Source organism: Ambystoma mexicanum, chromosome 2q, assembly GCF_040938575.1.
Source record: "Ambystoma mexicanum isolate Mex_15411 chromosome 2q, UKY_AmexF1_1, whole genome shotgun sequence".
In the NCBI taxonomy this organism is placed as follows: domain Eukaryota; kingdom Metazoa; phylum Chordata; class Amphibia; order Caudata; family Ambystomatidae; genus Ambystoma; species Ambystoma mexicanum.
The window spans coordinates 915,834,455-916,122,812 of record NC_090924.1 but is presented as its reverse complement, the minus strand read 5'-3'; positions in this window follow the sequence as shown (position 1 = coordinate 916,122,812).

Below are 288,358 nucleotides of genomic sequence, written 5' to 3'. Positions count from 1 at the left end.
GAGAATAATGAACCAGTGTAAGGTGTCATCTTGGCAGGTGGCCCATTGGGCTGGGTCCCAGATCTCTGTCTGGAAAGTTAATTTTCTCTCAAGGCTCTTTTGATGAGAGGATGAGCTAGGGACAATGGTTGCTGTGTGCAAAAGGATTGGGGATGAAAGCACAATTTGTGACAAAGACTCACTGCTCTGAAACAAACAGCACATTATTTATGCTTGAATAAAACATATATTTGTTCATCCAAAAAATGAGAAGTACATTATTTTTCTTTCTGTTGAGACAACCACATAAAACAGGAAAATAAAAATCTGCATTGTGCATTTGTTTACACGCTTCCCCAAAAGGGCAGATTTGTCCGCATTGAAATGATAAATTAATCCGTGCAGAACAGATTAGTCCAGGCATAGGACTGTTGTTATGGGGACACAAGAAAGGCATAACCACAATAATCAAAAATCATTATGGTTATGATTAAAATATGCCCAAGGACACCAGGCGACTGAATGAAAAGTCCAATAGATAGATTTTAAATTCTTGTTTTTCATATTAAAGTTCCCATGTAGTCCATTTTTCGAAGGCTTTTCTGAACTCCTCCCAAGGGCAGCCAGCACTGCATGAACCCGGCTTCTCCTTACAGGTTCTAGTTGTACCTTGCATGCTCTGTGTGAAAGATTGGCAAATATTTACTTTGCTTTCAAATATGAAGGGTTTTCTTGAAATTCCCTGGACCTCATTTTCTATAAAGTTCTGTTTTATGATGTGGTTGTAGCCACATCACTCCCTCACTTTAAAACCTATCAACAGCCATGTACTTAAATTTCGGAAGGCAGGAAGTTTGCATCAGAGGAGAACATTGCTCATACTTAAGAAAATGGGAATTTGGCTTGGTGGGTTTTGCTCAATCCAAACAAATACAAGTCTTGCTGTGGTAAGGTATTTCTAATTAATTGACAACAAACCCAGTCTGTTCCCTATTTGTATGCTCTCTCGGAACTGAAGCCACGTTTTATTAATGTAGATTTCTGAATGACTATGAGCCCGTTGAAGGATGGCCTGACTTGTGTGTAAAAGCATGCGGGCTACAGTGAGACGCCAGGTCTTTGCCTTAATGAAACATCATATGTCTGTGGTGTCTGACTGTGAGGGAAGAAAATAATTGCGACAATAACAAAGCTGTACTAAAAATCTTGTGTTTTTCTGTGCGACTATTTTGATCATGTGGATGAGCAGAGCCATTTTCTGATTTCAACATCATGACAATTAAAAATGCACCATGCCTTTTGCTTTCTCAAAACAAGTCTCATTTATGGCACCGCATTAAGGTCTCTGCGATTTTACCATTTCACTCAGCAATGTCACCAACTGAAAAACAAACTGATGTAAGGAGCTAAAAAGGGAATTATACAGGTGACTAACTAATACTAATAATGTTGTAAATGTATGTGCATGATTCCCAATTCAGTCAACATGTTTTAATTACCAGGAAGGTAGCATCACAAAGCCTTTCGGACTCATGGCACAGCTGGAGTACAGTGATCTCTGTAGTGCTCCCTGTATATCAGAGGTTCTAGATAAGTGGGGGGACAGGCAATGTCTTACAGAGCACAATTTGGGTATTTATTTAAAATATGTGTCATGCAAGAAGAATTAGATAACCTGCTCAAAGCCCTGCAAAAATCAGGAGAAAGAAAAAGAATAATGCTATTCAGACATCTAGAAACCAGACATGGCACAGGTAGTGTGATGTACCAGAAACCCAACCAGGTGAAACAGACGTTGCATCGCCCTTTGCTGGATGGTGGATGAGCTCCTGTAGTCTCGGCTCAGAAGACCTAGAGATAATGTTTGGGGGTCAAGTGCAGAATGCTCAGATATCGTAAGCCTAAAGGTCAAAACAAAACTAACTTTGCTAAGTAAAAGAAAACACAGTTACAGTATTGTACTATTGATCTATTGATTGTGCTCGTGATATGTCATGATATACTACTGGAAGGTTTCCTGACACAACGTCCTCGCTTATTTTCTAAACTATATAATGTATATTCTGTTTGTTTTGTTCCCGCTTAATTAGGGTGACCGTTTTTTTCCTTCTTTTTTATCTGGACAGGCCATAGACATAGAAGTAGAACTACAGTAAACACAAATAGAACTTGATAAAACTGTTGTCCCACTTCTCTTTCTCTGGCCTGTTGCACAGGGTGTGCTCACAGGCACACTCCGTTCATTGCAGGAGAGCAGCCAAGGAAGGGGGGAGGAAATGGGGCGTGAAAATAATTCATGCCCCCATTCATGCACAGGAAGAGTCGCGCCGGGTCCGATTTCAGGATTTTGGAATCTGTTCTTGGCAAAAACCGGGACCCTAGCCACTAACCCATCAAATCCCAAACAGGCTTTATAAAAAATTTAAAAAACTCCCTGGAACTTGGGATGGAGAGCAATTTCCCGGGATTGTCCCGGGAATACCGGGACGTCTGATCACCCTTCGCTTAATGAGGTTACATTGTCATGTTTATTTGAAATGCGAAAATAAAAATGAAAAATAAAAAAGTCTAACGGCTAAAAAAGCTGAAGTATCACAATTAATGGGTCAAAGCATAATATAAGTATTAAACCATTATAAAATAGTGGCATACATTTATCAGGAAGCGATAAAGGACAATACAAATACATTCAGAAAAATCATCAGAAACAAGACTATTGCAGCTAAGGGCCATCAGCAGAAGACAACCTTTGCTGAGACTAGACAGGAGTAAACACAAAAGCAGAACGGGGAACAGACCACGCTCTCACGGGTCAGTTGAGAGAGCCTGTAGGACCGCTGTGTCATACTTTGCCTGATGGGAGATGAGGTGAGGTCCTGTGGTCCTTGCACAGAAGATCTAAAGCTAACGTGTAGGAGTGAAGTGCAGTGTGCTTTAGATATCGTAAGCCTAAAGGTCAAAAGAAATGTAAGAGCTAAAAAGGCTCAGGTAGAACAAGGCATCCCCAGCCTACCACAACTCCCCCACTACACATTAGGTCCATGTTCCCTCTTCGAGGGGTGGACAGGGACCCAAAAGAGGCCCTAGAAATATTTTTTTAAAGTGGCCCCATGTTACACATTTTCAGCAAGCCCAACCCTTTTCCTCTTAGAAAATGTGGAAATAAAATAGTTTACCAAACGGTGGTCGGTCAAAAGACCGAAAAAAAAATCTCGAAATACAATAATCTCGAATCCAAAATCCCGAAAAAAAAAAAGTCGAATTTTTTATTTATTTAATTATATGCTTTTTTGGGGTCAGGTAAGTAAAAAAAATGGGTTAAAATAAAAAAAAAATAGAAAAAAGGGGGGTTGGGGGGGGAACCCCCCCATTTCGAACAAAAAACGTCATTAAAAAAAAATTCGACTTTTTTTTTTTCGAGATTTTGGATTCGAGATTATTGTATTCGGGATTTTTGTTTTCGGTTTTATTACTATAAACCTTACCAAACAAGAGGCCCAGGGTGCAAAGGCCTACCAGGAATTTGTCACTGTTCCCCATAGGCCAGTCCACCCTTGCCCCCTTCCCACCTGAAGCTTGATATTCATAAACCCTTTTTCCTACTCCAAGTATTATTTTGAACACTTCTTTATTTTCAGCTTCCTTTGATGTTACCGCGGGATTTTCTGAAATGCCTCTCAGTTCCTGTGCTAGAAAGCACCATGGGAGACATATATATGTTTTTCATGAGCAGTGGTCACCCCCTTCTCAGATAAAATCCTGGACGAATTTACCCAAAACCAGCCGAAGGCACATCTGTGGTGCTTGGTACCCAACTTGTTTCTCATTTGGTGAAAATCTATTCTCTGGTTTTCGCACTAAAGGTATTGAACTGAAGCACATGTTCCTCTGTGTTAAATGAATATGACTAGGTAGAAAAGAGTCCTTTTTTTCTTAATCATTTTTCAAACTTTTAATGAATTTTCTCCAGTTGGGGCATGGGGGAGCAGGGGTGGGATCAGGTACAAACTTACTTTTGGGAGAATTTCATCCAAATCTGTCCAATGAGTCAAAAGCTATTAGCAATAGTATTCTGGGAGAAGTCTAATTAAACAGGTTTCGCATTAACTATGACATGTTATGTTCCTCTGCTTTTGCACTGGACCAGATTACCACCATAGTAGTTTCAGAGTGCCTGATCCTTGTCCGTGGTATATTCTGCCTCAGCTCAAGATTCTCCAGACTTCAGTCTGTTTGGAGACTAGTGAGCAAAACTAAGGAATGGAAAAGGGGAGAGTGGGAAGAGAAAAGGGATATTTGGGAGATTGGGGACTATGTACATTTGGGATATTTGGGAACTATGTAAATGTCATGGAAAAATGACCACTGACTATTCTAGTGGATTGGTGAACAGGTTATTAGTTAAAAAAAAGCAAGCAACAGGACAAAACAAACCAACGGCAGCACTAATCTTCGATGCAAGTGAGAACCCCCTCCCACTACACTGTTCTCTTATACCAAACGGAATACATGCATTTTAATGGAAAGGGAGGTCCAGACCGACCAATGAGTCATACTGAAACAATGTTAACAGAAAGCAACAACGCTCCTCTATCCAAGTCTTTGATACCAGTTGTGTTCTTACATTTAAGACAGTCTTATCAGGAAGGACAGCATAACATGATACATTTAGTGAAGCTGAATTTACTCCTCAAACTTTTACACATGGTCTGAAGCAGGCGAGTACACTTACAGTATGATAGCCCCATCTACTAAAGTGGCTTTTCCTAAGAAAGCGGGAGCCTAAAAGATGCTTATGTATGCCAAAAGTGAAACACCTCCGAAGTGAGAGATGTGAAGACAGGCATAGGATAGGTGAAGAGTTTTTGTTGCAAGACATGCAAAGTTCTACACATGTTATTCGTTTTTAAATTTACAAGGTACTTTGACTTGATTTTGCCTTCGGAGCAGGCGGCAGCCTCGTTTGTTAGAGGGTAAACCCAAAGTGTAGAGGCGCAGCAAAATGCCTCTGCAGGAAGTCCCGCCCCCCTCCCACTAAGAAAACGCTATCAGATGTATTCCCGAAGAGATGACAATCTTGTGGAGGAAGTCCCTGAAGAAATATGAAACAACAAGAAAAGAAGCTGGTGACATCACAAGAAAAGAACATGACACACAGAGAAAACTGTCTGAAGAAGAGAATGTGCAGATCTTATAGAAACTGATGACAAAGTAAAGAATTGAGTAAACTTTCATATGCGAAAAGAAGATTGCACGTGTGAAGAGCAATGCAGAAAATGAACGTCGTTCAATAACTGTACAGATGCAGTAATGCAAGTAGACTAAGTGATCATAGAAACTGGCTATACGTAGTGAATAGACTGCAGGCGGAGCCACCATTATATAGAATTTGGACATGAGTGTCAAAACTTTGGTAAGTTCAAACCCATGTACCGAAGGATCGAAAGCCGTGTCACAGCAAAGAATTAGCTGGGTTCGCAGAAGCTGCTGAAAGGTCTGTCTAGCCTGGTGTCAAGACTGAAGCAGCCAAGACTGGCCATCTATTCTTGAAGGCAATGAATGTAAGATGCTGAATCATCCCTTGTTAAGGTGCAAAGAAAGAAGACCATGAGTGTGATGTTTTATTCATTTATGACAATTAAATGCTGCGAAATGGGCCAAATTGTGGTCTCCTATCATGTGAGCCAAGGATGGAAATAGAGTTGGGAATGCAGTTCCAGAACTACGATAAGTATGTGCTTACACTTCTCGATATTCTCAGAGACAAGGATACTTTGCAAGGCCAAGTTCAAAGACAATCTTAATGGCAGAAGGCATGGGTGATGAGAGATGATGGGCTAATTGGGTGGGGAGGTACAGTCAGTCCACCTCCTGACACCTGGCATATGAGCTTATGTGTTGCTAGTGAGCCGAATGTTCCAGACTGGCACGGGTGTGACAACCAATTATAGATGTCTGGCGATACTTGTGTTCTTGTGCAGAAGGGATGTGACCTAGCAGTTCGGGCTGGACTACCCCTTTTATGGGGTGGGACCAAGCCTGATTTGCATATGGTCTTTTCCCTTTTGTAATGGCTTGGCAGGTGAAGAACGATGGTCTGGAGGGTTGCCCAGATCAATGCCAGAGGTTAAGATTTATTCTAAACCTTCCAGCCATCACCTCTTTTGTTTTACCAATTATAGAGGGCCATATAACGAAGTGCCTTATAGTTTGAGAGCCAATAATATGCAATGTACCTAATACTTGTTGAAGATGACTTGCACTAAGGGTGGGCATGAGTTGTCTGATAGCAGATGTCCAATCACAACCCAACCCCATATAGAAAGTATACCTAGATGTTCCCCTTAAGCGTATCACAACCCCTGTAAGTTTTACTTATTTGCCAAGTAGAATGACGTCACGTATGACAACGTTTTACTATACAAGTGTGCTTTTTTATGAAATGCTTCGAGAATGGTTGTGCGACGTCTGTTGATGTCCTTTGTAGCGCCCTGTTTTAGACAATTGATAATAAAACAGATGAACTTGCCATCTTTCTGAGTTGGTTCCGTTATTTGGTGTAAGAGTTATTCTGCTTCACATGCGCTGCATGATACGCTACCCAAAGGATCCTACGTTCAAAGGTCTACCCCTTCCATTCAGCAACTCTGCACTTGCATTTCAGAGATGCTAGATCAGAGTCATAGCAGCCGTTGTTCTTGGAGGCAGGTTTTTGGCGGATCCTCATGAAGGGGGCAAAGATGTCAATAGTGTTAGTGATGGGGAGGTGCAGGTTAGTGAACAGGGGTAACAGTGCACAACCTTTTTTAGAGAGGAGTCCAGGGGATTGGGACTTCGAACCACGGCTGACACAAAGTATGCAGGCATTGTGGTAAACCTCTCATTGTACTGTCCTACAGGAGACAAGTCTAAAGTGTTAGAAAGAGGAATGGGTTTTGTGCCAACTAATACCCATGACCCATTCACTTTCCGCCAAGAGTTCTTCCAATTCATGCGTAAAATCAATTTGTTTCAATATTTTCAAGATGGTGAATTTGAGCCAGAAAATTCTGACACTGGTTTACACAATAAATCATCCTTTTGTGTACCATCACAAGCACAAAGCATAGAGGAAAAGGTCTGCCGAAATAGGGTTTTACATGATTTGGAGCTGTTAGAGAAGAAAGTTAAGGGTAAACATGCCTTTACAAACATGAGCAAAAAAGAAAACGAAGCAATGAAGAATCTACTCTCCAATAGCAAAATAGTAATCCGAAAAGCAGATAAGAGGGGTGCAATTGTTCTTCAAAACAGAGACGCATATGTTGGAGAATGTAACAAACAACTCCTTGATTTAAACTGTTACTTACATATGGAGACAGATCCGACCCAGAGACTTCAAGATATCATTAGTCTAAAGGTAGATAAGGTGAAACATGGAGGTTGGATTTCACCCAAGGAGGCAGAGTTCCTCATTAAGAAGAAACCTTGAGTTCTACAATTCTATACCCTTCCAAAAATACACAAATCGATGCAGGACCCACCGGGTCGACTGATTGTTTCGGGTGTGAATTCGGTACTCGAACCATTGTCAAGATTTGCAGTTGCGTTTCTGCAACTAATGGTACGTTCAATGGCATCGAATATACAGGACACCACACAAATAATTAAGGAAATGTAAGGGGTGCCTTTTGATCCAAACACTGACATTTTGCTTGGCCTTGTTGTTGTGGCTCTTTACACGAGTATTCCTCAGAGAGCGTCTTTGGAGATGCTAGAGGAAAAGCTACTCCAAGACCATACAGTAGGGGCTACCCCCATTTCATTTATCTTGTGGTGTGCGGAAATGAGCCTCATGGAAAGTTATTTCCATTTTAATGGAGACTTTTACAATCAGATCCATGGAACCGCTGTGGTGGACCCATTGGCACCAAGTAGAGCAGACCTTTATATGGATGCTTTTGAACGGAATAAAATAATGCACACAAACAATCCATATGCCAAGAACATATGAGCCTAGAGGCGTTATATTGATATTTTTATTTTCTGGAATGGGACAATCACAGACTTACATGAATGTTGCCTCTGGATCAATAATCAGGATAGGTTCTTGAAATTCACTGACAATTACAGTACGGAAGCTTTAAACTTCGTGGACATTACAATCTCTGTAGATTTGTGGTTGAAGACCATTTTTGTAAAACCATATAATAAACCAACTGATAGAAATGTGATATTACATTATACAAGCTTCCACCCAAAACATGTGAGGGAAAAACACCCACTGGGACAATTCTTGCGGTTGAAGAGGAACAGTACAAAATAAATCAGATTTCTCCACTGAAGCCTGTACAATGGAACAACGGTTGTGGTAAAGAGGTTATCCAAACAATTTCACTGGTAAATTCCTCAAAAGATCTAAGAACAATCATAGTGAGGCTTAATTGGAGTACAAAGATCGATCAATAACCAAAGAAAAAGACCAGAAACTCATGTTTGTAAACAAATTGAGTCACAATTCGAACGTGATCAAGGAGATCATCTTGAAAAATTGGTCAATTTTGGAGAAGGGGGCACAGCCTGTACCAAGACCAATTGTAGCCTTTAGGCGAAGTAAAAACCTAAAGGACCACCTAACTGGTAATGATGTCAGTATCAAATCGCAAAAACAGATGACATTGCCACAACAATGGGGCATGCCAGAGATCATTGGACATTATCCCTGTGGACAGTGAACCTATTGTCAATATAATTCTAAAAGCACAGAGATTGACATTGGGTTACACTCTCCATGGCAACAGAAACAACACACAAATTGTAATTCTTCAATGGTGGTATACGTTATTTGGTTCCCTGGCAACAAGATATATTTTGGCAAAACTGACAGAAAAATTAAAGTGCGAGTAGGGGAACACAAAAGTTGTTCGAAGAACCGAACATCCAATGCACCAATGGTAGACCACTGGATTGAAAGAGTACATTCTCCTGAAGATTTTAAATGGTCTATCATTTATAAACTTAACCCCAGTATGGATAGAAATAGAGACAAGATCAACTTGCTGCGAAAAGACAACTGATATTTTTGACAAAAAGTGCTCAAAATGGTTTAAATGAGAACATTGACTGGCTGATTTAAACTAGTACAGCCCCTCGCTAGATCACATCAGAGAGTAGGCATATGAATCATCCCTCCATTATAGATCATGGGTATACTTTCCCGTGCCAAAGGAACATTTTACTTTGGTTAATAGAAGAAGAGCCCCAACGAAAGACAATTGAGAATAATGGATTGGCTTGGCATTCTAGAATGCAGATGGCAATTAGGATGGTGAAAGTTTGTTCTGTGCTCTATGAAGGGTGACAGACAGAATTAACCGCCTTCAAGTTTAGTATTCTGGGCATGTGGACGCATTATCTTCCCCAGGAAACAGCACAGTCCCACCGCTTTGTTAAATGAGGAACATCGGGTTCCATGGATTAGAAGAGAACTAGAAAAGGAATAAAAAAGAAAGAAAATCAACATACCGGTTTAGATGTGTGCAATATCGGTTACAACAACCTGTGGTTTATGGCAAGGGAATACTCCTGTCCCAAGAATTAGAAGAACACCACTAAATGAATATATAAAAGAAAATGACGTACTGGTCCAGTTGTTGTAATACTGGGAATAATTAGCTACGTGAAGAACCATTTCCCCGCCCAACGCAAGGCTACAGATACAAATAGATGTCTAGGTCACGTGTGGACGTATGTAATATGGCTGCCAAACAGGGATGAGGAGGACCTGAGGAACCTGCAACAGACGCTGATCTGGTAAGTGAAATACGCTACCAAAATAAGGGACAATGGTCGAGGAATAGAACGCATAATAATATGAGCATTCATTACCTTTTAGAGTACCAGTTGAGAACCGAAAGCGGGTAAATTTAAACGCGTGAAAGGAGAAAAGTGGCAAGACGCCGTTGGCGCGGACACTGCTTGGGAAGCGTGAATTGATGAAAATCAACCGGTTCTGCTACAGTAAATACAATCAAAGACAAATGTGCAAACACGGGCACATTGGGAAGGCATACTTTAACAATTATATAAGATTTCTAAGACACAACTGTGACCGCAGTGTAAATATTGCAATTTTCGGCATGATCAAGATTGTCAACAGCATTGACTGAATATATGTTATTTTATTAACGTTGCCTATAGGGTTGAACATAGGCTGCTTGTCCCGAAAAGCGGTACAACTTTGAGCGTGACTGCATTGAATGATCGCGTGACGAATAAATTGCTGTGACAAAGTTGATCATAAGAACTTCCTTTCAAATGTGCGAGACTAGTTGATGCACACTAAGCAGTGTTGGTACCTTGACCAAATGGAGCAACAAGTGGTCTAAACATTCGGCTTTTTTTTGTCTCCTAGAATGTGCTTTTCAGTAAGAAATAAGTGGTGAACTGTTCACTGTATCTTAGAAATACATCGGTTCCATAAAGTGAGGGTGATCAATTCGGAGTGTTGGAGATTCAGATGCTCACAAGTGGTAAGTTGAATTTGACTTACTCCAAAAGTCTTTTAGAAATGGCAGGTAATAGGAAAGTAGGATGCCACATAGTGTGAGACCGGCTAACATGGGGAAAAACTCATTTTTAACGTTGTTCGAAAACTTCAGGATAGAGCACGTAACATGCTCAATGTCTTTGGTGTTGTCTTGGTGGTTTGATAAGACTGTGAAGGACCAATGATAAATGCATTAATAGAAAAATTGTGTCTCAGCTCAATGATAGAGTTGTAACTGGAGTTAACAATTGCATTAACACAAGACATATGGAAATTAATACCAATGTCTTTTCTGTTGCAGGGGATGGTCCCCAACGCTGGTAGAAGAGAAGACTGGCGTGCACTAAGAAAAACCACTAAATTAGCAAGCAAGCTTTTCTTGAGCAGCATAATCAAAGAGAAGACTGACTGATCTGTTTTGTTTGTGAATTTTAAATAGACAACAGTGCAAATTGTTGTTATCAGACAGCTCCTGATGAATTTCCTGTGAACATCAATACATTGTTAATAGGGAAAGAATCATGTTAGGGTTTTGGTAATGAGGTATGAATTGGTATGAGTGTGATGTGAACAGTATGCATGGAGTGCTTGATGTGTTTTATTGTCTTAACTTTTTCACAGAACCAGGCACTTTATTTGTGAAAGAAGACAGTTGCAATTTGTATACTTCCAAAACATATATACTGTCTGTTCACCTTTGCACTGTGTACATGACCATAGATTCAATAGTGGTCATCTGTTGGTCTGTACATTTTGATTGCGATTTTATATTTTTGTACTAATATCAATAAAATATGTTATAAATTGTTGATTGCCTTTCTTTTGCAGTGATAGAGTTAAGTGCTCTTTAAACCAGTGGTGGATTGATCACAATTCCTTTGCTACAGAGTGTTCCACCCCCAAGCGTTGTTGTTTGCTGTTAAGCCTAATTGAGGGATCACTGTTCGTTCGGGGTAAATTTCCCTCATGCTTCCTATATATGTTGTTGGCAGGTTAGCAAGGACAGAGTCAGATGGAGAGGCGGGGGTAAGAGGGGAGATGAAGGTGGAAGCAAAAGCAACGACTGACACTTCCTTCATCGGTCAGATGAAGGCGATGGAGGCTGGTAGTGCTGGGAGGTGCTAGGATAGAGGACCAAAGGGACCCAGGCGGGAGGAGAGGAGAGAGTGGTCAGACCAGGAGTGGAGGGGTGGTGATCGGATCAGAGATAGGCATGTTGCCAGAATGAAGGCATCCAGAGTGTATCCGGCAGAGTGGGTTGGCCCGGAAGGAAGAATGAGAGAGAGGGAGTCGCAGAGGGCACGGAACTGCGAGGTGGATGATTCAAGGGAGTCAAGGTGGATATTGAGGTCACCAAGGATGAGGCGTTTGGAAGAAGAGGTTGAGAGGGAATAGGCAAGGGTGGCCCATTCAAATAGGAAGAGAGACTTAGGGCCAGGTAGCCTGTAGATGGTGGCAAGGGTGAGAGAGAGAGTAGGTGAGATTCCAAGCCTACAGACAAGACATTCAAAAGAGGAGTTGGATTGAGTAGGTATTATGGAAGTAGGGACCCACTCGGGGGGAAAAGCAGGATTACTCCACCTCTGTGCCTGTTCAGTGTGGGTTTGAAGAGGATTTTATAGTGCTTAGGAAGGAGAGTGTCAAGAGCAGTGACAGAGCTGGCATTGAACCGTGTCTTGGTAAGAGCGAGGATGTCTAGGTCAAAGTCTTCGAGAAGGAGACAGATGTCAGAGGAATGTTTGACAGCAGAGCAAGCATTTAGAGTAGCTAAGTGAAGCTGGTTACCACATTTGAAGATTTTGCGAGGGGGCTAGAGAGGCGTGGTACTCCCGTCGGTGGTGGTGGTGGGGAGTTGAGGGGAGAGGAAGGAGGAGGAGTGGAAGGAGATTGGAAGACATTTATGAGAGAAGGTAGGTGCCGATCAAGAAGGGGAAGAGTAGGTTGAGAACCTTGGGCCATGATAGTGCCATTGTGATAGACATTAATGATACACCTAGAGGATGAGACATATGCCAGAAGTACTTCCCATCTAGTGCCACCATTAATGGGTGAGGAGGAGAGAGGGGAGAGAGTGGTGACCAGATAGGCGGTCCACAATGTCAGTAATAGTCTGCCTGGAAGTAGCATTGACGTAGGTGTCCGCAATAGTTAGGTCTGGTTTAGAGTCCAGGAGAGCATTTTTCAGCTTTATTCTTACAGACTTTGTGAGAGAGGTAGAATAGGTGATAGAGTAGCAGTTGGAATAGATAGGGGAGATAGAGAGTGCGATGTGAGTAGCAGAGGAGAGAGAGAGAGAGAGAGAGAGAGAGACAAACAGGGGAGCTGCACAATGCACAGGAACTCACCAGGTGGCCTAGCAGCCAGGCTGGCACAGAAGATGGTGTGCAATGGAAGACCATCAATGCACAGATTTAAAAGCACACCTAAATTTGAATATCCAGTAAAGCACTGAAATGCAGCACAACATGGAGAATGCACTGATTTAATAAAACACCAGAATTCGAATTTTCAATAAAGCACTAAAATGTAGCACAAAATGGAGAATGTACAGATCTAAAAGCACACCTGAATTCAATCTAATTTCCAATAAAGCACTAAAATGCAGCCTAAAATGGAGAATGCACATATTTAAAAGCCCACCTGAATTTGAATTTTGAGCAAGGAACTAAAAAGCAGCAGAAAGCGATCAATGTGTGAGTTTAAAGCAAACCAAGATACATATTTCAAGAGGTGCAGAATTTAGAGTTTACAAAGCTAGAGGGCAAGGGAGGCATGATTCAACCAAGCAACCACAGCAGAGGGTCCAGGGAAGGGATATAGTCCAGGACAGGGTGATCCAGGGTGCTTACCGGTACAACTCAGAAGCAGAATTTTCATGATCATTGAATGCAGTGGTCACTGCCAGTTTGTTCTTTGAGAAGCGTGGCCATGGGACAAGCCAATTGAGTGATGGTATGGAGAGGGGCTACCTCCAGCTCCTGACGGGGCCAGGTTATGGGCCTTAGAGTGGGCCTTTGTCAGGGGGGCGGCTCAGCCCGCCGGCTCCTTGATTGGAATTAGGCCATCCCAGGTGCCAGCGTGCTAGCGAGGCAGTTGTAGAATGAGGTTGACACCGGCCACATTATAGTAATTGTGCCTCATGAGATACAGCAGCCTAACGGTGCTACCGTGATGGTAGTGCAACGACAATGCAGCAAAAATAGACCATGATAGCACAAACCAAACAAATATAGCAAGCGGGCCCTACTGGGCTAATTAGGATTTGGATTTCGCAATAAGGTCGTCGATTGAAGGATCTCAGTTAAAATTAGCACAAGCCCACCTGGGCTTACCTGCATTGCAGCACCGCAGCATTCATCACTGGAAAATGTCTTGTGGTCAGGAGGTTTGCTGGATCTACTGCAGGCTTTGTTCTGCACTGGTGAAAGTGAGCAGGGAGCAGTCCTGAAAATGTACAACACTCTTTGTGTTCTTAGTTTTGCACATGCTTATGTATGAAGGAATGGGCAGAGTGGGCTGGTCCTTCTCAGAAACATAGTTTTAATGTGCAAAAGATGTGTGGCTGCAGGAATTGCCACGGATAGGCAATGCAGATGACGGACACAGGTAAAGCATTCTTATCCACATTAATGGAGAAAATCCCTTGCTCCTTTTGTCACTGGTCACAATTTGCCCCTGTTCCAACATGGTATGAGTTAGGACGTGACCAAATCTGAAGGGATAAATTAAACTTTACCAAAAATATCCCTCAGTGTTTCATTTCCTCTACTATTTGACACCATTGTCAAAGAAACTCATGCAATCAAACGTGTGTTCACTTGGAGGTGCCGAGAGTATTTGGTACCACTACTCCAAAGGATCGAAGTGCACTTGCAGGCTTTCTTGGTGCAATACCAAAGCAGGGGTCTGACGGGACAACAGCAGGGTCAGGATGCCAAACCTTCCAGCATGGCTCCAGCGGTTCCACGGGTCTGCTCCTTCATTTCAGGATACTTGGCTCCTTCTGTAGTTCGGTGTGAACTTCAGTTGATCGACCTGGAATGGATGCAGAGCCCCTTCTCTTATCCAAGATTTGTTTCACGCTCAAATCTGGGATAGTCATTGGAAGATCTGCTCTCTTGCATTCACCCCAGGAGTCAGCCAATCATGGCCCATGGTGGTTCCATTCATTCAGGTATACCAGACATACTAGCACCAGTAGTGTGGATTGGGACCAGACAGTCCCAACCCTCTTCCTGGACACTCGCAGACGTGACATGCAGGAGCCCACAAAAGATGCAGTTTTTGCAGGAGGCTGCATGCCCAAATACGGAATACCCATCTCTCTTTAAACCTGGGGGAAGGCAAAGGGACAAAATGACCAAAGGACAGAACAAAAGACTTTGTGGCACGGCCATTTTCGGCACTGGCTACAGTCTTGGGCCAAACGTGGTAAACGCGATATGGTCCATAAAAACTAAGTAAAAATACTTTAAAGGTAAACTGCTGCCACCAGCTCATCCTAAACACATTTGTACAGACACCAAGAATCCTTATAGGGTGGCTAGGGCCATAAAACAAAAGGACCCTTATGCGCGGTACTGTAAGGTACTTGGCCACATAGACAAAAAATGGCAACATAGTCAAAAACTAATGGAAACATTCCATGTGTGGTGGTCCGGAAACAAGGGTTAAGTTTATCAGCACCATTGTGGGTCATTCCGAGGTTGGTGCTAAGGGACCAATGATGCCGGTAAAGGATTACCGGCATCGATTACTGCTATGGGCTATTCTGACCGCTATTAGCGGCATCGTAAATTACAGTGCCTTTAATAGCGGCATAGGCGCGGGCACGCGTGCCATCATGCCAGCAATAGCGGCATGCCGTGAACTGGAGTAGATCACAAGTGAAGCGGACATGCAAATAACAGCATCATGAAGGTGGAAAAAGTGCTTACCGGCATGCCGTAAATACCGGCATCGCAGACCAATCGTAAAATGCCTTGAGCAGTGTTCCCAACTGCCACTGGTGCACACAATCAGCACAGGTGGAGGCAATGGAGTCTGGCCCAGTACAAAAGGAGCACACCCACACACCACACCCCCTCCCACACCAAGATGATTACAATAGTAGTAGCATTACTGGAGCTGGAGGACATGCTTGCATTGCAACAACAACAACAACAACAACCGGCACCACAGAGGAGATGCAGGAGGAGAAGGAGGGTGAGACAGGCCCAGCATTCCCCACCAGTGCAGCCACCGTTACCCCGCAGACATCCCCAATCCCTTGCATCAGAGCCAGTCCTTTCAACCTAACTCCTGAGCAGATCCACACCCTGTACCGTCTGGACTGGGACACCATCACCACCATTGTGGACATGATACTCGACAACATTGTGAGCCTCATCGAAATACGCACCACCATCCCCCCTCTACTGAAGGTAGTGTCTGTGCTCCACTTCCTTGCCACAGGCACCTACCAGCACACAGTGGGGCACATGCATGGCATATCACAACCCTTACTTTCTCGGATTCGGAACGGGTGCTGGATGCCCTCCTCAAGCACACAAGGGACTACATATCCCTACCACGGACTCCAGGGGAGATATTTGATACAAAAGTTGCCTTCCATGCACTGGCAGGCATGCCTAATTGTGTAGGTGCCCTCGACTGCACCCACGTGGAGTTGGTGGTCCTGCATGCCATGGAGGTGGTGTACCACAACCGCAAGCAATACCACTCCATCAATGTGCAGATGGTATGCGACGCCAGCAAGATCATCACACATTATTGTGCCCGATATCCCAGATCAACTCATGACCCTATGGTCCTGCGGAACTCCACACTACATGGAGCGACATGCTGGACGATGTGCCTGGCTGCTTGGTAAATTGCAGGACGGGTACATGGCATTGAAATGGGGGGAGAGATGCACACACCACCATGCTGTCAATGTTGATGTGACTGTACGATGTGCACATCACCGAACACTGTGCCCCAAAGCATCACAAACGGTACATGACACCTAAATCCCATATGAATGAAGTAAGGTCGACACCTATCACTACATGACTAACAGGAAACCACCCCACATCCCACAACACGTGCACCACTCATCAGCGGCCGTCACCTTCCGTAACGCCATCCAGCACCTTGCAATGCATTTGCACTATGTTGCTGTCTCCAGCATATCAGCACACAGGACAAGCATCCCTGTTATTGCATCAAACTGAACCAACTAGGGAATCCACTGTCTGTCACAGGGCCGCCACACCCACAGGAGTGCTGCATGTCACCCTAGGAATGATCAGCGCTGATTGCCCAATATTGCACATACTACTGCCAACGCTCCCTCTAAGTAAATCTCACAGAACACAACACCTCACTAATTTGACACTAACACAGCTGTCTGCGTACACGATGCATGTGCAACAAGACGTCCGTGCACACCATGTATCATCTTGAAGATGCAACCTACACCATTAATCCATGGCACAGGACATATTGAGGGACTGAAAATGGCGTAAATACATCCAGGGACATGTGCATGTGGGCAACGATAATCTGCAGGCATGTGTGACTAGTACAGCTGTCCATCATGAATCTACTAACATTTACCTTTTATTGCCTCTCATGCAGGTGATAGTTGCTATCCCTTGAAGCTGTGGCTCCTCACCCCTGTCTGAAATCCACAGACCAGGCATGAGGAGGACTACAATCGTTCCCGTACCCGTGTGGTCATCGAGCAGACCTTTGGCCTGTTGAAGGCACGATTTTGCTGCCTCAGCCGGTCGGGTGGGGCACTCCTATACAGGCATGAGAAGGTGGCCAAGATCATCATAGCATGTGTGATGCTGCTCAATATGTGTATCCGCCGGAACGTGCCCCTGCCCCCTGACATTGAACTGCTACCACCTGGTGATGATGAACGGGATGAAGATGATGTGGCGGGACATCATCGCGGTGCTGATGCACAGGAGGGACGTGCTGTGCGCCAGTCAGTGATTGCACAATATTTCTGACACACATGGCAGCAGAGAGTGACATGATAGTTGGACAGGGGGCACTGGGTGTGGCGGTACATGTACACTATGCACTGTATATGAATAAATGACACATGTGCAATTATGAATGTCCACTCAGGTCTTGCTTTTCACACAATGGGTGTATTATATATAACAATGTTAACGAAAGTGAAAAAACCCTCCACCACCCTCACCCACCTCCCCCACCCTCACCCCTCTCCCCCCACAACTCCCCCACACATGTCCCATCACATGTCCAATGCCTACATGAGGCTGCCCTGACTTTAAATTGGCACTCCCTGGTCCAGGTGGTGGCATGTCTTGGCGGCTCAGGGTACGTGCCAACCTGCGGAGTGGGCTCGACTGGGTCGAACTGGAAGATGATATAGTGGCTGCCTGCTGGGATTGGGTAGCGGGATGCCCTGCCTCCATGGCATCCGCTATGCGGTCTAAGACCTGGCGGAGGGCCGAGACCTCCTCGTAGAGTCAGCTGGTGTTGTCTGCAAACTGCATGGAGGCAGTTTTGTCCATGATGGACCTGCCCAGAGAGGTGAAGTTCTCACGCCACTCCTATCTGGCCAGTCTGTTGTCCTCGAAAAACTGCTGCACAAGGGCAGTAATCTGTTCCGACCGCTACGGCCCTGCGGGTGCACCTGTGGATGCTGTTGGTCCCTGGCTGTCCTGCTCAGCCTCCCTACTTGTCAAAATGGAAGTGAAGTGCTCCTCCATCTGCTCCTGACCAGAGTGCTCCGTATCGAGGGACGATATTTGTGGGGATGCCGGTGGACTTGGCGTACGGACCATTTCTGATACATCGTCCTCAACGGGCACTCATATGTTATCCACTTGGTCCTCCACAGCCAGGGGTGCAGTGGCTGCCACCTCCCCAGCCAAACTGGACTCCTCTGAATGTGGTGCTTCGCAGTCTACGGGCTTTGGCAGCACCAGTGTTATGGCTACCTGGGGTGTCTTGCCTGTTGGTGCATGGCGGCCCCTGGGTTGTCCCCTCGAGGTCGAAGGGCGGTTGGCATCATCCCGGGACCTCTTCCGGGTGTGGTCTGTGCAGGGGTTGCGTCCTGCCCATCGCTGTCATGGTCAGAGCCTTTGGGGGTCGAAGAGAGGGCCGGCATGAGTGATGTTTTGATAGGCATCATACATACAGATGGACAATTGATCATCCACTAAATTGGGGGTTATAGGCATTTGTGTTTGGATGAGCACGTTATTTGATACATGGGTGGGTTATGCAGGCATACGTCGGAGTTACTCATGTTGGCCAAGAGCAATGCAATCTGACATGCATTTTATTTTGGGCCTGCATGCTGCGTGACTCATGGCATTTACATCTTTGTGTGGTATGTGTCAGGTACGGCATTTTCTTGCAGCAGGCATTTAGCCATGCAAAATTCAAGCTTCTTCTGCTTTTGCAGCAGCTCTTGTCACTTGAATTCCAGCAGACAAAACATGGGACTCTACATCACCCCTATCATCATCAGTCGCCTCAATTACGGCAGCAATAGTCCTTTCAGCATGTTACTGGAAACGCGGAGTGTGGTGAAGTGTTCCTTGTGCTCCCTGCTGGAGAGTCTGACTTCTATTTCTAAGCTACAACTTCTCTGCAAAAGCCATAATAGGACGCGGAGCATCATGCAGTTTGGCAAGAAGTGTTCCTTGTGTTCTGTGTTTTTGGTGCGTGAGACCTACATCAATGTCAGCAGCACTTTAGATCTGGACTTGGTGATCTCTCAGAAGCTCGGACAGTCTGGATGGTACAGATTAAAGGTAATTGCTGGGCTTTTGATCTATATTGTTGTGATGGGTGTTGCATCTGTCTTCAGAAAAGCCAGGCAAATCCCCATGAAAAACTAAGAACTACAATTTGTGGAAAGTGAAGCAGTATAGAAAATCAAACGGCTATTGTAGGTTTACAAATTGTGATGTTCAGAACTCCAGTAGAGGCACGCAAAACTGTAACAAGGAAAATGAAAAAGAACCCTCCCTCCCCCGTGAGCAGCCCCAGGCATTTCAGGCTGTTCCTGGTCAAATAAATTAATTCTTTAAACCCACCAAATCCTTTTCCGCAAAGTCAAATGGGGGTCAAAACTTCTTGGCCGATAAAACAATCTACTCGGTGGAGGATGTATATCCTGCTGCTGACCAAGGAAATGATTTAGCTACATCATTTAGAGCTATCAATGATAACTCGTTGTTGTTACTATGCCTATCTTTATGCAATTCAGCACGACCACAAATAGACCCCGTGGCAGACTGTCTGAAGCCATTACTAACGGGAGAGAGTGTGGAGGGCCAGGCCAACCACAAGAACTACTCGCCCCTTGGAGAGGCTCCATAGCCAGTGATTGTCGACATCACAGGAGATGTTCTTCTCGCTGCCATCTCCCGGAAGAGGAGCCCAAGGTCAAAACTTGAATTATCCTATTGAGGGTGGTAGCACTGAACCTGAAGGGGTTCACAATTTCTCTCCTAATGACCAGTCTGGCCACTCAGGTGTTTTGGTATCAGGAGATGTGTTACACTTTGCAATAAAAATTATATTAAAATTGAGTGGTTGAATCTATGAAGAAGTTAAGAAGCAGGGAAACCAACTGCACAAACTCAAATCTTACCTAAAGTCAAGCCATTTGTGAGTCCCCCGAGGTGAAAACAGGGCCAGTCTTCCGGTTGAGGTATATGACAGCACTGCTATTGACTGCTTGGATCATGAGATTATGGTGCAAACTACTCATGAGGAGGATATTACACAATCCCTGTTGTCTTAACCCACCCATAAACAAACCCAGAAGAGAGCAGTGGTTGAAAACTCTCCTACTCCAGTATTAAGCGAGGAATCTATCCTCCCATTAAACTCTACAATAGTAACACCCAAAATCATAAACAGAAGGGCTGGACAAACAAAAAAAGGCTATTTGTAAAAAGAGAAGACAGTTGTGGTCAGCAGGAATGCTGACTGGTTGGCTATTGAAACAAAATGATGCGGGGGATTCTGTCATAGATGCTTCTGAAGGAAATAAAAGTGCATTCCTCATTAACACTAATATATCTGAATGCGTGCGAGACCAGGAGCAAATAGGGACTTGTTAATCTTGGTTCTGAATGGTTCCGGAGAGTATGAGGTCCTTCGTAGCATGCATTTAACCCAGCACGGACATACTGCTACCATTGGATATGTGTAGATTAACTATACGAAACAAGGGCTCTCGTCATATAAAGGGGTACGTGAATAAAGCTAAACATTTGAAAACTTTTGCTAAAATCCATGCATTATGTATTCTTAACTCCATTGACTTTGAGTTTATTGAACCCGTAAAAGGCGCATCAGGAGGTATGACAGAGATACACTGTCATCTAACGGTGACTGCGCCCTTTTCAGAGCACAAAGGAATCATTGGAGTTCCTGGGTTATGAATTGGACAGGATTCTGGACCAGGCTGAGACCAGATCCTGTTGTGACCATTGTAGAAACTCTGTGAAACCATCTACTGAAAATGCCACCATACAAGAACCTGCACCAAACACTTTATAAAATTTGACAGTATGGAGATGGCTGAAGAATTTGCTTGCGGTCTATGATGGCCCAAGAAATTGAACATTTAAGATGGCCTCCTGGAACACCAGAGGTCACTCTCAATTTCTTTAGGATGGCCCTTCTTTACATTTCTTAATTGAATTTCTGGGCCTCATTACGAGTCCGGCGGTAACCGAGCCGGAACAACCGGCAGGTTACCGCCGGACCCGTATTACCATTCCGCCTCCGTGATTCCCGGAATCACCGGGGCATTATGACCCCAGTGACCCGGGAATTCCGAAGGCGGAATTGTGTAAGTCCCCATTCCCATGGAAGCCCATAGGACTCCATGGGGATGGGGACAATGGAAACACTGGTTCCGTCTGACAGAGCCGGTGTTTCCATGTCCGCCTGCAGGCGGGTGGTGTTACGCCTGCCAGGCCAGACCTGGCAGGAGTGACAGCTCCCGCCTGCAGGACTCTTAATCAGCCGGTCCAGAAAGAACGGTGCAGTGGTTTTACCACCACCGTTCTTTCCAGACCGGCAGGGTCGTAATGAGGCCCTCTGTGTTTATCTGCAGGAAACATGGCTGTCTGTACCCCTTATGGTTGATGGCTTTGTTGTTGACCAATTTATGGCTAAAAAGGGTATTAAAGTTTGCCCATTTGGCGGTTGATGATAGGGGTGAAGCAACAATTAAACTCTACCTTGATAATGCCTATGGAGGAGGGGAATGTTTTGGTGGTGGAAATCTCATGGAAAGGGTCTTTGAATAAAAATTGGTTGCTGGTAATCAATGTTTAAGACCCTCCAGGGGGAAAGGCAACTGAGGATGTTTTTGTATACATTGATTCACTAGTAACAAATTGGGTAAAAGACCCCAGAAAAGATCTAATCATACTGGGTGGTGACCTAAACACCAGATGAGGGGAGTATTGCTCTTCAGTCTCTTGTGGGATGATTGAGCCTGATTGTAAAATGGTGCTAAAAGAAGTGAATAAAAGGGGGCGACAGTGGATTGGCTTTCTTAGAGAACTGAAATCTTAAACTGGAGGACAAAAGGGGATATCCTGGGTAGGACCACATGATTTTTGGGTCAAAAGGAAGCAACCCTTGATTATTTTTGTTGTAACAATCCACTGCTAGAAAGAATGGTAAGTTTAGACATTGGCAAAAGGGATGCTAGTGATCACGAAGCATTACGTTTTGTATGGAATAGTGAGAAATCCATTGGAGGAAGGGGTGGCCTGGTGGGATTCAAAACAAGCTTTATCAATGTTATGATTAGACCACATCAATTTGTTTTTGCCATGGTTTGTGCATTGCTGTGGGAGCAGATCCTTAGTAAACATCCCACATTGTTTGACTTTACTACCAATGAATTTGAGGCTTGGTTGTCCTCCCTTGTGAAAAACTCTAATAAAGTAAGGGAGGCAATCATAACTACAAATGATAAGAAAATTACATAGGCATTTGATATAGAAATATTAAAGGCAAAGCGTCTCTTCCGTAAAGAGCTTAGGTACCTACAAAAGAAACCTATATCGTTCAATATACAAATAAATGAGTCCTGTGGGGGTAAAATAGAGTCCCTGAAGGCAAGAAATAAAGAGGGCAGAGTAATTTGCGAAATCCCATTGTAATCCCTTTATAAGGCCCGCACAGAAATGGTGATGTCAGACATGAGGCCTATTGAACCAAAAACAGGCCTAAATCTTAAAGGAAAGAAAGTGGGCTTAAATCCCAAAAGTGCGTAGATATGCGCAATGCATTTCAGCAAGGAAAAGAAAGACATGTGGCTGACAATGCTGTTTTACTCAATCCATGGAGAGTTGCACTGTATCTTAAAGAGACAGCAGTGTGTACATTAGCTTAAATCGAATACCAGATTGTGCTCCAGTCATCTAAAGTAAAACCGAGCTCATTGCAATTGTAAGAAATAAAAGAACTTCCTTTTTCCTCATCCAAATGACAGTAAGAGAAGTGTTCACTAGACTTTGAGTTTGAACATGGTACTCTCATATAACTGCCCTATACATATGGACAACCCAGAAGTGATATTCATGTATTTTTCAACTGTGAGATTAAAGAAGTACATTACACCTGGATATAAGGCCAAGCTGCCTTATGAAAAGGCATGTAAAATGCAGTGTGTGTGAATTTAAAAGCCATTTCTAGCAGAATTTTACATGCAGCCTGTCGTTTCTCCTAAAGAGGAAACTTCTTTTCCAAGACCTTTCCTCTGCTGATCCTGGAAAGGGAGGTCTGGTTGTCGACCATCAATCAGGGCCATTGCTTAAACATATAGAAAGAAATACACTGCTTAGATTTAAACCACGCTGGAAACTGAGGAGGCCATGCCTGTTCTTTCAGCAGAAATGACCTTGAGGTCAGACTTCCCATAAAATGTCCATTAGAGTTGCAATCAGGGCCATTACAGGCCTTGAAGAGGGAGGCGAACATAAATATGAGCCAACCTCTGGTTGATCACATGATTAAGGGAAAATGCAACTTAAGAGAACAAAGGAAAAGGCTGGAGTTGAGTTTTTTTTTAAAACCGTTTTTATTTTTTCCAATAATAACAGTCAAAAAGAAAGAAAACACTCCAACAGTGCATGTCTTAATTATCAAGCATCAAACATCCTCCATAAGTTGACCACTGTTTTCCCTTTACCCTTCCCCTTAACTCGAGCTTTGATCTCCCACGCCCTCCACTTTAGTGTCTTTTAGAGGTACCTCTTCCTCTGCATCCCCAGAGAAGTCTTGTTCATTTGCCCCGCCTTGGGCAGACCCATACAGACACCCACTAGGTGTCTCCAGGCCATCAGAGATTCCGTTTCTTTTTCTCCCACCCCCTACTAGTTGCTTCATACCATACTGCTGTTTCCGCCTCTGCCCATTTCTGGAGGTCCTGCCACCACACCTCTGTCTTGGGCCTTTGGCTTGCCTTCCAGCCCATGGCTATTCTACGCTTGGCTAGTATGTAAGCCAGGTCCTTGAGTTTACTTACATGTTTCAGGTTGCGAGGTCTTGTGAAGCCTTCCACCATACATGCTCACACTGATTCCACATCCAACTTTATTCCTTTCTCAGTCAATCGATGGGCAATTTCTCCCCAGAATTTTGCTATCTCCGGGCATGCCCAGAACATGTGTACCATCCCGGCATTCTCCTCCCCACATTTAGGGCATGTTTGTGTTCCTGCACTCTTGAATCTGGCGATCCTCTGGTGGGGGGGGGGTCATGTACGCCCTGTAAGTTACATATAATTGGATCTGCTGCAACCTCGCATTCCCGGACACTTTTTTGTGATAACCCTTGGCCCTTTCCCACAGTCCATCATGCATGGGTGCTCCCACTCCCATCTCAATTGAGTTACCTCCTTGCCCACCCTGGACATTAAAAGATCATAATTTCGGGAGACTTCGTGTCCCCCCTCCGAGATGTCATAGATTGTTTCTATGGCTTTGTCAGGTTGCTCTTCAAGCGCCGTTCCAGGCCATAATTCTCTCACATGCCATACCACTCTGGTGTAGGTGATGTGTTGCCCTGGGTGCCGTCCAGTTTCCTCTATAAGCACATCAAGTTCTATGACCTTCCCCTCTTGCCACAGGTCTTCCACTGTAGCAATGCCCACCAGTTCCCAGTGTTTACGGCTCATCTTTCTTAGTTGTTCATCCACCCCCAATAGTGCCATTAGTGGCATCTGCGGGGAACATGGAGTCGGATTTTCCATGGCCTGACAAGCCTTGCGCCATATCCCCATCCCAGTTCCAGCGACCTCGATGGCCCACTTAGTTCTGACCTGGGCATCCATATCATCTCTTTCAGGAAAAACGGGGCACATTCAGACCGTAGCAGTCTAGACTCAACTGTGGGATCGTCTGTCAGCCATTTAGCCACATACTGTAATTGGCTAGCCAGGAAGTAGATCTCAAAGTTCGGCAATTGTATGCCTCCTCTATCGTACGTATTCTGCAGTTTCCATAAGGCTATCCTGTTCCTAGTCTTATGCCATATGAAACCTCTGCATAAGCTCTGTAATTTCCCAAAGAATCGCTTATGTATCATATAGGGGTTGTTCACAAAGAAGTGTAGCAGCCTGGGTAGAGCTACCATCTTCAACAGCGCCACCCTCCCTACCATGGCCGGGGAGCTTTGCCCAGAATCTCATGCTCTTATCCAAATTAGCCACTGCCCTCTCTCTGTTGTGTGTGTGTATTCATCTTCCACCGTGTGATAAATATCCAAACCCAAGTACCTGAAGGTACTAGTCTTCCAGGGTATCTGCAACACTGGTAGGTTTGCAAACTATGAAAGAGTTTATGTCAATTGATATTGATGACAACGATTATAGCAGTATGCATTGTTCAGATCTAGATACATGGTCAGAGGACGATAGGATGTATGGTTGATGCGTTTGGCTTACGGCCAAGAGGAGGGTTTGTTAGTCTAGAAAAATACCCTTCCATAGAATAGATGGTATATTATGTTGGCCGAAAACCAACCGCATCATATGCCCAGCATCGCCAGTATATAATCGTCAGCATAACCATAGAGCATCCATTTTGTACCAACAGAATTCTCCATTTGGCCATTTTGCTTTCTCTTGCTTTTCTGTTCAAACACTTTGCAAAAATGAATTCTATTTCGTTCTGACCCTGCACAGAGCGAGGCCACAAGATACATGTTGAGAGACTAGCCCAGACAGAAATACATTGTTTTCCTCCCTCACAAGTCCTTGAAGGCGAGCAGAGAGGCATTTAATCACCAAGCAGGTGCCAGCTGGTCTCACTGAAACTACAGAAATTGTAGAAATAGACAGCTAAAGACATGAATTATACTCTCTTTCATGGACCCCCTTACTGGGCCCTTCTAGATGAAGCTGACACCCAACACACAAATAGAAACTAGAAGATAGCATGCCTTGGAATGTGTGTCTCCTACGAACACAGCTCGCTCACAGAACAAGAGCATTAGGTTCTCTGTAACAAAGAATAGTGTCTGTGCCTTCGCAGATTGCAAACTGTTGCTGAATAAATGTCTTAGAAGGTGTCATGCATGTCATAATTGTCAATCACCAAACCCTTGCTGAAGAAGATACATTATAGGTGGTTTTGATGTGTCACTAACTGATAATATGATGATCTTTTTTGTATATATGTGACTGTTGTAGAATGCTCGCTCTCTTGTGTCTCACGAGGTCTGGGTCACGCACGTTGCGGGACATGAGATCCGGTCGGCCGACTGAGACTATTTGCTTTGCAATAAACCCTAGATTTTTGGGAATTGAACCTTGTGTCTGGCGTATCAGTTCGTGTATGGTGATTGTGCCTTGTTTCCATGTGCGAGGGTCTTCAGGGCCCGTCAAAAAATGGCGCCCGAATAGGGACCCACCCCCATTTGCTCCATCGTGTATTTTGAAATTTGAAGAAGGCTGAAAAATGAATCGAGGACTAGGCCATCGAGCCGGGATCGAGAGGTGTTCGGGGCGCCCCTGTGAAAGTGATGAGAGACTCCATTGCAGATCTGTACACAACCGGTCCCTGATCGATGAGTACGCCCAGAGAACAAGAAGGCGAGGGTCTCAAAACGAGGCAGATTGAGCCAGATACGCAGACACGACGATCCTTTGTTGCGTCTGTATACGGACGAATTGCGTCTTGAGAGACAAGCTGATTGATCAGGTGAGTCGTGCCCCGATTCTTAACAGCCCTGATATTGGCTAAGAGTTGCTCTTGCAAGATCAAACGCCCAGGGTAAGGTACGAATAAGATCAAACATGCCTGGGAAATTGTCTTCCTGTCTAGTGGGATTTTTCCACTGCAGTAGACAATCTTTGGAAACTGGCCAGGCTGTGCCATCGGTGGGAACGCCAACGTTTGAGATGTATGTGAAGTATAGGAATAGGGGCAATAATGATTTGTGAAATTTGGCATGGTCAGACCAGACATGTAGAAGATTTGCAATGGCCAAAAGATGGTAGTTTTGAGATGCCGCGAATAGAGCATTTGGAATCAGTATTGATGCGCAAGAAAGCATGCCCTGCGACATTTGACGTCATTTGAGACTAGAGGAAGGAAGATAACCTCTGCTTGAGAAGCAGAGAGAAACATGCACGTAGGCAAAAATTTAATGCAGATAGAGTGCTAGAACAGGAAGAAAAACAGTGGGATGAGGATATCAGAAGGGCAGATAGGAGCCTTCAATTAGGCATAGAAAAGATATATACTCAACAAAAGTTGCATGCATCAGATGAACTAATCAATAAGACTTTAAACGAGAAAAGGCATGAACGCCCAAAAATAAGATTGACACAATTGTATCAGTGCCCGTTGCCCAACCAGAACCCAGGTTTCCCCCCACCCTTTCAGTTGTTCCATCTGCACCACCCCCTCCCGAACACGAGATCCCACTCCCCCTTCCACCTACCGAGCTTGAATCGGCAGCTATCAGAGAAGACAGCATTGGAGAGGCGGGGCCTGCACAAAGCGTGTACGCTAGAATAATCCGTAGTGCGGTCAGCAGGGAGAGAAAGAGAGAGCTGAAAGAACAGGCAGAAATGTACATAGAAGGGAATGATGAGGCATCAACGCTGGGGTCGATGTATGATTATAAGAAGCTCAGTGAAAAACAGGTATTGTAATGCATGGGAGAATATTTTATGGAAATATGTAAGCAATTAACTGGTATGGTGCTGCCGCAGAAGTTGCAGGATTTGAATGCTTTTTCACGTATGAGAGAAATTGATTCAGAGGTGAAGGAACATGTGGACAGGCTATTTGAGTTCAAAGATGAACTTGATGAATTATATTCAGACATGTTTTCTGCTCCTGGGTTTTGGTACAAAGAGGTAAAGAAAGGGAGACTAGGGTCGGCAACATATGTACAGCAGCGATTTTGCCCGCCATCAAAACCGGTTAGTGAAGAAATGAAAATATGTACGCGAGAAGCGCTTAGATGGATTATGGATGCTAGTATTCCTATAATAGAGGTGTATGATACGTTTGAACTGTACACGATAGAGATGCAAAGGAAAGCATTACAAGTAATGGTTGAATAGTTGCAAGATAAATATGTTGAGAGAAATGACTGCTGTCCCTCTGAGTTAATGACATTATATAAGAGAGCATGTTTGTCCGAAACTGGAAAGAATGCTCTATCCCTGGATCTAGCTATAGTACTTAATAGAAGAGAGAAAGGAGGGAAAGTTAGTGTGACATTTCCAATGAGAGAAGTCCCTCCCACTTTTGTGCCAAAAACAGAAACCCCAGGTGTTGATGGAGCACCAGCTCATGTAACAGAAGCACATTACACAGCACAATATGTACATGTCCCTTTCTCTAGACAAGAGGTGAATAATATAAAACAAACCCAGCAGATATATGGAAGTAAATTAGGAATGTAGATGATCATGGAAGTTTGGGTGCTAGTTGGGAAAATTTAATTAAAAAGGATGCAGACAGAAAAGCGGGCGAAAAGCCATCGTCAAATATGACAGCGTTATCAGCACAAATAGTACAGAAGTTGAAGGTTATAGTGCCTGGAAGAAGAATTATATGAGACAAACTAACTGCATGTGTGCAAGGCAAAGATGAGTTGGCTACTGACTATTTCAATAGATTTGAAGAAGTGTTTACAGATTTTATCGGTCAAGATTTAAGCACTGAACCTGGGAAAAGACACATATGTGAGAGGGTTGTTACCTCAAATCCAAAATTTGATAATGACATCTGAAAGTGCGTGGCAAGCAAAATCACAGAGTGAGGTATTACACATGGCCCAGTATTATGAAAACAGAGTAAATACAGAAAAAGAAAGAGGTGAAAGATAGAGTGAATCTAAAAACAAGAGTGTTACTACAGCAGGTAGCGAATAATAATAGGGGTAGAGGAAATGCACAAGGAAGAGGGAATTACTCCAACATGCATGGAGGTCCACTTGGACTAAATCAATGTGCATACTCTAAGGAAAGAGGGTCATTGGCGAACACAGTGTCCACATTTGCAGAATCATTTTGGGAATGGGCCGAGACGACAGAACAGAGGTCGCCCGGGAACACAGGAGCAAAATAGAAACACTAGTATACCACAAAATGGGAATAATCAAGGAAATAGCAACCAGAATCAGAACCAGAATCAATATCAACAGCATGGAGCAGGAAATGGAAATGTTTTTGATACTCAATCAAATACATATTATTCTGGTGACTTTACATCATATGCACAAGACAGGGGTTGGAACCAGTGTCTATTCTCGTTCATCAGAAAGGACCCTACATAGAAATGAAAGTGCTCAATAGACCATCACTTGGTTCCGGAGATACCACTGTCAGGGCAAAAGAATGTTTCAGTAGGGTTCGCAGGCACCCCAGTAATTAGATCTGTGTCACAATCAGTGCCTATTATGCTAGGACCATTCACTTAGTCTTGCCCGTTTCTGTTGACACAAAATTGTGGAGAGAATCTATTAGGTTTAAACTTGTTGAAAAAACTAAGTGCAGTTATTCATTGTTCTCCTGATGGAGTGTTCTTGACAATTTCACCACAGAAAATGCCAGTGTCGCAATTCTTGTCCAGACCCCTGCCAACAGAATTAAGTAAGGTACCGGCTTGCATATGGGCGATGAATGATAACGATGTTGGTTGTTTGAAAATAGAGCTGGCGAGAGTTGTTTTGAAAGAGGGAGTAACATTGCCGCATATTCCCCAGTATACAATTTCGGTGGAAGGAGAGAAAGCATTGAAATGCATTGTTTCGGATTTGGTTAAAAGAAACGCGATTGAAGAAATTACTGGTAGCACTTGTAACAGTCCCATTCTTCCAGTTTATAAGAAAGGAGGTAATGAAATACTGTTCCGTTTCATAAATAATTTACACACGTTGAATAAAGTAGTTGATCCCCAATTGCCATTGGTCTCACAGGTCACTACCATTTTGACAATGATTCTGGCTTCGGCTTCATATTTTAGTGTAGTGGATATTAAGAATGCATTCTTTAGAATTCCTGTCCACCCAGAAAGCAGACACCTATTTGCTTTCACACTAGGAGGGCGTTATTTCAGTCACACGAATTCCACAAGGTTACACTGAAAGCCCAAGTATTTATAGCAGAGTATTAAAAGAACAACTAGATATGCTAGAGCTACCAGCAGGTTGTGTACTATTGCAGTACATTGATGACTTGTTGATTGCTGCTGACTCAGAAGACATTTGCAAACAGGGTACCGCCATGTTGTTGACACATTTAGCATTACATGGACATAAAGCTTCTTTAAAAAAAATTCCAGTATTGTCGAAAGGTGGCCTATTTGGGCTACCTACTTTCGAAAGAGGGAGAAGGGTTGACACCAGAAATAATAGAGAGTATCTCTGGTATGCCTATTCCGAAGACACAGAAAGGAGTCAGAGCCATAATAGGCATGGCTTCATATTGCCGGCAGTGGATAGTGAATTTCGCAATGATTGTAAAACCAATGGTGGCATTAACAAAAAAGGATGTTGCCCTACCTTTGCCATGGAATGAGGAATGCTAGAATTCATTTGATCTGCTCAAAGTTGCTTTGTGCCCAGCTCCAGTTTTGGGCACACCAAATTATGAAAAGGTTTTTAAATTATTTGTGCATTAGAATGAGGGTTGCGCACTGGCTGTATTGACCCAGGAACAAGGTGGAAGGAATAGACTACGCGGTTATTTTTCTTCCGCTCTGGACCCTGTAGCATGTGCTATGCCGCGTTGTTTACAAGCTGTCGCCGCAGCTGTTGCGTCAGTAAAACAAACCAAAGCAATGGTGTTGGGGCAAGCCTTCATTTTGATGGTGCCCCACACAGTAGACGTTCTTTTGAACAGAACGCAGATGCAACATCTCACATCAGCTAGATTGACTAGATATGAAATTGTCCTGTTTGCACCACATATTCAAATTCAGAGGTGCTGCGCTTTGAGTCCTGCAGAATTAAAGCCCCCTCCCAATGAAGAAGTGGGTGAGAATGAATCACCACCCCATGATTGTTTAATGGTTACTGAGGAAGAAACAAAAGGGAGAATTTATCTAACAGACACCGCAGAGAAAGAGCCAGACGGTGAACTGTTTTGTCATGGTTTCTGTTTTAAATTACCTGATGGCACATCAACTGCTGCCTATGCCATCACAACACTAAATAGTATTGTAGAGAGCAAAAGAATTCCATACAATTCAGTGCAGGCAGCAGAGATAATAGCATTGACAAAAGCATGTGAAATATTTTGGAAATCTAATTGTAAACATATATACTGACAGTCAGTATGCATTCGGGTTGGTGCACAATTTTGGCCGACTATGGGCTGAGAGGGGTTTCCTAACATCACATGGAACTAAGATCCAACATGGCCCTTTGATAGCGCGATTGTTGTCTGCACTTGCGTGTCCAAAGCGACTGGCAATAAAGAAATGCGAGGCGCATAAGAAAATAACATGTAACGTGCGAAAAGGAAACTCATTCACAGACAAAATTGCAAAACAAACTGCCACTAATTTACACACAAAAATGTTGATAGTACAGTCAGAAGAAGTGCCCTGCATGATGGAAAATGGGATTGCCACAGTCAAAGAGATGCAGGCGGCTGCAACTGCCGATGAAATAAAAGGGTGGGCTAAGGGCTCCGCAGAACTAGATTTAGAAGGTTGCTGGGTGGACAAAGTAGGAAGTGGATGCTGCCCAACTCGTACGTAACTGCAATGGTCACCATGGCCCACAGCCCCACTCAGATATGCATGAAAAAGATGATTCAGCATCTGGCCACAGTATGGCAGAACCCACACATAAGAGAAAATGCTGAGAGACTAGTTCAGAATTGTATGACGTGTTTGAAACACAATTTTGGAAGCGGAACCGCCACTCCAACAGGTAGTTTTGGCCCCCCCACTATGCCGTTTGAAGTTATCCATTTTGATTTCATAGAAATGGAAAGATGTCAGAATCTGAAATACATCTTGTTGGTAGTATGTACGTTCAGTAAGTGGGTGGAAGCATACCCGCTAAAGGACTGCACAGCAATGAGCACGGCAACAATGATGCTAAAAGAATATTTTTCCCGATTTGACCTGCCACGGGTCATATGGTCAGATAACGGCCCGCATTTTGTTGCCGCTGTAATATTACAGATTTGTGCAGGCCTTCAGATTGATAAATGATTCCATTGTGCCAGGCACCCGATGAGTGCTGGTCTTGTTGAACGCCATAACAGCATATTGAAAAACAAAATAAGCAAGATATGTTCAGGGAGTCAATTGAAATGGATAGATGCATTATCTTTAGCTTTGCTGTGCATGCACACATCCATACAAGCAAGAACTGGACTCTCCCCATACGAGATCGTGATGGGGAGACCTGCTAATGTTTGGTGTGCGCTGCAGCCCAGGCGCTTGAGTGAAATTGAATACCCTGTGCTTAGTACATATTGTAACATTTTAATGCAGAAGCTTAATTTGATTCATCAGCAGGTGCAGGAGGCTCTTCCTGTCAGATATACAGGCCCGGGGCATTGTCTGCAGCCAGGCGATTGGATCCTTGTAAAGAACTTTGAGAGGAAGTCATCACTTGCACCAAGGTGGCGTGGCCCTTACCAGGTACTCCTGGCAACCCAAACTGCAGTCTACGTGGATGGTCGTAAGGCGTGGATCCATGTCACCCACACGAAAAGAATTCCATCACCATTGAAAGAACTGCCTGATCCGGACGACCAGAAAGAAACAGCTGCCTTTGACTCGAAAGACACCATTGCCAGTTCTCTGCCACAAATTCTGCCTGAACCTGAGAGAAAGCCTGAGAGGATTGCTAAAAAGGAGAAAGGGCTAAATGTGCCCCAACTTTGCCCAGCTGAATCTGCATCACCACAGGCTGACATAAAGCCTGCATCAACACTTGCTGAGTCACAGGCCAGCACTGAGCCTGCATCTGAAAGTGCATCTGCACTGTTTATTGATCACACAGTACCTGGAGCGATAAGGTACAACCTAGGTTCTCAAAATCGAAAGTGATCTGATTGTCATGATGCCTACGCCCGGGCATCCGGATCGAGTCAATCATCCTCCGGAAGCAGGCATCCAGATACTCATTAAAACCCCAACAGCCCCGGCTGGGGGCTGTTTGGATTCAGTCCTGGCGCCTTAGGTGGCAGGCTCATCATAGAAATCAGTCCTGGCACCATAGGCGTCAGGCTCATAGACTTTACTTACCTTATGCAGACCATGCTGCAAATGAGTCCAAGCCAACGTGAGGCCTGGATGGGACTATTTTATTACAGGGACTATTTTTCACTTGGTTGTGGTTCTGGGGAACTTCTTACCTGGGACTACTTTGCAGGCTATTTAAACCACGCCCGAACAGCAGCCCATGCTTTGCGTTATTCTGCATCCAGCAGCGTGACGCTCACCGTGTCTGCAAGTCAGCATCCAGTCTTCTGCCACGCCCGCCTCGAATCCAGAGCTCCTAGACAAAAGGAAAAGAAAGGAGAAGAGGTTAGATCACAGACATTATTTGATTCCTTACCTGATTCTGGACCCAGCACATCTCCGAGCCTGGAAAGGACATTATTTCAGCACGCGTCGCTTTGCCAGCAGCAGCGTCGCGCTATACTCACCAGTCCACCGCATCTTTCGATTCAGCGCTGCCTCCATCATTTTCTTCGTCGAAACCCAGCACCTGGGGGGAAAACAAAAGGAATAACAAGGTGAGTCGAGAAAACCAACAAAGACAATCTCTTTGCCACCATAGGCTTACCTGCTTACCACCGTAGGTATTATTCGTTAATTCGCCGTATCTTCCTATGCCGCACCTATAAAGGGAGAGAAAACAGCAAGTTAAACTCATGCAACTTTTACCGGGCAGTGTTTGGTAATACAGAATCTTACCTGAACAACATCAGCAGCCTCCAGGTAGCATTCTTTTGGACCCAGCTGCAACCCAACGAGGGAATGGAACAAGAGTGAACATCGGACATATTGAACTCTTTGAACTTTATAGACACTGGAGTCAATATTCCTCCGGAACTCCTCCAGTACCTTCAACCCAGTGAAGTAACTGGTATCTACGCGTCCCTGCATGCCATGCAGGATGGAGAGCTCATCATTTAAAAACATGAAGTGAGGTTACCAAAAGGGGATATCAGAGGTGATTAGTGGGGAGAACGAGAACTGTTGGGGGGCCATCACTAAAGTCCACGGGTGGCTAAATCCCTTTCTCCACTTGCAAGAGAATACTTCTACGAGTCCAGCAGACAAGATTAGGTGGGCCAGTCCAGACTGTCATCTCTTCACTACGCATCACGTTGGTGGAGACCGCAGCTGTCCGGGTCTGATCGACGCCCCTTGGGAACCAGGTGAGCATAACACTGATTTGTTCTTGCCTCTATTCCCATCACGGATTAATTGGGAATCGGAGGCCTAGGGAAGTGGAGCATGGGGCCTTTAACAATCTGGGAGCTCTGGAACGCGGCTTCCCGGTGCTATCTTTGAAAATAAAAATCCATTTGTCGATCACCCTGTGAGAACAAGTGGGTCGCATATGGTATGAAGGCAATTTATGTTTGCTATGGAGTCTTTTGAGCAATGTGCAAGAGCACGATAATCTTGTCTTACGTTTAGCAATCAAGGCTGCCGAGAACTGGCCTAAAACACTTTGTTAACATTTTCGAATTTGTTGTTGTTTCAATGGGTGCTGCTGTGAGAAGTATTCACGACGAACATTATTGGAGAAGAAGAGCCACGCATGATGCCGATACCTGTTTCTGCCCCCTACTGCACCAACGCTGGTGATGTAATAAATATAGAGACTATAAAGAAAAATAGAAAGAATTGCTGTAAGAAAGTAATGTTAATGATTGACACTTCTGGGTATTCTCTGTAAGATTATCCCAGTATTATGATATCTGGAGAGCGTGCACCCATTAAGTTCTCTTTTGCCTGCCACAAAAGCATCTGTCACAGACAGTCCAGTCCATGTACTCTTATAATCTCCCTCCAATAGAGGAAAAAAACATAGGGAAGGTTATGGTAATAACACATTGCTTTTTATTATGAATATGACTCACTCAATCTTGAACAAGACTAACTGCTGGGTCTGCACGCATTTACCCCAGCATGGCGGAAAAGGAATAGGTTGGTATGTACAGCCATTACCCCTTAACACAGCATGCTATACATCACTAAGTGCACTCTTTCATGGAAAGTGGAATAAGAGTGACACAGGTCAATTAGACAAGACAAACATAGAAGAATTTGAAAAAATGGTGATGAAACACGTAGGTTGCACCATATTTAACAAAGCAAGATTAATAAAACCCGTAGTAATGCCGGAAGACAGACTGTATGTGCCTTATAAGTCGACTGTAATCACGTTTCACATTAACCCAGTAGAGAACAAAGATGTAGTGCCCCCTCATATACAATAAATTACAATCCTTGCACTGTTCCATTTTGCTTACGGAAAAAAGGCTCCTATTCAGTAGGGACATTTGATAGATGCATGAATACTGCCGTACTTGAGAGAGAAGAAGAACCGATATATGTAGGTGACCCCGTTTATGTTATATGTGGAGAAAAGGCTTATCCCTGGCTACCTAGAAATTGGGGGGGGGGGCATATGTTACTTAGAGATCCTCTTCCCTGGGTATTCCTTTCCCGAACATCAGATATATCGAAATTATCCAGATCAAGGCATCGGCGGTATGATGAAGCAGGATTTATTGCAGGAGACATAGCAAAATCATTTATACCATTTTTGGGGCCAACCAATAACTCTTATAATATAAGAAGATTATCAAGAATTTTAGAAAAAACAATGAATGGAACGACTGATATACTGTATAATATGACTCTAGAAGAGAAGGCAATTAGATTAATGAAACTTCAGAATAGAATGGCTCTTGACATAGTTTTGGCTGACCGTGGAGGTGTTTACAAAATCGTGGGGTCAGCGTGCTGCATATTTGTAAGTGATTCTTCGCCTATGATTTTTGAGGCAATAAAGAAGTTCCACATTCTGAGCTCTGACCTACACCCCCCCGACAGGTGGTTGGGAACTGAATATAAGTTCCTGGTTTTGGGAGTTACTACGCTCATGGGGATGGCAACTAATTGCAATTTTAGCAACAATACTCGGGATCTTTCTGACATGTTGTTGCATACACTGCCAATTATTTGCTCTGAAATAAGCGATGAATGCATACACATGATAACAGAGAAATTAACTCCCAAAGTGGATACGAATGCAAATAATGAAACGCAAACTATGAAAGAGTTTATGTCAATTGATATCGATGACAACGATTATAGCAGTATGCATAGTTCAGATTTAGATACATGGTCAGAGGAAGATGCGATGTATGGATGATGCGTTTGGCTTACGGCCAAGAGGAGGGTTTGTTAGTCTAGAAAAATACCCTACCATAGAATAGACATTATATTATGTTGCCCGAAAACCAACCGCATCAACCATACATCGCATCTTCCTCTGACCATGTATCTAAATCTGAACTATGCATACTGCTATAATCGTTGTCATCGATATCAATTGACATAAACTCTTTCATAGTTTGCGTTTCATTATTTTCATTCATATCCACTTTGGGAGTTAATTTCTCTGTTATCATGAGCCCAGCACCGCCAGTATAGAATCGTCAGCATAACCATAGAGCGTCCATTTTGTACCAACAGAATTCGCCATTTCGTCATTTTGCTTTCTCTTGCTTTTCTGTTTAAACACTTTGCAAAAATTAATTCTATTTCGTTATGCCCCTGCACAGAGCGAGGCCACAAGATACATGTTGAGAGACTAGCCCAGACAGCAATACATTGTTTTCTTCACTCACAGGTCCTTGAAGGCGAGCAGAGAGGCATTTAATCACCAAGCAGCTGCCAGCTGGTCTCTCTGAAACTACAGAAATTGTAGAAATAGACAGGTAAAGACATGAATTATACTCTTTCATGGCCCCCCTTACTGGGCCCCTTTAGATCAAGCTGACCCCCAGCACACGAAAAGATACTAGAAGATAGCATGCTTTGGAATGTGTCTCTCCTACGAACACAGCTACTCACAGAACAAGAGCATTATGTTATCTGTTAAAAAGAATAGTGTCTGTGCCTTCGCAGATTGAAAACTGTTGCTGAATAAATGTCTTAGAAGGTGTCATGCACGTCATAATTGTCAATCACCGAACCCTTGCTGAAGAAAATACATTATGGGCGGTTTTGATGTGTCACTAACTGAAAATATGATGATCTTTTTTGTATATATGTGACTGTTGTCTAATGCTCGCTCTCTTGCGTCTCACGAGGTCTGGGTAACACACGTTGTGAGACGTGAGATCCGGTCGGCAGACTGAGACTATTTGCTTTGCAATAAACCCTAGATTTTTGGGAATTGAACCTTGTGTCTGGTGTATCAGTTCGTGTATGGTAATTGTGCTCTGTTTCCATGTGCGAGGGTCTTCAGGGCCCGTCAGTGGGATACCCATTTATCTCCCCAGGGGGAACAAGCTTGTCTTCATGGGGTTTACTGCTATCCTGGAGAGCGATGCAAATCGCTCCAACACTTCCAAGACATATTGCAAGTTTTCCTCTAGGTATCTCAGGTATAGCAGTATGTCGTCAGCATACAGTGAAATAAGGTGCAGACCCCCACTTAGTATAAATTCCCACAGTTTCGTATTGTTGTCTGAGGTATATCGTCAGGGGTTCTAATGCGAGGATGTACAGCATCTGGGACCAAGGACATCCCTGTCTGGAGCCAAGCTGCCATTTGCCTGAAATAATCGCCCCTGTCTTGACTCTGGCCAGTGGGGAGCTATACAGCAATTTTACCCATTTCAGGTACATGGGTCCTATTCCGTATTCCTTCAAGGCTGCCATCAGCCATGGCCATCTAACAGAGTCAAATGCCTTCACCGCGTCTAGTGAGGCAATGGCCACTTCTTGCGCATCCCATTCTGTTTGTTCTATGACGCGGTGGAGCCTCCTAAGATTATCGGATATGCTTCTATGTGGTACGTATCTGGTCTGATCTGGATGTATGAGTTTGCCTATGACTTGTCTCAGTCTGTTTGCCAGCACATCATTAAGGATCTTGCTATCCTGGTTTAACATGGATAGCGGCCTATATTATCTGCAATCCATGCTAGGCTTATTGGGCTTGAGAAGTGGGATAATAATTGCCTCTCTGAGGGACTCTGGTAATCTCCCTGCCTCCAACGCTTCGTTCAGCATGACCAGCAATGGGGGAAGCACTTCTGTGCTGTAAGTTTTATAAAATTCACTAGGCAATCCATCAGTCCCCGGGCCTTGCTAGTAGGTAGTCCTTTAACTACTGCTTCCAGCTCCTCCAGTGTGATCAAAGTTTCTAATTCCTCCCTCTCTTCTGTGCTCAGATTCGGCAGGCCTATATCTTCTAAGGTTTTCTTCATCTCGCTCCATCCTCCTCCCTCCACATCATGGTACAATTGTTGGTAGAATTTGAGAAATCCATCATTCACTCCTTCGGTAGCTAGTATTTGGCTGTTCTACCCTATTATTTCTCTAATGACTGACCTGGGCGCTTCTTTTTTGTACAGCCATGACAGCAGCCTGCCTGGTTTATCACCACCCGCGTGTTGCCTTTCCGTGTATTTCTTATAATTTAGGTTACATAGTCTCTCCCAATGTTCCCCACACTCTTGCTGTAATTTACTAGCTGCTTTGGAAACCCCCAGGGAGCCGCCTCCCTTGTTCATAATTGCCTCTAGCTCCTCCTCAGCCTTTTTCAGTTTCCTAACAATGCCCCCCTGGAGCCCTTTGGATATAGATATGGCTGTTCCCCTCACCACCACCTTAAATGCCCCCCCCAAAGTGCCCACAGATTTTACACTTCCAGTGTTTTTTCGAAGTATTCTATAATATCCTCCCTCAGGTCGGGTCTTCTCTGAACGCTGTGTCCTTCAATGTCTCAGCTCTGAGCTGCCTCATGAGGATCTTGGCTCTATGGGGCAGGTATTGCCATGTTAAGACCAATGGCGAGTGTTCCGAGAGGACCCTCGCTTTGTATTCCACTTGCACTACCTCTGCGGCCATTTCTGATGAAGTGAACATGTAGTCTAGCTGTGTGTATAGGTTCTGTAGGGCCGCGTACTGCGATTAATATCTGTCTTGTGGGTGTCGCAACCTCCATATATCTACTAGCTGAAGTTCCCCCAACAGGGTCTTCAAAGATCTGGCAGCGGGGGTGGGTTTACTTTGTTTCTCATCCGATCTATCCATCCCTCGGTCCAGCGTACAGTTGAAGTCCCCTCCCCATATAACTACACCTCCCAGGTACGGGCTGACTTTGCCATACAGGCTCTTGAAATAAGCTACAGTATCTTGGTTGGGTGTGTATATATTAATAATACACATGTCCTGGTTTTCGATCAGACCCCGTATTGAGTCTTCTGTGGATTGTATTAGCTGGAAAGGTACGTGTGGAGCGATCCAGGTCATTACCCCCCTAGCATATGCCAAATATGTAGCCCCAACGGGAGCCCCCTTCCACTTTCCCTGTATGACCTCCTGTTTCTCCCTAGTGAGGTGGGTTTCCTGTAACAGGGCAGTGTCTATCCTCTGCTTCCTCAAATACATCATTATTTTGTTCCTCTTTAAATAACTGTTGAGCCCCCTAACATTCCAGGTTACTATCTTAAAGTCACCCATCCTCAGCCGTATCCTGTCCCGCCTCTAACCTCCCTCCGTCGTGTCACGCGCAGTAACGTGTGGGTGCATGCTCGTTCCCTAACAACTACCACTGCAAACTCCCCAACTCCCCTCCCGTCCCAACCACAACTGTTGCCCAGCTCCATCCCTGGATCTCAGGCAATCTGCATTTGGTCCTATCCTGGCTACGCTGGTACTAGGAACCCAGCAGGGGGTTCCCGCACTACTGGTAACCCAACAAGCCTATCTAGTGGGGTTTGAGTTCAGGTACTCTGTGTCTACCGGTCTTATGCGACAGCCCATTCTACCCGCCATCCTCTTACATCTCAAGTCTATAATCAAGTCCCAATGTCACAGTTTGTACAGCACCTCGGCCTCTGGAAACACGGCATCATTTCTCTGTGCCGCTCTCGTTCTGGTCGTTTGTCCCCCTCAGACAGTTCTGTGCATCCAGCCACTCCGTTGCATCCTCAGGGGTATCAAAAAATATTGCTCTGTTCCTGTGGAACACCGTCAGCTTCGCCGGGTACATCAACATGTATCTGTGTCGTGTTTTGCGCAGCCTCCTCTTCACTGTTCCGAAATTCAGTCGCTGTTGTTGCACCTGGAGTGTATAGTCCGGATATGCGGTGATTGAAGCGGATGATCTTTGGATTGTGCCCCCCTTTCAAAAGTATTCCAGGATCTTCTCCCTGTCGCGATAATTTAATATCTTGCCTATAATCAGTCTCAGGAGGGCTCCCCGGGTGGGGGGCCTTCTTGCCAGAGCTCTATGTGCTCTCTCTACTCCATATCCTTGCTTTCATGCTCCCCCTTCTATTTCTCGCAGCAGCATGGTTTCGATATACTGGGTGGGGTTCGATCCCTCCTCTCCTTCCGGGAGTCCCACAATTTGTATATTGTTTCTTCGTGCTCGTCCTTTGGCTTCACCGGCCCTGTTTTCCAGGTTGCTCACTTGCTGTTGCAATGTGTGGATCTCCGAGGCATCCGACGCGCAGGCAGCTGTGTTTGTCTTAATTTCTTTCTCCAGTTCGCCTGTGCGTTCTGCTATAGTCCTTACGTTCTGTCTCAGGAGGTTAACGTCCACTTGTACTGCATCGATTTTGAATTCCAGCATCTCTTTGAGTGTAGTCATAGCAGCCTCCAGTTTCATTTCCAACGCCACCTTCAAGTCTGCAATAGCCTCTAGGATCTGCCAGTCACCCCGTGCTGGAGATGCATCCATCTAAGCACTTCTTTCTTTATTCCTGCCCCCCCTCCGATAGTTGTAGTGTTTTCGTAAAGTCCTCCATGGTAGATTGTTTCCCCTTCGTCTTGGTCTGCTTGGATGCCATTCCAGTATAACCTAATGTTGCAGTTCTAGATAAGTGGGGCCTGGGTATCCTGTATTGCGCTTACTCGCTCCTGTCTGGCGCTAGATTCAGTTTGGGGGCTACTCACTGTGTCGTGTTGTCGGGGGTGCAAGCGCTTTCCCCAGGATGCATGATCCTTAGGTTTCTATTGTTCTCCTGCATCCCAATTGGGCAGTGCCTTTTATTACTCTCTCTCTCTCGGGTGCCTTAACTGGTGCATCCATCATCCACGCTGCTTTTACTAGTCTCTACCCTGCGAGCGGCTCTGTAGGGGGCAAGAGCAATCCCACCTCACCACGGAGCGCGCCCGTGCGTGTGCCTCATCTTTGGCTTGGACAAGTAGTCCTGGGACTGTCTCCATACGCTGGGGCCTCAGGTCGCATCTCTGAACAGGGGCACAGGTCTTCTCACAATGTTAATCGGGGTCAGCACACATTAGTATCCAACGTGCCTTCCCTTCTGTGCGCGTCTGGTCTTGCTTACAGGCACTTTCCAATGTCGGATCTCCTGATTATTTATGTGGGACTCTGCTCTCTCGGCGTTGCAGCATCCAGTCCCTGAATTCTTTCTGAGATGAAGCAGCCATTTTGGCTGGGGTTTCTCCCGAGCGTTACTTTTCGTTCATCAAGGATTACTTCCCCAGCATTGTTCAGATTCGGCTCCTGTTTAGCATGATACACGCCGCTTGCATTCCTATGCGTGCGCGTACTTTCAGGGTTTTTACAGGATAATTAGCGGATCCTCGGGAGCTTCAGAGCAGCCCAGTCTCCTACATGGCCAGTTAGCCACGCTCCCAAGGCTGGAGTTGCGTTAATAGAAAAATACATATGATTGTATAAAACTGGCAGCATATATGCCACAACGGTCATTCCAGACTTTTAAAGATGACAGTAACCCCCTTTGAACCATGCTAAAACAATTTTTGTGTGAGAAAAGTTATTAATGATAATTTGATTTGGGCCTTCCCTTGATTCCGAGAGATTTGAAAGTTGGTGTGAGGGTTGAAGGAAATAATTAACATGGTAACTATGAAGTGGCATATTTTTCACTGATACAACTCCTGAGTAAATGAAGAAAACCCATTTCTCTGCATAGGAAGGGCGTGCCGACTTCTGATTAGCACCTTGAAACACTTGTGTATAGGCGCGTTATAAATGCCATATCATATCATATCATCATCAAATGTGCCTTAAAAGATAGTTCTTAAATATATATTCATACATGTAAATATTTGAAAAATTAGGGTACTTGCTATGGTGGTAGATTTTCAGAGTCTAAACAGGTCGAGCCCACATGTCAAGTTGGGATGACAAAGCTTTCTCCTCCCACAGCTTTCCTAACTCCCACCCCTCATCTCATTGTCCTATTAGCACACAAGTGGGAGGTGGGGTAGAGAAAACCAACCAATACCTTTTGCGGGAATCATGACACGTTTGTGCTGTCATTTGCCTTATAAGTAGACCAGTTTGCATTTTAACTGGCCTTTGTCCACTTATTCCGATAGGTAACCAGCTGCTGAATTCTTGCGAGAAACATCCAGGCAGAGAGACCTCAAATCGTGCATTGGAGACAGGAACCAGGTGACCTAGAAGCTGACTGGGACCCCTTGGAGGAGCCATATGAGACTATGCTTGACCAACACCCTTGCTGCCCCAGAGGTGCCCTGCTGTTCACTGATGCTCATTACAAAGCCTCTCCTGTAAGTAAAACTATCTCCAAAGCCATAGATTGTGTAGGCCCTGCATATCTTTTAAGCATTGTTTTAGTTATTTCCCCATAGTAAAATATCCTGCTTGTCTGTGTAGATCCTAAGCATATTTAATTCAAGTATATCAATTAATTCCCCTATAGAAATCACGAGATGTGTTTTGGTGGCATTCGAAACTAACAAGCTCTTCCCAGAGTGTTTTGAACCATTATAGACATAAAGATTTTCCAAAAGAATGAAACCCAAAACCCTGGTTCCACCTGAGTGTGCAGGGTGCAAAACGAAATTCCCCATATATCCCCTTTGTTTTAAATCAGAAGTGTGAAGCCTGGTATTTCCTTTGCATGTGTGGTAACAAAAAACGAAATTGTCCCTTCGTTCCCATTGTGCTTTGATCAAAACAACAAAGTCCTGCCTGTTATTTTTAGGTGTGACAAAACACATTTTAGCATTGCTTTTCTTTCTCTCATATTGCATCAGTGGTGATCAGTAGAAAAATTATTTTTCACCTTGAATCGCTTTTCCAAAAAGTGAATTTTTATCACAACCCCAAAATGATTTTTCCATTGTGTTCCCACTCTCTGCCACTGGCCTTCAATTCAGAAGGGCCAAGTCTAATTGATGTTTGGAGGGTGGGAGTTGCTGGGAGAAAAGTATTATAACCAAATCAGCAATCATTGTGTGTCTTGAATTGTTCTTTTTCTGTATTGGTGGGTTATTTGAAAAGAAAGCGGCAGGAAATTGTGACTGCATATCACAGTATTATCTTTGTGTTGGTTCCATTACAGAAGTCCGTTTTGTTCTTGCGTTGTCACAGCATTGGTGGCTGATGTTAGTCTGTTTGTCAAATATAGTTTACGTAAACTAATACATCTATATTCTTATTACACACCGGCCTGGTTCCTAATCCATTGTCGCACCGGGTATTTGTTGGGGTTGGGTGCGAGATGGGTTAGAGGACTTACCAAATATAACCTGAATCAAAATCATAGTGATCTGTTGTGCACCACATTCATTGGGGGGAAAGAAACTCCCTGAGTTAAGTGTGACAACGTAATAAACCGTGACAAAACTGACGCTTGAAAAAACAGTACAAAAACTGGCTTAAGAGAAAGCGCCGCCAGGGCTTAACTATAAATTGGCAGAAGTTGTTGGCAGCAGTAACCTGTGGGGACCACAGACAGATTTGAAGAGCGCTGTCGGGGGCAAGAGGTACAGTGAAGCGGAACACTTTAAATCCTATCGCTGAGGAAGTCTGTGTCAACTTTATGTAGGATAGGATGTTTGACTAGAAGATTAGAAATGGGGTTGTCGGACAATGAGTTTATGGAAGGCACCTTCACCTCTATGGGAAATGTGGGGTGGCACATTAAGAACCTGAAGAACTCAAGGGCTCTGGGGCCAAATGGGTTGTCTGCTGCTGTGCTAAAGGAGGACACCCAATTATGGTTGTGTATACTGTGTAGTTTATTTCATAATGTATGTGCAGATCTCATGATGCCCGGCTCATGGAGAAAATCGATATTAGTCCCGCTATTTAAGACTGGAGATTGCTTAGTCCCGGGAAACTATCAGTTATTATCTCTCCTTGATATCACAATTAAAGTTTTCTCTCCATTTGTATTGGAACACTTGCAAACCTGGGTTACTATGAACAATATTCTACACCCCTTACCAAACAGTTTTCCGCATGGAATAATATAATCATTTTAACCACTGTAGTAGATTATTCTTGGAAGCAACGTAACTCTAACTTATATTGTGCGTCCATTGATTTTAGCGCGGCATTTGATCCTGTAAACAGAGCAAAGCTTTGGGCTAAACTGATAAAGTGGAATATTCATATGGGTTTATTAAAAATGTTAATGACCTTGTACTCGGGCACCTCCGTACAAGTTTATTTGGATGGGATTGGAAAACTTTCTAAAGTTTTCAGCACATATCAAAGAGCAAAGCAAGGATAGTGGTGGCTATACTATTTAATCTTTATTTAGCCGATCTCAATGCCAATTTAAGTAGTCACCTCACTTGTCCGGCAAAACTAGGTCCTATGTATTTGAATTGGATCGCCTATGCAGACGTTCTTCTATTGCTTGACCATACTCCTCATGGGCTACAATTGACACTAACTGCATTAAGTCAATATGCTATAAACAACAACCTAAAAGTAAATATTGAAAAGAGTAAATTCATGGTCTTTGCAAAAAACAAAACTAGTAGAAAAAAAATACATTTGGACACTAGAAAGAATGCCTCTAGAAAAATTAGAGACTTACAAATATCTTGGTGTACACATCGATGATGAGCTTAATTGGAAGACACACTGGTCAGATTTGAAAACAAAATGTCTTAAAATTGTGAATATGATAAGTTGTTTTATTGGCAAAAGTATGGGGTACTTTGTGAAGACAGTTCTCTTACTCTATACATCAAGAGTTAAATTTGTTATACTATATGGAGTGGAAATTTGGGGATATAAGTTTTTAAGTGAAATTGCAAAATTTGAAACACTAATGTTGTGTAAATTATTGCATTTACCACGATGTGTATCAGTATAACGTATACTGTTAAAATATGAGCTAAACAGTATAGCCAAAGAGGTGACCTACAGAAGCACGATTTATTATGAAACACTGTGCTGCTTAAATAATACGATTGCGGTTCAATTCATAGCAGCATTTAAGAATATTGAAAATCATACAAAGGTTAGTCCACTTGGAAAAATCATGTTTATGCACAAGAAATTGAAAATTAACCATGCATGTATAGTTACCCTTCAGAGTATTCAAATGTTTAAATCTAAATTAAGAAAAAAATCTAAAGAGATGAGCTTTGAAACTAATATAGTGAAACTGTTGACTCTGTCTAATAGTGGTGAATTTTTACAGCATTGGATGACTCATAATGCTATCCCAGAATATCTTCAAGCATATCCGTGTCCAAAGATCATTCGACAATACATGCTAATGAAATTTAATTGTTGCGAATCGCTAGAGATCATTGGTGCTAGAATAGGCATACCACAGACAGAACAATGGTGCCGTCTATGCGGAAATGAGAGTTAGAAACATTAAAACATTTGTTAGCTGAATCTCATAGACTAAAGGAGATTAGAGAAGGCTATTTAAAATCATATGACAATCAGTTTGATAGTAATTCTTTGGCAAATGTGTGGATATGTTTTATGGAAGGAAATTATGTGAATTTTATATTTTATATTGTTACATTTTATTGGAGGGTAATTGATATTTTAAATCTGCTTTCGTCAGATGTCTTTTATTCGGAATTGTTTTGTTTCAGTTGTGTGAAAGTACTTATTGATTCAGTATGAGCATATTTAAAAAGGAGGTGTCCTAATTTATTAGCTGTATTAATATGTATTTATGTTTGTAATCATTGTATATTTTTGTTTTAATGCTCATGTACTGTAATGTTATATATTGTATATACAAAACCTTTGTGGTTGTATGTGTCTTAAACAAATAAACAGGTTTCTGTGTGGGGTCTGCACAGTACATAACATACAGATACTTGATACAATAATTACTCTGGTAACATGGTGTAATGCTTCCTCGGTAGACATTACATTTGCTGATTTTAGGTCAGCTTTTTACCAAGTAAACCGCACAACCCTTTGTGAAAACATGAAAAAGTGTGGATGCCCAGGCTGGCTTTTGGATATTGTGCTGGTCTTACATACTGATACTATGGCTCAGATTTGTCTTGATAACTGTGGGAATCTGTTGAGACCACTGCATATCAATAATGGTGTAAATCCGGGGTGCATGTTGGCACCTTGTTGTTTAATATCTATATCACAGACTTGCTAGGCAAAGATTACAAACTGCCCACCCAAGATAGGAAACACGGTACATGCACTGTTTTACACGGACGATTTGGTGTTTTTTTACCATTTGCTAAGTGGCATGAAAGCAGTGCTAAATGAAAGAGGCCGGTACTCTGGGGAGCATGATTTATCGGTGAACCTAGGTAAAACTAAAACTGTTAGTATCAAGAAAAAAGGTCAATATACACAGATTAAACACATATCTGGAAAACTTTGAATATACTAACACTTCCAAATACTTAGGCCTAGAATGGTCATGCAATGATGACTATAATGCCATAGTCGAGTACAAATACAGAAGAGCGAGGCAAATTATCCATCTGATCTGTAAGCATGTAAACAACCATGTAGGCTTTTCTTTGAGAGGTGCGCTCACCCTATACAAACAGCGGTTTTGGCCCTCTGTTTTGTATGGGCTTGAGGCACTAACCCACAGGGATGTAAAATGGTTGCATTCAGCTTCTGGCGTTATGTCCTGAGTTTACCTCAGAATACGCCAATTGAGTATATTCATTTGGAGCTATCATTAAAAGCTCAGCTACTCAAGTGGAAGGCTGAACTATTCCTAGGGAATTCATGTCTCCTTTATGCCTCTTCCGATGATACTTGGTGACCAATATGCTAAACTTGAGAACAAAACTAGTGTTGACACTTTTGTGGTGCTAGTTAAAGACCCATACTCTGCAATAAATTGGCACCCTGACCTTAAAAGACTCTCAAATTGTGTTATTGTAAAAGGTGCAATGGAGTGTAGAGTGCTCAATTGGGACTGGTTAAATAATTACAAACATCTACATCAGTGGCATATATACCCAATGGCGACCCAGGTGGTCCACAAATATCTGCGACCAGAACAATGTTGATTACTCTGTCTGGACCCAGCGGTTCACAGATTCTGCCTAATGATGCGTAAACACCAGTTGCCAGTCCGTGCAACACATGGGGGCAGGTAGAATTTACCCTCCGCATCTCGATTCTGTAGAACATGTATGATTCCAACTAATGAGAAATCAGTTAAGCACATATTGACAGAATATCCGCGGGGGGCCACTTTATATGACCACATTGGGAAAATGTGTCCATAATTTAAATATGATTAAATCTGAGGACTTCTGGACATTATATCTGAACTCCGATTTGATCGCATTGCACTTGGCACTTTATAAATTTTGGATGGTGGCCCTGAAATATCTCCAGGTCTGTTCAAAAAATGTAATGTCAAATTTGGTTATGACCTTGAAATCAAATCATCATGTGAAGTATAATGTAAATGTGTGAAATTACGCAGGAATTAAATAAACTAGGAATGTTTTAAATTGTTTAAAATTGTAAGATGATATAATTGAATTCATATTTAAATTGTAAAAATTTAGAATTTGTATTTATACTTGAATGAAACTAGTCACTGTAAATGTAAATGTTTGTAGGTTTGTCTGAATGTGTATGTTTAGATTTGGGTTAATGTGTTGCTGTGTATGGGAATTAGATGTGAATTAGTTGATTTAAATATGTGATTTATATAAATCAATTTGAATTTGTTAATAGATAAGTTCTTGACAGAACTATATAAAAATAAATAAATAAGTTTATGAGAACAGCACCAGCACCTTCCGCACTGTCAAATGAGGAAAAAGCTGTGATCTGGCTTCCCTGCCATCTTTTAGAACATTTCAGATTGTGTGCCAGAGGCTAACAAGCCTCTTTCTGCACAGATCTCACTTAGGATTTCTGATTTGGAAGTACTTAAAGTTATGTTTGCAACTGCTTCCATGCTCTAAGTAAGGCAAGTGGCTTGCATTTAAATTAACGAAGGTCACTGTGTTTCCTGTGTAACTGTAACCTGGGTATTTCACCAGTGCGCAACACTGGGTATCTCTGATCTTAACCCACCGATGTACACCAATTAGTTAAGATGGATTTTTAAACTCTGAGCTGGTGGGCAAACGTTTAGGAGGCCACCTTATTTTAGTGGAACAGGGGAACTTACTGGAGAACCCAGACCAACTACAGTAGCTGGGCAGGTGGTCATGTCTAAGTCTCAGGAGGTGTGAGAGTGATCAGAAGCCCACAATGAGCACACACATTGAAACTCCACTGGATGCTCTTAGACCAGTGTATATCAAAAATACATTTATTATAGGCCTTTAATAATAAACAGAAATAAACCACAGTAATAATGAAGTGTTACCACACATGCCTTACACTATGTAACATATATACAAAATGCGTTTTAGCCTAATGCGGAGAACACAACTACAACCTGTAACAGAGGAGGGAACTAAACACAGTTATCACATTAGGCAGTTCTTCAAAGTAGATCCCTAGATTAGGCAGTCCAGCCATATGAAGTGGGGAGCCTTGTGCTCAAAAGTACAGCAGTGCTTTAAGAACAAGCGGTCATGCGTAAGAGCGAAAGCGGGTCCTCTTCAGGGAGCTGTAGCAGTTCAGGAAGGGGGTTGAGATGATTGAGAATAAAGCCCTAATATTTGAGGAGAGTCTACCCTTGCAGGAAGAGCGACTTTTGAAGTTCAGGAATAGTTGGGGGGCCCAGCTAAGGTTAGTATCTTTTCAGGAATTTTCATGCGTAAAAACAAGTGGATTTGTCATGGGCTACCGGTAAGTGATGTAAGTACTCACCGACCCTCGAAACAGTTCGGGCCAAACTTTACCAGTCTAGTCCAGGTCGCTTGTAGGTTTAACCCCTGCAGTTACATGTCGCTCTGGCTCTCAGCGGCTGCAGAACGGGATGATTGTCTTGGCAGGACAGTAGCGTTTTCTCTGCTCTCGAAGAAAAAAGGAAGACAGTTCCAGTGCAGCACATCTCTGGGCACAGGTCTGCAGGCACGTACAGTGATAGTCACCACTGTGGGGTGACACAGGGACTGCAAATGCTCACTGTGGCACACTCTCATAAATCGTAACCCAGAGGAGCTAGGACAATGTGTTTTGGTGGAAGAGGGCCCAGGACCACAAGTAAGCAATTCCCAAAGTCTAGAGTGTCAACTCCGGACAGCAATGCTCCTATATGATACCCCGGGTTCGAGCTGGTCCGTTCGCTGGATGGCCCAGGAACACTTCCGAAGAGGCCCTTTGTAAGGGTAAATAGGAGGTGCCGAGAGAAGTAGGTCCCACTACTCCAAAGGGATGAAGAGCCCTTGCAGGCCTTCTTGGTGCAATACAAAAGCAGGGGTCAGACAGGACAACCGCAGGGCCAGGGTGTCAAACCTTCCATTATGTCTCTAGCAGTTCCGCAGGTCTGCTCTTTCATTTAAGGATACTTGACTCCTTCTGTAGTTGGGTGGGAACTTCAGTTTTTCGACCTTGAATGGATGCAGAGTCCCTTCTCTTATCCATGATTTGTTAAGTGCTCAAATATGGGATAGCCAATGGAAGATCTGCTCTCTTGCATTCACACCAGGTGTGGGCCAATCGTGGCCCACGGTGGTTCGAGTCATTCAAGCATAACAGACATACTGGCACCAATAGTGTGGATTGGGACCAGACAGTTCCATCCCTCTTCCTGTGCACTAGCACACGTGACATGCAGGAGCCCACAAAAGATGCAGTTTTCACGGGAGGCTGCATGCCCAAATAAGAAATACTGGGTCTCTGCACCTGGGCGAAGGCAAAGGAACAAAATTGCCAAAGGACTGCCATTTGTGGCACAGGCCAAAGTCTTGGGCCAAATGCGGTAAACACAATATGGTCCATAAAAAACAAAGTAAAAATACATTAAAAGTTAACTACTGCCACAGGTTCATCCTAGGCACACTTGTACAAATACCAAAACATCCTTAGAGTGTGGCTAGGGGCATAAAACAAAAGGACCCCTGTGCGCGGTACTCTAAGGAACTTTGCACATAGATAGCAAGTTACCAAGAAATGGCATCATAGTGAAAGACTAAGGACCTTGCATTTATTCAGTTGAAGGCATAAATTACTTTAAAACAAAGGTCAGAATAAGTGTTTCAATCCTTGCTCTTCTTCAGGGCTCTAATACATAAATATGATCTGAGTTGCGAATACACTAATCTAATATCAAACATAACAGGGGATAATTAGAATAATTGTCACCCAAAATTATTTTACATGAATTACATGAATTTTGAATTAGTTGTGAAGTGATATGTGGTTATAATAAAGCATATAAATGATATGCAAATCATTGGAAATCATAAACATTAGTATTCATGCATATTAACAAAAACATGAATCATTGCCAGAAAAAAACCAAATAAATGTTGTCATCTGTGATGTCATCATTGTGGTCATAGGCTGCACAACATGAGGTGCAAAGTTAGGGTGGCTTTGAAATGAATTTCAGGAGTTTTGTTCCTTGACTTTCAAGGATTTTGTTATTCCATAGATATTTTCCACACCACTGGCTGTGGCAACTGTATATTTTAGAACAGTACCAGACCACTAGCCATGACACTAGGGCAAGGCCAGTGGGCACGGCTTTCAGATGTACCCACTGTCCATTTGAAAATACTGCCAGACCACTAGCCATGTCCTTCAGCCATGCCGACTGTATATTTTAGAACACTACCAGACCAATAGCGATGGCCTTTGGCCATGGCCAATGAGGCTGTGTCCACTGTATATTTTAGAACACTACCAAACCACTCGCCATTGCCTTCGGCCATTCCCACTGTAGCTGTAAAAAATATCTGTAGCTGATGTCTCTGTAGCTGTAAAAATATAAATTATTTAAAAACTGTGTTTCTATAGCTCCGGGAACAGGACTACAGATACTCTTGGCTATTTGAAGTCATTATAGCCGTGAATATCGGAAAAAAACTGTCCGAAATAAAATGCTTACCTGGCCCTCACCAAGTGTCCATCTCCTGACTGCCTGCTCCCCACACACTCATGATGGCCTCCTCACCTCCCCTGCCTATCCCATTCCGCCCACAACACACGCTGTTTCTGTGACGCAGTTTGATTTGAGATGTCAGCTATTCTGTCTGATAGCCGAGGTTACAGAAAAGCTTTGTGTTGTAAACTCAGTCCCTAGACCCCCCTCCAACTCCCAGATTTCACTTGGTGTCTTCTTGTCACCCCCAACTCTAAAATACACACTGTGATACTGGGGGTGGGTGATTAGCCTGTAACTATACCCTAATATGATCACACAATGCAGAAACAGGTCTCCATTATTGATGCTATTTTACAATTTTGTCAGTGAGTACAACCTACGTTGCCCTCCAACCATTTTTACTAATCCCTCCTGTGGTTGCTAAACCCTAGATTGCGGTGGTGTTCCGCTTATCTATTGTTAGAGGACAGAGGAAGAGACTTGCCTTACCTATTTGGGGTAATGTGAGAGACTGCTAGATAGCAGTATTAAAAAAACACCTTGGAGGCGCTGTGCACCATGTCCCAAAGGGTTTTGGGAGCCATACAGGATTTTTAATTATTACTTTTATTTACCCTGTTTTATGACTTCAAGAAGAACAATTTAAAAAAGTAAAGCTAAAATACAAGGCTCCATAGTTGGGCATCTGTGTACACCATGTGCTATACACTGAGATTCCTGTCACGGGGTCTCTTGAATACTGTAGAGGCTCGGGAAACCCCTAAAATGGCCGACCGGTTTCAGTGGTATATGTCGATATAACCACTTTCTTCAGAGCCACGGTCCCCCTCGGGGAACTGCGGAAAGGTTGAGGTGGTACTGGCACCTGCACCTGTAAGGGGAGAGGGAGCGGGGTGGGGGCAGTGAGGGAATAGAAGATAACAATGTCATTGTTACTTTCCTTGAAGGACTTAATTACAACCTGTTCCAGCATGTGATGTGCTGTAGTACCAGCCTTAGCCCAAATGCACAGTGCTGCACCTTTCCTCAACTCCCTTGGGGTCAATTCAGGACTGTTAAGTAGTCCTCAATACCTAAGTACATAGCAATATAGTCATTAGGTTCAGTAGCGTTGGGGGCCACTTTTAATACATTATTCAATATTAATGTGCAAAGTTTGGTTAAACTTTGGAGGTGTGATCCAACTGTAGGTACTACAGTTCCCGCAGGGACTGGAGTGGAAATGAGTTTCCTCATAGTCCCGCTGTGTGTGTATTCTCTTACCTTGACTTCATCTCATCAGGCTAAGGGTGCAGTGTATACGACCTGTGCCAAACCCTTTTAGATATCAGCAGTACTTTCGGCTTCTCGTACTGCACACTGAGTACAAGAAGCCGGAAGTACTTCTGATATCTAACTATATAGTAGCAATAACATTATCTTCTCTTCTCCCACTGCCCCCACCCCGCTCTCTTTCCCCTTATTGGTGCACCCTCCACCTCTAGCTTGATGGCATTTGCATGTATTTTGGCCTGCAAATTCCTTTTTTCTGCCTTAAATTTTCCGATACTCTGCGCTATAGCCATGGCTAACTATTGCACCCAGAAATAAAATGTCACCCCCTTTTTCATCAAATATTTGAAAAACTACTACACGGAATAACACCAAACCACACATGGATTGCAGGTCAATGCGTTGCATCCAAGTTTTGTTTTGGACCTGGTCCAAATCCATCTTGCATCTTGGGCTGTGCGGTGGAGCAAGAATGTACCTTTTTTGTCTGTTGGAAAATGAATGGGGACAATATGTTGACCTTAAACGTGTGCTGTTTCTTAAGGTGCTTTCCTTAGAGTTTGACCTGAGCTGATGGTGCACATACATGAGACAATAAGCAGGCCCCAGATAGATGATTCATTTTTTATACATGATGATGAACTCTAATACTTGTGTCATTTTCTTGTCATGGTGTTTCTTTACTCCGAACTAGAGTTTCCTTGTATGTGCCTCAGATTTGTATGCATTGATGATCTCCATATGTAATTTTTGTGCTAACACGTGTGTAGTAATTCTTGTATTGTTAGCTGTTAATTCCAAGTTTAACATTAGTCAAGATTTTGATAGGCTTGAATCCGGTGTGTAAGTGATTTCAACCCAGCACTCCAACTAAGTCAATGCCTAGTATGGGATGCCCAATGGAAACCCTTATTTATATATTTTTATGTCAAAGTTCTTTTAATTCTGGATGATGTATCCTTATATAACGCCCCTCTATTTGAATTCCCCCAGTCTCACTGAACCAAGAAATAGGTTTGTTTTGCAAATTAAAAGATGTATTTGAAGAATTGCACAATATATGAATTACACTTTTATGAATATGAATAATATCTGAATATCACACTTATGAATATGAACAATGATCAGCAAAGGGTAATATTACAATATCAACAAACTCTTTAATCACTTAGGAGTAGGAATAGGAAGAATAATCTAACAGAGAATACTTTGTATGGTTCAAGGAAATGCAATGATAGGAAAGAATGCAACACAGAAATAATACTTGATATTATTTCAATAAAAAGACAATATGATCACTCTTTGCCCCTGTTGTTACTCACTCTCCCCAACATGCACTATGGAGATATGGAATGAGGGCACACAGGTATCAGGAATATCAATCAACAAGGCAGTTCAATCCCAGCCCCCAGCAAGCTTAGAAAGAACAGGAATGCTTTTAAAAACAGGTCAAAATGCTTTTGGGTGTGATTTGCAATGATTGGGAAAATGCTAAAAATTACTTTAATTCGCTAAAGGAGATTGAGAATTAGTGAGAGTTGCTTGGGATAGGTTTAGGTCAACACTAGCAATGATTGTAGAATGATTAGCAGACGGAAAACGAAATTCAGAAATTGAAAACAAGAAACAGCTATTTTACATGAAGTGAAATTGAGTCAAATTGCAAATTCGCTGCAACTTTTCAGTGTGTGGGAAACAGGATTGCGGCACAACTATAAGGAATTGAAATGTTTGGGATTCGTTAGAAAGCTGAGTATCTTAGCTTCAAAATGACATTTAAATTTCATTTCTAGGACGTGCGGTTCAAAAGTTAGAGGTTTTTGTGAAGGTAGATTTTTCTACAGAGTCAAGATTTCAAAATGAAAGATTGCGCTTTAAAGATACGGAACCAATATGGACTCATACTAAGGAGCTATGAAAGTACAAGATACCCAACGGGACAACCACCAGAACAGGGCGCCTTCCACTATGATTGTTGTGCGTCAGGACACTTGACTTTCTTCAAAATATATCAGTGCACAGATGATTATCGCTACAATTATCACAGACTATATAATGAGAAGAATTCAGGATGGATACAAGATTCTATAATGCAGTCTGGACAGGTTGAAATGGATTGAATAGGATTACTTTAAACTAAGAGGTGACTATGGACAGTTCTACACTAAATACTCCTGTTACTTTGGAATGGAATGGACCCGTCAAAGATCTGGTCAAGGGTTGGCTGGGATTCTCTCGCCACCGGATAGGTCTCAGGCACTGGGTTCTGCTCTCAGCAAGGCCCTCTGGTCTGCGCAGCCTCTTGGACTGGATCTGACGGGTTGGTTCCGGGTACAGCTCTGCTCTATGAGTCTCGATCTTGGTTCTAACACGAGGTTCTTAGCTAGAATAGCAAAACAGCTCAGCTAGGCTGTTGGATTTTGTGGTGCCCCTTGGAGGTTTAGGGGTTCGAATCAGGTTGCTTAAGATTCTGAAGGCTAGCTTTTGGGATTGGGCCCTTCTGCTTCAAAGTTCTAGAGTTTGGTTCTAGAGTCTGGTCTCTGGATCTATGTCTGGAGCCTGGATCTTCCTGCAGGGTGCTTCGCCAAGAAATCACTTGAGCAGTGGAAAGTGTGTGTTGTCTGTCCTCAGCAGTCCCTATTTATCCATTTCCAAAGGGGGTGGGGAGGCTGATTATCTATGCCCAACCCTCTAAGGTTCTGATAGGTCAGAGAATGTCCCCTCTCCTGATTGAGAAAGGAGCAGTGTGTCATGTGTCAGAGTGACACCGTCTTTATGGCCCAAAGGAAATCCCTCCCCTTTGCTTTTACTTAGGAAATCTATTTTACCCACAAAACATATTTCCAAGATGCACAACTTGTTGATATTACATATACACATCACAGATTAGTTAAGGCCCGTATCTGTTCAAGTCCCATGTTCCTACGAGCTTTGGTTCAGAAATGAAAACTTTTTCACGCTTTTGGTGAGTTTCTCAATGCTAGTTCTGCACCAATTTTTATACATGCATGCACATCCCATATGGGCACTTTTCTGTATTTTTTCCTGTTCCTAACATAAACACAATGGCTACAATATGAATAATTTCCGGGGTTCAGTCTCAGAACATCGCAAAGATTCCAGCTTAGTCTTAAACTGTGAGCACATTTTTCATTTTAACAATCTCTAAGTTTCATATTTCAGTTCAGTACACTTTGCTATAAGCATTTTTCTAAACATACATTTACTTCCAATCCAATCCACATTTTCAGTCTGGCCTGCCCCCAGAGCTGGGCTGAGTCAGAGGGTCACATGGCTTGTCTTCCTGCCAGAGCAGTTGTTGTGAGTTACACCTGAATTAGCATTTTCTATTCAGCCCAAGGAACCCATTGTTTCTTTCTCCGGGCAGCAGAGGAAATCTCCTCCCCTCCTGATTAACATGCCAATGCGATATCCTCCTTCTGGTGGGAATGAACAAAGTGTGAGTTTCTCAGGGGAAGAACGCCTCTTGGAAGTTTTAACTGAACCAGGTTACCTTCTGGTCAACCGTAACATAGTTCCTTGTTAAAAAAATACATTTATAAATTTGAAATAAGCAAACCCATCTTTACTTCCAGTCCTTTTTCAATATGAAAATCAATGTGTGGCACTCTTATATGGCATTTTGATGGAATTCTCCTCTTTGGCATAGTTTGAGTTCAATGTACAACTTTACACATGATAAGTTTTAAATTGCCGGCTTCTGACAGAGGCGAGTAACGGTACTACACCCATTTTTGACAGCTTTCTTTCCATCAAATATCTTTAAAAGTGGATTTTGTTCTGATAACCTATGATTCTTGCTGACATTTTAGTAATGTGGATTCTTGTAGTAGAATAATGTGGAACACCCAACAAGGAGGTTGGATCTTTTGGATGGTTTGTGAGCCATGATTTTTGCACTTCTTTTGACAATCAAGAAAAAGGATTTCCAAACAGCTCTGTGTTTCTTTTTGGCAATCAGCATTGCTTTTTCAAATGATTTCAACTACTTTGTGGGTAGCCCAATGGTGGGTTTTGGCAGTGATCTCCTGTGTTCACTGAGATAACAAAAGTGGATGGCAGCCTATTTTTCATATTTTTACTGTGCAATTTCGGATGATTTTAGCGAGCAGAATGCTTTCCAGTGGCCATTTCTGATGTTTCTGCTACCAGCAATGCAAAGTAATGTTGCAGGGCCGGAAAAATAGGTTGCAACATCCCACAAGACCCCCTCTTGCGATTGGCATTGACGTCCATCAATGGAACTCGCAAGACTGGGATGTCAGCCTCACTTCTTCTGATTCCAAAAATGGCAAAGTTCAGCATCTTTGCTCCATCAGGGTTGGATCACTCGGTTTTCCTCGCCAGTCCTGATGCGAGTGTTGAGCGATACTCCGGGCCCCTCGGATCTTTCCTCCCGGTCCCCAGGTAATCCTCCTTGGTTTCCCCATGGTTTATCTCTCTCCTAGGATGACAAAGCAAAAACATATTTGTAGACATTCCCCCACCACTATTAATGTAGTGGGGCGGACATATACATTTTGAGAAATCGGGACACATTTTTATTATTGTGTTTTATAGACTATATGTGGAATATTTTAGAGTTGGAATTTTATGGATCTGGAGTGGCCCTCTCTGGGGTTCCAGAAGACTCCTCCAGTTGCTGCAGAGTGTGCCTAGGATGGCAACACTTTAGTTGATTAATATGGACCCACTTATCTTCCCCCTCTGCCAAAAGGCCTTTGGGGATGCAGATCTTGTAGGCGACTGGTGAGATTTTGTCTACAATTTCAAAAGGACCCTTCCATGTAGGCAGAAATTTTCGCTGTTTGTCATGGTTCCTTTGGAAATTGTAAAAGTAGGCCCGGTCTTCTACATTGTATTCCTTTCTGGTAGTCTTTAAGTCATAGTGGGGCTTCATGCTGTCGGCTGATCTTTCTAGATTTCGCTGAGCATAGGCAAAAGCATGTTGAAGGTTTTTTCTTAGATTTTCAACATACTCATGAGTTGTGGAGGCATTGATCAATGTCTGCTCTTGGGTCCTGTAGAGATGATGCTGGGGAAGCACCATCCTGTGTCCAGTCATCAGCTCAAACAGTGACATTTTAGTTGCAGTTGAAGGGGTAGATCTGATGGCCATTAGGAGGTAATTGAATATCCCAACTTGGCCCTGAATCTGCCACAAACTTTTTTAATATGCTCACAATTGTTCTGTTGTATCTCTCGACTGCACCACTAGAGGTTAGCCGGTAAGCAATGTGTAGCAATGTGTAGCTTCCTTTTAACCCAAAGTATCTCTCACATCTTTGTCATTACTTCGCTGGTGAAATGGCTACCTCTGTCTGACTCAATACTTTGGGGTAGTCCAAAACGCGAAAAGATGTGGTTGATCATCAGGGCAGCTGCTGTTTCTGCCTTGCAGTTTGGGGCCCGGAGACATTCCACCCATTTGGTAAACAAGCATGTCACAGTCAACATGTACTTGTTCCCCCTACAGGAGCGAATCACGGGCCCGATAAAATCGACTTGTAAATCTGACCATGGCAGTGTCATCCCCCTCTTTTGGAGAGGCGCACGGTGTGTGAGGGATGTTGGCTGAAATTGTGCACACACAAGACACCCCTTTAAGTATTGGTCGAGGTCCTGCCCCATGTGTGGCCAGTATGTAACCTCTCTTAAGATTTCAAGTGTTGTATGAAACCCCCTATGACCGGCTGTGGCTGCATCATGGGCGTGACTTAACATCAGGCTTCGGAATGAGGTAGGAACCACCCACTGATCATGGCCAGCTAGGGATTTCCTCACCTATCTAGTCGGTATCCATTGGGGGACAGTTCTCAGGGTCCTCAATGTGTTGATAAAATTTACCAATTATTGGATCCCCTTTTTGAGCCATAATCAAATCAGCATCTGGGGTCTCCTTACTCCATTGTGCAGTTGAGAGTTCATTGTGAGCATTTGTCTGGGGCCTAGTGATAGCAGTGACCTGGATTTCCCTCAACAGGGACTCGATCTCAATTAGATCCCCTTGGATGGCCCCGGTTTTTGCCAGCTGATCAGCTAAGTCATTTCCAGTTTTGTCTGGTCCCTCTACTTTGGAATGACCCTTGATCTTTTTAAAGTAGATGGTCATCCCATTCGAGGTGACCAGATCATCAATATTTTAAATTAACTTCCCATGTTTCAAGGGTTTGTTATTAGCATATAACATGCCTCTGGTTTTCCAGTTAACCAGGTGCTCCACGCACCCGTTCCGTACATAATACGAATCTTTGATTATGACAAGTTTGTGGAGTTGATGTTGGACAGCAGTGAGGATGGCTTGATGCACAGCCATCAACTCTACCACTTGACTACTTTGGGGACCAATCTTGTACCCAGCGGAGGGTTCTGGGATCTCATTCACCCATGCATTCCCTACGCCAGCCACAAGTTCTTTTTCCCAGTTTTTGTCAACATGGTAAGAGCATCCATCCACATAGACAGTGGGCTTTCCCTCACACTTGTCTTCTTCAAAGACTTTGTGTGGGGAATTGAGGTATGCCTCCATGTTGTCCTTGATTTTTAGACTCTCGTCCTCGAGACAGTTTTCTCTGGCACAATCATGCAAGTCAGCCAGCGCTTGCGCGAGGGGACTCTTCTTATTTTGGCCATATCTGACCTCCACAGGTAAGCCTTGCATTGACAGAATCCAGGAAGTAATTCGAGAATTACTCACATTTCCAGCCCAGATTCTGTCACTTTGGAGATATTGCAGAGGCTGGTGTGGAGTCTCCACTATGATGTGTTCCCCCAGGATAAACGGGCGGTAATTCTTCAATGCCCACACCGTTGCCAGGAGTGCCTTCTCACAGTCGTTGAATTTTTCCTCCACAGAGGATAAAGTTTTACTCGCATAGGAGATTACTTTATTGACCTTGTCGTGCTTTTGGTATAATACTGCAGTCAAGCACGTATTAGAGAACCCTGTCTCCAAGAATAACTTCACGTTTTTGACAGGGTAAGCTAGGCAAGGCGCTTGTGAGAGGCTTCTTTTGAGTTGTCTTACTGCCTCGGCTTGTTCTGGACCCCATTCTCACTTGACCCCCCCCCCCTTAAAAAGATGAATCGGGGGTCTGGTGATCTCTGCATTACCCTCAAAGAACTTTCTGCTGTAATTAGTCAGTCCAAGGAGGCTCCTTAGTTCCTGCAGAGTTGTGGGGTCTTTTAGTTTCTGGAGTGCGTCCACTTTCTTTTCATGGCGACAGAGACCCTGAGGAGTAATCTCATGCCCCAAGAATTTGACACGTGTTCTACACCACTGTGCCTTTTGAAAGGAAAGTTTTGCTTCGGCAGCCCTCAACTGTGTCAGAACATAATGGGTCTCCGCTATGTGTTCCTCCACAGTTGAGCTTTTGATGAGGACATCATCTACATAAGCCAGGTTACCCCTATCACCCAGGTCGGGCATGGCCTTATGTAGGAAAATGTTGAACTCATTACCGGAGTTGATGTATCCGAAGGGAGTCTGGGTCCATGTGTACTGATGTTCCCCAAAGGTAAAGGCCTGCTTGTATTGGTCCTCCCTATTGACAGGTACAGTCCAGTATCCATTGGTCAGGTCTGTTGCAGTGAATACCTGTGACCCCTGGATCTGGGCCAGCCCTTGGTCAATGTAGGGAAGAGGCCATTGGGAAGTATGGACCCGTTTGTTGAGCTCCCTAAGGTTGTCACAGAGTCTCAGCTGGCCGTTTGGCTTCAATATCCCCAGCACCGGATTATTGAAGGTGCTGTGGACTGGACGGATTATCCCACGGGACTCAAGGTTCTTAATTATTTCAGTAAGGGACTCCATTGATGCGAGAGGCAAGCGATATTGCTTCACAAACACTGGAGTCATGCCAGGGTCCATGGGAATTGTTGGTGTGTGGATGTCGGTGTGACCACAGTCATATGAGTCCACCACAAAGAGATCTTGAAAATCCAAGAAAACTTGTTTCAACTTTTGCTTCTGCTCCAGAGTCTCGCAGCTATCAGCTAGGTTGACTCTCTCTTCAACCATCTGCCTGAAGCCTGGAAAGACTTCTGGTTTTGCTATCTCAGTGGCCTCCTCCAGCTGGGTGGAGAAGTCCCTGGGCAGAGTGCTGATTTGGACTGGTGGCTTCAGGTGGGGCAGGCAGTCCTCACGGACCTGGAAAATCACCTCATCCCTCCTGAAGTCACAAGTCACATCTTCCTTACCATAAGGGAAGGAAGTGTACACCAGGAAGTTCCCTCCCATGCCGGGTAAAGATCCTGTCTGATGTGTTGTCATCACTATCACTGTCAAAACAGTCCTTGGGGATTGGTTCTAACAGTTCATTTCCTAAATCAATGGAAAAATGTCGGTCATCAACCGCCATTCCAATAATGGTGCCTGCGGCTAGAGTGATACTCTTTAATTCTTAATTTGCTCTTATCTACCTCTATTGGAATGGTGTCATGTTCTTTGTTGACTAGTGGTTTTGGGTTTACCCCCAACCCTTGCTGTTGGAAAGAAGCATTTAGATGAATATAGGCATCAGGGTTTTTCAATTTCTGTCCTCTTTTAACTTTCACTTCCAGTGAGAATTGTCGGGTCCTTTCTGGCATGGCGACTTCCTTTCCAATCTGAATATCAACTGCATAAGGTAGCAATTGAGCTGACCTAAATGCTTTCTCTGTATCATCAAAGCCCATGGGATTATCCGCAAATCGGGACCAAGCTTTGAAGTTTATTAGGTCCAAACTAATGGCAAAGCGATTGAGAATTTCACTGCCTAAGTGAAAGGTGGCAGTGACGTCTCGCACGACCCAACAGTTTTGGACTGTGCTCTTGTTGCCTATGGAAATTTTGAGCATACACCTGCTTGGCAGGAGATGATTGGAATTGGGTGTTTCCAGATCCATTTGTCTATGAGTCTAAATGTGGGAATGGCTGGATCTTTTGGGAGTTGGCAGAACATGGCTTCGCTGATGAAGCTCTTACCGTTGTTCACACCCACTCAGGCGAGAACAGAGTCCTTCCCTTCATTTAACTGAACCAGGATGAACAACTGCTCTCCAATTTGCTGAATATCAGCCAGGCTCTGAGCTGATTTCTCATCTTTCTGAACTATAGGAGTGCGAATGTCTGATTGTGGATTGGGAAAGAATTTCAGAGTGTTTCCTTCCAGTGTGGAATGCCACCTTAGACTGGAAGGAAGGCTGATTTTCAGAAATAGAGAGGACCCCCCATCACCAGTCTGTTGTCCTACTGCTATTACTGTCAGGTCTGGAATTTGTTTGTTCTGAAAGTGAAATTCTACTTGGTCAGATTTTTGTTCAACCATGTGGCATGTGCCGTTTAAACTAACATGGCTGAAACTCTGTTTTAACTTTATTGGTCGGCTAGTCTGGGTCCAGAGGACCTTGTTTACACAGTCTATTAGTGGTGACAACCTTCTCAGGAGGTCATTCCCTAGTAAACAAGGGGTGCCCTCTTGAGTTACAACTATGGCCGGCTGCTTCACCTTGTTTCGCCCAATTTTAATGTCCAAATCCGCAGTCCCCTTGACGGGAATTTCCTTCCTGTCCAAGTTCTGAAGTTGTCCAGGAAGAGAGATGAGATGAATTTGATAATTCTCCCCCCTTCCTGAATTCAGTTTATCAAAGGCCTTTTTGGACAGAAGGGTAGCTTGGGATCCAGTGTCCACCAGTGCCAAAATTGTACACTGCCCCTGTATTCGTACCGGGGCATAGTATATTCCCTCCTTCTCCGCAAGGGGGCACAGATAATGTACATTTTTGGACAACTGGTGGGTTAGTTTTTTAGTTTTGGACACTGAAAGAGAAGAGATTTGGATAGAATTCTGTGGGGAGCCTAGGGAATCTGAAAGAAAAAGGTGGCAACTAGAGATGGGAGAAGTTTTGAGTTCCTCTGGTTCTGGTTCTGGGCCTCCACCCTTTTTGGAGGCAATCACCAGGATGGGTTTGAACCAGGGGATTTTCATGCTGTTGGTTCTGGGGTTGGATGATGGGCGGCGCTAGCTCAGTCCCCATATCTATCCAGTCTGGATTTGAATCCTTTGTGACCCATTTCTCTTTGGGAGGAGTTCTCCCATCTCTGAAGGAGAAGATCCTTTTCCCAGGATCCTCTGAGGACCCCTCTCCTTCAATTAGAAGATCTGTACCTCCTCCACAAAATGGGTCTGTTTGGAACCTTTGTTTCTCCTACCCCCCTCTGCTCCTTGTGTGGCAGGCTTTCAGGGGCAGGAGATTTTTTTCCGGTTCCTGGGTTTCCAGGGGCTTTTTACAAGTGGGGAAGGAAGCTTCCTCCAAGGACTTACACCCCCTTCCCCTTTTGTCACCTCCCTGGGAACCGGTGGGTTGTCAGGGTGCTGCCCCCGTCATTGTTCTGGAGCACCAGGTCCAGAGTTGGAGGCATTCTGTGCCGGCATGCCCATCTGAGGGTTGAGCCCTCAGCATGCGACCCAGATCCTGTGCCATGTTTTGAACCTGGTGCTCTAGCTGTGAGACCCGCTCAGGCTGATACGGGGTTCTGTTTTCTCCCCTGGGCTGATCCCGGGAAGGGTAGCTATCCCTTCTCTGGTAATACCCCGGATTGGGAAGATTTGGGTACCCCTCCACCCTTGCCCTCCCCTCTCCCGGATTAGGAGGTCTGGATTCAGGGAATTGGGGAAAGAAGGATGGATGATTTTGGGGTTGAATGTTTCACGGGTACCTGGGGAAAAAGTTCTGCACCGGATTTGGGGAATTTCTGCCTTCCTGGGGGAAGTGAGGAGGGAAGTTCCCTGGGTTAGGTGCTCGGTTGGATCCCCTCCCCCTTGGGCTGGAGGAGTCCACACATAACCCAGGATGGGTCTGTTCCCCTTGTAGCGGGGACTTACATAGTCAGGGAGTGAGGGATCCCATATGTGGGACTACCTCCTTGGCTCCCTATCTGTGACTGGCCCGAGGGCCTTCTGGGCTTGGGATTATTCTGTTGTGCAGGCAAGTTTTTAGGCCCCCCCATCTCCAAATCTAAAATGGGGGCAACCTTTACCTCTGCCACTTTAGCAGCATGGGAGTTAGTTGTTTTGGGGCTTTTTTGAGTATTCTTGTTGTCTATGGGTTTTTGCACCTCATAGATCCGGGTGGCCTGTTCAATGACCCAGTCTAGTGATCTTTTATCATGAAAATCTCTCACTAGCTGGGTCATGACGTATTTTGGTAGAGCATGGAAAAAAGTATTAACAAAGTCTTTGCTGTCCGTGTGCACCCTTCTGGTAGTCTGCGCAAAGGTATGCTTTAGTTCAGCCTGATCCTTCCCACATTGCAAGTTGTAGGCTGCCTTGCAAGCCTCTTGGGGATTTCTGTGAACAGAAAAATGCTTCAAGATGGCCGCCCTATAGGTGGACCATCTTGAATGGTTTTGGTCCTCCAGCCCCGCAAAGAAACTGGAGTATTTTGGTGAGAATGTCCATTTCACATACTCAATGAAACTACTGCTATCCTTCAAATTAAAAGTTTCCATCATCTGCTCAAAGAGCTCTAAGTGCTCCCAAACAGAATACTTAGCGTTTTTATGACAAGGTGTGATGACGCTCCTTATTGCCTTGATTTGTTTTACGGGGTCCTTAAGCAAGGCCCTTTTTGGCTTATTGGCCTTCTTAGTTCGGGCAACCCTGGTCCATTCATCCTCTGACTCATACGCACTGCTCCCAGACGTGCCTGTATGATCTTCTAGGTTCTCCCGGATTCTGCGAGCCTGGGAATGGCTGGCAGAATATGGGGACCTAGTCTCCTGTGTCCTGGGGCGCTCAGAGGAGTCTTCTGATTCCTCCTTGCTCCCAGGATTTGATGGGTACCCCCCCCACTGTCCTAGCTGGGCAGAGGTTTTTAGGATGCCCTTAGTGGGCCTACCTTCCTGGAGTTCCCCACTAAACTTCACAGTACTTGGGTACCCATACCCAGGTGCCCGTCCATCCATTCCTGGGAGGTACTGGCCTATGAGCCCCATACTTCTGACTGGATAGTAATCTGCCATCTCCGTGGCCCTGGGCTCATGTGCGCCAGATGACATGGGGGTGGCCGAGTGCAGGGACTGGGAGAGATGAAGATCTCTGGTACTAGGGTTCCTGAGGTTATGCTCAGGTGATTCCCTTTCCCAGCAAACATCATCTCTATCAGCCCCTGCTCCCTGTTGCCATGCAAGAACTTGAGCTTTCTGTTCTTCAATCAAGGCCTTACTAGTCTCTATCAGGCTCTCTTGCATGGCCACCTGCCCGTGGAGCTTGTCATTATTCTCACAGAAAGCCTCATTTTCTCTATGTCCTTCCTGGGTTGCTTTTGAGTACTGGGCCAGTCTTTGCTGCAGGAGGGTTACCTCCTGAGTCCTGTCCATGCTGGCCTGTTCCTTCCTTGCCAGAGCATCTTTTACCCTCCTGGTGTCCTCTAACAATCTATCATGCTCTTTTTGGAGGTCACCCAGTCCCTGGAGGGTCAGGTGATTTTCTTCCAGTTTCCCTTTTAAGTGACAGACTTCCTGGCCTAAGGTGTCCCTTTCCTGAAGAAGAGCCTGCCACTGTGCCGCCAGGTCGTCCCTCTGCCTTTGAAGGGTACCAGCTTTCTGGCACTCTTCATCAAACTCTGCCTGGGTATCCGGGTCTTTCAAAATCAATTTATTGCTCTCCTCTTTTTTTTTTTCTCTATCTATTTGGCTTTGCAGGGTGGCTACCTGCTTTGTGCATGCCCTGTTGAAATTTATCTGTTGCTCCAGCTTTTTCTGACTCTGCAGTAAGGAGTCCAAACTTTCTTGGTACTCCTTCTGCAAGGCCAGAATTCTGGTTTCCTTGTCTGCCTTTTCCTGCTGTAGGATACCCATGTCCTCTTTTATTTTAACTATATACTGCCTGCTTTCATTTTCTGACTCCTGGCTCCTCTGCAGCCTCTGCTCAGAAGAGTCCAGATCAGATTGGGCCTTTTCTAATGCCATCAGTTGCCTACTTGACAGATCTTGGACTTCAGCATATTGATCCTGTATGGCTCCCATAGATAAATATAAATATGCCGCTATCTCGGCAATCTTATTTTTCTCATTCTTAGCCTTAGGGGCCATATATAGTTCACTCAGGGCCACATGTAAGGGACCCTGACCTCTGCAGATATCTAACCTAGTTGCAGTGATCTGTTGCGTGATTGCCTGCAACCACACATTCTGGTCCTGCTCAGTCCACTCACCTCTCACAAATAACTTATGTAAAAGGTGTTCTCTAGCTATCTTGATGTCTACCAATGTCGCCATTTTGGAAATATTAATTTCCTTCCTGACTTACAGAAGTTTTTTATTTTATGTTTGCAAAACAGACCGTTTCCTTAGAGTGTCCCCTTTTGAGGGGTGCTTTTACAGCATAACACAGTGTAGTAGCCCAACAGGATTTATATATCCTGTCAGTTAGCACACTGTATTAAGCAGCACAAGTGGTAGCTCTAATCCAAAAATCCCGGACGAGCCCCCAATCTGTAAGTGATTTCAACCCAGCACTCCAACTAAGTCAATGCCTAGTATGGGATACCCAATGGAACCCTTATTTATATATTTTTATGTCAAAGTTCTTTTAATTCTGGATGATGTATCCTTATATAACGCCCCTCTCTTTGAATTCCCCCGGTCCCACTGAACCAAGAAATAGGTTTGTTTTGCAAATTAAAAGATTTTATTTGAAGAATTGAACAATATATAGATTACACTTTTATGAATATGAATAATATCTGAATATCACACTTATGAATATGAACAATGATCAGCAATGGGTAATATTACAATATCAACAATCTCTTTAATCATTTAGGAGTAGGAATAGGAAGAATAATATAACAGAGAATACTTTGTGTGGTTCAAGGAAATGCAATGATAGGAAAGAATGCAACACAGAAATAATACTTGATATGATTTCAATAAAATGACAATATGATCACTCTTTGCCCCTGTTGTTACTCACTCCCCCCAACATACATTATGGAGATATGGAATGAGGGCACACAGGTATCAGGAATATCAATCAACAATGCAGTTCAATCCCAGTTCACTGACAAGAAAATGTGTGGAGTCACAAACAGAATACTTGTGCGCTATTTATCACTACTATATTCAGAAAAGGCGTCTCTAGCAGCAATTCCGTACCCACCAACCCATCCACAAAGGCTGGCAACAATTAACAATAGTATAATGAAAACGGGGGTAGGAATGCGCTTGACACTGTTAAACTAAAGTAAATCAACAGTCTTGCTGAATACAATGTTTTTAATAATAAAGCTTTCTTTGAAGAACAGCCGACACGTGTTTCGACACTTAGGTCGTTTTCAAGGCTGGTTAACACACATCGTAAATAAGAATAATATAGATGTTCAAAAAGATAACAAAGAAATAATCATTGAATACATAGCAGTAGAAAGATAATCGTTAAAATAAAGTACACATCGATATTCCAAAACGATAACGGAAATGCAAAAATAAAATAAAATGAATAAACATACCAGGAAAACATGCAGAGGGCGAGGTACAGCAGTTGTGGATCAGTAAAAACACAGTGAAATCAAAGATAACAAGAAAAGAAACGATTTAGAAAAAGATATAGACAATGTTCAGATGAGATTATTTCTTTGTTATCTTTTTGAACATCTATATTATTCTTATTTACGATGTGTGTTAACCAGCCTTGAAAACGACCTAAGTGTCGAAACACGTGTCGGCTGTTCTTCAAAGAAAGCTTTATTATTAAAAACATTGTATTCAGCAAGACTGTTGATTTACAATCCCAGTTCACCCCTGCAAGTTTAGAGAGAACAGGAATGCTTTTAAAAACAGGTCAAAATGCTTTTGGATGTGATTTGCAGTGAATGGGAAAATGCTAAAAATGACTTTAATTCGCTAAAGGAGATTCAGAATTAGTGAGAGTTGCTTGGTATATGTTCAGATCAACACTAGCAGTAATTGTAGAATGATTAGCAGATGGAAAACGAAATTCAGAAGTTGAAAACAAGAAACAGCTATGTTACATGAAGTGAAATTGAGTCAAATTGCAAATTCACAGCAACTTTTCCGCATGTGGGAAATGCGATTGCGGAAAAACTATAAGGAATTGGAATGTTTGGGGTTCGTTAGAAAGCTGAGGATCTTAGCTTCAAAATGACATTTTTTTTATTTTATTTTTTTAAATTAATTTTATTGGTTTGTACAAACCTTTAAAATCCTTTTCGAACAGACAAACATGCATCAAAGTTCACGAGTTCCCATCCCCGTTCAGAAATCCCCAATCTCCACTCCCTTGAATGTACAAGCATCAGATTTCCCCGAGTCCCCTTTAAACACGGTCGGGTACCTGTGCACCAGAGTTCAAGCTCAGCCGGTTTTCAATTATGGCTAGAAAGTGCGTCAGTGGGATTAAGAGTTTTAGATCAGTTCCATTGTACATGTGACCCCACCATTCGTCAGCACACAAGAACGGGTGGCTTGAGCTCCAAGTACACGGTTCTCTCATTTCGAAGATTAGTGCAGAAAAGCACTAGATGCTTCAGTGATTCTGCTTCCTTTATGCAGAATCTACACATGGGGTTTAGGTTCTTATTGCAGCTCCAGGTTCTTAGACGTTCTTTGGTTTTAAACAGGTTCAGTCGAAATAACAATAGGAGCATTAGGGTTCGGGAATACGGAAATGTAGCGTTGGACTTTATTAAAAGCGCAAGCTTCTGCAGGCGCATCTGTCATCAGCGTTGCTGTTGTTCTTTCTGTGCAGGTTCGATCCCAATCGAGGCGCCAGATTTTCAGTTTTGCGGCATTAGGGCTTTCGTGGAGCAAGGTTGTCGTGATGTCGCATTCTACCAGCAAGTATTCACATTTCTGCATCCATAAGGATACCAATTTCTGCTGTGATACTGGTGTGTTGTAAAGAATTTCAAACTGAGGAATGTTTTCTCTGGAGCGAGTTTTGCGATACATGGATAGCAAATTCCAGCTAATCCTTGCCTGGATGGATATTAGGGCTAGTTCGTATCTTATGCAAGCGGTCTTCGTCCCCCTTGGCAAGCCTAGAACTTTCATCTAGAATTGGTTCTCAAGGGAGGACCATACTTCATGGGAACAGCCCAGCGCATTTTCAGCCCCGTATATCAACACAGGAATAACTTTGTTAGTAAAACAGCCACAGCGGTTCAAGTGAAAATTTCCCAAATTTCCTTTTCATAATGAGGGCTTGACTCGCCAGCTGAACACATTTCCTTTTTGTGTCTGTGATCCATGGTCCGTCGTTGATACACAAGCTTATTACCATTCCCAGGTATTTTACACTAGTTGGTGTGGACATTATGTCCCTATTTAGAAACCATCTTAGTTTTTTTTGCCTTTCGAAACATGCCCTCTCATGTTCTTAAATACTAGGATCTCGCATTTTTTGGTGTTAATCAGCAGCCGATTTTCTTTTACATAGCATTGTATGGCGTTGAGTTTCCTTTGTAGACCGACAGGTGTTACATCCATTACTACTAGATCATCGGCGTAAAGCAGCCAACTTACGTGTGAGTTATTCACTTTAGGCGGAAAGGAGTTTACAGCGTCTATTGCAATGCTTATATCTGATATAAATAAGCTGAATATAGCTGCAGCAAGCGGACATCCCTGTTTTACTCCGTTGTAGGTTTTAATTTCAGTTGATAGTAACCCAGATGGATCTAAGCGGATTTTGACGTTTGTGTTTGTGTGAAGCTCCTTAATAGCCTCTGCTAGATCTTGGGGGCAACCCCACTATTGCAGTTTGGCCCACAAGAGATCTCTGTCAACAGTGTCAAAGGCGCTTGAGAAATCAATAAACGCCACATATACTGTAGTATTTGATTTCAGGGCCTCCATGTTTATCAAATTTAATAACAAGAGGTTTAGAGAACAGCCTACTTGTTTAACAAAGCCGGCCTGCCAGGGGTCTACATGTGATGTTTTTACTGGCCACTCCACTAGTTTTTGCTGCAGGATAGTGGTGTACATTTTTCCCAATACGTCCAGCAGTGCTATCGGCCGATAGTTTTTCGGATTCAATCTGTCTCCTTTTTTAAAAATCAGCACGATAATTGCTGACTTCCAAGATCTAGGAGACTGACGCAGTTTATTAATTCTTTCAAATAAGATGACACAAAACTCGGCCCAGATCTCCGGATGCTGCTTGATGGTGTAGTTTGTGAGGCCTTCCGGGCCAGGGGCTCTCAAGTTTTTGGCCTTCATGATGATCTTCACAATGTTATTTTTACAGAAGGAGAGTGATCGTGGTGAGAATCTTGGTGTATTCGCACGGTCCTCTTCCTTAGATCCTTTATATAAAGCACCAAAGTGAGATATCCATTCTGTTTCACTCAACAAACAAAATTGAAGGGATGTTTGCGGGGCCTGCATCATGTTAATTAACCCCCAGAACACACGTGTGTTTTGTTCTTTAATGCGGCTAACATTAGCTCATGACATTAAAATTTAGTTTCTAGGACGTGCGGTTCAGAAGTTAGGTTTTTGTGAAGCTAGATTTTTCTTAAACAGAGTCAAGATTTCAAAATGAAAGATTGCGCTTTCAAGATTCGAAACCAATATGGACTTATACTAAGGGGCTATGAAAGTATAACATACCCAACGAGACAACCACCAGAACAGGGCACCTTCCACTCTGATTGTTGTGTGCCAAGACACTTGACTTTCTTCAAAAAATATCAGAGAACAGATGATTATCGCTACAATTATCACAGACTGTATAATAATAATAGAAGAATTCAGGATGGACACAAGATTATATAATGCAGTTCTGGACAGGTTGAAATGGATTGAATAGGATTACTTTAAACGAAGAGGTGACTATGGACAGTTCTACACTAAATACTTACTCCTGTGGCTTTGGAATGGAATGGACCCGTCAAAGATCTGGTCAAGGGTTGGCTGGGATTCTCTCTCCACCGGACAGGTCTCAGGCACTGGGTTCTGCTCTCAGCAAGGCCCTCTGGTCTGCGCGGCCTCTTGGACTGGATCTGACGGGTTGGTTCCGGGTACAGCTCTGCTCTATGGTTCTGGATCTTGGTTCTAGCACAAGGTTCTTAGCTAGAATAGCAAAACAGCTCAGCCAGGCTATTGGATGTGGTGCCCCTTGGAAGTTTGGGGGTTAGAATCAGGTTGCTTAAGATTCTGAAGGCCAGTTGAGAAGAGTTCAGCTTTTGGGATTGGGCCCTTCTGCTTCAAAGTTCTAGAGTTTGGTTCTAGAGTCTGGTCTCTGGATCTATGTCTGGAGCCTGGATCTTCCTGCAGGGTGCTTCCCCAAGAAATCAGTTGAGCAGTGGAAAGTGTGTGTTGTCTGTCCTCAGCATTCCCTATTTATCCATTTCCAAAGGGGGTGGGGAGGCTGATTATCTATGCCCAACCCTCTAAGGTTCTGATAGGTCAGAGAATTTCCCCTCTCCTGATTTGAGAAAGGAGCAGTCTGTCATATGTGTCAGAGTGAGACCGTGTTTATGGCCCAAAGGAAATCCCTCCCCTTTGCTTTTACTTAGGAAATCTATTTTACCCACAAAACATATTTCCAAGAGGCACAACTTGTTGATATTACATATACACATCACAGATTAATTAGGGCATGTTTCTGTTAAAGTCCCATGTTACTACAAGCTTTGGTTCAGAAATTACAACTTTTTCACGCTTTTGGTGGGTTTCTCAATGTTAGTTCTGCACCACTTTTTATACATGCATGCACATCCCATCTGGCCACATTTCTGTAATTGTTCATGTTCCTAACATAAACACAATGGCTACAATATGAATAATTTCCGGGGTTCAGTCTCAGAACATCACACAGATTCCAGCTTAGTCTTAAACTGTGAGTGAATTTTTCATTTTAACAATCTCTAAGTTTCATATTTTTGTCAGTTCAGTGCACTTTGCTATAAGTATTTTTCTAAACATACATTTACTTCCAATCCAATCCACATTTTCAGTCTGGCCCGCCCGCAGAGCTGTGCTGAGACAGAGGGTCACATGGCTTGCTTTCGTGCCAGAGCAGTTGTTGTGAGTTACACCCGAATTAGCATGTTCTATTCAGCCCAAGGAACCCATTGTTTCTTTCTCCAGGCAGCAGAGGAAATCTCCTCCCCTCCTGATTAACATGCCAATGCAATATCCTCCTTTTGGTGGGAATGAACAAAGTGTGAGTTTCTCAGGGGAAGAAGGCCTCTTGGAAGTTTTAACTGAATCAGGTTACCTTCTGGTCAATTGTAACATAGTTCCTTGTGAAAAAAATACATTTATAAATTTAAAATAAGCAAACCCATCTTTACTTCCAGTCCTTTTTCAACATGAAAATCAATGTGTGGCACACTTATATGGCATTTTGATGGAAATCTCTTCTTTGGCATAGTTTGAGTTCAATGTACAACTTTACACATGATAAGTTTTAAATCGCCGGCTTCTGACATAGGCGAGTAACGGTACTACACCCATTTTTGACAGCTTTCTTTACAGAAAATATCTTTAAAAGTGGATTTTGTTCTGATAACCTATGATTCTTTCTGGCATTGTAGTTATGTGGATTCTTGCAGTAGAATAATGTGGAACACCCAACAAGGAGGTTGGATCTTTTGGATGGTTTGTGAGCCATGATTTTTGCACATTTTTGACAATCAAGAAAACGGATTTCCAAACAGCTCTGTGTTTCTTTTTGGCAATCAGCATTGCTTTTTCAAGTGATTTCAGGCTACTTCGTGGGTAGCCCAATGGTGGGTTTTGGCAGTGATCTCCTGTGTTCACTGAGATAACGAAAGTGGATGGCAGCCTATTTTTCAGATTTTTACTGTGCAATTTTGGATGATTTTAGCGAGCAAAATGCTTTCCAGTGGCCATTTCTGATGTTTCTGCTGCCAGCAATGCACAGCAATGTTGCAGGGTTGGAGCAGTGGGTTGAAACATCCCACAGGTGTTACAGGGTCAGCCACAACCCGCTGGTCGCACTGGCGGGTTACAGCCGACTTTGTAATGAGGCCCATTGTCTATGGGTGCTCTATCCAGACAGACATGTCAGATTGAGTATCTAGTTCAAAAGACAATTCGTATGTCAGTCTGTAATTGAATGCAGCTCAGAAATGTATATTTTTTATTATAATTGGGGATATTCCTCTTTGATCAAAGAACCAATCTAATATCCCCAACCCGACAATTGCACCCCACAATTCGGTACAAGAAACAGTCTGTTTAACAATAATCTTTAGTTTATTATATATTTTAAGAGATGTTTATTATACATAACATTTATTGTTCATTTCGGATTCAGCTTTTTTGATATTTTAAATATTTATATTCACAGAATAGCACATGAGTTACTTGTGTATCCACCCTAGATCAATAGGCACATTTTTCTAAAGCTCCTACTGGGCACACAACTGTTTTTAATCTAAGGGCAGATACTGTGCTTCATGAACCCTGCTACAAATGGCAAAAATTCCACTTTTATATGCCCCCAAAGACCACCACATATAACGGAGCTGAGGTAGCCTTGATTTTATAAGCTTCAAGGTATTTATTAAATATATGTCCCCCATATATGAAATAGAATCTTACAAGTGGGGCAACCCTAAATTGCAAAGATTTTACAACGTTTCCTTTTGTGAGCATTCCAGCTCCCATTGCATGAACATATAATGTCCAGGTAATCGGTTGACCTACCTGCTCTACTTAGTCTAATGGGCCCCAGATATACTGGCATTCATCTGTCTATAAATGGAGCACCTTTGTTTTCTAAAGATTAAAGTCAATTTAGGCTTCCAAGTAGACCCCATAGTGTCCGGTCAAAAAGGGATGAGTCATCTGCATGCATTAGAGCACTATAACTTATACTATATCATTTTGGGGATGGCTGCTTCACCTGGAACAACACCCAAATACACCAGGGAAATTGCAAACAGCAGCAGGTGGTTGGAAGTTGTTTTCCATCGCGCAGTAATAAGCAAGTTGGATTCATTTGCAAAAGTCCTGCTGGTATTTACTGCACTTTTATATACATGTTGAAACATATTAGATGATATTTACATGGTTTTTGAACAAGGACATTAATTAATCCCCCTGCTCACTGTTTTTATAGAGGCACTCCACCTCCACCTCACTGATGAGGCCCAACAAGGCTGCAACATGTGAATGGGGTTGCTGTTGTTACTGTTGGTACTCTTGTTCATGTGGGCAGGACAAAGACTGATATGCAAATGGATATTTCCCATCTGTGAAAGGTACAGTGAGCTAATGCGTGGCTGCGGACCCTCGAGTGGGTACCTTCCCAAAGAACAGGTCAATGGGCCGTGTTCGTTCTCGCAGAGGGGCACCTATGGACTCTTTTTTTACATGAATTAATCAATTTTGTTAAACAACATCCTTGAATCATTACCTATGTTTTTGCCAGTCTTGTACTGCAAATGAAAATGTCGCCTTTAATGTAAATCAATGCAGTGGAATGCAAATGTTCATCAATTTTCAAAAAGTGGCTAAATAAATGTTAAAGTACCATTTACCTACCCAAAAATATCCATGAAACATTTCTATACAGAGCATGCATGCCAGGTAAACATATCTTTCAGAAAAGACAAATACTGGACAAGACCTTCCACAGAAGAATTCACGTTTAACCTGGGGCCAAGCCATTAACGTTTGCACCAGTGCTGCAACGTGAGCAAATCCTTTCAGCACCAGTTTGCTGCTTGTGGAATACAGAATGGAACCAACTGGTTTTACTTTTAATCCTAATACGGATAATATAAAGATGTGTTTGCTGGATAACAAATTAAGCAGCCTGATACAAAAGCATTTTACAATGAAACAATAAAAAAATGCTTTGTAAATCAGGCCCTATGTTTGTTGTGTCACAGAAAAAGAAAGATGTTGTCTCAAAAACAACTCCTTCTTTCACAGTGGAAAAGGAAAAGTAAAGGAGCATTTATGTTTTGTTCCTTATGGGATACATATAACAAATGCGAAATCATGTTTTTGCACTGTTTCCACGCCTCTGTTCTAAATAGTACGTAATATGGTTGTAGCTAAATTTTGAGCAAGCCCTGTTTGCTCTATTATCTATCACCTGGCAGAAAAATCTAGAACACAATTTCATTCCATCGCAAAAATCTTTCTATTGGATTGAGGCAAAACAGATTTGCATTATCCCGTATTAGTATACAGGGAGGGACAATCAGAGTGTTACATTTGATCTGATTGGACCTCGCCAGATTGTTACCAGCTCCACGAAGACTTACCTGCCGTGGTTTCGTGCACAGCGTGCATTCCTGATCGCTCCTGATCTGCGACTGACCTCCAAGGAAAGGCAGAAGGGACTACTTGTACTCCCTTTGCTCTGTTCCATGGTGGCCATGTTTATGTTTTCTTTTTTTTAAATCGTTTTTATGGCCGCCATGAACAGGAAGAAAGGACGACTATGTGTAATCCATTCGCTCCGTTCTGACCGCCATTTTCTTTGGTTACTTTTTAAAAATATCTTTTTCATGCCTGCCATAGAAATGGAGAAGGTACTAAGCATTGTCCCTTCTCCCTGATCCATGGCAGCCATTTCTTTTCCCTCAAGTTGCAAAACGGTTTCCACACAGTTTCCCAATTTGAGAAAAAATACTATTAGTACCCCGGTGCAATGTCTTACTAATAGCAAGAGAACACGCGCGGGGACATTAGCACTCGCTTCCCTCAGGCTTGTAATTCTCACCCCTGGAGCTATACCTGATTGGTAATACACCCCCCCTCCTTGGATAATATTGATTTATTAATGATGAATTGGGGTAAAACGTATTTGGTTTATCTCATATCAATAATGAATTGGGGGAAAAACCTATTTGCCCCATCCTGTGTAACACACGCAGGGAAAGTGATGCTAAGTTGATTTGCTCCATTTTTATAAAGGGTGCAATTTCTAGATAATTTTTATTTTTTATTTATTTTTTATTTTCATATTAGTTTCATAAGAAAACTTTTGCAATAACAAAAATAACTGTTTCTTCCTTCCTTCCAAAATATAAAATCCTAGAAAAAAAGAGAGCATCACAGTTCTCAATTTGTCTTAGTTTAGTTGGGTCAAAACGTCCTCTTGGGAGTCAACCACTAGTAGGTTGAAGCATTCACTTATACATTTTACTGCTGCGATAGATAAAGCGTTCTTCTCTCCTCTCAGTATCATAGGCCACCATTTTTCCTCAGATAGTGTTGTATAGTCTTCCAAGAAACTCCCAAAGTGTCTTGTTCTAATCAGGGTTAAGGCCGTACAATACTAGAACAAGTGGGGAATATTTTCTACCAGATCAGTGTTTTTTTTTTTGTTTTTTTTTGTATATGGTTCAATTACAAATGTAGAACCTTTACAAAAAATAAAATTGTCTATACATAAAAACAAATAAAAATATGTACATTTACAATTATTTCATCTTACCATATAAATACAATTTCTTGTTGAATTTAACATCTATATGACATAGTTAAGAAGTTCCTTTTCAATATGCCTATATAAACTGACCAATTCAAAGACAAGAGGTTTGTGCGTACTGTGCATCATACGTGCCCAAAGAGATTGCAAACAGTCCTCAAAGTCGATGTTAACAAATTTCATCAAGCGATTAGTACGCATATCTTTAAAATGGGGACACTCGATAATTAGATGCTTTAAAGTTTCCTGAGGCTCATTGCATTCAGGAAAGCGGCAGTTCATTTGTATGGCACCACTATTACTCCAATTTGCAATTCTTTCCTTGGTATGGTACAGGTTCATTCTAAACAGTATGTATGCATTTCTGGTATTATTGCATGGGAATAATACTACATGTTCAAATCTCGGAAATCGTAGTTTAGGGAATGCGCCATAATTCCTGTACATTTTATAAGTCAATATCCTTTCTATCGTCGTTTTACAAAGGTAGCGGGCGCCCCCCTCTCGCAAGAACAGACATGATAACCTGTTCAGTGGTTATTAACCACTTGAGAGTTCGCAGCCACTGCTTTTACTCACTGTGCCTTTCACAGATGGGAAATATCCATTTGCATATCAGTCTTTGTCCTGCCCAGGGGCAGTCCAGCACCGAAATACAATGGCAATTCCAATCTGAACGAGAGTACCACCAGCAACCCCATACACATGTTTCACCCTTGTTGGGGATCATCAGTGAGGTGAAGCTGATGCCTCTCTAAGCACAGTGAGAGGGAGACCACGTCTGGTTGCCCCCAGGAGACCTAGGGTTACCAATCCCAGGTTCCTTAAAAAATAGTTTTACAAAGGTAGCGGGCGCCCCTCTCTCGCAAGAACAGACATGATAACCTGTTCAGTGGTTATTAACCACTTGAGAGTTCGCAGCCACTGCTTTTACTCACTGTGCCTTTCACAGATGGGAAATATCCATTTGCATATCAGTCTTTGTCCTGCCCAGGGGCAGTCCAGCACCGAAATACAATGGCAATTCCAATCTGAACGAGAGTACCACCAGCAACCCCATACACATGTTTCACCCTTGTTGGGGATCATCAGTGAGGTGAAGCTGATGCCTCTCTAAGCACAGTGAGAGGGAGACCACGTCTGGTTGCCCCCAGGAGACCTAGGGTTACCAATCCCAGGTTCCTTAAAAAATAGTTTTACAAAGGTAGCGGGCGCCCCTCTCTCGCAAGAACAGACATGATAACCTGTTCAGTGGTTATTAACCACTTGAGAGTTCGCAGCCACTGCTTTTACTCACTGTGCCTTTCACAGATGGGAAATATCCATTTGCATATCAGTCTTTGTCCTGCCCAGGGGCAGTCCTGCACCGAAATACAATGGCAATTCCAATCTGAACGAGAGTACCACCAGCAACCCCATACACATGTTTCACCCTTGTTGGGGATCATCAGTGAGGTGAAGCTGATGCCTCTCTAAGCACAGTGAGAGGGAGACCACGTCTGGTTGCCCCCAGGAGACCTAGGGTTACCAATCCCAGGTTCCTTAAAAAATAGTTTTACAAAGGTAGCGGGCGCCCCTCTCTCGCAAGAACAGACATGATAACCTGTTCAGTGGTTATTAACCACTTGAGAGTTCGCAGCCACTGCTTTTACTCACTGTGCCTTTCACAGATGGGAAATATCCATTTGCATATCAGTCTTTGTCCTGCCCAGGGGCAGTCCAGCACCGAAATACAATGGCAATTCCAATCTGAACGATATCGTCAACTGCCAATCTTCTTCAAACAGTTTTTTTTAGCATAAGCCGGTCGTCGATGTACATCTTCGATAGATATATTCAATGAATTCAACAGTTGATCCATATTTGATTGATATTGGCCACAAGCCCAAACTCATGTCTAATCACTGCATTTGAAACTGATATAGGTAATTGCATAGTACTTTTAATCATTGTCCCTTGAATACTATCCAGAATAGCACCCATGTCACATAAACAGATGTCAAGAAGGTAAAGGATAACATTTTCTATTTTCAACATTAGAAAGTCTAACATTGGAATGAGAGAAAATGTGCAAAATTTTCGATAGATCATTTTTAGCTGAGATAGCAGTGGGCGGACCTTATCTCTGATTAGTTCCGTCCAAACCCTTTTAGAATTCTGTTTTTGAAGGTTATATTCTAAATAGATTGCGCTTGTGACACGTGGTATTTTAGTTTTCATAATCTCCCATTCAAAACATTTACTATTCTGTTTAGTTCCAAATTTTATAATCACAGTTTTTGCTGGATTAGGGGTCAAGTTATGTGCAGTTGCAAATCTCTCAAATAAAAGGAGTTTCTTTTGTAGTCCCACCGGTGTAGGATCGAAGATAGCAATATCATCTGCAAATGCCATCCCTTTCAGGCAAAGAGATCCTGCTTTCACTGAAAATAAATTATTGGATTCCCATTCTTTGTCTAAGTCTGCGAGGTAGAGGTTAAAGAATGTTGCTGCAAGATTACATCTTTGCTTAAGGCCAATTGAAGTTTTAATTGGTTCTGTAGTGCGTCCATCTGCTGAGATTTTAATTTTGTATGAAGTATTAGTGTGAAGTTTGATGAACCAGAAGAGTAAAACAGATGGAATACACATAGTTCTCATTTTTTTCCACAGAAGATTTCGTATAACATTGTCAAATGCAGATGACATGTCTATCATCGCTACATAGGCAGATTGTGCATTCCTTCCTCTAGTGCCCTCTATCATGTGAGCCATAATAGCAGCATTCAAGGAAGAACTCATACCCCTCCTAAAGCCTGTTTGCAATCTTGAATACAGGTCATTATCTTCTATGAATTTTTCTAATTCATGTAAGAGAAGGATAGAGAACAGTTTTGCATCAGTATCGATCAATGAGATGGTGTTTTTACAAAATCTGCAGTCCAAGCCTGTCCCAGCTCTAGCTGACAGGACTTCGTTGGTCTTGCAGAAGATCAGTCTGATCCTTATATCATTGGCTCTAAAAAGAGGGTCTGGGAATTTCTTCAAGTGTCCCGGGATATTACCTCTGCACTTGGGTTCTTTTGCTAGGTTGTGAAAGAGTTTATAATTATTAGCTTCGTCGTTTGTTGTTATCCAATCTGCAGTCCACCACTTCTTCTTTACCTTCCCCGGAGTACGGCAAAGGTTTTGTACTGAGACGCCTGGCCCTTCCAATTTAGCTTTGAAGTCTGCTCCCCAGGTGGCAAGAGTGCTCCCGTCTTCTTTCAGCAGCGTTGTTCTTATGATGTTTAGGATTGGAGCTGGGTTCTTGTCCATGCACTTGCCAAAGAAATTCAAGATTTTCCCGTCAGCTACAGCCTTCAGGGAGCCTAGCCCCAGTTCACATCTTATTACTTGGATGGGTGTTGATCTTTGGACCCCCAGCACCCTTTTCCAAAAGCTCCCCTCTTGGAGAAACCAGTGCTTTTTTGGGAACCACCTCAGGGCCTCCACTCCATAGGTTAATACCGGCACCACCTTCACCTTCTACATCTCCAGTATTGGGAGGATAGAGTAGCGGCAGTATCTTCATTTCACGATCAACACCTGTTTGTTAGGGTGATGACTTTCCCCTTTAGGGTGGACCAGTTGTGTGTGTCCACAATGCTGCTAGAAATGTGAACCCCTAGATATTTAAAGTAGTTCACAATTTTGATTTCCTTCGATCCCAGAGACCATCTAAAGGGCTGTTTCCTCAAGGGGTTTCCCTTCTTTAATAGAAGGGTCTTTGTCACTGTGGTGTTGATTTGAAGGTTGTTTTCCTCAGTATAATCATTCAGGGACTTTAGCTGCCACTGGAGGCCAATGGCAGTTTGGTCTAGTAAAACTAGATTGTCCGCATACAGCAGGCAAGGCACCTTTACCCCTTCCACTGTAGGCGGACAGCATCTAGTTGTATTCTTTGATTTAGCCAGATCAGAGATATAAAGGCTAAAAAGGGCTGGTACCAAGGTGCAGCCCTGTTTCACTCTTCTCCTGGTTTGACTTCCTCTGTTAGCCACCCCTTAGCGTTTAGGTGTATTCTGATGGTGCTATCAGCGTGGAGTGAACTTATTTGGGCCACAAGATCTTCTGGGCATCCACAAGCAGCTAGTTTGTTCCTAAGGTAGTCTCTATTCATACTGTCCAATGCTTTTTGGAAGTCCACAAAGGCCAGCTAGAGCTTGCCCTTTGACTTTAAGATTTTGTCCTTCAAGATTGAAAGTAGGCAAATCGGGGGTGCAGTCCCCAGGCCTTTAACAAAGCCGCTCTGGAAAATGTAATTACAGCCAGTACTGCTTGACCAGTTGTTCAAGATAATCTATCACCAAGAGGCAGATCATACTGAGTACTGTACTCCTTTGACAGCAAAGGACACATACATGATAGAAATGCCTGGTTGTGCGGTCACTTCCACTGACATTGGAAAGCCATTGCCTGCTGTGCTTCAAGATCCAAGAGCTTTAATAAGATTTCAACACAGGGGGCTGTCAAGATTCCACTGCTCTTGGAAACGTCATTAATAGTGTATTGCAAGTTCAAAATCAATATTTCAGTGGCACTGTTAACATAATAGCATAATGCGATATATTTTAGTATTTGTTACACAGCACTCCTCGCAGCGCATGTTTGTGTGCATTTCTATTTTCCATTCAGGAAGGAAACACTGCAGGCCGCTTCATTGTGTGCAATGGCAATAATACATATAACATTTATAAACCTAACATTTGACATCAGTAAAGAGTATATGAGACTGCACCAGTAGTCAAGGAAACACGTAACTGTCTGTTTAGCATTTATTGGCAAAATTTAACTCGATCTTGTACAAACATAAACTAGAAATAAATGCATCTGTAGTCTTAGCTGAGTTCCCCAGTGGGGCAATATCCTAAATCATAAAGCAAACCACTTCAATTCCAGCACTCATTTGCTATTATTAAAAAGCTATAGAATGTCTTAAGTAAATGCAGGCTCTCTGTTCTAGGGAAGAAACAAGCGCTGAAGTGCAGGGCAGAAATTGGCTTGCGTTTTTACCTACTAAAGCTCATTGTGCATTACAAATGGCTAGTCTACTCAGCCAGAGTGCCACAAAGAGACAGAACCATTCTACTGGTCATTGGCACTGCTTCCTCTACCTCCTGCACCACGTGGGATGGCTCACGGCCCCTTTTTTCAGGAAGGAATTGAAGGCTCTGCTCCACAAGAAGCATCTCGTCAGCAGCTGAACACCTGGACCAGGGTAAAGCACCCATGTCTGCTTGCAGACTCCCCTTCTTTTCCAAAGCTCTCACTCTATGTGGGTGCTTGTTTAGTCCGGGAGAAGCTTTGAATGCCTGTTGATTCATTCGTGGAAGAGGCATGGCTGATTCTTACTGTCCTAATCAAACTATGATTACCCTGGCAGGACTACCCGTCCTGCGTGGACTATCACTTCCCTCGAAATGTAACTGCCAACAAGAAGTCAGCAGTCTCAAGTACCCACCGCTCTCTTCCAAGAGCGCCCTCGGTTGGGATAGTGCTCTCAAGTCATATACACGTTGTCCTACTTTTCCTCAGCTAGCAATCAGTGCACATTTCCTTTGCGCCAAAATGATTTCATCCCAGCAAGGAATTTGACAGTAATGTGTCTACTGATGTTTACAGTAGACAGTTTATATAAGGTTAGCTCTTGTTCCATAATAAAGCAATTAGAAGGTAGCATGATATCACGGGCCAATGCTGAAAGCATGTACCTTCTAATGAACTATAGTTGTATTAAAAGTAAAATCACAACAAGGTCCCGGATGCTTTTTGACCCTTGTCACTCAGTTTTCCTGCCTTTTGTGACCCTTGTCACTCAGTTCTCCTTCCTTTTTGTGGCCCTCAGTAAACCTACTTTGTATTTTGTTTTGTCCTAGATGTCCTACCACGTTATTGCACTTTGTGATTTGAACGTCTGTTCCTTTGCTGTACAACAGAAGTGTACAACCTGTGGCTCTCCAGATGTTTAGGACTATGACACCCATGATTCCTTCCTATTAACTATGCTGGCTAGGGCTGATAGGAGTTGTAGTCCAACACATCTGGAGACCTTCTGTACAACATGCTTACATATTGGGGATGTTCACATTTGGTGCATGTATTTTGCCTTTCATTCCTTGCTAACGAGAATGCAATTCCAATGCATTTGCATTGTACAAAGGCTGACCAGGCTTTCCCTTGACAATTCTGGATCCGCTGCCATCTCCACCAGTCACCCACATCCAACGTCATTCTACATATAAGACCCTCTGTGAGCTTTCAGATTTAAATGAAGTAGCAGCCTGGTCTTACAGGCTTAGAACATTCCTTCATGATTAGAACATGCTTCCCGAATGAAATTGACCCATGAGGCTCCATCTTTCTTTCTGACTCAAGATGCGCTGATCCATATCTAAAAAGAGTTCCAGCAAGGTCATGTCACATCTACCCTAATCAACCTAAACCACTCTGAAGATCTCACGCAGCCCGGCAGATTCATGGCTCTGAAACGAAATTCTGGAAGAAGCCAGCTGTGCAAAAAGTTCATGAGGACCCGCATACCAACCCAAATATCTCTTGGAGATAGGTGAGAGGTAGCAAACCACTTTTACAATAGTTGCACAAAACTAATATCAAGAACCCATGTGAACTTGAAACCGCATGCAAACTTCTAACTTCTGGCTGTCTACATAACACACTTGGCGTGTGGTACCAAACACACATTTAATAAAGCCCACACCCTACATTTCTCAGGCCCAACACGCTTAGTCAGGCACGTTCTACCTGTTGAATAGGGTTGATCCATGGCTGAGGGGATATGATATGTTGTGGCATTTATAACGCACCTGTACACAAGTGCTTCCAGGCGCGACAAGCCAACAAGTGGGGGAGCAAACAGAGGGAGGACAAAACAATGATCTTACTAGGCCTTATGTTATTCAGTTCGCGCAAGTGCAGGGAAGTGGAAGGGGAGAAGTGCAGGTAGGCAAAAGTGCAGCCAGCGGGTGGCTCAGCACAGGTAAATCAGAAAGTGCAGCCAACGGGTGGCTCATAAGTGCAAAAAGAAGGGACTGTAGGGTTAGATACAGACCACAAGTGCTGGGGGAGCCAGGATGCAGTGTGAGGTGCAACTGGACATGCATGGACCTGGGTCCAAGTTCAGAGGGTGGCCAGGTGACCAGTGTGTGGAGCAGATGGGTCATCAGCAGGGGAGAGGAAAAGAGAAAGCGTAAGCGAAGAGGAAAGTCTTGAGTTGCTTCCGAACCAGAGGTGGTTCTGCACAAGTTTGAGAGAGGCAGGGAGGCTGTTCCAGAGGGAGGCCCCAGCTGAGGAAATAGATCTCTGCCACCAACTCTCTGCTTGGAAAAAAAAAGAGACTGACCCTCAGAGAGTTAGAGGTGGATGAGATGAGAGCTCAAGAAGGGAGATGTTTAGGAAGAGAGAGTTGGAGTTAGTGTGGTCCCAGGCCCCAGAAAGCCTTGTGGATGATGAGGTTCTTGAACTTGATCATTGCTGCCACTCGGAGCCAATGAGGATATTTCAGAGCTGGAGAGATATGATCCCAGGGCTTGGGGCCAAGGACAAGTCTCACAGTCCTGTTCTGGATTAGCTGTAGACGACGGAGAGTAAAGGCAGGAATATTAAGAAAGAGGCTGTTGCAATATCCAGCCTTGAGAGGACCAGGGCTCTGGAGACAGTGAGCTTCTGGGGGAAAGTGAGGAAAGGAAGAATACCTCTGAGGAGGTGCAGCTGATAGTTTGACTTCTTAGAGATGTCAGAGATGGGAGGAGAGAAGGATAAGGTTTAGTCAAAGATGACCCCCAAGGTTCTTAGCCTCACAACTAGGAGCAGGAAGAGGGCCCAGAGTGGGCAGCCAGAGAGAGAGAGAGAGAGAGAGAGAGAGAGAGAGAGGGAGGGGAAAGGAGGGAGCTGATGTTACGATGAGGAGGAGCACCATCTTACTGGCATTAAGGCAAAGATCATTGGTGGCACACCACTCCTGAATGTCAGACACAGTCTGGCATGAGAGAAGAAGAGGTAGCCGAGGGTAGCCTTAAAGAGAGCTGGGCTTCATTTACATAACAATAAAGGTTGGAGAAGAGAGCAGTGATGCAGTGGGAAAGAGGAGCTAGGTATTGGTTGAACAGCCAGGGGGAAAGATTAGACCGCTGGGGAACACAACAGGTAGAGAGATAGAAGACAGAAAGGACCACAGCTGGACCAGAGAGGGTCCATCAGTGAGAAAGGAGGTCAGCCAGGCCAGGGCCTGATCAGTGATACCCAAGTTATCACAAAGGCAATGGAGCAGGATGGCATGGTTGACCTGTCAAAGGCAGAAGAAAGATCGAGGAAAATGAAGACAGTAGGAAGGTTAGAGTCCAGGTTAGAGGGCAGGTCTTCACAGATGTTCAGGAGAGCAGTGTCTATGCTTCTGGCCTCTCTGAAGACAGACAGGTCATGGAGACAACCAACAGATTCAGTGTGAAAATTAAACTGAGAGATGGCCTGTTTTTCCAAGAGTTTGCTCAGGAAGGAGTGATGGAGATGGGTGTGATAGTTAGCCGGAGAGGAAAGATCGACAGAGGACTTCTTTAGCAGGGGTTGCACAAGGGAGTGCTTAAGGGAGGAAGGGAAGGTTCTAGTAGCAAAAGAGTGAATGCAGAAATTGGCCATTGCTGGAGCAAGGTTGTTGATGTGGTCCTTAATGGTTCTGGATGAACAGGGAAGAACCTGTTTTGACAAGACTTTCATCGATTGGACTTGACTAGAAATGTTGTCAGGGGTGAACAAGGGAAAGGAAGAGATGGGAGGAGGATCGGCTGGCCACAGGCAGGCCAGCAGTGAAGGAGGAGGAGGAGGAGGAGGAAGAGGAAAAGAGGGTGGACAGGATGTCCTGAGTTTTAGTGATTCAATGAGAGGCCATTGCCATACAGGAAGGGGACAGGAGAGGAAGACTGCAGCAGGATTGGTCACCTCCTTGCAGATTTTGAAGAGTTTGGCTGATTCTTTAGACGCCACAGAGACGTTGTCTTGGATGTGTACTCTCTTCTTGGCGAGGACAGAGAGTCTGTACTGCCTTTGGAGCAGACGGCAGGCCAGTTTGTCAGAGGGTCCACTTGTTGCCCTCCACTTCCTCTCAGCCACCCTGCACTTGCGTTTGAGGGTGACAAGGTCGGAATCATACCAAGAGTTGCACTTGGATTTGGGCTTCAAGTGCATCCTCCTGACAGGGGCAAGTACATCAAGGGGCAAGTACATCAAGAGTGTCTGATATAGAAAGCTGAAGGCTAGATAAAGCTGTTTTAGGATGTGTGTCAGCCAAAGGTGCAGAAGGAGGAGAGAAAGTAGCTGTAAAATCATCAACTGACACACGCTTCATGGGTCAGATGACCGAGAAGGTAGGTGGCCATGCTGGAGTTGGCTCGACCTAAGGGGTAAAGAGAGAGATGGGAGGAAAGGAGAAAGTGATCACTCAAGGAGAGAGGAGTGGTGAGAGGGTTGAAGAGTGGGAGGTCAGAGGAGATCAGAAAATCCATGGTGTGCCATGCAGTGTGAGTCGGGCCAGAGGGAATAATAGAGCGAGAGTCACAGAGGTTAAGAAAAGAGTCCTGCAGAAGGACAGGAAGCATCCAAGTGGATGTTAAGGTCTCTGAGGAGAAGTTGAGAGGTAGAGGCGAGGTGGGTGGAGGAGAGGTCCACCCACCCAGGCGGCTGGTAGATAGTGGCCACAGTGAGCGAAAGTCCAGGAGAGATGGAGAGCCTGTAGACCAGGCATTGAAAGGAGGAGTCATCCTGCATAGGAATGTTAGAAGCAGGGATCCACTCCGGGAAGACCAAGGCTACACCCCAACTGGGGCAGATGGTTCTGGGCATGGAGAGGATATTGGAGCCATCAGAAGGGATAGTGTCAAAGCAAGCTTGTGACAGGGAGAGCCGTGAACCACATCTCGGTCAGACCGAGTACAACCAGGTCGAGTTCTTCCAGGAGACGTCAGATGTCAGAAGAGTGTTTGACAGCTGAGCGAGAGTTGAAAGTAGCAATGTGGAGCAGGTTGCCCCCTTTCAAGGGCTTCCATGGCGGGGTACAGGTCAGAGGTACACCCTATGCAAGGGTTGTAGGCACCCAAGGATGGGCAAATGATAAAGGAGGAGAGGGCAAGGTAGCCAAGGAGGAGGAGGAGGTGGTTCCCAGAGGGGTGGCGAAGGAAGGCAGCAACAGGATTGCCACCGGAGAAGCAGCAGATGCAGCCATAGAGGTGGCAGAGGATGGAGGAGGCAGAGAAGCCAGAAAGGGGAAAGAAGGAACAGCAGGAGAAGAAATAAAGTTGATAAGGCACAGGAAGCATCTGTCAGAAAGGAGGAGGTTGGCCTGAGGGCCTTGGACCAAGACAGTGCCATTTAGGTAAACATTAATGATGGTCTTGGAGGAGTGGAAGGGGTGCCAGGAGGGCCTCCCATTGGGTGCCACCATTTATGGGTGAAGAGGAAAAAGGAGAGAGAACAGAGACCCTATGGGGCGTCCATAGGTCTGGAGAGGGAACGACAAAGAGGATGTCTGGAGGAAGCACTGCTGTAGGTATCGGGGATAGAGAAGCCTGGGTTGGAGACCAAGATATCCCTTTTGAACTTCTTCCTGCCTTAGTGAGAAGGATAGGATAGTCAGTAGAAAATCAGTTAGAGAAGATAGGTGAGACAGAGAGCATCATAGAGGGTGCAAAAGGAAGAGTGTTGGCTGGAAAGGAGAGTAGAGAGGGATGAGCTAGGGAGCAAGCAGATGGCGGGAAAGACTAGGGTGGGGGGGACAGATGGTGGAGGGGAACGCAGAGGATAGAAAAATGACTGAAAATCAGATGCAATACATAGACAAAGTCAATTTCCAGTGGAACCTAGAAGTAAGAATGGACACAACAGGGATGCAGGCAGTACAATGTAAGCAAGCAACCATATAGAAACAAAAACGAAAAGAACCAAACAATCACTCAGGGAACCTAGAAGTAAGGAAGAACACAGCAGGGATGCAGGCAGTTTAATATAGGAAAATAACCATGGATAACAAAATACCAAAAAACAGAATAATCGACCTGGGAACCTAGACAAAAAGAATGAACACAGCAGGGATGCAGGCAATGCATTATAGCCAACAACCGTGGAGAGCAAAACCTCATGAACAGTACACAATAGGTAAGGGTATGGGGCTAGGAACGGGAAGGGAGCTAGGAAAGGGGGAAGGAGAGGTCCCGCAGGGAATGCGGGGTGCGCATGGACGAGTGGAGAGAGAGCGGCCTAGAGTTGTGAGGGAGCGCATACAACCTAAGATGCAAGTGAACGCATGCAATCTAGGATTGCAAGGGAATGCACATGGCCTAGGGTGCAAGGGAGTGCATGCAGCCAAGGATGAGAGGGAGCACTCACAAGCTAGGATTGTGATGGAATGCATGCAGCATGGGATGCAAGGTAGTGTACGCGGACTAGGGTGCGAAGGAGGCCTGGGATGTGAGGTTGCGCACACGGCCTAAGAAGGGAAGAAGTGCATGTGACTGTGTGGTACATTACCAGCCCAGCAGAACTCCCCTACATCACCAAACCACATCTCAGCAGTCACCAGCAGAACGGCTGCACTGGCTCTGTTGAGCACTATTGCCTTGCATTAAAACTGCGTATTGCAGTGACCAAAATAATGGCTGCACTGTTTTACCAGCCACACATGGGGCAAGATGAAACACAGAACACCCCAAGAATTTCTGCCAGTATTTTCTTCATTTGCCCCAGAGAAAAGAAGTCAAAGGCAGCACCGCTATGCTACCAGCTCAAATATTTTCCACTGAAAAAAAAAATATATTCTGCTTTTTAAAATGACTGTGCCTTGATGCTCTTTTTTAGCGCTTCAACAGTACACAACTTGGTTCCAGTGAGACCCAGCTATGTCCATCCATATTCAGGTGGTGCTCCAGCAAATGGGGGCATTTCTCGTTGAAGGACAGGCTGTGTCAGGCAAGATCTGTGAAATAACAAAGAACTTCACTCCAAGCATATGCAAAACACTTTACTTTTGCAACAAAATATCACAGATAAACTCTTTACAAAAAGGCTGCTCTCTCCTAGCTCATGTCAGTTTCAAAGGACCTTTTATTTGAACAGATGCCTGTGCATTAGAAACATGACTGGGGCTTTGGAAAGGTTCAGAAAATGGATGAGAGGAAGGAATTGTAATGTGACAGCCAAGGAAAATTAACCACGTGCAAAATGGTGCTTTTTACAAACAAGAAAATGTCTGTTTGAAAGTAAATTGTTGAATTAAGGCCCTGTCCTTGCTTAGAAATGTGATGGGGGGTTTGTTTTAATACATATATAGGATATTTAATTCTAACAGGCTTGCTTTCTGGTTCAGGAAAGAAAAATAAATACATAAATAAAATTGCTGTGGGGCAAGCAGAACAGGTTTTTTACAGGCCCTGGCTTCAAAGGACCTTGCTTCCTGGGATCAGGATCTACCTCTCTTCAAGTTGATTGGCCCCGGGGCATATGAATAGGCAAGGGTGGAGGATCTTGCACCCTTGTCAGACAAAGCGGCAGTGCTCCAGCCTGGGACAAGGGATTTCCAGGACACACAGGAGTGACTTTCTGGTAGCACCTCCCCTCAACTCAAACTAAAGAGCTTTAAAATGCAACTCCATGGCAACACTGGACTAAGGTTGGCTATAGCCCGACATTTGGCTGTGGATTGGGAAGAATGCCCTTATTTGGAAGACAAAGCAGGCCCAGCTGGGGCAAAAGACTGTACATTACATGGTGACCAAAAAGGCATGCAAAGAATTCACTTTTATAAGTTTGCATTACTGGGGCATGTGAGGCAGCATGGGGCATATGATGGCAGAGTCTCAACACTTGAGGCTAACCTTACATATAGTAGCAATATAAGGCATATGAGCAATTTACTGGAATAGGATGGTATTATTGGGGTATTTGAGGCAACATTTGGCATATGATGGCATAACATGGGCATATGTTGTACCTCATGTATGATGATGGTATCAGGCATATGAGGCATTAATTAGCATACAGTGGCATTACTGGGACATTAGAGGATGCATTTGGCATATGATGGGAGCTCTTGGAGAAGCTAGTCTATCACTTATTTAAAGAAATGATAACATGGACATAAGACATTTACTAAAAGATGATAGTATCGGGGCATTAGGAGCTGCAATTGGCATTAGACGACATCCACTATCCATGGGAGGCTGACTCTTGCAAATGACCAATTGTTTGTCCTCTTTTCCCCATTTATTTCCTTTCGATAGTTGAGCGCTATTGAATCTTATTGATTTTAAGATTTGTGCACGTTTATCGCATTTGGTTTTTAGCCATACATTTTCTTCGAATGTGATCATTTTCTGTGAGTTGAGCAATATGTCTTCAATCATAAATAACCTAAATATCATTGAATGCTTCGGGGGGCTGCATTTTCATTAGACAAAAGCATGTATGCTTTTGAGATCCACGACCTTGGATGAACTCAACAAAATTCAGATCTTTTGGAAGAAATCTCACCGTAAATGTTCGGACACCTTTGGTGGTGAAGCTTGGGACGCCAAAATCTGCTAAATATGCCAGGCCCTTTGAATGTACAGATGACACTGTACAGGAAGAGAAGAGGTGCAAGCTTTGGGGAGACATCCCTGTTTCTAAATGTTATCTGAAATGCAAAGTAATCCCTGATATATGTAGTGATGTGAGAAGTGAAAAGCTGAGTCGTGATATATAAAAAGTAAATGTATTGTTATATATTTATACACAAGAAGAAAATCCTGATCCACAGATATGCTCCCCTAAGTTAATACATTCGTTAAAGTAATTTTAATGAACTGAATTGGCATGTAATGTTCCTGTTTTCACATCCTAACTTAGCTGATCATGCTTCTGATGATGGAAGCTTTTTTGAGTGGAAGAGGGAGAGCAACAGTCAGGTCAGAGATGAGAGAATGGGCTTTAATCAGCATTGTTCCAGTTGGGTGGTTCAGATAGAATTTCACACATGTCTTTTTAAGAGGTTGCTCGACTAGGTTAACTGATACTTACCCACAGACTGAACTTTCATACGTGGTCAGCCCACCGTGGGTGGCTGGCTTTCTGACTTAACCACTGCAGAGGCAAAATCTGAGGGGCTATGACACCTGTTAGCATATCTGCTGTACCTGACCTCCAGAAGTACTACGGCAGCCTGATCTTCACTGGTGTTTGAGGCCAATTGTTGCAGGGTCTCCAAGGACTTTACGAGACACAGCCTTCCTGGTTATGTGGCCTTCACTGTCTCATCACCCCATCGCTTCCCTGGGGTGGAGATTTCCAGATATCAATGTGTAATCAAACACAAGTAACAGGACTCTCACTCACATATCGGTCTGGGTTGGTGGCTAAGAAGGCCTCAACATCGAACATAGTAAACATATTTCATTTCATTCATACAAATATATCAAAAACGGTATGCACTCTTATCTCCTTAAAACATTATTTGATTTCCAGATGAGCAAAATTACTCATTATGTGCTCAACACCTTTTATTAAATATTTCTAACTTTTAACTTCGATGGTGTATCCCTACAAAGTGAAACATATGCCATTTGAGATAAGAGACATAGGGCCTCATTCTGAGTATGCCGGTCCGGAAACAAGGGTGCCAGTAAGTTTACCGGCACCCTTGTTTCCGGACCGCGACACTACGAGTCTGCCTGCAGGAGCCGTAGCACCCAGCAGGTCTGAGCCTGCCATGCGCATCGGCCCCAGTAGGCAGAGTCGTCACAGAAGGACCAGCCTTATTAGCAACGGTGCCAGTGCTTCCGTCTCCCCACTCCCATGGAGTCCAATGGGACTCCACGGGAATGGAGAGTTACTGAATCTGCCGACTGACTTCCCACTCCGCCGGTGGCACCAGGAAGTCAGGAGGAAAATTCAGTGTTTTGGGGCAAATGGCAACCCGCCAGTAGCCCAGACGGGTTACAGCTGACGTCGAAATGAGGCTCATATAAACAGAAATTCATTTCATTAAGCACTATTTCTCTAACAAAATACATTACTTTGTATGCACTTATGTATTATGTAATTATTCATTGTAATATTTCTTGATATGTAATATGATATCAATAATATTCTTCATGTACGTTTTAAACTTTGACTACAATTTACTTTATTTTATGATCTCATGTCTACATCGAATCATGCTGCACATGAATTGTATTACTCTGACATCCCTCAACATTATATATTTGAGTCCAAACCCCATAAGTGGAATCCAAGACAATTAGGAGCAGATGCAACCACTGGCTGTATGTACATAAAAGGAGCAAGCTCCTCCACGTAGAAGGAGCAAGATCCTTTACAATTTTTTTGATCTAAAAACAAATTATGATAAAATACCCCACATAATATATTTATACTCTGAAAATGTCGTTTTTTATACATATTAGCCCATGCACACATTGCTTTCCACTAGTACAATCTAAAAAGTATAACCTAACAGCCCAGATTTGTCTCTATATTTCAATCCTTGCTCAATTAATCTATTAAATAAGGAATTAATTTAAACACACTTTTATTAGGCTGCTACTAAAAAAACAATAGCTAACCGTGACAATGCAGTAAAATACCACCCATCGCCAAAACACACTTCGCTATAAAAAAACTCTAAAAATCTATCTATCAACAATGTGAAAACCAGCAACCTCTTACATAAAATGGAAAACAAAATGCAGAACTGAACCCATCCTCTCTTTTGTTTGTGGCCAGAATGACCCTGGACCAGAACCCCTGCTGCAAAAAATCAGGTAAGTGCTCACAAAAATGTTTTTTACCCCTTCTTCCAACAGCACATACCCACCATCAGCGCTCATCGCCAACCACGCCACACACAACATCAACGTCCTGGACACTACATCAACGCTACCACAATTAAGTCACCATAGACCTCATCAGCACTCCATCATCCATCACTAAATGATGCTCGCCAACGTCCGCTGAGCCAACAACCATGTAGCAGATATCACTGACCTTGACTTGAACACCATCTTCATTACCAAGTCCTAGATGACATCCATTCTATGGATATCCTGGACTTCCTCATGCCCAATGGCTACAGCATTATAAAAAGAGCATATCCAAGCAAGATGGGTGGATGCTTCACCATCATTCACAAGGCATCATGGCCATTTGCCCAACTGGATGTCGCTACCATCTGCTCTTTCTAAAATCTCTCCTTCACATCCTCCTCTACCTAGCGGACACAGTCACATTCCACCTAATTTACAGACCACCCAATGCAGTCACCCTTTTTATAAGAGTCTCCTCGCACTTGGTCAACACCATGTCTCTCACGCACACCAACATCTTCCTCTGTGACTACATCATTTCTGGCAACCGAGCAAACAGGTCGATGAAAGAAGATCTCTATTGAATTCTCGACACTCTGAACCTCACACAGCGCATGAAAGACCCAAAGCAAAGGAAAGGTAATATCAACCTAATCATCACTACCCTGCCCACTCTCCATCAAAGTTCTCCAATGCCAGTAGACTGGTCAAACCATCTGGATATCCCCTTTGATATTAGTCACACCGCCACAGTCAAAGACACATATCGGACACCCATCAAACAATCCTTCAGATCATTCAAGAACTTCCCAGTGGAAGGTCTCAAGGAAGACATATCCACCTCATATGGCCGATCTATCTCAGATGAACCAGGACTGCGACTCACTTCTTAAAGTACTCAACACCACCCTTGCAACAGACATCAACTGTCATGCCCTGGTGAAACAACGCACCCTCAAACCTAAATCTTCTGCACCCCGGTACACTCAAGAACTCAACCTCAGAAAAAGGCCCATTGGAAAACAAGAAACGACTTGGTGACAATCCTGCAGTGCATCTGACCTCACCCTACTCAATGAACTCTGTGCTACACGCAGATGACACATCACCGCTGCCGAGCCAACTGCTACCAGAACACAATAGCCGATGCCACCAATGAAAGTAGAGCCCACTTCACAGCCATAAAGCATTGTATCAAGCCTCTGCCCAACCCACATGTAACACACTCAGACATTTATAATATAAAAACTGCTCACATATTTATAATATAAATATTGATCATTGATCATGTACATGAAACCAAAAGACATCCTAGAGAAAACGGCCGGCTTGAACACCAACCTTGCAAATAAGGATGAAACAAGACTGGCCCATTTTGGGTCATATTTACCAACACATGTTGTAAACCTGCACACTACAATCAAGTAAAGAGAGATTTGTTTCAGTCGGCACTCTCTCTTTGTCTTGCCCGCCAGCCACAAAATTCCAACACCACCACCCACAGTGATCCTAAAGTGGAACCACAAACAGTAGGAACTCAGCATAACAAACTGCCACACCCAGGTCAACAGCATGCTAAAACTCAATCTGTCCAGGCTACCATTAAATTCCAATAGTGGGAGTCCTCATTAATCCCATTAATGAACTTGGAACCAAAAGACCTCTTGGAGTAAATGGCCGACTTGTACACCAACCTTGCAAACAAGAATGAAACTGAGACAGACCCATTTTGTGTAAAATTTACCAACATATGGAATAATCCTGCACATTTCAGTCACATCCCAGGAGACCAGATTTAGTCAGCACTCTTTCTCTTCTTCTTGCCCACAAGCCATAAAATTCCAACACCACCCACAATGGTCATAAAATGCAACCCCCGAACAGCAAGACCATGGCATACAGATACATAATAACAGAACAAACCACCACTCTCAGGTCAACAGCGTACTGGAACTCAAACTCTACATGCTACCATTACATTCCAATAATTGGAGTCCTCATTAATCCCATTCTCATCTTTATCTAAAGAACTGACTGAACTTCACACTACACACACACAGATCCTCACACATCCACGAGCTTCATGCCTACTGAAGCCACTTAATCTCGGTGGAGCATTCCAGCGCTTGTATCTTTAGCTTTATCATAACAACCTCATGCCAGTGGCTAACCCACAGTCAAAGTGATGTTGTATAAGAGACCTTGTATTTACCCTTCACACATCTGTTCAAGGAGGGGATGGCTGAGAGCTGTTGAGTTCTGAACATAGAGAAAGGAGAGGCGTACTGCTGGTTTGTCAGCAGATTTGTCAGTGTGAACTGTCACATTTACAACAGTAATGAGCAATTAAAACGTATATTGCGATGGTTTTTTCATATTCTTTTTTTTATTTCCTCGATGTATTTCAATATTATCAATATGCTCATTCCCCCTCGTAAGAAAAAGCATCTGGCCATTGCTATGTTCTACTTCCCGACCGATGTGTTGGCGGGAAAAGAGGAGACAGTGCCGCGTGAGGGAAGGCCCCGCTGCGCAGCGCGAGCTGAAAAGGAGACACGGACACCTGTGTGTGTTGCGCTGTGCTCGGAACTGCCCTCGTGGAGTGGGGGCGGGGCTTTTATTACAAGCGCCTTACGTGGCGTACGTGGCATTCCTCCTTTTTTCAAACAAAACTTTAACCAACATGGTATGTGCCAAAACAGTGATAAATCGGTGTGTTCTCATAACGCTATGTGTTGTGGTTCTACCACTCATAGTCTTTTTAGTCTTTCTGGAGGATTCGGAGCAGTTCTAAGGGCATACCGCCCACCTATGGAGGCTGTCCCCTGACTCTCATGCAGTTGTGGCTCACCTCCGTTTTTCGAGTAGGTCTCCTCTGGTTCGCTCGGCAGCTCGTCCATTCCACAGTTCATGGCCGCTTCCCCTCCAGATGATGGTACTCGTCCTAGATTTGCAAATCTGTCTCTTCCGAGGGTTGCTGGTCTCCATCGGTCCACAGTTGTCGTGGCACCTTCTTGAACCATGAGGCATTCCTGGTGATCTGTTTTTGGCCCCTTGTGGCTCTTATCATGGTGCCACGCCTTTGGATTATGGTCCATGGGACAGAGGCGTACTGGGTGTCCAGCTATGATTTGGACGGGTTTTGCACCATAATTACATGATCGCCAAACCGGTGTTTGGACTTCCTGGCGTGTCTCTTGATGCTCATGCGTTCATTCGCCACAGTTCTTCTTTGGTGGGTGCGCTCATTGTCGTAGGTGTCTGCACCCCTGCTCGGGTGGTGTGGGATGGATGAATTTATTATGGTTCCATACATAACGTCTGCTGGGGGTAACCCCGTGGTGCTGTGGGGTGTCACCCTGTAGTATCTTCAGAACCTGTATAAATCCACCCTCCAGGGGCTTGAATTTGCTCAGGATAGGCGTAGCACTTTATTGATGGTGCACATTAATCTCTCTACATCTCCGTTGGCTTGTGGCCATCTCGGCATGATATGGTGGCATTGAATGTTGAGATCGGCTAGGAAGGGGGGCCCATTGTCGCTCCGGATGCGTCGCGGGAGGCCATGGGTGGCGAACATCTTTTCAAGAGCCGGTATCACCATCTCTGCTGCTGTGGATGACACAATCTCAACTTCTGGGTACTTTGAGTGGTCATCCACGGCTACTAACAGGTACGTGCCCTCCTGGATTTTGCAAAAGTTGATGCTGATGGCATCCCATCTCGAGGATCCTCGCTCTGCCACCTGTATTGGTTCAGGATCTGGCGGTGCGCTTGTGAGTTGACATGGGAGGCATGTTGTGATGAGTTGTTCCACTTTGTCGCCAATGTGAGGGAACCATACGCGGTGTCTGATTCTGGCTTTGGTCCTTACTCTGCCCTGGTGGCCCTCGTGCACCAACGCTATGATTCTGTCCTGTAGACCTGTGGGGTGACTATTCAAGTCCCTCTCAGTATCAGTCCTTCCTCCGTGATAGACAGGTCTTGCCTTACTGTGAACATTCCTGTGAGGAACTCTCTGGCCTCGACTTTGCGATTATGTACTTTCCGAAGGAAGGATTTCCATTCGCCTGAGATGACAGAGTCTTTGACCAGGTCACAACATGGGTCAGTTTGGGTCACCTCCATGATGTCTTCGATGCCGATCGCTTTGGGCTTCATTGCGTGAATGACGTGGCATATGTGTTCCTCGGCCACGTGTACCTCCCCGGGCGTGGCTGCTCTCGGGTGCCTGGACAGGAAATCTGCTGGGTTCCGCTGCCATGTTGGTATGCCAACTCGAATTCGTACTGCTGCAGATGTAGCAGCCACTTCCCTATTCTGGCAGGAGGGTGTGATGAGGAGCCTGTGAATATGGGGATGAGGGGTTTGTGGTCCGTGTAAGCCTTGAATTTGCAGCCGTAAAGGTACAGGTGAAAGTGGCAGCATCCCCACAGTACTGCGGTAGCTTCCTTTTCTATGTGTGAGTACCGTTGCTCCGTCGGGGTCATGGCGCGGGACGCATATGCAATTGGCATCGATTCTCCAGTGTGATCCACTTGGACTAGGATCACCCCAAGGCCAACAGTGCTGGCGTCGCCGTATAGCTCGGACGACAGTGTGGGATTGTAGTATGCCATGGTGGTGTCGGCCGAGAGAGATGCTTTGATTTGTTCGAATGCTTCGTGGCAGGTGGGGCTCCAGGCGCATTTTGTGCTGGCCTTGGTGAGTTCTCTCAGTGGCTCGGACATGGTAGCCAGGTTGGGGATGAATCTCCCACAACATGTTGCCATCCCTAGGAAACTTCCTACCTCGGTGGGTGTGATCGGGGGAGAGGCGGCCTGGATGTCTGCCACTTTTTGAGGGTGAGCTGATACTCCTGTACTGTTAAACACATACCCGAAAAATGAGATCTTCTCCATCAGGAATTCACATTTGTCTTTGTGAATCGTTAGGCCTGCACTCTCTAGCCTGCTGAGTAGCATGTCAAGGCGGCGTATGTGCTCTTCCCTCTCACTGGCGTGTTTGAGAATGTCATCGCTGATGTTGAGTACCCCCGGGATGCCACGTATCACCTCCTGGATGGCCTGCTGGAAGACTTCGGCCGCTGATTAGATGCTGAAGCTGAGTCGTTTGTATCGGTGCAGGCTTAGGTGCGTGGAAAATGTTGTAATGTATCTAGAGTCCCGGTGGAGTTTCAGTTGGTGAAATCCAGCGTTGAGGTCGACCGTGGAGAAGAAATTTGATCTGGTGAGGTCCGTTATGATCTCATCGAGTATGGGGGTGATGTGTCACTCCCGCTTGATTGCTGCATTGGGGAGGCACGTGTCAATGCAGATTCTCACCTTTCCGGGTTGTTTTGGTTTCTTGGTCACAACCATGGGCGACACCCACGGTGTTGGTCCCGTTACTTCTTCAATGATGCCCGCTTTTTCGAGTACCCGCAGCTCCTTCTCGACTTGGTCTCTTATGTGGAATGGTGTTCGTCTGTGGCGCACTGCTCAAGGCTGTACGGATTCATCGATGTGGAGTTTGATGGCTTTCCCTTTTAGACATCCGATGCCTTTGAGGAGGCATGGGTATTTGTCGAGGAGGCTGGTGATGTCTGTTGGATCTGTTACATCACAAATGAAACTTATGAGTCTTGGGTCTTGCGCCGCGTCTCCGCTAAGTAAGCATTCAATGCCTGCCTTTACGACATATATTTTGGATTCCAGTGTTCTGTCGCCTCTGCTGAGTGTTGTTCGAAAATGTCCCACAATAGGTAGAGGGGTCTCACACCCATAGGCGAATAGCAGTGTGTCTGTCCTTTTTAAGACTGGTGGGGGGCGCAGTTTCCTGAACACGGTCATGGGCATGAGGTTAACTCACGCCCCAGTGTCTATCATCATATGGGTTTCTTGGCCTCGAATGGCCACTTGCCATCTCTGTCTTCTCTGTCTTTTCATGGACGTTGTGCCTCTGTGGTCGAGTGCTGATACTAAGTATACCTTTCTCCTCTTTTTCCATTGTGCATTTTCTGCTTCCTTTTGTGAGTCCCCACTGCCATCACCTTCTTCATCGGTCAACAAATTGGTTGTTTCAACCCGGCGGGCACTGGCTTGTTGCTTTTTTTTCATGGTGCTCTTGTCTTGATGTGTTTGGGGTGTTTGGGGTGATCCCGACGATCTGCGGACCCTTGCGTAATGATCCTTCCGGCCACATGCCCTGCATGTGGTGCCTTGAGCTGGGAGATTTCGTCTCCCGTGGCATGTTGCTCCGCACCAACCACATTCAGTGAGTCCTGGAATTCTCGACTGCCACCGGGATGCGGTGTTGGTGCCGCCGGGCTCGTCTCTCGGCTGTTGGTCGTTTGTGATTTGTGCTATCGTCACCATCGTCGATGCCGGTTGAAGTTTCTGCAGGTTTGTGCTCATGTGTGCCGCATTGGCAAGCGATAGCTCCCTCTGGTGTCTGTATTCTAGGATTCTGGCTAGGGAGATGCCCTTCTCGCTTAACACCATCCTGCGCAGTTTTTCCGAATGTATTGCGTTGATGATTTGTCATCAGATTTCTTTTTCAACTTCGTCAAATGCACACGAGTGCGAGTTTCCTGAGCTTTGTGTGGTAAGCATCAAGTGTCCCGTCTTCCAGCTGGATGGTGGTGCAGAAAATGAATGTTTCATAGTCTGGGTTTAGTTGAGGCATGAAGTGGGCTGTGAGAGCATCTTTGGTTTGCTGGTAGACATCTGAGCCATCTGCGATTACAAGCAAATTGAATATGCGCAAAACTTCGTCACCCACATTGAGTAGGAGGTGCAACCTCATTTTCCTAGGCGTGGTGACATCCTTACAGTCCATGGCCATCTCAAATTTTTGTATCCACAACTGCCACCGGAAGGCCAACAGACGAAGGATCAGTGTATGGGTCAAAAGGACCGAAAGCCATTGTTGTCCCTTCTTGCGACCGCGTGTGTGGCATTGTTGGTGATAGGGTGGCTGCGATCCTTGAAGGCGTGCCGGACCTAGAAGTAGACAGGCCGGTTGCCATTGTGAGTGCATGCGATGGCCGAATCAGGCAGGCACGTGCTGAGTCCCCCTCACCTCAGTGTCCGGTAGATGACCCTTTTCCGATGTGTCTTGGCAGCTTGGAGGATGGCAGCTTGGCACCAGCATTGAGTGGCAGGAGAAAACACAAGGCCTCTGATATGTCTTCTTGTAGTGTCCTTCAGTTGTTGAGAATGTCCAGCAGTATTATACAGGCCCCTGATGGTTGATGAGGGCGGATGAGGGAAAAATGAAAAAAAACATTTTTTTTTTGTTTTTTGGTGGGGGATGGGCCCCCCACCGTGCTCTCGAAAATGTTACCCGTACCTAGGCCTTGATTATATGGGTGTCGCATGTGTTACACGATCCAGTTCTCTCACAACCAGTGTTATGTACTCCTTCCCGACCGATGCTTTGGCGGGAAGAAGAGAAGGCAGGGCCGTGTGAGGGAAGGCCCCGGTGCACAGCGCAAGCTGAAAAGGAGACACGGACACCTGTGTGTGTTGCGCTGTGCCTGGAACTGCCCTCGCGGAGTGGGTGCGGGGCTTTTATTATAAGCACCTTACGTCACCGCGTAGCGGGACGTAAGGCATACATAACAGCCATGTTTACTCAAAAGGAATTGCTCCTTAAGGAATACAGCAGCAAAAAGTTGGCTCGCCTGCAGAAATCATTTTTTGGAAGACTGGGAGTGAAAGAAGGGAAACGACTAAAGGAAACTTCTCTCTTCAGATTTAAACTCTTTGAAAACTGTCTCATGGTACAGCTATGCACAAGGCCTTCAAAGAACATCAGAGAATGTTTTGCTTCTGGAGTCTCAGTTGTACTGTAGCATCCCTCTCTTTAATTAAGGGTTAATCTTTCATTTTTAGAAATGCATACTATAGCAGCTTCATATATTAAAGCTAGTATTTTTTTAAATAAAAACTGTGATTTCAAGAATTTGTTAATTTATCGTGCCTTTTTTAAAAACTCTGATATCATTAATTAGTCAAATTATCATGCCGACATATATTTCAACTATTTCTATATCTTTCAACTCGCCAAAGAGGGGACAAGCACTATAAAAATAAATATGTCCCGGTGGTTTCCAAAAAACAAAGTGTTGTTCCTCAATGTGGAGTGCAGCAATCTATATAAGCTACCGTTCCACTATTGTTACCATGTTATAGCCAGCTGTCAGGAAACATTACAATGACACCACCAGTAGTAGCCAAGGATAAGCAGTAGCAAGTCGTTAAATAACAATGCATGTGCAAAATGCGCCAAGCAGAAATACTTGTTAAACACAATAACCATAAAGTGCATAGTGCCAAGCAGCAATGATTAATAGCAGCAGTAATAAAAAGTGCATAGTGCTCTCCGTCCATGTATGCTAAGAAGGAAATAGGAAAATAATATAATTGATGTGTTATGGAATATGTTGGTAGATATCCAATAAATCAAGATATAATACAAAAAGCATAACATCTAATGAATATATTAAAAGTGATCCTGTCCTCTCAAATAGATTTCATCGAGAAAAAAATGCATACATGGACTGCTGGAGGGTAAACATTAAGTCTATCAACATTAAAGTGCATAGTCGTGTAAACAATGCTCATGTTAAAGTGCATAATACATGTAAGTATTGCTACGATATATATATATATATATATATATATATATATATATACAGAGTAAAATTACTCTGCACGTACCTCTTTATTATTGAAAATAAATACTTTTGTAGTTTTTTTAATATGAAGTGGACACTACATTCTTTACTCTCTATAGAGGCTTATTCAAGAGCTCAACAAACGATTGCTGATCCCGTAATCGCTGCTCAAACAGTATAATGTGCCAATATTTAACACATCATTTTACAAACTACAATAAGGAATACCAGCACTGGACCTATGTATAAGATACTTGACAAGTACAAACAAGTTTACTCTGACTTACTGAGGCGAGTAACTACACTTGGGTGCTAAAGACAAATGTAAAAATAAAAAATAAAAAAACACACCTTTATTCAGTCCTGTGATGCCGCATCTGCTTCAGGCAAGGACAAACAATGTTACTGTACCGTTCCCCTGAAGCAGGAAACACCCGACCCTGAGGTGCTAGAAACTCAAGAAAAATGAGACAGTCTTGATAACACTTTGATTGAAAATATAGACAAAATCGAGCAGATTGTTGAATCCAGATCTATGTGATTACTGCGTGGGGTGAAATTCCAAATCTGAAAATGTCAAATTCGAAAATTGTGCTGTGAAGTGATAACATAGATCACTTTCTCCAGCATCCTGCATCCCCTTACCCCTTCCCCACCTACTTACCTTTTCGGTGGCACTCTTCTGTGTGCTGCCGATTCCCCTCTATCCCTGCAGCATCAGTTCCCTCCAACTAACGTGGGTCAGAGCTGGTGCCGCAGGGTCCTTTCTACTTTTTTTTACTTAATTGTCCCACGCTTTCAATGTCATGTAAGGGGCGGGCAGCCCCTCAACCTACATGTCAAATGCACATTAAATGTGCATTTGTTTTTTTTTTATTCAGCATTTTCAGCTGAAACGGTTGAATTCACCTTCCACAGCATTAGCTCCCCCTGCATTGCAACATGCATGCGCCCCCTCTGGACTGAATTCTCTCATCCATTTCCCCCAGACATCCTAAAAACAATCGCCTCCCTGAACACGACTTTCTACTCAGTCGATATCAACCAGGCCTCTATCATTAAACAAGTGATGGGCTCTGTGCTGAATGCAGTCCTCAGCATCTTTAATGAGTCCCTCATAGAAGGGTAATTCCTGTACATTTTCAAGACTGGTCTCATACAAGCTCTTTTGAAAAAACGGACCATAGACCCAAGACCTGGCTAACTACCAGTTCAATACGAACCTTCTGTTTGCTGGCAACATCTCAAAATAAGTAGTCGCCACACAACTACTTGCCAGAATCGAACAACCACACCTCCTCTATGACTATCACTTGGGGTTCCACCCCATGTGTACCATCGGAACAGCCATCATCCACGTTTTGGATGATGCCCTTCAAATCATGGATAAGGATGACTCGTGCCTCCTTGTACTCCTTGACTTGTTTTCTGCATTTGACACCTTTGAATATCAGATACTCCTTTCTATTCTTGCAGACAGGATGGAATTCTCTGGCACTGTCCTGAATTGGTTTACCTCGAACCTCTCGGGCAGACACCAGGCTGTCCAGATGAACACGTTGCATTCTAACTGACTCCCATTCTCCTGAATAGTGCCCCAATGCTCCATGCTCACACCAATCATGTTTAACTTTTACATGGAGCCTCTGGGCACACACCTCAAAGATCCCAATATAGCCATCCACCAATACACGTATGATACTCAGTTGTACATCAAAGTAAAAAGCCCACAGGTCATCAGTTATCTCTGTGATTATGTAGCCACCATCCAATCCTAGATGTGGACTGCTCACCTCATACATAACCCCTCCAAACATTCGTCCTCATTGGTCCCCCCCAATAAACAACAACTTGTTGTGGTGTGCTGGAGTGAGGAGTCGGAGAAATAGGTAGCATTTCAATGTGATTTAATTTAAAGAAAAAAGAAAACATCTACCTTTCACTAGTTTTAAAGGATAGTCCCTCCCTAACCAAGGAATAACTGCGGTGTTCGTCATCAGGGTGGAAGTCCAAAAAAGTATCTGTCCTCTGTCCGAATATAGGCTCTACTCTAGCGCTACTACTAAACAAAATAAAGAACCCGCAATAGTACCAGGAGAATGAATCCCTTTGCTGGCTCTGCAAGCTCAACCACGTTTTGACAATCTTTTACCACCTTTGGCTTTAGCACCTTCTTCAACAAATACAACCCACGAGAATGACTCTCTTTTCCGCTGGTTCCGTGATTGAAGCTGCCCTTCTATCTGGTTTTCGCAATAGTTCTTATGAGCACTTCTAGTTCCTTTCGGAATTCTCTGAAGGATCTTTTGATTGTATCTTTTGATTGTATCACACTCTTTATCTCTGCCTTTCACAATCTTGTCCCACTTACTGAGATGGATGATACTGCTCTCTAGGCTCAGTTCACTTTGGTTATTGCTGGAACAATTACTGAAATGAAGGAGATTTCTTCAAGGCATTCTTCCCAACTGATTCTATCCTTAATGCAATTACTGGGGTGTGGGAGATCACTCCCGATGCTTTCTTCACAACTCCTATTCTCAATTTATTTGTTGATGTGGGCGAGATCACTCCTGAGGTTTGCTTCACAATTTTTATTCCCAGTGTGCTTACTGAGACGAGGAAGATCACTCTCGAGACTGTCTTAAAAATTCTTAATGTGATTACTGAGACAAGGGAGATCACTCCCAAGGCTTGCTTTACAGAACCCACTCCCCTTCCTGGTCTCCAGTAGCTCATGTTACCTTTGCTTTGGTCCAAGCATGTCACTGGTTCTTCCGGGGGTGTAGGGCTTTGGTTTTCCCAGCCACCGCTTGTTCGGTTTCACTCTTCTCTCTACGCTGTCCCGCTGTATCTCTGTGTGTGTGTTCTGGGTAGGCAGTATCAGCATAGCTATGGGACTACTTTGTCCAGCTTCTTGAGGTCACACCACTGTATCACGGGTTCCAGGTTCCAGCTCGGCTTGCTCTTGCTCAGCCATAGAAGGACTCTTCTGATCTGTGGACTGCGATCTCCCAGCATCTGGGTTGCTCCTGCAAAGCCTCGTCTTCTCTCCCAGTTCGAATCTGCTGGGCTGGTCAGGCTTTGCACCTGTTTCTCCCTTTCATGAGTCCTTCTGTGCTTTTTATGTTTAGGACCTCACCAGCAGAGTGCCATAGTGCACTGTCGGGCTTAATTGAGTACTTCTCTTGCCTCCTTGGGGCTATCTCGTCCCAGTATCTTTCACATGCATGTTCTGCATGGCTCCATGAATGTTCTTGATCTTCACAATACCTTCATAGTATAAATCCTGTTTAGACTGAGCATTCATATTAAAGGTATCTAATCTTACAGGAAGAAGAGGAGTATCACGATCGTACACATTAGTACTGTCAGACTGAACCTCGACATATCTTAAGGTTTTCATAGTATTTAGGGCAAGAGGATTAGAGAGTTTCATCATGGAACGGGAGTCATTATGCTCAGAAGGGGTCACTCTCCCTCTGAAGTCCTCCCACTTTTTACCACCCTTACGGGACTATCGGGTAGCACCCTCACCTTCCCAGCCTCACAGGGATGGGCTCCCCTAGGGAAATGCGACGTGATCTTATGAATTGTCACAATGTCCAACAATGGCTCAATGATATGCATGCAGAAAGATTTGATCCGCAACTCTTGGATTTAGGAAAATGCTTAGGCTTCACCATTAACAGCAGCCAGTCATTCCAGAAACACATCGCCAATAAGGCCCAAACGGCCTTACTCCAAATCTCCACCATTCACAAAATCAAACCCTTCATCCTGCCCTAGGACTTCCAGACCATAGTGCAAGTCCTTGTGAAAGGGGAAATGCCGTCCTGACCGGGCTCTCAGATGCTCACTTGGATCTGCTAAACACAATCCATAACAATGCATCATGTCTTATTATGGGTACATAGAAATTTGTCGGAATCACCCTCGTCCTACCAAAAACTACATTGACTTCCTTGCCAGGCCACGATACTGGTAAAGGCTGCATGTATAATCTACAAAGTAGTCACAAATGGCACATCAGCTTTTTTGGTAGCACACGTTCCTCACACAGCAAAACGACCAACTGGCTCGAATCCCAACTCACCTGTAAAGACGACAAACAATCCTTCTCTTGTCATGCCCCACCCCGGTATCGGCTCGGAATGCCTCTCGATTCTACAAATCTCTCAAAACATGGCCTTTTCAACAACACCCAACCAAGGACCAATCCTAATGGATGCACAGATGTAAGCACAGATTTCAACTCACGGTACTGTGCTACTGTTAAACAATGCCAGCCCATGTGTTGGATATGCAAACCCTATAGAGTGCTCCACTGCTCTAAAGCTATGGTCTGGGCTTTCAACACTACAAATACAAATGAAATGTTTCAATTTTGTTAAGCAAAATAGTATGAATTTTGCTCTATTGGCCTGAAAAATGTAAATGCATATCACACATTTCCTTGACGTGCACCAAGATCAGATGCTTCAAGTTTGAGATTTTTTATTAGGGACTTTGTACTGGAGTGGGCCAACTCAAATATAAGCAGAATATTCCCATAAGAAATAAGAAACATAGGCTGGCCTTCTTCCATAAATATCTCGTAGGATGGCTTTCGCCAAACTCAGGGTGAATGGTCAAGTTTCTGAGTTTCAGTCATCACTGTTCCGAAGTCCCAGTGGAATTACCTCACTCCTCCTTAATGATAGAGGGCCCAGTATATAGCAAACCATTCTTCTGCTCATCAGAGCATAGGTGCTTGCTTTCCAGGGTCCCTTATCTCAATATGAAATCAGTCCTTGATGTTCTGAACAACCCTATGGGGGTCTCTTAGAGATGGCATTGGGGTCAGCCAGGAGAGAGGCAGAAATCTCTACTAGCCTTCCTTTCTGACTCTGTTCACCCCACCTCCTCTCTAAACTGTCACTAGGATCCCTGACCCATGCTGGAACCTCCTCCCACCTGTTAGACATGTTTAGGATCTGAACTGGCCCTCTTGTATGTCCTACGTCCAGGTGACTAACCTTCATGTGCCTCCTTTTTCGATTCTTTAATATAATCCCAATCTCTTTTCTCTCTGTTGCTCTCTTTATATCGTATACTAATACTTGTCGCTCTGGCTATTCTTCTTCACTCTTCTCATCTGAAAACGTATTGTCCAGTCTTCTCACTCTCGCCTTCCCACTCCTCCTGCTGATCTTTCCATGTTTCTGCACTACCAACATCACCTGTTGCCACCACCTTCCTCTCCATTCCGTGTCTTACTTTCTCCCTCCAACCTTCTAATGTTACTCCTGCCCTAAACTCTACTCCAAAATTGATTTACTCCCTCTGCTCATGTCTCCTCCTGCAACTCCACTTCTGGTGTTGCTTTCTTACTCCTTTCTCCTGTTCCTACTATTGCCTTCCACTACACTCCTGGTTTTGCATACTCCCTACTTTTCTCTGTTTCTAATAATTCCTTCCACTGCACTCCTCATTTTAATTCCTCCCTCTTGTCCTACTCTTTACTATTCCTCCTCTACACATAGTCCTTCCCACCGAACTGCTAGGCCCTTCAATGTTCATTCCTCATGATTCCGGCCTCCACCCTTTGATGCCACTACTTCCTCCTCCACACTACTACTCATTTTTTCACTCTGTAACTACCTCCTCCACAATCCACCACTCCTTTCTTCCTCCTGCTGGTTTCTTGGTCTTTCTCCTCCTCCACTTTACTTCACCCAAAATAATTCACGCTTCATGCTTCCTGTTTCTGATTTTTATTGTACTCTCTTCTCCACGATTGGATTTCTTTTACCGGTTAATCTAACCTGACTGCCCCATCCAGGGTTTGTGTGTAACGTGAAAAGGCATAAGTAGCAGCATAAGTTCCATCCAATTATTTCATGCGGGCTTCTCACATACCGGCGATGTCAGCCTGGAAAGGCTAGTGTTCCTGTTTGTGTTCTGTGACCCTGCTTCCTAGGGTCTCCCTTTAAGTGTGTCCTTCTTCCCTCAATGTCCCCAGCGGTCTATGGGGCCTTTGGGTTGGAGTGCAGACTTGCCTGCTCTGTTTGGCAGCTCCTTGAGGTCCTCAGCCCTGCGGTTTATGAACGTGGCTTCTCACTTTCTTAGTCTTGTTGCACCAGTTTCTTTGATGTATTCCAGTGGCAGCGTTACTGCTTCGTTTCCTATCCTACGTTTCTCCCTCTCTATGCAGCTGATTCTCATATCTGTCTGGTGATACTTCTAAACTTTCAGCTGGTTATGAGTTTTCTTTTCCTTCTGATTCTGAGAAGGGAGTACTGAAATTAACTGAAAAACACTGGCAAATATCTGGCAAAGGAGGCAAGACTTGGGATAATGCTGGTCTGCAAAAAACACACTGGCACAAGAGGGGTGGACAGGACTTGTGGCCCTGTCAACTGCCACTGCCTTCAGGCTGAATACTGACTACAGACCTTTCACTAATCCTCCCGCCTTCCCTTGTAACCAGGGTTTAATCCCATTTGACAAGGCCATGGTATTGGCCTTGTTACATACCCTCCACCCTTTCCTTCGAGTCCTCTCTATCTTCCCCATTTCCCTGTTGACTACCTGGCTTATTGAGTAGAAATGTGTTGTTTTTCTAACTTCCTGGAGGCATAAGTCAACCAGGGAGCATTTGGTCCCAATCAGAACCTTCTCTGGCAGTTCTGGCATCATGACAATGGACATGGTTATCTGTCTTTCTAGGAAGCCAAGAGTGATGACTGCTTGTGGTAAAGATCAGTGTATCCATGCACCCATATAATTGGGATCAGGGAGTTAGGATGGAGCTCCTCAGTGGTCTATTGGTTTGCCCTGATAGCAGTCCTCTTACTTCCAGAATCCAACAGGGTCCAGTCTTGAATTCCGTGAACCTAGACTGTCAGATAGACTTATTGATCACTCTCCCCTGTGATATAGACAGTTGAAGAGGTTCATTCTGGAAGCTCTTTCACACCCGAGAACAGACTGTCTTAGGACTCGAGGTTGCCAGGTTCTTTTCACCTTTCCAGAAACAGACGGGACAGCCCTGAAAGGGAAAAGGACTATGGGCTTACATAATATTGATACAGAGGGGGTGTCCTTCCGTTGGTATTTTGCTGTTTTCCTATCAATTTGGTAAAACAGGCTTATGTCTTTGGCATGAGGGGTACACAGTTAGGCAATTTTAGTGCACCGTACACATTATTTTCAACAACAAAACACAACAGGTTAATTTCCAAATCAACCAGTATTTATTGATGGTCTTATTCTTTTTATATCCTTAATTTTAAAACAGAGTATTTGGTATGTTTTATGTCAAGGATGGGATTCTTAATCCATGCAATAAGAACTCCAAGGTACATAGTGCTATCTGTGAACAAACCTTTCACCTCCAGTGACTTGTGTAATTAATTAGTTACAGTAAAAACAAGTAACAGTCACATTTCAGCAATCTATATAAGTAAATAGTTGCAAAAGCCGGATACAAAAGGGTGACCTAAGCAGAATCATTTCCGACAGAGTAATTGCTTTGGACTTCTTGTGGCACCATTGTGTAATCTGTCTAGGTTTCCTACTTGCATAGCTACGGATTACCCTGGACAATAGGGAAGACCTGGTCTTCATCTTTGGGGTTAGGATGGTGTGGACCTGGTTATTTCCTGGTTATAATGGGTTTCTTCATTCAAGCCATGGTCTTGCTTTATCCTTACTCCATTGTCAGTGTTACTCCTGCTTGGTCTTGACTCTCGGATACAATCCCTCTCAGGATGGTCCGGGTATCTTACTGCTTGTGAGATATGGCCATTTGACTGTATCCTGTGGTTTCAGAGATAGTAATTTCTTTGAGGTAATTTACATCAAAGTAATTAGTTTGAATAATACAGCAATTCGTGGGTTAAGGGTAGAAATGGGGTGGGCAGGGATTTGTGGTAGGGAAAATAATGAAGGGGGAAATGGGGAGAACCCCATTTAAAATAAAAATCAATCAAAGCAACATTTTGAAGTAATTACTTAAAAGTAAATTACCTTTAAGTAATTAGTGTAGGCAAAATGACATGGAACCCATTTCACACACCAAGAGCCTTCAACAGATCACCCATGGGTGTTGGTGTTGCTTTAGCCTCTCTATTCCCTAGGCTGGGTGGAGACTTTGATGTTTCCTCTGATAGTTCGATTTGTGGTTTCCTCTGGTAGTTCCATTAATTAGTATGGGGATCACCTGATGGTTTGAGGGGTAACCATAGTTTGATACCCCCCTTTGGTGATATAGTTGAAGGAGCAAAGTACTAATTCTAGCTTTCTCCAGCATATCCCCTCCCCTTCACAAGGTGGTGAAGCAGTTTTCTCAAAAGACTGTGCAAACTTACTCCAACTGGGCTGCGTCCTTTGCCTCTATGACGTAAAGTATGCCTTATGATTGTGTCCTCTTATAGTGCACCACAGAGAGAGAGCTAAGCAATAAACAACAACCTTAGTAACCCTTATTGCATCTCTGTGCAGCCCTAGTTACGATGAGTTCTGTAAAACGGAGGCGTCACCAAGAGGTAGGCAAGAGGGGGTACGGTCACCCTTCTAAAAAGCTACACCCCCAGGCCCACCTGCCTCTTAGAGTCAAATTGGTGTGCCACCCCAGTGACCTCATCACACCACCCCTATGGAACATGTCTGGGAGCATCACTGGTTTAAAAAGGAATGTCCGAATGCCTTTGAGGGCAGTCATTGTCAGTCTCCCTCCCCTTTTTACCAGCTGCCTCCAAACAGCAAAAATGGCGATTACGAGGCTTAGGGAAAGAGGGTACCGCCCAACTTCCCTTTTCCCTCCAACAGTGTGACTTTTCACTCTGCAGTCCCTTACAAAGCACTCCACATGGGAAATTAGGGCAAGGTAACATTATTTACCAATAAACAGGAGGGAGGAGACAGAAATCGGCTTAATGGCCAAAAGGCAGAAGACAGAGTCAAACCTGTCACTGTTCACCGAGGCACTAGGGTAGCATACCAGGGATGCTTCCAAGGCAGTTAAAGACATCATAACAGGCAATGAAGACAATGGAGGCCATCTGTGAGGCCCCACAGAGGAACAGAAGGGAACAGCATGCTAGCTGCCTGCTCCGCAGCAGGGTCCGGAGCAGCAATGTTATAAAGAATTAGGCAGCCGAACGCTGCAGGTGTGGTGCTCCTCCTTTCCTCCACATCTCTTGTCTCATAAGCAGAGAACAGCCTACCCACTGCCTGCTCCACTCCACTCCATGGTCCGGAGCAGCAATGGTATAAAGAATTAGGCAGCCGAATGCTGTAGGTGTGGTGCTCCACATTCCCTCCACTGTGTGGTGACCTAATGGGACTGGTGGGCCTCGGGTGCATGGATGCCCTCCCCGCTCTGAACAGAAACATGGACACCAGTTCTGCTGTCTTCAGTCCCCACTCGTGCACTGCCCCGTGTGCTGGGATGGGCTGTATTTATTAACCCGGCACAATGACGTACCCCGCCATCGCGCCTCAAAGAACCACACCACACGCGGCTTCCATCGCATGGCTCACAAGCAGGGAACAGACTGCCCACACTGCCTGTGGAACTTAACCTTAGACGTAACATTTGTGATGTTTTTCCCCTCATCATATTGTGTTATCATTTTTGTTTTATAGAGCCCAAAAATTCAACATGTGGCCTCTTAGCACTAATGCACAATAATGAAGGGCGAAATGAAAGTCTGCACAAAATATAACGTGAACGGGTGAATTATTTGATTGCATTTGTGCAACTGGACATTTTCAGTGTCTCTTAAGGGTAGCAGAAGTGCATTCCATTATCGTGGGGCTTAATAGCTAAAAGATTTGCAGCAGAGCACACATATTTTACACTTGGCCTTTTTGGCAAAAGGAAATATCCTGCCAATCTGAGAGGCCTATGGGTGATATAAGGCTTCATCTTATGCTGTACGAAGGTCCTCTGAACTAGAGCACTTTCCAAAATTAGTTCTAGATGATACCAGGAGCCAGTTCCAAATGCATAAGACTCGAGTAATGTGCTTTCCTTGTTTAAATTATATAATCTGCTTACAGGAGAGGACTGTTAACCAAAAGCCCTGGATTTATTTCCATAGCAGCCCCATAGTACAGCGTGCAAGCAAAATCACATCTTTAATTGTGTGTGCTGCATGTAGCAATATCAATACATTTGAGGGCTCTTAGAAAAGAAGGTTCATTGTGCAGAGGCCCACCAGGCAATTCAGACTACCCTATAGGCCAGTACACCATTGTCTGCCTAACTGCAATGTTCTGGAGGCACTGGAGTCTGTTTAAAGGATTCAGAGTCCAAGTTGTAGTATGCTTGCATAATCAATGTGAGTTTCACAGATGAAAGAAGCCAGTATGAGCGACTGATGCAAACTGTGGGAATACGTAGAGCTCATTGTCAAAACATCGCACAGCCATTTTCAACATGTGTGGGACATTTCGCCAGCTCTGAGGCCCTGACATTGCACCCCAATGTTCTCTTGTGCTGCTACTATAAGCATATCTGATTTAAAGGGGTGCAGTTTGACTAGATTCTGCTGACTATCAAAGCTCAAAGTTATAGAATAGCTGAGTAGTCAAGACAACCCTCTAGTATATGTGAACAGGTTCAACTATTCCACTATAGTAAGCCAATGATTTGCGTCCATGTCATAATGTAATTTTGTGTGTAAGGACTGCTGTCATGACTTGAAATTAAATAAAATTCTTCATGATTATCTGGAATTCCTAACTCAGGGGCTGTACTGATCGCCTTCTTTAATTCCTCAAATCCTTCAGTCATTTCATCTGTCCATGTTGCTTTACTTTTGTCTACCTGTGCTTCTTTAGGTCCATTTAAAAGTGGTTGAATATATGTGCTGTAATTGAAAACCCAGGCTTCATAATTTCCTCTGCTCTTTCAGGTGTCACTTTTCTACCTTCTTGAGAGATTAACTGTCCTATATACATGACCTCTTCATGGCAATATTGTACATTTTCCTTGTCTACCTTGTTTGTATCCTTTCTCTGCTAATGTGGTGATGAGTCAAACTGAGTCTTCTCTGCATCTTTCTTCTGTCTCACTGCACACTAAAATGTCATCCACATACAGAAGTATTCCACTTTGGAGCTGAACTTTACCCAAATCCATTTGAAGGACCCTGTCAAAGAGTGAGGGCGACTCACAGTACCCTTGTGACAAACAAGCACGTTTCAGGCGGATATTTCTGTATGAAAATGAAGTCATATCTTTTAAAAGAAAGCATTTTTAAAATCTATAACTGTAAAATATATGCCCTTTGATGGACTATTTCATAATATTGTAGCAGGATTTGGAACTAAAGTTACGTCTGCTTAGACAATATTGTTTAGGGGCGGAGATCCTGAGTAAATCTCCTCTTTCTCAGGCGGATTTTCTTTCTCGCTCTGAAATAGCTTGCACAATTCTCAAATGGCCAACCTTTTCTGTAACTTTTTCCCCTTATATGTAGCATGCAAATATGTTGCCATATGTCGCAATACTGTTTTGGACAACACACCCTCTTGAGGCCACGACATGAGTGTTTTATTAGTCATGCCTCTAACCCACTCCGCATGATACTGCCGTATCTTGGGTGTATATCTCAGCAGTGTCCTGCACAGGTGTAAAAGGGGAGTGTCCCCCATGATGACAAGTCAATCTCGACTCAATACTTACCAGATCTTTTATTGTTCTATTTATTTGATAAAGTATACCACACTGATCATTTTGAGCAGGCACCATCAATCGCGCTTACTAACCAAAAAATTATGTATGCAATGTAGTTTTTGTTCCTTAGTTTACACTTTCTAGCAATTTAACTGTCTCGTTTTATTATTGATGATTTACAAATCTTTTCTTTATTTATTTATTATTGACCTTCAATTTTTACCCTTCCAATTGATGTCAATCTCTTGATTAAAAAAATCTGATGATCATCTTAATTTTTTACTATCATTTTATATCTTCTAATCTAGGCACAATAAAGGTTTTAAACGGACATATTTATAACCCCCGCACATGTGTATCTCATCTCACGTTGTGCCCCATTTTGGATTTTGATATGCAATCTTCTTTTTGGCCTTGCCTCAGGAATCCTTAATGCCCCAACTTTTTTTAGTGCGTTCCCTTCCACCACTCTTGGAACTAGGAAAATTGGGTATCTAGTTCTCTTCTTTCTAATCCCCAAAATCCTTTTACTTATATACGTATATTTACAATTCAGTCCCTGCCTTATTTTTGCCACCTCCGATGTTCTACTTGCATACGTGGCTCAGCTCGAGTCCCTCGCAATCGACTCTTCCCCAAATTGACCTGTTTGCTTTCAATCTGTGGGGAACCTGCCAACTGATTCTTGTCACATTTGTGTTTTTGTGCACTGATCTCCACGGTCTTCAGGCTAAGCAATCGTGAGTCCGAGAGTGTAGATCTGGGCCTTGGTCGATTAGGCCCAAACCATCCACATCGCTACCTAAATGTGCTCTAGCACCGTGAAGCATGTCATGTGCTAGATGGAATTACCAATAATGATCTTGGACCCAAATAACCAGCCAGACTGAAAGAATATGGCAAAGTACTACTTTATTATCAGCATAAAATAATGTAAGTCAAGCGAACAAGCTGTAGTCCATACACTTGCACCCAAACTTGATTATACAAAGGTTTTATACCTCAATGTGCGTCAGCTTTGACATCATCCTATGTGGCAAAATGTAAAACCTATTGAAGGGAGGGATTAGTAAAGGGAACATAATTACCTATAGTATGTATAATGGTTAATAACATCCTTGTTTGCCCCATATCTGTTAGGCATGCCTCAGACTACCTCCAAATATGTGTAATACTGATTATAGCAGGAAAAATGGCAGCGGGTTGGTCTTTGCAACATTGTAGATCAAGATCATATTGCTAGATAAGTCACTTTGATTGGTTGCCATGCTTTCCCAACCTTGGACTTTTCGGGCCGTTAGCAGCACGTAAGCAAAATGGACCCCAGGTGCCGAGAGAAACGTCAGACTAGTCCCCACTTTCCTAATTAGACCATCATCTCTCATTGGTCTGACCGTAAGCCAAGGCTTCTCCTTTGTTGTTGACCTTGCAGCCTTTTCTCTTACTCTTGTACTTCTAAGGGAGTGTATGCACGCAGTTATCTTCATCTGAAGCTTAATGAATAGTCCTTGTTTTTGACATCTGAATCACATGTGAGGAGCCAACTAATTTGTGCATCTCGACCTTCTATTTGCTGCTATTTGATTCAATTGTACTGTGTGTCATTACTTCCCTCGGCCTCTAGAGACTTGCTTACTCTACCTTGCATAGGCTTTCCACGCTTTTAATTGTCCATTACTTGGCTCTTGCAGATGTTTTCCTCTTTGCTTAATCTAAGAGAAAAATGCCTTACGTACAGGGATTATTCTTTTGACTACCCTTGTGCCTTTCAATTATTCTTTGAAGTAGCATCCCTCGTACCAGGCCAATAGACTGCTCTTTATTCTTCACACAAAGCAGTTATTCCAGCATCTCCTGACTGTGCAGCCCTGGTTTGTCTCTGAGGTAGCTTGATTGGTTTTAATATGAGTCCGGCATCTATCTTTGCATCATGGCCGCTCTAGCCATGTTATGTTTTCCTCTGCATCAAGCTTCTATTTGTCTCATCTACCTAGCAGTTCTGCGTATATACACTTATTAGTCAGCAGGTTAGTTTATCTTCTTTGCAAAAATTATTTCTTCGTATTTGATTGCATGTTCCTCTTGTTACTTCAGTTATATCTTTATTCTTAAGTATTTGCATATCGTTTCAGTGCATCTTTGTGTCTTCCCTTCAGAATATCACTCTGCCCTTGTCAGATTTCACTCAGTGCAAGGGTGCGTTCAATATGGTTGTCTGAGTGCATATCGTCTCTCATATACTCAATGTGGTATTGGAATAATGCCTGGTGTCACACAGAGGGCTCTTCTCCTGCTATTCCAGTATGACGGATGTGAGGGGGCAGGAACTAGGGATGACGTATCCACCTGCTCCTTAACACTTGTTCTTGCAGATCACCAATGCGAAAGCCTGAAATGTGTCTCTTCTTTTCTTGCTATGAAATCTAAACCTTTTCATATAAAGAGTAAAGCAACGAGAATGTGCAGTGATTTAATTGTTCTAGAGTCTGTTCAATTTATGGTATCGAGTGTTATAAGAATCTGGTGTGTGCTTGGCACAGTACAAAGTCTGCTGCTGTCTAGCCTACCCCGTGGTAAAATTGTGGAAAAAGGAAAGTGTCAGGAATGTATCCAACAGTCCCCATGTTACGTTTGACTCCAATTATTTCGTGAGACGTAACCATTGGCCTCTGCCACTGACACAAACGCAGAAAAGCCATTAGAAACTCATGCAATAAGTGTACAATTAATACCTTACAAATCTGGCACAGGAGACACAAAAAGGAGCATATGGGTTGTGCATACAACCATTGGTGATGTATTCATGACACCACTGCACGCAGTTATTGTGCAACAAAATTCTTGCCATCAGATTTTTAATGATTCCTGGGAGTGATGCACAACATTATGAGTATCTTTCTCACAAACAGTGACGTAACACGTAGTACTGGATCTATTTAATAAAGATTCTCCCATTCAAGAAGCCAGTAAAAACACCAAGCTCATCTAAGCACACAATCACAGAGGACAAGACAAACCCCAAAACACCTATGAATGTCTACAGCATCTCAGACTGCAAATCGTTGCTCATCCACCTTAACCTCAACTACCATGCCAATTTACTCTTTCTGCTCATAGTTTGACTTTCTTTGTACCATCCTATCTTTGCAGAAAGACTCTTGGACAAAGTCTGCAACTTCATGGCGGAACACAAGCACCTAATTATACCCGGAGATTTCAATATTTCAATGAAGAAAATGAAACTTCATCGAAATCACATCTAACACTTATTCAAAAGGGTGACAAAGCCTGCTGGGCGCACTTTTGACTCGATTTTTTGTGAAGAAGGCCTGAGGACTACAGCCCCTCCCATGACATTTCTGTGGAGTGACCAACCAATGTACCTTTTGTGATTAATACAAACATGTGCATGAGCTTCTATCACCAAAAGCAGCAGAAGAAACTTGCAACACTAATAGATGACATATGACCAATTACATCATTAATAAATCATTGGCTCTCTGAGAAAGGAACAGAGATTCTCCATAGCTGGATTATGGAAGCGCTGGGCAGCCTAACACCTATAAAAGATTTCACCACATCAGAGAAAAAGGAACAGCAATGTTGTTCATTCTCCAACAATGAATCCTAAACAAAACAAACTGGAAACTTAAACATGATTGGAGGAAAAACTACAACCAACAACACTAGGCAGCATGCCAGTGACAAATCGAACAATGCAAAGACAATATTTTAATGGCCAAGACACTACATTATGGTAAACGCATCATAAAGGCAGTTCACCCACAAAATGAAAAATTCTAAATCATCAAGGAGAAACTCCTGTAACAAAGCACCTGGACACTCTCCTAAACTATGCAGCGTCAAACCATAATTTTCAGCAAGGTAAACAACAAGCCACAGATGCAGTGCAAACCGATAGGAATGATGATATTCTCTGCCGCAAAACCCTAGTTACAGCAACCAATTCCAGTCCATCTCCAAAGGAGAATTCTCAAAAATGGTGAAGGAGAGCAACCAATCAGGCTCTGCGGCATATCTTTTACTCCAGGACATCTACATAGACATCCTTAGCAGAAAAGTCTCTGTGTTCTACTTCTGAAACTCTTGAACGGTCTACGTTAATACACTGATCAAAAACTCCACTAAAAACCTGGAGGACCCCACACATTGCTCACCAATCTCAAATCTATCATACTCCACTAAAATCATAGAACGCAATGTAGATATTCAAATCCTGGAATACATGGAGTCCAACAACATCCTAGACCAGGCCCAAGTAGGATTCAGACCAATGAGGGTAACAGAGTCTGCACTTTTATCCATTTTGGGATGACCTTAAGATCAGCACGAACACTAACATCACCTTAGCCCACATATTGCTAGATATCTCAGTGGCTTTTGAACCCATTAACTATGCCTAAATAATACAGAGGCTGGAAGAAGTTGGACATCAGGCTAAAATGGGTGAGTTCTTTCCTCACAGAGAGAACAGAACCACCGGGCTGCTCCACCGGGCTGCCCTCCTAAATTCAAACTTGCACACCATAGCATGTGGAGTACCTCAAGGATCAAGTCTCTCACCTCTGATTGTTTTAATACATTCATGGCCTCACTCATGAGAATTATCAAAAGAAATGGACTCAACTTCAACAATTATGCAGATGAAAAATGTAATTTTCAAGATGACCACTAAGAAGGACACGGATACAGTCCTCCCCAACTGCCTAATCCAAGTGAGCACAAGGAATCCAGGGGAAAAACACAAAGCTAAACCTGGACAAGGCATAAATAATGATCTATTCACATGCGGTCACACCACAGGCAGCATTGCCTGGGCCCACAGAAATGGATACCTGTCCGGAACCTTCAAAAGTGATCAAGTATCTCGGGATCCTTATGGACAATGGACTTAACCTAGAACTGCAAATCAATGCCTCAGTTGAGAAATGCTTCTGCTATTTATGCTCAGTCAGGCGGATATTGGCCTACTTCACCGTCCTAGTTTTTGAGTATTACCTTTGACAGGGAGTTCTAAAATGTGTCCACACTGTTAAGGAAAGCTGTTCATCTGTGTCTCTTTTGGGCATAGCACATGGTTTCTAGGAGTACAATATTCTTGTTCTCAATGTGTTCTTTGCAACATTTGCCCCCAGTGTCTCTCTGTAATGTGTGCTGTTCTTACTCCACAAACACTCTCAACTTCTGCAATACACAGATTGACTAAGACATTGGGAGGATAGCTCAGCGGCAACGTGCTCGCCTTGGAAGCAAGACAACCTGGAGCATCACAGGTTCGATCCCCGGGTCCACGCTTAGAAACCTCTGGGTATTAAACACGTTATAAATAACCTACCATATCATATCATGATAGTCACACATAGCAAATGAATATCTCTCCCATCAAACGACAGAGCACTATACCGCTGCCCTTATGATATAATGGCATTGAGCATCTAAACCCTCTTATTTTACCCACCATGTAGCCATCTGCCAGATCTGCGTTGTTCTTGTTGCTTGCTCAGATACTGGTGGGTCGTAGCACCTACCTATGCCTATGCCACCCTACCCTCTGCATGTGTGTGATATGCATCACTACATACAATAACATAGCATCCCGGCCTATCTCCCATCCTCCACGGGTGCTGCAGTGTACAAATGAATTGTTCCCCAGTAATGTCCACACAATATAAAATAGGTTTTGCTAGAGCTTTGCCTGCACACTCCGGTGTGTCTATCTATGACGTACTTACAAATGTGTAGAAGGGGGTATTTGTGAACTGGTGTGCAGATGTTTGAGAAAGCCAACATTCCGTGCGAAGCCCATGGATTGAAACGAAAATTGGAAGGCGAGCTCCACTTTATTGCCCAAGGTTGCAGTCACTTAAGCCTCGTAATGTATTCCAACAAAATGCCTCTAAAATTGGTTCCCTTGCCTGCTTCGATATAAACGGCGCGAGATGCTGACAGACCTCAAGTGTGCCTCCTCGATGCGAAATGCAAACCGAAAAATAAGAAGAAAATGTTCTTTGAGAACAGTGTTTACCTTTCTTGGCCGGGCGCCACGCCTCTCACTCAAAGCTCGCCCTGTTCTCCCTTCGCACTGGCACCCGTTCAGTTGCTGCTGTTTGGCCTCTTATTAATGCTGGAAGGACGCCAAGGACTATACTCCCCAAACCAATTTGTCTATTAAAATTGATTATTTTGTTAGTTAATCTGTTACTGTGTGAAAACAGAAATGTTTAATGGCATTTCTGGGCAAATATTTTGCCGTCTTTGCATTATATTACATTTGCTGTAAACGCACGCTCTGTTCCAGGCCGTGATTGGTGGTGGAAATTTCACATGCACTTAAGATAAATCCTCGTTCTCCATTCGCACAACCACGGGGAGGGATATTGGGCAGCTTGGTTAGACATTGTGATTTTGCTCTTCAGACTGCATTTTCTAGCGCTTCCGGTTTTATCCCCATGTCGAAAGAACTGATGTGGCCGTGGAGTTTACAAAAACAAAAACATCTTTCATTGAATAGAGCGTGCATAATATTTTTCATGTTTTATTTCTGTTTTTCACGTTGCTGTTGCTCTCCAGATCTTAAGAAACATAACACTTCACTGAACCTGCACTGCATACACCAAACTATATGGAAGGCATCCATCGCACAACCAAACGAGCGAGAAAAAAACAAATATAACTATATTTTACAAACCTTCTCGTATGCTACCATCAAACATTAGGATTAAGGCACCCCATCGTTTCCTCTATTGGGTAAATCGTGTCCTATCAACCTATGTAGTAGGGTAGGGGTCTGGAACCTCGGGCTCTACAGATGTTTTGCACTACAGCTCCCATGATCCTTTGCCATTGGCTATGCTGGGTAGGGCTGATGGGAGTTGTCGTCCAAAACATTTGGAGAACCAAAGGTTGCAGACCCTTGTAGGAAGGGATGTTGGAAACATGGAGTGAGACGTGAGCATTCCCAACCACCCCGCCTCCTATCCGTGAATGCTTCCCATTTTATGAATTTGTATGTGAACCCTGAAGGCGAATAAATACAAAACATTTACATGAAATGTCACACAATACTTTTATTTTAATAAAGCCAGTAAGTAACCTTCAAGCAAGCGGAGGTCACATTCCCCCATGTGGAGCTAGATAAAAATTCAATACATGTCAGCCTTCACAGTTCACCTCACTAGCATTTTAAAATCGAACAGTTTTAGTGTTCTAATGCCTATGATAGTGTAAAACGGTTGGCTTTGCCAATGCTTGATTTTATCAGGAATTCAGTGCAAGGAACAGATGCAAGTAAACACATATAGCTATACAAACATTTGGCTGAAGGGACGTCTGGTTAAGCCATTTTTATTTCATTGGGAGTTGGCTTCCAGCTCCAATTAAGCCATTACCTTTCAGATTACTGGTAGAAAAAAAAACACATTTGCATCCTATTAAAAGCACAACGCTAGCTCAACGAGATCCCAGTAGTGTGTATTTTGGATGAAAATGGACGGGTACCTGGTGAAAGTGTCCAAATGTACTACCAGGGCCATTGGTGGTCTTCCTGCTCCTATCTTCACTCCCATGTAATTCATTTCAGTTTATAGGCAGAGTTTACAGCACCGCCTAATAACCAAAGCTAAAAATGGAAGGAAAGGATGCAGTAGAAAGCCAAACGACCTCTGACCTTATTTATTCTTATTGGACATCTTTAGGAAGGAGTGCTTATTTTGGGATACAAAAGCTCCCTGAAATCTACAAGTTAGGAATATCATCCAACATCTAGAGAGACTTCTGATTTCAAGATATTTTGGGGTTCACAAAACACAGTAACCTGCAAATTCACAGCCAAGACTTTTAAACTGGAAGTCTAGATCCTCCATCATAAACCTACATTGGGAAGCTGTGCCTGCATGTATATACAATACGGCCGTCATAAACCCATGAGATGGGATGTTTTGGACTGGAAGGACCTAGAATCCGAAGTCCAACCCGTGGTTTTGTCCTTTTGTTTGTAACAGACTTACTATTTCTCTATCTGCAGTGCATTTTAGTTATGGCTAGGCAGGCGTCCTCATGGCAAGTCTTCAGATCAGGCTCACCTTACATCACTAGCTCTTCTACACGTAACTCCTACAGGCCCCGTTTATGGGATGTTCGGTGACTGGAGGGAGTCCCAGGCCCCATTCACAGGGTTGCTCTTGTTTAGTGATTTTGGCACCCAACCGAAGCACATGTGGCATAGTCATTCAAACTTCATCTGCTTCTTCATGGGCAAACTCTACAGGAATGTGTTCAGCCTTGAATCACGGCATCCATTCAACATTGTCTGGTCTTGGTCTCTGCAGCAATGGAACTCTCATGCTGGCCGAGCCACGGCCATAAAACAAACAAACAAAAATACACACACATAGACACACACTCTCTCTCTCTCGCTCTCTCTCCAATGGAGGCCTCGGAGCAGGCTATGCCAGAGCCTTCACATAGGGAGTTCATGTGTACCCTGAGCTTGTGAAGAATTGGGGTCTCTAGGATAGATTGGTATGTTTAGCTCTGAAGGGCTCCGACTTTATAGGGAATCAGTGAAAGGGAGCAAAACAAATAGTGAGCAAGTTCATTAAAGTGGTCTCTGAGCTGCAGGTGAGGACTCTGAGAACATGATGCATTGGATGTCGTCCACTGGCTACCAGTTGCCATACACATCTCTTTAAAAGGTCTCTGCATTGCTCACCCTTCAATCCAGAGCATGTGTCCCTCATTAAAAAAATTTCACCGCTATCCGCTTTAAAAAAACAATAAGAGATGGAAATATCACATTTATTGAATTCTTGGCTGGCCATTCTTGGCTGGCCATTGTTTATATCTCAGTACAAACCACCATGCTCTGGAATTCACTCCCCACCTGAATCCACATAAAGAAGAGCCACCTCATCTTCCCAAAAGCCCTTTTTACCTCGCTCTAACATCCTCTGGGTCAGGAGGGCAGCATGAATCTACTTAAGGTTTGGCTTCCATTACAATATCTACCGTCTATGCTTTCCCACCGCGCACTAAAGCTTTGATAGGATATGATATGATATGGCATTTATAACGCGCCTATACACAAGTGTTTCGATGCACGACGAGGCAAGGGGGGGAACAAAGGGAGGACAGACAACGATCCTACTAGGCCAGGTGTCATTCAGATCGCGCAAGTGCATGGGAAAGGAAAGTGCGCAGGGGGAGGGGAGAGGGGAAAGTGCAGCACATGGGAAGTGGAATAAATAAGACACATAAAACAGCCAGCTAGTGGTAAGTGCAAAGGAAGTGCAGACGTAAGTGCTGGTAGGGGGACTGAAGGGACACAGAAACGGTACCCAAGTGCAGGGGTTGCCAGGGAGGCAGTGCAGGTGGGCATTTAAAGGGGCCTGGGCCAGAGATTAGAAAGGGTGGCCAGGAACCAGTGCAATAGCAGTCAGGAGGTCAGCAAGGGAGGGGAGGGGAGGCGAGAAAGCAGAAGCAAAGAGGAAGGTTTTGAGGTGTTTCCGGAACCGGAGATGGTTCTCCTCGAGTTTCAGGGAGGCAGGAAGGCTGTTCCAGAGAGAGGCCCCTGCCGAAGAGAGTGATCTGCCACCAATTCGTTGCTTGGAGAAGCGACTGACCCTAAGGGAGTTGGAGGCAGATGAGCGAAGAGCTCAAGAAGGAAGGTATTTAGGAAGAGAGAGTTGAAGGTATTGCGGCCCCAGACCCCACAAGGCCTTGTCTACAATGCAGAGGGTTTTGAACTTAATCCTCGCAGCCACTGGGAGCCAATGAGGGATGTCTGTCCTGGAGAGATATGATCCCTGAGCTTGAGGCCAAGGACAAGTCTCGCAGTCCTGTTCTGGATGAGTTGCAGAGGGCGGAGAGTGGAGGCAGGCAGGTTTAGATAGAGGCTGTTACAGTAGTCCAGCTTGGAGAGGACCAGGGCTCTGGAGACAGTGAGCTTCTGGGAGAAGGAGAGGAAAGGAAGAATACCTCTAAGGAGGTGCAGCTGTTAGTGTGACTTCTTAGAGACTTCCGAGATGTGAGGGGAGAAGGAGAGAGCAGAGTCGAAGATGACCCCAAGGTTTTTTGCCTTGCAGGTGGGAGTAGGAGGAGGGCCTAGAGAGGCCAGCCAGAGTGCTGCAGGGAAGGCAGGAGTGGGTGTGCCGATGAGTAGAATCTCAGTCTTACTGGCGTTAAGGCAGAGGTCATTGGCGGCACACCATTCCTGGATGGCAGACAGGCAGTCAGAGATGAGGGAAGGAGAAGTAGGCTAAGGGTAGAAGAAGGCTGAGGGTAGCCTGAAAATTAGCTGGGTATCATCCGCATAGCACTGAAAGTTGGGACAGAGAGCGGCGATGCGGTGGGCAAGGAGTGCCAGGTATTGGTTGAACAGCCATAGAGAGAGGTTAGAGCCCTGGGGGACACCACAGGTAGAGAAAAAGATGTCGGAGAGGAAGGACCCAAGTTGGACCTGGGAGGGAAGGTTTTAGAGGAAAGAGGTCAGCCACGCCAGAGCCTGACCAGTGATGCCCAGGTTATCACGGAGACGGTTGAGCAGGATGGCATGGTTGACAGTGTCAAAGGCAGAAGAGAGATCAAGCAAGATAAGAATGCAGGGGGTGTTAGAGTCGAAGTTAGTGAGCAGGTCTTCACGGAGTTTCAGGAGAGCAGTTTCCGTACTTCTGGCAGCTCTGAAGCCAGACTGATGGTCATGAAGAGGAGGGGGGCCATTACCCGACCGGTAATGGCCCCCCTCCTCGGGTCATATTGCCTAATTAACATTACATGATGTAAGAAACAGTAATTATGTTAATCCCTCACCCATTGCATCCCCATTACTGTAATCCGGATATCACCTGAACCCCACACACCATATTGTTCTGTATACTACACTTCATGTTCTATATGCTCAAGATTTAATACAGTTTCTCTGGGAAGTATCACTTCTTCCCTTGAAGCTAGGTCTGTGCTGTATGAAATACAAAAAATTCAAATGAGGTCACTCTGCTACTCACCTTATATTTTACTTCTAAAATATAAGTGTGTTTCCGGTCATCTGAAAATGTCCTCTATTCTATAGGGATGCCTTCTATAAGGGTTATGTTAAAGAGAAGACATAGAATAGATGCTGGTTGCCAGTTTAGTGGTATTTGCAGCGCTAATTCTGCCAAATGGATATATCCTTTCTGCTGTGGGTAACATTAGTAAAGCTCACCAGTTTATGAGTGATGGTTACTTGCCAATGGAAGTCCCACAGGACTCGATTTGTAATTGTTGTATTTCTGCCAATGTTCTAGAAGACATAAGACATGACATTGTTGAGGGTATTAACTTCCTTTGGGAACCGATCGTATTATTTGGTGGACTGAAAAAATGAGGTAAATCTGTTATCGCCTGTTTTTCTATTAGTGCCAAACTCGCAATGAGGGCCCTAGAGATTTAGTCAGGGAAAAACCGGACAAGTCTATTATCGATGCAATCCATGTGGGAACAATTTCCATTGTTGCCACAACAAAAAATAATTTAGGCAAAAGGAAAACCATCATGCTTATCCAAGGATTACATCACAGCCCGTTAAATCAAGGGCTAATGTTGAACCTTTTAAACGGGAATCTTCAAAAGGCACAGTGCAAACAATAACTCAATCACACACAACAATTGGTGAGACCTTGGATAATAAAGATACTGCGTTGACAGCAAGAAGGGTGAATTTTCAGTGCTTTAGAACAAATATACCATGCTTGAAAACCTTTAAACAACTTGTGTGTCGACAACATTCGTTCTCCACAGACGATCTGACTGCAGTAGTTTACAAGAAAAGTAATTCTGCTTAAATTGGATGGAAAGACGGAAACATTTCTACACTCTTGGGAGTGTGTATTAGTCACTGTGGAAGAGGTTCATATGGAAGCTGCATAAGGAAACACAAATGTCTATCACTGTAACAATTATACACACAGTTCTGAAATAGACTTAAAAAAACGGAAAGGAATACTGTGTGACTTTTTCAGGGCGGGGAAGAAAAACTGAAACTGATGATGTGTCAGGAATACAGGAATTCCAAGTGGTTGTCTGATTGCATTGGTATTCACAGATGAAAGGCAATTACTACTGAGGATTTATAGGGGCTGCTTGAAAAGTCATTGTTAATGATAGCTCTCTTTTTAGGGATAACACGAGGATACATCTGGAGAAAATTAACATCACAAAAGCCCCAGACAGGATCCACCCAAGAGTTATTTTGGGCAGTGCATACCAAATTCACAAACAGTGTGCACTTTTAAATGCCCTGAAATGAGGGTCATAATACCCCTGTTTGCTTTAGCACCTGGAAGCATCTCTTGTGCTAGATGGAATTACCAATAGAGATCTCAGACCAAATAACCAGACACAATCAAGGAATATATAAACTACTTCATTCTTATTTTAATAAAGCAGGGCCAACTGACAAACATCAGACAGATGCTTGCACACTCAAAAATAAACTTGCTTACACAGGGGTCTTATACCCCAATATGCATCATCTATGACATCATTCTACGTAGAAAACCATAAAACGTATTAACGGGAGGGATTGTATTAGGGGAACAGATCCACTTATAGCATACATATGGTTTACTACTTCAATGGCTGTCTCTTATCTGTGAGACAACCCTCGAACTACCTCTAAATATGTATCATACTGATTATATCAAACAAAATGGCAGTGGGCTGGTCTATACAACAATCTATAGCAGATTGCCCCATAGACCCACTGATTGGTTGGCATTCTGATCCACCCTTGGAATTTCGACTCAACTAGCAGCACATAAGCAAAACGAAACCCAGGTGCTTGGATCACTTCAGATTACTCCATACCTTCCCTATTAGTCCATCATCTTTCATCAGACTGTCCATGAGCCAGTTCTCTGTTCTAGGACATTCAAGGGAGCGAAAGCACATCACTATCTTCATTCGAGGCTTAACAAATAACCCTTGTTTTTGAACTTCTGAGTCACATGTGACGAGACCACAAATTTGTCCATTTCATCTTCTTATTTACTGCTATTTGATTCAAATATACTGGGTGTCGTTGCACCTCTTGGGCTTAGAGACTTGCTCCACTCTACCTTACATAGACTTTATACATTTTTAATTGTCCAATATTTGGCCCATACAGATGTTTTCTTCTCTTTTAATCTTCGTGAAATATGTCTCAGGTCCATGACTCATCCGTCTGCCTCCCTTCATGCTTTGCAGCTATTCCTTAAAAATAGCGTGCTTGATTCCAAGCCAACATCAGCACCTCTTGTTTTGCACACAAAGCTTTTCTTCCAGTGTCACCTGACTCTCCAACCCTGATCGGCTCCTGAGGTAGTTGAATTGAATGTTTACAAAGGCCGGCCTCCATTTTCGAATAATGGCTGTCCTTGCCACATTGTATATTCCTCTATAGCAAGCTTCTATGTATCTTTTCTACCTTGCGTTACTACGTATTTACACTTATTGGCCAGCAAGTAACTTTATTTTTTTTGCATTCCTGATCACTTTATCGTTCCTCTTGTCACTTCAGTTACATCATCACTCTTAAGTATTTTCATATTGTTTCAGTATGACTTTGTATATCTTCTTTATGACATCACTTTGCCCACATCAGATTCTATGATATCCAATGGTGCGTGCTGACATTCTTTCATACGGCATCCTTCCACACTTTCAGTGCAAGGGTACATTTGGAACGGCTGTCTTAGTGCATATCTTCTCTCATACACTCAATGCGGTATAGACATGACACATGGAGTCCGACATATAGCCCTTATCCTGCTGAAGACGGTGAGGGGACGGGAGCTAGGGAAAATGCGTCCACCTGCTCTTCTACACCTGCACCCTCTGAAACAGGTTCAGGAGGAGGTGCAACTCATGACAGTCATTTCTAACCCTGATTTTCTTTTGAAGTGTGATAGTCAAGGTATAAACTGCTGCTGTCACACTTCCATTTCCAGCTCCCAAATCGGATGGACATGCTTTTTTTCTGGCATGTCAATGAGACGGACCTTTTAACGACTCCTCTCAGGGGAAATAAGCTCCCAGCAATCAATTGGTTGCTGGGAGCCTGTCATAGATTAGTGTCAGGAATATATGCAAGGGGAATGGACAGCGTACTAATGTTTGAACAAATTGAATATAATTAAACAAAATTCTCCAATTTACTCTATTCATATACAATGATAACCCCATTCTTAGTACATCTTATTTTCTTTAAATATTTCTATTGTCTTAGTGAACTATCACCCTGTGTTATGTATAAACAGTTATTCCTAATGGTTATGTTCCTATTTACATTCCTTGTGTTTTTGTCACAACTAGCAGTTGTACTTGATTTGATGATGTCCACCCTGATATAAAATATGCAATATGTGCATTTCCCTTATATTCACAAGTCTCTCTGATCAAGCGCAACCAATGCACAGATACTGTAAGAGCGGTATCATGGGGCTGAATGGAACTGTAGAATGGCATAATATCATTCCGATATGGGAATAATAACAATCCAATATGAAAGCAGAACAGTGAACTGAAAGTTAACTTCTACCTGCAGTACTTGTCATCCACATTGAGACCTGTTGTGTCTGCAATTGACTTTTGGCTGATTGACTTCTTTTTTTTCATTTCCAATAGGCCTAAATAGAAACAACTGCACCTCCATACTCAGTGCACAGTGTAGCACCTATACTGCACATGTGCAGGCTTTGCCTGAGTCAAGTACATGGTTTATACAGGAGTATGTGTTAATGCTTATATGCATTCTAAGGGCATAGGCCTTACCACACTGGTAATAAAGTGTTTCGGATTCCTGCCTTCGAATAAGACGCATTCATTGAAACTGGGCCCGAATCCTATCTTTTTTAACAGGTTTTTCAATTGGGCTCGCTTTTCCATTGTTTGGATTTTGTTTGCCCATGGCAATATGGGGTTGAATCTTTTTGTACACTGTGTGCCGCATGTAGCATCATGGCTGAAGGGATATGCCACAGCCTGCAGAACAACTCTTGATAATTGCAACTAGTCCCTCTGCATATCAAAGCGCGCACATTCAGTAATCCTTAAAATGTATGCCACTTTTTTTACCTCTGTCTCCACAAACAGCAGCACTCTCTCATTATAGAACTACAGAGTTACACTATGCTTCTTTATTGGATAATGCACTACCGCTGGGGGCCACCTTTTTTAATCTAGTTCCTTTGAATTGTGGGTGCAGTTTGGGTGAAAGTAATTCTGTTAACACTTGGTTAGCACATTGCAGTTCTTAATATTATAATGGCTCGCTGGCAGAGGGGTTCTGTGCACTCACTTGGCAGCTGGATGTAGACCTTTCAGATATGAAACTGCCCAGGCGGGTTCAGCAAATTCATACAGGTATCTAAGTGCCCAGCTTCAGAACCCCTTGACATTCAATAGTATTTTTTAGTTCCCTGTTCACAAACTATTTTTAAATACTACTAAATGTGGAAAAAAACACACTTTATTATTGAAATGTGTGCTACTGTTTTGGGCACTTTTTAATGTTTTCCTTTTAGTTTTGGGATGTTTAGGTCATGCAAATTCTGTTATCACTTTTTTAGCATCTCAGACCCTTTGAGTATTCTATTGTTCTTGCTTTACTGAAATGCATACTAAAGTTGCTTTTTAAAATGTCTTTAATTGAAATTGTGTGGTTTGGATGTTGCGGTGTGAAGTGCCCCATTGATTTGCAGATTTCAGTCTTCGGCAGATTGCCTGATATTACCTCTAGTCAAGGTATTTGACCATTTTCATGCAGCTATTTCTGTCTATCCGGGCTGAACATTTCAATAGGCCCATATTAAGACATCAAGCATTGATGGCATTACTTAAAACACTTAACTATGAAACGAAAAACCTGATTTTGCTTACTGTACTTATGTGCCCATCATCCTCCTGTTCTGCCAAACCTAAAGGACCCCACTTTGAAGACAATTGAACATTTATTTGTTGTGCATTGCAATTCGTAAGCTATTTTACCTGCCATACTTGCAAAGAATAAAATCAACGGCTAATAGATGTGCGCCAAGACAAGGGAGCTTTTTGGCACGTGATATTCCACTACAGAAATCCAGCCATAGTTTGTCAGTTTCAGGATTTGCCTCATGCGGTCTGCCAACCACTACCACACCAGGTCGAAAGCACGCTCACAGAAAAGGAGTAAGAAGCATAAGGATGAGTAAGTGTTGCACTATACACTGTAGCAGAGGAGGTGCTGTGGGGTGTTGTACTGTAGCTTGTAGGTGGTCAGGGTGCCCATACACCATCACTATTTACAGGAGAGTAAAACTAAGTTTTTCAGTGATCTATATATTTGTGAAAGTGTTTAAAAGCATACCTGTATTATGTCTTGTTAGATGCAGATCTTGCTGAATCTGGAAATAGAAATCCTGGGGAGAGTTTCAAAGTAGTTTTTTATGCAGATGCCTTTGATTAACAGGTGATATGTACTCTCAGAGTTCAAGTGTACATCTGAAGTGTTGAACTGACGTGACAGGTTTAGCTGTAGAGGTTTTGGATGTGATTGGTGGATGGATGAGTGACTCTTTGAAAACAGCCAATGAGGGAGTGTTGATAACATGAAAGTGGAAAGGGTAAAAGGGCTGTGCCTGTGTTACGGAAACCGCGATAAACCGCAGGTGGCATGTGCCACATCCAGGCCTTTTGAGGATGCCTGGCATGGAAAGGGGACTGTGGGGATCAGCCAATGTGGTTTGCTGGATGTGGTGTGCAGGAAGAGAGGGTAACAGGCATGTTGTTTGCAAGAGTTGTGAGAGCACTGAAAATGGCTTGTTTTGAGAATGCAGAGTGTGCCGATTTTGGGGATTCTTCAATTCAGTCATTGAAGGTGTATGCTGAAAATCATGGCACCTTTGGAAGTAGTGGATTGACAGAAGTGGAAGTTTTGTGGCATGTAGTTTGTGTCTTAAACTGGGCAAGCCTGTTTTCATTTTGTGAGATGTGGCTCACTTTAAATGTTTAGACATTGTAATTGTACATTGTGGGGGGGACAGTTTGGGGTATGCGAGTCCAGTGTATTTGCAGGTTGCCCTGAAGGATTTCTTTAAAAGCCTAATGGACCTGTTTCCTGCAAACATGGAGATGTCCAACAAACCTTTTCAGTCCACAAATGGAAGAATCAAGGAAGCTTGTCAATAAAGCTGTATCTGCCTTTTTATATGCTGCAGGAATGTCATCTTTTGAGAATGACAATGTAAGGTCTGGTTGTGTGAATTATTTTGTGAAGATGGAGTTAATTTCACATTTGTCTGAAATGCAATTTTTCTTTAAAATGTTAGGAATGCATTGAAAAAGATCCTGTAAGAAAACTAAGGGAAGATACAGAGTGTACGGCACTACTGTAAATAAATGCAAAAAAAGGAAAACAAGGTGTTTGTTAAGAGCCCCCCAAAAAATTCATTTCAGAGCCACCACTAAAGAATAAGGAACTGAAATTGAGTTTGAACTCCCACCCCTTTGATTGGCTGTGACTTCTGCAGACACCACAGTAGTCCACGGGTGGCACGTGCCACATCTGGGTCTTTTAAGGATTCCTGGCATGAAAAGGGGACTGCTGAGACCATCGACACTCGCAGAAGTCTGCAGATATTGGGGGATCAGCCAATCTGGTTTCCTGGTGTGGTGTACAGGAAGAGAGCGTAGTCGGAGTAGTGAGAGCACTGACAATGGCTATGGCTTTGTGTGTGAGAAGGCAGAGTGTGTGGATTTTGAGGACTCTTGGGTCCATTGGTTGAAGGTCTATGCAGAGCAGTGTGGATTGGTGGATAATCTTGGATTCCATGAATGTGAAGTTTCATAGTATGGAGTGCGAGAGATGAAGTGGGTGGACTTGATCCCATTTTGTACAAATATAGTTCAATTGAAACATCCAGACATTATTATTCTTCATTGTGGAGGAAACAGCTTGAGTCATGTGACTGGAATTTCCTTGCAGTTTGCAATGAGGGGCCATTTGGGAAGTTGAAGGAAATGTTCCCAAATAAGAAAATTATTTGTTCTCGCATTGCTCAGAGACAGATGTGGATGCGTTTGAGTTTTTTTGGTCTGCAAATGTAAAAAGCGAGGCGCAACGTCAAAAAAGTTGTGTGTGCTTTTCTGCGGGATGTCGGCATGGCATCTTTTCATAATGAGAACATTACATTACATTTCATATTGCCAACATTTTTCTGAGAGATGGAGTACATCTAACTGATGTTGGTAATCAGATTTTTCTGGAAAACATTCAGCATTTCTCGTACTCCCTGACAACTGCCTCAGAAGCACTTTGAAACTGCTCCCCCTGCAGAGCGGTGTGTTGCAGTACATGCAGAACACTGTGAATCTCAAAAGGTAAGGATCTACAGCATCCTGTATGGCATGTGAAGCGGCTGGTGGGATCCTCTGCCCCAAAGGAGTACCCTGTGTGCTGGCAGAGTGATTGAGGAAGATGGTACAGAAGAGGATAGCCTGCTCCTCAACCTTATCTTAGTGCAACCGGGTGGTTAGAACAGATGTAGCAGTGCATTCATGTGCTCCAGAAGGAGTAGTGCCCCTGTTGTCCGTGACTGAGTTTCCCCCAACACTCAATGCAATCGACATGGACAGCCTTCGGGACTCCACCCATGGTCTAAATAACCACCACACCCAGGACTCACTCTGGGTGCTGGAGGTAGGCACTTCCTCTACGTCATCTTCATCTTCCTTGACATCACTGCACCTGTTCCCCTGTCCAAGGCCTCCGGGTGGTGGTGGTGGTTGTTGGGAAGGAGTAATGGCCATAGCAGATGCCATGATGGTCTTCACAGATTTGCAATGCAGCAAAAGCAGGTGCTCTCTTCTGGATAGCCAGTTTGAGAATGAGGAAAAGTGATGGGTGGGTCCCACAGGAGGAGCTGTCCGTGAACTGCATGACTGTCCACTGACAACTGAGTGATAAAAAGGCTTTTAAAAGTTGCAAAAAGTTGTCAGATCAACCAACAATGGGTCTGGAATCTGTGAAATGGTAAACTTTGATCTTCAAATACCCTAGATTGGCAGAAAATGCCCTTAGAAACTGTCTGCAGCCACAGACACTATTCGTGGACAGGCAGTCACGCTGCCCGGGTGTGTTACATGATGTCTGCGGCTGTCCGCAGCCATGACGGTCGTCCGTGGACACCCATCGGGCGGGAATCGCAGGGTGCATGTGCTGGTTGTCCGCAGGACAGGCGTGGTGTCTGTGGACTAATTAAAAGTGCATCATGCTGAACCGGACATAGCCGGATATCGCACCTCCCTTTTGAGTGCAGACACCCTGTACTGTCGTGATGTCTGCGGACTCATGATGGGGCTTTTAAAAATCAATAAATCACACAATGATATACAACATATTTATAGTCAAAACAAATACATTAATTCATGAAAGGGATGGGGTATCGGAATTGGAAACATAAATAGGAGAATTAGGAATTTCTGTACAATAATGATGAGGGAAAGCCGGGATTAAGGTTTCATCAAAGTGTCTTTGATTAAAATGTTCAGAATTTTATGGGGATGATTGCTGGGGACAAGGGGGACAGGTGCAAGAAGGACAGTGATGGGGGAAATGTTTAATGACATGATTTTTCACAAATTGTAAAAGTTCTTTACTATTTAGGAGACAAGTTCAGGATACCGGCAAATGTGAATACCGTTCCATGCAGCCGTTCCGGCGACATTGCCACTGGATTACGGTGCTGGCAGAGTGGTGTTGATCCCCATTCATGGGTGTTAAAGGGACATTATGGTTAAGTTGCACTAATAAAAACCTATGAAATTCACAGAATAATCTTTCATTAAGGTTAAATTGCATGAATAAAAAGCGAAATTCAGTGAAAAAACACTGTTAAAAGGACATTATGGTTACAAAAAAAACCAAAACCCCCCAGAAATTTGCCAGTACTGATAAGCTAAGCAACCATATCTCGCACCACCACCGTGCATGGTGCACTGCTAAGACTAACACCAAGGACATGAGAGATGGCATTACACATATCGTGCTCTGAAACACTTGTGTATGAGCGTGATAATAATAAAATATCAATATCAATTGATTGATTTAATTTAATGACACAAATAAGTATGCGTTGAAAAAAGATGTTTGTTAAAGGAGGTTTATAGTTCTTTCATATATGTTAAAAGAGGAATTATTAATAACTTATATACAGTGATGTAACATTATAAAACATTTTCACTTATAAAAACTATTCAATTGACAGAAAATACTCTGTTAAAGCGATTTTGTGGTTAAGATGTATCCCACCCTTGAGACTCCTCTGCCCCAGCAGTTAGCTAGTGGCCTCCAATCTTGGCATCCTTTGACACTTCCCTCCTGGACTCCCATGAGTACTTGTCCATTCATACTGCCCCTTTTTTTATTCAGTTCTGTCACTGCAAAATGCATATGTCCATTTATAGGAGCACTATGTACAATTTTTTGGTATATGTATGGGAAATGTAGATGCAAAAGATTTGTAGAACATGGTTAAGTGGCAGTGGTGGGTTGAAGTTTAATATGTTTATAGGCTATATGTAGAGGTTATTAAGTGATTGGTGGATATATGTGTGAATGGTTCAAAGTAGGTAATAAGGGAGTGTTACAAACATAACAGTAAAAAGAGTAGAAGGGCTGTTTTGTGTGATAGTGTGCATGTGCAATATGGGTATTCCAATAAGAAATAGGCTAGACAGGGGAATGCGGAGACAGTGAATAGTTATAAACAGCAATGTATTATGGTATTTATTGTATACTAGAGCGAAGAATTTCAGTCAAATTTGTTTGTGCTTTTTTCTTTTTTTTCTAGTATACAATTGCACACATACAAGGATAAACCAGTTACCACTCTCCGCCATGAAGTATGAGTGAAGCCCTATATAGTGTATCAAAATTCTAATGTATTCAAACATCAAAAAAAATTCTAATAGCCATCACAATGTTGGTACAAATCTTAAAACAACCAAAAGACACTGCAAATAAAAAATATAGAAAATACATAAAAAGACTATGTCATACAATGAACTGGAGCAATGCATGTGTCCATATTAGGGCAGCTTATTAGGAATATTAACACACAGTTTACTCTTTGTGCAATTACTTTACAAGAAAAACGTATTCACAAGATTATTCGAAAAAAACATTGTTCGCCCCATTACTCTCTATTGTGTAAATCTCATTTTTACACATAACCAGCGCTACAGCAGTAAAACACAAGTGCAAACTACAACAAAGACATATTAATTTTACAGTCTTCTAAGATTGTCAACATGTTTCTGCCATGATTCTTAATGAGACACCATCCCTGGGGTCCTTTGCAGTTATGTTGGCCTTCGTCAGGACGCATAAGCACTAATATATGTTGTGTTGCGTACATCTTCTTTGACCACATGGTATGGCAATAGTCATTCTAAAATTTATACAAAAAACACAGCGTCAAGACTCTTATAATTCATGGCGTGATATGTCATTCTTAAATAGAAAAACGCTACCGTCTGTAATTAATCAAGACGGTTAATTTTACAATCATAACGCAAGGACATGAGCACATAAACAGTAATTTCTAGAAAATCCAACCAAAGCTATATAGTTTCACTATATCTTTTAGTTTTTAAGTTTTTAGTTTTTCATTTTTTGTTTCTTTTTACTTTTTAACTACCGTTCTAATTTGGTAGCCTTTTTACCTGGCACTTGAAATTAACCAAGACCGGGAATCAAACACTAAGATTATATCCCCCACACACTATGTATCCTTCACTTACAGCACTCGCTTTTCGGAACGGAGAAACAAAACTCACACTGAATTATTCGGAGTATATCTGCGATATTAGTTCCATTTCTTTGCATATGGATATAGTTAAAATACTAATATCTACTTGCCGTTTTTTTACAGGTATGTTCCAATTTATCCAAAACATATTTGATCTCAATGGAACATTATATTATGTTCCGTCTATTTTGGAATTCTTATGAATCAATCACAGCGGAGGGCCAAGCTCATTAACTTACTCATAAAGATGGGGTTGAAGCAGTTGTTCACACAGCAGCAGCTTCAGTGAAGTAAAAGAACTTCTACTCTTCTGCCTGGTTGATCAAGACCCGACCTCGGGACCTAATCTTGTAAACCGGTACTGAAATAATTTATGAAAAACGCATATAATTGTCTTTTGTCCTTTTTTTCTCTTTTTTGTAAACATCTAGCTTCGTGGTCAACATACCCCTTTAGTTGTATTATAGACGGAGACGGAGACGGTGCGGACAACAAAGAGGCTCTCACTCTCTCGCTCCTCCGTAATAGAATGGGGCGGATAATAAATATCGGGAAACCTCACTCAGACTGGCATCAACGATTATATATCTACAGAGGGCCAACCAAACAAAACGCAGCTTTTAAAACATAATACACTCATTTTCCAGCGATGCGCCATCTAGCAGTCACCTCCGTATCAGGTGTTAGTAAATACGATGTAGGTATTTAAGCGACAATGCAAGCTCTTGATTGGTGAAAAGAGTAGCAAGATACGGTTTGGAATTATGCGCCTAACTTGCCACGTTCACAGGATGGTGTTGCTTTAACTAAAGGGTATAAAGACGAACCAATCCATCTTTGTCAGTCCATAGGGCGCACTTGTTTCTCTGCAGGATTTATCTATGTTTTCGATTACGCATAGCCCGTACGTAGATGGTTACATGTCGGTGCATGCGTATACTGATGTTCAGATATGCGGGTACCATCTTTAAATGGACTTACAAACCAGTTTCATTTATGTTTCCAGTACCGTTTCCTACAAAGTTTCTTTTTAGAAGTTTTTACACCAACACAGGCTTATTCTGGGGTCGCTGCCATTTACTTGAGAGATTTTATGTGAATATTTGATTGTTTCTGTCTCATCGAGATTCTGCCTCAGCTCTCCTATATTACTGATATTGGGAAAGACACTGCATCCCTACATTCAATTTTTCTTATTTTTCTTACTTGGTTTTTCAACACTCTGTGTTCAAAATTTCAACAGTGCGTCTGAGCTTAGGAAAGGTGGAAGACAAAAGTGTTTTCACAAAAGTGCTCACACTGTGTTAGTATAGCTTGGAAACACTAAAATGGTTAATTATTCAGTGTGGATACAAAGAATAAGCATGATAATCAGTACAAGACAATGGGGCATTTGAACAAAATCGATGAACAGATTTATCATATATAGTCCACTTAAGGGCTAAAAGAGGGTAGAAAGGGACCTGTTGCAAGGAACTCCTGCCTGAAAACTCTTATAATAGGTTGTTCCATTCAAAGGCTACATTTAGGTCGTGCTTGACTGTGCCCAAATTATATATCCAACGCTGTTCACATTTGGCTAACATGCGATCTCGTTGTCCTCCTCTCTCAGATGGTTTAATAACTTCAATTATAAACCAAAACATTTTGGTATATTTATGTTTATGTGAACCGTAGTGTGCTACCAAGGGTTTATTCTCGATCTTATTTTTCAAGCAGGAGCAGTGTTCACATATCCTTTGTTTAATGGGGCGCTTGGTTTTTCCTATATAGGTCAAATTGCAAGGGCAGTTGATCCAATATATCACCCATGCTGAGTTGCAGTTCGTGACATTTTTCAGTGTGCGCAAGATGCCATTAAGTTTGATAGTCTTGATGTTCTGTGTTAGGGACAAACTGAACAGTGTCCACATTTAAAATGACCAATGACAGGGGCTGAATTCCACAGAGACAGCTGCCTGGAAGGGATTTGCTCTCTTTGAGGGTATGTGTGTACTAACAAGTCCCTCAAGTTTTTTTGTCTCTTGAAGGCTAATCTAGGCATTTGTGGATTAAAGTTTTCTGTTTTGAGGAAAGGCACCTTTCACAGTCAGTGTGTTGTGCTCTTTTGAGAGAAGTATGCATTATCTTTTTTGGATATCCCCGATCTTGGAGGCGCTTTTTTAGTTGTTTCGCTTGATGTTTATATTCACCTATTTCGGTACAGTTTCTTCTGATGCGGACAAACTGTCCTATGGGGAGATTCTCTCAAACTTTGAGGGTGAAAACTGTTTTATTGTAATAGGCAGTTTTTATCTGTAGGTTTTTGATAAAGAGTGGTTATAATCAACCCAGTATTGGTTTTACAAATTAACAGATCTAAGAAAGGAATTTGTTTTTGGTTTGATGTCATCGTGAATTTTAAATAATCATCTTTGCTATTCAAACACTCTAAAAATCTATCAAGATTTGCTACAGACCCTTTCCAGATCATAAAGCAATCATCGATGTATCCCAACCAACACCCTATGTTTTCTTGGAACAGATTATCTTGGCAGAAGATAGACTTTTCTTCTACCATGTCCATAAATAAGTTGGTAAGATCGGGGGCAAATGTTGCCCATATACTCGTGCCATGAACCTGTTGGTAAAACTTACCATTAAATAGAAAAAAGTTCTCCATGAGTGCTATCTTGATACACTCTAAAATGAATGGAGTGGGAACTTTATGTGAGGTGGAACTCTGTTTATTCAGATGTATCTCCATCACTTTAAGGCACTCCAATTGAGGAATGCTAGTGTAGTGGGCGGTGACATCTAGTGAAGCCAATAAATCTGTTTGTTGTATCGAATGCTGTTGAAGTATTTTAATCATGCTAGTTGTATCTTTCACAAAGGAATACATGCAAGGTTACATAAATGGTTCCATGTACGTTATTTTGAGTGTGAGGGAGTGTAGAAGCTCTTGGCTGTTTACATATGAAACAAGTAAACTGTAGGTAGTAGATACAAAAACATATAGTGCAATTAAAATACAAAATCAAAATAACTTAATGAAAAAGTTAGTTTGTTCAAGGTATAAATATGTTTTATGTGCAGTGTGGAGTTTTTAGAAAAGTCAGAAAATCTATTCAGTCATTAAACTATGCATGTTCTTTCATTTTGCATGGTAGGCTTAAGACAGGTGTAATTAGCTTCAAAGGTGTGCAGGTGGCCAAAGAGAGGACGCACATGAAATTATGAAAGAAGTTATGAAATGGCAAAGTACATATATTTTTTTATTATTTAGAATACTTTTTGATGTAGTAAAAAAGGTATTCCACACTGTGTAGCAGTATCATTGATAACAGAAGTGTATAAAATAATTTGTAGAACAAAGGGATTGTGGGAGTAGGGCCCTATTCAGGAGTGCGCACACCTGGAAGTCTAAATGGATGATCTGAACTAATATTGGTAAAGCTGCTGTCGTGTGGATGGTAAGGTGATCTCCCACTATCACCTGGACTAAAACAAATTGAAAGGGGTAACCATCTACACAGGCTGCGCTTGTTACCTCTTATATGCTCACTGGGTGTGATAAGTTTGAACAAAGTGGATGAGGAGTGTTCACAAAAAGACACAACTGATTTATGTTATAATTGATTGGTAAATCAAGGAGCCCAGCTTTAATTCCTCAAGTCATTACTTGGGACATTTTAATTTGAAGTGCCCCAAAAACAAATGATACATTCTTGGTACACATGGGTACACATTTCATGTAAGAAGCTTGATACTACAAACAGATAAGTGCCAGGCAGTGTCCTGCCGGTTAGTGTCCAAAACAAAGTACATACATATAATGCCAGAAGTACAACAAATGCCAAACAGATGCCAAAAAAAAAATGCCAAAAAAAAAAATGCAGAAAATGCCTCAGATGTCAAGAAATGCAGAAAATGCCATCAGGAAATGCGAAAAAATGCCAACACGTGTTTCAACCTGTGAGGTCGTCATCAGGGCATATAGATACATATAGTGCATTGGGCTATAGTGCTGATGCTAAATCCTGAACTGTGTTCATTTTAGAAACCTCATTGTAATTGTTCTCTGTCAAGCTGTAGAAAAAATGGAGCAACGGACGGTTCCAAAAGCATGTTACTGGTCAGTTCAGTGTACTTAACTTCTAAACAGGTCATGATATATTGCTCGGCAGAAATGCCATTGGGGTGGCAATAATGCAGTAAACAGGTTCGTATTGGGTGTGCTGATTCCGGATATCTGGCCGTCTTCAGCACTTGAGAAACTGCCTGCCACTGAGCACGTCTACTTCACAAGCCGATTACGGCCAGATATCCGGAATCAGCACACCCAATACGAACCTGTTTACTGCATTATTGCCACCCCAATGGCATTTCTGCCGAGCAATATATCATGACCTGTTTAGAAGTTAAGTACACTGAACTGACCAGTAACATGCTTTTGGAACCGTCCGTTGCTCCATTTTTTCTACAGCTTGACAGAGAACAATTACAATGAGGTTTCTAAAATGAACACAGTTCAGGATTTAGCATCAGCACTATAGCCCAATGCACTATATGTATCTATATGCCCTGATGACGACCTCACAGGTTGAAACACGTGTTGGCATTTTTTCGCATTTCCTGATGGCATTTTCTGCATTTCTTGACATCTGAGGCATTTTCTGCATTTTTTTTTTTTGGCATTTTTTTTTGGCATCTGTTTGGCATTTGTTGTACTTCTGGCATTATATGTATGTACTTTGTTTTGGACACTAACCGGCAGGACACTGCCTGGCACTTATCTGTTTGTAGTATCAAGCTTCTTACATGAAATGTGTACCCATGTGTACCAAGAATGTATCATTTGTTTTTGGGGCACTTCAAATTAAAATGTCCCAAGTAATGACTTGAGGAATTAAAGCTGGGCTCCTTGATTTACCAATCAATTATAACATAAATCAGTTGTGTCTTTTTGTGAACACTCCTCATCCACTTTGTTCAAACTTATCACACCCAGTGAGCATATAAGAGGTAACAAGCGCAGCCTGTGTAGATGGTTACCCCTTTCAATTTAAAATAATTTGTAGTTTTAACATTTTTTAAAATATGTCTATAATATGAAATGTCATTATGAACTTCTCTTGTGTAGGTGGCCAAACAAAGGATGCACACAGATTTTATGAGAGGTATTGAAAATATGTTTGTTATGTTATTAGTGTAGTTTCTGCTAAGTGTTAATGTTTATTCACAACATTTTTTATTGTCTACCTATTTATAATATAGGTATGACTATAGTTTAAAAAGATAAATACTCAAACTAATGTTACAGTGCTGGCATGTCTTCATTTATTTCTTTGTAAAACTGAAGACATAGTGATTTTATATGTCTTGGTTTCCTGGTGAAGGTTGCATGAAGTAATCTGTAAATTAGTCATCATGTAGCATAAAGTAATCTTTGTATCGTATTGTAACACTGTGCATTGTAGTGAAATGCATTTATTGGGTACAAACTATGGATGTTGTAGGCAATTCTTTTTCGAATTTGCTGATGCAAAAAGTAGTTTGGAATGACTTAAATGTTGAATATTTTAAATAACAGAACAGAGTTGTTTTTCTTCCAATGAGACGTTTTTTCCTCTATAGCATGATGAATGAACACAACTTGGTAATGGCTGTGTATTTGGAATACAATCAGTATTCAATTAGTATCATTATGAGAAAAAAACACGCATGGTATAATTGGCCTTTACCATTAATATTAAGTACACTTTATTTTTTTTCAGAATTTTTATATGGAAGAAAGAGGCAAGCACGTACAAAGGTATTTGGTAAGACTTTGGATAAATATATATGTGTAATGTATATATGCACATACAAAGAATTGTTTCATTTTTTATAATTTTATTTCTAGCTCTGGTTGCGGTATTAGCCAATGAATAGCGAGATTATTTTTGCGTGGCTAAGTTGAGCAATGACTGGAGTGCTTTCATTCATGGCTAAACACCTCTGTTAACCATTGCTACAGGCAACAATTGGGAATTTTGAGTACTGAAAGTGCCCAAAATATATTACAATAGATATTATGATATATTTTTGCAGTCTGTGTTCAATTATATCTATTTCTGTAATGTAAAAGGGCCATTATGGGGGATGTAAAGAGGGGGGTGGAATAGGGGCGGAAAATAGGAAAATACAGGATGAAACATATAATAAAGGGAATTAAAATAAAATCCACCATATGTTTTTGTGTTTTGTTTTTTGTTTTTAAGAAAAAAAGGGGAGAAAAAATTGCTGCTTAAAAAATAAATACTAAGCATGACAGGTAATCTGATGTACAGTGATTAACTTCAGCTATTGCCCAATTGTGGCATCTCCCTTGACTAGCAATTCGCTTCATCCTTTACACATGATCTGCATCCTGGAAAGGTTGGGTGTCGGTAACAGAGGAGTCACAGTACTGATGTAGAGGCTTAATTTCCACTTGCCGTTGATGCACTGGTCGATGGAGGTTCTGCAGGTGGTGCTGATTTTCATCTATGCAAGGAACAGGACCCATGCGTTTTTCTTTTGTGATGTTCATGGGCTTTATGATATTAATCATCAACATCATCCCAGTTGACTTTCAAAAGATGGTTGATCATTATCAATGTTCCTAGTCTTTGAAATTGGATATCGGAAGGCCCACGGCGTAGTCTTATTGCAGACGGTGCACAGTACAGTGGTGATTCCAAATTATTTAGTTCTATCTTGGCCACATAAGAATGGCTGGTAGCAGTGACCAAAAGCGCTACTGCATTACACAAGTTTGCTCGATAAAACTAAATAATATGGAAGCACCAACCTACAACCTAAACAGATAAAAAGACATACATATACTATTGGTACAGAGTGAAGGTGTTCCAGCACTCCTCTAAAGCAAAGACGATCTTTGTTTGGAATGATTACATCCTGACACACCCTGGACTGTCAGGATATGACATTCAGTGTCTTAGAACTTGACTTTGGGGTGCTTGTGTTTTTAAACTGAGTCTATGTCCCGATGAGGGCCCTACTGATAAGCGACGCAAGCGTAAGGGGAAAAGCTCTTTGTGCCTAGAGGCCGAAACACATGTCAATGACTATTACAAGACTGTATTACAAGTCTTGGTTTTCTTTTCCATCTCCAAATATCAAGAACTGTTAGAAGTGAAGTGGTCATGTAACTTGCATCAGATGAATTTGTGAATACCGATTACGATAACAATACACCCGAACTTTGGAGAACTGACAACATTAGTGTGATGTCAGAGTATTGATGTGCAAGTCACCACTACTAACCTCCAGCCACGTTGATGAGTACATATTAGAGTGAATAATTGTGTCTTACTTCTTCTTATGATTGTTTGTAAATGTTTTTATATGAGAAATTGGATTAAGAGTATTTTTCAATATATACATTTGTCACTTTGTTTACGTTGACCAAATAATTAGGTCATCCCAAGATATTGGGTTGTGCATACACATAGGTGTTAAGTGCAAAGGGAGAGGTAACCATTTTACTACTACTTTTGTTGCACAAAATTACAGTGATCAGTTCATGGCGCTTTTATTTTGTGGAGTATTTGGATTTTCTAGGTCATACCAAATTTGATGCAGTGTCCAAGTTGGCTACTGGGTGAGTCATGTCTAAGAATTGTGTGGGGGACATTGCACAAGCTGATTTGTTTGCAGGTGCATTTATTAATGTATGATTTACAGTACTCTTGCAGGTGATAGTGCCCACCCCTGGAGGCCATGATTGTTGAGATCTATCCTGCAGCCACATAGTGTACCATGAATAAAGTGCAGTGTAGCCCACATCAAAACTAGGAGCACTATAGAACATTAATTTGGATTCTTGAACAGCAGTTTTCGATGTCTGCACTCGTTGAGTGGGGATTTGATGTATACACCAGAAAATGTAAGGCGATTGTAGTCCTCTGTTGCATGCTCAATGATCTAGCGAATAAGATGACCACAAAGCAAATTTTGAGAACTTCCGAGAGGGTCCTAGTATGAGGTGCAATGTGTTGAATTTCTTCACTTGGCTTATGCGTGTTTGCTGTTTAAACACCATAGTGTGCAATGGAAAAGTAGGTAATCATTATGTGTTACACACATCCCTGTAAAATGTATAATATGTTTGCTGTGTGTGTGTGCTTCTACTTTGTGTTTCCACCTTCACCTCAAGTTCAACCAGTGGTGTCATCCCTACTCAATTGGATGTAAGAACCGTGTTTATTTGTAGAATATAATCAATAAAATTAAGAAAGGGTTCAGAAAACAGAAAAAAATTAGTAGCAAGCACTTTAATGAAAACAAAGTTGGCAATACCAATTGCTATTCACATTTTGTCAAAATGAAGTTCAATGCTCTTCAATGAAAACATATCTGTTATAACAGAGTAGCATTGCAATTGTACAACTTTGAGAATTGTCATCTACTACAGAAGCAACAATGGGCCATGTTGCCAAAATATCATGTGAAATGTATCTGACACTTATTCACTATGGGCTTAACACTACTACTTGCACATTCTACATGGTCACTTTGCTCCCGCACTGTGGATGGCGATCTACTAGCGTCGAGACAATAAGAGGCCACATGGGGCGCTTGAGGGAGTAAACACTCTTTGTAAGATAAACTGTCCTCTTTGGGCACCATCATGCCCGCAGTGAAGAGTCTGTTCTCCTGCAACAGTGAGGTAAGGATCTGGACAGATTGAGAATTATTTTCAATGGTGGAGACTATGTGTTTGTTCCTGGTTCCAACAATTTCTGCTAACCTGCAAGTAAGCTTACATTAGTGTTGCACTGTGCTTGGCATAAATGCAGGTGCCTAGTGATGTAAGAGAGTATGTTGGTGTGTCAGAGGGAATGTTATGCTGTGAGTGAGGGAATGTTATGCTGTGAGTGAGGGAATGCTTGGTGTAAAGGTTCTATACTGTGTCAGTTGGGTCTCCTACCTGGGTGATATGAGCCAGTGGTTATCTCCGGTAACATCTTTTATGTAACTGACTGAAGCTGATTAAGTAACTTGCTGGAACCTACCTGATGTGCCTGAGGATCCTGCTTTATTTCACTGGTGATGAGTTGGTCTTCCTGGAAGACTGGAAACGGACTTGTGTGCAAAGAAAATAAGTTTAAGGTGACCAGTCTGCTGTGGGGGGTGCACAAGAGAGAAGAAGAGCAACCATTGCTCCGACAAGTACGTCCCTTGACCCAGGTCGAAGATAGAGAAGAGGAGAAAAGTACTTGGGTCGAGAGGCATTATGTTATAACTTGGAGTGTGTGTTTACTGGAGAGTGAGCTGTGTTCTGTGTTATGTCACTGGGGCTGTGATGTCACTGCCAGAGAATATGGAGTCTTGGTGGGTGTTGGTAGTGCTGAGTTCCAAGGTTGTCGGTTTGACCTCTTGAGCTGGGCTGGGTGGGTGTCCCAGTGCTATTCTCTACAAAGTAACTATCTTCTAATAAACTTACATGTAAACTTATCTTCTGGTTCCTGGCACTGTATAAGAAGGTGACTTTGTTTACATCACTGGCGACAAGGATGGGATCCTGATGGGAATGGGCAGCGTGAGGAGTACTGCCTTCCTTAGGTGACATCCATCCAGCTATTCCAGTTCCCCTAACGGCCAGAGGCGATGGCTTTTGGGGACCCTGCAGGCTGGGTGGTGCAGGAACGGCAGAGGTCTGTGTCAGGATCTAGGACGGTGACCCTGAGGAATTTGGTGGAGATCAGGACTCAGTACACGGGTCCAGGGAAGAAGGGACAGCTGGTGGTGCTGTCAGGCTCCGTGGTCTAGCGGTGGATCCGAAGTTGGGACCAGCTGTCACAAAGGGGTGCAGGCTGCGTGCTGGTAAGCAGCCGCCCCACCACGCATGGAGTAGCAAGTGTCCCTGTGGTCCAGGGAACAGCAACAGCGGTCTTGGAGGCTTGGTGAGGAGGAGGTCTGTGTTGAACTGTGTTTTTAGGTACAGGTTCGTGCACCCAGACATTTTGGTGATGCAGCGGTCTGGAGGTTGCCTCGTTTCCACTTCCAGGAGTTATGGCACTAGTTGAGTTCGCTAGGGGCCGTGCGGTCCAGCTACGTATGGTCGAGATTAAGGAGGTAGCTGTTGGATTTTGACCGGAGGGCCGTGTTGACTCTTTGGTGTCGGCTGGTGAAATGATGTCATCCCGCAAAGCACTAGCGTTACAGCAGGATCAGCTGGAATGCGACGTTGCTGTAGAATGTGATGTTGCTGTAGAACGCAGCGTTACTGTAGAGCGCTGCATTTTTCTGTACAGCGGCGTTAAAGTGGTGCACGTTGCGGGTGCCATGGATGCGGGCCCAAAAGGGTGCAATGTGTTTTTGGAGGATTCAACGTTGCCCTGGGGAGTGGGAGGAGCGTTGCTGGAGGTATTGGAGTCATGTCCTGTTATAGAGAAGTTTGAGGAATGTGATGAGGACTGTTACTGGGAAAATGGGATAGACTGCTCGTGGACGGTGATGGTGTTTCTACGGTTCAGAAGAGTCCGTCAGTGAAGTTATGTGTTTCCTGTCTGCCAAGGGATGGCAGCGGCAACAAGTATTCTGCAACAAGGATCGTTGTGATTTTGCAGGAGGATTAAGAGAGTTGGACCCTGATCTGTGGGGTTTGTATGTCAGGGTGAAAGCTTCTGCTAATTCTGTGGACTAATCAGAGGTAGGCATTGGAGGAGGCCGGTTTTGCTGTTAATTGCTGTTTGTGGATGGGTTGTGGCCTCCGGGGTTAGGTGTGTTTATGGGTTGGTCTTTGGGTTGTTGTTAGTGGTCTGGGCCTGTGGCATGAATCGGTTGTTGTTGTTGTTTAGTGTATGTGGCCCGTGTGTTTAGGACATCTCTTTGGGTGCCACGGATCTTAGGGTGTGGGTTTCGTTTTGCTGTTTCCACTGTGATTGCTGTTTTCTCTTCTAGTGGTGGGTGGCCACGTGGATTGGGGTTGCGGTCTATTTCTGCCATGGATGGGCGGGGAGTAAGCGCTGGATTTTTTGGCGCTATGACATTGGGGTGTCATTTTCTTGTTGTCTTTTGTCTGTGCCATGTGCATGTATGAGTATAGGTGTGTGTTTGGGATCTTCGGAGTGGCCGGGTGGGCTCTGTTGATCAGCTCTATGCTGCGGCGCTGCTGCGGGTGTAGCAGTGGTTCTGAAGTTGCACATGAGGTTGTGCATTGGAGTGTATGTATGGTTGAGGTATTATTGTGTTAGGCACCGTCTGGTGTGCGGGGTGGGTCCTGGCATTCTGGTGTTGTGCGGTGGGCTGGAGGTTAGGATGTGGCGAGGTCATGCTATGTATCCGGGGATATTTTCAAGGGTGACTAAGTGGGCTCTGGTTTGGTGTTGAAATACTTGTGGGGCAGGGAGTTCTGGTGCCAGGTGGCGGACGGTTTTTTGCCGTGTATTATTGCATTTGGGCCGTGGTGGGTTTTGGCTCTGTGGTGTTCCCTCCTGTGTTCGAGGGGGCAGGTTTCTGGTAGTGTGGTGCGAGAATATTGGTGTGCCTTGGTGTTTTTTTTTTGGGGTCTTTAATCCTTTTATTTCAGGCAGAATCTAGTTCTAGTTGTTGTTGGATGGACTAGTTGCTTTAGGTTTTCAGTGAATTTGGTTTGGGTCCTCATCAGCAGGATCTGGTGTTGTATGGTTGTTTGTATTTCTATGAGTGGCTTACTCTGTGGCACATTTTTCTTGTTCCCTTTCTATGGATTTGGTGTTGCAGGTCTTTTTATGGGTTTTCTTCTGAGGTAGTCAGTTTTGGCTGGTGGAGGGTGTTTTCTTTCCATTTCTGTGTTGTTGCCAGTGGTGGGGAAGCGTCTCATTTTTATGGTACATTGGTGGTGACAGGTTGTGAGGGTATTGTTGTGCAAGGGGTGAGCGAGAAAGGTTGTCGGTTGGTGGGTCAGATTTCAAAGGGGTTATCTCCTAATTTTATGGGGGCTCATACGTGCTGGCCACACGTGTTTGCTGTTGGTGTTGTGTTGATTTTTGTGAAAGACGTACAGAGGGAGGAGTGTTATAACTTGGTGTGTGTGTTTACTGGAGAGTGGGGTGTGCTGTGTGTGATGTCACTGGGGCTGTGATGTCACTGCCAGAGAATGTGGAGTCTTGGTGGGTGTTGGTAGTGCTGAGTTCCATGGTTGTCAGTTTGACCCCCTGAGCTGGGCTGGGTGCATGTCCCAGTGTTAATCACTACAAAGAGTAATGAGTGCAAGGACTTATTCAAGGCAAAGTGATGCAAATACAAAAATAACTCCTTTGAGGAATTGCAGCTGTAGAGTTGTTATTCAGCTGTGGAATTTTATGTTTTGAACTTTAATGGATTTGATAGTTACAACTTAACCTATGATGATATTTACTAGGCATGTTAAAGACATATGGTCTGAGTGGAATTGTGTAGGTGAGTCTGTGTGCTAGAATTAACCAACTTGAGGAATTTCAGGTGTATGGACTTTTAGGGTTATCAGAAAATGTGCAAGTAAGCTTACCCAAACGATCCGTTAATTTATTTACATTAGCATTGATGACATGTAGTGCTTCTAGGACTGAAACTGGGTCTATGTGAGCACACCTGTTGGCAGGTTTAGTAACCATGATGTGCTCCTGGAGATGGCCCTTTATCTGCAGTATTGCTACACTGCTTCTTGTGCTTTCTAGAACTTGTATTTCACTGTTACAAGGAACACTGCCAGTCGTCCATACTCTTAGCTCCAATATTCCCAGAAGAACCCACCAATACACCAGCTGATGTTGCTATCGTTACTGATGAGGCAGAAGAAGGTAACTCAATTGTTTCAATCCGTCCCCCTGCAGAGACCGCCTCCATTATAGTCAGTGCTTTAAATGAAAAAATGAAAATGCGGGTACTCACCAATTTAGGCTTTAAATGATCCACGGCTCAGCCCCTGTAAAGTCCAGAAATTGCACTTGTGTGTCTCCCCAACTTCAAATTCTCTCTCTTTCCACCAAGTCACGAATCTCTCTTTGTCTCACTTTATATGTGTGTCTTGCTCTTTGTGTCTCATTATCTATTTTTATCCCTTTCTATTTGTCTCTCTCACCACTTATCCCGGCTCCAATCATATTTTCACCCTCTTTCTCTCTGTGTAAGTCCCTTTGTTTTGATCTTGGGCCTTGGGACCCTGACACACTGAAACATTACAATAAGTGATTCCTACCAAAGTCTCAGTATAATGGTGTACTTTTAAGTCATTTGCTTGAAATTTTATTCTGCCAGCCTAATGCAGTCACCTCTCAAAGACGTCCATCATTCACAGACTGAATTCACCCTGTTTTGCCACAAATATTGTCATGTACAAAAGTTGGCAGGCTTTTGAAGGAAAGGATAGTCAGAAACACAACGTAAACCACTGAGTAAGCATGATCTATGCTTGATCTAGGGTGCTTAAAGAGAAGAAAAGTAACTGATAATATCTCACAAGTGGAGCAAAAATAGGACGATAGCCTTATTTTACCCATCCTGACTAGAAGATGACACTAAAAGCATACCAAGGTGTGTACATTTTTAAAACGGTTTTCACACTGAAAGCAAATCATTTTTAAATTGTATTCACAGTTAAATAAAATGCAACACAATGTAATGTCGCCTGTTAAAGTCTATGCATGCAATGTTAATCTTCCCTGCCATTTATTATCCCGTTATCCCCATTCACACTTCTTAATGGACAATAGTCCTCCTTCAGGCACCCCTCTGCCTGGGCTATCAACCTCTAATTGCCCTTATTGTAATGCTTTGTTGACACAAAGCGAACTTCATTGAGAGCAGCTGTGCTTTCCTGCACTTTGAGAAAGAGTGAACGTCAGCTGGGACAAGCAAACAAAGGATGGTGGCAATGAGTACCAATACTCTACTCGAGTTTCGAGAAGTCCCGGCCCTCATTACAGCCAAAAATAGAAGTTCAGGTACTGAGGGCCGGATAGAGCCGGCCCATTTAAAGCACTGATTATAGTGCCAGTGTCAGACAGTCCCTCCAAAAACTATAGAAACACAACCTTCTCTACTTGATTTACATCACAAACACGATCTCCTTGTGGGCCACAATCTCATCCACCAGGACTGTCAGAGCATTGCTGCAGGATTCAATTTCTGTTTGCATCCACTGTCAGCTTCATGAGATTTGTTGGCCAATGAGGATCCATGTCAACTGATGTACACCGATGTTTGCCAACAGAACACTCCAAAACAGCAGTCTGATTCCCAAATGTAGCTGACTTCTAGGGACATTTACAACGTTGAAGATGCTATGTTTAAGGTGGGGTGACATGAGAAGCAAAGCTGGCACTCCTGGCCCTCTTCCCCCGGGACATCTCATGGGCTCTGTAGATAAACATGTCTTTTGCTAGGAAAAAGATATGTCCACATTTCCTTTTGATTTTATTTATTTGATTTTATTTGGCATTTATAGAGCACACCAAGCCCAAAGGCATCAATGCGCTGGTTACAGTGGATACAGATAGCGACATTAGACCATATATAGAGGAAGCTTGTAGGAGCATATCTTAGTTACATTCCATGGTTTAGTCATAGTCATGCGAGCTGATTAGATGTCATGAGAAAATAGTCAGGTTTTGAGACATTTGCGGAATGTCCAAAATGATGGTCAGCTCTTAGAGAGAGCGGTAGTGCATTGCACTGCTTCACTGCGACTACAGTCAAGCTGCAACCACTTGCTCTTTGTAATCTGAATCTTAGTGTCAAGAGGAGGTGAGAATGTGTGGATTGTGTAGGTCATGTGGTTTGTGGTCTGGATAATTTTCCTGTGAGGTATCTCGGGCCATGGGGTATATCGGAACGCTCACCTGGATATGTCGCTGGTGGAATCGCAGACCAGAGTGATGTCGATGGCAGATTCGGTATTTAGAGATCATGTGCAAACACAAAATTTGGCATTGTTGCCATACTCTGCAATTAAAGAGTAATATTTCCCATTCACCATCAGCGTGCTGACTTGCCAGGCATGGATTTCATGTATGGTGTGAGGTGGAAGGGGGAATAGATGACGAATTAGCGGTCGCTATCCATGGAACAATCAATATCTTGGAGTGCGACAAATGCAGAAATGGGCCAAGAGTCCCATTTCATTTTATTAAGTGGTGTCACAAGAATGAATATGGTGAAAGATTCTGAAATCCATTTTGTCTTTATGAAAATGCTAGTGGTGGGAATGTTTTATATTCTGAATAACACATGTCCCTAATATGAATCATAACACATTACTTTAGGGAGTCATAAGATATCTTGATTCTTTCAATGTAAAAGTGAGTGGGTTGGCAGACTATAAACCACATGCTAGAATGGTCTTCAGGACCTAATATTTTGGATTATGGATTCAATGAGCATCTATGTTTGCTTGAGCCCATGCCAGGATTGAGGTACACGTGAATGATTCAAAATATCAATGAGAGAGGATATTGTAATTTTCCTATAGTTCATGTAAGTTATTCACAGACTGATTTCTTCCTGACTGACAAGGAAAGGTTGTCTAAAGTGTTATATGTTGGTGTAGGAATAATTGTTATTTCAGACTTTGCATTAGTAATATTGTAGAAATGCAGAGACCAGATTGTTGGACTTGAACATTCATGGTAATACATATTGAAAGATATGGTGTGATTTACAAGTTGACATTCATAGAACATCTATCAGTAAAGTAAGAGATATTTGGAACAACATGTTAAGCATGAATCGAAATTTTGTATCCTTAAAATTGTACATCAGCCAAGAATGTGAAAGACTAACAGCAATTGAAAGGGCTTATTAGGATCTGAACAGTTTATTTAAATTCAAGAAAGAATGTGAATTACGGCTAAATAAGCAAAGATACTGGAGTATTGTGAAAAAGCAAGCGTTAGTTGTTGGATAATAGGCATAGGATATTAGCATCACCTCTGCAAAGTATATCAATTAAAGATGCTCAGAGCAAGGTGCCAGTAGATAAGGAAATTATCTGAAAGTATGCATAGTATCAAAAGCATCTAAAAGCTGAAGAAAGTAATTCTTCACAAGTGAAGATGGAAGATTTTGTTAAAAAGGGTAATTTATCTCTGCTAGAAACATAAGACCAGGGTAATATTTCCCAAATGATTTACAGAGGAAGAAATTCGTATTACAATTTCATTTATTAAGATTGGATAAATCCCCAAGTCTCTGGAGATTCCAAAATTATTTGTATTCTAAAGCTGCCAATGTCTATATTATCACAAGGTCACTAGCACTGAATCGTTCCTTTTAAGATTAACAAGGGGGGTCCTGGGAGTCCCTCTGCCAGACATTAGTCCTGGTTACGAGAGACTTACCCAGAGTCTTTAGCTCACTATCTTTCACAGAGAAGAAATATCCCAAACATATCAGTCTTTGTCCTGCCCTGGGGCAGTCCAGCACCGAAATGCTAGGCAATTCTCCTCTGAACAAGAGTACCAACAGAAACCCTAGACACGTGTTTCGGTCTGGTTGGACCTCATCAGTAGGGTGGATCTGTGCCTCTCTAAGAATAGTGAGCAAGGGGTCCACGTCTGGATTCCCCTAGTAACTTAGGGTGAGACCCAAAGTTACTTAAATATGCAGATTAACAAGGAGGGTCCTGGGAGTCCCTCTGCCAGACATTAGTCCTGGTTACGAGAGACTTACCCAGAGTCTTTAGCTCACTATCTTTCACAGCGTAGAAATATCCCAAACATATCAGTCTTTGTCCTGCCCTGGGGCAGTCCAGCACCAAAATGCTAGGCAATTCTCCTCTGAACAAGAGTACCAACAGAAACCCCAGACACGTGTTTCGGTCTGGTTGGACCTCATCAGTAGGGTGGATCTGTGCCTCTCTAAGAATAGTGAGCAAGGGGTCCACGTCTGGATTCCCCTAGTAACTTAGGGTGAGACCCAAAGTAACTTAAATATGCAGATTAACAAGGGGGTCCTGGGAGTCCCTCTGCCAGACATTAGTCCTGGTTACGAGAGACTTACCCAGAGTCTTTAGCTCACTATCTTTCACAGAGTAGAAATATCCCAAACATATCAGTCTTTGTCCTGCCCTGGGGCAGTCCAGCACCGAAATGCTAGGCAATTCTCCTCTGAACAAGAGTACCAACAGAAACCCCAGACACGTGTTTCGGTCTGGTTGGACCTCATCAGTAGGGTGGATCTGTGCCTCTCTAAGAATAGTGAGCAAGGGGTCCACGTCTGGATTCCCCTAGTAACTTAGGGTGAGACCCAAAGTTACTTAAATATGCAGATTAACAAGGGGGGTCCTGGGAGTCCCTCTGCCAGACATTAGTCCTGGTTACGAGAGAATTACCCAGAGTCTTTAGCTCACTATCTTTCACAGAGAAGTGAAAGACTCCCAGGACCCCCCCTTGTTAATTCGTTTCTTTTAAGAACCATCGCATTGCTGTGACTCCTGTATTGCAGAACTGGAAGATTAACAGAGACACATTGAAATTATTATTTTTGAAAACCCAAACTTACTTGTTGTGTGATATTTGCCTTGCTATCTTCCTTGGTCTTCGCCCACACCCCTCAACTGCAACCAGTCAGTCCAGATAAGAACTTATGTCTGTAACTCGGATGTTTCATTGGTCATTCAGGTAAACATGCTGTCAGAAGGCAATCTTTCTACTTCTCATTTGCCGTAAATAATGCCCTTCTTGACTACCACCAGTCGAAACACCTTGCAAAATGTGTTGGTCAGTTCCCACCTCAAATAGGTGATATTCAGCAACTACAGAGTGGTAATTGTCAAACCACCTGGGTGGCTTGTAGAGGAATGGGTGGTAACCGCAGCCTTCACCCCTGCAAAGGAAGGCAGCGCGTGGGTGTAGACCGAGGTTGTGGAGAGCTGGGAGATGGCGTACGAGGCAGGGGCCATCAGGAGTGAACATAGGCTTTTATTGACAAATTCACACCCGTGTTCTATGGATCCTAATTGGCTAGTGCCAGCCTCAACCGTGCTCATCTTTTTTTATTTACGCTCATGAGTGTATCCTTTTTCAATCATGCTACAGTGTATGTTCAGAAATGGGTTGCAAACTGGTTCCTATTCCGGATCCTTCCTGTATAATAATGTAATGAAGTGACCATCAGCCTTCTTAGGTTAACTTGTAAGGTTCATTACAAGCTTCTCAAGATACCTTTACAAGCAGTTACATAGATTACAAGTAAGTTACATGGATAGGACAAACACTGGCGAACCATCACCCAGGCAGGGGGCTTCCTAACTGCCTGGGCTAGAACCCTCACACATACATTCTGACATTCAGGTATCAACACTCCACATGACATCACAACATTCCTTCTTGACTGAGCAGGCAATACACAACACATACAATGGGCACATTCATATGGAGCATTTAAAATATATCTGCATTAATAGAGTGTTCCAGGGTGATTGCTAAATAGAAATACAGGTGGTATGCATTCATTACATGTGGCTTTTCCAAGTCCTGTGTACATATAGTGCACTTCTTGGTTTTAGTTAAGACGCTGCTGTGGATATAGCAAACTGCTCATGGCTGCAGTTAGTCAAGCATGAGCTCATGTGTCAGGATTCTTGAGAGGAAAGCTTCAATAAAGTTCTCAAATTCAAATGTAATCAGTGTGTAAAATTAACTGGGGTGCATGAATGGGGTGCAGTGGGAATTGTTTAGGTGTTAGTGCTGTGCTGTTCACATCCCAGAGTTCGCAAACAATACCAACCAAATTTCCTCTAGGGAGATGTCTCTGGTAGAAGATACAATTAAATCATTCTTACAGTCCTGTTGCGCTTCCAAAGTGGTTGCCATGTTGGTCAATTTATTGTCAATTTTTTCCCAACTGACAACTCCCACGTCACATTTCTCAAACCTGCCTCATACCTCTTTCAGGTGGCCTTCCCAAATGTGCACAGGGTGTCTTACATGATGCTGCTTGCCTAGTAACGGCACTGGTATGTTTGATCATATTTCTACCATGTGTCTACTGAGTGTCTTAAACGGCACTGTTTTCCCTTTGGAGCTGCGTCCTCTTCAAAACTATGCTTTCTCGACTTTAAGGCTTTCCGCCTAAACCATATGACATACCTAGCTGTCCTGTTTGTGTCGCGTGGTCCACATGAAACAAAACTTTGGCCCATCTAGGAATTCCTCTAGTAAAATAAAGGAATGAGCTCCCTCAATGCCTTTTCTGTGGCAGCCCCCTCCTTCTAGAAATCTCCCCCAGTCTCCCTGCGTATTGCCCCGTGTCCTATTCGAATCTGTAAAGAAAATACTTATCTTTTCTCTCAGCTCTTTGATGTCTCTCTGAGGAGCTTGTTTTTTTTTCTTTTTCTCCTCGACTCATTCCACTGTTTCTGGCTGTAAATATTGAGTGATTATTGCAATATTCCAGATTGTATTTGTATCATATTTCCATGATGCTGGATTTTATTTTTTCAACTATAACCAGGCTTCAATAATGTGGCAAATACAAAAAATATCCAAAAAGGCTGGACAATTGTGAGGGGTGGGTAATACATTGGGCCTCCTTAGGAGTGTCGGTCGCAATAACAACGTTGCCTGTAAGCTACCAGCACCGTTGTTACCAGACTGGCACACTCCGAGTTCTGCGTGCGGGTGCCTTCCCGCCTTCTGACCTGGCAGGCGGAAAGGCACCCCCTCGCAGACTTTGACGGATGCACCGGCACTGTTGCACACAGTGCCGGTGCATCCGTCCTCCCCATTCCCATTGAGTCCTATGAGACTCGAATGGGAATGGGGAGTACCTTTTTCCGACGCTTGGCTTCAGGGACCGCTGGGGCTGTAATACCCCAGTGATTTCCCATTGCCAGGTTCTGGAAAAAAACACAACTCCGGCGGCAAGCATGGCGTTTTTACCAGCATGGCTACCGCCGGGGTCATAATGAGGCCCATTGTCAGGTTTTCATGTTGCTCTCTGTAACTTTGAAAAATGTAGTCTGTCCGAAGCTTTTTTTATATATATATATATATATATATATATTTATTTTGGGTCACTGTTGCGAATAGACCAATCTCAGTGTCTCGTAACTATGAGAGTCAAACTATCTTTATAATTCCACGATCACACAATGTCTGGCATACGTTTAGAGATGCAATTATTCAAAGCAGTTTTCAAAATAATTATCTTTATTTCATGTGAATAATATTCCAATATAGGACCAGTATATAAGTTGTTAAATATAATGAATAGGGTAAACATGTTATAGATTACAGCTCTTTAAAATCAATGGAATATTGGTTTGACAATCTCAGTGTGTTCAAGAATGCGAAAAATACATGCAGAACTGAATTCAATAATATTGATTAAGCAACAAACTACATGTTAGTTGATGATTTTTAAATTAAACAAGAAGTCATTGAAGGGACATGGTCAACTGTATACTGCACTGCAATAAAACTGAATAATAAAGGAATTGACTACATTTGCTTAATATTGGCTTCAAGGGGTCCTCTGTTTTGCTCATGTGAAGACGTGACATCAAGAAGACTTGTATACTAGTTCTTTTTTTACGAGCTATTTCTTTATTTATTTGTAACAAGAGATGTATACATTGCACTTCTAGGAGGCGTAGCAGCAACCTCTAGATTCCTGGCTAGAATGTCTCATGGGCTTCTGGGCAACCCTTGTATTCTTGATAAGAATTGGCCATCTGTCAGAGGTTTGGAATGAACCTCTCTGGTCTCTGTTCAGATTCATCCATTTCCGAGACTAGCAATCCGCTTTTGTATTCTTAGTCACAGTATGGATCCCAGAAAATCCTGCCTTCGATACCTTGCGTTGCACTAACTGAACACGTTAGGCGGAGCTGGAACAAGGCTTTGGCTTTTACATCTCCAGAGACTTACCCATCAGACTAGTCACAGAAGGAAAATGAGTAACCACAAGTAATCTGGACATTTCTTTCATATAGAAAACATAGAATACTCACTTTAAATTCCATTGATGCCACTTCACTGCAGAGCAATACAATGGAGAGCAGCAAAAACTCATAATGGTTCTCATGCAAAACTGTTCCAGCAGTGCTGGGATTGGCATGTTTAGGAGGCACTGATGCACCTGTTGTGTTCACAAACCTAGACCCAGAGATTCTTAACATGGAACACATTAGGCTCTCAAAACATTCATAGTTTTATGAAGCAAGCTTGAAAGGGGATCTGTGTGATTTCTTCAAATGTATTTCATTGGTCGAATTTTCTTTTTCTTCAAGGACATTTTACCGCAAATGTATGCAGGGGGGAGACCCCTGCAGCCCCTCCCCCCCCCCCCAATGGCCACCTACCTTTATCATTCCCCTAACCCACATACATTTGTGGTAAAATGCAGCAACATAATTCGACCATTTCTCCCTCGATTAAATCTACTGTGCCCAAACCTCCTCTTACCTTGAAATGTAAGATAAAAATAAGGACAATCTGAAAGCAGGATTTGTTGTTTTACAATTACGGTTCTTCACACATAGGGGTCATTTCTAGATCTTTCCAGACATAGCATGGAGGGGGACGCCTATGGGTGACTTCACTGCATGCCACCCCGTCCCACCCAATACGTAGTGCCTGGTATGTTTCCTTTAGAAGTTTCACAGTGCACTGTTGTGAGTATTGAAGACCAAATGACCATATTTGAGGCGGCTCACCCTCTCGCCTAGATGGGCTGACCCACCCTGCAACCCAGTCTATATGCATCCACATGCTGTAAAGATGTCTGTAGATAGTCAGGTGGCCATTATGGGCCACATGTATGGGAGTTCAGCAATCCTAGAAGCCAGTTGGTGAGTGACAGCAGCAGGTGCCAGCAAGCAGCACAGGCGAGACAGCAATCACGGAAACGTTACATCATGCACAGAGAGGAGACTGCAGGGCTGGTGGCACTTGTGAACACCTGTTGAAGGAGGATACCTCTGAGCAGTGTGATACAAGACAGTGGCGACGTCAGTGTAACTGAAAGAGGGGAATGCAGTAAGGTAGCTGTTGTATTTATTGTAATCTAGTGAAGAACCAGAAGACCATTTTGAACAGAAATGGCTTACAGAGTAAACAATGACAGAGTGGAGGCAATCCTTGGATTAGGAATTCCGGGTGATGATGAATGGGTAATATTCGAACATAGACCAGAAAAAGGAGGACAAAACATACACATTCGGACATTAAAAGCATAGGGACAGTGTTTACCTATATGCCATTTACATCACATGAACCTGGGGACGAAAAAGCGAGAGAGGAGGGTTCGGTGGTTACTGGGGATAACAAGCTGGGGCGAGGGAGGCTCCTTGAATTGCCAGCAGGTGTAGTTTAGGTCTCATTTTTTAAAACCTCTACTAATGCAATGGCTTTATGGCCAATGGGAAGAACACTCCAGCAGAGTGGGCCAATAAGAGAAAGGGTGCGAAAGCAGGAGGAGGCACACAGTAGGCGCAGTCTATTAATGGGTTCCAGAGGGACAAGGTGTGGAGAGTACAGTGAAATGTAGTCAGACGTAGTGGGGGGGACAGGATTGTAGATGGAGTTGAAGACAAGGGACATGAAGTTGGAGAGACAGAGAGCAAATATTTTATGGAGAGCCATCCAGCATGACCACAGTGGGCAGAGGTGGGGGAGGATATTAACGGGTTGAAAAGCGTGAGTGTTGAAAAGTTGAGAACTTTGTTGGAGGGGGCCAATAATTAGAGGGGACACTAAGAAGTAGACTGGTGCAGTAATGAGTTGCTGAGCACTAGAGTAGAGATTGTGGGCGTAATGTACAGAAGCGTTTTATAATGGCAAAACCCCATTGGAAAACAAATGGGGCCCTATTTCTTTAGCGGCTTGGGTTTGAGAGAATTTTTCGAACACGCAGGAGATTTAGCATACCTGTGGAGCCAGGAATGGGCCTAGGACTGGTCCTTGGGAAACATTCAGAGGGAAGGGTGTGCAGGAGGATGGTTTGGATTTCCATTGAATGCAGAAGGCGGGGCACCCGGTCCAGTGCAGTATCTTTACATCCAAGAGAACTCTGCTAGAATGGGAATGGAGAAAAAAAAATAAAAAGATGAGTGGGGTAGGCAAAGGGTATGTAGTTGATGTGTGTGAGAGCAGTCTCTTTGGAGTGTTTGGACAAGCATCACGATTGAAGGGGTTCATTGGGAACTGGATGATCTCCAAACAGCCCTTTCAGCTGAGTAGCAGTACCCTCGAGATAGATGGGGATGCAGATTCATACTCATGCATCAAATAATTAAGACACCTCAATAGTTTTGCAAAGGGAGTCTGTTTAATGCCAAGTTAATAAAACGGGGAGTACATTGAACATCAGCAACCGCTCAATCTTCTCGCTCTCTTTACTTTTAGAAAAAACCCAATAATTATAGCAAAAACTCGTCATTGCTGACGTAAAGCCTGCGCACGTACTAACGTCATTCTATGTGGCAATCTTAAAAACCTAACATGCAACGTGATTTGTTATAGGAAGGTAACTTAACATAGGTACTATATCTGTGTATGGTAAGGGGGAGCGGGGATTGGATAATAAACGTCGGGTGGGGCAACTAAGCCCTCTCTTCAAAATGGCCACTATGAACGTCACTAAAAGTACAACGTCCCATTGGCTCTACTCACTATAGCACCCTAGATTACATGGTCCACTATGATTGGGTTGGCATCAACCCCACTCATACTTTTTCACCTACGTCTAGCAGCACGCAGAAAGAATATCCAGGTGCAGAGAAGCTCGTCTGCACCCCAGCTTCCCACCAATTATGTTACAATCAATTATCACCTCAGTGGTCATGTGTCAATAACTGCTTTGTAGTTTGGCCTTGTGTCTGTTCTGTACTCTGAGAACTTTCAAGGAGTATGGGCATGGCGGGGATCCATGCGTAGGTGTGAAAGCTTCACTCTTCCAGCCTGCCTTTGTCACGTGACTGGACACCATGAAATATGCTTTTCTCCATGTCTTTTCGTATATTTGATTTAATTCTACTAGTCTTCTGACGTCTGTGGCTCATCTTGACCTTTCTGAACAGGATCCTCTGTTCTTTTCTCTCCTTAATTGTATCCAATGTCGGCTTTTTCCAGTCAGATAAGACCTTGGCTTCTTGGCATGGTCATCCTTTTGTTGAGTTTTGTTCTGTCTTGATTCTTGATGTTCTCGCTGCGACACACTCCATCTGTGGCCTTTTGTAACATGTGTTCATTCTGCTTATGTGCGTAGTGGACTTACATTCATACATAAAGTGCTTAATGAGGTATATACTTGTAAACGTTGGCGCTAGCCAGAATCTATACAACTATAAAGCATAAGCAAGCTTCACGATTTCCTTGCCTCTTGCAGTTACTTTCATCTGTACACGTTTAAACTAACTAAATATCTTCATCATGTATGTGGCATACGTTTTTTCATCATGACATCAACTTCTTCACCTTGTATTCAAGATGTCACTTATCCATGGTATTTTGTCTCTTTGTCAGTATTCTCTGGTCATCATGTCTTCTATATGTGCGTCAGTCCGATTTCTTATGATGTCACCATTCATCTTCCTTCATTATCTTCTTTACTTCTTCAGGCATTTTATATAAACAACCGTCATATTGTTTAGAATGTAGATATGGCCTTTTTAATGTATACCTTACTGTCCAGGTTTTCTTAGGTGTTGGTATATTAACAGGTGCTGTCATCCTAATAGGTACCGGGCAGAGCCCATGTGCTGCTCTCTGCTGATTCAACTGTTCTTCATACGTCACATACTTTGGTGTGAACTCAATAGGTAATGGGAGGGGGGCAACTGGAGTGGGGACGATACTCAACACCTCCTCTTCAATTGAATGAGTGTACCTTGAAATAGGTGACTAAGTGATTGGAGACTACTCTCTTAGGATTTTAGAATGGTGGGCTAGGAGGGAGACACCTGGCGGAGGAATTACTGTGGTTGTTTTTTAGTGGGATTGGAGGGAGAGAGGGAGAGGGAGAGGGAGGGATGGGAGAGGAAGAGACAGAAGGAGGGGTTTTGAGTGGGCAAGATAGTGATCACTATGGGGAACACAGTGCATAGATTAATTCAATAAAGGTGAGTTCAGTGGGGGTGACACAGCTTGAATGGACATGTATAAAGGATACCACAAAAACAGCTACCCGCCCACACATGTGCTAGGTGTGTTCAATTGCAAGTAGAGCCATATTTCATGTCAATCAATATATGCAGACAGAAAAATAGAGATATACATATTTTAATTCATAAATACAAAACACTCCAAAAAATATTTTTGTGTTGAAAAAGACAAAACACATTGTTAACAACTAGCATCACATAAAAATATTCAGCAAAAAAAGACAATTTCTTGAACCAACAAAAAAACCTTTCTTTTAGGCTAAGCACAACCGTGTGCAACAAAATGCCTGGTCTTAAGTCTTGTATATTTCATTGTTTAAACAATTATGTGTTTTCAACTTAGGACAAACTGTTTTTCCATAGCGGAATGCCATATACAACACCCATTGGCTTATAGTAAAACACATAAATACCTGTGGGTTTTTGCATAAAATCGCAATTAGACACGGCAGCTGTGGATTGACGCCGCCGTAATCAGAACAGTGCGCACGGGATTGTTACGACAACAAGCGATTCTATGGGTTAATCCCATATACAAGTTTCAAAACCATACAGAGGCTTGACACTTGGTATCATGTTATCTATTAATGATTGCGAAGGTCTCTCATTAAACCAATTAAGCTGTTTTATGCGAAAAAATATAAATCGCCATTTTGGAAAAAATTGCAAATACAAGCACTTACGGCTGACTTATTCTTACAGTTTGATGACTGACTTTTTCTTACAGTTTGATGACTGCGAGGCTTAACACTTCGGGCAATTGAGAATCGCCCTCACCATTACCCTACATGAAGCCCCACATGTCTTTAAAGCAATTAAAAGGTTAGTGTAAACTCTTGCATGTGCCTATCAATAGAGATACACCACCCTTAATCGGGTTTTTATTATGTTACCAACTCGTTTTTCATTTTGGCTTTTAGATTGTCAAAAGTGAAGGCTATCAATTTATGGGCCACTCTTCGACATCCTTTCAATATCTTGTGTCATCACACAGCGTCCTGAAGTCGGGTCCAGCAGATGTCTTACAGCATATTAGTTTAGCTATAGATCGTCACACTTATTTACTGTTGCTAGGACCTAGAAACACATTTTTCTGTGTCGACAAAGTCAAGGACAAGTACACTATGATTTGAGGATATATGTAATATTAATATGTTTACCTTACTAACCACACAACCTTGTGATAATAAGTCGGTTGTGCTTAGTCTAAAAGAAAGGTTTTTTTGTTGGTCCAAGAAATTGTCTTTTGCTGAATATTTTTATGTGATGCTAGTTGTTAACAATGTGTTTTGTCTTTTTTAACACAAAAATATTTTTTTGAGTTTTTTGTGTTTATGAATTAAAATATGTATATCTCTATTTTTCTGTCTGCATATATTGATTGACATGAAATATGGCTCTTCTTGCAATTGAACACACCTAGCACGTGTGTAGGTGGGTAGCTGTTTTTGTGGTATCCATTATACATGTATATTATTTGTCCTCCGCCACACAGCCCCCTACATAGATTGAATGGAGACATTTATTTTAGAAGAAATGGAGGACCAAGGAGTTGGGCTTAAAGTCAAGTATAGTGAAAGATGTTAGAGGGATGCAGGAATGTGGAGTGGGCAGAGCTGGAGAAGTGAATATGTGGGTGGTCAGAGGGGAAGTGCTGAAAGGCAAGAGGCCAAGGAGTCAAGAGTAGAAATATGAGATCCAAGGAATAGTTACCTTGGGAATAGGCGCAAAGAGTCACAAAGCTGAGTGGGATCAGCACGATGCAGAAACAGCAACTTGAATTAAAACAAGGTTAATTAAGGTTAGCTACAAGGGTGAGACAATCGGTAGAGTAAACTAAGCCCTTCAACAACAGGATGGCATCTACATGGCTTTAGCTTTTTAGAGTTTAAGTCTGTTAAACTTCAACCTGGATTCCCTTCCTTGCTGAGAAGTGATTGCAACGTTCACCCACAGTGCAGGTTTTTTTTTAGTGTTCCCCCTTAGTTCTTTCAGGTCTTTGGAGCCTGAAGTTGATGCACATCTGTGTCTTATTCTTGGTTTTCGGAAGGTCCTCTCTCCAGAGGGTCCCAGTGTCCCATGTATGCCTGTATGTAAACCTGTCTTTGTGAAGAGCACTCCCAATGGCTTACACCAAGGAATACGATGCTTTGCCCTATTTAGTATCTCACATGAGTCCGATTTGACACACATGGGCAACTCTTGAAGGGACCGGATCTACCTAGAGCACAGCGACGGTCCTCTGACACAGACCAGGGCATCACACATGTATGTACTCCAGGCTACATGGGTGGTGACACCCTGCCCTTGAGACTACCAAATCAACTACCCCCAGGCTCATGCAGAGATCCTTGTCACAGTCGGTTGACTAATCACTGGTCAGAGAGAGTGGTGGCAGGTTGCAGCTGATGGGCCCTGAGACATATTGGGTGAGTGAGTGAGCCCACTATGTTGGCAGGGATGTAAGCTGTGAGCGTCTTGAGAAACAAATCAAAATCCGAGCAGAAGAGGTTATGCATGTAAGGTTGGTGGTAGGAGGGGGGATAGTAAGGGGTTAGAGAGAGGAGTTGAACCAAGATGTGCTCAAAAGAAAATGGAGTGAAGACAAAGGGGAAAAGGGTGGCCGATGGTGTGCCTTTAATTATTAGACCAACCCTACCACCTTTTTAAAGTTTAGTTGGGAGCAAAGGTTGAGGAGGTAAACGTGTTAATAAAAGAATGGAGATGGACAAGATAGACAAGGCCAGAGTGTGTGGGGAGGGTTAGAGAGGAGCAACCAGGGTGTGGTTTGGGTGAAGAATGAAGGATGGGATGGAGAGCCAGGAGGGGAGGGTACCAGAGATAGTGGAGAGATGCGTGGGATAGGCAGATAAAATGTACAGAGAGGGGAAAAAGAATATTGAAGGAAGGAGAAGGATTGGTAGGAGCACGATGAGGAGAGAGCAATAGGGAGATACACCACATTTGTTGGCAAGTTCATCCTAGGTTGAATTTCCACAAGACGTATAGTAGTAAAACATGCCCATTACTTTTTATGAATCAGGCATGCACCTATTCACGAATAAGTGTTTTGCGTAGGCTGAAGTTACTCCCTTGTCTGGGTGTAAATTAGACTTAATCCTGTAATAAACTCTCTGAATAAGCCTCTTAACTATTGACAATGCAATGGTATAAAATACCACTGAATTTCAGAGGAGAACCCAGAAAGACACCGCAAGCAGCTTGTGTAACAGACTCCTCTGTCCATATTTTGAAGGTTTCTCCTATGCATATTTGCATAGTTATAGCCAGCTAGGTATCTGAGCCAGTTAAAGGATTACTTAGAGTTTTTGTTGCCTGGAGTTACAGGTTCAACTCCAACTCTGTACTTCATTTTTCTAAGGTTGGCAAATTGAGTACTAATAGATCAAGGAATAATACAACACCGATTATGCCCCTATGGAGTTGTGTGGCACACCCGATTAGCCAAGTTCAGGGCCATACATGCCGGTATGGCTCGTAAATTATTTATTGGCCCAAAAATTGGCCAACGAGAGAGCGAGCCGTGTGAATCCCCTGCTTACCCCCACTGCCAGGTCTCTCATTGAGTAGCTCCACTCCTCACAGGAGCACCTCGTTGAGAGCCCTGCGTGCCCACACCATTGAGACTCACCTGGGCCGCACCTGACAGGCGTGACCTGCGTAGCAAAGCATTTGCTCACCCACTCCTTCTTTAACTTAGTGTGGTGCGGGGTGAACGGCTCGGCCCACTGCAGAAACAAACATTTTGCTGGGATGCACCTGGCAGAGACGGCCCAGCCTGGCCCCTCCTCCTCGCCTCTGGACAGCCTCCATTATGTTTCTACACCGCACCAGCCTCGAGCCGTACCTGGAGTTCTGGGCCTGTAAACCCCATTAAATGTCCTTGCTGTGCTCGGGCCTTTAACTCAATCTTCAGGGCCCATAACTCCTGCTATGACACATGGGCTAGGTCTACACAGCCTAATTATTTCAGCCCTTGGAAGCAGTGGGAACATACCAGGAAGCACTGTATATAAATGGGAAGGTATTTCATATTTCACAAAATTGGGCAGAGGACATTTACAATTTTATTTCGTTCCCTTTCTTTATCTCCTTCTCTGTTTCTCTACTTCTCTCTGGATTTCTCTCTTTCCCTCTCGCCTTCCTTTCAAACAGAACCATCATGTCACCTTTGCCCTACTTGAGGATGGTGTGCAGCAGGGGCTAAGTGAGATTTGGGATTCCTACTGAATAGTAGTTGGTTTGGTCCAAGGACAGAAGGAGCAGGGCGGCGGGGGCTAGCGGGAGGGGTGAGTTTTCTATTCCAGCTCCTTGTCTGAGCTGATTAAGCGTTGTTCTGTCTGGCTGGTGTCCAGAAGTACATGGGACAGTTTTAACTCCAGGGCTAAGGCTGTCTGTGCACTCCTCATTAAAATTAACCACTGTGAAATTGTTCCCAGATCTGGGGAGCGATTATGAGGTCATTCATGTTTAAACTAGGACTCTGTGCTAATCCTTTCACTTCAGAACAGTGATAAACAACCTGCAGGTATCAAAGCCTCTGAACAGTAGTGTGCATTTCTGAAAACCACGGTTTATTTCTTATAGGTTGTTGCAATAGCATTTTTCCTTTTGTTTATTTGTTTTAAGGCAGTGTCACTAAATATCCATCCTACGTTTATTTCGCTTTTGCTCTATCAATCATAGTTTATTTTGGCTACAAACAAGCAGGAAAGCGCAAATCACGTTAACCACTCAAATATTAGTTTTTAACAGATGAACACTCTAAGGCAGCCTCAAAAGTAAGGCACAGCATGTGACATTGATGATAGCAATTCTGATCAGGAATCCAAGAGAAGATCTGCATGTTTGTATTCACGAAGCTTCAATTCTTTTCCTTTAATCATAAAAGGGCCTAAAAAAAAGCTTGCGTTCCTGTTTCCAGATGCAAAGAGTTTGGGAATACACATTTTCCATCAGTAAGTTCTCAACAACAACAATTGGAGTGCTCACCTCTGACATGGTGTCATCCGGCACTTCGAAAGTTCGCATCCCAGCAAAGCTGACTCAGACTTACTTCTTTGCAAGGTCATAGGGAACCAAAAAGTTGGCTAGTGACAAAAACTATTACCAAAAAACTTTCAAACGGGAGGAAACGAGAATGAGCACACAACTAAAAAATGATTAGAAACATTAATTATATTATTATTGACAATGTAAAGTAAGAAAGGTATTCCCCTCCCACCTAAACATTTTGCCTCCTTCCTATCTATGTATCTAATGCCTTTGTTTTACTTGTACTATGTGTCAATCCCTGGTGTTAAGTCATGTCACTCTCAACATCACGCGTTGTCAGTGCTGCCCCCTCCTCCTGACCCACTGCTTATTCCGTTATTTAGTTTCTGCCGTTGCTGCGTTGCACTTTTTCAAGGCACCTGCATAGGGACCTCCGATCCACCCTTACTCGAGTCTGTACAGAGCTTCTTGCACAAGCCCTGCTTATTATCCCAATAAATATACATTTTCAAACTGCTTGAGAGGGCCCTCAAAGCATGGGTGTCAAAGCATGGCGAACATGTGGATGTCTTAGTTTGAGAAACAGCATATGATAACAATGAGCTAGAAGGCCCCTGCATTGGATGATGGGAGCTCAAGCACAGAGGGTCTGCTTACAAGTTTGGTGGTATTCAGGTGGTACATCTGCCAAAATACCATCAAACGGAATTACCATTACCGCCACCGGGGCTGCTGGATTACAGTGATTAGTGATAGTATGGCGGTGTTAGTCCCTCCTAAAGCTCCATGGGTAAATTGGTAATTCCACTGATTTCGCTGATTTTTGGCTGTAAGGCATGGAAATTTCTTCCAGCATTTTGCTGAAGGTTTTTCCTTTGCGTCACCACCAAAGTTGTAGTACATGCGGTTACCACTGCATTACTGCCGTTTTTCCTGCACCACCATACTTGTAATGAGGCCAGTTGCCTGTCTCTTCTTTGCTTGTTCATGTGATATGCTTCTGCAAGTCTTGACAGGACCTTCACCTCCAAAGGGTGACCTGATTAGCCATTCAGAGCAGTGCCTTAGAAAGTGCCATGGCAACAGAGCATGAATCGGCATCTTGACAGTGAAAGTCGGTGGAATGTGAAATGAACAGTTACATCACCAGGCATATGCGGAACTGGTGAGCATATATGAAAGTTAGTTACATAAGCTACTATCTATCCACAGACAGATGTGTTTGTGTTGTGAATAAAATGTGATGTGTTCTCCCCCATGCTTCTGTGAATATGTGAAGCTGGAAGATCACAGAGACAAGGTGACACATGTAAGTGTGCGACAGGTCACCTTTATTGGTTCTCGTTACAGCCGCCACTCAGGGGTATATGTCTGGGACCTTCTCCTGATACACTGGTGACACCACCCAGGTTGGTTACTTCTTCATATCTCGGCAACAGGAGAGCTCGCTAACATTCCAACAGTGACACAATACTGACCTCATCACCTGGCTACTTCCCACTACAAAATTGAATGAGAATGCTTATGTTGACAATGCAGTACTAGCCAACTGCTTGGTATTGTTTGCCTGATTTGACAAATATAGTCCTGTGGTCCTGGACATTCCAGGTAAGGAAAGATGTTATCAATATAACGCCATAGTTTGAGTGCCTTCCCATGTAATGGTCTGAGTGCAAGCCAGCATGGATCTGGGAGTTTTCTGCTTGCCATTTAAGAAAAGGAGAAGGATGTGGGCCGCTTCCAGCCCAGGAAAAACATGAAACAATCTATAGGTAAGATTAGATATTTTGGGAGTGAACTGGTGTCGGTGACCAAGAACTCAACATTTATGGGGGGAAATTAGGGCTGTGAGTTCAAGTTGTGAGGGAAAAGGACACACGTTATGTATTTCACATCATCATTGCTTTGTTTTGAAAGGGAACAATCTATTTCATTTGTATGAGATGTACACAAAGAAGCGATCAGTTTGGCGTGAACAAGAGGGTAATATGCTACAGCATGTCTCCTTACATCCAGGAGATACCAATTCAGCCTGTTTTTTTTCTTTTCCTTCTGGAACTTATAGTCCTGAATTTATAATAGAGAAATCCAGGACTACAAGTTTCAAAGCAGTATGAAAACACAAGACTGGACTAGCATCTTCGGACTACAATGGAGCATGCTGGCATTAGAGTCGGACTACAAGTTTCAAAGCAATATGAAAACACAAGACTGGACTAGTATCTTCTGACTACAATGGAGCATGCTGGCATTAGAGTCGAATTACAGTGATAGTTCTCCCTGTGCTGGAACACACTGAGCTTTTTTCCCAAAAACTCCTTGGGGTGTGCCAGAAATGGCAGGCTCTGCCAGCTGTAGTGAGGCAGCATTTCTCAGCGCTGTGGAGTAGGTAGACTTAAGGCCCATTAAAAAGCCTTGGTAAAATATCCAATCCGTCATCGTTTATTTTTTTCATTCTTACTTATCAATCACCGGAGCCCACAGGCATCAGGCCGCCACGCATAAACCAACTAAAATGAACAACGCAATAAACCAAAGCAAATGGATCAGAGGGACAGCAGGGGAGACCAAATCAAGAACAGATTCAGATTCTAGTATTGTTAATACTTCTCAAACAGCAGAGTTGTAAGTCTCTTCCTAAACACTGAGAAGCTAGATTTTAGCCGAATATCCAGTGGCAGATCATTCCAAAGAGCAGGACCAAGGGAATAGAAGGATTTCCCCTTGATCCCCGCTTGACGAACTCTAGGGCCGAACAGCAGTGTTTGAGAATTAGACCGGAGAAAACGAGTCAGTTTATAAGAATGCATGGGTTCAGCCAAGTAATTAGGAGCCTGACCATTTAAGCATTTTTGAACCATAGAAAGCACTTTAAATTCAGCTCTTTAAGACAGGCCAATGCACGGCCTTCCTATGATCACAATTGTGGTGCCTGCAATTAATGCAGGCGATAGTTTGAACTGCATCATTTTGTACAACTTGCAGTTTTTTTGTGTTTTTGGTGTAAGTTCCAACAAGCAAGCTGTTATTATAATCTAATTTCCTGAAGACAACTGCTTTTGCAATGTGGCACATTTTTCTTTCATGTTCAATAGGAATCACAGACTACCTCCTACTCCTGTATTTCAAAAACAAATTTTGTTAAACACATACCAGTGTCATGGAATTAGCACTACTCTTAACTCCTCATGCCAACTCAAAACGTCATGTTTTTAAACAGGAAAACAACATTTTATTCGTTTGCACATCAAGGGGCCTGTGTTTTAAAAAAAAAATCAATTTCCTTTAAAAAAACATATAACATATTGTGGTTGACAAATTCACATTTTACAAATACTTTCATTCATTCTGGGTTAGTATACAAAAGAAAATCTACATTATGCCATAGCGATCTTAATTCTCCAACGTTCATAATTCTAGAAGTTAATTTTAATTCTTGGACTTTTCACACAGAGCAAAATAAACCAAGGTTCAAAGAAAGGAAAAAGATCACAGACTTAGTTGTTTGCTGAGTTGGCCACCCATAAGGCCTATTTTGATGACAACATATTTGCTAATGTTCCTACACTTTCCTCTAAGGGTGCCTATCCCTTCTTGTGTCTTGTACCCTTTCTTTTGGTAACCTTTTAAAGTCTCTGAAAGGTGCTGACTCCATCACGCCACACAGTTTTGATTTTCTGATGGATGTTTATACAGATGTTGTGTCAACGCACTGCGTTTCGGCCTATTCATCTGGGGTAGACCTCATCCCAAACTGGTCTCCCCATTGATTCCACCAGGCCTTCGACAGGACAGAGAATAGATAATTCTGACAGTGATCTTTAATCTTGTAACCCCACACTGTTTTGACAATCTTGTTCAGTAGATGGAACAGGGACAGACTTCTGTTAATGGCGCCAATTATTCATTGGCAGGTCTCACTTCCCGTTGATTTAAATCACTTAAAATGGCTGTTCTAATCATTCAGCCATATATTGGTTCATGACATGTGTTTAATGTTATCATGCCATATAAAAAGGAGGCCCACTACCTTTTGTACTTGACCAGTTGTGTATTGATCACTTTGTGATGTAATGAATCACGATGGCCGGTCGCCCTTTGGAGTAACGACTATCACTCTACTTTGATCTGCGCAGTCCAAATCTTTATCGGCACTGCAGCTTGTTTGTCTCTCGCTTCACTTCCGAGGCCACAGATAACCTGCTTGCAGACAGATAAGAGCACATCTGCAAGAGCAACTTTAAATGCAAGCATGAGGAACTCACCAGTGCACTGTTGGGACAGTCCATAGTCAGGGAGGCGTCTAGTGTTACACACAGGGATTTGACCTTGTCAAGATTAATGCAAAACTGATTGCAATCTTGTTTTATCCTCATTAGTTTCTGTACAGAAGCCACCAACATCAGCTCTTTCTTGGTGCCATTTAAACACACTCATTTACAGCCCATTCAAAGTGTGATGAGTGTGCAAGTGTTATTCATCTTATCTTGATCAGTAATGAAGGCACCAGACAGTTCAATCAATCGCTGCGTATTATCAGAGAAGGTGGTAAATTAAACATTATGTTTGGACAATAGGTCGAAGGGTGGCTTCAAATATACATTGAAAAGAGATGGTGACAAACTGGTGCCCTGGGGGCCTCCACAGGTCATTCCTCTTTCTTTTACATTTTACCTCCCCAGCAGATTTTGTTTTACAGAAATGATGAAATCCATGATATAGAGTTGGCAGAGAACCCCAGATTTTCACTTGGTCTATTTTCAAAATCATGTTATCCAAAAGATCAAATGGTGGCGAAATATCCAACAGCATGAGAATTCCCATCACTCCTGTCGATAATGCCAAATATCTGTGACGGAAGATCGAGCAAGGATGACTCTCTATCATGTCCGGGAAGGAATCCTGACTGATGATGGTGTCAAATATCATTCTGTTCGATATATTGCTGATATTGACATGTGGCTATATTCTCTGCCACTTTAAGTAAAATCAAAATTGACACTGAGCTGCAGGACCTCACAGAGAAGTATCCCAAGTGCAACAACTTGTTACACAAGGCATTGGAAGGGATAAAGAAACTCTGGAACTGTGACCTCCCCAATAGCTCGTTCAACCGTTTTGGCCACCTGAGCATTGTACTGCTGGTGAGTGGCAAGCCACAGGCCAGGCACAGGTTAAATTTGCTACTGGTTGGAAATTACCTATGACTTCTGACCTTGCACGAAAGGTAACAGCTCCTCTGCAGCACGATAATCCATAAAAGATTCTCCTGCTGTAGAACAGGCGCTAAAGATAATGGAGAGCTCAGTTCTGCTGCAGCTCGGTAGCCATGAAAGCGCAATCCCGCATCATGGTCACTGTATGGCTGACGAAAAGATTTGAGTACGACTGCAACCCTCGTTGGGATGCCTTTGCTAAGCTTTGCTTCACATTAACGCAAACTCATGAAAAATGCATCGACACAGATTTGATTATTTATGAAATCTATACTTGGGTTTCTAGATTTTCTGTTTTCGTGAATGAAATGCAAAAAACACAGATGAAATGTACAGTGTTTTGCCATCTGTATTTGTAGGAAAACAGATTGTAAAAACTAAATATAAATCCCAGATTTGCACTTAGTCGATTGCATGAAAATGAGGATTAAAGTGCCTGACGTTCCAGGGAGTGGGGGGCGGCATGGTTACTAACACAATGCCAGTCTGAGGAGGACTGTGACGGGCACAATGCTGTGACTGGACACTCATACTGGCAAAATAACTGTTAGATAGGGCACACTTAATGACCTAGTACCTGTGCTGCACAATGATTACTAGCACAGTAATAGTCTTATGCATGCCTATTGGCACACCTGTGTTTGGGCATGTCTTTTAGCACAGTAATGGTCCTATGCATGCCTATTGCCACACCTGTGATAGGGCATGACTTCTAGCATGGTAATGGTCTTATGCATGGTTAAAGGCACGTCTGTAATTGTACTATTACTTCTATCACAGTAATGGTTCTAGGAATGAGATGAGATTACTAGCTCCATTGCCAGAGCACCTGGCATTTTGCAGTAGTACAATATGCATCTGCTTTCACATACATCTCAATGACACTTTGCACATCACTTCTGCCACGAGAATGTAGCTACCTTTCACAACAAATATTCAAACTGTAGCTACACACATACATGACTATCCCCTTACACACACCCTCTAGCTTAATTCCCTAGTGTACATCTCTCCACCCATACACATGCCAATTAGACATGGGTGGCTAGCAGGGACTCGACCAAGCCGTCATAAACTTTAATGGCCATTAAGCACACATGCATACTAGCGCCTTCTAACTTTCCCATACGTTGGGCTTCGGTCCCTTTGAGGGCTTTCAACCTTCAGTGCGTTGGCACCATACCCATGGTGAAAGGCACTATACAAATGACGAAATTGAATGAAATCGGTTGGTAGTTATTCGTCTCAGATGGATCAAGGCCAGGTTTCTTTTATAAGCAGTGTAACTTGGACATGTTTAATGATCTCTGGCACTAAGCAGTGCTAGAATGAAGCATTGGTAAAACGAGTCAGGAAAGGTGCAAATATTTCCAGAAATGTAAAGACAATCTTGGCCGGACAATCCTCATTCATAACGGTGGTAGGGTGCATGCTTCTAAGGGTGGAAGGCATATCCTGCACCACAATGGTTTAAAGACAAATAGCTTCTAATCAGGAGGATTAACTAGGGCTCCTGTGAGCACTCAGAAATAATACTAAAAAGAGGCTGGTTTAGCAGCAATTATTTTTTCTCTAGCCTTTGTGATGAATACTGTGATGTTGTCCATTCTCCCCGAGGGGGGAGACCCTTTCCATGAAACCAGGGAGGTGAGGCCACTACCCCATAGTAGGGGGTGGTGCTCAGTGGGAGGATTCACCTCTGGGATACAGGGAGGACATCATGGGTCAACGTGTATATACTACACCCGCACCCACGTTTATTCCCTCACCTTCTTTTCCTTCTTCTGGTCACAAAAGTTCCCCTATGTATTTTTGCTATAGATGAGGAAGATCAGGACTGACTCCACTGAACTATTCCCTCAGTATACTGAGATGAGGAAGATCAAGAATGACTCCACTGAACTGTCACCTCAATATACCGAGATGCGGATGAAGCTCTGCACTAGAAAGAACTTACAAAACCATCACATTGAGCAGTTTAGCTTTTGTGTTACATGGAACTTAAAAAGGGAAGAGAGACAATAAATATTGTCAGTCCCTCCCTGAAGGCACCGCAAGCAAGGCAAGCACCGGGCAGATGGAAGAGCTGAACCTGCAGCTACTGACCGGGACATGGTGAAAAATAGATGGTGTTCCTACCTGCTTGGAAGAAGACCGAGGGCCGAAAGGCCAGAAGAGGCTGAGGCTCCCGATGCAGAAGAACGGCAAGGAATGTGGTCCAGCAGGTATGCTCAGCCGAGCTCCCAGGAAATGCTGGGGAGCCATGTACGGCAATGCCTAAACAGGAAAGAGCACAGAAGAACCGTCGGAAGATGCGAGGATGCCTGAGACCAAGGTGAGAGACTGGGAGCCCATACAGAAGTTATGAGGTGGCCCGGGGACCTTATTACAGAAGCCAGTGTGAAGGGGTTGAGGACCTGAGAAATAGAAATACAGATACAGGGGTCTTGGACCCGCAAAGCCAATACAAAGAGGCCTGGGACTGAATAAAAGAGAAATACAGAAGCAGAGGTCTGGGTCCCGAGCAGCCATTGTGAAGGGGTCTAAGACCGAGAAAGAGAAACACAGATACAGGGGTCTGGGACCCAAGAAGCCCATACAAAGCCCGACAAAAGTAATACAGAAACAAGAGGCTGGAACCCGAGAAGCCAGTGTGAAGGGGTTGAGGACCTGAGAAAGAGAAACCAATGTGAAGGGGTCTGGGACACAAGGATATGAAAGCAGAACGACAGGATAAGGGACCCTCTGGAGGAGAGAGAGTATTCCTGAAAGGGGGGTGTACCAGGGATACTGTGAATAATCAGTCACGCATACCCAGGGATCAAGGACCTAACCGTGCATGAGGATAAGGCCCTCCAACAAGCCCTCTTCTTCATTGTAGTACCTGATAAGATCGAATACCAGGTCTGTCAAAGTGAGTCACCGGAGGGGCTCACCAGGGGAGTGAGAAAGGCTTGGGGATGGGAGACATTCCCCCAACTTTGTGAAACTCTAAGCACAGGCTCGAGAAAGGCCAATGGGATGGAAGCCAGTCCCTCTACTTTGTGCAACTGTAAACATAAGCCTGAAAAAGACCCGGGGAAGACAGACAGTCCCCCGACTTGTGAACTGTGTTCTTCCAAAAGATTGGAGTCATTCTTCTAGACTCAGATTTGACTGATCCAGTTTAATTCATTTATTAGTGTAAGGGATAGAAGTAGGATTTGGACACAGAATGGTGGAATTTTTAGCTATGGACATTCTGACAGCTCCTTGTTTTTTGTTGAGGCATGGAAACCCCTCTTAGAGTTAGGGATAGTTAGGTTTCCTTCTATCTTTTGGTATAAATAAAAGTATTTGCCCAAAAGCATACCACCTGTGGGCTGGTCTACTCCTTCCAAACATCTTATTTTTAAAGTGATCTTGAACTCTAATACAATCTTGAGTGTCGGGGGAGAAAGAACCTCTCATTTCTAAAGGACATTTTCATGCTCCTAAAATTGAGAAAAAGCTCCCGCTTATTGTTTTCTGACAATGAAATGTAAGAGTTAAACTATTCTTTTTATGCATGACAAATATAATTTTTGTATTAATCTGCTAAAGATTTCCAGGCTCATTTGTCATCAAAACTGTTTGTTTTCCACACACTCTTTCTTTCAGTCATTTAGCTTTTTGGAGTGTGGCCAGCTCCTCATACCACCATTTCTGTTGTCTGGAATTTTGACTGACTTTTTTTGGTTTAAGAGGTGCTATCCTATCAACAATAAGAGATCAATACGGAATTGTAGGCCTCAGCCAGTGCCCCAGGGGAATTTGCTTCTTTAGTATAAGCCATTAAGGACTCCATGCAAATGGAAAGTTCAGTAGCCAATATATTCTTGAGATTACGGCTTTACGTGATAATAGCAGGAGATTTTGCTCTCTCACGTTTTAATGGTGGCACGATGTAAAAGAAGGCCACAGCATGGTCGCACCATATGGAAGACTGCAGTAATAACAGCACTACTGATTTTCTTAATAGCGATCCAGTCTATATTGTTACTCTTGGCATGCGTGACTTCTTTTAAAATCTGTGTGAACCCCATATTTGATAGTGTTTCCTCAAAATAAGTGGCATCTTTATCATAGTGTTTTCCCAACCAGTAGTTTAGGTTGCCCTAGATAATAGTGGCTGTGTTTTGGACTTGGATAGAAAAAGAGCATCCATAAGATGATTATGAAAGTATGCCATGTCTTTCGGTGGCCGGTAAACAAGAACAAAATGAATACAAAAATTGTCATGTGGTGTTGGTTTCACCTAAATGCATTCACAGTTGGCTATAGATTCTAACTAGCCTTGGGATAATCCAATATTGGAGCGATAAATAACTGCCACCCCACCTCCTTTACCCAATTGACCTTAGTAATCGAATATCAGTCAGCCAAATTTCTGTTAGAAATAGCATATCCAGATCCCTATCAACAATTATGTCCCTTATTTCTTCTGCATGTTTGTGCAAAGACCAAGTGTTGAGGAGAGCACAGCTCAAGTTCCCTGGAGTAACGGCATGGACATAAAACTCATCCATATCAGTAAAGACGTTAACCGCACTTGGATCGGAATGGTGAGTATCTTGGGTTGCACAGAAGGGGCATGATATACAAAGGAATGCAACAGCTTATCAATGTTTCCAGATGCTAAGAGTGGACATGTGTCCATTTTACCAGATATTGAAACAGAATCAGTGAGTGAGACATGTGACGAAGCAGTGGAGATTAACGGGCAACGACCAAATATTTTTCCATACAATATATATCTGCAGTGGGTAGGAACACGAGAGGGGTTTGAATAAGACAAGCCTCGATGGAGTGGGAAGCTGAGGCACAATCTTCAGGCTGAATATGTGTGGTAGCATTCAAACTAATAGGGGGGTAAACAGTGCTACAGGAATCCAAACAGGATCGCTGAATAATAACAATATTCACTTGAGATTCTTCGGCCGACATAGCAGTTAATAGATCATTTGAATAATTCATCATTGTCGTGATGTGGGCTTGAGGAAAATTTGTGTCAACATTTGTGGCTATCATATTTAAGTTTTGATGTCAAATAGCAGAGTTTCTTCGTTGAAGTTAGCAGATAGAAGGACGAGATTAGCCTGTAAGTCAGAATCGTGGCCCATATTTACAAAGTAAATTAGAACCACAATTGGGGAAACAACTCACTTCCCAGCAGTGTTTGTTTGTTTTATTACTTGTATTGCGCACCAGACCCAGGGGTAACCGGTCACATTTTTTATGACAACTTGCAGCTTAGTTACAAGAGCACATGGCAAATAGAGAAACAAGAAATATACAAACATATACAACAGGCAAAAATGTTGATACACGTATTTACAGTCCTAATCAGACAGGCAGAAACTGCTAGGAAGTAGGTGTGTGCAAAGTACAAAAGGTGGAGGGACGTGCGGTGTAGGTCGAGTCAATGGGTGGTCTATTGTTTGTCTGCGTCTATGATCCATCTTGTGAGGTTATGTCAGAAAGTGAGGTATGGTTGATCTGTCCTCAGGGTGGATGGTAGGGAGTTCCAAAGTTGAGCTGCTTTCACCTGAAAGCTACAGCCACCGACTCTGGACAGTTTAAATCTAGATGTAGAAATGTTGTTGCAGTTAGCAGATCTGGCGAGTCTTGTTCGTTTTGTTCTCATGAATCTTGCAGAAAGCTAACATGGTGAGGCATTGTTTAGGCATTTATAGACAAGTGAGGCTACTTTTAGCTGGATTTTCTCCTGAGTAGAAAGCCAGTTATTGGCTCTTCTGAGTTCGGTGATGTGGGATCTCCTGGTAATACCTAGTGCTGCTCTAAGCGCGTTGTTCTGCAAGATTTGAATTCTTTTGATAACTTCCTTATTGACCCCAATGTAGAGCAAGTTGCAATAGTCCAACTTTGATAACACAAGCGCTCTCGCAAGTGTGATGCAGCTGTTGTTCGATAGGAAGGGTTTGCCTGCTCTTATCAATTTACAGGTGTAGGCGGTGGCAGAAGCCATTGCATTGACCTGTTTGTTGAAAGAGAGGGTGGAGTCCAGGTAGAAACCCAGAGTTTTTACTGCATGGGCGGTTGTGATTTGGTTATTATCAATGTTAAAAGAGGAGTAGTTGGGGCCCAGCTTTTTGAGGGTAGAGGGTGTGCCAAGGATAATAATTTCAGTTTTGTCATCATTCAGGCACAGTCCGTGAGTGGCCATCCATGCCTGGATGATGAGATACACCCTGTTCACCAAGGCCAAATCCTTGTCGTAATCACCAGTAAGTGGTAGGAGACTCTGAGTATCATCTGCATAATTAGTGTAGGTGATACCAAGAAGGTCCAGATCATCGAAAAGGGGCTTCGTGAAGATGTTGTAGAGTGTAGGAGAAACGAAGGATCCCTGGGGCACGCCGCATGTGTTGGGGATGGAGTCTGCTGCCGCAGTGGTGGAGAAGAATCTCTCATGGTCCTATTGTTGAGGAAAGATTGGATCCAATCTGTGGCTTCTTCAGAGAAGTGCGCGGCCAGATGCCTACAAAGGACCTTGTGGTCAACAAGGTCGAATGCAGCTGATAAGTCCAGAAGGAGGAATAAGGCTGGTTTGCCTTGATCCCTTAGCTCGTCAATTTGCGCCTTTAGGTCTAAGAGGGCTGTTTCGGTCCCGTGCTGAGGACGGAAGCCAGACTGCCGTACTCCTAGCAAGTTGTTAGTTTCTAGGTGTTTCTGAATTTGTGAATACGCCACTTTATCCATGATTTTTAGGAGGAATGGCACGGTGGTGATTGGGCGGTAATTCGTTGGTATGGCTGGGTCTAGCATCTGTTTTTTAAGCAGTGGGAGTACCCAGGATTCTTTTAGGTTACTAGGTATAGACCCTGTTGCGAATGAGGCGTTAATGAGTTTTGAGATAAAGGGAGCCAGGTCTCTAGCTGAGTCCTTTATCAGTTGGGCTGGACATTGATCCCTTGGCAGTTTGATGGTTTGAGTGACAGTATGATTTTTCCAGTCTCAATAATAGTTACTTTAGAGAACTTGAAGCGAGGATTGTCGATATTATTTTTGGGAGGGGTGATAGTTATTTTGGGCTTAGTATCCAGACTAAGTGAGGATTTTGTCTTGGCAATTTTGGAATGGAGAGTTGTCACTTTGTTGGCTAGGGCTTGCTGAATATTGGTGCACCATATTTTGTTTGACACAGTTGTCTGGCACTGGGATGGGAGATTCTATTTCCTTTAGGATGATGAAGAGTTCCTTCATGCTAGAGTTGGCTTGGGCTATTCTAGCGTTGTAGGTTTCCTGTTTAGCCAGCAGTATTTCCTTTTTGTAGAGGGTAGATATGTCTCTCAGAGTGCTTTTATTTTCTTCGGAGGGTTGTAGTTTCCATGCGACCTCACATTGTCTTTTTATAGTGCGAAGAGTTTTTAAGTACCAGGAATTGAGGTAGGCTTTGGGTTTGCTTTGTCTCAATTTAAGTGGTGAAATTAAGTCCAGACCAGAGGACTTAATTTTGTTGTACTCATTCACTAGAATTTCAGGGTCCAAGTTATCTGGTAGTGAATTGAGTGTAGGGAGGATGAGCGGGAGTAGGTTATCTGGGGTGATGTTTTTCTTATTCCTTGTTGGATGGACAGTGCTGGCTGGGCTAAGGTAGGAGTAGGTCTGTCCGTTTCTAGAGCAAATGTTATAAGGTGGTGGTCTGTCCAAATTTGGGGGGAAATCGATAAGATGGAGGCGTTACAGTTGTGGTCTGCCACCCAGTCGAGTATTCTACCTTTGTTGTGGGTAGGGTGAAGTACTCTTTGTGAGAAGCCTAGTTCAGAGAGTAGGTTACATGTGGGTCGTTTTGGTCGTTGAAAACCAGGTTAACGTCCCCTAACAGGATAACCTGTGATGATTGTTTTAGGTTATGAGATAGAATGGTGGAGATGTCCTCCTCGAAGGCTCCAATAGGGCCTGGAGGTCTGTAAATAAGGTGGATGGTGAGGGGTTGAGAGTTGTTAATAGCTAATTTAGCTGTTAGGCTTTTGCAGGATTTAGTGTCGTTAGATGGAGCTAGCCTGGTATATAAGTTAGATTTAACAATAAGGGCTAAGCCGCCTCCACGGGCTTCGCTTCTGTCTGATCTTAGGATGGTGTAACCATTGGGGATCGCTAACATGATGGCCGGTCATGTGGCGGCATGAAGCCAAGATTCCGTAATGGCCAAGAAGTCAAGGTTTTCGGTCTGGATAAAATCAGTAATCTCAATGGCATGAGCAATCATGGATCTAGCGTTAATTAATGCACCTTTTAGGTTGGGGAAGGTGGATGGAGGTGTGCATATCTTTTCTTGGGTCGTGACAGGAGTGTGCATACGTGCATTCTGTGTCTTCAGGTTTAGGCTGTATGGTTTTTCTGTACTCCTGTTAGGTGTGGACTTGCTACGGTTAGACGAGTTCAGCGTTCTGGTGCAAGGTTCATATAGTTTAGCAAGTCTGGCTCGGACTCATTATGACTCGTCAATGGTTGGGGTTGTGTCTGTGTCATGGTGGGGGAGAGGGCCAAGGGTTGAAGGGTAGTGTAGTCAATGGTGAAGACTCGAGCGAGTCTGTGTTTGTAGACTAGGATTGCTGTTAGTGTGAGAAGGGCAAGCGTGGCTTGTAGGGTTTGCATCTTGTGGCGTCGCCGTGGTAGGGTAGGCAATTTGAGCTGGAACAGTGCTATGTGTGCGAGCCTATCAAGGTGAAACAAGTGCAAGTAGAAACAAATGCCTCAAGTGTAATGGGCGGCACCTAAGTTTGAGATAGTAACGGGTGACTAAAATGCAGTGGGGCAGCACATGGGAGCAATTGTCTCAAAAGCAATGGGCATCATATAGATTCAAAGTGAACAGTTGACTAAAATGCAGTGGGGCAGCACATAGGTACAAAGTGACTCAAAAAGCAATGGGCAGCACATAGATACAAAGTGACACAAAAAGCGATGGGGGCAATTGATTCAAAAGCAATAGGCAACACCTAAATTTGAGTAACAGGTGACTAAGATGCAGTGGGGCAATACATGAAACATTTGAATTAGATGCATTAGGCTGCACCTCGGTTTGAGATAGTAGCAGGTGACCTGAATGTGGTAGGGCAGGTTTGGGTTAGAGTAGGAGCAAATTGCCAATATGCCAGGGTGGCACCTATGTGGGAAACAGGTAGTAATGGTCATCTAGATTCAAGATTTACAGGGATGGCTGAAAAGCCGGGAGGCAAATAGTTTTTGCTGGTGTTAGTGGGGCCCTTGGTGATGGTGATTGTTCTCTGTTGCAGGAGGTTGTTCCTTGGTCTTGCAGGCAGTCTAAGGCATGTATTAATACAGGGCAAGGTGTGCATTGGAGGAGATTAGGGGCATAATTGTGGGTTGCTTACCGGAGCTGATAGGAGGGTTTCAGCAGGGGGGCCAACCTTGGCCTCTGGGCATTCTCTGGACAGGCTCAGGACAGGTGCAAGAGCCTTTGTGCCTGCCTTCGTGCTGTGCCGGTGTGCGCTTGCCGGCGCGTGATTGGTGCAAAGTAATAAACAGTAGACCAATCTGATCGCGGGATGGTGCTGGAGGGGGCTGTTAGGCTGAAATGCACATAGGTGTGCAGGGGGCGGCCATTTTAAGAGGTGGTTAGCCTCGTGGTTGGTAATGGAGGCACAGGGCAATCTGGGGCTCAGGATGGCAAAATGAAAGAGTGCCATTGCAGGATGCGGATGTTTTCCGCTAGGAATTAATATATTCCATTAGTAGGAGGCAACGTCGGGATCTCAGTGTTGCAGGCAGCCGTTAGGGAAGCTGTTGCAAGTAGCCTGCAGGCTTACCTTGCAGCTGTAGATTGTGCCGTGTGCGTCGCACTGCTCTGGCAGTGTTGTAGGGAGTTCCTGCTCCTTCCGGGTGCATACGTCTTCTCGTGGGCTCAGGACAGGTGCAAGAGCCTTTGTGGGGAAGTCTCTCAAAAAAAAAGATGACAGGTGCCCTCTGCTCTCATGCCCAGGTACAAAAGAATGACCAGGCGCTCTTGACCCTGGACATGAAGTCCCTAGCACTACTCTACGTCCTCAGTAAAAAGTACACACAGTAATTCCGACTTCCCATATAGGCTTGTTAAGATATGTACAGATTTCCCTCACTAAATTTTGATCGATGGACCCATACCAAACAAATAACAATTGAGACTAGTAAAAATCCTGGAGATCATAAAGTCAATTAGTGCCAAAGGGTTAGCAGTATCTATATTTGACAAAGTACAAAGAAATCTGTGTAGATTAAATCAAGCGCAAAAAACCCCAAAATGAAACAAAATACGGGGCGATAAGATGCCGCTTCTCAAATCAATGGCCAAAAAAACATGCAAATATAAAACAAATACAAAACATACGCAGCAATATAAAAGCAGTAGTAAGAGTCAATCAGGAACAAGTAAAATATAATATAATAAATACGGGGAGATAAAGTCCTGCTTCTCAAATCAGGAGCCCAATAATGAAACTGAAACACCCAAATATAAGCGGGCGGAGTTGCCGAAACATCCGTGGGGGAAGCATAGGATGAGCGGCGGAGGGATCAGCGCATACTGGCAAGTCATAGCTGAAAGGAAATGGAAAAGTCACCCCAGACAATGCAGCGAGGAAAAGGATGAGACCATAGCAGCTGTAATTGTAGGTCTGAACCACCACAAAACAAAAGGACTGCCTTGCCATTCAATCCTGAAAGGTTCTCTGACTTCGAGCAAAAGTGATTTGCCAGAGCTGTGTGGATGTGGTAATATGGAAGAAGGGTCATAGAAACCAAAGAAATGATTGAGGATAACAGACCCTGAAAGGACTAAAGAGATTGACAGATGTCATGTTGATGTGATGAGATGGGAGCAACATGAGCCTAAACTTGACTCCCTAGATTCCTACAAATGTTCCAAAATGAGCAGAAGAACTTTCATCACTGGCTGAATCACGCTGTAAGCATGCTGACTCATTTTAGGTGTAGAGTTGGACAGTGACCTTAAAAAGGGTTGGGTATTCAGGAGGGCCTGGTAGGGGCTCAGGAAGCAACAGCCAAGGAACAACATCTGGAAAATCCCTGAGAGAGCATGTAACACTACTGTACCCCAAAAGACAAATGAGAATAGTGAGGGCCCAGGAAGACCCTGTAGAGGGTTTAGAGTGGATTAAGTGAATCAACTGATCGTGGCTCAGGGACTGATAACATAATCTCTATAGAGTCCCTTCTATGTGCTATAGTATTCTTGAATACACCCCATAGTCAGTCTTAAAATAGGTACCCTTTGAATATAAACCCTCTACCACTATTTCATCTTAAAGGGACAAAAGAGCCTCGGGAAAGGGGGTGCACCAAATCAATCCTGCTTGTGCTTGGGAAACTGATTGGGATACTGCCTGCTCCAATCTCTTTTAAGTACTTGACTCCAGCAGTTATTGATCCATTAACTATCTGGTTCCTGATAAACTTTATGAGCTGGTGGGCCTGATGCACAAGAGAGGAAGTACACCTTATTACATGCATGACCTCTCATCTTGGGCACCTCAATATTTGAAATACCAGCAATTATTAAGGAAAATCATCTGGTAACTGAAAATACGTCAACTGAAATGCAATCCATTGCAAACATAGACATAGACAAAAGGGTGCTGGAAATCGAGGAAACCCTTAGGACTGATGCAGAATGGTTAAATTTACTTGTGAACGATGAAGTAGTAGTCATCTGAATATGGTTGGTATCGATAAGAAAACCTCCCTGACTCTACCAATTGATCAATTTGAAGTTATGAGAAGGAAGAATAATTTTAGGATTATGTGACTCTCAGAGATATCCAAGGGTGGCCTTAAAGATTTCAGAGTATTGTTCACGATGCACACCAGAAGACCCTAAAGACAAAACAGACATGACTCCCAAAACAGGAAGCTCAAGGTTTTCTGTGGTTCAGAGACAGAAAATGCGTGTGGCCGCCTGCCATACCGGTTAATTTCTTTACTTTTTGGCTGAGTGACCAACCAATAAATTCTTCTCAGGCTAAAAGAATAATACAGACTGGCACTTTCTTGTATATTGTATTCCCTTCAAAAAGTCAAAGAGCCAACAAATGCTGATGGGTCTCAAAGAACTGTATAAATAAAGTTCAGAATGTGGCTGCTGAAGTGGGTCAGCTCAACACCACTGGTCTTAAAATCAAATGGAACAACACAACTGTAACTGATTCTGTGGAAAAGAAATTGGAAGGTTTCCCATCCAAAATTAAATAGGTTATGATTTTCATGAAAGTGTGATTTGTCTAGCAATATAGAACACATCTCTTTAATCACAATACCGCTTGAGCATCAGTAACTTGGTGAGAGGTGCTTGTCTACCTCTATTGGACTGACGCTATGGCACTTTATAAGCAGTTATCACTTGAAGGAATCTTGCGCTATTGCCCTTTTAAGTGATCGATTCCATTGGACATTGGGTACATCTTTATGTTGAAAATACCCACATGTGAGTGAATAGAGGGTCTGGAATGAGATGTATGAAGAGGACGTTGAAGGGAAGGAGAACTATGGGGAAGATTGGTCACAAGAGATTATTAGTTTAACAGTGTTCAAATATATACAAATATGCAGCTTTCCTGAATGATGAGAACAAAAAAAATGCTGGTCTGTGAGCACATTGTGGGAGGGCATCATAACCTCTGCTCCTTCCATGAAACACAAATGTACCATTCTGACAACAGGCTGTTTAAAGTTTTGGGAGCACTTGAGGTGGTTGTTTCCTCACAGAGGGTTTCAGCAAAGTGGCTTCAATATTGGTAGTCACAACCCAACTGTGTGTGAGCGGTCTGTCAGAACCCTGAGCCAAGAGGCTGTTTGGTAGCTGACAGCTTGGTTAACTGTTAGTTATTTCTGTGTCTGGCCAGGGCTCAGGTCGGGGGTAAGCGTGGGTAGACACCGTCCCCCCATTTTTTTCAGAGGGCGTACACCCTCTCCCAGTTTATTTTAGAGGTTGTGTGTGAAACAAGACACTTTGACTGACGTTTTAAAAATTATGATTTTAAGTGCAACCTGGGAATTTGAGCTGTTGTCGCCAGGTTCACATGTGAGGCACTTTACCACTCCACCATATGACCTAGTAAAAACTAAGGGACAACTAAAGGTGAAATATCACTTTTCGGGACTGCACTCTCCAGAGAAAACATTGGCATTGATTCTTGGCGTTTAAAACGTGCACACTTTTTAACCTTTTCCAACCTTATTAGAAGAAAATATCCTCTCTTGGTTTTTTGTGTAAATGGATTTTATGAAGGGCAAGGACCATTTGTCCTGTGCAATTTGTATGTGTATGCAAAGCCAACTTGATATGCACATTTCTGGTGAGTCACATCATGTATGTTAATGCCCCGCACTTTTCTTTTATAGGAATTTTCCCCTGCATATGGTTCAAACATAGATGATCGTAGGCATTTTTTGAAGACAGGCAGGTCTTTAGGTCCCCCCATCTCCAAATCTAAAACGGGGGCAACCTTTACCTCTGCCACCTTGGCCTCTGCCACCTTGGCAGCAGCAGGGGTGCTGTTGGTTTTGGGGTTTTTGGGCTGATTCTTGTTTTCATCCGGTTTCTGCACCTCATAGATGCGGGTAGCTTGTTCAATGACCCAGTCTAAAGATCTTTTCTCATGAAAATCTCTCACGAGCTGGGTCATTGTTAATGTATGTATGTATGTATGTATGTATTTAATTTTTATATAGCGCCGGTAGCCCGAAGGCATCAGGGCGCTTGTACATAAAACACTGATGCTACCAGACTACAAGACAGACAACACGTAAGAGACGGACGATGGGTACAGCAGGCTATAGCGTGCCGGGTCACTGATGGCAAGCCCACGCCCAGGATCTCATCTGAAGAGGTGTGTCTTCAACCTCTTCCTAAATGCAGAGTGATTAACTTCGGACCTAAGTGATTCAGGGACGCTGTTCCACAGTTTAGGAGCCAGCACAAGAAAGGATCTGCCCAGCCCTGTTTTTAGCTTAAACTTGGGCACATGCAGGAGGCATTTTCCACCCGAGCGTAGATTTCTGATGGGGTTGTGGGGCATTATGTGTGTTTTCAAGTAGGTAGGTGCTGAGCCATAAAGGCATTTGTGTACCAGGCAGAGAACTTTAAACTTAATACGGTCTTCTACTCTGAGCCAGTGCAGAGCAAGCCTCTCTTCAGTAACATGGTCTCTCCTTTTCAGATTTTTTACTAATCTGACCGCGTTGTTCTGGATAACCTGACAACTAGATAGATCCTTGGATGCAGCTCCCAGCAACAGGGCGTTCCCATAGTCGAGCCGTGAGAGGATGATGGCTCTGGCTATCGTTGCCCTGTTTGCTTCAGTAAGCAGTGGTTTGATAGCTTTCATCAGCCTGAGGTAGTATGCTGAGTTTTTTTGGAGGAAGTTAGTCTGGGCGTGAGAGTCGACGACTGAATCGACCATCATGCCCAGAGTTTTTACCTTCGGAACCACCTGGATAATGGCGTTTTTGATTTGAAAAGAATTGTACTCTGCCCCTAGTTTTTCCAACTGACGACTGGAGCCAAACAGCATCAGTTCGGTTTTAGAGTCGTTCAGGCACATCCAGTTTGCCTGCATCCAGTCGTCAATTAACTTATAAACCTTGGTGAGCACTTCACTGTCTGTGGTATGGTTCCTACCCCCCAACTCCAATATGAGTTGGGTGTCATCTGCGTAGTTAGTAAATGACACTCCAGCTTTCACCAAAAGGCTGCACAAAGTGCGCATATATATGTTGAAGAGCATTGGGGATAAGCTAGCACCTTGAGGCACTCCGAATATGATGTCACATGAGTCGGAGAAACTGCTACCCCAGTGTACTCTCGCTTGGCGGTTGGAAAGGAAGGATAGGAGCCAATCAATGGCTCCCTCCGAGCAACCAACGTTCTCTCTGAGTGCCTTAATGAGAAGGCGGTGATCCACCAAATCAAACGCTGCACTTAGGTCTAACAGCATCAGCATCCCCAATTTGTTATCGTCCAGCATCGTCAGCATCTGATTCTGCAGATCTAGCATAGCTGTTTCAGTGCTATGGGATGCTCTAAAGCCGGATTGTTGCTGATGCAGAATCTCCTGGTCCTCAACAAAGTGTTGGAGTTGTTGTGTGGCTACCTTGTCCAAAATTCGAGTTTGTTATAGGGCGAAGATTTGCGGGATCTTTGGGATCTAGTCCAGCTTTTTTGACTAGAGGGGTGATGGTAACTCTCTTCAGATCTTTAGGTACCATACCCTCATGAAATGACGCGTTCACTATTCTCCGAAGGATGGGAGCAAATATATCCTTGTGTTGAAGAATAATACCCGGGGGCAGGATGTTCTCTGCGCAGGTAGTGGGTCTCATGTTATTCATCGCCTCTAGCATATCTGCTTCTGAGATAGGGTCAAATTTAAAGAGTTGTTCTCTGGCAGGTGCGTTCCCTTCGGTGGGGCAGATCTCCTGGTTCGAGGTAGATCTAGCCTTAATAATGTTTTGCCTCGCCTTTTCCATTTTGGCTTGGAAAGCGTTGAGCATCATATTACAGTCCTCCTTAGGTGGGGAAAATGGGGGAGTAAGAGATGCAGGTTTTTCTATACTCTTCAAAATATTGAAGAGTTTGCTTGTGTTGTTATCAGCATGCTCGATTTCGGTGTTGAAGAAATTAGCCTTGGCTGACTTGATTTTCTCTTTATATTCCCTATCCTTCCTTTTCCAGCTCGCTTTGCTATCCACCGATTTATCTGTGATCCACTTTCTTTCCAGAATCCGTTTTTCCTTCTTCAATAGCAGAAGCTCTGGTGTATACCATTTTTGGTTGTTACTGTTCCTCCTAGTTAGTTTGGTGGTGAGCGGCGCCACGGTTTCTACTAGCTCGACTAAGTGTTTGTTGTATTTGTCTAGCAATTCGGCGCATGAGTCCTGGTCCTGAAAGGAGCACAGAATTTTCTCCAAGCAGGGCTTGAGCTGGTGTTCATTTAGATTTTTAAAGTTTCTGATTGCTGCCTTAGTATGAGGGTTAGGCTTATGTGCATAGCAGGGCAGCTTTAGGTTGGCCGATATCAAATGATGATCACTCCAAATGCAGGGAGTGGTGCTGCAATTTTGTAGAAAAATATTGTGACCACACAGCCAGTCTAACTGATTTCCCTGGGGGGTAGTGGGATCATTATTAAGGACTTTGAAATCGAGGTTATTCAACGCTTTTTCCAGTGCTATAGCCCCTTTATCCCTCTTATTGCCTCGCCAGAGGTTCCAGTCTCCCATGGCAACCGTAGACGCGTTGACGGATCTCAAAGCGTTTAAGTGTGAGCAAAGTTCCAATGAGAAATCTGAGACCAGTGATGGTGGTCTATAGATAACTATCAGGTTGAGACAATTGTTGGGGGAGAAAATCAATTTGAGGTGTAATGCTTCGCACCCGCTAAAACCTATAGATACCTTAAAAAGTTTCAGACTGTTCTTGGCAATAATAGCTACCCCGCCTCCCCTGCCCTGTACTCTGTTGTCGTAGTAAATTGTATAATCTGCTGGAACGGCCTGCTCACATGTGGGCCCTACTGGGTCTTTAAGCCAGGTTTCTGTTATGCAGAGAATGTCTAAATTGTTGGAGGATATCATGTCTTTAATATTAATGGCGTGTTTGGTTAGGGAGCGGGTATTGAGAAGACCAATGTTCAGGCACATCCACTTCTCCATACCATCCCTGGGGGTATCAACAGACGAGTTCCTCTCCTTCTTATGACTGTTAGCCTCCCCCCCACTTTTCTTTTTTAGGAATTGACCCCTGCATATGGTTGAAACATAGATGATCGTAGGCATTTTTTGAAGACCTGAGAAAGAAAAGGGACTGCAAAGCAGAACTGCGGAGACTTTAGTTTTTCCCTGGTTCCCATACCAGTCATAACATCAGCACAGAGCAAGTGCAATAAACCCAAATTCCATCAGTCTGCAGAGGTCCTGGAAAATAGATTTGGTATGACAGAGTTCAGGGGGCCCCTAAACCTACCAGAGAGTGAATTGGCTTTTAACTTGTCCTCAGCAAAGTGATGCATCATATGAGGGATATATTCTTTGAGACAATGTTAATGACTCCAATCAAGCGTTCCCACTAAGTCAGTGCCTTGTCTGGGATTGCTCAAGAGAAGCCCCTATTTATATATTTTTATGTCCAGTTTGTGTACTCTGGATGACAACCCTTATATAACACCCCTCTCTTAGAATCCCCCTGACCCCACTGAGCCAAGAAGTAAGTTTGCTTTGCCAATTTAAAAGGTTTATTTGAGAATCAAACTATATATATATATATATATATATATATATATATATATATATATATATATATCGCACTTTTATAATAAATGAATAATTGATATCACACTTAGACATATGACAGTGAGTGATCAACAATGGATGATGTGATACTAGCACACTGGGTAATTACTTAGGAGTAGTATAGAGGATAAGGTAGTTGAGAATGCTTTATATGGTACAAGGAAATGCAAGGTGGAAAGAAGCAACACAGGAATAAACTTGATATGATTTCAGCAAAACATAATATAATCACTTTTCCCCTTTTGGCAATTCACCCCCCCCTCTATGCAATGTAAGGAGGTGGAAGTGACACGCAGAGTTTTCAGGAATATAATCACAGTACAATCCCAATTCAGTTCCCCCCTAGCAAGCTTAGATCAACAGGGATGATTTTAAACACAGGTAAAGTACTTTAAAGGTGGTATGCAAAAAAGGGAAAAATATGCTAAAAATTATTTTAATTCCCTCTAGAGGTTCAGGGTGAGTGATAGCTACTTTAAATTAGTTCAGGATCACTTTAGCAATGCTCTATGAATGATTGTCAGGTTGCAAACGAATTTCAGCAAAGGAAAGCAAGGAGCTGCTATTTTGACACGTGAAGAAATTTGAGCCAAATCGCAATTCGTGGCACTTTTTCCGAGTGCGTCAAGCGCGATTACGGAGGCACTATAAGGAGTAGCAAAGAATTCAGACAGCTCGCCCGGCTGTGAATAGTTTGGTTAGGTTTTGAGGCCTGCTGAAGAGAACTCAGCTTGTGGGTTAGGCCTTTGCTTTGAGTTCTGGAGTCAGAGTTCTAAGTTCTAGTCTCTGTCTTGCTGGAGTCAGTCCGGATCTCTGGATGTGAAGTCATCTGTCAGCGTGCTCTGCAAGGAAATGGAAATTGAATGTCCCTACCTGTCCTGCACAGTCTCCTTTTATGTGTTTAGAAAGTGGGTGGGTCGGCTCATCTTCTATGCCAAACCCACTCAGGGTTCTGATGGGTTGAAGAATTTTCTGTGCTCTCATTGGAGAACAGCTTTGTGTGTCAGAGTGAGTCATGAGGTGTCATCTTTATGGCATACAGAAAGAACACTCCCCTTTGCTTTTACCTTAGAAAATCATTTTTCATAACTACACATTTCCCAGATACACAGTTGTTTGACATTACATGTACATATTACAGATTATTTTTGGTCCAAGCTTGTTCAACTCTGATCTTCCTAAGAGCTTGCATTAAAAAATGACAACTTATTTTCGTTTTTGGTAGCTTTTGCAACATTGGTTTTTCATCAAATCTTTACACATACCTGTGCCCTCTTCCTGAGCATATTAATCTAAGTTATCGTGCCTCTTGCATACATACAGTGTCAGTAGTTTTAATAATTAGCAGGGTTTTGCCTAAAAACATGGTACAGAGTTGAGTCTAGTCTTAAATTGTGGGTACATTTCTTAGATTAAGGATCTCAAAATTGTACATTTCTGTCATCTGGTTACAATCAGTTATCAGTGTTCTTATAAAACATATATTTGCCTTCAATTCACTTCAGTGTTTGGGTCCGCCCCCAGAAACTTGGGAGACAAGGATCACATGTCTCTTCTCGCTGGCAGAGCTCTGTTTACAGTCCACACCCAAATTAACATACCCCATTCAATTGCAAGAGCCTATTGTGTTGGGTTCAGCAGGCTGCAGGAAGTCCCCTCCCTCTCAATCACCAGGGCCACGTGATATCCTGCCTTCTTGTGTGTAGTTCTGAGGTGAGATGGTTTCCCAGCCTCTTGCAATGTTAATTGAATCAGCCTGTCTTCAGGGAACAGCAGGTGTTTAACATTTTTAATTAACCAAAAGGCTTTGAAGTTTCCAGCTGTCTCAGGAGGCTGATTAGCTTCTGAAGTAGCAGTTTTCCCGTCAGAGTTTAGACTGCTAGCGCCGGCTCGTGGAAATTGCCGGTACTGCACCCATTTTTGGGATCTGCCTTGAATTAATGCATTTCAAAAAGGGCATTTTGCTTGATAGTATATAATCCTTGCTTAACATGGCATTGGTGTTTTTCCTTTGGCACCACATTTCACTCATGGCGCTTCTGACCCAGCACGCTCGCACTGGTGGGTGGTAGGTCAGGCGACCATTTTGGTGTGCGCAAAAACTGCCCGGTTTTCCTGGATTCTGGCACACATGTGGGCTTTTCCGCCATCTTGGATTTCCTAAGCCCACAGCACCAAATGTTGTAGCATAATGACTCAAACGTGGGTCATGACACCCGACAAACCCCCCCGCCCGACTGCGCTTTGATTTCGAGTCGAGGGGGAGTCGGGTGCAAAGGATGTTTTGATCCACGCGCTGGTATGTCAGCATCATCATCTTCCAATTCCGCAGATGGCACAGTTCAGCATCTTTTCCTCCATCCGGTTGGATCGATCGGTTCTCCTCGCCTGTCCTGATGGGAATATTGGGCGGTACCCTGGGCCCCTCGGATCTTTGCTCCCGGTCTCCGGGTCGTTCTCCTTGGTCAGTCTCCATGGTTTCATCTCTTCTAGGATGATAAAGCAAAGCGGTAATACACATTCCTAGACATTTCTCCCCCACTATTGTTATAGTGGGGCGGCATATACATTTTATAGTCAAAAACATGAACATATACATTTTTTTAATTCAGGAGGCAAGAACATATTCAAGAATCATCAAATTTTATAGGCTATATGTGGAATATTTTAGGGTGGAACTGAATTAATCTGGAGCGGTCCCCTCTGGTATTGCAGAGGACTCCTCCAGTTGCTGCAGTGTGTGCCTGGGATGGCAACACTTTAGCTGATTTATATGGACCCACTTGTCTTCCCCTTCCACCAAACTACCTTTGGGGATGCGGATCTTGTATGCAACTGGGGAGACCTTGTCTATAATTTCAAAGGGTCCCTTACATGTAGGCAAAACTTTTCGCTGTTTGGCCTGGTTTCTTTGGAAATTGTATAGATAGACCCGGTCTACCACATTATATACTTTCCTCAAAGTTTTCAAATCATAATGGGTCTTCATGCTATCAGCTGATCTTTCTAGATTCCGCTGAGCATAGGCAAAAGCATGTTGATGGTGTTTCCTTAAATTCTCCACATACTCATGAGTTGTGGAGGCATTTATCAATGTCTGCTCTTGGGTCTTGTAGAGCAAATGCTGGGGAAGCACCATCTTGCATCCAGTCATCAGCTGAAATGGTGACATTTTAGTTTCAGATGAAGGGGTAGATCTGATGGCCATTAGGACCAGAGGTAATTGGATATCCCAACTTGGCCCAGAATCTGCCACAAACCTTTTTAATATGCTCACAATGGTTCGGTTGTATCTCTCTACTGCTCCAGAAGAAGCTGGCCGGTAAGCAATATGTAGCTTCCTTTTGACCCCCAGTATCTCCCACATCTTTGTCATTACCTCGCTGGTGAAATGGCTACCTCTGTCTGACTCAATCCTTTGACGTAGACCAAAACGGGAAAATATGTGGTTAATCATCAGGGCAGCTGCTGTTTCTGCCTTGCAGTTTGGGGCCGCGAGACATTCCACCCACTTGGTAAACAAGCATGTGACCGTCAACATGTACTTGTTTCCTCTAGACAAGCGAATCACAGGGCCTACGAAGTCGATTTGCAAATCTGACCATGGCAGTGTAATCCCCCTCTTTTGGAGCGGCGCCCGGTGTGTGAGGGATGTTGGCTCTAATTGTGCAAACACAAGACACACCTTCAAGTATTGGTCAAGGTCCTGCCCCATGTGTGGCCAGTATGCAACCTCTCTTAAGATTTCCAGTGTTGTGTGAAACCCCCTATGACCGGCGGTGGCCGCATCATGGGCGTGATTTAACACCAGGCTTCGGAATGAGGTAGGAGCCACCCACTGATCATGGCCAGCTTGGGATTTCCTTACCAACAAACCGTCTTGGATTCGGAACATCTTTGGACATTTCATCACCACTCTTAGGTCCTCTTTCCCAACGTAGTCGGTATCCGTCAGGGGAAAGTTCTCAGGGTCCTCAATGTGTTGGTAAAACTTACCAATTATTGGATCCCCCTTCTGAGCCGTAATTAAATCAGCATCAGGGGTCTCCTTACTCCATTGTGCAGTTGAAAGATCGTTGTGAGCATTTGTCTGGGAACTGGTGATAGCAGTGACCTGGATTTCCCCCAACAGGGACTCTATTTCTATTAGATCCCCTTGGATGGCCCCGGTTTTGGCCAGCTGATCAGCTAAGTAATTTCCAGTTTTGTCTGGTCCCTCTACTTTGGAATGACCCTTGATCTTTTTCCAGTAGATGGTCATCCCATTCGAGGTGACCAGATCATCAATGTTTTGGATTAACTTCCCATGTTTCAAGGGTTTGTTATTAGCACATAACATGCCTCTGGTTTTCCAATTAACCAGGTGCTCCACGAACCCGTTCCGTACATAATCCGAATCTGTGATTATGACCAGTTCGTGGAGTTGATGTTGGACAGCAGTGAGGATGGCCTCATGCACAGCCATCAACTCTGCCACCTGACTACTTCGGGGAGCAATTTTGTACCCAGCGGAGGGTTCTGGAAACTCCTTCGCCCATGCATTCCCTACGCCAGCCACCAGTTCTTTCTCCTCGTTGTCAACATGGTAAGAGCATCCATCCACATAGACAGTGGGCATTCCCTCACACTTGTCTTCTTCAAAGACTTTGTGGGGGGAATTAAGGTATGCCTCCATGTTGTCCTTGATTTTTAGACTTTCGTCCTCAAGACAGTTTTCTCTGGCACAATCATGCAAGTCAGCCAGACCTTGCGCGAGGGGACTCTTCTTGTTTTGGCCATATCTGACCTCCACAGGATAGCCTTGCATTGACAGAATCCAGGAAGTAATTCGGGAATTACTCACATTTTCGGCCCGGATTCTGTCACTTTGGAGATATTGTAGAGGCTGGTGTGGAGTCTCCACTATGCTGTGTTCCCCCTGGATGAATGGGCGGTAATTCTTCAATGCCCACACCATTGCCACGAGTGCCTTCTCACAATCGTTGAATTTTTCCTTCACAGAGGATAAAGTCTTGCTCGCATAGGAGATTACTTTATTGACCTTGTCATGCTTTTGGTATAATACTGCTGTCAAGCACGTATTAGAGAACCCTGTCTCCAGGAAGAACTCCTTGTTTCTGACAGGGTAAGCTAGGCAAGGCGCTTGTGAGAGGCTTCTTTTGAGCTGTCTTACTGCCTCGGATTGTTCTGGACCCCATTCCCACTTGACCCCCCCTTCAAAATATGAATCGGGGGTCTAGTGATCTCTGCATAGCCCTCAATGAACTTTCTGCTGTAATTAGTCAGTCCAAAGAGGCTCCTTAGTTCCCGCAGAGTTGTGGGGTCTTTTAGTTTCTGAAGTGCTTCCACTTTCTTTTCCTGGGGACAGAGACCCTGAGGAGTAATCTCATGCCCCAAGAAATTAACACGGGTTCTACACCACTGTGCTTTCTGAAAGGAACGTTTTGCTCCGGCGTCCCTCAACTGTGTCAGAACATAACGGATCTCTGCTATGTGTTCCTCCAGAGATGAACTTTTGATGAGGACATCATCTACATAAGCCAGGTTACCCCTCGCACCCAGGTCGGGCATGGCCTTGTGTAGGAAAATGTTGAATTCATTGCTGGAGTTGAGGTATCCGAAGGGAGTCCGGGGCCATGTGTACTGCTGGCCCCCAAAGGTAAAAGCCAGTTTGTATTGGTCCTCCCTACTGACAGACACGGTCGAGTATCCATTGGTCAGGTCTATTGCAGTGAATACCTGTGAACCCTGGATCAAGGCCTGCCCTTGGTTAATGTAGGGAAGAGGCCATCGGGAAGTATGGACCCGTTTGTTGAGCTCCCTAAGGTCAGCACAGAGTCTCCACTGGCCATTTGGCTTCAATATTCCCAGCACCGGATTATTGAAGGTGCTGTGTACTGGACGGATTATTCCCCAGGACTCAAGGTTCTTAATCATTTCCGTAAGGGACTCCATGGATGCGAGAGGCAAGCGATATTGCTTCACAAACACCGGAGTCATGCCAGGGTCCGTGGGAATTGTTGTTGTGTGGATGTCGGTGCGACCACAGTCATATGAGTCTACCGCAAAGAGATCTTGGAAATCCAAGAAAACTTGTTTCAACTTTTGCTTCTGTTCCAGAGTCACGCAGGTATCAGCTAGGTTGACTCTCTCTTCCACCATCTGCCTGAAGCCTGGAAAGACTTCTGGTTTTGCTATCTCAGCGGCCTCCTCCAGCTGGGTGGAGAAGTCCCTGGTCAGAGTGCTGATTTGGACTGGAGGCTTCAGGTGGGAAAGACAGCCCTCATGGACCTGGAAAATCACCTCATCCCTTCTGAAGTCACAAGTCTTCCTTACCATAAGGGCAAGAAGTTTACACCAGGAAGTTCCCCCCATGCCGGGTAAAGATCCTGTCTGGTGTTGTATTGTCATCACTGTCACTGTCAAAACAGTCCTTGGGGATTGGTCCTAACAGTTCATTTCCTAAATCAATGGAGAAATGTCGGTCATCAACCGCCATTCCAATAATGGTGCCTGCGGCTAGAGTAATACTCTGTAAGTCGCTGTTATCCACCTCTGTTGGAATGGTGTCATGTTCTATGTTGACTAATGATGTTGGGTTTACCCCTAACCCTTGCTGTTGAAGGAAAGCATTTAGATGAATATAGGCATCAGGGTTTTTCAATTTTTGTCCTCTTTTAACTTTTACTTCCAGGGAGAATTGTCGGGTCCTTTCTGGGATGGTGACTTCCTCTTTAATCTGAATTTCGACTGCATAGTTAGCAATTGAGCTGACCTAAATGCTTTTTCTGGATCATCAAAGCCCATGGGATTATCCGCTAATCGGGACCAAGCTTTGAAGTTTATTAGATCCAAACTAATGGCAAAGCGATTGGGTATGTCACTGCCTAAGTAAAAGGCGGCAGTGACGTCTCGGACGACCCAACAATTATGGACTATGCTCTTGTTGCCAATGGACATTTTGAGCATACACCTGCTTGGCAGGAGATGTTTGGAATTAGGTGCTTCCAGGTCCATTTCCCATTTGTCTATCAGTTTGAATGTGGAAATGGCTGGATCTTTTGGGAGTTGGCGGAACATGGCTTCGCTGATGAAGCTCTTACCGTTGTTCACACACACTCGGGCGAGAACAGAGTCCTTCCCATCATTTAACTGAACAGGGATGAACAACTGCTCTCCAATTTGCTGAACATCAGCCAGGCTCTGAGCTGATTTCACATCTTTCTGGACTATTGGAGTGGGAATGTCTGATTGTGAATTAGTAAAGAATTTCAGGGTGTTTTCCTCCAGTGTGGAATGCCACCTTAAACTGGAAGGAAGGTTTATTTTCAGAAATAGTGCAGACCTCCCATCACCAGTCTGTTGTCCTACTGCTATTACGGTCACGTCTGGAATTTGGTTGTTCTGGAAGTGAAATTCTACTTGGTCAGATTTTTGTTCAACCATGTGGCAGGTGTGGGAATGTCTGATTGTGAATTAGTAAAGAATTTCAGGGTGTTTCCCTCCAGTGTGGAATGCCACCTTAAACTGGAAGGAAGGTTGATTTTCAGAAATAGTGCGGACCTCCCATCACCAGTCTGTTGTCCTACTGCTATTACGGTCACGTCTGGAATTTGGTTGTTCTGGAAGTGAAATTCTACTTGGTCAGATTTTTGTTCAACCATGTGGCAGGTGTGGGAATGTCTGATTGTGAATTAGTAAAGAATTTCAGGGTGTTTCCCTCCAGTGTGGAATGCCACCTTAAACTGGAAGGAAGGTTGATTTTCAGAAAAATGCGGACCTCCCATCACCAGTCTGTTGTCCTACTGCTATTACGGTCACGTCTGGAATTTGGTTGTTCTGGAAGTGAAATTCTACTTGGTCAGATTTGTGTTCAACCATGTGGCAGGTGCCGTTTAAACTAACACGGTTGACACTCTGCTTTAATTTTATTGGTCGAATAGTCTGGGTCCAGAGGACTTTATTTATACAATCTGTTAGGGGTGACAGCCTTCTCAGGAGGTCATTCCCTAGTAAACAAGGGGTGCCCTCTGGAGTCACTACTATGACCGGGTGTTTCACCTTGTGTCGCCCAATTTTAATGCCCAAATCTGCAGTCCCCTTGACAGGAATTTCCTTCCCGTCAAAGTTCTGAAGTTGTCCAGGAAGAGAGGTGAGAGGAATATGGTAATTCTCCCCCCTTCCTACATTTAGTGCATCAAAGGCCCTTCTGGACAGAAGGGTAGTTTGGGATCCAGTGTCCACCAGTGCCACAATTGTACCCTGCCCCTGTACTTGTACCGGGGCATCATATCTTCCCTCCTGCTCCTCAAGGGGGCACAGATAATGCACATTTTTGGATAACTGGTGGGCTAACTTTCTGGTTTTGGACATTGTGAGAGAAGAGATTTGGGCAGAATTCTGTGGAGAGTCATGGGAATCTGAAAGAAAAAGTTTGCAACTGGATATTGATGTGGTCTTTGGTTCCCCTGGTTCCAGTTCCCTTTTTGGAGGCAGTCACCTGGATGGGTTTGAACCAGGGGTTTTCGGTCTTGTTGGTTCTGGGATAGAATGATGGGCGGCGACAGCTCAATCCCCACATCTACCCAGTCTAGGTTGGAATCCCTTGGGACCCATTTTTCCTTGGGAGGAGTTCCCCCATCTCTGAAGGAGAAAATACTTTTCCCAGGATCCTCTGAGGACCCCTCTCCCTCAAATTGCAAGACCTGTACCTCCTCGACAAAATGGGTCTGTTTGCGTCCTTTGTTTCTCCTACCTCCTCTTTGCTCCTTGGGTGGCAGACTTTCAGGGGTAGGAGATTTTGTTTCCGGTTTCCGGTTTTCCAGGGACTGTTTACAAGTTGGGAAGGAAACTTCCTCCAAGGCTTTACACCCCCCTTCCCCTTGTGCCTCCTCTCTGGGAACTGGTGGGTTATCGGGGTGCTGCCCTGTCATTGTTCTGGAGCACCAGGCCCAGAGTTTGGGGCATTCTGTGGTGGCATGCTCATCTGAGGGTTCTGTTGAGCCCTCAGTATGTGACCCAGATCCCGGGCCATATTTTGGACCTGGCGCTCAAGTTGGGGAACCCGCTCAGGCTGATACTGGGTTCTGTTTTCTCCCCTGGGCTGATCCCGGGAAGGGTAGCTATCCCTTCTTTGGTAGTACCCTGGGTTGGGAAGATTTGGGTACCCCTCCACCCTTGGCCTCCCCTCTCCCGGATTAGGCTGTCTGGGCTCAGGGAAGTGGGGAAAGAAGGATGGATGATTTTGGGGCTGGAAATTGGGTGGATACCTGGGAAAAATGTTCTTCCCAGTGTTTGGGGAATTTCTGCCCTCCTGTGGGAAGTTAGGAGGGAGGTTCCTTGGGTCAGGTGCTTGGCTGGATCCCCTCCCTTGGGCTGGAGGAGTCCACACATAACCCAGGATTGGTCTGTTCCCCTTATAGCGGGGACTTACATAGTCAGGGGAGCAGGGGGACCCCATTTGTGGGACTACCTCCTTGACTCCCTGTCTGTGACTGGCCCGAGGGCCTTCTGGGCGGTGAATTATTTGGGGCAGGCAGGTTTTTAGTTCCCGCCATCTCCAAATCTAAAACGGGGGCAACCATTACCTCTGCCACCTTGGCAGCAGCAGGGGGGCTGTTGGTTTTGGGGTTTTTGGGCTGATTCTTGTTTTCCACCTGTTTCTGCACCTCATAGATGCGGGTAGCTTGCTCAATGACCCAGTCTAAAGATCTTTTCTCATGAAAATCTCTCACGAGCTGGGTCATTGTTAATGCCCCCCACTTTTCTTTTTCAGCAATTGACCCCTGCATATGGTTCAAACATAGATGATCGTAGGCATTTTTTGAAGACCTGAGAGAGAAAAGGGACCGCATAGCAGAACTGCAGAGACTTTAGTTTTTCCCTGGTTCCCATACCAGTCATAACATCCGCACAGAGCAAGTGCAATAAACCCAAATTCCATCAGTCTGCAGAGGTCCTGGAAAAAAGATTTGGTATGACAGAGTTCGGGGGGGCTCTAAACCTACCAGAGAGTGAATTGGCTTTTAACTTGTCCTCAGCAAAGTGATGCATCATATGAGGGATATATTCTTTGAGACAATGTTAATGACTCCAATCAAGCGTTCCCACTAAGTCAGTGCCTTGTCTGGGATTGCTCAAGGGAAGCCCCTATTTATATATTTTTATGTCCAGTTTAAAAGGTTTATTTGAGAATCAAACAGTGTATATATATATATATATATATCGTACTTTTATAATAAATTAATAATCGATATCACACTTAGACATATGACAGTGAGTGATCAACAATGGATGATGTTATACTAGCACACTTGGTAATTACTTAGGAGTAGTATAGAGGATAAGGGAGCTGAGAATGCTTTATATGGTCAAGGAAATGCAAGGTGGAAAAGAAGCAACACAGGAATAAACTTGATATGATTTCAGCAAAACATAATATAATCACTTTTCCCCTTTTGGCAATTCACCCCCCCTCTATGCAATGTAAGGAAGTGGAAGTGACACACACAGTCTTCAGGAATACAATCACAGTACAATCCCAATTCAGTTCCCCCTAGCAAGCTTAGATCAACAGGGATGATTTTAAATACAGGCACAGTACTTTAAAGGTGGTATGCAAAGAAGGGAAAAATAGGCTAAAAATTATTTGAATTCCCTCTAGAGGTTCAGGGTGAGTGATAGCTACTTTAAATTAGTTCAGGATCTCTTTAGCAATGCTCTATGAATGATTGTCAGGTTGCAGACGAATTTCAGCAAAGGAAAGCAAGGAGCTGCTATTTTGACACGTGAAGAAATTTGAGCCAAATCGCAAATCGCGGCACTTATTCCGAGTGCGTCGAGCGCGATTACGGAGGCACTATAAGGAGTAGCAAGTAGGTTTAGGGCTCGTTGGAAAGCTTAGAATCTTAGCTTTAAGAATTCATTCCTAGGACAAACGGTTCCGGAGATACAGACGATTTTGTGAAGGTAGTTTTTTCAGAAATTAAATTTTAAAGTTTCAAAATGACAGATGACAGTTTTGCAACTGTGAATCAAAAGACGGGACACGATTTCTATGATGCAGTTCTCAATAGGTTAAAATAGTTTGAATTAGATTATTTTAAACAAAGAGATTGGTTTTGCACAGTTCTGGCTGAGTACTCACACTATATGTTGGACAGGAATGCGACTTCGTCACAGATCGGGTCAGGATTGTGCAGAAGCCCCACCGCATTAAGGTAAGCCTCCATCAGCTAGTAGTGTACAGCCAGAATTGTGAAGCAACGTTCAAGTTCCCTCTCGTCGATGGATGGTCATCCCTGCACAACCTGAGCTCTAGAAATCCGTTATGGTACATCAACCTTCCCTTTAGTACAGCACTTCCTACCACTTTGGGCTAACATTGCCAAGAAAGTCTCCCCCCACAGGGCCTCCAGGAGCTAAACATTTCTCCTCATAATGTCCATGGTCACGGGTAGTCTCTTGTGCATTCTGCTTCAGAGATCACATATTCACAGGCCTTTGCCACCGGCAAGTGATAGAAGAAAGCACATCTTTCTAGTGGCCTTGTTGATGCAACTGAAAGCGAACGAGATGGTACTGGGCTGTTTGCTTCTGCTTCCAGACCCCACTCTGAAGAACTGGGGAAAATCAATTGCTCTTCACTAAAGCTGTCAATTGGCTGCTTATCAGAAAGCCAGTTATGTTTAGCTTTTTTATGGACTGTTTCTCACATTTCCCGATGCTATTTGATCACAATGTTATTGTATGTCTATGTTAATAAGCATAAATAAACACCAAGCTAAAAATACTATTTCCACAAGACAAACAAAATATTAGATGATGTAACCAGAAATATTTCAAATACATTAGTAAGAGAATTAAAAAAAAAATATTAGCAATATCGATTAACAACATTTTAACATTTTTCAAAACAAATTGAAGCTGAAGTACCAACAATGCGAAGATTACTTTGAATTAGCAGTAAAGTTAAAGAGAGAAAGTGCTCATGCCGGGTGTTTGACATATGAATACATTGATTCCCAAATATCAATGGTACTCATTATGAATATGCTGCTGTGTTAAATAATTGTGGCATGAGAATTACCACCACTATTATTGCACTGCCTTACTTTAAGTGTGGTCCTAATGCAGAGGAGATGCCCCCAGCAGTTAGCTAAATGTATTTCCTCCAAGAAAACTGGATACATCATCACCACAGAATTATTACTAGTGGTAATATCAATATTGTCTACAGAGGGTGCTTTGGACTCTGAAAATGATGATTAACACTGCCATCCTTCCACTTTTAATCAGGTGGATTTTATCTCATTAGATATGGTAGTAACAGCAAATGAGAAATGACAGCCAACCTCTCAATAAAAATACCAAGTTCTAATTTAATATCTATTTATTTGTATACAATAAAGAGACCTCAATACCCCTGCTTGGTATGTGTACCCAGGCCTGCCAGCATTGAACTGACAGTATAGTGATTTGATACCATTTGAAATCATGGATTCAAAAAGAACACATTTAAGGCGGAATCTTACATTTAAGAACTTTCGATTTTTAAACAATCATGTTAAAAGTAAATATTAATTAAGATTAAGCCTTTCACAAATGACATCCCAAACCTTTTTAAAAGATGGTTAGTTATGGAACGTTCATAAAAATGTATGCTTCAGAGAACTAATTATTTCTGAATCAATGAGATTTGCTTAAAGGAGATCAGAGACGTTCATGTACTAAAAACATATTTACCTAGTTACCTCAGCCTGGTAAGATCAACACACATGGGCTCAGTGACTGCAGGACGTTGAACTGAGTTGGGTCCTTTGGTAGAGTTTATAGTACAGGTGACCTTGCCTGGTCTTTTCTTTTCCTTTTTTTTCTTCTTTTCTCTCCACTACCGTGTGAAGGTCGACAACTGCGGCCACAGTGCCTTTGAGTTGATTGGTATTGTTGGTGTCATTATCACTTAGACATACACTGTTCCCTTCTGAAAGATGGCCTATACATTGTGTACAGAAATTGAAAGTTGTAGTCAATTATTGGAGAAAAATATGTTGGCTCCATGTCTGACGAAATTTCCATTAACTTAAATAGGGCTGTGCCAGCGGCACCGTTACTATCCGCTACCGACTCTGAAATCACTTTGGATGTTACACCTGTGACAATCAAATATTGGGATTCCCCTAATTTACAGCCATCATCCACAAAGGTGACGGTAGGAACTGAGGCCAGGTGCTTCGATTCTGGTCCTAGCATGGTGACAAAATCTGATCTAATATCAGGCAATTTGGTTCTCTCGGCTGCCCTTCCTGGGGACTCACGTTCCTTAGAGCACATAGATCTGGAAGCATTTGTCCTTTCCCAACATAAGGACCTAATCTCTGATACCTCAATTTTGGCACTGGTCGTGTCTTGGGAACTGGCAAAACGGGTGCCGCTCTCCTTAGTCTTAACTGTTTGCTTGCCAGCAAATGACTAGAGGGAAAGTGTTCACTTGTTTCCCATTCCAAAGACACCAGCAAACGAATCATCTTCTAAGGGTGATCAGCCTGCAACTCACAAAAGCCTGGACTGTTCTCCAGTATCTTCTAGTTGTTTTCACGAACAAGTCCAAGCAAACGTGCCCATCGATGAGGTGCCCATTGAAATGCTTTCCTTCCCAGTTTTATCCAAGTTATTAGATTCTATGGGCAAGGGGCATGCTATGCTGCACTACAAAATGCGTGAAGTTAGGGTATTGAAGGAGCTGTCAGGGAAAATGTCCTTTTTAGAAGGCTTCATATGGCAACGGCAATTCCCATAAATGTGCCTGCATTTGGTAGGTATATGAGTAAAGTGCTATCACCTAAAAGGGCTCCCACGTCACCGGTAGCCACCCCGGTGCTCAAAGGGGACTCTACGAGGGATGGGAATGGGTGATGGTAAGATCAGGAAAACCCAACCCCGGTCCTTTAATATTTACAAAGAGATTGAGAAGGTTAACATTTTCGAGGAAGGCCTAACTGGGTCACCGGGTCCTTCCGGCTCGGCATGAACCTTCCAGTTGAATCCTTTTGTGAAGCAAAGGCTTCAAAAGAAGCGAATGAAAAAGAAAACAAAAAAACTAAAGAACTCAATTAAGTATTGTTCTATGGGTTCATGTAAATGTATATGTATTCTAAAACAGCATTGCCTGGACACTTCATTGTCGGAAAACAAGAAAGATAGATTGGTCAATGAAAGTGTGATTGGGCCAAAAGTGGATTAAGCTACAAATGAAGATGTCCTAACTAGATATGGAACACAGGATTCTGGTCTGAATAATATTTCTTTAAAGACTGGTAAAAATAATTAAAAAAAAAAACAGCAGTAAATGCCAGAACTTGGTTAATAACCAAGGTAGCATAACTAAATCTTACCAAACCCGACATACAACCAGAAAGGTCCTTTAACATCAGTATTTTGACAACACTTTCTACTTCAGATTTAAATGAGTGTGTGTTGAATACTGAGTTGGAAACCCCCTTTTTGTAAGGTCAAGACTGGCGTAGGTAAATGCAATCACTTAAATGGTAATCACAAGAGCGACGTTGTGGGTAAATGTAATCAATTAAATGGTAATGACAAGAGCGTGGGTTTGACTGCAAGGCTCTTTGAGGGTGACATGACATCTTGTTAACCACCTAGGACAGTTTCCTTGCATTTGGCTAGCTCATTGGTGGCTTCGAAGAGCACCGAAGAGTAATCTTGAAACATGGACGTGTTTCAAAATTTTCAAACGTTGGAAGAAAAACACCAAATGCTTCATAAAACCCTGCCAAAACTTTAGTAGGTCAAAATCTGCCCAGGAAACAAACGCAGGCAGGGAAAAAGGTGCCTTTTGTGCTGCCAAAATTGACGGATATCATCACTATATGATATGATATGGCATTTATAACGTGTCTATACACAAGTGGTTCAAGGAGCGAATCATTGAGCTATCTAGCCATATTCCCATGAATATACCAAGGTCTAGCTGGGAAATAATGTCCCAAGTCTAATATTAGAGAGGACATTTATTCAGCATTCTTTTCCCCTGTAAATCAACAATATATCTTGGCTCTCTTCAAGAACGACCCAACCTCTCACTATTCACGTCCTCTGCTATACTATACATTGAGTTTGTGGATATTGGAAGTATTGATAAGGTCAACTTGGGTTTTCATCTAGGATGATTCATTACATTGTGATAAATGAGATCTTGCAATTTAAGGACGACTTGAAGGAGTCAGCAGAGGTGTGCCTGGAAGAGGCTACATCCAGTAATATCACCCTAAATGCACCTTCAATTATTACCTTCAATAAATAGGGAACCCTCATTTATAAGAGTCGATGGTAAAAAGTCCAAGGACCATCAGGGGACTTTGATAGGTAACTGTTAGAGCAACCCAAAGGGAGGTATCTTATGATTGGGCCTCTGTGGTAGGCACCTTGCAAAATAGAAATAATTTGATGCAATATTAAAATTATATATCTACACTCCCAAAGGTTTTCTCATGGAACACCCAAGGGTTTCAGCACTTGTTAAGTAAAACCACATCCCAGTGATTTAGGGGGCCAGAGGGTCGACCCGTGGGGGGTCTACTATGTGCAATTAAGATCCACAAAGATGTAACTTTGGATACTTTGATGGACGATAACCCAAATATTTTGCTGATGAAATCAAGTGGAGGGACCATACACACCAAAGCTATAGATACCTTGTGATTGGTAATGTGTATTTTAATCCTTTGGGTCATAATGTAGATGCTTTCATCTTACATCTATGCTCGCTGCTTGCAAATGTCATGTCTGATGATGCACAAGTTATTATTATAGGTGATTTTAATAGTGACTGCCTTGACTCTAATATAGAAAGCTCCAACACTAGGAGCATGCCTCCATCTCAAGCTAAGTCTAGGGGGATAAGATGATTGGAGTCTGATGCTGGTTAATGGTAACATATTAGGTGACCTCACACCAACTGCAGCGTGGTCTAATGGTGTTACTTCCTCAACCTTGGATTATATTTTTATTTCCCAAGACCTTTTTACCCGTTGTGTCTCAATGCAGGTTCATGAGTCCATCAAGAGCAGTGACCATAGACCTCTCATATTGACTGTGGATTGGGATTTGTGTCCATTAGAATCACCTACACCCCCACTCCAGGTAGAGGTGGGGGAACAGAACCATGCCTTTTTCTGGAAACCATCTCTGGCAACAAGATTTAATAATATTATGGAAAACCAACTCATTCATGATGGATTTGTTTCCCTGCCACCTGATGATTATGCTGGGTTTTGGCAAACAGCTGTGAGGGAGTTTTCAACACTTTTCATTAACCATGGTAATGCCATGAGTAAGTCTCATATCACTCATTTGACAGACAGTCCCCTAACAATGAGAAAGCCTTGCGAAAAGCTGTTAGACTACTAAACAGGCGCACATAACATTTCTATTATTAGGAAACCAAAGCAACAATATAGAAATTGGTGTAAGCCACAAAGAATAAGCAGATTGGACAGTGATGCTGAGATAATGGTTGGTATCTTGCTTCAAAGATCTGCATCTTCTTTTTGGTTGTTGAACAACAATCCTTCGATACATACCTCCTTCCAGCGTCAGCCTATTTGTGCACAAGTGTGGAAGGAACATTTTACTATCTTGTATTCTTCAAAGTCTAATCACAGGACGTTTACACTGTGCTTTCTGCCAAGGGGGACTTGATATGCTGGGACTGCATGCCTATTGATCGCCTATCAGTTAGGACTGCTATATGCTCTGTTAAATCATCGTGAGCTCCTGGGTCGGATGGTTTGTCTAATGCTACTTTTTAATCAGATCCAGATCTATGGGCAAATATTGTATATGATTGGTTATGCATTCTCACTTTATTGGTTATGCATTCACACTTTATCCCGGCAACATGGAGGGAAGCTAGAGTTTAAAAATAAAAAAAATAAAAAAATCAGGTAGATCTGGCTAATTATAGGCCAATCTCACTTTTAGACAGCTCTTATAAAAATGTATTGTTTTTTTCATTGAAATATCTCTAGACCTGGGCAAAAGATGTGAATGTTATTGATACTTTTCAATCTAGTTTTAAAATAGGTATCAACACTGTGCCTAATTGCTTGATTCTGCAGCTACTTTTTAAGCAGGCTAAAGATCTAAATAGGTCACCATATGTTGCCTTCTTGGACACCTCTAAGGCCTTTGATTGTGTTTATAGAAAAATTCTATGGAAGAAAATGCCTGATTGGGGATGCCTGGGGGACCTACTTAATTTATTGATGGCAATCCATTCTGAAAACAGGTTGAGGGTACATATGGATCAGGCCGAATCCTATTCTGAGTGGGTGCCTGACAATCGCGGGCTGCGCCAAGGTTGTGTGTTAGCGCCTTTTTTGTTTAGTTTGTACATCTCTGATTTTAACCTGGCACTTAAAGATATAAGAGATAATGTTCTCAGTGGCTTTTAAATAGCTTTTGTTTGCAGACATTGTCCGTATTGTTTATACCCTGGTAGGCCTTTCAGCATTCACTAACTGCTGTCAATGATTACTGCCAGAAGCTTGACTTGATTTTGAATGCCGAGAAATCAAAGAATTTGGTGGTCAATGGAAAGCAATGTTGAAGATTGAAGTCAACTAGGCCTGGTCCCCAATGGTTTATTTCAAGGAAATAACTAGAAAGGGTTGACAAGTTTAAATACTTGGGTATAATATTGGCCTCTAATCCTCGACTTCAGTCAAATCCCACACCAGCATCGTCATTGATCCTCTTGGCTATCACTCAAATGCGTTGCCTTGACAAGAAATGTCACCTTAACCCCTAACTTTAGTTTAATTCCACCAGCAATTAGTCCCCAAATTTATTTTTGGGCTGAGGCCTACTTGATTAGGGGAGCAGGTAGAGGGAAACATATGTAGAAGGTTTTTAGGTTTACCAAATGGTGTCCCTCTTCCAGCAATGTGCGTCCTCTTTAGCCTCAAGAATAGGTTGTGATCTTTTGCACTTATTGTCGCAGTTTTTTAGATCCTCCAGAGTACTCCTTTTTTTGTTTTTTTGATGAATATTCTGATGTAAGCCACTTGTTCTGTTTTAAACACTTGTGGGAGAGAGTGTATAAGGTTTTTGAAGGATGTGGGTTCATCAGCTAATTAATTACTTTGTTTCCCTCTAAAAGTTAAGAAAAAGATGTTCCTTACTGACTGGATCTTGAACAGAGGCAATGTAATGGTATATAAGATCTGAGCCAATTTTCGCTATGATATGAAGGCACTGAATGGTATGCAATCCTTTTTGATGACACCCATCCAGATACTATCAGAATCTGTTACTAAAAATGAAGCTGGATCTATTTACAACATTATCTATCCTTGGGGCAATAGGAAAGGTGGCCAAACCAGAATGACTTTGCAGGCTAGGCACCAGCGAGGTTGAAACCTTGCAACATTTGGTTACTAAATGCCACAAGTTGTCGGACCATCGTAAAATTATGTTTTGTATATGTACTGACCCCGACAAAAGTGAAGATTAAGTTTTCATGTACTTATGGCAATGCTTGTTATCTAACCCCTGTACCTCATTGTGTAGTGATGCTATGAATGTTTTATCCTACTTGTTTGTAGGTGAAAATTGTGTTTTGAAATGATTCTTTCTATGCTTGTGAAAATTATGTTTTGTAACAATTGTTTGTAAGCTTATTGTAAGCTTATGATGAATCGAAATGTGTTGTATTGTAATCGTATTTAAAGTATGAACAATTTAGTTTTAAAATATATCATTCTATAGATAAATAAATAAAATAAATAAAGTTGAAAATGTTTAGAGAATTTCAGATCAGAAATTCATTAGGTACACCATTATGAAGCAAGGTGTTCATCACATTTGTAATTAGCGTGTTTCATATACTAATAAATTGAACTTTGAAAGCAATTGTTCAAGAGAAAGGAAAACAACATGAGAGCAAATATCACTTACTAAACATAATTTGCAATCAGTATAAGATAACCAGTGTTTAATTGATTCTGAAATCTTGAACAAGGGATTATTCTACAGTGACACGTTTTTTAGATTTAATGTAAACAATGAAAAGCTCATAAAAATCAACAAAAGTACTTTGTCATCTTTGGCACGGAAGAGAGGTTTCTATGTGCTAAATTGTTACATGATAGTAAGGCATCAACTGTAAGATGTTATCAGCAGTATTGGAGAACTCTCATGTCTTTACAGATACTATGATCGTTTTCAAAATCCTGGACTACCCAACACAACATGTAGGAGTTGTAAGCTAAACATTGCAATCCTGTTTTTGTAACTAAGCACTAATTTTTAGATAATGGATTCTACATTACTAAAAGAAGATTTGGGAATTGGCCTTAAGGGTGATAACCATTTTGATGGCCTAATCTATGCCTCAGCAATTTAGATAGCATTGACCAATTTACAAAAAACTTGTTAAGTTTAAAAATAATGGAGTTGTAATTTATTTTAACTGTTACTTTGAAGTAGGAGAAGAATAAAACTGTTGAGTGGAAAGAACAGTTTTGTGTAGTTTGATAGCATATCCAGAAAAGAACGAGTAGCTATGAATAATGGAGATGATATGCAGGATTCAATTAGCATGATTAGATATATTATGTTAATGTTATGTTAAAGGTACTTTTATAGCGCACCGTCACCAACGGAATTGGTCCCCAGGCGCTCTGGCGGATCTGTAAACAGGAAGGGCAGGTAGGGTTAGTCGGGAGGAGGGGAGGAGGGGAGCAGGAGAGCAGGAGAAGTGATGTGCTGTTGGCAGCTTCAGCTCGGTATACACCGAGTGCTGGGCTTTGGTGCTAGTATCAGGTCGAGCGAGACCTCGAGTGCTGTAGGTGATGTTTGTGTTGTTGATGCGGTGTGGTAAAGTGCGTGTGGATTGCTGGGAGAGAGATGGTTGTGTGGCATTGTGTGGTTTAAGTATGCAGAAGATTGAGGGTTGGGTTTGTGGGGTCTGTGTCCTGATTCAAGTACTCCTGATTCCGTTAGAGTTGTATACCTGTGGGATGATGCAGGTTCCTCGTGGGCCAACTCGCTTTGTTGGTGCTGTGCTGGCCCAAATGTATCATAGTGAGTATTGTTTGGGTTGGGAGGTGCGTCTGAACCTTTTCTATGGTTATGGGACTGGGTAGGTAATATCTATTCTCTTTTCTAGTGTGACACTGGTCAGTTGAGGTTTTGAATGGTTCAGGGTCGGAGTGGTGTTGATGTGGTTTTGTAGTGCTTCCGTCTTGGTGAGCCTGTGTATTCAGTCATTCGTTTCCTCCTGTCATGACTGTCTTTCTGTTGGTTCTTTCATTTCTGTTGGGTGAACATCCTTGGGGCTGTTTGGTAGTAGTTTTTGTGTAGTGGGGCATTGTGCTTCCTGCTGTGTAGTTGGAGCACAGTGTGTAGTAATGGAACATTCTGTTTCTCACCCACTGGATTGGGGCTCGTGGTGTAGTGCTTCCTTTCCCTCTCTATCTGTTGTCCTTAGGTCTGTTGGGAATGGCTACAGTTTAAGGTCATGGTCCTCTTATTGATTCGTCCTGGTGTTTCTGTCTTTGTCTTGCTATGTATACGGTCTTTGGTCGTCTCCCGGCTAGTCCCGGTTAGTCATTTAATATGTGGTGGGATATTTTCCTGAGGGTTTTTCCCATTGATTGCTTGGTGTGGATCCAGGTCTCTCTCTACGTTCATCAATGATTTAATTGTGTGCGTGCCCCTGTGGCTGGTCTTTCTAGCTATGACGTGAAGAGCCAGGTTTTGCGTAGTTTCCTGAATAGTATGTGGTTTCTTGTGTTACGTATGTACTTTGGAAGGTCGTTCCAGGTTTTCAGGGCTTGGTGAGAGAAGGAGGATCCTCCAAGTTTTATTTTGTTGTAGGGTTTCGGTTCCAGGCGGATGTCAATGCTTGATCTGAGTGTTCTTGTTGGTTGATGTAGACGCAGTTTGTCTCTCAGGAACTCCGCGCCTTTGTTGTGTTGCACATTGTTTTGAATTTTATTTGTTGTTTTTTTGGTAACCAGTGTAGTGTTTTCAGCGCTGGTGTGTTCTCTACGGGGTAGTTTCAGAAGCAGTTTGGCTGCCGCGTTTTGAATTTTTTAAAATATCATTCCAGCATGCCTAGGTATAGGCTGTTCTGTTGGTGAACGATAGGTATGGTAGGATCCTCTTTGCCGCTCACAGGAGGAAGAAGCTTTTCTTGAGCAGGGCATTTACTTGTGGCTCTAGCATGAGATTATTGTCCATCTGGACCCCAGGTGCTTGAGTTGTCCTGAGTTTCCTTGGCCAAGGGATGAAGTGGTTTTCTCCTCCATTTTTTGTGATGATCATTATTTCTGTTTTGCCTGGGATGATTTTGAGGCAGTTGGAGTTCATCCAGAGGAATACACCTCAGAGGTACTTTTCTAGCATTGAGTTTATTTCCGAGTTGTCTTGTATTTTGAAGATTATTTGTGTATTGTCGGCGCAGTTGCAGCAGGTGAGGCCGTGGCTTTTGATCATTCTGATAAGTAGATAAAGGTAGATGTTGAATACTAGCACGGAGAAGGAGGATCCTTGTGGTACTCCACAGGTGGAATTTATCGGGCTAGATTTGAAGGGTTTCATCCATATCGTTTCTGTTCTGTTTGTTAGGAAAGATTTGATCCATAGTAAGGTGGTGTCTGTTAGTCCCAGTCCTTCTACTCTCGTTACGAGGGTGTCATGGTCAACTGTGTCGAATGCTGCTGATAGGTCTAGGAGTAATATGGCAGTGCTGTTGCGGACAACAATGACAACAATATGGGACGACCTAAAAATGAACGCAGACTCGGAGTCTGCGTTCATTTTTAGGTCGTCCCATATTGTGAGTAGAGCTGATTCCGTTCCTCTCATTTGTCTGAAACCAACGTGTGCCTGGTCTAGTAGGCCATGCTCTTCTATGAAGTCTTGGGTCATTTTGTATATGTACGTTTTCGAGCAGTTTGGCTGTGTACAGGATGTTGGAGATGGGTCGTTAGTTGGAGAGGTCCTCTACGTTTCCTTCTGTATCTTTGATTAGTGGCTTGATGTATGCAGTTTTGAAGGCTTGTGGCACTTTCCCAGTTGCGATGGAGAGGTTGAGGACGTTCCTGTGATATTCCTGGGGAAATCCTTGTTTAAGAATCGGTTTGTATATATCTGGTGGGCAGGGGTCTTCGGGAGACCCTGAGTTATTATTTTCATTCACCAGTTTGACGACTGTCTCCACTGATATTTCTGGAAAACCTTGTAGTTTGTTTGGATGTTACTCCTGGATGTCGGTGGGGACCATGATCAGGTCAGGCAGTCTTTTCTGTATGGTTCGGTGGATGCTGGTGATCTTGTTTTTGAAGTGGTCAGCAAGGTCATTGCATAGTTTCGTGGACAGAGTTGGTGTATTGTTATCCCGGAGGGTTTCCGATTTCGTTTATAATTTTGAAGAGTTTATTTTTGGTGTTTGGCGCTTCGAAGATTCGGTTGTCGTAGTGTTTCCTCATTGCTTTTTGTATTTCCTTTTTGTATGCGCGGTTGTGTTGTAGGAATTTCAGTTTGTTTGCATCGTCGTTGTCTTTTCTCCAATCAAGTTCTAGTCTTCGGTTTTTACTTTTCATGGTGCTAAGTAGTGGAGTGAACCATTTTGCCATTGCCCGTTTATGAGAAGGAGTGAAGGGTTTTTCTTTGGTGATGCTGTCTATAGTAATTGTAATCCAGGAATGCAGCAGGGCTACTTTTTTGTCCAGGTCATCTTCTTCCATTAATGTTTGGTGGGGTTTGCTAAGCTCCAGGAGTTCAATTAAGTTCGAGTTTTGAATGGTTCTCCAATTTCTTTTCATGGTGTTTGATGTTTTGTCCGGTTGACTGTTTGTTTGGGTGATCATTTTGATTACGAAGGGGATGATGAGATGGTCGCTCCACGGTATTTGAATTGGGGGTGCCGTGGTGAGGAGTAGTTTGTTCACGAAGATTGCACCACGTGTATGCCCTGCTGAGTGGGTTGCTCCTTTGACTAGTTGTTGCAGATTCATTACTGCTAGTTGGCTGGTTAGTGATTTTTGTATGGTTGCGGTTTCTTCTTCAAACCAGATGTTGAAGTCTCCGAGGACTATCAGGTAATTGTGTTTGATGGCTAGGATGGTGATTGCTTCTGTGAAGGCGTCTACGAAGGTAGCATCGTAGGTTGGTGGTCTATATATTAGTATGAATTTCAGGTTTGTTTTGGTGCTTACTGTTAGACGTATGATTAGTGATTCGCATTTATCAATGTTTAGTGGGTCTTCCAATTTGATATCCAGTTGTTCCTTGTGAATGATTGCCAGCCCTTCCCCCCCACCCCCCTTTGGTTTTTCTATTTGCTTGGACGCATTTGAAGTAGTCAGGCAGGCAGTTGTTGAGGGTGATTTTGTAGTTGTCACATAGCCATGTTTCTGTTACAAACAGGATGTCGATCCCTCTATCGCAGAGCAGATTGTATATTTCGTGGCATGTTTGGACATTGATCTTGCATTGATGAGGTTGCAGTGGATCTTTTTGGTGTGGTTTTGCTTGTTAGTTGTTCCTTGTTTTGGTTTGTGGTTGTTTGGTTGTGGTGCATCGTTATTGGCCTGGATTGGGGTTGGATGAGGATCAGCAAAGGCTGCATCTTCATTGTAGGGTGCCGGATGAGGATCAGTGAAGGATGCATTTTCATTGGCGTGGTCTGTTAGATTGAAAGCTTGGCTGTTCAATGGCAGTGCTTCTCTATTTATGCTGGTTAGGTGAAGGTCTGTGAAGTTTTCTTCTTCATTGAATTGGTCAGTTTGGTTGATGTTTGGGTTGTTGGATGTTAGATCTTTGTCATCGTTTTGTCCGGTGTGGCGTGGGTGTTGAAGGTGTCCTTCTGTCCTTCTGATGTATGGGGTGATGGGGTTGTGGTTTCTTCACACTCTTCTTGGGTGCTCCCGTCTTCTTCCTGGTTGTCTCGGGCTGTTATTTGTGTGTCTTGATGTCTCTGTGTCGTTGGGGTATCCTGGTTCAGGGGTTGTAGGTGGTAGGGTGGATTTGTGCTTCTGTGTCCTGTGCGGCCTTGTCTTGTGCCCTTTCTCGGCGCCCCTTCCTGGTCCAGGGCATTTTGGTGCTCTGGCGGAGATGCCCGTTGAGTGGTTGGCTGTGGTGTCTTTTGATGGCAGTACTGGAATTTCTTCTTGTGTTGGTGGGCTTGGGTGCTTTTTGTGCTGTCTGTTCTTCAGGTGAGTTGGTTTGTGTATCCTCGGAGCGTTGTCGAGGGGGGGGGTTGGGTTGCTTGGCTTACAGTTGTCGGGGGTGTAGTACAAAGTTCAGTGGCTGTCTATGTAGGTCTCAGAAAACGTGAGGGCGGTGGAACTATACTATCACGCTCTGGTCCCCACTAGGAGTATGTTAAGGTGGCTAAGGCTAAGTTTGTGAATTAGACTGGGTCTAACTATGTTCTAGACTCCTGTATGGTAGGGGGGACTCTAAGGAGTGTTATAAACCTTACAGTGCAAATTTTGTGAGCAGAGAATCTGCTTGATTTGAGGGACTTGTATAGTGGGAGAGAAGCCTATCAATGCAGTCTGGATATCATACAATCCAATTTGGGACCAGAGCCCCTGCTAAATTTGAGAGACCTGTATAGTGGGAGTGAGGCCAATCAATGTTTTCTGAATATAATAGAATGCAATTTGGGAACAGAACCCCTGCTACATTTGAGAGACCTGTATAGTGGGAGAGAGGCCTATCAATGTAATCTGAGTATCATACAATGCAATTTGGGAACAGAACCCCTGCTTAATTTGAGAGACCTGTACGGTGGGAGGGAGGCCTATCAATGCAATCGGAATATCATACAATGCAATTTGGGCCAGAGCCCTGCTAGATTTGAGAGACCTGTATAGTGGGAGAGAGGCCTATCAATGTAATCTGAATATCACACAATGCAATTTGGGAGCAGAACCCCTGCTACATTTGAGAGACCTATATAGTGGGAGAGAGGCTTATTAATGTAATCTGAGTATCATGCAATGCAATTTAGGAACACAACCCATGCTTAATTTGAGAGACCTGTATTGTGGGAGAGAGGCCTATCAATGTAATCTGAATATCATACAATGCAATTTGGGAACAGAACCCCTGCTACATTTGAGAGACCTGTATAATGGGAGGGAGGCCTATCAGTGCAATCTGAATATCATACAATGCAATTTGTGAACGGAACCCCTGCTAAATTTGAGAGACCTGTATAGTGGAAGAAAGGCCTATCAATGTAATCTGAATATCATACAATGCACATTTGGAGCAGGGCCCCTCCTAAATTTGAGAGACCAATCAATGCAATCTAAATATCATACAATGCAATTTGGGACCAGAGCCCCTGCTAAATTTGAGAGTCCTGTATCGTGGGAGAGAGGCCTATCAATGCAATCTGAATATCATACAATGCAATTTGGGAGCAGGGCCCCTCCTACATTTGAGAGACCTATCAATGCAATCTGAATATCATACAATGCCATTTGGGAACAGAGGCCCTGCTAAATTTGAGATACCTGTATAGTGGGAGAGAGGCCTATCAATGTAATCTGAATATCATACAATGCAATTTTGGAACAGAACCCCTGCTAAGTTTGAGAGACCTGTATAGTGGTAGAAATGCCTGTCAATGTAATCTGAATATCATACAATGCAATTTGCGAACAAAACCCCTGCTAAATTTGAGAGACCAGTACAGTGGGAGAGAGGCCTATCAATGCAATCTGAATATCATACAATGCAATTTGGGAGTAGGACCCCTCCTACATTTGAGAGACCTATCAATGCAATCTGAATATCATACAATGCCATTTGTGAACAGAGCCCCTGCTAAATTTGAGAGACCTATCAATGCAATTTGAATATCATACAATGCAATTTGGGAACAGAGCCCCTGCTAAATTTGAGAGACCTATCAATGTAATCTGAATATCATACAATGCAATTTGGGACCAGAGCCCCTGCTAAATTTGAGGGACCTGTATCGTGGGAGAGAGGCCTATCAATGCAATCTGAATATCATACAATGCAATTTGGGAGCAGGGCCCCTCCTACATTTGAGAGACCTATCAATGCAATCTGAAAATCATACAATGCCATTTGTGAACAGAGCCCCTGCTAAATTTGAGAGACCTATCAATGCAATCTGAATATCATACAATGCAATTTGGGAACAGAGGCCCTGCTAAATTCGAGAGACCTGTATAGTGGGAGAGAGGCCTATCAATGTAATCTGAATATCATACAATGCAATTTGGGACCAGAGCCCCTGCTAAATTTGAGGGACCTGTATCGTGGGAGAGAGGCCTATCAGTGTAATCTGAATATCATACAATGCAATTTGGGAACAGAACCCCTGCTAAATTTGAGAGACCTATCAATGTAATCTGAATATCATACAATGCAATTTGGGACCAGAGCCCCTGCTAAATTTGAGGGACCTGTATCGTGGGAGAGAGGCCTATCAGTGTATTCTGAATATCATACAATGCAATTTGGGAACAGAACCCCTGCTAAGTTTGAGAGACCTGTATAGTGGTAGAAAGGCCTGTCAATGTAATCTGAATATCATACAATGCAATTTGCGAACAGAACCCCTGCTAAATTTGAGAGACCAGTATAGTGGGAGAGAGGCCTATCAATGCAATCTGAATATCATACAATGCAATTTGGGAGCAGGACCCCTCCTACATTTGAGAGACCTATCAATGCAATCTGAATATCATACAATGCCATTTGTGAACAGAGCCCTTGTTTTGAGAGACCTATCAATGCAATCTGAATATCATACAATGCAATTTGGGAACAGAGCCCCTGCTAAATTTGAGAGACCTATCAATGTAATCTGAATATCATACAATGCAATTTGGGACCAGAGCCCCTGCTAAATTTGAGGGACCTGTATCGTGGGAGAGAGGCCTATCAGTGTATTCTGAATATCATACAATGCAATTTGGGAACAGAACCCCTGCTAAGTTTGAGAGACCTGTATAGTGGTAGAAAGGCCTGTCAATGTAATCTGAATATCATACAATGCAATTTGCGAACAGAACCCCTGCTAAATTTGAGAGACCAGTATAGTGGGAGAGAGGCCTATCAATGCAATCTGTATATCATACAATGCAATTTGGGAGCAGGACCCCTACTACATTTGAGAGACCTATCAATGCAATCTGAATATCATACAATGCAATTTGGGAACAGAGCCCCTGCTAAATTTGAGAGACCTATCAATGCAATCTGAATATCATACAATGCAATTTGGGAACAGAGCCCCTGCTAAATTTGAGAGACCTATCAATGCAATCTGAATATCATACAATGCAATTTGGGAACAGAGCTCCTGCTAAATTTGAGAGACCTATCAATGCAATCTGAATATCATACAATGCAATTTGGGAACAGAGCCCCTGCTAAATTTGAGAGACCTGTATAGTGGAAGAGAGGCCTATCAATGCAGTCTGAATATCGTACAATGCAATTTGGGAACAGAACCCCTGCTAAATGTGAGAGACCAGTATAGTGGAAGAGAGGCCTATCAATGCAGTCTGAATATCATACAATGCAATTTGGGAACAGAACCCCTGCTAAATTTACAAGACCTGTATATTGGGGGAGAGGTGCACGGTCAGCAGGTCAGATGAGTACCATATTTCTTGAGGGTGTGGGAGTGAGAGAGGCAATGGGAAATAATCATACTGTTTTATATCGGGTTAAGTGGCTAGGATTCTAGAGTAGAGTGGTTGCTATACTCCTAATCCAGGCCACTCCTACCTTACTGGTCCTTGTAGTTGATGGTTGACGGCTGGTCACTGTCTTCCCCTGCGGACACCTGAATACTGAAATAAGAATCTTATCGGCAGCATGTGTTGGCATTTGAATGACTGTTACCAATAGAAATACTTTTTTGTACAATTCATAACACTAGCATCTTTTAAAGAGAATCAATGGCCAATGTGATACACCTGAGGGTATTGTCACTCCTAAAAATCCGGGAACCTTTGCTCAGGTGGCCAGGGAAAGGCCATCGCTCTTGGATCCTGACCCTGGGGGTGGAGAAGCGAGGAACGATCCACCTGGGTGGAGGGTTGTCAGAGATTGGGAGTGGGGTTCCCACAGGAGAGACATGGTACCCCCTTTTTCTATTAAGGGCCAACCTAACCCTTCCCCGATCTTTATGGGTTACTATAAACCTGTTTCCCTCATTTCCCCACATGTGACACATGACAGTACTGGGACAAGGGAGAGGTGACTAAGAGTAATGAAGACTTCACCATTTCAACACTTTAGTACTGGGACAAAGAAGATGCCTACCAACCGCTGTGGGGGTCAGGCATGTCCCAATAATTATGGTCAGACAAGTCAAATGAGACATCCACACCTGCAGCATGTCAGGGGGCTGCAGGTGTATATAAGGAGACCCGTGAAGCAGAAAAGAGAATAACAGGGTGGCTTGTGGTGAGGACATTGTTTGAGATGAGGCAGCCATGGTGGGACCGGAGAAGAGCAAGGAGGCTAGCAGATATTCCAGAGAACTTTCGGGATCCAAAGGAAGTGGACTGTGTACTTGCCACAGGTCTGGGAGCTCCTGTGACGGAGAGCGGGCAACAGGAGCTGCAAGAGAGCCTGAAGAAGAGTGGACGCTGTCTGCGTCCATAGGGAGGCATTTAACTATTGCCGGTGTGCAGAGGGAAACACCCGGTAGGTGAGCGGGGCTCCAAAAGGTGGACTTCCCAGCTTCAGAAGCAGAGAAGTAGTAGTGGGAACTGCCGGAAAGAGACATAGAGAGCCAGTGAGTGTCGGTGGGTGCTCAGATACCAGTGCGCTCCTAGCGGACCGTGAATAAGTATCGGTGTACAGAAATTTCAGATTAAGCAATACAAATGCATATTGAATGTCGAACTGAACAGAAATTTCAGATTAAGAAATACAAATGTATATTGAATACTGTCTTAATGGAATAATACTTTACGGGCCATGCAAATTAAGTGGACATCCACGGTGCCCAGGTGAAAGCAAATTATTGTAAAGGTCACAAGTGTGACAGCATGTCATAGAAAGGTGGGGTGTGAACAAAACCTCCTCAAAGTGAACTTTTATGTGTAAATGCAGTGTGGCAAGGCCAAAGACTGGCAAGAGTTATGTGACATGTGATGGCTGAGCAAAGAGCAGACAAGGAAAAGCCAGAGAAGTGTGAATCTGCACATAAAAGCCAAGAGGCTGATAAAGAGGAAAAGCATTAAGGTGATTTGGTGAGTAGGGACAAATACTGAAGAGCCTGTGTGGGCTGGAGAACCCAGGGATCCTGGTTGCGCGACCTGTGATGGGTGGACCATTCAGTCTGGCAACTGCGCCTAGACCGATCAGTGAGCCCTCAATGCTGAAAACCAAGAACATTGTGAAAGAAACTAATAAAGAGCACTTTAAGTGAATTGATGAGGCAGACCAGGAAGAGGATCAGGTCGACCTTGATTTAAAACAACTTTTTAAAAGAAGTATAAGCGGCAAAGTCAAAGTCTTGGGGAAGGGAACCGTGAGACTTGAGGATCTGCACACATAGTCTTTTCGAACGGAGCCTCAAGACCCTCTTGTGTTGAACTGTGTTGCTCGTAACTTGGGGAAGGGAACCCCGAGGATTGTTTGGAGCAGTATCACCTTGAAATGAGAAAGGTAACCTTGAGACTTTTATGGAACATTCTTACACTTGAGCAAGGGAGCTGGAAGAGAGCTACAAGCTGAAAGAGGATCATAACTTTGTGTTAAACACCATTTCTTTTATTATCGACATCTCTACACATGGTTTAGCTTTACTCGTGAGGGCAAGTATAGGTTTTGGATACAGACAGACTTTTAAGTTGAACTCCTTGACTCAGACTTTTCTTAGTTTCATTCAGGTAGGAAAATCACACTTTAGCATAGGGCAAGTTAGGAATTCTACCATCCTGACTTTTGATTTAATAAAATGTTTTATTTTGAACTTTAAGTCTGTTGTCTGTGTCTTGCTTCATGATGCCTAACACACCAACAGGAAAAGCAAAGGGAACGGTGGCAGCCTTGGTGAGTGCTGCTATGCGGATCGAGTTAGAAAGACAACTATTAACAAGTAGTCTAGCAAAGGGAGCATGATTAAGGGACTTGACCATGTAGATACCTGCTGAATTAAAACAAAAATGTTCCATAGATTTAAAAATGAAAAACCTGGAGACTTTTTCAAATGCCTTCTTGGAGTTCAAGCAGAGATAACCAAGTGAAACATGCACTAAAAAATACAGAGAAAGGTCACAATGAAGCATCTGTGTATTATCTGCAGGTAATCTGTACTTAATAAAGCCAGTTTTACGAATATGAATCAAGTAATGGAATCAGGAGGACCAATACCTTCGTGCAAATGTTGTAGTCTGGCTTTAAAAAAGAAATTGGTTTATTATTTGAAATTAAAGAGGACGCTCTATCAGGTATCAGCGGTGCTTTGATCATACCTTTGCTGAAAGAATCAGGATGCAAGATGGGGCAACCATTTGAAGCACTAAACACAGATATGGTGCAATGAGGTCAGAAAAGACTTGTAAACATTTCAGTGGCTACCAACTGATGCAGGATCTTCACCAGACTTTGACGATGTAAAAGCTTTCCTGGCTTCCCCCAAAGTAACATATGCCTTTTTACATGTATTTCTCTGAAAGGGACACTTCGTAAATGGCACATGAGGTAAACATTGCTCAATATTAGACTCAACGGCCTTTTAAGGAGCATAGTATAAATTACTGCAAACCAAAAAGAATTAATCACAAATCCTATTGGACAATTATGGTAGTATGGCTGATAGCAACTTTGAGGACATGTATTGACTGCCTATTTTTCTTGGGCTGGAGGCAGTTAGTGAAATGTCTCCCTGATCTATGGCGTTTAAAATAGTATTAAGTGGAATCGTTAGAGACTTGATCTTCAGCTCTCACTTAAGAGAGAGTTATATTCATCCCATTTCTTTTGTAAGACCAAATGGTGTGCATTATTGTGAGAAGTGACAAAAAGTGATTTTAGTATGTGCTTTATGCTTTTCTAAAAGGGATTTTTTTTTCTATTTATTGAACACCATATTATTGTAGGAATGATTGAAAATGCAGAGTCTCTAAATATGCATTTAAATGTATTTCAATGAGTTTCTGCAGAGTTATCAAGCAAGCAATCAATGTGAAAGCAATCCTGATTAGTTCTTATCATTCTAGGTCTGTTATCCTTTAGTAGGATCATGTCAGTGTTCATGCACCAAATCGATCTGTAATGCTTGTTGCGAGGAAGGCCTACATTAATTAGGATTAGTCCAAGATAAAATAAAATCGTTTCAATATGTGTCTTGTGAGAAACCAGAAAGTATTCTCACTCTTAAACCCCTTGGGTCATCTGCGCAGGTGGCCAGGGAAAGGCATTTGCTATTGTATCCTGACCCTGGGCGCGGAGAAGTGAGGGAAGATCACCTGGGTGGAGGGTCCTTGAGAACTGGGAGTGGGGAGCCCTTGGGTCAGACATGGCATCACTCTTTACCTATTGACGCCAAACTCAACCCTTCCCCAACCTTTATAGTTTATGGTGAGTCATCTCCAATTGTTTCCTCACATGTACACCCTGACAGTACTTGGGCAAAGAAGAGGCAGCTAAGAGCAATGAAGACTACACTCTTTTACCACTCTGGTACTGGGACGAGGACAATGGCTGCTCAGAGTTGTGAAGATCAGGCATGTCCCTTTGATTGTGGTCAGACAGGTCTGATTGAATATTCACACCTGCAGCCTGTCAAGGGGCCACGGGTGTATAAAAGGAGACATGCTGAGCAGGATGGAAAGCGATGGGAGAAGCAGCAGGGAGGCTGTGCAAGTACCAAGGAACCTTAATTCAGAAGCACGCCGAGACACTGAGGTCTGAAGGGAGAGGTGGGATATGGAAGCTTAGAGTAGGAGCTGGCACTCCGGGAAGCAGACCAAACATTGTGAAGGGAGCCGTGTAGAGAGGCTGTCCCTTTTCCTGGTGTTTGAGGTGCTCATTCCCCCGTTTTAGGAGGTTGCCTGTAAAGTTGTAAAGGCACATGAGTACATGAGGGGCAGGAGGTGGACCCCTGACATGAAACGCATAAAGCCGTGTGAGCTGCACTGTTGGGAAAGCTGTGAATGCGACCAGTGAGTTTCTAACAATTGAGAAACCTGGTGCACGGGCGTTTGAACTTTTGCATTCTAAAGGAATGCTTTGTATCAGAGTGGTTGTGTGTTTAAGGAAACACAAAGTAAATTAAAGGAACATTAAAAAGTGGGTTGAATTGAACGTGAATTATGAGTGCAAACCATGTCTATTGAACACTGAACTGAAAGAAAACTTTACAAATAAGCAGAACTGTAAAATTTTTGTTCAAAAGTGAACAGAACTTAAATTTTAAGTAAAACCACTGTATGCTGAACTCTAAAGTGAATCAAACTTTGACATTGAACTAAAAAGAAGCATATTGAATATCAAATTGTGTGAAAACTACATATACCAGAAATATATATTGAAAGTCAAAATAACTGGAACCCTGGTGTTTAATCCAACTAAGTCAAGATATCTACACGTAAGCCAGCCATAAAAGAGGGTTCAGGTGTGGCAAAGAACCCGAAGAGTTCAAAGGATATTTTGTGATACTGAAATTAAGTCTTGGGGAAGAGAACCCTGAGACTAGGAACTTGAACTTATTTGGAAAAGACTCCCAAGGCTTTTTTTGTGTTTGGAACTGTGTCACTTGGAACTTGGGGAATGGAATCGAGAGTATTGGCTAAGCTGTATCATCTTGAACCTAAGCAAGGTAATTTTGAGTCTTTTGTCGGAACTGTTTTATACTGGTTTATACTTGGGGAAAGGGAGCTGAAAGGAAACTGCAAGCTGAAAGAAGCTCAGAACTTTATGTTGGACACTGGTTCTGTTGCTTGCTAACACCCCTACACATTTTATAGATTAGTTGTGAGTGCACGTATACGGTTTGGACATAGACATATTCTTAAGCTGAACTCTTTGACTTAGACATTCCTTAGTTTTATTTAGGTAGGGAAATTCCACCTTAGCATAGGGCAAGTTAGGCCTTTTTTCATCCTTAAATTTAAGTTATCAAAACTATTTGAATTCTGTTGTCTGTGTCCTGCTTCATGATGCCTTCACAGTCTGTAATGGAACAGCATAGATCTTTGTATGCTAAAAAAGAATCAGTTTTGGAGGAGTGCGTAAATATTTACGATTCACGCGTGGTCAGTTAAGCTGGTGTTTTTAAAGTAGTCCAGAAGGATCTTTGGACAATAGGACATATACATCTTGCACTAGATAACTTATTAAGAAGGGGAGCAGCAACCATATTGAAGTCTCCACCATAGATAATTGGGGATTGTCAAGAAGCAGAATAGTTTTTCAGGAAACCAAGTCAGTTGAAGTCAGGTATGAGGTGCCAGTAATTGCGATTCAGACAACTGCTTGTTTTTTTTCAGAATTAATCATTTTATGAAAGACAATGTTTTCAAATAAATCCTTCCTAATCCTACTCTATCATGGAATTCCCTACCTAGTTTAGAGGCTAAGGGAATAACTCCTAACATAAACTAACTGGCCCTCAAAGTAAAGAAAAAAACATTCAAATGAAATCATAAACAACATAAAACGATAAATAGAATTTAACCAGTATTTGGATGATCCTTCACCTGTCCTGGGCAAATCCCTTCCCTCTGGTTTTCCAAAGTCAGTTATCCAAATGTTCAAAGGAAAAGAAAAGTCATAAACCAGTACTTATGAGTCCTACCTCAATACACAAGTTCATCAAACAAAAATCCATTGGTAACAATTCTTTAACTTTCAGTTGAAAATATCTCCTTTCATGTTCAGCCAACAAAATAGCACTGATGGTAATCCTGGATATCCTCTTTCCAAGATTGTTTTGCCACAGTTCAAAGAATGCATTAACATCTTCCCCTTATACAACTTACCAAATGTTTATGATCTCTGCAGTGTATTTGGTATAATAGTGAGGATGCTTCTTTTAGGGTTGTTGCTTTCCTCTTTACAACCACCCTTCTACTACTGTTACCATGGAAACCAACTCCTTTTTTCCACTGTATGCCCCTACTTCGACCAACTTCAATGTAACATCCACTGACAGTATTATACACAACCACAGTCTGGTATTTCTGCTTCAACTTTGTACTTCAGGAGTGCTTGGCATACAAAGACCAGACACTTCAACCTCTACAGATAGGCAAGACACTTTTATTTCCTATACTCCAAAAAAGGGCAGCCTCTTTGGCTCTTCTGTCTGTCTTACTGCCGCAAGTATAACCTGCCTCCACTTCCAGACTGACTTTCTTTCAACTTCAACAGTCTCAGTATTACAGAGTTTTGGTTTAATCTTCTTACCCAGCTCCTTTCCCCAGCTTTATTCACACCTTCTTGGTTCCATTAACTATACTGTATTGCCACACTTCCAACTTCAGGTAACAATTTCACACTTGGATCAGAGGATACTATACCTTTGAAAACTGCGTAGATCAGGTGGATAGATTTAAACCGGGCTTGCTTCAATATAGTAAGGGTTAGCCTCCTGGCTTGGGCAATGCTGGTTCTTCCCATCAGTTCAACAACTTCTAGGTTTTAGGAATACTTGTTCTTAATGTTTCAAAGTCCAGTCTTCAAAGGAAAAACATATTTAGGCACAGACAACCACTCTTTAAGGTAGATCTTTAACCTTAAATAACTAAGTGTTATGCTCCCGACTCAAATACCAAAGTCATTCCTTTTAGAGATCAAATGCGCCCTCCTCCGATATCTCTGGGGGGGAAAATCCCATAGAATCACATATGACACCTTAATACGACCCAAAGACGAGGGTGGAGTCAATTTCTCAGACCTAGATACATACTACAAGGCTTCACAGCTCTGGATTCTGGTAGATCACTTGACGATGGGCCAGAAAAAGCAGTGGGTGGGACTAGATAACCTGCCCTTCTCCCCAGTTACACTGGATGAATGGTTGTGGGTCCCCAAGGCCAGTATCCCCAAAACAATTCTGAGACACCCGGTCCTGGGGGTCCTGTGGTCCATATGGAAGGAAGGGGGTTACCTTAGATGGCTCACAACATGGCCCTCACCCCTGAGTTGCATCTGGGCTCCTCCACTTTGGGAAGGGATCAACGAGCCACTAGCGTTCCAGCAATGGTACGAGGCGGGCCGCTGTAGAGCTGGACAGCTCTGGCGGGAGGGGGTGTTCATATTGTTGGGGGACTTGAAGGAAGCTCTGGATCTTCCCAACCTTTCCCCTTTTCGTTACCTACAATTTAAGGGGGCCTTGACCGAAAGCAGATGGGGTGATACACTTAGACGAGACCTAACAGACTTTGAGAAGTTCCTCATCACACACAAGGGAACCAGAGGGGTGATATCACGACTTTATAGCTTTCTCCTACTCTCTGTCCCATGGGACCCCACGCCTGCCCAGCTCCAATGGGAGAGGGACCTAGGTGCACCCATTACCGAAAAAAGGTGGCTCAAAATATGTAGACAGGCCAACCACTCCACGACTGCACCCCAATACCGCCACCAGGCTCTCAAACTAATCCATAGATGGCACTACCCCCCACAGAGGATAGCCAAAATGAGAAAGGGATATAACCCACACTGCTGGAAATGTCAAACCGAAAAGGGAGACTATATACATATGTGGTGGAAATGTCGGGTGGCACAAACTTACTGGAATGAGGTTCTGTCCTGGATAAAGGAGGTGGATGGGATGGAGAGGACCTTATCCCCCTGGCTAATGTTGTTTGGCATCGAAGTGGAACGGGGTCCGAAGGTTAAACATGGCCACATGCTACAGGTGATGTTGGTAGCCGCCAGAAGTTGCTGGGCCCAAAGGTGGAAATCGCCCCAACCCCCTGTGGAAAAGGAATGGGTATCGAAAACACGGGCAATATATGACATGGAATTTTTGACCCACCTGCTCGATGAATCCAAGTCGAACATAGAGTTCCTATGGCTTCCCTTTTTTGACAAGTATGGGAAAACACCATAAGACATTCACCTCACCAGAACTGTGAAGATATAGCCCAGACCGGGAACAGCCCCCCGGACGTGTGGGCCCTGCGTTGAGTCACCCACGCCCATCCCGATTTCGCCCTATGCCCGTGTCACATCTTTTTCAGACTCCGAAGTAGACTCCATTGTTATTACTGCTCTCCGAACCATGGTATGGGAGAGGGAGGGGGGAAGGGGGGAGGGAAAAGCGGGAAAAGGGGAATAAATTGTATTACAAATTTCTCTTTGTTCTTTCATCTGTAATGTACACTTTGCTGAACTCAAGCTTGTATTATTTGTTATGAAAATGAAAACCTTAATAAAAACTACATTTTCAAAAAAAATAACTAAGTGTTTCTGTTCCCACGTATTAACACAGAGATGCTTTCCAACTCCTGTCGGTAATGACAATTGGTCACACGCAACCTTCCTTTGATGCCATAAGTATTTGTAACAATTGTGAAAGTCAATGTTAGGATTTTCAGAATTATTTACGTGCGTTCCCCCTTTTATTAGAGGTTAATAGTTCAACAATGGAAAATGAAATGCTTTTCTTCATATGCGAGCACTCCGACTTTTACTAGAAGTGCTTGTGATACATTGTTATCCATACTCTTCACAATGTCAAACACTTTATACTGGCTTCTACTACTACATGAGTCAATTCATAGCTGGTAACAATTACCAGCAAGGTTTTTGGAGTGAACCTGTACGCCAAGCTTCACTCACCAGCTCCAGGAACACTGCGTTTGTGGGCTGCTTGACCTTCCCGACTTCTTCCTCTTCTACTACGGCCTTGGGCACACTTGGGACCCACACCCTTCTGCAGAATGGCTCTCTCGGGTCCGGCCATGCCAACTTGGAGTCTACTTCATTCCTTTTTACATCGGCTTGTTTCTTGTTATGGGGCCGGGCTTCAGCACGGTCATAACACTACAATTACAGCCACTAGGCGCACCTGGGAAGACCTTCACTGTCAGCACGTCTCTCTCAGTGAAGCCACAGCAATACAGGGTTTGTGAACACAGAACCCTCTCAGAACTCGGAAATCTGCAGTCTCCACATCCCAGCGTCCTTTAAGTTATCACACTTTCTCATGAACTGCCTGTTGGGGCAATCGGTTTCAGGTGCAAGCCATTAATGTTAATCGCATGACCCGTGTAAAGGCTATTAGGCCTAATTGCCTGTCTTCTACATCTACATGCTTCTTCAGCCCTTTTCTTCATCTCAGTCCCCATGGGATTCTGGGACATGTAGTTTACGTTCTCAAAGTTAGATTTCTCTACTTCTTGTGTATTTTTAAGGGTAGATGTAATGCCCCCACCACTTTTAACAGATGGCTGTAGATTTTTACTTTATTAGAGGAAGATGGTGTAGAGAAGACAACACTTTCGCTATTCCTTGTAGTGTACCCTTGGTATTGATGAGGGCATTTGAGTTTAGTGATACAAAATATTCTTTCTTTTTGTATAATATATTTGGGTGTTCCAACCTTAGGTTTTACCACCTTAGATTTAACAGGAGGTTGAGAGATATTAAAATGGAAATAGGCCATAGCCTCTTCTGGCATAGTGGTAAGAGTATCCCTTTCAGAGGAAAAATACTGGGCCTAATTCACAGAGCGTTTTCAATGGGGGTTTGCCATTATAAAACGGTTATGTGAATTAGGCCCACTTTGTCTCATCCCACTGAATCTCCTCACTACCCTGGCCCTTGTCTCCTCCCAGGTGATCCTCCCGGAGTACACCACCCCCAGGGTTGGGAGGAGCATTTGGCAGGTTTTCAGGGAGGGATCCGCAGGATTTTCCACACAGGCCATATATAGTTGATTATAAAATAGTGGAAGTTTCTGTTGTTAGTTGAACTAAAACAAAGCGAACATCATTGTCTACAATTTCATTCCACACTTCAGCATTCACACCACTGATGATTAAAATAGCAGCACCTTTGTTCTTTTCTACTGATTGAGTGGCCATTATGGGGCCATTCCACCCTTTCCCAAACGTAATCATCTAATTTTCATGAAATTGCATTTCTTTCAGTGAACCAATATCAGCGTTTAATTTATGTAAGTGAACAGTAACTATTTATTTTTAATATATTGCCTCAAACATTTAACAGTGAAGCTGGTAACTTTTAAACCAAATTGTTTGCAATATAGTGACCAAACACACCTGTGTATTAGAACACAGTTAAAAATAGGTGACAAGAAGCATCCATGCAAAAGTACAAACAAAGTAAATGTAAACCAAGTAAATTTAAGAAAAACAAAATAAAGTGTATGTGCAAAAATAAACACGAGCTTTAAATCAAGCCCAAAGGAAAAATATCATATTCTCATTGAGGTCAAACAAGAGGTCGGAGCTCTCCTACAATGGCCATAACTCTGAAAAGATTTGAAAACATATTAAATATAAAGTTTGAATCGTGTGAAACAGAAGAAGAACATCAAGTATCATCAGGCAGCTCCCCAGTTGGTTGTTTCTGTTGTGGAAGGTTGAAACAATATTTTGCATTATGGAAAGGTTTGGTAATCCTGTCTTTATTATCTTTGTTATGTTAAGGGCACCTTTATAGAATGCTATTACCCGAAGGTATCTTGGCGCTGAACAGGAAAAAGGTCTTCAAATGAAAGAAACAAAAAAACCAAGAAACTCACTTGGAAAATAAGAACGTTTAAAGTAATTTCTGAAATTGAAGAAAATCTTTTGCAAGCCTTTAGGACAGAGTAGGCAATGTCCACAAAACAGGAACAGCAACAGAGAAAGTCCTGCCACCAAAATAATTTTGGGGTCATTACGAGTTGGGCGGTGTGGGTTAAATGTGACGGTATCAACATATACCGTTCCATTACAGCTATGAGCTGGAGGTAAATCTATGAACTTTCCCCCCATTTTTAGCAGAATTATTGCAGCGAAATTACTGCTGTGGTAATTCTGCCGAAAAAGGCCCCATTGAGTCTGAGGGATTTCCAAAAGTAATCCAGCGGTTAATCCTCCGGACCAAGTGGTGGAAGTAATGGTAATTCTGTTGGGTGGTATTCCAGTGGATTTACTGCCAGAAAACCGCCAAACTCGTAATAATCCCCTTTTTCTGTATATCTTGGGACTGTCAACAGCCCAAGGTTGGCAGAAAGAAGAGTTCTGGAAGAAATATAAGGGATGATTTTCCAATGAAGGAAGACCACACTCTATTTGTATAGCACACAATGGGTCAGACAAAGAGCCTTGAACGTAATCCTGCAAACAGGTAGCCAGTGAAGCAGGCCCACTATAGGAGAAGACTGAGAATACGTGGGCAGACCCACAGCGAGTCTAGCAGCTGAGTTCTGTACATTTTGAAGCCTTATAACATGGTAAAATGACTGGGCCAGAAAAACAGCATTGCAGTAATCAAGAACTCTAAAAACTGCCATAGCAATCACCGGGCACTGAAATTGCAAAGGTAGGAAAGGAATCACCTTTTTAAGTGTTTTAAGCTTTAAAAACAATGTATACATATAGCACCAATCTGCGATTCAAGTGATAGAGCAGAGGTGTTCTTCACACCAAAATCTTTTACTCCATCTACCAACATAGGCAGAGGAACCAAACTAGATGGACTGAAATCCAAAGTCCACAGTTGATGCGAGGTCGGAGGGCCTATAATAATGACTTCAGTTTTCTCACCATTTAGCTTTAGCCAGTTTGCATTGATCTAGTGCCCTATTGTAGCAAGACAGGATCCAAGATGCATGGCAGTCTCTAATGGGTTTCGGTCCACTCTCAAGATAAGTTGGGTGTTTTATGCGTAGCAATCAAATGAACAACTGTAAGAGTGAATTAAAGTAGCCAATGGCTTAACATATAATTTGAATAATAAAAGAGAAATTGCTGAGCCCAGGGGGATTCCACAAGTCACTATAGATGGCTCGGACCTGAATAGCTGAAGGGAAAGGAACTGAGAGCAGTTGGCTAGAAAGGAGACAAACCAATGAAGGGTTGTTCATGTAATGCTGATGTCTATAACCCACTGACACAAAGTAAGATGTTGCTTCCTGCTTTCCTCATCTTGACCACCTTCCTGACTGACCCCCTCCACTGATTGGGCCTAGTTCCAGTGTCGCTTTCACTGTGTGGGTGTCCCAGTAAGCACAAGGCTCCATGCAGCACTCCGGCTCTATTTACCATCTTAAACAGGTCAGTGATAGTTCATCTTGAGCAGTTGCTCCTTTCCTGACCCACCATCGGGGTTTTCCACTATCTGAGCTTTCTTGCTTCCTTGCGGCATCACCTTGCAGGCCCTTCCCCTTCCCACCTTGCTTCCTGCTTCCCTCCTCCTGACTGCTTTCCTGCCCGCTCCTCCACTGATTGAGCCTAGTCCAATATAAAGTCACTACCATAGGGCAGCCCCCTTCCCATGTAGCCCCTTCTGGCAAAGGGCCCCGAAGCAAAGGGCAGCTCCTGCAGTAGCAGCTCCAGATTGTGTTTGCCAGTGTTCGCTGGTGGAGCATGCAGTGCAGCTGTCAACCAGCAGTGACTGACAAGGTAAGAAAGGTGTGGGCAGGGGAAACAGCATTACTGCTCCCTATTAAACTGTCCCACCTCTATTATGACTCCTTTTACCAAAATGCTTAATCTGCTGCACGTCACCCACAATTGTATGTTGTCCATATTGGGCACTTAGATCCTATCCAGGTAACTTTCATCTAGGTGATAATGCTTTTCCTGCTGTATGCTGAAACCTAGGCTTTTTCCCTCTATCCAGGAAACTTGAATCTAGATGGTTGCATTGCTGTAGTTTTGACATTGACTGTGTGCTTTTCCCTCCCCCGCTCTCAGGCCTCCCTTGGCCCCCTTCTCCCCTGCCCTCCTACTCTCCTCTCTCTCTCTCATATCACCTGATGAGGTCCCTAGACAACTCTGCTCTATGAAAGTCTTATCCTAACTCCAGAACTTTCAAAGACGACATTGCCTCCCTTGCTCCAGCCTTGGCTGATCACTCCTTCCCATTGGCTCACTCCCACCTCTCCTCAAACACTTCCTTGTGAACCCTCTCTTCAAAGGTGCAAGTGAACCTGCTAGTTTGCACTTAATTTACCTCTCCTCCATCCTCAGCATTACCCTTTCCTCTCTGCCCTGCACTTCTCCCCCTCACGTCTCATTTCTGTTACTGCAGTTTTATGCTCCGAATTGTCTCATGAACTAGTAGGACCGGTATTCTTTGTGTTGTTCCCTGTTCATCCCAACCTACATTTCCCCTCATCCCCCTCCCCCCTCATTTCTGTTACAGCACTTACATGCTCCATATTTTCTCACAACCTAGTAGGACAGGTATTGTTTGACTTGTTCCCTCTTCATCCCAACCTACATTTCCCCTCCCTCCTCCCCCTGACCCCTCATTTCTGTTACTGCACTTGCACGCTCTGAAATTGTCTTACGACCTAGTAGGAACGTTATTGTTTGTCTTCTTCCCTGTTCATCCCAACCTTCACTATACTTTCCCTCCTCCCCTCTACTTTCATTTACAAATACCCAATAAATAAATAAAATAAATAAATTAGATGGTCAATAGTGTCAAACACCGCCGACAAGTCAAACATTATCAGGAGGGCAGTCCCGTCCTGGTTTCTGATCAAGGCAATATCATCAAGGACCGAAACAGTTGCAGATTCAATACCCATTAAAGGGAGGAAACATGACCGGAATGAGTCAAGAATTGAGTTTGCCTATAAAAAGGCTCTCAGAATGGAATGGAAAAGGCATTTATAGAGCACATATCCAAAGATCCAAGCAAAAAGATGTAGATGGGCGCAGTTGGTATTTAATAGAGTGCAATCATCATTAGTGAGCCAAATTACTGAAAACGATTGGTTTTAAGCTTTATCCTAAACACCTCCAGTGATTTCAGTCTCCTTAATACAAGTAGAAGTTTGCATGGGAAACATCTGTTTCCATAGGTAACTGATTTGGAGAATAGAACACCAGGAGGCCCTCCTCTGATGACCTCAGCAGTCGACCTGGTTGATAAAACACCATTTTAGCTGAAAGGTAGGCTCGTGACCAACTATTAATACATTTAAAAACTAGACACAAGGCTTTAAACACAATTCACTGCTGTACAGGAAGCCAATGAATACTCAGTGTGAGATAGATGCCCTCCTCAGCAGTGAGAAAATAAGTCTCACTGCAAAGTTTTGAGCAACCTGCAGTCACTGAACCTGGTATTTAGGGATACCCAGCAGAAGGGCGGTACAATAATGGAGCCTTGAGTTGACAAGTGCTCCGCCCACTGAGCACCGACCTTGGTCCAAAATATGAGGCATGAGAGATTTCAACAGTTTAAACTGATAATAAACTGTTAAGATAGTTTGCTTAATCTGGCTATTACAATTCATATTTGCTTGCAAAGTGCAGCCAAGATTCTTAACTTTTTGGTAGTAATCTGTCTGAACATTAAAAAGGGAAGGACAAGGGATTGGCATGAGATTAACTAGTTTGTTTTTTGGATCAAATATGATAATATCGGTTTTAGACGGGTTCAACTGCAGTTTGTTCTCCAACATCTAGGTTTTAATTGCCTCAGCACAATATAGAATGCCGCAGTTGCACAGTTGCATCCACTGTACTTGTTAACCGCACAAAAGTGTGTGTGTCACCTGCAGATGAATGATATTGTGAATTGCATTTTGAAAAAAGTTTCATAAATGGGCGGATGTACACGTTAAAAAGCAAAGGGGACAAGGAGCATCCCTGGGGCACTTCACATTACCACTGGCAAAAGGCCAGAGAGAAATAGACCCAGTTTAACCTATTGATTTCAGTCCAGCAAACACGATGAAAACCATCCTAAAGTCTCTTCAGATACATGAGCAACTGTTTAAAGTCTGGAAAGAAGATTCTTAAAATCAACAGTATCAAAGGTTGCTGACAGGTCCAACATAACAACCATGCTAATGTTGCTCTCTTTGGCAGCCCTAGAAATGTTGTCCCACACTGTGACCAAAGCTGACTCCATCCCATGTCCGAGTCTAAACCCTGACTGGTACATATCTAGTTGCGGAGCCACTATGGCTTCAAGTATTTTCACGAGAAACCTCGAGAGAGATGGGGGGAAATTGGCTGGGATAGAAGGATCTAATACTTAAGTTAGGCTTTTTTAAGAGGGGCGAAATTGGAGCATGTTTAAGGTCAACAGGAACCACCCCAGAATGCAGTGAATAGTTAACTGCAGAGTTAATGGCAGGAGCAATTCCAGTTTTTATCTCCTTTAACACATGAAGGGGACTAGGAGCAAGAGGGGAACACGATTTAAGATTAGACGTGACTTCAAGAATATAAACCTCCGAAACTTCCACAAAAGTAGAAATGGAGGTAGATTGAGGCAAAGAAACAAAACTGTATTATCAGGGTTTGCCTCAAGACGGGAAATTAGAATATTTGTTCTGATGGTCAAAATTTTAAGAACAAAAAAATCCGACAGAGTTACACAGCACTTGAGAGACATGAATTAGAGGGGAGATAAGGTTAGGAGAAGAGAGTTCTTTCACTACAGACTAGAACTCTTTAGGCTTATTAATTGCTAAAGAGATGCAGTTGGCATAATGGATCGTCTTAGCATCCTTAATACCAAAGCATATTCCAAACTGAGAGAATTAAACTTAAGTCTATCGGGTAGGAGGTAGGCCGAATGCAAGGCATGTTCAGATTGTTTTTAGGCAAGTTTAAAAGCATGAAGGTCAGAAGTTTACCAAGGTACGGAGGGCCTAGGAGGTTTTACCTGAGTTTTTAATGGTGCCACCTTATCAGCTATCATGGTAATGGAGGCCTGGAGCGCTGTCAAAGGATCAGAAGTAGATGAGAAAGAGAGTCAGAGAAAAACATTCCAGAATCTGAGAAGGTAATTTGTTCAGGTTACCCTGGTTCCAATTACGACGAGCATGAGCTACATCAGTAGTCTCCTTGTATGAAGCAAAACCAAGTACAGCAAAAGGTATTAAAAAAATGATCTGCCTACAGTAGGGGCACTGCAGAGTGAACCTTACAGTTCTGCTAGACCAAAGATTAAGTTGAAAGTATGACCCTTAAAGTGTGTAGGGAACTGAACATGTTGGATTAAATGACGATCTTCAAGAAGTAAAGTAAGGTGTTTACGCAAGGAATATAAAGCAAGGTGTATTTCATCTTTTAATCAGCAACAAGATCAACAAAAAACCTCTGGAAAGAGGCATGAGATCCAGGAGGATGGTAAACAATGAGAAAATAACAAGTAACACGTAACAGCGAGGAGACCAATAAACAAACCAAAAGAAGTTATATGTCAATACTGTGGGACAGTGTGATTGTGGAACAGTGAAAGGACATTTTTATAGATAAAGGCCACCCTACCACCCGGGTGGGAGGTGCCCCGATCCATGTGCATAATTGCATAATCCAAAGGAAAGGCCTGGATTACATCTGCAAAAGAAAGCTCTATGATCCATGTCTCCGGGACACAGATAAAATCAGGCTGATGTAATGACAAAAAAATCAAAAAAGTCAGATCTGTGTTTAAACACACATTACACAGCAAGCCAAACAATACCAAATTCACACATGAAGATGGTACCATAATGGAGGCCATATGGTACCACCAGGAGCAGAAGCGCAAAGTGCTGCTTTGCTACAAGTATGCACATTTTCTTGGTTACCTGTGCTCCAAAAAGCATGATGTCCAGAATTACCAGTAGCCCAGAGCCCAGCCGGGACCCTGAGGGGCACAGACTGGGTTAGCTTTGGTGAGACTTCGGCGAGCGCACACTGCATGGTCGCCAGAGTCTGCCAATAACCCTGCAGATGGGATCGCAGAAGTCCAATTCGAAGACTGTCTGAAATGAAACAACAGTAAAGACTGCCAGAGCAGCCATGCGTGAGCAGAATAAAGGAAAAAGGACTAGGTGGCAAGTGCCGGGTCCAGGCCCCGGTAGGCTGTGATTTTGAGACCAGGCGCCCTCACATGCGAGTAGCGTGGACAATTACAAGGAAAGACAAGTAAACACAAACTAAAAAAATGTAAAGAAAAATAATGTTAGCAAGGCAATAAAGGTGCAAAGCAAAGCCAGTTCACAAACTGAACAAACCAAAGGTAATTAAAACCAGTTAAAAGTAGGCAGAGGTAGAAGCACCACATTTACCGCCCTTAAGCAAAAGAAATCCACAGTAGATCTACCCTTTTCACAGTAGAGGGTCAAAAAGACAGTATTTGAAACCATGGGATTTCATTTATGTCTGAGGGCAAGAAGGTCTGGTTTAGTGGTAAGTATCTCCTTGGTCAAGTCATGAAAAAAGTACTTTTTATTTCCTGTAAAAATAATGGAAAGATGTTCTCTTGTAACTAGTCTATTAACAATGGTTACATCTGAGAACCTAAAAGACCATTTGTCTTGGTTTGGGCAGTGTATGATTGTGATTTTATCTTTAGAATTGGAGGGATTGATTTTTCTAAACAGCTGTTCAATCAGAGCCTCTAGTCTCCTCATGCAAAATAAGTGTGGCTATGATTTCATTGGTTCAATATGTGCTATGGTGGGGTTGATGAGATCTGGAACTCCATTTTCTCACAAATGTTTGAGTCAGATATGTTTATGTTCCAGTGATCTAGGCCTCTTTTATGAAGCTCCATGCCATCCTGGTCTTTATTTGGCTTTGCTTCTCTGGCTTCCTTAAACAGATTATCGATTGAATATGCATCTTTAGCTATAGTTTTGGATTTAGTTGTAAGATAAGGGTCCTCCTGTTTCTTTTTGTTTTCTTGCACAGGTTTAATATCAGCCGCAGTGGTAGCCATGACTGTTTGGAGCAAGTAGTGTAATTAAATCAAATTCAAGTGTCCACAGTAGGTGGGACTGCTACCCCAGGTGATGATAATCTGCTGCTCTGTTACATACCACAAGGTGGAGCTTGCCACTGTTATGAAATCAATATCTTGAGTTAGGACTTGTAATCATCAAATAACCTACTTCAGGGGTGCACCAGTCATGCAGGAGCCAGCACAACCTTGAATGTCACCTGAGTGACTCGAGAATGCCATGGAGATGATGCCAGACTTCAGTGGTCAGGACTTGAGGTGGCACAATTTATGCAGTGCAGGAGTAGTAGAGAACTTGTCAAAGGCTGAAGTGTAGTACCAGAAATGCCTAACGCTGAAGAGGTCAATCGACGGACAAGAGTAGTCGAGTGATTGATTCACACACAGCCACCATGGCCCATTTCTGAACAAAGTCTCGATAATTTACAAAAACCACACTGTGTTTTCATAGGGCGGATGCTGCTCTGAAGTCAGGGATCTGGGACAATTAAAACATGTCACTTGTGGGTTATTGCCAGCCTGCAATCTTGTCCTCAAAATACTACCGGGAGCGCAGCTTGCAGCTAGCTTGAGGAGTGTTACAATTTTGTCAAAGCACTGCAATGGAACCTTGCGGCCATATTAGTATGCCAGTATCAAGTGTGTGCAATAAAGAAATGATAAATGTGTGTATGATTCATTTGTGGGTGTGGCTTGAAAGCTCACTAATCAGTTAAGGTTGCATATCTTTCTGTCAGCTACGCTTTATACACGAGTGCATACATATATGGTTCATACATTTAAATATGATGTGGCATTTGCATTTAAAAGGATACTTATTAACATAGCATAAGGGGAGGTTCCAAGCAATGGGAGATTATAAAAAGAGAAGATATAAGCTAAAACAATATGTGTGTACCCCACTGTTTCGAGTTTTTAAATTTGTTTTATTTTTTATTTTGTTATTTGAATCTTTTTTTTATTGAAAACAGGGTATTAACAAATAAGAGGCCGTGTCACTGTCTTGGGTGTGTCAATAATGAACAGGTGTCATTTCGTCATTATGAGAAAGAATAGCGGGCGAACAATGAAACTGAAACTCATTTCTCGACTTTTTTCACAATGAACGCACAAATGTTTTCTGGATTTATCATCTCTGCCTTCATTAATTTTCTCCCATTAGTTCCTGCTTATTCTTGTTTGTTTCTTTTGAGTTTAATTCCAGTCCCTAATACATTTTTCTCTGTTTCTGCATGGTAAATATGTACTTCAGAATGTTCAACGGTGACAGCATTCATTCAATTAAATGCTATGCGTTCGCATGCATATACTTTTATTTTGAAATGGTGCAGCATTTTATATTGTAAGCCTGTATGCACTTTTGGTGATGTATATTCTATTAATCGATGGATTGGTTGTGTGATTTATGCTGTAATATTGTCATTTTTACTTCATTCTATCCTACATTTCTGATTTTTATTTCATTGCAAAAAGGAATGCTCAAGCGAGTTACAGGGGGCCAGGGTATTGAGAGGGTTGATGCATCCGATGTAACAGATTGTGGTAATGCAGAGTCATGGGGGATTCAAATAAGTGCCTCACCAATCCGACACCTAACCAACTCTTCACCCCCACTGCTTACTCTTAGATGCTGAAAACCACTTTTCCAGCCCATTCCTTCAGAGGCCTGAACTGTCAGCTCTTCATAAGGTGCTGCTATTGGCTCATTCAAAGACCTGCAATACATTGCTGCACACTCTTGCTATCCTCAGTATAGGAGACTCTCTCTGATGATCATCAGATAATCAATTCTACTTGATCTTTACTCTGATGCCTTGAAACTGCTCTGTACTCTCTGAACATTTTAAATTCAAAATACAAGCTAGTGTAACATGTCTAGGTATTTGTTCCAATTCACTCCTTGAAATGTTATTGAATGTACTGTTTACAATACTGTCCTATACTGAGCAGGCTCTCGCAAGGCTAATCAGCACATTCCTCTGTTCCTTTCATGGCTTTATGTCATGTTAATGCTATGTTGTCCTCTAATGGCTGATGTACACTTTCCACCATTAACTGTTAATCCTGCTCCTGTGGATGTCCTACTATTTCCTATGTGCACATCATTATCCATAATATGTGTAACTCCACAATCCCCATATCTGACTTGGCTCATGTACATGTGACCCTATACATTAAATGTGCTCCACACCTACCCTGGCCTATATGCATATCCTTATGCATCAAACATGGAATCTATCCCTATCTTTCTTTGCATATCTGCATGTTCATGACATTAGCCTATATGCATATTCTTATGCATGAAACATGGAACCTAGCCCTATCTTTCTTTGCGTATCTGCATATTCATGACATTTGTTCTCCATCTCTTCTGGACTATGTACATAGTACATCTCCATTAAAATGTGCATCCATAAATAATTTTAAGGGAAATAAACTAAGGCAAGTGTCTCACATTGCATATGGTGCATATGTTCATGGCATGGCCATTGCACCACATAGCGTCATATCATGTGACATGGAAAAATAGTTGACACCGACATTCTGAAACAAGTGACATATTAAATGTGGATAGGAAATTCTAGTCTAACATAATTTACAAATGTAAGTGACCTCACCCAGAGAGATTGCTGTGCCCAGAGGCCTCACATCCATCCATTAACAACCTCAGGCCTTTCCCATCACTAAGTGCACCACAAACAGTACATTTACTGCCTGTGCTTGAACATAAGGTCAATGTCGAAATATAGATCCAAAATCGGTGCAGTCATAGCCCATGATGTGTCATTTCTAAAACATGTTTCTGTGACCACTATGCTGCAGTCGTCCATGTAGCCATTAGCACCACTACAATAGTGTAAAGGAGGACCCTCTACTTCATCAGCTTTGGCATCTGCAGACTCAGGCACTGAAGACAGGATAAAGTAGGGAGACGGACGCCCGAATGCATTTTCACAGCCGTCTATAATATTCTCTGGAAGCACACAGATCTGCTTCATTCAGCTTGTCTTTTGAGAATGATGCAACACTTCATACAATTTCAGAATACATATCTGATTGGTCCCTTCAGCCAAAAATAAACCCCTACTGGTCTTTGATTGGTTGGCTTCACTGCCACTCACCAAGCCGCATTAGTTCATTTTTGGCATGCTCCGTCTGACTGACACATTGACTGATGACCCCATTCCAGTCTCAGCTAGACATCATTATTTATCCTTCAAATCCTGCCAAGAAACAGTTCTTATCTGATTCTCAAGGCCTGCCAAATCTACTTGGCAGCTAATATCATGAAAACCTCCATGAGCTCATATTATTCTTTGCCAAGTAAGCAGCTGTTCTGCCTAAGTGGTAGCCCTCCCATGCTCTTATCTTTTTTTTTACTATCAATAATTGTCTGCTTTGTCTGCCAAGAAATTCTAAATATACCATCCCAGATGTACTTATCTACAGCGAACTGCTGCCAAAGAATATTCCACTATCAGTATAATTCAGCTCTTTTAACATGGCTCTGAAGTCATTTCATATTCTAGCATCCATTTTAGAATCTATCTAAGCCTGGTCAGCCTAGATGTTTGGCTACCAACGGTGAGTTGTCATTTACTTTTGAGCATAGCTCCTTTTCCATCCATTTTCCATACTACATTTTTACATATTCATGATCTGTGAGTAATACTGGTGACATCCTTTACTTCCTGAGTCATTCTGACCCCAAAAATATATGTCGCCCTATATGCACTCTTTGTCTTCAAAAAACACTATAATTATGATTTCTACAATACTGGAACTACTGATCAACCCACCATGCCATACACACCAAGTTTAGGGGTGGTTTGGTACCCCCTATACACTGGCATAGAGGTTGACAGCAGGAGATTGTCTACAGAGAATTATTCCTCGCTGCCCCTCCTTCCTGGACTATGAAGCACTGCTCATCAAATTCTGGGTCTCCCACTCACAATTTCCCTCCATCCTCTACGGACTCAGAGCCACTGATTCCTCCTATAAGACAATCTACACCCTTTTCCGGTGCCACATCCACTTGATTTTTTTGAGGCATTTAAGCGTTTGTTTGACCACCTTACAAAATTCCATGTCTTGTGAACTATTATCTGAAATTGAAGCCTTACGCACCCGCATATTTAGTAGGCAAGGCCTAAGTGGATTTTCTAACTTACATAGCAGTCTAGCTATATTCACAACATGTACTCCCACCTAGGGGGACTACTTTTACATCACTTCCATGACCTGGGTTTCTGCACCCACTACCTTTCCTTTCCCGGCCCTACAAACCTATCAATGTAAACACATTAATGTGTTCTCTGACCTGCCAGTTATGCTGGAGTAATCATAGTCACCATTGATGGCCGTCTTAGCTAATCAGGACTGCAACTGCTCTTTGAGGCCTTTTATCCCTGCCCCTTATCTACACCAAGACTAGTAAAAATGGCCCACATGATTCACCAGTGTTTGCAGGAGATCAAAGCTCAGAGACCCCCCACAGTGCCCTTCCCATCGAAGAAGGTCTTCAAACTCAATTTCTGCCACCCAGTTGCCTACAACATCGCCATCTCCTGACTGTGCAACAGAATTCTCTTTTACTTCAGAGCTTTGTACCTCCACAAGCACATCACTCTGAATCAGGCCAGATCCACAAATCAGTCCTCCTGCCAATGCATACTACCCTATTCCCTGACAACCCAATGCCATTCCCCTCCATCAGTCTCCTCTCCCTTGCAATTCAGCAAACTAGTAGCTTGAAGCAGGAGGTCAGGATTTGCAGACACCTGTCCCATCACAATTTCAGGAAATAGTTTCAACCATCTTGACAGTGCTGGGAGATTACATGATCCTCAGCTCCTCCTTCACTTTGTGTATTTGGAATTCGACTTTGCATTTTACAAACTCTACTTAAGAAGCAGATTCTTGGATGCTCCGATAGGAATATCTACAGAGCCATTAAATACTACATTTACACTGCCAAACTGGCTGATCATACAGGTTTGATCCACGCGGTCTCAAACATTCAGCCTAACCTACTCCGTACCACCCACGCAGATGTCTGAATCTAGGCATGTATGCAAATGAAAATTATCCTCATCTGAGATGACCTGAAGAACCAGGCAAATGCAGATGTTTTAGAAACACTAATACTCCTGGACCTTTCAATGTCCTTTTAATGAATTACAATCTCAATTTTAGCCATCAAGCTTTGGCAACTCAAAAGCAAAGGTGAAGCAATTGGCCTGATCTCCCCCTTCCCTATGAACAATCATAAACAGTGAGCCTTTGCCATCAGCCTGCTCTGCTTATCATTCTGTGCTCTTTTAAGATCCCACTGTTTCTGTCCATCTCTTCCAGCTCTTCAGTACCTAGACAAAAGACAAACAAATGTATCTTCAAAACCTCTGGGGTCCTTTCACATTGATCTGGAAACCTGTCCCCAAAACTATTGATACAGCATGACCCTAAACAACCTAGTCCCTAGCAAAGGAAAGTCCAAAATTCTTCTCTGTGGAAACACCTCCTTAACACCACACTCTCTACCCAGGCTCCATCACAGTGGCCTCCTCCCGCTCCTATGAAACCAATCCTTGCTGATTTAAAGCTCTTTCTGGTCTAGCAATGATATGTTAGGGCATGGTAGATTGTTTTATTTAGTGATTATTTTTACCTTGCAATGCCACCAACTGATGTTCTCAAACCCCCTTTATGCCATATTATCTAATTCCCGCCATTCCATGAAAGTGACCAGTCTCATGCTGATAGTACTTCAGTGCTTGAAGTATAAGAGCAATCTCTACCTCACCAGCCTTCATTCTACAAAGCTGAACTGCAGGCATAGGACACAGAAGCTATGTGTCTTAAGCATCTGAGCCTGAGGAACGTCATCACCCCATTTCTAAATGTATTAGATTGCTTAACCATCACTGATCCGTTTTGAAGCTGTACAGTACTCATCATGCAGCCCACAAGGCGGGACCTATTTCAAAGTCAAAGTTACACTTGATTGTTTAGCACCTGGTTTTTACAATACAAAATATAAAACAAATGTTCATTCAATAAAAGAAGTAAAAACATATATTAAAATCACAATAAATATCCATTGGTATTTCTCTATTAACAGCCACAAGAGAGATCTTAATTAGGGATGGGTAAGACTTCAAGTGCTTGGTCTGAATGCTAGCTCGAATCTGTGAAATAAATGTTTGAATCAGCTCGAGCCATTCGGACCTCCATAGAAATTGCTTGTGAGCTGATTTGAGCCGAGTCACCAAATGTCGGTTCGGCTTGACGCTAGCAATGTCACTATGGATCGCATTGCATTAAAACACTTTTAAAATCCATGCTGTCTTTAAGAAGTGATGGGAAGCATACAAATGTTTTCGGTGCAAGTTATGGAATGCACTTGGACTAAAAAAGTGCACCCTATTTTCAAAGGGTGTCCGAATGTGCTTGTCACAGATGCGCACATTTAGATGCCATTTTCCACCCATGCAAATCAATTTCAAAATGAATGCCGAATCCACAAAAGGAATGCTCTTTGCAATGCGCAGAAATAGTCACATTCCACTGTGTCTATTTGGAATAGGTACACAGACATAAGCAATGCATAACAGGGTCACTCTTGTGCAGTTTTGAAAAAAAGAAACTGCATCGGTATTAAAAGTTGCTGTCTCACTTGCATTTCTATTGCTAAAATAGGGATAGAACATTATTTTATGTTTAACCTTTTGCAGGAACAGGCTCTAGAAGTGTCCATTAATGTGAATTGCCCTCTAAGCACCAATTTGAGTGCTAGGTTCTCGTCATACAATAGTGTCGGGAGAGCACTCCCAACACTAATGTATGAAAGGGGCCTGCCAATGCCTCATTTGCACTGTCGCACTGCTCCCCCGTAAATGTGCAGATGACCTTTGTGGATAAGGTGATAAGATGCTCTTCCAAATCTATTTATTTTCACACTGTTAATATTCGTCGGTCTGGCCTGCAAATATAGGCATGGGGTTTCCGAATTATTCTGGAACCCCCACCTGAACTGCAGTTTATATTTTTAATATATGTTATGTTAAAGGTACTTATATAGCGCACCATCACCAACGGAATTGGTCCCCAGGCACTCTGGTGGATCTGTAAACAGGAAGGAGGGCGGGTAGGTTAGTCGGGAGGAGGGGAGTAGGAGAGTGGAAGAGGTGGTGTGCTGTTGGCAGCTTCAGCTCGGTATACACTGAGTGCTGGGCTTTGGTGCAAGTATTGGATCGGGCGAAACCTTGTGTGCTGTAGGTGCTGTCTATGTGTTGATGCGGTGTGGTAAAGTGTGTGAGGATTGCTGGGAGAGAAATGGTTGTGTGAGTGTTGTGTGGGTTGAGTATGCAGAAAATTGAGGGTTGGGTTAGTGGGGTCTGTATCCTGGTTCAGGTACTTCTGGTTCTGTTTGAGCTGTATCCCTGTGGGTGGGGTTGTTGCTGGTTCCTTATGGGCCGTCTCGCTGTGGTGTTGCGCGTATCCAGCTGTATCATAGTGAGTCTTGTATGGGGTGGTAGGCGTGTCTGAACCATTTCTTCAGGTGTCGAACTGGGTTGGTACTATCTATTCTCTTGTTATCTAATGTGACACTGGTCAGTTGAAGCTTTGAATGGTTCAGGGTCAGAATACTGTTGATGAGGCATCCTAGTGCGTCTTGGTCAGCCTGTGTATTCCGTCGTTAGTTTCCTCCTATCATGACTTCCTTTGGTTTTTCGTGGGGTGACTTCCTTAGGGCTATTGTTTAGTTGTAGTTTGTGTGTGATGGTGCATTGTGCTTCCCACTGTATCTTGATGAGCATTGTGTAAGGTGAGTGCTTATTCTGTTTCTCACCCTCTGGATCGGAGCTAATGGTACAGGGTTTCCTATTGCTTAGCTGTCTGCTGTGATTAGGTCTGTTGGGAATGGCTATAGTTTAGGGCCAGGGTCCTATTGATAAGTTGTCCTGATGTTTCTGTCTTTGTCTTGCTATGTATTCCGTCTTTGGTCCTAATACTGCTGTCTCTTGGTTAGTCGCTTGGTATGTCCTGGGATTTTTCCTTAGGGTTTTTCTGTAGATTGCTTGGTGTTGATAAGGGTCTGTCTCTTCGTTCATCGATGTTTTAGTTGTGAGTGTGCCCCTGTGACCGGTCTTTCTAGTTATGACATGAAGAGCCAAGTTTTGTGTAATTTCCTGAATAGTAAGTGGTTTCTTGTATTACGTATGTGCTTTGGAAGGTTGTTCCATGTTTTCGGCACTTGGTGAAAGAAGGAAGATCCTCCAGGTTTTCTATTGTTGTAGGTTTCGTTTCCAGGCGGATGTCAATTCTTGATCTGAGTGTTCTTATTGGTTGATGTAGACGCAGTTTGTCTCTCAGGAACTCCGCGCTTTGGTTGTGCACTGCTCTATGCGTGATGCACATTGTTTTGAATTATATTTGTTGTTTTATTGGTAGCCAATGTAGTGTTTTCATTGCTGGTGTGGTGTGCTCTCTTCAGGCTAATTTCAGAAGCAGTCTGGCTGCCACAAGTCGTTCAGGCATACCCAAGTATAAGCTGTTGGCGTAGTCCACTCTAGACATGACGAGGGCGATGATGGTGGTTGCTTTATTGGCAAATAATAGGAACGGTAGGATCCTCTTTGCCGCTCGCAGGAGGAAGCAGCATTTCTTGAGAAGAGCGTTTACTTGTGGCTCTAGCGTCAGATTGTTGTCCATCAGGATCTCCAGGTTTTTTTTACAATCGGCAAGGGTGCTGGGGTTGTCCCGAATTCCCTTGGCCAAGGGATAAAGTGGCTTTCTCCTCCATTTTTTGACATGGTCATTATTTCTGTTTTCCCTGGGTTGATTTGGAGGCAATTGGAGTTCATCCAGGTGAATACATTGCAGAGGCCGTTTTCTAGCATTGAGCTTTTTTCGAGGTTGTCCTGTATTTTGAAGATTATTTGTGTGTCGTCGGTGTAGTTTTAACAGGTGAGGCCGTGACTTTTGATGATTCTGATAAGCAGATATAGGTAGATGTTGAAAAGTAGCGGGGAGAAGGATGATCCTGGTGGTACTCCACAGGTGGAATCTCTTGGGCTGGATTTGAAGGGTTTCATCCATATGGTTTCCGTTCTGTTTGTTAGGAAAGATTTGATCCATAGTAGGGCAGTGTCTGTTATTCCAAGTCCTTCTAATCTCGTTATGAGGGTGTCGTGATTAACTGTGTCAAATGCTGCTGATAGGTCTAGGAGTATCAAGGCAGTGATGTTGTCCGAGTCTGCGTTCATTTTTAGGTCATCCCATATTGAGAGGAGGGCTGATTCTGTTCCTCTCATCCTCTCATTGGTCTGAAGCCAACTTGTGCCTGGTCTAGTAGGCTGCGCTCTTCTATGAATTCTTGGGTCATTTTGTATATGTACGTTTCGCGCAGCTTGGTTGTGTACGGGATGTTGGAGATGGGTCTGTAGTTGGAAAGGTCCTCTACGGTTCCCACTGTGTCTTTGAGTAGGGGTGTGACATATGCAGATTTGAAGGCTTGTGGCACTTTCCTCGTTGAAAGGTTGCAGATGTTCCTGTGATATTCCATGGGCCTTCCTTGTTTAAGAAATGATTTGTATATGTCTGGTGGGCAGGGATCTTTGGGAGACCCTGAGTTATTGCTTTCATTCACCAGTTTCATTAATGTCTCCACTTATATTTCTGGGAAGGTTCATAGTTTGTTTGGGTGTTCCTCCTGATTGTAGGTGGGGGTCGTAGTCAAATCGGGTGGTCTGCTTTGTATGGTTTGTTGGATGGTGGTGATTTGGTTTTTGAAGTGGTCTGCAAGGTCATTGCATAGTTTCGTAGACAGAGTTGGTGTGTTGCTGCATCCCGGAGGATTTTTAATTTCATTTATGATTTTGAAGAGTTCTTTTTGGGTGTTTGGTGCTTCAAAGATTTGGTTGTCGTAGTGTTTTCCTCTTCGCTTTTTGTATTTCCTTTTTGTATGCGCGGTTGTGTTGTAGGAATTTCAGCTTATTTACAGTGTTGTTTTGTTTTCTCCAATCAAGTTATAGTCTTCAGTTTTTCCTTTTTATGGTGCTGAGTAGTGGGGTGAACCATTTTGCCATTTCCCGTTTATGAGAAGGAGTGAAAGGTTTTTCTTTGGTGATGTTGTCTATAGTTATTATAATCCAGGAGTGCAGCAGGGCTACTTTTTTGTCCAGGTAATCTTCTTCCATAAATGTTGGGTGTGGTTTGCTGAGCTCCAGGAGTTCAATAAGGTTGGAGTTTTTGATGGTTTGCCAGTTTCTTTTCATGGTGATCAGTGGTTTGTCTGGTTGATTGTTTACTGGAGTGGTCATTTTGATTACAAAGGGGATGATGAGGTGGTCGCTCCAGAGTATTTTGAATTGGGGGTGCCGTGGTAAAGAGTTGTTTATTCGCGAAGACTGCGTCAAGTGTATGCCCTGCCGAGTGGGTTGGTCCTTTCACTAGTTGGTGTAGATTCATTGTTGATAATCGACTGGTTAGAGATTTTTGTATGGCCGTGGTTTCTTCTTTGAACCAGATGTTGAAATCTCCGAGGACGATCAGGTGATTGTGTTTGATGGCTAGGATGGTGATTGCTTCTGTGAAGGTGTCTACGAAGGTTGCATCATAGGTTGGTGTTCTGTATATCAGTATGAAATTCAGGTTTGTTTTGGGGCTTACTGATAGACGTATGATTAAGGATTCACATTTATCGATGTTTAGTGGGTCTTCCAATTTGATATCTAGGTCTTCCTTGTGGATGATTGCCAGTCCCCCCCTCTTTTGGTTTTTCTGTTTGTCTGGGTGCATTTGAAGTCTTCAGGCAGTTGTTGAAAGTAATCTTGTAGATGATCCCTCCGTCGCAGAGCAGATCGTATATTTCCGTGGCATGTTTGGACATTGACCTAGCATTGATTAGGTTTCAGTGGATATTTGTGGTGTGGTTTTGCTTGTTAGTAGTTCCTTGTTTTGGTTTGCAGTAATATCCAGTGTAGGGAGAAGCCAGATACCACACAGGTCAGAACAACATTTTATTTTTAACATAACTGCCCCGCACAGCGACAGCCAGACTAACTTGCCCTGGGCCGGCATCAGCAACATCCAGTTCCCAGTCACCACCTTGATTGCAAGGGTAAAAATAGAGAAAGCACTACCTGCTATGCCTATAGTACGTAGCATAGCAGGTGATGTCATCTATGTCTATAGAACAAAGCAAGGAGTATTCCATGTTTACCTGCAGGATTGTGACATTGACTGGGTCATTAAGTCTAAATAATGTTAATGTCAGCTCAGAACAATTAAGCCTGGCTTGGGGTCCGAGGGTTATGTGAAAAGAAATGTTGCACTACCCTGTGGCTAAAAGAAAAAGAAATGCCCCTCATGAACTTCGGAGAAGCTTCGGGGACCTGACGAATTCCAAATCACTCCAAAATCTGGGTGATTCAGGGTTCAACCAAATAAATGTGTGCAGGTTTACCTGTACTTTGCTCATTGAAGAATACTGCTCTTCTCATCCTATGATGTAGTCTCTTGCAAAATATTCTTTCTCAGCCTGTGATGCCTTTTCTCCTCACATCACATTTTACAATAGCTCAACCAAGCGCAAAGGCAAGACCTGCAGTTAGTTTGTTTGTTTATTTCACTTGTATAGCGCACCTGACCCAGAGGTATCTGGGCGCTCATGAATAAGAAGACAGTTATAGTTTACAGTGAAAAACACTCAAATTACAAGCAAGTTTTCAGCCATACACAAGAAGCAGGGACATATAAGCATTGAAGGAAAAGCATTTTCAGAATAGTAGTTGCATACAAGATTGAGAAACTGTTTATTTCTTATTGAGTAGCCAAGAGATAACACTACTCCTGAAGTTTGCAAATATTTGGATGGGTTTAATGTCAGATTGGAGTGTGTTCCAGAGTTGGGATGCCAGGACGGGAAGCTGGTGCCATCTGATCTTAAAAGGTTGCATCAAGGTTGCAGTCCATTGAAACAAACAAGCCTCCCTTTTCATTTGTCCATTGAAACCACACACACCCCACAGAGTAATCATAGGACCATCATTCATCCACCATCCATTAGCAACAGATGTGAACTTCCTCACTACAACTCGGCACATTGCAAGCCTCAGTGCTATTCAGTTGTCAGGTATAGGAAGGGATAGACTTCTGCGCTGATGCCCGATGATGAAATAGCTTAAAGTAGTGTTACCTCCATGCAATGTTCTCTTAATGCAGATGTTATCATAGTGTAAAATGCTGATACGGGGACCTTTCATACTTTCATTATATGGCTATAATGGCTGCAGCAACAGACATCATTTTAAACTTTGCAATGTTTTTGTCTCCACTTTTCACTATGCACCGTGAAGGTGTGGCCTACCGGGAACCCAAGAACCCAGAACAATGTAATATGGCACACCAAGGCAGATCAGTGCTGCAGTTGGTAGATTAGCACATTACAAATGGGCCATCTCAAGGACAGATGCAAGTACCCCAACATGTTTGAAGTTTCTGTCTTTCCAGTTTCGCTACGTGAGCTAAATGATTTCTCTGCAGGATCATTTTCTGCAATTGCAGATCCCTCAATCCTTCATTACATTTTTCCTCAGGCCCAGATGTTTCTTCCTTTCCACTCCTGTCCCCTCCCGACATGGTGACCCTCCGTCCTTCTCACTGGAAATGGCGGTAAATCATCTATGTCAGGTAAGGAATGCTCTCCTTACTGATCAGAAACATTTGAGAGAGGCAATATTAGGCACCTTTCAGGCTGCTTATAGGAAGTTGTAGGTGGGTGGAATGAGACCTTTGTCAAGAGGGAATGATACTCTTTCTCCAAAGTACTAGCCTCTGGTAGTTGTCTGCTGGGTAATGGTAGAGCCATTCTATAATCCCTTACTTATTGGTGTAACTTCATTTTTTTCTCAATTTCCATAATATGTTTTGCTTACCCTAGCCTAATTGCTCTCTCAAATCACATATGCTGGCCTGATTAGCTTCTAGCGTTCTGCTTTGGGAAGTTAACTACTCCTTCTTATTTTGTAATTCCTGCTGTAAACATTAATTCTTACGCTGGCAATTTTGAATAACACTAGATCTTTCTTGACTTTTCTCTTGCCTGTGCAGGATTTCTTTTTCAAAGTACACTTTTAATTTAACTATCTGTTTCAGGTCAGTTTCTATTTGTTCCGATTTGTCCCGCAGATGCAAATTCACATTTTTCACTTTGGCTACTTCTTGGGAATAGACTTGAATCAGGCCTTCATTTCAGGATCCTTTTGGAGTTTTTAGATCAGTTGCTGCTTCTCATGAGACAGAGCATCACGCTCATTTGTGAGAAGATCACTCTGTCTTTTTGTGACACTTAAATTGTGATTCATTTGTTTAAATTAATTTTGGGACTCAACTTGTGAATGAATGTATTATTTTCTTGTTTTAATTCTGCAAAATTGAGTTTTAGTGTCACAATGTTGTCTAACAAGACATTGTTATGCACAGATTGGTCGTTATATTTTGCGTATCGCTTATTATTGTCTCCATACACTGATTATAAGTGCCCGCATTGACAGTCTCCTTCTCGTTCATTTGACTGAAGAAGCGAGTGTCAGTTGCTGCTTTTGCCACCACTTTCATCCCCTCCACCCCTTCTATTGACTCTCCCATGGACACATCCCTTGTTAACCTTCCTCGATCTCCAACACCTTTGACACCCCTGGCCCTGTCATGAGGATCTGTATGAAGCCCGCCTCCAAGCACAACAGCTGTTACAATTCCGACTCAGCCTCTCTGAAATGCAAGTGCAGAGTTGCTGAACAGAAATGGCAGGCTTCCAACTCGTCCAATTACAAACTGGCTTGTTGCCTGCTCCAAAGGCAATACCATTTCTCCATCTGCTCAAAGAAGAGGGCCCATATCCAAGCTTGCATCTCTGGGGCTACCAACAATACGGCTGAATATTCGAAATCTGTAAGGATCTTTCAATCGTACTGCAGTCTCCACGTCTCCTCTTCCATCCCTGGCCCAATGCACTGCATTGGCCTCCCACTTCACTAACAAAACCCAGGAAATCCTGTCCTCACTCTCCTCTACTCCCCTCTCTACTCCCTCACCTTTTCTAAGGCCTCCCATGGACCCCATTCTTCACTCCTCTATACTCTCCTTCTTGCTCGTAGCACCGGATGAGTTCTCTAAAGCCATCCGCTCTATGAAAGTCTCCTCTAAACAGGTGCTCCCCTGATCCTCCAGAACTTTCAAGGAAAACATCTCCTCTCTCACTCTTGCCTTGTCTGATTTATGTAACCACTCCCTTACCACTGGCTCCTTCCCTCTGTCCCTCAAGCACTCCCTTGGGCACCCTCTCCTTAAAAAGCTGTCTGCTGAACCCTCCTAGATAGAAGGGAGGGTCCCAAAAACAAGCTACCTATTGTTGTCACACACAGGTTGGAAATTTAAACTGATGTGAGGTGGCTATCAATGTTAATCTTGTGTGGAAACATATATCACAAGATGAAGGCACAGGACGGTTTTACCAAAAAATATACTTAATTTTATTTATCTAGTACAAACTAAAAATTAGGACATCAAAGGTCCATATCTTGTGATAAAAAACAACATATAACAACATGTAACAATAATCAATAAAACACTGTGTTCAAAAGCATATGAATCAATCAGTTGATAAATGTCAAAGACTCAGTAAAGACCATTATCAGCTTAGAGTGATGTTAGTAAAACATAGTGACTTCCAATCATAAACATTATAAATAATTTGTCATGGTGACAGATGTGTCGACAGAAATGACTCTGTTTCCAGCCTTAGATATGTAACCTTTTGAGGTATTATATATCAACTGTGGTGCCCAGACAACTGGTGGTCTGGCTAAGGCTTTCATCAGGACACACAGAGGACACCTGTGTTTTCAGAGAAGGTGCTATTTGTTAAACCATGTATCTAGACAGAAAAAGAATAATGTATCAAAATATTGTAAGCCGGCTCTGTGACTGATTGTTATACAAAAGTTACCTCAAATTTTTTCAGTGTTTTTTCAAAATGTGCATCAAAGATATACCATTGTCAAATAATCTGTATACCACTTCATCGTTTTTAGATAGAATTGATTATTCGTCTACAATTTTTTTCAACATCTATAAATATGTTGTTTCTTTTATTTTAGCAGTTTTTTGCTGAACTCCGAAATGTAGATGATTATATTTAAATTTAAATAAAAGGGAAGGAAACACTTGTCTATACTTGAGTAGCATAGGCCCAAGAGGGAAAGAAAATCACCAACCCAGACCAAATCCATATTAGATGTGCCTGTTGCATTTCATAAATACCTTGTCAATTTCTTAGCGAATCAAGCGATGTATATCATCAATACATCAAGGGCAATCCTCTTGGATCGGGTGTACATCGTCGCCTGATGGGCACGTCATTACCCGTATGGTTCTATATTAGACCAAGTAAAAAAACAAGTATAAAAAAGCTTGTGGGTATTCTATTTGTTTTTGACATTTGTTGATATTATTCTTTGATTGGGTAAACTCAATATTGTTACCTTACACTTTCCTTTTAGACCCGTGTAGCTGAATCATCATCGGGTGTATTTTCATGCCGCCATGTGCAACTTTGTGTTTACAGCGAGCCGAACTTGTGAGGGACTCTTGATCTCGTATGAGCACGCTGTAATGATTATAGCACAATATTAGGAAAACCGCCCGGTGTGCTGTGTGTATCTCCTAACAAACACATGTAAAAGCGGTTTAGTGAAAGCATGCTTACTTGTATATGCGTAAAATCCGCAGCATGTCTGGATCCGTATGTAGATGCAAATCGTGTGTGTTAGGTCACATGATCTGCGTTAAGTAGCCAGCGTATGACGTATAGACGTCATTGCGTGTTTAGACGGCCGATGGTGGCATTCGAACAACCCAGGTAGATGTAGTGGCCATTTTGAGATATGGTAAAGACTCATTATTGCGTATGAGTTTTGAATTCGTCATCCCCTCAGGTCGCAAACAAAAATGTTATGTGACCCAGTCGTCACGTATATATCAGTATTGCAATATGCAACGTGCACAAAATGCAAAACATGATGTTGTTTCACCGAAGAAAATGGAGAGCCAATATCTACATATTCGTGGAACAAATGTTCCAGACGTCATCGCGTGTTTTAGGCGGCAACTACGGCAAATGCTGGCATATGGACAACCAAGTGAATGTGGTGACCATTTTTATATGAAAAAGACTACTTATTGTGTATGGGTCAAACCCTCGAATCACAAGAAAAGAGGCCCAATTGTATTGTGTATGTAAGCATGGTAATATGCCCAATATAGAGAATGCCAAACATGTTATTTCATGAAAAAGAAGTAAGAAGTACACAAATGGGAGCCAATATATAGAAAACGATGGGCAAAGAGGCTCAAATATTAACACATGTACATAATACATATAGAGGTGCCGGTAGTTGGCAAAAAAGGTGTACCAGCCCTGGATGTCAAAATATGCATTTGGCCCATAAGTATAAGACATGCTACTCCCATAAATCAATGATATCTGGTGTATGGGAATCATTTGTGGACAAATAAATTCCACTCAATATATAGATTTAAACCGCACTTCATGGAGTCTAGTTTATAAATCCATTTTTGTTCAAGCTTCCGTAGTTTAAGGTCCCTATCTCCCCCACGGGGGTGGGGATCCACAGTTTGCAACACACACCATGTTATGTCATTGTGTGAGTGTTTCATTTTTTGATAGTGTTCCACTAATGGTTTTCTTTTGTCCTGTTTTTTATACAGGACCGATGTTCTCCTATTCTGGTGCAGACTGTTCTTTTGGTTTTACCTATATACACAAGCCTGCACAGGCAAGTGATACAGTAAATGGCCCATTTTGTCGCACAATTGGTGAATGATGTGTTTCCAGACGACAGTTTTGAGGTCAATGGATTTTAAGTTGGTGGTGAAGTTGCACATGAGACATCTGCCACATTTGTAGTGGCCCACCACTGGAGGCAGATTCCAGAGTGTAGGTTGAGTGGATAAATTGGCAACATGTTTCGGATACGTATGCACCAGTTTGTCTCCAAGGTTTTGTAACCGTTTAAAAGCAAAACGGGGTGGAAGGATAGAGAAAGACTCTGTGTTGATCATCTTCCAGTTCTTTAAAATGGTCTTTCTCAGATTGTTGCTTACAGGGGTGAAGGATGTCACACAGGTTATTTTTTCCAGAGTGGTCTTATTTTGTTTGGAAAGACAATCAGTCCTTTGGATGTTTGCCACCCTTTTGTATGACCTTCTGATTGGATGTGGGGGGTATTCTCTGGCTTTTAGATTGTTTTTTAGGGTGTCACTGTGGACTATAAAGTCTTGTTTTTCAAGGCAATTACGTCTAATACGTAAGAACTGGCCAAAAGGTAAGTTCTCTTTTAATGACTGCGGATGAAAGCTTCCAAAATGGAGCAAGGTGTTTTTTTGTGTTGGTTTTTTGTATAGACTTGTGCCAATGAGATTGTTGGACCTTTGGTAGATGAGTAAATCAAGAAAAGCAATTTGTGTATTGTTGGCTTCCCAGGTGAAGTTTAGAGACGGCTCACATTGGTTCAGCCAGATACTGAAAGACTTTAGTTCTTCCATAGAGCCCCGCCAGATCATGAAGATGTCTATATACCGATACCAGGCTTGGATGTTTCTATCAAAGGGATTGGTGTCAATATATTTGTGAGTTTTTTCAAAATGGTCCATATTTAGGTTAGCCGGGATCCGGGGTAAAAGTAGCCCCCATACTGGTGCTGTTCAGTTGTTGGACTAAAGAGTTGTCATAAATAAAGACATTTTTTGTCAAGGCGATGTGGATACACTCAGCAATAAAAGCCGAGAGAGGGCATTTGTCTGTCCGTGCCTCGAGCAATTTTAACATAACATCAATGCATTTCATCTGTGGTATGTTGGTATAGAGAGATGTAATATCAAGTGTGACAAAAATATCTTCAGTCTGAATGGTAAGAGATTCCAGAATTTTTATCATTGCAGTGGAATCTTGTACAAATGATTGCATTTGGCTCACAAAAGGTCTCAAGAAAACATCAGCATATACTGAAAGGGGTTCCAATAGTGAGCCGATAGCAGATACTATTGGACATCCTGGAGGCATCGTTAGATGTTTATGTATCTTGGGCAAGCAATAAAATGCCAGGGTGACTGGATTTCTATTGATCAAGAAGAGTTTCTCATCATCATTGATCCACCCTTGTTCTGCCGCATGTGAGACCAGGCTAATTATTTCTTCTATGATTTTAGTATTTGGGTCTGATGGAATTGATTTATACACTAATTTATCGGATAGTTGTTTATCCACCTCAGTTTTGTACAAATCCAAACCCCAGAGGACAATCCCTCCTCCCTCCAACCGGCTAACTATTGCCCTTTCTCCACTAACCCCTTCCTGGGTAAACTCCAGGAAAAGTTGGTCATCTCTAAACTGACCCATCACACTGAATCTGTTGATTGTCTTCTTGACCACCAGTCTGGTTTAAGAGCATCCAGAGGCATGGAAACTGCTATCCTGAACACCTGTGAAGACCTGCACTCAGGCCTTGGCTTCAACTCTCCTTCTGTTCTCATCCTCCTTGATCTCTCCTCTGTCTTTGACGCAATCAATCATACCACCCTCTTTTAAAATGGATCCAGGATACCCTTGGGATCACAGACCTTGCACTGGAATGGTTGACCTCCTTCCTTTCTAATCATCCTTCCAGGTTCAACTGGGCCATTTTCTCTTCTCCATTTCACTCTCCACCCCGGCATCCCTCAGTGTTATATCCTATTGCTGTGGCTCTTTAACATTTACCTTGACCCTTTGGCCCACCTGATTTCCACTTTCTCTCCTCAGTTCCAGTGTTCCAGTGTTACGATGATGACAACCAGCTCTTCTTCAAGCTTCCCTTCTCTCCCTCCTCTCTCATTCCAGATTGTCTGACTGCAATCCAGCCATGGTGCATGGCTAATGATCTCTGCCTTAATGCCAGTAAGGTAAGACTGAGCTACTTCTCATTGGGACGCCTGCTCCCTCCTTTCCTCTCACTCTCTGGCAGACTTCCCTGGGTACCCTCCTCATACCATTCTGTGAGGCAAAAAACCTAGATGTCATTTTGACACTTACCTCTCTCCTTCTCCCCCCATATCAAGGAACTTGCCAAGAAGGCCCGCTTTCAGCTTCACCTCCTCAGAGGTATTCTCCCCTTCCTCGCCTTCCCCCAGGAACACAACATCTCCAGAGCTCTGGTTCTCTCTATGCTGGACTACTGCAACAGCCTCTTCCTCAATCTGACTCTTTCCACTCTTTGCCCCTTCAACTAATCCAGAACAGGACTGTGAGATGTATCCTTGGCCTCAAGCCCAGGGACTGCATCTCTCCAGCCCTTATATCTTTCCATTGGCTCCTGGTGTCTACAAGGATCACATTCAAGACCCTCTGCATCACCCATAAAACCTTCTGGGGCATGGGACCCAGCTACACCCAACCCTCTCTTCCTAAATACCTCCCTGCTAGAGCCCTTTGTTCCTCTAGCTCCAAATCTCTGCAGATCAGATGGTTCTCCAAGCAGAGAGTGTGTGTGTGTGTGTGTGTGGGGGGGGGTCGATCTCTCTCTTCAGCAGGAGCTTCCCTCTGGAATGGCCTCCCTTGACCTCTCAGACTTGAGTTGGACCTCCTTAGGTTTGGGAAGCTTCTCAAGATCTTTTGTTTCTCTTCTTCCTTCCCCCTCCCCATGCCTTGCTAATTGTCCCCACCTGCCACTGCGACTGGTGGCCTGGTTCACCATTGAGTCACACTGAGCACCAGGCCCCCCTAACCAGTCTCCACCAGCACCCCCTCTACCAGCACTGTCATTCCTGGCCCCTCTCTGACTAACGCTGGGATGGGCACCCCTCTTAGACTTGTTCACCCCCTCCCTTGCACTTAGAAGGTGATCCTCCCCTTCATCCCCCTAGCACTTGCCCAGCCACAAAGCCCTTCCTCCCCCCTTCATTTGTCCCCTTGCACTTATCCCCCTTCACCACTCCTCTGCCCCCCCACTGCATTCCTTATCTGCACTTGCACGATCCGAATGTCACAAGGACTAGTAGGACCGTTTACTGTTGCTTTATATCCCCTCAGTAAGCCTTCGTTTTCTTTCTTGGCATCCAGAATTTAGTTTGTTGTCAACATGTTATTTTCGTTTTTATTCATTGTCTTTTATAGAAAGGTGTTTTTGAGGGGAGCATTATTTTACAATGCAATAATACAAACATTATTAAAACAGGGAACAATTTTCAATTTGATATTTTTGCATTTGACTCCATATGATTTAGAGCTTCTTGGTACCATGTAATTCAAGCACATAGTGTCACATGAGGCAGGTCACAGTACATTGTTATGCCAGTGCAGGCCTTTCTTAGGCCGTCTCATGTCTCCCCAGCTTGATGCCACGCCCCCCACGTCACTCCCACAGCTGTTACTCTCAGGCAATCAATGTAGTTGGAGTTGCAGCTCACGTTCTGTCTGTGGTCACATCACCCTTCAACAAGTCCTCTGATTCCAAAAAAGCAGTGTGCTCAACAGGAGGCAGTGGTTGCAGAGGCAAGGAATCTGCAGCCAGCCACTCCATGCTAAGGTAAGCATTGCACCTACTTGGTTGAGGTATAGGGTCGGCCCCCAACAAGTTAGCTCAGTGTGCACTTTTGCAGTGGCCCACCTCAAATAGCCAGTCAACGCACATGGCATTTTGACTTTTCCACCTTTGTTTCAGGTTAGAAATGTCAAACAAAATAGAAACACTTGAGATATATTTAAGAAGTTTTATCAAGGCTTGGAAATGAAGGCCCGGGGCATGCATTGCACATCTCCAGTGATGGGGAGGACAGGTTCAGGATAAACAGCTACACACCAACGCACATCACTTCATGAATAAAATATCAGGCCCTTTCCTGCACAGTGCCGTGTGGGAAAAGTCATGGGGCTGTATGCCCTCTGGAGCTGTTGTCCGAGCACAGCCGTTCTTGCCCCTATTGCAGGAATGTGACATGCTCCTCAGGTTCCCTAGGCCCTATAGGGTGATGAGTAAAACAAACACTTCCGCCTGTGTGCGCTTGTCTGGAATAAATCTATCAACTAGCAAGTAATGCTGAATGCAGGTTAAAATTGTAATAAATGTTTGATTATTCTGGTCGAATAATCTTATTCGCCTTTGCCGACACGTGTTTCGACCCTTGGTCGTTTTCAAAGCGTGGCTACATACAATAGATCAATATACAAATTGTGTGAAATAAATTCATAGAAAGGTGATAAACATACAATACATGAACCAAAATCAATAAATTGTCCATATGCGATAAGTAATTGATCAACATTACCATTGTTCAGATCAGTTGATTCATCTATAGTCAGGAGAACTTAAGGAAGGATGACAGAATGTTGTGGAAAAATAAAAATGAGGATAAATTGAAAATATCATAAGCAAAGTTATAACGTGTCTTATACAAGAATATTGGTCATTTGTAACAATAGATCACCGTTTTCAAGGTACCGTAATTAGTATAAAGTGAATTATTTTCCATATAATTGTCTGCTAGTTATTCACAGTGTACCTTCTCTTGTTTTAATCGTAGAGTTCAATAATATCTCAGAAGGAGGGCTCACCCAGACACATGTTATTAGTACGCCTTTGGCCTCTGACACGGAGTGAAATCAAGATAACTCCAGGGTAGAGTGCATAATGCCATGTGACTTCTTATATTGGTGAAGGGTACTGTATATTTCCCATGCTATATATTGTTGTCACCTCATTAGTGGTGTCATGCTAAAGGGTGTTGAGCAAAGATAAAATAATCCACCAATAGTGTATGTTAATGGTCTGGCTTGGTTCCTGTAATTCAATTTAGCGTAGGGTCATTAGAAGATCCTATATTAGAAATACATTGGCGGCTGCTTTATTGTTTCAATGATATCTGCATCATTCATCATATATTAGATAGCATTGAATTGGCCGGCTAAATAAACTAATGCATGTTCAGTATAGTCCATAGGTTGGTTCTAGGATACTCTCCTATCTTTAGCCATCCCACTGCTTCTTCTGGGCTAGGCAATAGCTCCCAATGGATGCTAAAGTGCTAAAGTGCTAAAACTCTGCTATTTTCCCGAATGATTAATGTTCACTTTACTCCAATAACCTTTCCCATATAGTAAAGCACCCAGCAATGGAAATGAATCATGCTTTGTAATATGTACAGTGGTTTTTTGGCCAAAGCATGTTCTGAAGTCATCAAAAACTCATAAAATGCAAACACTAACACACATGGATCAGGAATTGATTTGGGGATGTAGTAGGCATTACAGTGGCATGCCACTTACCTGTAAAGTCCTCAGAGGGGCAGACTCTGCTTGTGCAAAGCCATCGCTGATGCCAGCCAGGCATGTTTTCCTGATTTCCGTTTGCAATAGGCACCTGCAAGTCAGGAAATGTGCTAGTGAATCAGTCCTAAAGTGTCTACACGTGTGATTGTGGACACAATGTAACTGAAAAAATATTAAAATGCACTTGACAACGACCCATAAATACATTCTGAACATTTAATTTGTTGTGATAAAATGAAATCTGGACCGAGTTTTGCTGTAGGCCTAACCAATCATTCAGTAAACAATGTGGGTGTACATTGTTCCTAGCATTTCTAACTGGTCCTTTAATATAATATATCATTTTTAACGTCACATGAGATAACTCATAGTCTGCACTATTTTTTTGTGATAACTGGAAAAGGCACCTTGAATGGAATAATATTTATTTATCTTGTAGCTTTTTATAGGAGTACTTAATCTGTTGTGTTTGGCCAATTTGGGGCAACAAAGGAGTAATTCAAGGTTGGGCCCTGTGCGGATCTTTTTTAGTGTAGGAACTATGGGGCCTCACTAGACTGTTGCCTCCCCCTTGTTCCCTTTGAGTGCCTGGTGCATCCACTCCTATCTGATGGTCCTGCCTCCAGACCGACCTTATTTTTGCAAACTCCGCTGCCATCACACTGTAATTGTTCTCATCAGCTTTGCTGCCTGCAAGGAACTGAGAGTGTGATGCCAGCAGGCGGGTTGGTGATATAAGTGAGGAACGCATGCGCTGCTATGCTGCAGCTTGAAACATTGTTGCAACAGTGCCTGTCTCTGGCCTCCACAGTGTGCGCATGGCACTGATGTCAGAGAAAGGCCCACACACCAGGATAGCAACATAGAGTGACAGGGAAGCACCCCAGACCTTGGGAAGTTTATCAGGAACCCTCGCACTGCTGGAACTAATGAGACGAGACTATCTTCTGACACCATGGGCTTGGTTTAAGAAAGCGTTTTAAAATGGTGCAATCCCATTGAAAAGCCCTTTTTAAATTAGGCCCTTTATGTTTTGAGTTTAAACCAGGAGAGAACCTTTGCGTGTTGAAGAAAATCACTTGTAACCTAAAGGACCAATCGGCTATCTGCCAACTTCCAAATGTATTCTAGGGAGAAAGCTCAAGAGTTAAGTGCTCACCTCTGACATGAGGCCAGTCTGCACTTTGGAAGCTCAAATTCAGGCAGGGCTGCATCATCCCTTCATCCTTCTGAGGTTGATATGGTGAGTACCATTAAACTGGGTATTAATAACATTTATGTTTACAGCGCCTAAAGCGGGAGGAACCTGCCATTATATAAATCCTTGCTTTTGATAACATTATGGTGCAATTCTGCATACATGAAAAAAAACAGAATACATGATGTATGTCAAAACACACCAACGAGGAACAGATATGCGGAGATTTTGCACGCTGCTCACCACTCCATCATAATGCAGAATATTTCACAAACTTGGTTTTGACAATTCCAACCGAGCACTAAAAAGTAATACATTCAAAGTAGCGGGTGGCTTGTTTCTGTAGCTGATTCCCACCCCTTACCCGAAAGTCGAACACTACACACTTCGATACTATATTAGCAGCGCCCTAAGGAGCTGTTCCGAAAAAAAATGCGCACACAAGACGGCCGGAAACGCCGAATCAATCAACACAGCAAGGCGTTGATGCGTAGAATGTTGCTACAAACAGCAGCTCATGTTGACAGGCGTTTGACATTTGACGTTGCACTAGGATGCTTATCAGGGTGCAGTTAAAAGTCAAATATTTCGAGGAAGTGTTTTCAGAGGTCAATGGAAGGTGCAAAAATGCTCCGATGACCGTGCACGCCTCCAGCTCTAGACCAACCGCAATCCTGCTCAGTCCCACCTCTCATTCTCTCACAGCAAATGAGAGGCCTGGGCTCGTATCACATTCACTTTAAACGAGTGGATGGAATTGTACACCAGGGCCACACTGGATGATTGCAATGCGTTCTGCACTCTAGCGATTTTACCCGGATGTAAAGCAGGTGCAGGTGTGGCAACTTTCCGCGATACAAAACAGTTTAAATTAAAAAAAAAACCTGAACCACTTGATTTTTGGTTGGTAGCACAAGGTACCTCAAACTGTTGAACTTTTCTGTGATTTGGAAGAAAAAAAGATTGAGAGCCGACTCCCACCGACTTTCATGGTATTACACCATGCCCCACTTCACTGCATGGGCCTGGAAGGTGCCCACGTGGAAGTGATGGCACTGTCCGTGCTGGGCATACAAAAAGGCCTTTCATTTCAATGCTGATGCTCACAATGGCAATAGAATTAGTACAACATGTTTTTGCAAAATCTGCTGTTAACAGGCCCGCCTGTGCCAGAAATAGAACACAGAACATCTATCAACAGCTCGAACACACTTCTTGCCATAGAAATAGAAAACGAAACAGAAATACGCTTTCTCTGTCTGGCGTGGAAGGGCCGGCTAGTGGCAGAACTAGAAAAATAATTGTTTTCAATTTTTAATACAGCTGTGCTCACCCAACCCAGAATATTTGTTCCCATTTTAAGCGTAGTGGTCCTACCTGCATTAGACATAGAGATATTTTAGGGGAAACTGCAGCCACTACTCACCCTACGCCTATGGGAACGCAAAGTAAGTGATTAGGACTGAATGGGGCAGTGACCTTAAAAGTGCTTGGAGAGAGGCCTCCGGGTCAATGGTGGTAGCTTCCTGTTAGGTTCTTATAATTTCATATCTCTCGATTGACTCACTCAAGGGTTGCTTTGAGCAACACCACTGCTGACTATCGTATGCGAGTGTGAGAGGTCATGAGTGAATGTGTGGTTTTGTAAAGAACGACATGTATTTATTAATTATAATTCTTATACAGTGAGCCACACGGCCGCACACAAAAAACACAAAACAAAACAGGATGAGAAAAATTTTGAAGGATTAAGTCCTTTTCAATGCCGGCTCAATCCCTTCACAGCAGTGACGCAGCAATAGAGTTCATGGGCAAAAAGCCAGACCTAGCAGTAGGATGTGGTGGAGCAAGCAGCAGGTAGAGGTTGGGTGGTGGATACGGGAGATGGAGAGTTCAGAAATCGGGATGTTTGGGGCTATTTCAGAGCACTACACGATTTGTTGGTCTTCTAATAACAAAGTGGGGTTGATCGCTACTACTGGCATTTGGGGTTATTTAGTACAAACAACCTCCTCGGTACAAGACAATCTGGTTTTAGACAAAAGCACGGGACAGAAACAGCCCTTCTAGACCTCAAAACTCAAATTGAGGACCTAAAAGACAACAGCAAATTGGCCCTTCTACTCCTACTGGACTTATCTGCAGCCTTCGATTTGGTCAATCACCAAATCCTCTGTCAGTACCTGACATCTGCTGACCACTTCTCCGACAATGCCACTAATTGGATTAGGTAATTCCTAGACAATAGGCACATGAGAGTATTTTCACCTACCTCCTCAGCAGATCCTACATCAGTCCCCTGCGGAGTCCCTCAAGGGTCCTGTGTATCCCCCACCCTCTACTATGTATTCACCAAACCTTTGTTTGAAGTGCTCGACTATCTGGGCGTCACCTACACTAATTATGCGGATGACACCCAGATACGCATTCCCATCCTGGTGATTACATTGCAGACTCCAAAGCTCTGAATGACATTTACCAATTCATCCAAGCTTGGATGGCCCAACCCGAGCTTTGTCTCAACGATAAGACAAGACAGAGCTCCTCATCTTGGGTACACAACAGAGACTTAACAAACTGAACCCATCGTTCAGCTCTTTCAATATTGATGGCAATTCCATTAATGTATCCAAAGATACCAAAACTCTAGAAATCTACTTAGACTCCACACTCTCCCTATCTAGACAAACCAATGCAGTTGTTGCTGCCTCGGCTTACACTTGCAAGTTGATCACAGCCTGCCGGCCATTCCTCACTACTCAGAATTGCATCACTTTGGCCAGGACACTGGCTATGTCCAAATTGGACTATTGTAATGCACTGTACCAAGGCACCAACCAGCGTAACCTCAACGAACCCCAGATTACCCAAAACAGTACCATCATAGCGGCCCTCAACATCCCCAGATCAGCTCACATCTCAGAAACTAGGAAGAACCTTCACTGGCTCTCAGTCACCCAAAGGATATCTCTGAAAGCATTGGCCCTTACTTACAAATGCATAAACAACCAGGCCCCCATCTACCTAGCCTCGCGCTTCACTGAGTACATTCCATCGCGGTCACTAAGATCCGCCCAAACCTCTTGAATATGTGTACAACATGATTCTCTGCATGCCCGCTTGACTCTGCACTGTTCTTGCACTCTACTGCTCTTGTTGATGCATATATAGTCTTGCAACGTTAACTGTAACTCTGCCACAATTGTAATTATTCTTTTGAATATATGTCATTCCTGTAATTACTGTTAAAGCTATGCGCCCGGTTGCCTTCGGGTCTGGCTGCGCTATACAAATAAAACAAATACAAATACAAAGTAGTCATCATGGAATACATATTTGGCTGACAATTCTTCCTACAATCTCTTATAACCTCATTATGAGCTACGCAATATTACCTCTGGCAATACTGCCCAACTCAGATATAGTTACTACATACGGTAAAGATGTGGTAATGGGAAGTGTCCGCATAACTCAATCATGCAGACCCTTAAGTTATTGCCCATTTTGGAGTCCTATTGACTCCAGTGTGTAAATGAGGTATTTCTGCATGCAGTAATACCCAAATGGATGGTACTGCATCCACTGATGCTTTTTTAGGCAAGGAGTTTTCGAGGGTTTTGGCAACGAAACTGCCATGAATTCCTGCCGGTGCCAGCAGTTGGTGTGGCTGCGCTGGTGTAATACCACAAGCTCAGGTCCCTCATGGATTAGATGCAACCGAGGGGCCATTCCAAGATTGCAACGGCAGATGGCCATCACTCCGCTTCTGCTTCTGGGTCATGACTAAAAGCAAAGCTTTTCAGTGGCTTTACCTGGCAACGGGAGCGTTCATCTGTGTCGCAATGTTGTTTGTTTTCTGGCACGCTCCTCTAGCGTTTTTTCCGTGTTCCTCCTTTTTCCAAACCTTGACTGACATTATTGCATTTCCTGCTTTCCTTTGCTCTTCACCAGCTGATTTCACTCCTGCTCTAACATCTCCCCTATTCCTTTTGTGCTGGACCCTTTATTGTCAGTCTTCCTTCAACCTGGGCAGCATCCAGTACTCTGCTCGCTCGTCGAATCCTGCATTCAACATACAAGCCAGACTTCTGAAGCCAAAACATTCTCCCGAATTTGGACCTGATACTTTTGGAGCTTATCAAAGGGTTTTTCTCTGCAAAGGGGTTTCTTCTGCTTTTTGGTGCCACCTTCAGAATCACCTTATTTGTGGTTGCTTACCTATGCTGGTAGAGTGACTTCGAGAGAAGACAGACCATATCTCACTTTGACTAAAATGAACATTTGCCCATGGTAAGCTCTGCCACCAAAAGAACCGCAGAATTGGACAGAGCTGTAAAACAAGAGGTATTTCAACATACCACCAGTTTTTTCGCTCCTGCCAAACTCAAAATGAGGACCTTATTATTCATCCTTCTTCCTTTGATGAATGACCATATTAACCATCTCTACCTGTAAAGAAAACCAACATACAAATATGTCTTACACATATATGTCTTACACATAAAGCCTTTTGTAACACATGTTGGGAAGCATGTTCAAATTACTGCCCCTCCCAAACGATTTAGATAGCGGAAAATATATGAAAACATGGATAATGCGTAAAGGGTGGTGTTGGGGGGGAAAGGAGGAACCTTACCGGTGGAAGCAACTGGCGGGAGTGGGATGTTAGGTAGGGGGGAACTAACCATTTGCTCTGCGATAATGTTATGTAGAATACATTGCATATACATTGCATATGCTCAATAGTTCAAGAGTAGGCCTGAATCTTTGCAGCTCCAGTTGGAGACGCAGAACAAGGCCTCATCTCTTGCTTGATTATCACATTCTGATTCTCTGGTGCGGCAAGGAACACGCACATATAAATGTATCTAGGTAGGCCTTTGAAGAATTAGGCAGGAATGCGAGCAGCCAAATAGGCGAAGGGCTACGGCGCAGTACAAAGCCCATACTTGTGGGAGCCGGGGCAGAGGTCTTGGGTTGCCAAAGCATGAACTAACATTTGGGACACTAGCGCCCCCGGAATGATGGTCACTCTGTTTGAACTACGAGATGTGCATGAATATGAGTCTTAACTCATTCCTGAATTGGATTCATTAGTGGGATACCAGGCGTACCTCTTGGGAGGAGGAACTGATAAGGGGGAGCAGAGAACAACACAATCTGTGATTTGTACCAGGGAGGCCCAAGGGTGATGACCATACAGTGGGGAGGCACGATGGGGGTGCCTGCATGTCTGGGATAAGAAAAAAGATGCTTCGTTTGCAAGGACCAGGCGGACCTCAAAGTTATCTGCCGAATTCATGTTGATGACTAGGTGCACATCATGTGATTAGAAGGAAAGACAGGGTGGTGTCTATCAAGTTTAACCAACTACTTTGCAGCGCTTAAAGGTAGAACAGGCTGTTGCCCAGGTGTGGTGAAGATGGAGGAGAGAACGACACAGCCAATTGGAAGAGGGGCTATATGTAATTATTAGCATGTAAAAAAGGCAGCAGCCATTGAGGGTGGGGGATGAATAATGTATTTTGAGTGTTTCATGAATGATGATTTCGATGTTTATAAGACAAACTCCATTTTGAGGACGATAGAGAGCACTGTGACAGTGGACATATAATACCCTATTGTTGTTCTTCTCGAAAAAAGGGTGCACCTGATATTTTTTCCCTGGTGGGTTGTTTTTTCTCTGTCTGGTTGTTGTGGAGTTAACCTACATTATTGGTGACCCTGATGTGATCCCAGACTCACCGGCGAAGACAGAGGATTCCTGGCCACACATTCGGAGTGGCCACATCCACCTGCAGTGACCAGTCCCTTTGTGCACACCTTTGAGAGGTTTACAGGAGCCGTATTATCAGAATTCCTGCTTGTTCTTTTGGATTGTGTAGGCTGATAATGGGATTCCGTGACAGAGGACTTTGGGTGAGTATGCAAACATAAGTGAACCTTCTTTGGAGAAAAACAAGTGGGCTGTGGGAAGTGTGTGTGTGTGTGTGTGTGTGTGTGTGTGTGTGTGTTTGTGTTTTGAGAGGATTGAATTGACAGGTTGGAAATCCACATGGTGTAAATACATCAGGACTTTTTTTTTTTATATAGACGATTGTGGTGTAACGGGACTCTTTCCTGTGGTACTATGGAAGCAGACAGTGCTGTGTAATGAGGGAAAAAAGGACATGGCTAAAGACCCCTTATATTTAGTGGGTCTGGGATATCTCTGCTGAGTATAAGGGGGGGTATAAGAACGAATAGTATTTGTGGTAGAGGCCCCTGTAGGCCTGGGATCTCCTCACTTGATGTAAAGGCGTTGTTGGAACGAAAAGTGGATTTAATTCTGATTTCTGTTGACGATTTTCTGTGGCGGTTAGCACAGGCCGTAGGAGGGCCTATTGTGTTGTGGAATGGGATGTTTGTGAGAAGCGTGTGGCTGTGTGTGTGAGGGAAGTGTGAAAGGGAGTGAGTATTGAGGGGAGGGATGGGGGTTGATGGAGTGTGGCATTATAAGGGGTATTGGGGAGCGGTACAGTTTGTTGGGTTGGGATGAGAATGTTGGTAATATTATAAAACAGTGACACAGGGGCGGCTACGATGAAGCCGGCAACCCCGATCGAATATATGTGCAAGGCCCTTCCTTCGTACCGAGACAAAATTGTCAAGTATCATCTCGGAGGTCCTTCCCCCACCCCCAAACAAGGTGGTGCGCACCCAAGGCGCTTATACAGATTCAACTTTAGTGAGGCCTCCACCCCGTCTAGCACCAACCCCAACAAATACCATATGTACCACTAATAAGCTAGGAACCAGGCCAGTGTATAGTAACAATATATATGTATTTAATGTTGAACAAAATGAAATAGCAACCAACATCCACCACCAATGCTGTGGCACTACCAAGATCACAAATTCCACGTTCTTGCACCAATTGACTGACGTATGTTTCTAATGACCTGACAAATACTGCAACACAGAGGTGAAATATGGAATTTGGCCTTCACAACTTGAATCAGATTTCATTGCAAATTAACCAATAGAACTCACAATACAATGGAAAAATCATTTGGCTTTTTTTTGAGAAAAGCCATGTTCGAGAAAGAATCAATGGGAAAATCATGTTGGCTTTATTTTTAGAAAGGCAATGTTGGAGAAAGAAACTCAGTGGGAAAATCATTTTGGCTTTATTTCTAGAAAGCAATGTTTGGAAAAGGAACTCAAATGGGGAATTTCGTTTTGCAACACACATACAATTGTGATGTTATGCTTGGTAATTCTGGTTTGGGAATCCACATAAATAAATCAGAAATTGCATTTTGCACACCTTACATTCACTTGAATGGCAGCGTTTTAGGATTACTTCTTTTGGGATTCAGGAACCCCCCTACCTTCTGGACAAAAGTCATGGGTTTCAGAAGGATAGTCACCCAAGTCTTTATTGTCTATAATACACTGGGCATGAACTTTGTTAGTTTTGAACTCTGACAACACTCATCCAGTGATTTTCTATATGGGAATTTGTTGATTTAACTTCAATTCAAAGCGGTAAGGATCTACACAGTGCTTGCCCCTCAACCCCACACAATTTAATGATGGGATTAAGACGGGCTGTTCCCAACACAATTCAATTTAAATGATAGGGTGATTTTCTATAGGGGAATTCATTTCAATTGGATTTAATAAAATGTGCCAAGTGTCTTCGAAGTACCACCACCCAACCCGCTATGAGAGATGGATATTAAGGATGGCAGTCCCACCCCACCCACACTTTTGATGGCTTTGGGATATATCTATTTACATGGGAGGCCTTGGTTATGTGGCATCCACTGAAACAGCAGGGCTCCTCTGAAGACAGCACAGATCTGGTCAAGGGCTTCAGTCAGGGATTTTCTCCTGCACCCAGACTTCCTCTGCTCCTCTGATGGGGGTCCCAGCTAGCTTCTAGATTTCCCTGTCACTGCCTCCAATGCAAAGATTGAAGCCTCTATGCTAGTTGTTCCTCGCAAGAGTTCGGCTGCAGGCTACCTCCAGGAATAAAGTGAAAAAGCCCTGTTCTGATGCAAAATTGACCACTTATAAGGCTGATGACACTCCTACATTATCATAATTCCCATGGTAAAGATTGGCTAGCACTCTCCGTCACCTCCCACTAAGATGCCCACTGGCTGCTGATCGGACCAGAAGTTGGGAAGTATGGGTTATGGAAGCTGAAGGAGGAGAAAAATCCATCATCCAAAAATGACAGGTGGGTTTTAACTTTTTGGGTTCTGAAAATCTATACATGGCATTTATGCCATAATTTTTCAGATAACTACATAAATCTCTATATTTTTGAATTCTACATTTTATGGTGAGTCAGAAAATACTAATTTTATTTTGGCACGACCTTCACCGTTTCACCATCTACCACTTCACCAATTTTCCAGTTCCTCAGACTTATGAAAATGCCAGAATCATAATTTTGATCATAACTTAAGTTATGTACATCTCACAAGTTGGTTTCTGCATGGTCCCAGCTGGCTCTTTATACCCTTTAATTTGAATCTGGGATGGGCTCACTGTGACACACAATGCTCTTTTTATTTAGGAAAATGTGTTAAATGTTGAACATATGGTAATGAATAATAGGTGTTCCTAGATTCATTTCAGATCAAACCCAAGCAGTTTGATTTTCTCCAAACCACATGACTGGGACATCTGGCTTTTCAGCCCATGTGATACTGCCTTCCGCTCCTGAGCTTCCAAAGTCTTCGCTCGAAGTTAATGCACAATTTATGGGGAACAGGACCTTAAAGGTCATTTCTGTTGGTCATGTTATCTATATCACCGTATTTCCGATCTCTCTTGCAACATTTCTTATATTTTTAACTGAAGCTCCAAGCCTGTTTCCTGGATAAACCCAGCCCAAAGGTCGGTCTGGCGGTCACATTTCCAGATACAACCAGTTCAGTTACATGGGGAAATACAACAGCAGCCAGTTACATGCATATTTCTACCAGAGTAACCTTTTACATTGGCATGATCTGTTTACCATGTTGCATTTTGGATTATACTTAGGCCTGTTATTCATAAAGACAATCTTTTGTTTGTACTATATAAACAGAAAAAAGTCCACTCTTGGTATTCTTCACACAAATAGACCATAGTTAGATAAGGAAGCAGTGTTAAAATTTACACCAAACAAAATAGGCCTTTCTCTTTGCATGATATGATTTTATGTGCTGAAATGAAGTGTCTTTATTCCTGAAAACGCAATTGGTCATTTGACTTAAATGTAAGGCATCAATCCTCCTTTTTAGCTTCCAAATGCACAGTATTTCAAATGATATGATATGATGATATGATATGGCATTTATAACTCGCCTATACACAAGTGTTTCAAGGCGCAATAAGGCACGGGAGGGGAACAGAAGGAAGACGGACAAGTGTCATTCAGATCGTGCAAGTGCATGGAAAGGGGAGGGAGTAGAGTGCGGGGGGAAGGGGAGGAGGAGGAATAAATGCATTTATTTCCTTCTATGTGCACTTCTGCAGCCTTAAATCTGTCAAATGTGCCTTTACTTGAAGTCAGCATCTGCAGCACAAGTGTCTTTTTGGAATCCATTGGACAATGTTAATAATACTTAACTTTTCTTCATCTGAGTTCCTATACATTCTAACAAAATGGAGGGAGGCCAATTTTCACTCATTCACTAGGCCTTATCTCGAAATCACTGTATTTTACTGGCTTTTATATTTCAATGGCACTCCACACTTAGCCAGCTTCACTCTCGCAGTGGGGCCTAGTATGAGCTCTTCATCACTGTCACTCTGGGGCTGCCTTTTTACCCCACAAGCTGAAACAAAGGGAGGGATGTTTAAGCTGTGGCCAGACCCGGGGACAAATAATAGGGACATATTAAGGCATATGTACACATTTTTGACAGCCAAACATAAAGATAACACATTGAAAAACAGAAAGGAAGTATTACAATGATGGAAAATGGTGGAAGAGTTGGAAGATGGGTTTACAAATTGTCTTAAATTAATGGGAAATGTGGCTACCCCTTGCACCCTGATCACTACTGCAACTTTTGTTGCAAGTGCCCCTGCAGCCCCTACTGAGACAGTTAATTGTCTCCTGTTAGGATTTAATCCAATGTGTGCTGCGTCAGGATATAAAAACATCACGTATGTCCCCTTGCCTGCCACAGCTCCCTGCCACTGATGCTGGCCCAATATCAAAATCTCCCTAAGGCCCACAGCTTCTGCAAGGCACCAGAGGGAACCGAAATTAAACCACAGAACAAGTTGGTAGATGCACTAAGGGAGGTGGAAGTCGAGCTTGCATGATTAAAACTAGAAAGGAGAGATGGACAGCGACATCTGTAGGAATAGATTCATGAGCATGGGGGATATTTTGTTTTAAATATATAGTACCACCATGAAGGATGTGCACATAGCGCAAGAAAGCGAGGAAAGGAAGAGGCAAAATGAAAGTACGGAATATGGTACGGTACGGTATACTTGGATGATGAACATGACCGTACGTGAGGTGAAGGAGTGGGATACTGTAGATAAGTTGGAAGAGGAGGAGCAGCCACCTGTGATTCCTCCATGAGTAGAATGTTTGTGGGGGACCTAGATTACAAAATAGATATAGGTCAATGGCAGTGGCTAAGAGGTTGATGACGGGGAAAAAAGAAAGTGGCAAAGATGAAAGGAGCACAGTTTCCATTATTACATTAGGGACCGGGGAGAGCGCAGTATATACCATGGGCCCATTTGGATAAAAACAATCTCATGAAGGATCTCCCATCTCTCACTGCTGGAGCGGGCAAGTGGATATATGCTTTTGAAAAGCAAACAGCTGGTACCACTTTGACGGTTGGGGATAAAAAACTTGTATGTGTCAATACTGGGAGAGCAGACTGACGACATATGGGTTAAAGCTGGGTACCCAGGTGTGAAGTTAAGTGACGATAGTCACGATGGGGTGAATTTCAATGACATTAGGCCCCAAGTTTGTCGGAGCTACAGCGCATGTATTGGGATAAGCCTGATCTCCAGTTGATCATGTAGAGGACGATGCAAGATGATGCAGATCCTGCCCAGTATATATTGCATATAAAAGAGATGTGGAGGGCAGAAATGGGAGATTCCTGGGATTGAGCAATTCCATTTTTCAATTTCATAGTAAAATGAGGTCTTCCAAAGGAAGTACAGAAGGCGTTTAACAAAATAGTGGGGCTGGGCGGAAATTCAGTCTATTATTGAATATCATTGTAAACGGGTGAAAGAATAGGAGAAGGAAGCCACACAGCGAGCGCAAGTGGAGGAATCAAAATTGGTTCAAAAGAAGCTAGCAAAGGTTCCATTGGAGGGGGCTGTAGGGACAGGGTAGATAGAAGGATCAGCAGAGTTCAGGGTGATTCAGGCCAATGTGTGAGCAGCACCTGTGTGGGGCGGGTGGGTATCAGCCCCAGTATGAAGGAGGGTTGTCAGGGGAATTTCAGTGAGGTAGAGGGGGGTTTTCAGGGCACCAAGCAGGACGAGGAGGTTTTGAAGGAATGGGATCTCAGGGAGGAGGAGTGTGTCAGTGTTGGACATGTGGGAGAATGGGCCCCTTTTCAAGAGAATGTAGAAGAAGGCACCCATTTGCATACCCCCAGCAACAGATGCATCCTTATCCCCAGGGAGGTCTGGCCCCATACCCCCAGTCAGACGGACAGTTTCCCCAGGCAGTTTCTTATGGTGCACCATTGCCCTTTCCCCTGCCTTCTGCACCACTATTTTTTCCACAGTTGCCAGCTTCAGGCTCCAGTCCAGACCCTCAAGGATACTGCAGGATGGAATGTAAGATTTTGCGGCACTAAAAAGAAAAATGTGTGGATCACTTTTACAATTTTTGCAGCTTTTTCCAATTCCATAAGTAAACATTTTTCTTTGCTTCCAGGCTAAATAGTGCAGATCTTTTACAGTGTAGAGGCCAATACATCGACACAAGTATGTTTCAAATAATATAGAAAGCTCATTGCAACCTTTACACAGCATTTGATGAATTGCTTCATTTAGAAGCTGGATGAATCTAGCATGAAACACTATAAAAACATGACCAAAATAGGAAACTAATTACAACACATAGAAGTAGGAGGGGTCCTACATAAAGCGCTATGAAAATCACAATATTATGAAGCCAATTACATCACTTAGAAGCTGAAGAAATCCTGCATGAAGCCCTATATGCCCCACAAAATTATGAAAATGATTACAGCGCTTAGAAGCTACAGGAATGCATCATGAAGTACTATATCATTCAAAAACTATTAAACAAATTACCATGGTGAGAAGCTGAAAGAATCCTTCATGAAGCACTCGAGAGATTATCCAGTTCCAATTACAATACCAATAACAGCGCTTCAGGAATCCAGAATGAAATGTTATATAAACCACAAATTCATGAAAAATATTATAGTGCTTAAAAGTTGAAGTAATCCAGCATGAAGCAATATAAGAATCACCCAGTTAGGATACCAATTACAGCTCCTAGAAGCTGGAGGAATCCAGCATGAAATGCTTTGTAAATAATACAATTATGAACATCATTACAGTGCTAAGAAGTCAGGGGAATATGGAATGACGATTTGATTAAATTACAATCTTATTCAAATAATTAGTGTTTATAAACTGAAGGAATCAGCATAAAACACTAAGAGCCTCCCAATTAGGATACCACTTACAGTGCTTAGATGCTGGTGGAATCCAGTATGAAGCGCTAAGGAGCCACAAAATTATTAAAAACAATTATAGCGCTTAGAAGCTGGAGGAATCGACAATGCTGGATCTGGGTTAGTAGCAGGAACACAGATTAGGGCCAGGGTAGGTGGGGTGGCAGTGCAATGTAGGGTCTGGGTGGGGGCCACAATAGATGGCAAGGTGGAAGGCATGTTCAATACATGGCCAAAGGGTTTTGGGACTGCAGCACATGGCCAAGGGTGAGCGATAGAGTGCCTAGGGAGTTAGAAGCTTCAATACAGACCTCAGGGCCACACTACTGTGCTGGGGAGGTAGGGGCTGCAATACAGGACTGCAAATCGAAATACATCATCTAGGGGGTGCAGGGTGCAGTACAACGATTGTCGGTACGAAACATGATTGGGTGAATGCAATATGTCTGTAAAGGTGATAGGGTGTCTGTGAGACACTGTGCAAGATTGCGGGTGAGTCGAGAGACAGAGTGAGGGTGGGATGGTACAAGTGATTGAGGTTTACTGTGATTGAGGTTTACTGTGATTGAGGGTGCGTGAGTTTGAGCATTCCTGTGATGGGGTGCGTGAGGTGGATGAAAGATATGCTGCTTGCTTTCAAATGTGAATGAAATATTTCACAGGCTGAACGAAAATAAATGGGGGGTTGGAACAGTATGCAAACTGTGCAATTGAGATGGATTGGAAAATAGCGACTGAGGTGAGAACAGCAAATAGGGAGTCAAAAGACCAAGGGGGGATTTAAGTAAACCAACGCATTTTCATTCATTGGGGGAAAAGAGGCACACGGGGATGCTGCTAGCAGGGTTGCATTTGGGTAAATAGAGTGATGGGTTTGGTTGAAAACATGCTCTGAAATGCTTTTCTACCTTAGTGGGTGAGGGGACCTTTACTTTGTAGTATGTCCTCTGAGCGGCCATCAGACAGCCAGTGTTAGTATCAGCCAGGGGATCAAAGCGTGAGAGTTACAAAGTGTTTACACTTACGGATGGCCACTCTGTGAATGTTTATTCGAAGTGCCAGCGCTCCAGGCCCGCTGCATGTTCCTGAACACTCGCAGACAACCAGAGAGAGGAGGTAATCGGAGTGTGTTTTCATTTTTGCATAATTTTCGCTGGCTCTGCATTCTTCGGTAAATTTTAGGAGTGTATTTTGCGGTAATTGAAGAAAACAGCAGATTTTGCGATTTTATAGCAAATCGCAAAATCGCTATAAGCTGGATGGTCTGAGTAACATGCCGCCGTATCCAGTGCATCAAGGACAACAGCAGTGCTCTCAAAATACAAAACAACAACACTGTGCTGAATGGCATAGTGACACATTAGCAAGGGGCCACAGTAGTTGGAGGGAACTGTAAGGAATTCATGGTGGCAACAGTAAAGACAGACACAAGTGATCACAGTTCAAGGGTGTTTATTAAACTTTATGCAGGATGGAAACACGCCTAATCTAAACCTAAATCTAAAATGGGAGCAAGCTTCGACCATCAAATGAAAAATAAGGCAGTACTTGTAGTGTCTTATCAAAATAAAAGGCCTATGCTAAAAAAAGACTACCAATCCTCAACACTAAATATAGAACGAGTGTTGGTTGGGTTTTCAATAAAGAAAGAAGTGTTCACAAATAATATGTCAGGATGTGATTGCCAGGGGTCCCACTTAACCACATTTTGAGCATTGGACAAGGTGGACTTCTGAGCACAGCACTCTCTCGAGCTTTCCCAGCATGAAACGACAGTTCAGTTTTACCTTCTCAGAAGCCTCGACTGCCAAGTCTCTTTTCAACAAAAAGTCTCTTGCCTTCGAGCGTCGGTAAAATAATAAACACAAAGTTCCTTCTCTTTGTACTTTTGGACATTGGGTTTTCACCCCTGGATCTACCCTCTTCTGGGGTCAGATCAACCAGCAATTCTTAGCAATATCAGGCCCTCTGGTATTCAGCTCTCTGGTTTCCGAGGGCCTGACATGTTCAACTCTTAAACAATAAAAGTTCCTTTCTTATGGCACTTTAGAGTGAGGATTCTTCACCATTGAGTCCCCCTCTTCTGGGTGCAGACCTTTCTTGTATCTCAGCCTCCCTACGCCGGGTTTACTATGGCTTTTCCTTGTCACTTTAGGTTGATGATTTTCCACCCCTGGGTCCCCCTCTTCCGGGCACACACCCCTCTCGAATGGTTGCCTCAATTCTTAGCCTCCATCTATTCTCTATGGCTTTCCATAAAACAGTCCACCTTTTGACTCTCACCAGTCTTAATGTCTTTTCAAACAGTTCCCATGGACATCCCTCTGCCGGGTTCACTTTTATCAACACACTGTTTCTTGGAACTTTAGACTTCTCCCTTCTTTGTTGGCCTCCCTCCGCCGGGTTCACTCTTGCCACTTCACAATTTTTGGGTGTCAGCATTCACCCCTGGATCCCCAGATGCCGGGATCAGACCCTTGCGTTCACAATATTCTTTAGGGCATCATGCTTCACCCCCACTTTGCCGGCATCCCTCCGCCGGGTTCACTCTTTCCACTTCACAATTGTTGGGTATCAGCTTTTCACCCCTGGATCCCCCGCTGCTGGGCTCAGACCCTTGCATTCGCAGTATTCTTTAGGGCATCATGCTTCATGCCCACTTGCTGGCATCCCTCCGCTAGGTGCACTCTTGCCAACTATACAAAGTTGTTATAGTTTCCTCTTTAGCTGGATTCGCTCCCCTTTAGCCTATTCAATGGTTTGTAAGTCAAAGATTTTCGATGGCACAGAGGATTTTGCTCCACCTCTGTATGACCACATTGACCTATTCTTGCCATCTCTCCTATGGCCTTCTGGTATTGGTAGTTTCAATTACCATGGGATCTTGCAGAGACTCTTGAGTCAGCACCCACGTTGTGCTGGTCCCTTCTGCAGCTGGTCTTCCCTTTATTTACATTTCTTTGAACTTTCTCAATATGCCACTTAGTGTTATTCATTCAACACAGTTTGGTTTCTTATTGGTTCTTCCCTCGACTCACTGGTTGTGATGAACCGCTTGGCTATCTTTGTACTAATGTCAGGCCGGTACCACAGTAGCAGGAGTCTCCCTCAGTCTTGCTTATCAGTGTAGGCACGCTCCAAGTACAGTTAGCATCTGCTGCAACACACTTGAGCTATTGTTCAGTCTTATGTTTTCTTCTCTGAAGGCTTTACGGGTTTAGGACGGAAAGGGCAGGGTCGCTTCTCTCCTTGTCACCCACTCGGTTTTCACTGCCTTTTTCCTTCTCTTGAACCGCTGTACTTGATTAGCTGTCTCATCGTGAGGTCTGCCTTGCTCATATTTTGCTCTCTTGCTCTACCTTTTATTCCTGTGGGGAAAGGATAGGCCTGTCAGGTGTGTGTGATTCTGGTCAATTCTGAGACTCCAAGTCCAAACTCTATTTTCATCCTTGGATCCTTCTCGTGACGGGAGACCATGATTTGGTCCATTTTGCAGGTTTTAAGTGCCTTAAATGAATTAAACTTGGCACTCTTGGTGTTCTTTCTTTGCACCTTAACAAGCAATGATTCATCCTTCGCACCTTTGCTCCTTTCCAGAATAGATAGCCGACCTTGGCTAGATCTTGGCTGACCTTGGAGAAGCCTGCAAAGATGCCCTGCTATTGCACATCGTAAATACAAAAGGTCGCCCCATTTTGGCCCTTATTACATTTTGTCCCTGGCCTGCCACACCATTCTTAAACCTGCTTGCCTAAAGGCAGGGTTTAGATAGGTTTCTCACAGTGCCTGATGGAGGAGGCTAAAAAAGGAAATTAATCACAGTCTCCCAGGGCTGCTGTCACAAGTGGGTTGGTGAGATCCTAAAGCCCTGGTGTGCTGACTCCACTGGGCTGATGTTACCCTAAATTGCAATCATCCCATTCCGAGCTGTAGATAAAGGGGAGTCATTGCTTGCAGATAACTCTCCTTTTCTGTTTTGTCTTCTCCTCTGATGACTCCAGGGGCATACTCTTTATCTTGTCCAGCCCGGCAGCTTTTATGGATTATCAGTACAGGTAATTTAAAACCGACATGTCCCATGAACTATTGCTTTAAGCGCATCATACCTGTACCCAGGATCTCAATTCCTAGCCGTTTCTCTCTATATGGAAGCCAAAGCAAGCTTGGGTGCTATCCAAAGCTTTGACCTGCTTGATGTGTGTATGGAACAGCTCTGCATTGGGGTAATCATACCCAGAACAATAGGGCTCTTGAAATCCAACTACTTCCACTATGGTTGTAGACAATGTTAAAATGTTGTACTACGGTGTCCAGATGTTGCATTGGTGCTTGTGAAAATGTTATTGTGAATTGAATGGAAGGGTGCATTGTACTGGTCCAGTGTAAAAGGTTTTCTGGTTTTGATGTGAAAATATTTCAAATTAGGGAAATCTTGTCTATGAGGCACATCAAATATATAAATTATTCTGAAAAGGTGGCATATTATTTAATATTTCTGTTTTCAGTGATTGAAAAACAAATGTCTGTGGAACTAAAATTCAAATTTGCTCCGATGTTTTTCAGAACATGCCCAATGAAAAGAATTCGATATTCATGGTGAATTTCAATAATGTCAGGTATCAACAAAGCGAGCATTTCTCTGTCCCCTCATCTTTAGGCATATTTCTTCCATATTGTTTATGAAGTCCTTTGGTATTTAACAGAGGTCTTTCCTGTTATCGTCAGCTGCTGTAGAAAGTTATTTGGGTTAAAACATGATTCTGCATTATGTTGGTCCTCCCAGGAGCTGGTCAACCTTTGGGAAACAGTAATGTTTTTCTGTAAAATAATTCTCTTGTCACTTGAGAAATATATTCCAATGTAAATTGTATTCTTATTGCTAAATTAAATCTGTAACTTATTGTGTTGGTGCTGTGTATAAACATTATGATGAAGTGCCCTCCCTGACAACCTTGGACATCAATGAATGTCTTACTTATTTATGGTCCTCACCTACCCCTACCTGCACACGACACCATGACAGGGGCATTAAAGAGGACAACAAACCACTGTGAGGGGATCTCTATAGAAGGTGGAGTCCTAGGAATGCCAGAGTCCTTTGAACTGCAGTAGGATTGAGGTGGAGAATGAGTGCTCGTCAATGCTCAAGACCGGAGAACGTTGCAGTTGTGAGGACATGGAGAACCAGACCCATCCTGGGGATTGCTCAAATATGGAGTCAACCAACAGAGTCCAGGTGGAGAGCCATTCCATAATAATAGTTCCCGGGTGTCCAGCATATTTTCAAAAAGCAGAAGTTGTCCCAGATGGCAAAGCAGTGAGTAAGAGGATTTAGCATCAGGACTGCTGCAGTGAGAACAGCGGATCCAAAATAATATGGAGAACTTGCATGAGAGAGTCGGGCTACGAGGAGCATAATCCCAAGACACATCATGCAGCAGGAGAAAGGTAATTGAAACAACCAGGGAGAGGCGAGAGGCAAACTGTGACCAGACACTGAGGAATTCAACACAGGGAGCCAGTCGTCAGGGGCCAGGAGGAGAATCCCAACACATGACAGTTAAAATGGAGAAATATTGCATTGTGGGAAGTGAAGTCTTATTTCATAATCCCCCTTATAAGGATGATGTGTGGAGAATCGTTATAGTGGGTAAGCATTACCTTGTGTGAAAGACACCAAGGTGATCATGATTGCGAAATAAGGTAAACATTCCAAAAACTCTGAGAAAGAGACTGAGGGTATGAAGATTACACACTAGGAACTGCAGTTCATGTTCTCTGAACATTCTGAGAAAGGGTCTGAGCATGATGAGATTGCATCCTGGGAAGTGAAGTCCATATTGCCAGACCCCTCAGAGATATAGACATAGCATACTGAGATTGCATACTGGGATCTGAAGTTCGGCTTTGTGAATTCTTTTGAGATAGTGACACATATGAGATAGTGACGCATATGACAAGATTGTAGGCTGGGAAATGAAGTCTGAATTCCCAGACCAACTTGAAAAGGAAAGTTCGAAACAGATCAATACATATTTGGAATTGAAGTTCGAATTCCCAGCAGAAACCTCTGAAAAAGAGATGTAGTGTAGCAAGGCTGTGTGCTGAGTAGTGAAGTTCATGTTCCCAGAAGAACTTGAGGAGAAATCTTAGGAACATCATGAACTGCTGAGTAATTACCCTTTCGATCATGTCCAATAGGCAAATTGACTGTTGCAGTGACAAGACAATCTGGCAAATCCTTGGCCACCTAATAAACTGTATATTAAATTTAAGAAATTTAATTTTATGACTGGCATATACTTTTCTGTTCAAAGCCGCCAAAACATTCACATATTTATTTGATCATTTACCACTGTTGCCCTCTCTGTGCTTTCAGTTATTTGCCTGATGATATTTCTTTTCTAAGGGCAAATATGCTTAGTATTATTCTATTGAAAAATACAGTATTTTCAATTTCTGTCGACATTTATTTGTTTTATGCCTTTCTGTACAATGCAAGAAAACCACCCTACAGCCTTATTATCTACTTGAGGGTTCCATTTACTCCAGTCTTTCAACTGTGGCACTTCTTGATGTTACATCACTTTTTTGATAGAAAAATAATGTACTGTTGCATTCCAAAGGACTTTAGAAGTTTTGTCTGTGTTTGAAAAGCTTCTTTGTTTCTAATTACCACATTGAGATCGTTATTGACCTCCTCTCAGCCAATCAGAATTGTTAGAGTGCAGTTAATAATTACTGTAGTGAATGAATTCAGAACATTCTGGCCATGATTTGCAAAGCGGTGTTCAATGGGAGTGTGGTATTGTAAAAACGGTGTTGTTACTCAGCTAAAGCAGACAGGGAAACAACAATGCAATTTCCACACAAGATTTCTTTCAAAAAGACACTTCCTCCCTGAGAGCACGTTTTGTTCTGCAACATCCTATTTAACACACGAAATAGAAAGTTAAAACTTGGGAAAATGCATTCGCTTTCTTATAGAGAAAGAGTTTACTTTCATATGGCACCTAATCCATGCTCATTTTAAAGCTGTTTCTGTCCATCCAAGTTTGCAATTAAAATGCTTCACTTATGTAGGCAACCAAGTCATTTAAATACTACTATATACAATCACATGCAATTTACTAACCCAGTCTGTCTATGTACTGTATTCACTGTTAAAGTTACATGGTGTATTCACCACCAAAACTCCAAAACATGTATTGCTACTACACCCATGTGCTAATAGCCTTACAGACCTAAGGACGGCTCTTTGTCGCTTAGGATAACGACACTTGCCCAACTCATGGCCAATCTGAAGCAACCCCTCCCTCTGCCTGTAAGGCTATAGTTAGCTTGTAAGCAAGGCACTAATAAAGGTCTACTGGGTGTGCTGGGTAGCACCCATGAAGCCAAGGATAATTTAAGCAACATCACAGCTTTGTGGCAATGCAGGCCAAATTATTCCAGTGATTTATGTTGGAACGCCTTTATATGTATCAAGTCTGTCAGCAGAATCAGAAGACCTTGTGGACACCCCTGTGCATAGCACATTGTTTATTTATTTATTTATTTATTTTTTGGAAATTTTATTTTCAATTTCAACAATATAACAATACATTAAAAACATCAAGGTCAAATAATAATAAACTATATCCAAGATTACAAATCACTGAACAAAAATGTCAAGCGCATTGTTGATAAGAAAACCAAGCGTACCATTGAACTGGGTGTTGTGAAGTAAGTGGAGAGACCGGGCACCAGTCCCAGATTACCCAAAATGAGATTTGATAAGATTTTCCTTAATAGTAGACCCCTATTGAGGATTCTTTTTGTTGTTGATACAGCAGCCAACAACATCAAATGTTTCTGTTCGATGGAAACATTGAAATGAAAGCTAAAGGTGGACTATGGGGAAGTTAGAGACTGCAAAGTTGCATGGAGGGAATCTGCTGTGGGTCTACCCTTCCCTCTATGGTTGGCAATCCAGACAGCTCATAATGACATCAGACTCTTCTGATGAAGCAATTTCTTTTAGTTTCACTTGTAAGCAAAATAATTCAATGGCGCTAAGATCAGGGGGTGTTTTGGAACTATTTGCATACACTTGCACTTAACTTGACGATATTTGTGTAATGGTTGAAACATATTTCCTATTTAACACAAGACTAAAGTAAAATGCATGATGGAGTAGTTAAACAAGGAAAGATAGCTGATAGTGTTCTCTTCGCCAACCTGCACACACTGCTCATGTCTCCGAAGGATAGCTCAGGGGCAACATGCTCATCTTGGAAGTAAGACGACATTGAGCAGCAGAGGTGCAAACCCCGGGTCTGCGCTTAGAAACCTCTGGGTATTAAGCACGTTATAAATAACCTATCATATAATCGTATTGAAAGGTGTACTACTTTAATTCTGATCATGATTGCCATGATTTAAAAGCTATCACTTTATACCAGAGTTGGGTTTATTTTTTGTTCATGCTTTGTGGATGCTGGAAAAACGTTGTTAAAAAGGATCTACCTGGTAGATCAGCGAGTGAGGAACATGTTTACTCATATCTGCCAGGTGGCACAGGTTTCATGTAGGACAATTTCAGCTAGTGCTAGAATTACAGTAAAACAGAATTGAGCTTCCCCTGCCTGAAACGAGGAACTTCAAGTACCAGCATGCAAAGTACTGTTAGTTAAAATACCTGGACTAGATGATCATGTTCACACATACAAGCGGATACACATTTTCTGAATATCTCCATAACAAGTGCATTAAGGTTCAAGGTATCAAGGAGATTAAAGCAGGAGTACAATGCAGCTGTTTGCATGGACTAATCTATAATAGAGTACATAGACGCTAATTCTACACCCACGCATTGAAGAGAGGGTAGGGGTGGTTGCTATGCAAACGAGTAGGCTGAAAAACAATACCTGTAAATACAAACATTAAGCGGGCCATGCGGATGCTCGTCCAAGGTCCCCTTCTCTTCGCGCTTCTGTCCAGCTCTGTGCACTGATGCTTCTGCTTTCCACTGAGTAGAATTTGACAGACTCGCCTTTACTCTTCTTTTTGGGTGACAGAAAGCCGATCACTACTGCCTTGCTTGAACTGATGGTGACTGCCTATGCCCACCCATTTCATCGAAAATGTGCATTTCTTCTCGCAGGTCACTCTACTCCCTCGCCTCCAATGTTGATGTATCCCAGACATCTTATATCCTCATTTTGTGTGCTATTTCTTTCCTGGGTCATTCTGATTATTCTTTGAGGGATGAAGCTTCCCTTTCCATTTACATAACAACTGTGCCCTCCTCTAGCATCACTCACAGTGCTCTAAAGCAACAACAGACTTCACGCTGGTTTCTCCTCATGACCTCCTTTGTTTCCCCACCTATTTCAGCTCCTAATAGGTTGAGGAGGTATTGCCACAGAGCTCTGAGCTGATGTTGTAATTTCCACTGCTAACAGAACCACCCTCATTCTCAGGTTGCGCAAAAGTCTTTTCTGTTTTTGTCTGTCTGTGATTTGGGTGGCAACTGATTTTTCGAGGTTCGTGAATCGCTTTTTAGTACTGAAAATGTCACCTATCTAGCTTCTACAACTAATTCAGTGCAAAATTAGGGTTCAAACTGACACCTAGGCACAGCACTTGAAATGACATTACACATTGTATGTGTTAATATTCATCTCACTGGATATTTCTGTGGATGGTGACATGATCAGCCACGAGCTCCTAATAAAAAGGCTTGAGTACATTGGACTAAAAGATGTCATGTTATGCTGGATCAACTCATTCTTGACCAGGAGGACCAAAGCGACACTTATGGCCTCTTTCAGATCACATGTACGCAAGTTGACATGCAGAGTACCCATGGATCTAGTCTCTCTTCTTTATAACATCTGCATGCCCTCACTACTGTAACTTATCAAAAATACAGGCTCAGCCTGCTTCAACTGTGCAGATGACACGCAAATCATCTATAACCTCACAAAGGACTCCTCACCAAACCCACCAGACCTTACGTTTTGCCTTGCACATATGGACTCTTGGATGACCACAAAAAGACTCAAACTCAACCCAAACGTAGCACCCCTGTACTAATCCCTATACTGTTCCCTCTACAGATGGAATGGAAAGCTGCCCACTGCTCCTGAAAACGGATATAGGATGGATAGCGACCTTATACAGGAACTACATTTTGAAGCTGTTATATCAAGTTATTTTAAAATCAAATGCAACATGCCCTACCTAACCATCACACACAGGACCCTAGATGTGCTCATCACTAGACTATGCCAACAGTCTGTACCTTGGACATCCGGAATATTGACACAACAGACGGCAAAGTGTGCAAAACACGAAAGCCAGACTGCACCTCAGACAAAAAGATGCAAACACATCTCCTACACCTCCATTCACTCCACTGGCCCCTGATCAAATGAAAGTTTCACTTCCTAATTCTTAGCATAACACACCACACGTTCCACCACAAGGCCCCTACATCCATCACCAGGACATTCTCCCAATACCAACCATCCAGACTCAAGACCTTAGCAATGGTACCAAACTTCACAAGGAAATGGAACAGAGAGTCTTCTTTTACCTTCCACTCAACCAAACTCTTGAACTCGCTGCCTAAACACCTGTGCAAGAGAGAAAACCACCTGCCCTTCGAGAAACAACTCAAAGCCTAGTTATTCAAGGAACATTCCCTTTTACAGTAAGATTGCAATTCCAACCTCCTTTTGCCCACTCTTGGTAATGTAATTCCCTGCCAAAATTATACGAACAAAGCTGGAACCCACATGCTGATCACCAAGAACCTTTGGAAAATGGACTCATGTGGGTCATACTCCACTATCCCTAAATAAAATCTAACAAATGCTATCACAGCATCCGACCGACCAAATCATCTTCAGCATAGCATACAACTACTTCATACTTGATCCTAACTTGATCCTAACTACGCCTCTTTCCATACTCCCAATAACACCATCATAGTTCAAAAGAAAGTCAAAACCTTAGGAGTAGTACTTGATGAAGAACTCTCCATGAAATCCCATATTTCTAGCATTAAATCTAGTTGTGTTGCTATAAACAAGAGAATTAGATATATTCGACCATTCATTTCGGAAGAGAACTGTTCTCTATTGTCCACTGCATTGATAAATTCAAGATTGGACTATTGTAAAAGCCTCCTGGCGGGCACCACAGCCTCTAACATCCAATCCTTACAAGTGGCACAGAACAATGCCGTGCGTAATATTTTCAATCAGTCACGTCGCACACACATCTCCACTTTTAGGAAAAAACTCCACTGGCTACCCGTCAAACGCCACATAACGCATAAGATGCTTACTACGACCCATAAATGCCTCAGTCTCAGCGGCCCAACCTATCTGTCATCCCATATAGGCATCAAACCTAACATGAGGAACCTTCGCTCTTCTTCTGCGGTCACTCTCAACTATCCTAAATTTAGGACAGCCAAATTTGGAGGTACTACATTTGATGCTCAGGGTCCCCTTTTATGGGACACACTTCCAGCTGTTATGCGGCAGATCCAGAGCTATACAGCGTTCAAACGTGCCGTAAAGACTCATTTATCTAACCTGGAATATTCTCCTGACTCACTTCTCCATCTGCCTCTTGTGCTTGTTTGTCTTTGTCTTCTTCTTGTTCTTTGTGTGCCCTGAAGCCCACGGACATGATGGCTCGTTACAAAAATTTAAATAAATAAATAAATACACAGAGGGTCCCTAATGCTTTTTCTGCCCCACTATTCGCACCCTTCAATCGCATACACCCTCCCCTTCTGTACTAGCCGACTCCCTCTAAAAGATCCCACCGCCTTATAATACATCCACATTTCCCCACACCACCTGCTGCAGGCCTATCTGCTACCCCATCTACTTTAATGAAGCTACCACAAAGCTCTCCTCTATAGCTCTATAACCCCCCTCGCCCCAATCAGCACTCAACCTTGAACCAGGGCACTATAAACTGTAACCATATCTTGGACTCTCCCCACCTGATAAGCACATGGGCAAGCCTCATTACCAAATAACCCAGGATTGGGGAACGCAAGGGCTGCACGCATCAATGCCACCGGAGTCACATGTGCCTCTCCCTCTGTCTTACTAACTTCTCCCCTCAGACTTTTATTACAGGAACACAGCAAGGTCATACTAATAGCAGGAGAGCCCTATACAAGACAATTGTATATCACATTATATCAATATAGCAGGCTCTTGACATGAAAGGAACTGCATGTGGCACCCATTGAGCAGGTCATCCATTCCATTGCTAGTTTGGCTCACAATTTATGGATCCACATTAAAATGTTAAGCGGTTCTGGCTTTTTCCACATCTGAGAAACAACTTATTTCAACTTTGATAACAGCAAGTCCACCACACCCTGGGTCGAAACCGAGCTCTCCTCTTTTTCTTTCGGACTGAAACACAGACAGAACGAGTTTGGGTTCAGATATACCTCGAAACCCAAGATCCCTTTGGTGGCCATCAGGACTTCCATCTACAGTATGTTAAGCCTCAGACAGGCCACCCTGATATGGGCCAGCCCCCTCCCCCCTTCCCATATCCCTCCTCCTTCATCAACAATCAGTTTGCGTCAGGAACCATTTACAAGGTTTTGACTGGACATGAAACCAGTCAATCATTATTTTGTACCATATTTGCCTCAATTGCACAGAGATATTAAATCTTAGTACATCTGTCCAGGCTGTTCCCACCTTTCCTCCTTCCTTTGTTTGTCTAGTTTCCTCTCACAAGTCTTAATTTAATTTCACGATTACCTGTGCTCAGAGGATTTAAGAGTCTTATATATTACTGAGGCTGTGAGAGCCTACATGCCGGTAGATCAGATCCTCAAACTCCGTGCAAGTCCTACTTGCACCCAACACATACTCTAGTATTTATGTATCATCCAGTGCTGTAGTTACAGATACCGTAGCCAATCTGTTTCACCAAACTCCAAATCCACTTTGCATTGCTCAAATAACTTTATCCTTCCCTCCTGAGCATGGCTCTCAGTTTATGGCAGTTGACATCCCTCCACCTCATGTAATTCTTATAGAGCAAAGCTGGAATAGACTGTCTGTTTTGGCGATGGGAGTCAATTATGAAGGAAAATATGCCAGTTTGTATTTATGTAGAAGAAAATCCCACGGCTGTAGTTGCATGTCCATAATTATTCAGGAATGCAAATATTTTGGCCAGTCCGCTTTCTTCAGCCAGAGATCCTCCTTCAGTGACTGGCAAACCATTGCGTGGTCCATCAAGGCCCAGGGTTTATTAGTGGAGCCGGCAGTTCTCTTGAACATTTGTAACATTCCCACAGCATAGTAATGGCTCCCAAAGTCCAGCAGGCGGATTTCCATAAATAACGCATGGACTACCAATATTTGCCCCATGCAGTGCTTCCATTCAGAAATCCATAGATGTAGCGATGTAACCTGGACGTTTTTGCAGGTGCAAACAGGGCTAAGACGTAAACATTTATGTGATCCTTAATGTCAATCCTCAGTAAGTGTATTAATATTGCATTTTGACCGTACAAAAGTTGGCAAATGAGCAATGTAATAAAAGCAATTAAAATACAAGGCAGTGCTTAAAAAAAAAAAAATAAAAAAAAAATAAAGATGATGATATCCCTCCAAAAATAGAAATGCAGACGTACAATGCATTGGAATAAAACAAGGGTCCTTTTTTTAAAAAAAATGCAAGAATGAATACAGTTGTTAGTAAACTGCATTAGCTGCTTTAGGGCCAGTCGAGCCTGACGAATTTCGATATTGTGGCATGGTTCATCTTCTCCAACTTAATGCTCTCTCAGACATGCTATCATTAATTTCACTGCAAACAAGGTTTGGAAAAAAAATCTCTCCCCTGCAGCCCCACCTCTACATCGGTCCATCAAATGCAATCAAAGGTCCCATATGGATAATAGGTTCATGCATTATCCTCCCTAACCTTTTAACAGCGTTCCTCCAAAGGTCTAACAGCTCAAGGAGCGAGTAAACCATATGCACTGTGTCAGCACCGAATAGGCCACATGGAGCTCAGTTAGCTGCCCTTCCTGCTGCACCAATGAGCTGATGAAATCTGAAAAGGAAATGTATAATCTACTTTATGCTACTAGCACCGTATTTGAATCCCCCAAGCTTTATCGTGTTCAATCGTATCTATACACCTTTAATTACCCATGACTCTGGAGTGGGTGCTCCTTTACCTGCACCTGTAGGGCTGTGCACAGGTGTTTCTCTAGTATCTGCCCCTGGATTTTCTTCACCCTGCTTTTGTGTGATTACCATGCCTAACATGATCGTTCTAAAGCTAAATTTTAAATCTGGTCCTGATGAAGCTGATTTCAAGCGAAACACGTCTGGAGGACTAATAGCCATTTACCAATAACATATAGAAGACTGATGTACTGTATTGTATACAGTATTTGTAGAGCGTGCACAGACTGTAAGGTATCAAGGCGCTGAGGGTGAGAGGGAGACTGAATAAAGTTAAGCTAAAAACAGGTGGGTTTTTAAAGCCTTACGGAATGGAAAGTACTCTTGAGGTTTGCGAAGGTCAAGAGGCAGGGCTTTCCAGAGCATGGGGGCAAGGACTGAAAAAGATCTCCCTCCAGCTCTGGCGCAGGAGAATCTAGGAACGGGTAACATGAACTTGCTTGTTGAATGCAATAGGCGATTGGGGATGTAGGGCTGAATCTTGGAACATAAAAATTCAGCTCCAACGTTGTGGATAGCACGGTGAGCCATGCAGAGAACCTTAAACTTAACTCGGCTTCTAAGCCATTGTAGTGTAAGCAGGAACAATCAGGAGTGAGCAAGTCTGGGTGCTCAAAGGGCAATATGTACTGCAGCGTTCCGGAGAATTTCTCAGGTTGCCCAAGGTAAATAGCATTCCAGTAGTCTAAGGAACTCATAATAGAGGCTGTAACAGTTTTTGATCTGAGAGCAGCTGGAAGGAGAGGGAGAACCTTTTTTAGAACCTTAAGTTTTATAAAGCCCGTCTGGCAAACTGCAGAGACCGAGGCTTCCTGGGAGCCAGTGGACATGAGTTTGATCCCTTGACTTTTTACCACAGGTGAAGGCTCAGGACATGGGCCAAAAGAAGAAGTCACTGGATCAGTGGACGGTGTGTTTGTGTGAAACAGGATCTAGGTATCATCAGCATAGGAGAAAAAATGTATTCCGTGGCTGGCGATAGGTTTAGCCAGTGCCTGCATATAAAGATTGAAAAGTAATGGGGCTAGGTCTGAGCCCTGTGGGACTCCACACTTCAGCACAATGGCAGAGGAAGTAAATGGTGGAAGGGAAACCGTTGGGACCCATTCCGACAAAAAAGAGGAGAACCATTTAAGCGGAATGCCTGAAATTCCTGCCTCATAGAGACTCCGAAGCAGCTTCTGGTGGTCGACCGTATCAAAGGCTGCAGAGAGGTCAAAGAGAATCAAAGCTCCTACCTCTCTGCGGTCCTGGAGTACAAAAATGTCGTCCATCAATGCCACCATCACAAATTCAGTTCCCATACCGGGGTGGAATCCGGATTGAAAAGGGTGGAGGAGAGAGTTAGCCTAAAGAAATACACATAGTTGAGGAGTCACGATCGTTTTCATTAGTTTCATCAGTACTGGCTGAAGGGAGATGGGGCAGTAGTTTTCTGCTACTGCAGGATCAAGATGGGATTTTTTTTTGGCAAAGGAGAGATCACTGCATGCTTAAGAGAGGTGTAAATATGACCAGTAGTAAAGGAATAACCAAGTGCAGCAGAGAGGAGGGGAATAACATTTTTGGAAGCCTCTTGAAGCCTAGCAAGCGGGATGGGATCCATGGGGGAGGCAGACCGAAGTTTTCCCAGAGGGGAGGAGACCATGCTATCTGTCACTGCATTGAGGTGAAAGGCACTAGGCTGATGACTTTCCCCCATTGCAGCATAGACACAAGGGGGTCAGTCAATGTTGGTCTTCCTACACTGATCAATCGTCGGACATTAAGAATGGTATCCCTAAAAAAGATAGCAAGGTGGTCACAGTGGGCATGAGTTAATAGTCGTTAGCAGGAGTGGTCGGTTCCTTAGTCACTCGAAACAACTCTTGCGTGGAACAAGAAGCAGTGAGGATACAATTAGCATAAAAATCAGCCTTAGTTTTTTTTATAGCAGCGTGTCAGACAGTACAAGCCTGCAAGTAGGCAGACCGCGCCGCAGAATCAGAATTAGAAAGACCGCTTCATTCTGCTCTATGGCATATTTGCTTCAAAGACTTAAGTGTGGGGGAATACCAGGGAGTGGACGGGTGAGCCCGGCAACGGGATTGAGTAAGGGGAGCAAAACTGTCAGCCGTAAAAGGCATCAATCAGGGCCCTACAGTGGTCTTTGAAGTCGTTAGTTGTTCCCTCACCTGTGAGGGTGATGATAGAACTAAAAATGGCTTCAGAAGAGTCCCTAGCGCAGTGGCAGCAGAGTTTAAAAAGACCAACCAGTTTCACCTTAGGTCGAGAAAAAGGGAAAGAAAAGGGTAGAAGAAAATGATGCGACCGGGCCAGGGGAGGAGGTGGAAACACTACAAGCCCGTCACAGTCAGAAAAGATTAAACCAAGCTGCTAATCTTATAATGATGGACCATCTATTGTTCCACAGAATTATTAGTTTACGAATAATGGCATGAAAAGGCACGAGTATGCACTCAAAATAATAACTACCTTATGACAAAAAGTAGACTCGAGTGTCATCTGTTCACCTCATGTGGCAACAAATAGCAAAAACAAAGCAATCTTGAATTCTATGATATACAAAGAACCTTGATAGTACGCGCCTGTTTCTCTTTCTGTGCAGGATAGGTGACCTCAGCTTTGACCCCCTTCATCCAACTGCCCATCACCCGCAGTACTCAACACTGTCTGCTTTTCTACTGTCAAGTAAAGGGTCTGCCAAGCGACCTTCCCAACACCACAGCAAGGAATGCTCCTACCCAGACAAACAGAAGTTAGCCAGGAGTGTCTAACAAGTGGGGCCGGAAGCTAACGTCATTGGTGCACCATTAGCATCTGTAAATGCTCGCACAGTGCTGCTGAGTGAGCATTTGCACATTTTGGGTGAGCCTTGCCTGCTCAGGCCGTACTTAACGGGTCTACTCCTCTGCCAGATAGAGGCCCGCCTCTTATGCAGGAGCACCCTTCAGGTGTGCAAGCTTCAAAGGCGGCAGGAGAGGCATCTTGGAGGCATTAAAGTGCAGTTGGCCTGGGCATCTGAGGACAAGTTCCAGACCAGTTATGAGAGCAGAGAAGCGAGCGAGACGTACTTTCTTACATGTTTGGAGCAGTGGCGTTGCACACAGAAGCCCTCAGGCTGCTGGATGACATTAATCCTGAACCGGATGTGGAAGAGCTTACTTTGAGGTGACTGGAGCTCAAACCATGCTCAGTATGGACCTGTTATTTTAGTTCTATAGTGCACACTACTAGATGAATTGCCTCTTGGATGCTTTTAATAACAGTCATCATTCTTTCCTTTTGTTATTTCACTTGCCTTACTGACCTCAAAAGGATACACATGTTAAATGAGAGTTGGCGGGATTTAAATGCGTGACCTGCTCGATCTCGTCAGCGATCTCTTTTTGATTCAGCGCAGAACAGAAGAAATGACCCTTTGTCATTTGTCACGTGTGCATTTTCAGATCAGTTTTGGAATGGGCATTGAGGAAGGTGAAACACACGAGGGGTGAAAGAAGGTCTGAAATGCATATACTGGGTGGGGTGGGGGGAGTGTTTACATATACATTGACAACTTCTTGATGTGAATCTCCACCGAGAGCATGGACTCTTGAGAGTGTTTCTTTTTTTGCGTTTAGCACGAGCAAGCAACGTGCACAAATGTCTGCTTTAGATGTGCAGCTGCACACATGCATGGCCTTGCTGCCACACTGAACACGGGCGTCTGACGGCTGCAGCTATTTGCAAATCCGTCACATACACGCGGAAATTTAATATTCCAAAAGCTGACACGCCGGTGTGTCCTTTAGACTAGAAATCAAATCCATTGTGCTGGATTAATTACATTATGCATATCAGTCTGGCGCTCCACATACTTTGTAGAATGAGAAGGGTAGTGTGTCTTTCCAGTCCCAGAAGGAGGAGGAGAAGAAAATGGCCACCAGGGACTGTCAGGGCATTCTTATCCAGATATGTAGGCCATTGCTGGTTTTACAGTTCCGCGGGGAGGCTATCAACATTATAGCATTGGGGCAAGTGATTAATAAAAACTGACTTCCTCTTGTTCATACAAATGTTAATGACCTGTGAGAGGCGATTCGCTCTAGGAGTTAAAACTAGACAAAATAGAAACCCGGCCCTGCTCCATAAGTGTTTGGCGTAGATGAGACGGAAGCGCGTGTTGGCAGTGACCGCATCATAATGCTGCACGCTGGCAGAAGCAAGGTTCCGCATCCCACAGCGCATCAATCTCAGTCTGCGCCACTCCTATTAATACTGGCACCTTCCGCTGCACCCTCCAGAGGGGCCCTCAACATGGAGGTGGATATTAATTAGGGTGGTCTTTTGTGAGTTCGCTTTGTGCAGAATGAAGACCCTTGCCAATTTATTAAACTCTAACTAAACTATTGTCCTCCATCATAATAAATTAGAGCAGGATAGCAAAAGTCTGCCATTTACCCTTGGCCATTATTCCGCATCCTAGAACGAAGGACATTGTTTAAATGAAGTAGTTTAACGCAAAGCATCCGCATTGAACTTTGTCTTGTTTTTTCTGATACACACCAGAATCCTGGATCCAGGCGTGATTCAGTACCGATAAAATAGGAGCGGGCGCAGCATTCATCCGGCACAACGCGTGGAATTCGAAAGTGGACAGGGAAGGGCGCCTTCCATTGGGTCAGATATTCTGTCCACGGGTACGTAATTGACATTGCTGCTACCTCTCCCCCAGGGAACAGATCAAGCATAATCTCCAATATTTGGCTAAATCCGGGAGGCGATCATGTCTGGCCACGCGGACATGGGCAGAGAGGAGGGCATTCCACTGTGTCCGATATTCTGCCCACTGGTACATAAATACCATTGTAGCTCTCTCACCATAAGGAACATATGAAGACATGTTCAATATTTAGCTAAATCCAGGAGGTGATCATTTCTGACCTAGCAGAACTTGAGGAATGACAAGTCAACGCTCACTCTGATTTCCTGAGCATGGTCTAGTATTCAAGCCAATGGGGTCATCAG